Genomic DNA, 288,358 nt, shown 5'->3' on the forward strand with positions numbered 1-288,358 from the left:
GGGCTTCCACTTGGGGTCTAAGCACCTCAGTTTTTTAAGGTCAGATTTTATCGATATTTTTTATCTGTTTTGCTGAATCTTTTTTCTGGGAGGGAGAAGAAAACTGGGTCATGAAAACAAAAATGATCAATGACATTAAAGTAAAAATAAAAAACAGCCTCCTGAGTTTGGGCTCCCACCGCGGACTACCTGGACCCTAAGCATCTCGCCCCAGCTCTTGGCTCCCTCTAGGGGTCCCCGGCAGCAGCTCGGAAGTCTTTGGGGGGCCGGGGCGGGGCTGGGTCCCCGCCCACCCTCCGGCCCGCCCCGCCTCTCCGGCGTCCAGTGCCTCTCCCACCAGCTGGGGAAAATTGGGGCGTGAGAATCCGCCCCTCCCCTCCAGCCTCGCCCTCGCCGTGGGAAGGGGATGGGTCCCGACTTCCTGGAGGAGGGCCGGACCGCCCTCCTCGGAGGCCGCCCGCCCCCCTCCTCAGCTCCCCGGCGTGCGGGAGTCCCACCCCGTGAGCAAATATTTAACATTCCGGGGTTATCCGGGAGAGGATGATGGGGGCTCGGGGCGCGGGAGTGTGAAGGACAAGCGCTCCTGCCCTGCGAGGGGGAGGCGGCGGCCCGCGATACCCTCGGCCCGTCTCCCACTGCCCCGTCCCGGGCAGACAGTGCACCCTGACCCACAATCGAGAGCTAAAATGATGACTCAGTATTTTATAATCCGGAACCACAGACTTGGTGCTAGAGAACAAGCCTGGGGCGTACAAAGGGGAGTGGGGGGAAAGGTAAAGCAAATAGAAATCTTCTCGCCCACAGCGGAGAGAGAATGGAGTCCGAGGTGGCCCGAAGCGGGAGAAACAGAGGCCGAGGGATGGAAGTGGAGAACGCGTAGTGTGAAACCCCCTGGGACGGAGGCTGAGCCCCTGACAGAGAGGGAGGAGCCTGGGGTCTCCCCTTGGTTACTGAGGATCCCAGTCACTCCTAGTTTAATAGAAAGTTCGGTTCGTTCGCAGTTACACCCTCTACTGGTCCTGTGATTCTTCACTTCCCAACTTCTCACTGCGAGAAGAGCCGTCTTTAGCGCGGAAGGTTCGGTGATTTCCAACTCCTCGTGGCCCCGTTTGGGGTCTTCTTGGCAGAGAGAGTTGGACGGGGCGCCATCTCCTTCTCTGGTGAGCAACCGGAGACAAGGAGCGTTGAAGTGACTCGCCCAGGGTCACACGGGCAGTCTAAGTGTCCGAAGCCAAGTTTGGACTCGGGTGTTCCTGATTTCAGGACCACCTACCTTCAAATCCTATCCCTGTCATTTCCCCCGAGGGTTTCATTTTCCCATCTGTAAAAGGAGAGGGTTGGACTCCAAATCCCCTCTGTCCTCCACTCCGCTCCTCCCAGGCCAAATATTTTCACACCTGGAGGAACCTACTCTTTTTTCCCCTCAGTGGTATTTTAGTTTTCCAGTTACATATAAAGATAATTTTCAATATTAACTTTTTTTTTTGGCTGAGGCAACTGGAGTTAAGTGACTTGCCCAGGCTCACACGGGTAGCAAGTGTTAAGTATCTGAGGTCGGATTTGAGCTCAAGTCCTCCTGACTCCCTCCAGGGCCTGTGTTCGATCTGCTTTGTCATCTAGCTGTCCCAAACATTCATTTTTGTGAAATTTTGAGCTCCATATTTTTTCTCCCTCTCTCTTCCCCAGCGAGCAATCTGATATAAATTATACAGGTATAATCATTTTAAACATATTCCCATGTTAGTCATTTTATGAAAGACAAATCAGAAATAAAAAACACAAGAGAGAAAAAGCAACATATAAACAAAAAGGCGAAAACTGCTCTGATCCAAATTCACTCTCAGTGCTTCTCTCTGCAGATGGCCTTTTCCATTTCAAGTCTACCGGAATTGTCTTTCCCCTCTTTTATGATCTCTTTGGGACACAGACACAGTGATACTGCTAGATCAAAGGGCTCCTACATTTTAACTTGATCTTCTGCCTGTCTGATCTCATCCCTAATCTGGGCTTTCCAGTGTCTCCCACCTATTCAAGGGGCCTAAATCTATGTTTCAGGGGAAACAATCAATCAATTAACATGGATGGGAAATTTTACATTTATATTTCAGTAGCATATAATTTGTATTCTTTGTAACCCCTGTACTTCTATGCATTTAAACAATTATTAAGAGAAGGGGCCCATACACTTAACCAAGGACCCATGGATTCTAATGAATTCCTTACACATGAATTCGTTGAGGTTTGTAAAGTGTTTTCTATCCATTATCTCATTTATAGTTAACCCTGAGAACCTGGCATTCCAAATTTTATTTCAATTATTTCGCTGATGAGGAAACAGAAGTCCAGAGAAATTGTTATCCAGATTATAAATTCCAGAAGAGGGATTTTAAATCTTTCTGAATTTCAGGGCCAGCCCTTTATCTCATTGGTCATGCTGCATTTAAGGTCCCTCCTATGTCAAAAAAAAAAAAAACACACCCAAAACTCAGATGAAATCCATGCTCTTTAGGTTGGCATTCAAGACTGTCCACAATTCTACCCTCAATTTACCATTTTCCAGATTGATCTCCTGCAATTCATCTACCCTGCAAACCAAATTATGAACCCAATCCAACAAGTAGGTATTAATTGTCCACTATGTGGAAATCTAATATATATGTATATGTCACCTCATTATGTTACATTTACTCACTCTCCTTTGGACCATTCAACAAATCTACAATCCTCTTAGAAGAGAAACAGGACTGATTGATCCATTAAGTGATGTGTCCATATCCATAGTTAGTGTCTCAAGTGTGTCTGACATAGATCCAGACCTCAAAAAGGCTAAATCTTTTTTTTTTTTTTTTCCCCCGAGGGAATTGGGGTTGACTTGCCCAGTGTCAGACAGTTTAGTATCTAAGGCCAGTTTTGAATTCAGGTCTTCCTCACTCCAGGACTGGTGCTCTATCCACTGAGCCATCTCACTGATCTTACAGTCTAAATCTTTTTCTTTAATTTTTTTAGTTTTTTTTTTTTATAAAGCTTTTTATTTTCAAAACACATGCATAGTGCAGTGGATGGAGTGCCAGCTCTGAAGTCAGGAGGACCTAAATTCAAATCTAATCTCAGACATAATCTCTAGCTATGTGACCCTGGGCAAGTCACTTAACCCCAATTGCCTCAGCAAAAAACAAACAGAAAACAAACTAACTTAAAAAAACACATTCATCCTTCCAAAATCTTGTATTTCAATTTTTTCCCTCCTTCACTTCCCCCCACCCCTCCCCAAGATAGCAAATAATCCAATATATGTTAAATACCCACAGTCTAAATCTTAACCCCCCATCACAGTACAGGTCAGTGTCATCCCTTTCTTGGAATGGCTTTATTGTCTGTTCTTCCAAGTTAGAATTTATCCCACAGTCTCAGTCTCTTTTCCCCAAGATTTTCCCCGCCACTGTTTCTCTAGGTTATCTTTTAATGGATTTTTATCTTCTCTCTCCAATTGGGCTATAAAATCCTTGTAGGCAGAGACTGGTTTCTTATCCAAATTTGTATCTTCCCACAGCCCCACCTCCAACCAATTCAGTGTTTTACAAGTATTCAATAAATACTGGCCAAAGACAGAAACTAGTGAGATTAAGTTCTAGAGAATTGGAGGTAGGGAGGTAAGAGTCAAGGGAAGAAGGGGGAGTTCCAACATAGACTCTCCATCTTTCCTATGGCAATTCACTAAATGACCTTGAAATGGGAAATACATAGAAAAGAGGATTTGGAGTCCTAAAACGTGAATTCCAGTTCCAACTGTCACTCGCTGGCTCTGTGCTCTTGGGCAGGTGATTTTATCTCTCAGTTTCCTAATTTGTAGCATGAGAAGGTTTGGGTCTAGACATCATTTATGGTGCTTTTCAGCTCTAAATCCTAAGTGGGTGGTTATGGAAACAATGCATTCTGATAATGAAGGGCAAGGAAAGTCTGGGGGAAGAGGGATTTCCTGGAGAAATCCCAAGTAAAAGAGAATCTCTCTAGAATCCATGGGATAGAACCTCTGGATCCATCGAATTCTCTTCTTATTCTATTTTATGCCCTTTCACAAAGATCCACATTTTCCCCATCCCTACTTCCCAGCCCCACAAAAGAAAAACAAAGTTCCTGTTATAAACTTGTTGACTCAAGCAAAACATATTCCCACATTGGCCGTGACCAAAAAAACGTCGTTTCAGTATGCTGAGTCCATCGCCACCATGTTTCATTGTGAATCTTCTGGAATTGTTGTTGGCCATTGTATTGATCAGAGCTTCTAAGTCTGTCCAAGTTATTGCCTTTACAATATTATTGCTATTGTAATAAATTATTCTGGTGCAACTCCACTCTGTATTTGTTAAGATGAATTCAAATTCACATGTAATATCCAATCCTAATGATACCCCTTCCAAGGAAGTATTCTTTAACCTCTGGAGACTAATTATCTTTCTCTACTCAGATCAATTGTGCAAGTCTATGTGCACCTCCTAGATCAGCCCCTCAATCAGCAAACTAAGATTTCATCCAGCACAGTACTAGTCCTGGGGGAAACCAAGACACTGTCCTCAAGGGTCTCAAATTCTATTGTACAACTGGTACAAAATACACCTTAATCTACAAAATACATAGAAGGGTGGGAATAGATTGTGTAAACCAATCAAGTTACCATCTCCACCCACACACAAAGACATACTTAAAATTAAATGATAAGATCTGGTTCACTAGTTATCAACATGACCTGGATCCTTCCCTGATTTCATCAATATTTCAAACTAGATTCAAGGGGAAACCTATTCAGATTGAATGAAAGACTTTTTGTTTAGTTGTAAAAGACTCTTAGTGACACCATTTTGGGTTTTCTTGGCAAAAACACCAGAATAGTTTGCCATTTCCTTCTCCAGCTCCTTTTACAGATGAGGAAACTGAGGCAAACAGTAAAGTGATTTATCACACAGCTAGTAAATGTCTGAGGCAGATATGAACTCGGGAAGAGGAGTTTGACTCCAAAATTCCCTGCACCACCTAGCAGAAGTAAAGCTTTTCAAGTCTCAGTCACCATCTCTTCTCCCTCTCCCCTCAAAGTCCAGAGAAGTACCCCAAACTTCAAAGGAGCAAGATAATTTAGATTTTTTTTCTATAGATTCCTATCAGTACCTCAGAAAACATATGAAAGCATCTATATCCGGAGACAAAGAAAGATTAGCTGAGATAAATAGATTCAAGGATCTATAAAGAGCTCAGAAGAAATGCTATCTTATATCTGAGGAAAACATCTTGTGGACAAATACACACACACTCAGAGAATTCTTTGTATAAATTTGTGGGAGAGTGTGTTTTAACTTATTGGGGGATGTTTTGTATCAACTATACCACTTTAGAAAGGGGATATTTCCAATACTAGGCATTAATGCCAAACGAGATTTTAAACACACAAAAAAAAAGGATCTACATGTATAAAAATATTTATGGCCGCTCTTTTCTCAGAATAAAAAATTGGAAACTGAGGGGATGCCCAGCAATTGAGGAATGGCTGAATAAATTGTGGTATGGAATTTTGAAGGAATGTTATTGTTCTAGAAGAAATGATGAACAGAATGCTCTCAGAAAAACCTGGAAAGTCTTTCATGAGCTCAAGCAATATACTATGTATAATAGTATAAATAATATATATGTAGTAGAATAATATATATTATATATTACTATATATAATACATATGACATATGTATTATACATATACAGTATAATTATATATATAATATACTATGTATAATAGCAAAATTGTGGGATTTTCAGCTGGGAATGACTGTTATTTTCAGCAATACAATAATTAAGACTACTCTGAAGAACTTGTGATGAAAAAAATACTATCCATACTTAGAGATAGAATTGATTATATCTGATTATAGACTAAAGCATATTTTTTTATTTTCTTTTTCTTTCTTGAAGGTTTTTTTTTTTTTTTTGATGGAAGGGAGATTTATGTTTTCTTTTACAATCTGACTTTTATGGAAATGTTTTTCATGGCTTCACTTGGGCCTTCTCAATGGGGGAGATGTGGGGAGGAAAGGGAACTATCTGAAACTCAAAATTTTAAAAAACAAACAAAAAAATTGTTTTACAAGTAACTAGGGAAAACAAAACCGTTTAAAAAGAAAGGGAGTATTTACTGTATGACTGATAGTTAAGATGCCAGTTAACACTGATAGGGGACTCATGAATTCTAATACTAGGAAATAGAAAAACTAGAAAAAACAACCCAAGTTTCCCCACTCCCTGAAGGGATGTAGCAGCACACTTTGGGGACTTGCCAGCGAAAGAGGGATCTGGGATAATGCCTTAGATAACATGCTACACAAAGCAAATACAAGGTAACTTGGAGGAATGTAGGCCCTAGCAGCTGAGTGGGATCCAAAAAAGACTCCATGGAGGAGGTAATGATTGAGCTGAGCTTTGAAATTAGCTGGGGATTCCAATCGAGGGAGAGCCATGAGGGCAGCCTGGACAGACTTTGAAAAAAGAGATGGGATATTGTTTCGGAAGACCATCAAATGGGTCAGTTTGGCTCCTCGGTGGAGTTCTTGTGGGGAAACAATGTGTAACAAGTCTGAGAGGCCTTTGCCTTAACTATGAGATAGAGGAACTAGTATCTTATCCTAGGGACAATAGGAATCAGGAGAGGACGTGGTCACAAGTGCTTTATAAATATCACTACCATTCTTGGAAGCTAGTATCCTTTTTTTTTTTAGTTAGAAGCCTCTTCGAATGGGGGGTTTGTGGAGGGAAGAAGGGAGAAGATAAATTGAGGGAATGAACCTTACTGTCATCAGAATTGGCTCAAATTGGAAATAACATCCACAATATGGCTCTAGAAATCTGTCTTACCTGAAGGAAAATAGTAGGGAAATGGAATTCCTGAAGGGGGAAGGGTGATAAGAGAGAGGGCATATTGGGAGAGAATTTTGAGAGGGGACTGGGTAAAAGGAGATAGAGAATAAATGGAGGGATTGCAGTTAGCAATGCAATTGTAAAAAAACTTTGAAGCAAGTTTCTCTAATAAAGTCTTATTTCTCACACAGAGGGAACGGCATCAAATTTATAAAAAATAAGAGCCATGCCCCAATTGATAAATGATTACAAGATATAATCTTATGCCTCAGCTATAAATTCATGCCTATCCTTTGACCTAACAATACCACTAATAGGCATAAATACCAAAAGAGATTTTATAAAGAGATGTATAAAAAATAGCAGTTCTCTTCTCAGGGCAAAAAATTGGAAACTGAGGGGATACCATCAATTGGGGAATGGCTAAATGGGAAACGATGAGCAGGATGCTCTCAAAAAAAACCCTGCAAGTCCTTCAAGAACTCAAGCAAAGTGAAATGTACTGTATACAAAGTAGTAGCAATGTTCTGGGATGATCAGCTGTAAATGACTATTTTCAACAGTACAATGATCTATTATGGTGAAAAATCTTATCCATACCCAGAGAAGGAACTGATTTTATCTCTCTCTTTAACTTTTTTTTTTTTTCACATAATTTTTTTGGAAATGTTTTCCATAACTTCACATGTGGTTTCTTAGTGGGGGCTAGAGGTAGGGATAAAGAAGAAAATCTGAAACTCAAAAGCTTTAAAAACAAATGTAAAAAAAGTTTTAAATATAACTAGAGGAAAATATTAAATTTCAAAATTAAAAAAAAAAAAAAGAATGGGGGCTTCAACTGACCATTTACTAAGTGATACCAGTCTGTATCTGTTTACAGATAACATTTAAACTCTGATCTTAATTTCTTCATCTGTTAAACAGGTTGGTTGGCTAAGACCTCTGACAAGTTTTTCAATCCTAAATCTATGAAACTTTCAGTATGGTTGTCTAGGCTTTCTTGGGGCAAGATTTGATCTTGGCACTTTGCTAATAGAAGTTTAATAAATTACTTTAGATTTTGTGGAATTGAATCGACCCAGATTTAGGGGTCAGATTTAAGAAGGATCAAAAAATGTAGAGCTGGAAGTGACCTTAGACATTTTTAGTTCAACCCTCTCATTATACAGGGAAGGAAACAGGCCCAGGGAGGAGCCTCATTACTCAAGTAGTAATTAGTAGCAGACAAATTCGAAGCTGGGTCATCTTATTCAGGTGTGTCTCACTAAAGCAGGCCAGACCAGGAATGGCTCCAGAGAACATTGGGCCCAGGCCAGGGGCAAAGAAGCCTGGGACCACAGCTGGTGATGAAGAGAAAGCCCTGGGCTAATCAGGGCTTGGTGCCTTCAGCTTTTTTACAACATAATTGGTATTCTCTCCAATCTTGCTCTCCACACTTACTCTCTTTCTAGTGACTCAGTTCTCAAGGCTGTTCCAGGAACATTCATCCTATTACTGATCTCTCTGGCTTCCTTTAAGTCTCAACTAAAATCCCACTTTTGTACAGGAAACCTTTTCTGACTCTTCTTAATTCTAAGTGCTTTCCCTCAGTTAATTATTTCCTATTTATCCAGAATATAGTTTGCTTTACATAAATGTTTTTATTTTCCATTGTCTACTAGAGTAAACTCCTTGAGAGCGTGGATTATTTTTTCCACTTTTTTGCTTCTTTTGTGCTTAACACTGTGCCTTGAGCACAATAACGTGTCTACGGTGTGGAGTTCGGCACCAAATGGTGGCAGACACCAAAAGTTGGGTTCCATCACGTGAAGAATTCACAATGGCCATTCTCTTTGGCAATAGGTAGGTTACAGACAAAATGAAAGGGTACAGTAGACACCGGGAATGCTAAATATAAAATAGGTTTAAGAGAGAGCATATGAAAGGCAAATTCCTCAGTGAAATTCAGTTACCCAGGAGAAGGGGAGCACCCATAAGTTTGGGCAAGCTGAATCCTGAAAGGGAGTGAGCACCCTAAAAGTTAGCTATGAGGAGGAGAAGTGGGCTTGGGAAGTAGTGGAGTTAGGGGAGATACCACAGGGCATGAGGGAAGGAGAAGGGGAAAGACACCAGGAGGCAGAGTGGCCCAGAGGACTGACCCAAAGGAAGATAGCAGCCATGGGATGGCCCACAAGTGGGTTTTATAGGGAAAATTTAACCTCAGGGACATGACCAGGGTTTCTACAGGGGATGGCAAAGTGAGACTGCTGGACCCCTACAGCGGGTGGGTCTCAGGAGTTTGACATTATTTGGGTTTCAGACTGGACCACTCCCTTCAGGGATCAATTCTTTAGTTTCTCTTGGTCTGAAACAATATTCAGGACTTTATCATGGGAGCTTAACAAACATTAATCGATTGTTATTTGTCCTTCATTCTTGAAGAGGACCTCAGGGAGGTGATGTTATGACTTGTAAGAGAACTGAACTTAAGGGAGGGAGGGCAGTGCGAGGTCCCCTGCCTCACTTTCCCCCCAGACCCATCTGGATCCATTGGCCAGATATAGATCAAGAGACTGGAGATGGACACAGTGGGAGACCCTGGACTTTTTAAGCAAAAGTCTTCAATAGAGCTGTTTGATGGATTAATTTCTGTAATAACAACAAACATTTATTGAACACGGTGTGCGGAGAGTCCTCAAGCTTCAGAGTTAAGCTCTTTCCCCTTCCCTCACAGAGCTTACATTCTAGGAAAGTTTGCAAAACTGCTGAAGGGCTTCGTCACCCCAAAAGTGACCTCCCCCATGCTAACTCCCTAGTTGGGTCCCCCTCCTATCTCCTTCATCTGCTAACCGGGACTCTCTGGGCCCCCACTCCCCCCTTCATCTGCTAATCGGGATCCCCTGGGCCCCCTCGCTCCCCTTCATCTGCTAACTGGGACCCCTTGGGCGCCGATTCTCCCTAGTTGGGCTCCCACTCCCCCCTTCATCTGCTAACTGGGACCCCTTGGGCGTCGATTCTCCCTAGTTGGGCTCCCACTTCCCCCTTCATCTGCTAACTGGGACCCCCTGGGCCCCGACTCTCCCTAGTTGGGCTCCCACTTCCCCCTTCATCTGCTAACTGGGACCCCCTGGGCCCCGACTCTCCCTAGTTGGGCTCCCACTCCCCCCTTCATCTGCTAACCGGGATCCCCTGGGCCCCCTTGCTCCCCTTCATCTGCTAACTGGGCCCCCTGGGCCCCGACTCTCCTTAGTTGGGCTCCCACTCCCCCCTTCATCTGCTAACTGGGACCCCCTGGGCCCCGACTCTCCCTAGTTGGGCTCCCACTTCCCCCTTCATCTGCTAACTGGGCCCCCTGGGCCCCGACTCTCCCTAGTTGGGCTCCCACTCCCCCCTTTATCTGCTAACCGGGACCCCCTGGGTCTCCACGATTTGAATCCCTCCCCAGGAGTCACACGTTTACTTTGGAGGCTCCCCGGTTACTCTTCCCAGTCTGGCCAAATCAAAGCCGGGAGCGTGAGAACCGGCAGTAAAAGGAGCAGCCACAAACAGGGCCCGGGACCGGGACGGGGTGGGGCCGAGAATTAAGGAGCTGGGCTTGGAGACCGCCAGATGAAAGAAGTCGGGCTTCTGGCGACTGTTATTAACCCAGGGGGAAAGAACAGCTGGGCGGGGGGAGGGGCGTGTGGCTCGTGGGAAGTCCCAGGAAAGGCCTGAGGTCCCGCTCGTTAGCCCCCGGAGCCGCCCCCCACCCCCAAAGCTCCTTGGGCAGGCAATGGCCGGAGGCCCACGCCCTCTCCCTTCCCGGGCTACGTCACTGAAGCAAAGCCGGGGTGGGCGCGGCGCCCGTCTCGGAGATCTGCGGACTCTCGGACCCGATCTCCCGGCATTAGACTCTCCCTGTTTGAAGACTTGGGCCTTCCCCAAAGGCCCTGCCCTCCCTTGTTAGCCCGGGTCGGGCCGCATTCAGACCTGGCCCTTCCTCCCTTTCAGGTTTAGTCCCAGTTAATTGGGGGCTCAAACTGTCACCCCATCGGCCCCCGTTCTCTTTGAACCTGGCCCTAATCCCTTCCCTCCCGACGGGGCCAAGCGCCTAACCCTCGGCTGCTTCCCTTCCGCCCGCCTTCCCCTCCCCGGCACGTAGCAGCCACTTAAGTGTATGACGGTCTTCCCTGGGCCACAATCGCTCTCCTTCAAAGGGGACCCGGATGAAGATGCTGGTCCAGAAGCCGGGGCCCAAACGGGGGGGGGGGGCGGCCGCGGGTGGGGAGGGGGGCGGCCGCGGGTGGGGAGGGGGGGGCGGCCGCGGGTGGGGAGGGGGGGCGGCCGCGGGTGGGGAGGGGGGCGGCCGGGCCCAATAATCGCGGGAGTGCCCAGAAGGTCCAGGTGTCGGTACTTAAAATTCCACGGGAGGAATCCATTTCTTTGGATTGCATCACTGCACTTGTTAAAATGTAAATCCCTCCGAGGGGGGTAGCTACTGATTTACTTTATCAGATCTCCTCCAAGAGCAGCTCTCCGAGGGGCAAGGAGGAGTAATAGTGATAATGGGCCACATGAAGGCACTTAACAGTCGTGTTCGGCGGCCGGAGGGCCCATCCTGACATCACAAGTCCCGGGGAGGAGCCGTCTGCCACGAGCCGCCCCTGGGCAGCCCACAAGTGGGTCCCACTACTGCTGAGAGTCCCCTTTCTCCGCCTGTGACCCCCTGGGGGGCTCCTTGGCAGATACTGGAGCAGTTGGAAACTGAGGCAACCGGGCTAAGGGACTCCCGGGGTCACACTGCCCTGAGGCCAGACCCGAAGGAAGGAAGGGCCGTTGTCCTGCGCCCCGGCCCAAAGTTCTATCCGCTGGGCCACTCGGCTGCTCTCCAATAATCCTGTATTTACTCATTAGGGCCTATATCCCGCCCCCCGCCCCCCTTCCCTATATAAACTTGACGAGGACTTTGTTTTCGGGTGCGTTGACTGGACTTGGGTCTATTTCACATTTGAACCCCTTCCCCCCATCCGTAAAATGGAAATTAAAAACAACAATGCTTGTACCCGTTCTCCTCAGGGCGGTTTTGAGGAGACGTTTATTTGCAAATCTCCACTCACAGTAGGGATTAAGGGACTGCATGTGTATATAGCACCTTGCTGTATATGAGGTATTTTCCCCCTAGAATTTTGACCTGCCATCTCTTAATTCTGTGACTCGCCATCCCAGGGCTCCCTTAATCACCTGCACCCCTTTCTCAATTCTTCGCAGATAAGCTCAGGTATCATAGTTGGGAGTTGGAAAGAGAATGGGGACTAAACTTCCTTCACTAATTTGCCCAAAAAACTGCCTTTGATGGACTTTTCCTTGATCCCCATTATCAATTACCTGTAATTGATACAATAAAATACAATAAAAGCATTAAACTTTTCTGGGTCTAGGTCAAATCCTTCCCCGCTCCCTCAGTTTAACATTTACCAGGCTCCTTTTGTATGTATATACTTTAAAGAAGATTAACCCCCTGTGGGAAAAACTCCGTCTAGGCTATAAGCAGGTCACTGACAAGCATCCAGAAGGTGAAGCAAGGAGGGGCTTTGGGGGTGGGGAGGGTGGATCAGTCAGGTAGCACCTGAGCTGGGCTTTGAATGATCCTTAGAGAAGAGGAGGAGGAAGACGTGGCTGGCTGCAGGTACAGGAGACTGGTGTATAAAATGTAGAGATGGGAGATGGCCTGTGCTTGGGAGGACAGAATCTTGTCTGAAAGAAGCTGAAAAAGAGATGGGGAGAGGGAGGGAGGGAGGAGCAGTGAATTTGGAGTCAGTCAGAAATGGGCTTGAGGGAAGTCTTATAAAATGGAGCTAAGGACAGGACCTAGACCTGAGGACTGTTGTCAGGATCATATACAGTCAAAACAACAGGCATTTATTTAGTGCCTACATTTATTTATTTTGCCTTAACTCCAGATTAATCATTTTTTAATTATTATAGCTTTTTATTTACAAGTTATATGCATGGGTAATTTTACAGCATTGACAATTGCCCTTTTGTTCCAGTTTTTCCCCTCCTTTCCCCCACCCCTTCCCCCAGATGGCAGGTTGACCAATACATGTTAAATATGTCAAAGTGTAAGTTAAATACAATATAAGTATACATGTCCAAACTATTCTTTTGCTGCACAAGAAGAATCCGACTTTGAAATAGTGTGCAATTAGCCTGTGACGGAAATCAAAAATGCAGGAGGACAAAAATAGGGGGATTGGGAATTCTATGTAGTGGTTCACACTCATTTCCCATAATTCTTTTGCTGGGTGTAGCTGGTTCTATTCATTACTGAACAAATGGAACTGATTTGAAGAGTCACATCCATCAGAATTGATCATCATATAGTATTGTTGTTGAAGTACATAATGATCTCCTGGTCCTGCTCATTTCATTCAGCATCAGTTCATGTGATTCTCTCCAGGCCTTTCTGAAATCATCCTGTATAATGTTCTCTTCTCTAAATTATAATTGTTCTCTGCGAGCAGATTTCTTGGGGGGCTTCTGGAGGTAGCCTAAGTTTCTTTTTAAAGTAATAATCACCTCAAATGCAGCCAGCTGTTAAAAGTTCAAATCCTTTATTATCTCCGGCTTCTGAATCTCCTTCCTTGAGCCTGGCTAGCTTTCTTAGAGGCCCATGTCTCTCTGGTTCCAAGAGCTCTTGGAGTTAGATCTTCTCTTTGTCGAAGAAATCCACTTCCATCAGAATACATCCTCATACAATATCGTTGTCGAAGTGTATAATGATCTCCTGGTTCTGCTCATTTCACTTAGCATCAGTCCATGTAGGTCTCTCCAAGCCTCTCTGTATTCATCCTGCTGGTCATTTCTTACAGAACAATAATATTCCATAACATTCATATACCACAATTTACCCAACCATTCTCCAATTGATGGGCATCCATTCATTTTCCAGTTTCTAGCCACTACAAACGGGGCTGCCACAAACATTTTGGCACATACAGGTCTCTTTCCCTTCTTTAGTGTTTCTTTGGGATATAAGCCCAATAGAAACACTGCTGGGTCAAAGGGTATGCACAGTTTGATAACTTTTTGGGCATAATTCCAGATCACTCTCCAGAATGGTTGGATTCGTTCACAGTTCCACCAACAATGAATCAGTGTCCCAGTTTTCCTGCATCCCCTCCAACATTCATCATTATTTTTTCCTGAAATCTTAGCCAATCTGACAGGTGTGTAATAGTATCTCAGAGTTGTCTTAATTTGCATTTCTCTGATCAATAGTGATTTAGAACACTCTTTCATATGAGTGGTAATAGTTTCAATTTCATCATCTGAAAATTTTCTGTTCATATCCTTTGACCATTTATCAATTGGAGAATGGTTTGGTAATCCAATATATGTTAAATATGGTAAAAAAAAAAGTTAAATTCAACATATGCATACATATTTATACAATTATCTTTCTGCACGAGAAAAAACAAATCAAAAAGGAAAAAAAAGAGAAATAAAATGCAAGTAAACAACAACAAAAAAGTGAAAATGCTATGTTGTGATCCACACTCAGTTCCCACAATCCTCTCTCTGGTACAGATGGCTCTCTTCACATCATGATCATGGGAACTGGTCTGAAATCATCTCATTGTTGAGAAGTGTCATGTCCATCGTATAATCTTGCACAGCCTTAAGTTTGATACAAATATTCAGTTTGGGGAAGATAAGTCTATGATCAGTCCAGCAGTCTGTACCACACATTGCCTTTGTCACTCTCACATTCTATGCTGTCTGTCTCCTCTCCCTACAATCACATAGACTATTAAATGCCAATGTTTGCTGCAAGGGTGTATCCGTGAAGTTTTATTGTGTTTAGATAAACAGATAACAGCGATGGCAATGAGGCCATGAGATGCACAAGTTTCCAATAGTAAATAACCACTGCTTATTGCTATTTCCAACTCCTTTCCTCCCAAGGACTTCCTGCCAACCCACAATCACACAGGCACAAATAGGCTACAGAAAAAAGTGATGACAATCTCTGAGGGAAAAGCACCAAGATTAAAACCAAGAAAGACTTCTTGTAAAAGGTGGGATTATAGCTGAAACTTAAGGGGAGCCAGGAGGTACAGATGAAGAGAGGAGAATTCCAGGCATGGGGAGAGCCAGGGAAATTGCTTGGAATTAATTGATAAATAATCAAAGGATATGAACAGACAATTTTGAGATGAAGAAATTCAAACTATTTTTAGTCATATGAAAAAATGCTTTAAAAACTATTGATTAGAGAAATGCAAATTAAGAAACTTACATGAACTGATACTAAGTGAGTTGAACCTAGAGAACAACAACAGCAAGATTATACAATGATCACTTCTTTGGCTCTTTACAACAATGAGGTGACCGGCTAATTCCAATAGAATTGTGATGGAGAGAGTCATCTGCATCCAGAAAGGGAGCTATGGGGCCTGAATGTGAATTGCAACATAGTACTTTCACTTTTTTTTATAATGATAATAACTGATATTACATAGTACCCTAAGAGTATGAAATTGGGGGCTTCCAATCGATGAAAGCCATAGTAAAAATGCCCCCCTCCCCCCCCAAAAAAACAACTAACCAGCACTCGGCCTTCAGTGTCTAAACATCTAACCACTTGCGCTGGCCTTGTACCTGGGTTCTGGAATCCAGCCTGGTACTGAGCAATCAATCAAAACTCTAGCCCAAACTACATTAATGTATACGTGACACTCTATAGCTCCTCCTCCCTTTGCTTGGTTCCTGTAATTACCATGGAACTTTTCCCAGGTGTTTCTGGAGGATCCAATGAATACCCCAGCTGCTGCCCCGGTCTACAAATCTGCCCTTTGGTTGCAGGCGCTCCTTGATTGAGGGAGGCTCGGGGTTCCATTAGGGAACTCCAGACCTGACAATTGTAGGGATCCATCTCAGACTGCATGGTGAGGATACTGACCCATTGACTCACCTGGCAGCTGCCCCAGCAAGGCTCTGTGTAAGGAACCCAGATGCGTATTAAAGGACTTTTATAATCATGGAGCTCCCAGCCTCTTCAGAATGGAGTTTGCCCCTCGATTGGGGAACTCTAGAACTTACAATTATAATTGGCTAGCCCCTCGATAGGGGAACCCCAGATCCAGAAGTGCTTTATATAAGTTAACTCGTTTGATTCCCAACCCAATGTTGTTCAGTCATTTTTCAACCCCATTTGGACTGCTCTTGTCAAAAATACTGCCGTGGTTTGCCATTTCCTTCTACCCCAGCTCATTTTTCAGAAAAGGAAACAGAAAAAAAGGTTGTATGACCTGCCCAGACACGGCTAATAAGGGTCTGAGGTCAGAGCTAAATTCAAGAAGAAAAGTCTTCCTGACTCTAGCCCATAGCTCTGTGTGCTTGACGCTTAGGGAGGGAGTGGGATTATTGTCCCCGTTTTAATAAATTACTGAAGCACCAGGGATCCTAAGGAGTCACAGAGCATCTGATTTAAATTTAAACTCAAGACTTCTGGGCTTCCAGTTCCCACTCTCTCATTACATCAGGTAACAGCCCAATTTAGAGGCCCTCTTTATATACACTGGGAACAGCAAGCAGACTGGCCAGAAGGCAAAATTTGTGAATATGTAATAAAGCTGGAAAAAACGGTAGGAGCCAGATTTAAGTGTCCAGCAGTGGAGACTATTGTATCCAGCCATCTCCCCGGATAAAACGGAATCGATGAAGTTCCCTATGCTTTGGGAATATCATGTTCGCAGCAGGTGCAGGGAACATGAGAGAGGAGAGAGTTGGGGGGCAACAAACTGGGTGTGAAGAATGGGCAGGAATGGAAAGGAAGGAAGACTCCAGAGGTGGGAGGCTGCGAGGAGGGGCTGTCTTCCTGGAGAAGTCAGTGGTATGGGCAGCTGCACCTGGTTTGGAACAAATGCTGAGGGCAGTGGGCTGGAGAAATCAATCAGGCCGGTACCAGGGAGAGAGCCGAGAATGGGCTCGAGTTCAAACCGCACTTCTGATAGGACAGTGGGCGCCATTTGGGTTCTAAGTGGGGGTCAGAGCAGCTGACCTGAGGGTTCCTTCATCTAAGATCGATGGGTACCGACAGTTGTGACTACATCAAATATTCTGGCAGTAGTGTCTGTCAACCCACTTAGGGGACTCTTCCCATCCAAACATACATCCAGGAGCAAGAGAAATTAGATGGTGGGACTGAAGTTTGGAAAGGGATGAGTGTCCATTCAACAGAGGCAAAAGGACGTAATAAAGTGCTCAGTCGAGCTGGGTAATTATCAGGACAAGATTTTGAAGGGAGGGAAGTCAATGAAGATTTATCAAGTCACTACTAGGGGGCTAAGCACTAGGCACAGGGAATAAAACAAACCAAACCCCAAAACACCCTGCTTCCTGTGTTCTGGGAACGTGCAAAGAACTCTGCATAAGCGAGATATTGGATATATTGGGGATACTCTGTGGGGATGGGAACAGAGAAAGGCTTTTTTGCAAAAATAGGAATTTTAGCTGGGACTTGAAGGAAATAAGAAAGAAGAGACATTTAGGCATGAGGAGACAGCCAGGGGAAATGTTTAAAGTTAGAAGATGGAGGGTCTTATAAAGGAAGAGAGAGATTGCTGAGTAATGAGGGGAGGAGCAGAGAGCAAAGAGATCAATGACATTGACTCCCTGGGAAGTGGGGCAAGGAAGAGGGGAGGAGAAGGAAGGGACTAGGGTATGGAGGGTTTTAAAAACCAAATGGTGGATTTTGTATTTGATCCTGGAGTTTACTGGTTAGAAGGGCGATAAGATCAGATATGTGGATCCCTGTGGTCCAGGAAGATCAGTGTGGCAGGAAAATGGCAGCTGGATGGGGTGAGGAGAGCTCTGAGGAGGGCAGACACCTCAGGGCATTGTGGCCGTCCAAGCATGGGATGAGGGTCTCTCCTGGTGTCAGAGGGCGCACGGGAAGACATTAGTCACTTAGTAATCATCTATTAAGTGCCTACTATGTGCCCTGGGACCCAAAGAAAGGTTCTAGGTCAGGCCTTGCTTTCAGGGACTCGCAGTGTGATGAAGGCAGAATTGACAGGGGGGAGCTGAGCTATCCAGCCTGGGTAAATGGGATTTCAGGAGGAGGGAGAAAACTCCAAGGGAATTGGGAGGGGAGTTCTAGAATAGAGGCGATGACCTAGAAAGCAAGGTTTAGGCGAAGCCCTGGGAGAGATGGGAGGAGGGATGATAAGGTTGAATGATGGATAATGGAGGTGGAACACTTGTAGGTGAAGAGAAGTTCCAGGATCAGCTGTAAGAACCCATCAGAGTTGAGGGGGTTAAATGAGAAGCAAAGGGTATCTTTGTAAACTGAAGTCTCTACTTAGAAAGTTACCAGAAAGGAAAACTGGGTTAGAGACAGAATTCCCTGAGAAAGCTAGAATAATTTAGCGGGGTTACGTGACGGAACAGCCACAGGGATCTGGATAGACCAATATATTTGAATGGAGCAGAACTCAAAAGGAGAGAGATTGCCAAGTAGAGAAAATGGAAAGTGTGATGAGCAAGAAATGGGCCTCCGCATCTTGGCTCCAGGAGGGGAAGGGAAGAAAGAATAATGAGGTTCCATTCTGTGCTGGAGAGGATGGCGAGGGGGGCAGTGGTCCAGGAGAGGCAGACTTCTGTCTTGGGACACAAGGGGGATGGGGGAAAGATCGACATGAGGATGTGAAAGGTGGGAGTGGGGATCAGGGCACGGAGGATCTCTTCAGGCAGCCTTTGATTTAATCACTGTGATTCCGAAGGGCCATGGAATAGTAAATTGTCCTACCCTCCCCGGTATCCAAGGGATTGTGGTCTTGTGTATCGGTCTTGAGCAGGTATATCTATAAGTGGGTGGGGAGGGGGCCAGAAGCCTGGGAGTAACAGCAGAGACCCCCGGTTAAGATGCAGGGTCAAGGCAGCAGTATGGGAAGAGCTGGCAACTAGCGGGTAATAGGTGATTATTAAATTATGTAAATTTAAAAATAAATAAAATTTTATTTGAGATATTTGCCCCTCCCTCTCAATACTTAGCCAGGTTGGCTCTGCCTCAGGCTGATACCTTGTACAAGAGACTTTCCCCATCTATGTACCAGATACTTCAATTTATGTACATAATTATTTGCATGTGGTCTCCCTCATTAGCCAGAGAGATCCTTCAGGCTAAGAAATGTTTGGGCATTTTTAATATTCCCAGAGCTTAGCAAAAAGCCGGTAGCACTTAATAAATATTTTTTGGCAGCTAGGTAGATCAGTGGATAAAAAGCAATGGGCTTGGAGTCAAGACTGAAATTCAAAGCCGGCCTCAGGCACTCACGAGGTAGGTGACCCTGGCCAGCCACTCTCTGCCTTAGTTTACTCATCCTAAAATGAAGATAATAATAACACCTCCCTCTCAGGGTTCCTATGAGGATGAAAAAAGGAGGCAGTTGTAGGGCTTAGCTGTGTCTGGACACACAGCAGGCACCATGACTGCCAGTTATTTTCAGCATTATTGTCTTTTCACTTACTTAGGTGTTAGGTTGTTTCCTTTTAAGTGTGTGGAAGACAAGGGCAGTTTTTGACCTTTGCATCCCCAAGTGCCCCAAGGCACCTGAGTGATCCCCACCCCATCCCCTCTCCTAGGTTGGCTGATTCCCTACTGCCCACCAATGTATCCATGTCTCAGAAGTGATCTGAGTTTAAGGGTCTCCCCCTTACTGACCTTTATTGAATAAGTCAGTTTTTTGGCTCTGTATCCATTTCCTCAATGGTACTAATAATTACATGACAGACTTTTGAAGGATTGTTGTTTTAAAATAGTATTTTATTTTTCCAAATACATGCAAAAAGCGTTTTCAATATCCACTAACAAGCAATTCAATATAGGTTCAACATGTGCAACTGTTTTAGATATTCCATATTCATCATGCTGCGAAAGAAAAGTGATCAAAAAGGAAAAAAAAACACAAGAAAGAAAAATAAACAAGCAAATAAACAAAGGTAAAAATACTATGCTTTGATTCACATTCAGTCCATCTCTTTGGACGTGGACGGTACTTTCCATCACAAGTCTATTGGGGGCAGCCAGGGGGCACAGTGAACAGAGCACCAGCCCTGAAGTCAGGAGGACCTGAGTCCAAATCTGGTCTTAGACACTTAATACTTCCTAGCTCTGTGACCCTGGACAAGTCACCTAACCCCCATTGCCTCAGGAAAAAAACAAAAAAAACACAATCTATTGGAATGTCGAGGGCTGTTTTGAGCATCAGTCAAAGTTGACCAGTGTTTACTATTAAGCACCTGCCATGTGCTAGGCATTGTGCCAAGTGCTAGAGATATAGTACAGGAAGGATTTTATATTTTATCCTAAAAAAAGACTAATATGAAAATGTGTTTAACATGATTATACATGCATAACCTACATCAGATTGGTTGCTGTCTCAGGGAGGGGGGAGATAGGGAGAAGAGAAAAATTGGGTACTCAAAATCTTATAATGAATATTGAAAACTATCTTTACATGTAATTAAAAAATTAAATAATATTTACAAAATTTATAGTTACAGAAATCCTCAAACCTCCCACGGCCCTCACTCACTCTCAGTTGAGTTTCCTCTTTGGTCCTCTTCCTTGTTTTATGTCACTCCTGTCTAGCTCCTTCACCCATTTCACATGATGAACCTTACAAAGACTATTCCTTCTACCTGTTCAAACCATCCTATTCCATGTCTTCTTCTCTATCACTTAATTTCAATTTCTCCCTGTCTCTTTCCCTACTGTCTCCAAACATGTTCCTGTCTCTCCCATTCTCAAAAAAATCTTCCCTCGACTTTTCCATCTTGAGTCACCACCTGCCTATTATCTCTTCCACCTTTTATGGCTAAACTCCCTAAAAAGCCAGCCTGCAGCAGGTGCTTTCACTTTGTCTCGTTTTCTCCTTAGCCCCTTTCCTCATCTTCCACTGACTGCTCCCACACAATGGCCAAACACAATGTCCTCTTCTCCTTTTTCATTCCCCTTGGGATTACCCTCTCCTCCACATTCTCTTTAGGTTTTTGAGAGACCACTGTCATCTCCTTTCCTAGATCCTCCTCCGATTCACTGCCTCTAAACAAAAGTGTCTCACGAGGGTCTGTCCTGAATTCTCTTTTCCCGCTATACCTTCTTCTCTTGGTGATTTCATCAGTAGCCAAGGATTCAATGATCATCATCTTTACACTGATGATTCTCAAAATCTACCCATGCTATCTTAATTTCATTTTTTTCTATTACGTCTTTTTATTTTTCAAAGCATACGCATGGATAATTCTTCAACATTAACCTTTGCAAACATTGTGTTCCAATCCCCCCCCCCCTTTCTTACCCCCTCTCCTAGATGGCAAGTAGTCCATGTTAAACATGGTAGAAATGTTAAATCCAATATATGCAAACATATTTATACAACTATCTTGTTGCATAAGAAAAATCAAATCTACCCATTCTATCCCAATTTCTCTGCTGACTTCCAATCTCATATGTCCAACTTTTGACATCTTGAATTGGACGTCCAGGAGACTCCTTAAACTCAACACACCCCAAACTGCCCTCATTATAAATCTTTCCCCCAAACCCTTTTCCTTCCTAACTTCCTGGTACTGTTGAGGGCAGCATCCTCCTCCTAGTCCCTCAGCCTGGAAACTCAGTAGTTATCTTCCAGTCTTCACTCTCCCTCCTGGAATAGTCAATGTGTTTGTTGCTAATCTCCGCATTCTCCTCCACCTGTCATCACTAGTGCAGACCTTCATTAGTCTATATGTGAATTATCATCACAGCTGCTGGTGGGCCTGCCTGCCTGACACCCCTCCCCATCCTCCACTCATCCACAAAAGGGATTTTCTTAGAGTCTGGTCCCACAGCATCCCCTCTACTGCAGGGCCCCTCTCATCCCCCGGGTCAAACAACATCTCAGCCCTTCATAACCTCGCCCCCCTGCTACTTTTCCAGTTTACTTACACCTCACTCTCATCCAGGACCTCTGCTCTCCCGACTCTTCCACAGACACTTCTCTGGGCTCCGGCCATTTTTATCTGGTGCCGGCCTTTCCTGGAAATGCTCTCTCCCTGCTCATTCCCACCCCAACAACTAAGATGCCGACTTCTCCAAGAAGCCTTTCCCAAGTCCTCTCAATGTGACGCGTTCCCTCTATTAATTATTCCCTATCTATCCCGCCTATAGCTTATTTGCACATATTGTTTGCTTGTGGTCTCCACCAGCAGATGGTGAACTCCTGACAAAAGGGACTAGCCTTTGTCTATGTATCCCCAAGGTGGACGGCCATTTCTGGCACATAGTAGGCCATTCATGACTATTTAAGGGGGGGAGGGTGAAACAGAGACCTCCAGGAGTCAGAAAATCTACCTCCCCGAGTTCAAATCTGGCCTCAGATCCTGACTAGCTTGACTCTGCTTGCCTCAGTTTCCTCATCTGTAAATGGACTGGAGAAGGAAATGGCTAACTATTCCAGTATTCTTTGCAAAGAAATGGCTAACTATTCCAGTATCTTTGCAAAGAAAACTCCAGATGACACAAGAAGAGCCAGGTACAACCATATGGGGGTGACAGAGTGAAAACAAAGAACCCTGGAGAGCTGTTCTGCAGGTAAAAATGCAGGTTTGCCAAATGACTGCGGATTGGGGGGAGTGGAGAGCTGAGGAAGACAGCGATGATCCCAATCTGGGTGCCCAGAAGGTTGAAGGTATGATTTACACAGTAAAGGGAAGGGGAACCGGACTGAATTTTAGGCGTTTACTAGACATGGATCCAGTTTCATATGTCCAATAGGCAGTTGGAAATTCTAGACTGGAGATCTCCAATTCCAGACTTGGGTCTATTCTAGACTGGAAGACTCCAATTCTTGACTTTCTTCAAGTCACAGCTAAAGTCTCTCTACAAGATGCCTTTTCTGGTTCTCCTTAATTGTACTGTCTTCTCTCTGATGATTGTTTCTCAAACTTAACCCTGAATCTAGTTATTTCCGTGTTGTCTTCCCAATTAGGCCGGGAGCTCCCCTACATAGTAGACACTTTAAAAGTTTCTTATCGATAAAAACTTGTTCAATTCAGTATTTTTCTTGCTAATAGATCTGACACATTTTGTCTTCATAAATTGCCTTTTAAATGTAAAGTTTCCTTATGTATCCCTCCCTCTTTCCTTTCTCCCAGCCATTCTTTATAACTTTTTTTAAAGCAAAAGTGAAAAAGAAAATGCAGCGAAAAAACTTACATTAGCTGCAATATTCTACACCCGCAAAGGAGAAGGACCCGCTCACTGAATCAAGAACGGAAAGGGGGAGAAGGCCGAGTTCTGAAGGATGGAATAGAGAGGGGGAGGGGGAGAATTACGGGGGGAGCCTTTGACTTTCTCAGCAAAGCTCTGGCGACGCCGGGAACCTTTAAAAATAAAAGAAGAAATCCACACTCCCAGCCTCCTCCCCAAAGACCTCGGCCCTCCACACACTCCTTCCCTTTCTGGACCACTCCACACTCCGGGCACGCAATTGCACGAGACGCCGAAACAAAGAAAAGGCCGATTTGATTGGTACAAATCTGCCAGACGATGGATCGCTAGAGCCCGCCCCCCCGCACACGCTGGGCACTCCCTTTCTCGCCCACACCCCACAGTCCCTCGCTAGCACTCGCCCGCCGAGCGACTCACTCGCACACTTGCGGCCGCGTCTTCCGAGCGACGGGGCGGAGCCGCGGCTCCTCCTCAGTTCCCAGGCAACCGGAGCTCTGGGATCTCCTCGCCCAAGCCAAACAAACAGTCTCCGGAGGGTTCCCCTCGACCTCCCCCGCCCCGTCCCAATCCCCTGCCGGGACCAGACAATCAACACTAGCAGCCTCAAAGCCGCCTCCGTCTAGGCGTCCGTGGGGTGGAGGAGGACGCTGGAAGGGGCCGGCCGGGAGGGGGCCGAGTGAGAGACTGTCCGGGGGGGCCCGGTGGCCTTTAGTTAGCCGGCCGGGGGCTGGGGGCGGGAGAGATCGGAGCCAGCAAATCCCGGCCTTCCCCTCGAGCAGTCTGGTGCTTTAGGGAAGGGGGGGAGGGGGCCACCGGGGCGGGGACTGTAATCTCTACGCCCTGGCCTCGGGACTAAGGTGTTGCACTCCTGCGGTGGGAGTTCAATCTGCGGTCCCTTCCCCAGCCTCAGTTCTCTAGTAGGTGAGATTCTCTCCCATCTTCGCTCTCCCAGCCCCCCCTCCCCCCCAGCACAACATATTTTAAGCTATGTCGGATGGCTTGCGGTCTTGGGGAGGGGGGAAGGAAAAAAATTTAGAACAAAAAGTATTACAAAAATGAATGTTAAACTGTCTTGCATATATTTGGAAAAATAAAACTTAGGGGGGGGGAAGAATTTAGCCCAGTTCCAGCACAAGAGTAAGAGCTACATAAATACCTACAGCGTGATCTCCCTCTCCCCACTTTGCAAGGGCCCCTCACAGGAGATAACTAGTGAAGTGCTTAGAACAGTTTCTGCGCAAGAGTAGCCACTTCATGGTCTCATTTTCTACAGTGAGAATTGGTCCTTTCCACTTTTCTAGGGCCACGCCAACGAGTAAAGCGCTTAGAACGGTTGCAGCACGGGAGCAGGCACTACCTAAGTGCTCATTTCCTGTAACCGATCTCCCCCTCCCCACTTTTCCAGGGCCCCTCAAACGAGAGAACCTGGGTAACGCATTGAGCATAGTACCTGCACAGCAGCAAGCTCTCCCCCTCCCCACTTTTTCCTGGGCCACGCAAGATAACCTTAGGCACAGTGCCTGCAGAGAAGTGGGCGCTCCCTACGTGCACATTTCCTACAGTGAGGCTATCTCCCCATCCCCCTCTCCTAGGGTCCCAGCAGCCCCGCCGGAGGTGTGCAGAGCAGGGACGGCGGGAAGAGGCCGGGAATGTCGGGAAGAAGAAGGCATGGGTGCGCAGCTCCGAGGAGGGTAGGAAAAGGAAGGTCGGGACGGGGCAGGGCCCGGGGTGGAGCGGAGGAGGACGGGGCGTCCACCCGGGAGCCGTCGGCCCGCTCACCAGCGGGCGCGGAGCACGTGGGCCGTGGGCTCCCAAACTTCCGGACGCTGGCCAGAGAGCGCCAAAGTCTCGGGAGAAGGGGAAACCTGGTGGCGGAAGGAGCGCACCGGTTCCCCGCCCCGGGCAGGTTACAAGTTAGCCCGAGGTCTGGCGCTGGGGGTGGGGAACGGGTGCTGGGCATCGGCGGCGGCCGGGGAGGCGGGCCCGGGGGTGCTTTGGACCTGCGGCCCGTCCCCACTCGGTTCGGACGTTGTCCGGGGAGTAGAGAGCCCTTCCATCGGCCCGGCTTCCCTCCCTCCTTCGGAGCCCAGCGTCTTCCGAAAGGGGGAGGGGACCACGGGGCAGGCTCCGTTCCAGCTTGGCCGGGCTCAGCTGGCAGCTCCCTCGCTGATTGGAGGGCCCGGCTCCAACCCTCGGGGAGAGCCCTTTCTAGAACGGCAGCCAGCCCCACGCTTTCTTCTTCCTGACGCCCAGCACTTAAAGGTAGCCGGGCACAATCCCACGCTGCCTTCGCTTCTACTTTGTTCTCCGTTCCGGAGCCTTCATCCTGAGGCTTCCCTTAGTGCAGCCGCTCTGAGCCCCCTCCCCTATCCCGGACCTGCTCCAGAAGCGGTCTGTAGGCTCGAAAAATGCTTCCGCAGCCTGGGATTACTGGCGCTGAGGGGGGAGGGGGTCGCTGGGTTGGCCCTGGCTGGCTTTGGGCGGCCCGCGGGGGTCACCTGGTCTGGTCGCTGGCGGCGGAGCTATTATCTGTTCACTTTGTTATTCATTGAGGGGAATCTGTTTAAAAAAAAAAAAAAAAGGGGGGGGGTAGTTTGGACCGCCTGAGGGTCCCTACCAGCTCTACCATTCTGGATTCCAAGAGCCCTTTCAGTTCTTACATTCTGGGCTCTCCTGTCTCTTCCTCTCCCCTCCCCCCAGTCGTGTAAGGTGGTTTCGTCTAACCCAGATGACCTTTTGTGACTCCGAACCTCCCTTTTCTGGCCTCTAAAATGGCGGTAACCTTTACATTCTGGATCTTCCCGGGTTGTTGAGATCATTAAGTTCACCTGCATGTTATGCACTTTTTACACTCCGGATCTTCACGGTTGTTAGGCTCACTAAGTCCATAAGCATCTGTTATACACCTACTAAGTGACAGAACTTTTGGAGCACTGGGGAATCAGGAAAAAATCAGTCCCTGCTCTCAAGGAGCTTACAGTCTAACGGAGGAGGCCATAATCAAACAGTTCTGCACAGTGTCCACAAGATACATACAGGATATTTCGCGAGTAGTTTGAGGGAAGCCATTGAAAGTCTTAGAGATTTTATTTGGGGCTGGAGGAAGCTGGGAGGGGGGGGGAGGTGCAGAAAGGGGGAGAGAATTCCAGGCATGAGGGACAGCCGTAAAAATGCTAACCCAGAGATGGAATGTCTTGAATGAGGGAGAGCAGGAGGCCTGTAGATGCTGGATCTCAGTATCTGAGAGTAAGGTGTGACTAAAAGTAGAGAGACCAGGTGGTGATGGGCTTTAAAAGCCAGAGGATTTGGAGATTGGATCCTGCAGGTAATGGGAGTTGCTGGAGTATATTGTAGAGGAACTTGGTTAGACCTGACTTCCAGCGAGATAGCATATGCAAAATACTTTGTTGACTTAAAGGCCTTAATAAGTTATCTTTAATTCGTGTGGCCTGGGAAAGCCAGCCCCTTCTGAACATTAACTTGAGCAACCTCCGATCCACAAAGTAAACTCGGCTGGAGAAGCAGTCTCACCAAGACATCCATTCTTCGAACGGACAGGCACTAACTCCGAGTTATTTGAAAGGTGCAGGGAGGCTTCAGAGATGAGGAACACCTGCTTCTTGCCCGCCAGGAGTGGGCAATCTAGCAGGGGACGAGGACCCGTGCCCCCTTAACTGTAACAGGAGGTAGACTGATGTTAATGGCGCGGCAGGGAGTCAGCGGAGCCTGGGTTATCTGCAGTCTGGGGCTAAGGACCCCGAAGGTTGACTCAGCAGCTACAGAACAAGGGAGGATCTTTGCACTGATCTTTAGCGCGGAAAGCAAGCCCAGGGGAAGCGGTCCAAGGCAGGACTGACCTGGAGGTGACCCGGGGCAGGGCCCTGCTGACCCCAGGTGACCTTAGACAGGCCCAGGTTGCCATTTTGTCCCCCTTTGAGTGCTTCCGTGGGGCTTCCTGGAATGGGCAGCAGGTGAGGGAGAACGTGACCTTGCAGTCCGTCCCCTCTCTCATCCGGTTGGGGCACGCAGAACCTTGGCGCACCTGGCGGCGGAGACCAGTGCGAGGCTACCGGCCTAGCGTGGGCTTCTCCACCCGACGGGGGGGAATCCGGAGGGGCGAGGCCGGGCTGGGGGCTGGGAGCTGGGTGCGGGAGTTTTCTCGGCTTCCTCCTCCTCCTCCTCTTCCTCCTCCTCGGATCTCTCCCCAAACCAATCAGGCCAGCTGAGCCGGGCCGATCCTCCCCTCCCCAGGTCCCTCCTCCACCTCCCCCCAGGAGCCAATGCCCGCTCCCTAGGGGAGCCGCCTCCAGTCACGTGGTCCCGGCCGGGGCAGGTAACTCCTGGGAGGGCGGGGGCGGTGGGGGGAGCCGGAGCTGCCTGGGCCCTTGCCATGAAGCCAGAGGGGAAAAGCCCGAGCACGGTCACCTCGCCTCCACTCGGGCCCGAGCGGAGAGGAGGCGGACGGAGGGGTGGAGGTGGCCGCAGAGAGCAGCAGCCCTGGCTTCAGGTAGGGCCGCCCCGTCCGGGCTGCCGTCTCCCCCCCCTCCGCTCCCCGGGGCCCCTCTGTCCTCCCGGAGCGCTCTGTGGGTGTCTCCCCCCCCGGCCCTGACCCGTGTCTTTGATTGTAGCCCTCCCCTCCCCGGGCCATGACGCCGCCGCCTCCTCCTCCGCACCCCGACTCCCTGGTGGTCTTGTTTGGGGCAACCGCTGGTGCTCTGGGGGCTAAACTGGGCTCAGATGAGCGGGAGCTAATTCTCTTGGTGTGGCAAGTTGTGGATCTTCACAGCCGGAAGGTAGGGACGGCGGGGCCCGGGGTGGTGGTGGTGGCGGCGGTGGCGGCGGTGGTTGGTGGTGGTTGGTCTTGGTGGCGGTAGCGGCCGGACCGGGGGGCTGCGGGCGGGGTCCGGGGGCCCCAGAGAGCAGTGGGCCCTTCCCTCGGGGCGCTGGCTGCGAGCTGTGCGCGCCTCTGAGTGCTGGGGGGAAGGTCAGCCGGCTGCGGCCATTGCGGCCCCCCCCCGCCGGTTCCCGGACCCCCGCGTCCCCCCGCCCGTGGGGGAGGACTCGGGCAGGCTCCCGAGGTGAGGTTGGAGGGGCTCGCCGAGTCCCCCTTCCCCCCGCTGACTGCCCCCCTTTTCCCGGCGGCCGCAGGTGGGGACCCTGCACAAGTCCCTGGTTCGCGCAGACGACAGCGAGCTGAGCGAGCAGTGCCGGGAGGCCAGCGGTCTGAGCGCGGAGGGGCTGGGCCGGGCCGAGCCGCTGGACAAAGTGCTGCAGCAGGTGAAGGGTTAACTGGAGAGGGGCTGGGGTCCCGCCCCCTCCGGCTTGGCTGCTTAGATCCTCCGTCTCCTGCCCCTCCTCACCCCCGACAGCACGTGTGCCTTCCCTCTGCCCCCACCTGGCTCTGCCGAGCTTTCTCCTTTGGGAAAGTCTCCCCGGGAAGGGCTCCTGGATGGGGGGCGGCGGGCTGTTCTTCCCCAGGATCAGACACCCCGGGGAGGCCGTTTGAGGGGAGCCCCTACCTTCGGGGAGGGGCGGCAGGAGGATTTGGGAGTCCCAAAGAGGCCGTGGTTTTGGTGCAGAAGAGAGCTGCTGTTGTTTATTGGGGGGGGGGGCAGCCGGCGTCTATTTGGGCAGTAGGGAAAATTCAGGTGGGGGGGTTAGGGGGGTTGGGGGGGTTGGCTGCCCCTCGTAGCGAAACCTGCCGGGGCAGTAGAACTAGTTCCTGTTGTTATAAACTCTCAGTGACTGGGATGGTTTTCGGCGGAGGAGGGGGGGAGTTTCTGCGGGGGGGGGCGGGGGACGCAGCGCCGCAAGGCCTTCGGGGGTGGGGGTGTGCCCCTCCTCCTGTCCAGCCTGGTCCCCTGCCCTGGGTGCGGGGAGGGGGCGGGCAGGCGCCCCCTCCGACTTGCGCAGGTCTGAGCCTGCCCAGGTTTCACCGGCGGTTGGGGGTATATTTATCCTCGCCTTTGCTGTGAACCCCTTTACGACTGGGTCGGGGCAGGTGGGATGCCAGGGAGGCCCGAGGGCGGTGGGTGGGCCCCGGCTGGGTGGAGTCTGTAATTCACGGGCCTGGGAAGAAACTGATTTTCCCGTCTCTGTTGGGGCCGGCCTCAGGCCCAGGCTCGGGCTCCCTCCATCCGGGTCCCCGGCCCGAAGGCTGGGCTGCCTCCCATCTGGGAGGGGACTGATCTTCCTCCTAAGGCTTGTCCATCACTTGGCTGGACGTTCAGCTTACGGGGATGCTCAGCTTCTTGCCCCGAGAGTTTGGGATGGGGCAGGGCCTCCAGCCTCAGCTGCCTCTGGGATCCTGGTGATCCAAGCCCGTGGTGGGGTGAGGCTTTCCCGGGCTTTAGGGGACGCAGTTTGGCCAGATTTATGATCGGAACACCTGGTTGTGCCATTTGTTTAGCCGTGAAGCCTCAGATAGATAAATCTCGTTCCCTGGACCCCAGTCTCGGGTTAAAGAGGGAGTTAGGGATTTTTACTTTTTTCCTCCAGGATTTCATAGGTTGCATGGTTTTTCCCACTTCCACCCCTCTCTCTGGTGGCAGCTTGCCCTGACCTCTGAACAGGGAGGATAACGTAGGGACAGGTTGTTTGGGTTCTTGGCTCCTGCTGACTTAATTGCCCGTGGGCTCGTGGCTTGAGCTCTCCAAGGGCCAGATCCACCATATTCATATCCCAGGTCACAGAATAGGAACTTGAGCCTAGGGAGTTGGGGGGAGAAAACTTAGATTTTTGCCCTTTATTCTGGGGTGGGAGGGAACAGCAGGAGGAGGGGTGAGATAACCTTAGGGAGACCTAACTATTGCTCATGAATCAAAAAGGAGATGCTGTTCAGAATGAGGATTTATTTAATCATAGAGGGAGATTACTCAACACCATGATCTCTCCTGTCCAGAGGTTCCTCCCTAAAAAAGGAGATAATCTCTTTGGGAGATAGTGAGAGGTAATGGGTAAAAAGCTGGAAGGGCTATTTGCCTCAGGGAGAATGTCCCTTTTACTTTCAGGAGGCAGATGGGAACGGGAATGGTTTGGGGGAGTGGGTTTTAATCATCACGGATGACCTGGAACCCCTGTTTTTCCCTCCCCCCCTTGAGGGAAGGTTGCTGCAATGCCAGTGAGATCTGTGTTTGTGACATTCCCACTTGGGAGTTGAGCTCTTGCTCCTTGTGGCTGGCTCCTTGTGTGTCACCCCCCTCTCCCCCTTCCCCAAAAAAGGGGTTTTAGTTTTGCTTTATAGGTAAGAGAAAGTGACTCATTACTCACGATCCCGCCCTCCCCTTCCCAATGGAAATAGCTTGATCAGCACAGAAGTTGGGAGTGGGGAGAGCGTCTAGAGTGAGAAAGATTAGGTGGGATGGGTTTCCTGATCCCCTAAGGTCATGGGGGTTCCCACATCATCTTCCTTTGGGATTGTTCCCTCTGAGGCTTCTGTGACTGTGTAAGGTTTGAATGTATTTGTGACCCCCATCTTTGTAATGCTGTGTTCCTCTGCCACCCTTACAGCTTCTCTCCTCCATCCTAGGGGATAGGGGAGTAGTGTGTGCCAGGGCAAAAAGGGGAGGGGGCCCTTTAGCGGAAGGAGTCTTAGCCTTGGGAGTCAAGGTCTTTGGTCCTTTAAGGGCACAGGAGCAGGGACTCTAACATGCCCCCCAGTTCTCAGGCCCTATCTCTGGCAGGGCTCGCTGGGAACGGGCCTTCCCCATCCTCAGCAGGCACTTGTATGTTGTAGGAGTTCTGACGTCTCATTCCCCTTAGCCCCCTTCCTTTGTCCCTCCCACGTCAGGGGGTCCTCCTGGGGTAGCTCTTCCTCTCCTGCCCAGGAGGCAGTTTGGGATAGGATGGATTTCCTGACATTGGGAAGTCCAAGTCCCGTCTCAGATCCTTGGTTTGGGATGCTGAGCAGGTGACTTCATCTCTTCCTTGGTTTCCCCAGCTGTAAAACAAGTGGAATGGGACCACGACATCAGAGTTGTGAGTGTAACATGATGTTTGTAGGAGACTCACTGGCTCGGTACCCACGGGTAGTAGGTGCCCAGTAAGTGTGCCCCCTCCCCCTCCGCGTCTCCCTGCTCTGGGTCCCGGGTCTGGGAGCCCTCCTGTAGCCCTGCCAGGGAAGGTGTGTGGGCAGGGGCCTCCGCCCTGAGAACGCTCCCTTTGCGGAGGCCGGCCCAGCCCAGACGCCCAACTGGGGGAGCCGCCTTTGCGAGCCCGGGCCTGTCTGAGCCTGGCTGCCGCCTCTGCCCCCGGCCCTTGGGCTCTCTTGCTTAAGTCGGCGGCTCTCCCCCCTCCCCACACAGCGGCCTCTGGGCCGGATTCAGCATTACTGAGCCCCTGTCAGAGCGTGGCCAGTTAGGTGGTGGGGGCCGGGGCCTGCCCTCCGAGGGGACGTGGGAACCGGTGCCCAGCCGGGGGCAGTTACAGGCACAGGGGGAGCGGAGGGGGCGCTGACGCCCTGGCAGGGCAGCAGGGTTAGAGCCCAGGTCAGAGGCTGTCGGGGCCGGGAATCGCCAGTGACAGGAGGCCGGGCCCTGTGCCCCAGAGCCGGTTGGGCAGCTTCCTCCTGCAGTGGGGGAAGGAGAGATGGCAGACCCAGTCCCACCTTGGCCCTGAGAGCTGCCTCCTTCTCGGGGCCCACCGTCCAATGAGAGGTTCTTGTGTGAGGACTACTGAACGCCGGGGAAGGGTCAGGCCAGGGGAGGGGAAGGAGCCGAGCCCTGGGCAGGGTTGGGTCCGCTCCCCATCCTCGGTCAAGGCAACTGAGGCCCAGGCGAGGAGGAGGCCTTTTTAAGCTCTCTCCCATCCCCCCCAAGTCTCATGAGCAAACACTACCTGGTACTCGGTGGATGTCAATATGGCCAGGGCCAAAGCTCACCGGGCCCGGAGTTTGTCCTTGGGGAAGGGGCACTGGGAGAGCCAGGCTGCTCCCTGGGACTGGGGGGAGAGGGAACCCCTGAAGTTGTCCCAGTCTGCCCTGCTGCGCCCTATGGGAGCCCCTAGACAGGCAGACCTAGGGCTCGGTTGTAGTTGCGGCTAGATCTGGTCAGTGGAGGCAGGAGAGAGCCTCGCCGGGCCCCACACAGGTCCTGGACCGGGGCTTGTGCTGTAAGCCCCCTTTGGGGTTCCCGACCTGGCTCCCCGAATGCTCTGTGGGCCCCGGGATGGGGAGGGAGGTGCGGCTGTTGGCCCGGGGCCCAAAGGGGCGGGCCTCATTGGGGGCTCGTTCTGGGGAGCGATCGAAGCCCTTTAAGGTAAATGTCTTCTTTGGTCCTTGCCACAACCCTGCGAGGTGGGGGCTCACCATCTGTCCCCCTGGCTGCCCCAGCGCAGACCCTCACAGCAGCTCTGCTGGGGTCCTTTGTACCCGGATTTCCCTCCTGCCCCACACCTCTCCCCTTCCCATCTGAACTGGCTGCAGGTAGTAGCCGTCTGGTCTCTGCAAAGGGAGGCGGGCAAGTCTGCTTCCAGCTTCTCCCCCAGACACACACACACACACACACACACACACACACGCACGCACACGCCCGCACGCGCGCACTGTCTCTCCTCTCCCCTTCTGTTTCTTTCCATCTCTGTCCCTTTACATCTTCCTCCTTTTTTTTTCCTTTTTATCTTTCTCTCTGACTCCTCTTCCTTCCCTCCTGTCTCTCTTTCTCTGTCTCCTTTCCCTCTTTCTCAGGCTCTCTCCCTTCCTCCTTTCTCCTCCTGTCTCTGTGTGTGTCTTTCTCCCCCTCCCCTTCTATCTGTCTCCTTTCCTTCTTTCTGTCTCTCCCCTTTGTGTCTCACTCTCTCCCTTCCCTCTTCCTCTCTCTCCCCCTTTCTGTGTCTCACTCTCTCCTTTCCCTCTTTCTCTCTCTCCCCCTTTCTGTGTCTCACTCTCTCCTTTCCCTCTTCCTCTCTCTCCCCTTTTATGTGTCTCACTCTCTCCTTTCCCCCTTCCCTTTTCTCTCTCCCCTTTTCTTTGTCTCACTCTCTCCTTTCCCTCTTTTCTCTCTCTCCCCCTTTCTGTGTCTCACTCTCTCCTTTCCCCCTTCTCTTTTCTCTCCCCCTTTCTGTGTCTCACTCTCTCCTTTCCCCCTTCTCTTTTCTCTCCCCTTTTCTTTGTCTCATTCTCTCCTTTCCTTCTTTTTCTCTCTCCCCCTTTCTGTGTCTCACACTCTCCTTTCCCTCTTCCTCTCTCTCTCCCCTTTTATGTGTCTCACTCTCTCCTTTCCCCCTTCCCTTTTCTCTCTCCCCTTTTCTTTGTCTCACTCTCTCTCTCCTTCCCTCTTTTTCTCTCTCCCCCTTTCTGTGTCTCATTCTCTCCTTTCCCCCTTCTCTTTTCTCTCTCCCCCTTTCTGTGTCTCACTCTCTCCTTTCCCCCTTCTCTTTTCTCTCTCCCCCCTTTCTGTGTCTCATTCTCTCCTTTCCCCCTTCTCTTTTCTCTCTCCCCCTTTCTGTGTCTCACTCTCTCCTTTCCCCCTTCTCTTTTCTCTCTCCCCCTTTCTGTGTCTCACTCTCTCCTTTCCCCCTTCTCTTTTCTCTCTCCCCCTTTCTGTGTCTCATTCTCTCCTTTCCCCCTTCTCTTTTCTCTCTCCCCCTTTCTGTGTCTCACTCTCTCCTTTCCCCCTCTCTTTTCTCTCTCCCCCTTTCTGTGTCTCATTCTCTCCTTTCCCCCTTCTCTTTTCTCTCTCCCCCTTTCTGTGTCTCACTCTCTCCTTTCCCTCTTTTCTCTCTCTCCCCCTTTCTGTGTCTCACTCTCCTTTCCCTCTTTTTCTCTCTCTCCCCCTTTCTGTGTCTCACTCTCTCCTTTCCCCCTTCTCTTTTCTCTCTCCCCCTTTCTGTGTCTCATTCTCTCCTTTCCTCCTCTTTTCTCTCTCCCCCTTTCTGTGTCTCACTCTCCTTTCCCTCTTTTCTCTCTCCCCCTTTCTGTGTCTCACTCTCTCTCTCTCCTTTCCCCCTTCTCTTTTCTCTCTCCCCCTTTCTGTGTCTCATTCTCTCCTTTCCTCCTCTTTTCTCTCTCCCCCTTTCTGTGTCTCACTCTCTCTCCTTTCCTCCTTCCTCCCTCTTTTCTTTCTCTTTCTCTCCCTCCAGGTGTGGCCTACTGACAGAATCTTGCTGGACCAGTTTTTCAACCTGAATGTTCCCTTATCCTCTCCATTCCCTTGCTTAATGTGGACAGATGTGGCCACGTGTCTTGTGCACTCAAGCTTGTGTGTGCGCGGGCAAACACGCACACAGACACACGCCCCAGTGGCTGGGGGGGGGGGGGGGAAGCAGCGTGGCTAAGGTTAAAGCTGCTTTGCTGCCCCCAACCTGATTTCTGAGTCCTGGCCTTCCTGGGGAGCAGGGGGTTCTGGGGGATTTATTGGGGGTGGCGGCTCTCCAACCCATTCAGAGGCAGTGGGGTCTCTCTTGAGTCTTTGAGAAAACTTGACTCTCCTGGACTCTGGGCTGGGTTTGGGAAGCGAGGAGCGTCTCCCCACGAGTGGCTGGGGTGTTTGCCGAGCCGACAGGAGCGGAGCCATCCTGAGCCTCCTGCCCTTCCCAGGTCCCAGGACAGAGAAGGCTCCTGGTACCCTACAACCCAGCCAGTCCCTCTGGCCCCTTCCCCCGAGGCCTCTTCCCTGGGGCTGCTGCTGGTCCCCGAGGGCCGCAGGGAGGGGAGTCACACGAGACTAGCTTGGAAATCCAGGACCTTTCCCCAGGACTCGGAAACGGGCCGGCTGCTTTGGTTCCGGCCGGGGGAGCTGGCAGCCGCGCTGACCCCCCTGGTCTTCCTTCCCCAGTTCTCGCAGCTGGTCTTGGGGGACGTGGAGCTCCTGGGCGGAGGCTCCTACACGCTCTGCACAGATGGGCCGCTCCTGGTTCGGCAGGTCCTCCACCCAGAGGCTTCGAGAAAGGTGTGAGGGGGGCCGGGGCGGGGCACTCTGGGTGCTGGCGCGTCTCGGGGGGCTCCGGTTCCTGACTCCCAGCTCACCCCCGTGCCCTCACCTCCAGAACCTGGTACTCCCCGGCTCTTTCTTCTCTTTCTACGACCTGCGCAGGGAGTTCCACGCGCAGCGGCCCGAGGCCGGCCCTGCCCGAGACCTCACCGTGTCCGCCATGGCGCAGAGTATCCTTGTCCTCCCCGGGCCGCTGGTGGGGGAAGCAAAGGGGGACGTCCCACGTGCCCTGGGTGTGTCCGTGGCGCCCCCGGGGTCTGGGGGCTGGGGTGTGGGTCTGCTTCTGGGTTCCTCACTTCCACCTCCACAAGGGCTTTTCCTTCACACATCTCCAACTTCCCAGACTTGGGGCTAGAAACAGATGCTGCAGAGGATGACTTTGGTGTCTGGGAAGTGAAAACCATGGTGACCATCATTTGCCATCTCCTCTCGGAACAGAGTGAGTGCCCCGCTCCCCCTTACGTCCCCCTCCCCCTCATCCCCCTCCCCGTGTCGGCCCCCCACGTCCCCCTCCCCCCATCCTCCTCCCCCCATCCCCCTCCTCTTCTCGGTCCCCCTCCCCCCATCCTCCTCCCATCCCCCTCCTCTTCTCGGTCCCCCCTTCCCCCTTGCTGCTCACCCACTTCTCTCTCTCAGATCACAGTTTCACGGAACCGGAAATTGTCAAGTGCAAGTACGATTCTGGACCCTGGTAAGATACCGGGCGGGACCAGGGGCTAGGACCAGGGCCGGGGCAGTCCCGAGGAGGGCCCCTGACGCCCCCCGCCGTGTCCCCCTGCAGCAGCAAGGCCGAGGTGGTGGACAACGAGACCGTGGTTCGGGCGAGAGGCCTCCCCTGGCAGTCTTCTGACCAGGACATAGCCCGATTCTTCAAGGGGCTCAACATTGCCAAGTGAGGGGGGGCGGGGCGGGGCCTGGGGCGGGGCCTGGCGCCCGGGGGCGGGGCCTAACCCTCTCCTCGGCTCCCAGGGGGGGCGTGGCGCTGTGCCTGAACGCCCAGGGCCGGCGGAACGGGGAAGCGCTCGTCCGCTTTGTGGACTCGGAGCAGAGGGACCTGGCCTTGGAGCGGCACAAGCACCACATGGGTGCCCGATACATCGAGGTGTGTGGGGGGGCGGGGACGGGCGGGGGGCGGGGACGGGCGGGGGCTCTTGCGGGGCTGACGGGACATGTGTGCGTTGGCTCGGCAGGTGTACAAAGCCTCAGGGGAAGAGTTCCTCAAGATCGCTGGGGGTGAGTGCCTGCTGGGGGCATAGAAAGGGGAGGGGCGGAGCTGGCCCCCTGAGCTGTCTGAACCTTTGGGCCGGGGAGATGCCCTCGCAGCTGAGGAAGCCCAGGCGGGGAGCAGCCCGTCAGTGCGGGAGCGCGCTCCCGCGGGGCTGGACGCCAGCCTGCAGCCCCCGCCCCTTCCTGGGTGCCGCGCTTTGGCCTCCCTGCTGCTGTCCCCTCCCGCGCCCCAACCCGCCTCGGTTTCCCCTCCCTCTGCTCCTCGCCCCCAGGCACGTCCCACGAGGTGGCTCAGTTCCTGTCTCGGGAGGACCAGGTGATCATCCGCATGCGGGGGCTGCCCTTCACGGCCACCCCGGCCGACGTGCTGGCCTTCCTGGGGCCCGAGTGCCCGGTGACCGGCGGGCACGAGGGCCTGCTCTTCGTCCGCTACCCGGACGGCCGGCCCACGGGGGACGCCTTCGCGCTCTTCGCCTGCGAGGAGCTGGCCCAGAGCGCCCTGCGCAAGCACAAGGGCATCCTGGGCAAGCGCTACATCGAGCTGTTCCGGAGCACGGCGGCCGAGGTTCAGCAGGTACGGGCCGGGCCGGGCCTGGCGGGGCAGCCGGGTGGGGCCGCCGCTGACCCGCTCTCTGCCCGGGGCTTCCCCAGGTTCTGAACCGCTACACGTCGAGCCCGCTGATCCCCACGCTGCCGGCCCCCCTGATCCCGGTGCTGCCGGCCCCCTTCCCCTTGGCGGGCGCCGGCGTGCGTGACTGCGTCCGGCTGCGGGGCCTGCCCTACACCGCCAGCATCGATGACATCCTCGGCTTCCTGGGGGAGGCAGCCGGCGACATCCGGCCCCACGGGGTGCACATGGTGCTGAACCAGCAGGTGAGGGGGGAGGGGCCAGGGGAGGGAGCGCTGAGGTGGGGGAGGGGCCAGGGGAGGGAGCGCTGAGGTGGGGGAGGGGCCAGGGGAGGGAGCGCTGAGGTGGGGGCGGGGCGGGGGGGGGCGGCCCCGAAGGGCTCTCAGGAAGCACTGGCCCCACAGGGCCGGCCGTCGGGGGACGCCTTCATCCAGATGAAATCTGCAGACCGAGCCCTCATGGCCGCCCAGAGGTGCCACAAAAAGATGATGAAAGAACGCTACGTGGAGGTCTTTCCCTGCTCAGGGGAGGAGATGAGCCTGGTGTTGATGGGGGGTACCCTGAGCCGCAGCGGCATGTCCCCCCCACCCTGCAAGCTGCCCTGTGAGTGAAGGCTTTGGGCCTGTCTTGGGGGGGAGGGCGTTCTCTCCCTCCTGTCTCCAGGGTGGCTCCCGGGCGAGTGGGGGGCAGACCCAAGGCTCTTGGTCACTTCTCTAAGCCCCCCATATGGGGAGCTGACTGGTGCCCTTTGTTTCCAGGCCTCTCCCCTCCCACTTACGCTGCCTTCCAGACGGCCACAGCCGTGATCCCCACCGAGGCCACGGCCGCCCTCTACCCCCCTTCGGCCCTTCTCCCTGCAGCACGGGCTCCCTCGGCCCCCACCCCCGTCACCTACTACCCCCCACCAGCCACTCAGCTCTACATGAACTACACGACCTATTACCCCAGGTAGGAACAGAGCCTGCCCGGGGCCCTTCCCTGCCTTTCCCGCCCTGGGCCTTCCTTTGCCGGACCCTCAGAACCTGCTGACGCTCCTTACTCATCTCCCCCTCCCTCCCCCAGCGCCTCCTTGCCTGTCTGGTCCCTGCGGGCAGCTCTAAGTCCTCAAGCCCGGGTTCGGGGAGGACGGAAGCTTGCCCGCCGGCGCCCACCCGTGCCCTTCTCGTTCTCCCCCTCAGCCCCCCGGTCTCCCCTACTACCGTGGGTTACCTCACGGCTCCCTCGGCTGCCGTGGCCCCGGCCCCCGCCTCGGTGCTGCAACAGCCCGGGGCGCTGGTGAGGATGCAGGGACTCCCGTACACGGCCGGCGTGAAGGACATTCTCAGCTTCTTCCAGGGCTATCAGGTGAGAGTCGGGGGCAGCTGGCCGGAGCCCCCGGAGGGGGGCGAGCCCCCAGGGGGTCCCGTTTGGCGTTGGGGATCAGCCTGGGAAGAGACTTGCTCCGGGGCCTTAAGGCCACAGAGCCCTCTGAGGGGGAAGGGCAGATGTCAGCCGTGGGTGCAAGCCTGGCCCATCCCTAAGGGATGCTTCTGAGCCGGGGCCCTCGGGGCCAGGGAACCAGGACGGAGGTTCTCCGCCTTCCCAGCCCCCTCCCCTGCGTCTCGGCCTGCGCCCTGACCCTGTGTCACCCTCCGTAGCTTGCCCCCGATGACTACGCCAATCTGGTCCCAGTTGGTGACCCCCCCCGCCCTGTCCTACAAGCCCCCAAAGAGTGGGTGTGCTTGTAGCTGTGAGGGACCCGAGAAGGTAAGAGGCTGCGGGGCTCCTCGCCTCCCGCCTGGCTCCACTAATGTCCTGGTTCTTCTCGCCAATCAGCTAACCCGAGGGCCTGGGGGCGCTCTGTGATTGGGGACTGCGGGGCGGCGGGTGGGCGCGGCCCCCTCTACCCTGCTCTGGTCCCCTCCCGCCAGTCTCGCTGTGCTCGGGATGTGCCGGTGGTGGATTGTGATGGAGGTTCCAGGGGCCGGCTCCCCGAGGACTCAGGCCCTGCTCCCCTGTCCCCCACAGCTCCCAGCAGACTCTGTCCTGGTCCTCCACAGCTTCAGCGGCCGGCCTCGGGGAGACGCCCTCGTCACCTTCCCCAGCCTGGATGCTGCGCGGCGGGCTGTGGCTGAGGAGCATGGCCGGACTCTGGGTGGTCAGCACGTCCAGCTCTCCCTGGTATGACCCGCTACGCCAGGGCAGAGGGCGCAGACCCTTGTCTCTGACACCCAAGTGCCTTGAAGGGGAGAAGGGCGGAGGGTCCTTGCTTCCTTCCCCCTCCCCTCCCACAGCCCCCCACGCGATCCTTGCTCTGCTCCCCCGGATGCCCCACCGATCCCTCGCTCCCTCCGAAGTTGTGGGTGGCTCTGGGCTCCTGGCCCGCACCCGGAAGCCTGGCCTCACGTTCAGGAGTTTGGGGGTCCCCACCCCCGCACTGCCAGGCCGTAGCCCTGTTAAGTTATGAATTTTTTTTAATTTAAGCCAATGCAGAAGGGAGTCCCTGTTTACACAAGTGTGTACCTTGTACGTTGTGCCTGCATGTGGGACTGCTTTGGTGGAGACTGCGGGTCCGGAGGGGGAGGGGGAGTGCGCCCCGTGTCCGGCTGTTAGGGCTTGTTTCAGAGGAGACGGCCTCGGCCTCCCCTCCCCCGCGGGTGTGAGTATGGGGCAGGTGGGGCTGGGCAGAGCCCTTCTGATCCCGCCTCCGCCCACGGCAGCCTGAGTTAGGCCTAAGGGAGGGGGCCTCTGAATAAAAGATGCAAACACCCAGCCTGCCTCTCTGCTCATTTGTGGGGAGGGGATTTGGAGCCCCCCAGGAAGCCCAGCGACCGGCCTCCGCTCCCTTCTGTGCTCCCTGCTGCTGCTGCTCTTGGAGGGCTGGGGGAGGCCTGGGAGCCCCCAGCAGGGGGCACTGGTGGCTCACGGAAGCTGGGAGCGCTGACCTGTCATCCCGGGCTCCCTCCCAAAGGGGGCCACCCTGGCTGAAGTCTTCTCCATGTGGGCAGAGGAGGGATGCTTAGAACGGGAAAGGTTGCCCCCTTGTGGAGTCCCAGGGAAGGGGCGGTGGTTGGGCCGTATCCGGTCCCGGCTCTTGGGCCTAGCTGTCCGGCTGCGGCAGGCCTCGATTTAGTTGGGAAAGGAGGGGTTAGACAGGAAGACTGAATGCTCAATTAAAGTTGTCTTTCTATGAGCCACCATGGCATAGTGGACCTCAGCGCAAGGTACATCTTGGGCCAAGTGTAGGGAGGTGCTCTGGGCTCTTAAGAGAATTCTGCCTGAAGGAACGTTATCAGTGAAATCACAAACCTGAGCCAACACTTCCATTGCACACTTAAGTGTGACCTCTGAACCTTGTCCTGTGGGTAGGTAGGTGATGTTTCAGAAAGTGGCCCGGTGTGATGATTTGTCTCAATCGTTTCATTTATGCAACTGCTATAGATTTTTATGACCCAAAAGTTTATTTTTTAAGAACACGTTAGTGATGTCTTTTTCCCCACATGAGTGTTATTCCCAGTGACCCTTATTTCCCATGGTACTTTGACCCCTTTAGCAGAGTAGAATTAAGCATAGGAAGCCCACACTCTAGTCACATACCCAGGGTCACTTAACCTCTCTCTCCTAAGTTTGGGATCGGTCACTATAGAGATTGAAATTCTGCTGCCTTTCGGCAGTTTCCATGATTGTGTAGGTTTAGTTTTGCATCTCTGAATTCTTCATCTTCGTCATTTCTTTACATTAGAAGAAACAGGAAGAATTCTGAGAAGCTGGAATAGTTTCCATAGTTTCAGGGAGATGAGACTTTGAAGAGGGGAGGGATTGGAGACAGACAGAGAAGGGATGCCGAGGGGAATTTTATTTTTATATATACACTGTTGATATATTCTAACAGCTTCAGAATAAAAAGTATTAGGATTCTGGTTGTGGTGGAGAGTGTTCATCATGAGGAGGGAAAATTAAGGACAAAGTATGCGAATTCTCAAGCCAAGGAAAAAGCCAAAGGTGACTTCCACTTCAAAGTTGTGATACTGGTCAACAAGCAATCGGAAAGTTTAGGATTGGGTGTTCAATCAGAGTGAGGATGTTCAGTTGACCATATTTGTGATTAATTTCGTGAGGACTTGACAAAGTTATTTTTGATAGAAGACTGGGCCCTCTAGATGTTTTTAATGAAATGAAGCCCGGGTGAAGTCATGTGAGATTTTCATAAATCAAATATAATGTTAGTAAAAATTAACCAAAATTGACTTAGATAAAAGACCCTGTCTATTCTAAGGGCAACTGGTGATACAGTGGAACACCAGGCCTGGGATCTTGACGTCCCAAGGTCAAATCTGGCCCACAACATGTCTGCTACGTAATTGGGCAAGGCTTGTAACCATTTGCCTCAGTTTCCTCATCTTAAGCTGAAAAAGAAATGTTAAATCACTCCACAAAAACATGTATGTTTCAGATTTGATTAAAACATTTTATTTAGTGGTTTTAAAAAAGATGGGAGGCTGGAAGAGGGTACTACAAGGCAGAGCCAGAAAGGAGTAGGTAGCCTAGGAATGGAGTTTGGCATTACAATCTGGACTCTGACCAAAATCACAAAAGTTGTGTCTAGAATCTGGAACAACAGCATCGGGACCCGAGGCAACTTGGTCAAGTGTAAATGTCTGGCATTCAGGTTCTGGTGGTGTGATCCATGGGGTGCAGCACAAAGGTGCTGGAAATCCTCAAGAGATGATGGCCTTTTTGCTTCCTTTGTTTTGTTTTTGGACTACTGGTTGGGAGAGGCTGTGGGGGAAAGCCCCTTGCTTGTGGCTTTGCACTCTTGATTAAATGAGGACACATTTGATCTTTCATCATTTATTTCAGCACTATGATTGAAAAGCCTCAAATACTAGTTCTTCCCTTTATTTTATGCAAGTAGCACTGCAATCATAAAACTTACAAAATGTTTGAAATACAAAATGTACATGAAATTACAATATGTAGCTCTGTAAACATAATCTAGCACAGTTTTATGAATCTTCTTTAAATATAAAAGTTTGCGGACCCATCTCTAAGCCTCAAGGAATGACGTCCATTCTGAATTATCAAAAATAGTTTCAAAGCACGGGTCGGGCTCGGCCCTTAGTCCCTTTTTCTCTTTGGTTTGCCAAGGAGTCCCACCGACCTGGTCAGAAGGTTACCAGGAGAAACCTAATAGACACTTCGGGGATTTGTTTTTCGGAAAATTGCTCGCAGCCCACTTGTTGAATGCACAGAAATTCCATGGGCTTCCTAATTTAGTCTTGTCCCCTCTCCCTCCCACCCGGGTGGCTAGTGTATCCCATCTTCCAGACTCGCCCAAGCCTTGCCACTTCCCCTCCTGTGGGTTCTGTGAAGACTTCCATTTGCACCATTTGCATAGCCCAACAATGGAGGGTCGTGTGCTTTTTAGACCATTACATTGCACATAGTTTTGTTTGTTTTTAACAGTCTTTAGGATACAAGCCAGAAAAATATTAAGACCCTTTATACTGAAGCTTTTAAAAGGCAGATACAAAACTGTTTACATATCCAAAGCTGTATTTTTATATAGGAAAGCATTTCTAGGTCTACAGGCATCAAGGTATTTAAAGGCATCAGGAAATTTAGTTTAGTGCATAGCAACTTGGGATTGTACAGGCTTTCACACTGACCTACTGCAGAGCCCCACCAAGGACTACTCCAGTGATTCTAATTGAGAAGGTCCCCAGCAACTTTCTGGGTTTGGGAGCTCTAGATACTCTACACTGAGAGCATCAAACTCCTTACTCGTGCAGATTCCCCACTATAGGTCCTTCAAGACAGATTATTCACAGTTACGAAACTTGCCGACAGTAGGTGAGGATAGCTTCAGGAAACAAAAAACATGACCATGCTACATAGGGACAGCTCAGATAGAGCTAGCGGGATGTCCCTCTAAGTGACTTTCATGTGAAAAGGTGAATAGTACTCATTAAAAAAGCAAACCCACTCTTGAAATTACAAAAAAGATTTTTAAAAGTTTCCATAACGATGATCCTGGATCAACTGTGATGACACTTCACAAATGGCAGTATTTTTCCCCCCTTGAAGAACAAGCCCATTCTAAAGAATACCACTGGCAAATGCTATTTAAAAACAAACTTCTTTATCCTGAAGAGAATTGAGGGGAATACCTGAGGACACTTAAGATTCAATCCCAGGAATATTGTGTCTATATCAAGTGCACTCGGCACCAGGTTAGATATAATTACCCATCATAGATTACTTTCTCCATATTGAGAAGTTCTTGATTTATTAGTGGTAATTACTCCAAAAAGAAGTCAGTCATAGGAGAAATAATCTTCCTGGGTAAAGCTGTATTTAACAGTGGAAAATAACTCGCCCTACATTCCACGGCAATTAAATTCCTCGGGAACAACCGAGTCCCAATGTTCTAGACTTGGCTAAAACTAGCTTTACAAAATCATGGTTTCTTCTATCAAGGATGAAGTTTACAAAGAACTATACTCACCACCCCAAAGAAAAGCCCCTTAGGTTAAAAAAAAAAAAGTAAGCCATTAACATAGAAGGAAGTAATGTTGGAATTAATACAGACTATAGAAAGGAACCCAGGGCCCTGGCCTATGTAATACCAGCTCAACAAAGATTTATCTTAAATTCTTCTAGGAGGCAATTAACCTATTTTATTAAAAACAGTTCTTAATTCGATATCCTCATGTTTTCTATGCTCTTACCACTATAACTTTTCAAAGGTACACACATCCCAAAAGGCCGATAGATTCTTAAAAGGGAGAAGCCTGAAACCAAACATCAAAGTTTCTGTGCAGCCTAGCTTAGAGAAAGCTAGAGTCTCTGGAAAGGATTGCAAAGGAGAATTTTAGCAAGAATAAAGCTTCTGCAAATGTTTTCCTATTTTTTTCCAAGAAAAAGCTGTGAAAAGGAGAAATTTCAGTTAGAATCCCAACTTTTATACAGGACTGCTAACATAAGTTTTCTCAGAGAGACTCTTGAGTGAGGAAAACAATTTCAGTATGAAACCTATATGAGAAGATTACCTGTAAAGTTACCAAAGATTTGCATTTTGGAATGTCATTTCTATCCCAACACTTGCAATGATGGAATGGTCTCTTCTCAATTCTTCAAACAACATTTATAAAGAAGTGCAGAGCTACATTTTGCTTTACTTCCTATCGATCAACAACATCCCCAAGACGTCATTTTTGTGCAGAGGCTTCGGCTGGTGGGTCTCTCTGCCCCTGGAAGGTTTTATTATCAAAGTTCTCTTTTTAAAACATCAAAGCTGGAAGGCCTTTCTAATGACAAGAAGCAGTAGGAACCATTCCTAACTATTCTATGAAGCTTGCCTAAAAAAAGCTGCATAAAGAAAGTGGATTAGATCTTTCCTCAAATTCAGGGCAGCCTGGGATTATCAGAGCACACACCTTCACACTTTTAAAGCACCCCTGATATAAAAGTATTCTCTTTAAATGCAGAAAAAGCAAAGCTCACTTTTAAATAGCACAAATATCCTATGTTGCTTGTTTTTTACAAAGTTCATTTGTACACTGTCCAAGATTTAGAAATGCTGTCCCTATGTCAAAAAATGGCACCCACAAAAGGGGCAATGCAAAGAACACAGTTCCAGTTCATGAAGGCCACAGAATTGGAAGCACAATAGGTCAAAAAAGAAGTGGTAGACGAAGAGTTATTCAGGGAAGTGCACTGGTATTAATGAACATCTAGTTGCAAGGGTCACCATTTCTAGACTCCATCTGATATTCTTGAATCCAGTGAATCTGGGATCTCATGACGGAGGCTGAATTGTCACTGATGCTCCTCGTGAAACTGATATCTGGGACATATCTCTTCCTATGATCTCATTTACTGAAAAAAAGAAGAAAAAAAGGTTATGTTATTTTCATAGTCCTTAATTGAATATATGCCAATTATGACATGCAACTTTGGAATAATTTTTGCTGTTAGTCTGAGTGTAGATTTATCAAAAAAAATCAACTCACATACCCATAAAGCCATGCAATAAAAAGCCCACGTTCAAATTTCTAAATTGGGTGGCATAAGAAAAAAGGGAAAACGAGTTTCAAATAGAGTATACAAGGTTCTTCCTCCTAAAGGTATCTCAATTTTCCCTTTACTTCTTATATGGAAAAGATACTGATCAGAAAGATTGCATAATACAAAGGAATCTAGTCCACCCCTCACATTTTACAGAAAGGCAAACGAGGGCCCAAAGAGGAGCCTTGCTCAAGATCCTAAGTGCACCCCACAGAAAACCTCACATGATTCCCAGTGAAAAATGCTCAGCTTTGACTACTCTCAGAGTAAAGTTTCATCTTCTGCAACCCACTAAGAGAATTCAACAACACATCAGCTCTTTGAGATTGTCTGATCATGACCATTACCAGCATCTCCCACAAACACAAACCGACAGTTTGGGACCTAAGATTTTCAGGCTATTTAAGGAAACTTGTATGTGTTTTCAGGTAAAGACACATTGAAAAGGACAATAAGTAATGGAAAAAGAAAAAAAAAAGGAAAAAGCACTCTGGAGATAATACAGTGGGTTAAGGGAATTAAAACTATTTCACTATCACTAAATAGGAACAGTATGGGAACTGGGAAAGAAATCATAGTGCTCCCGTTTTCCACTTTATTTGTACCTTGTGACTTTCAGGGCAAGGTTTTTTTTTCCCCATCAACTCTCTAGATGCCAGAGAAAAGCAACACGTGTTGCTGAATGAATGGTCCAGTGTATTTTCTATAAAGACAATTGCCTAAGGTGGTTGTTCAATCTTCAACGTTGACAGGACAGACATCAGAGGCCATCTGAGCTTGCAGTAGAGCACTGCCTTGGTTTAATCCCTAGAAACCCAGCCTGCCTTGCTCCCTTTTCCCAGCCTATCCTCTACTAGGCTGAACCAGTGCCTGCTTTCCTCATTCTGTCCAGACTTGTGATTTCTCCATGGGGAAACTCCCTTCCACCAACACAACTCTTACACAACTTCAAGCCAAGGGCCTGCTTTATCCAGGATCACTCAGGGCCAATGCCTAAGGGTATCAAGCCTGGCTTCCCGCAGCTCCCAGCACAACCTAAGAGCAATCCCCTATCCCAGTGTGTAGCAGAGCTGGAATTTTAATCCTCACTAGGTAGAAGCAGCAACACTTGGGGAACAGATTTCAGAGTGTTTAGGGGCAGCTGCTTTTTCAGAACTGATCACCCTACCTACACACTTTGTAATTAAGTAATCCTTCAGTGTAATAGGAACCTTGTAAGGATATCCTGGTCAATGTTTAACAAAAGGCAACCCAAAGATGCAGAACATGCTTTTAAAGTTAATCTGCTTTATTAACATTTTCTCTACCCTCTTCTTGAGTCACTCAAGAAAACGTTAAGCCAAACTCCAATTAGTTTGCAGATTTCTAAGGCGTTTTGAGTACTGACATGGAGTGCTAGAATGTCAGAACTGAACGTGACAAACTCTAATGCGAGCCTCAGAGATCATTAGGCCATATAAATGCAGGATGGCTGGTGATCAATTGTCACTCTACTGTTCTTTCTGCCATTTTTTGACATAGGGACAGCATTTCTAAATCATTTGTGTGGAAGTCATCCTTTATATAGAAACATTATTTTGGAGGGCTTACTACATTCTTCAGTATGACTTAAGTAAGATTAAATTTTCTGATTTGGAGGAGCTAGACATATACCAATGGTAAGTGCAAACTCAGATTTGCTCCAATATTATTAAGAGGATTCACAGGTATCCTTTGTTATATAAGACTCCAGCCAAACTGAGTGTGAACCACTAATCCTCAGAATACACAAAGGTTTTCAAAGTCTCCACAGGAGGCCCTAAAGAATAGCATCCCCTAGCCAAGTATGGAGTTTGTACCTCATCCGCTAGGTGTCAGAGCACAGGGCCTAGAGGCAGAAAGACTCCCCTTCAAGTTCAAATCCAGCTTCAGACACTTCCCAGCTATGTGACCACAGGCAAATCTTGTCACCCTGTGTGCCTTAGTTTCCTCATCTGTAAAATGAGTTGGAGAAGGAAATGGAAATCCTTCTTTGCCCAAAAAACTTCAAATAGGGTTACAAAGCGTCTGACACAACTGAAAAGCCAGAACAAAAATACCCATTTTTCCAAAATGGCTCCTTAAAATTTCACAGCTAATCATTTTAGATAACCTATCTTAATTCCTTGCTTTACCAAAGTCTGTCATTTATAAATCCTACACACATCATGGATCTCATTCCAGGAATGGCTTCCTCTCCCGTCATCCCCCTCTCACTAGTCTTTACCTAACTCTTCCCGGGCTCTGCCCACCTCTTTCCCCTCTTCATTCCCTCCTCTTCCCACTGTCATCCCAAATCTCTTCTGCTCCTGCTGGCCCTCACTTCTTAGGAAAATCACCTACCCTGCACAACAGCCTGGCTGCCAGCCTCCCATTCAACAAACAGGCTTCTCTCTGGAATCACCAGCAGTCTCTTCATTGCCACTTCTAAGAGCCTTTTTTTTCAAACTTTATCCTCCTCGGTATCTCCTTAGTCCTTGATACTGTTGACTGTCCTCTTCCTGCAGGTATCACAGGGCACTTTCTGGGGTCCTTTCTCTTCCTCCCCCCCCCCCCCCCCACCACTTCACTTGGAGATCTCATCAGTTCCTATGGATTCAAGTATCACCTCACTGTGGATGACTTCCAGATTTACTTATTCAGAACTAACTGCTCTGCTCTCTTTATCTCCTATTGCCCAGGAGAAATCTCGAATTGTCTAGACACAGAAACCTCAAACTCACCATTCCAGAAGTGAATCCATTTTTTTCCCTAAAAGGAATGGGGCTCTACACTTTGAGGGCACCAGATCTGCAACCTCGGTGAAACCCTCAACTCCTCAATTACCCTTCCCATAGCTAATCACTTTTTTCAAATTTACCTTTGGACATAAATGGCTGGATCAGTTTGCTTCTCCACCAACAATGCATTAATTAAGAACTCCAATATTTCCTTTTTTGTCATATCAACTAATTTGAGTTGTAAACTAATTTAGATTTCTCTGTTCAAGTGATCTTGTAACACTCTCTCCTTTTTTTGGTCCTAAATTATTCTTTTATTTATAGATCTATCCATAGATCATAGTAAATTAGGTTCTTGATTTACTTATATTATCACCTTTTATGTCTAAACTTTTATCTTGGTAAGATTTTGTCTATACCTAATTTTTGCCATTTTCTGGTGGTCCTGGCAATTTTTGTCAGAGAGTTCTTGTTCCAAAAGCCTGGATCTCTAGACCTATCACATATTAGATTGCTGTGGTCATTACGATGCATTGTGTTACATAATTTATTCCATTGATCAATCACTTTATTTCTTACTTAGTCTCAGATCGTTTTGATGATTACCACTTTATAACACACTTTGAGATCTAGTATGGCTAGGACCCATTCCTTCACATTTGTCTTCATTAATTTCCTTGATATACCCTGTAGTTTTTTATGATTTTTTCCTGGCTCTATAAAATAATTTGGGTGTTGATTGGTATGGTACTGAATATGTAAATTAGTTTAGGGTACAGTTATTATTTTATTAGCTTGGCCTATCTAAGAGCAATTAATATTTTTCCAATTGGTTAGACCTTTGGGTGAAGTGTTTTATAACTATTCATATAGTTCCTAGGTTTGTCTTGGCAGGTAAACTCCCAAATACTTTGTAGTATCTACAGTTATTTTATTGGTAATATATATATAAATGTTGATAATTTATGTGGGTTTATTTATTGCTAATTATTCCAACTAAGAGTAAATAAATAAATGCAAGATCTAAACAAGGAACAAGTCCTTCGGGGAGAGCAAGAAAGAATTTATATAGAACTGAGTCTGGTCTTGGAATAAACTCAGGATTTTAGGAATGTGATAAAAGGGAGCAGGAATGTATTCCAGGTATAGAAGAGGGAGAGAGAATGATGAGTTTATCAATAAAAGCTAGTGAAGTTTGAGAAGGGAAGTGACTGAAATTATTAAATAAATTCATGACTTTAGCACTCATGTTATAAAAGCATTAACTTGGAACAAATCTCAGTGAACCCGAGATAAGTATTTATACTTATTTAAAAAAAAAATCCTCTCCGCCCCCCTCCCCCAATAACAATTATTTATTTTCCTTCCCATGTTCGTCCTGCCCTTCCTTCCTTGGAGAAAAAAGAACAAGAAAAAAGAAAAAAAAAATTCACACATTGGTTAGGTCCAAAAATACATGTCCTATCCTGCAATCTGAGGAAGCAAGTAGCATGATCCTGGACACTAGATCATTGATTATTGCATTTTACCAGAGTTCTTAAGAGTCTTTCAAAAATATTTACAAGACTTCATATTCAGCTTTCTCTTTTTATCAGTATTTATGAACCTGTTCCCTCTGGAGACGAATATGAACAAGTGACATAAGTATCATATACAGAGCATCAAAATGTCAAGAGTTGATACTTTGATGCTTTCAATAGGCCTATCTGAGTTCACAGATGTGGACACTGCTTCCAGTGATGAGAGTAACCATTCCACATACTTTTTCCTTTGACTCAGCCACGTTCTATAAATCTTTCACAGAGGATCCACTCGATATCCTCTGTTCATATTTTCCATGATTCTGAAGTCTATGGCCATGTCAAATCTTATAATATTCTTTATGACATCTGGCATATTGAGAAATTCATCTGATTTTCTCTGAATATGCATAATGGTGGGGATAGTAACTGTGGGGAAGTAGGGGTGGAGGGAAGCTAGGTGGCGCAGTGGATAGAGCACCAGCCCCGAAGTCAGGAGGACCGAAGTTCAAATCTGACCTCAGACACTTGACACTTCCTAGCTGTGTGACCCTGGGCAAGTCATTCAACCCCAATTGCCTCAGGGAAAAAAAAAAAGCAACGACATCACAAAGAAAATAGAATTAAAAGCTGTTTTTCCAATAGCAAGATATATCTATAAGGAAAGCTGAGTGCCACAGAATCAATCTTTTTGAATTGCTGTGTTGGAGAAGACAGAAGTTTCTGAGTCTTTTGGACAGCAAAGGGACCAATTCAATCAACACTTGAAAAAAATTAATTCAAACTATGCATTGAAAGGACAAATTTAAAAAGCTGAAATATTTTGGATACATAGTGAGAAGATAGGACTCCCTGGAAAGTATCCTGAAAGTGAGAAAGATTGAAGGCAAAAAGAGACAGGGATGGCAGAAAACAGAAGCTTGGAAAGACTTTTAAGAGATAGCAGAAGACAGAAGAGTCCTATGCTATGGTCCAGAGAGAGTCGAACACAACTGAACTAAAGAACAATAACATCTTTATTTTTACTTCCCCAGAGCTTTTGCTACTTGTGAAAATGTTTTATGTTTCAAAAACCTTTCAGTGTCATTTTAGGGAAATGAGTCAAAGTTTTACGCAATTAATGAGCTTCACTTGCCTCCATCCCCATCCCCATTTCTTCTGGCCACAAACTGACCAAGAGCAAATGGACATTGCAGCATTAGACAAAGTCTCCACATGATCAATCAGTATTGCATCTAATAAGGATTAGGTAAGAACAGGTAAGAGGCCTGATTATATTCTTGTCAGGAATAAAACAACAGGAAGCTATAAAAATCCACTAAGTCCAGAAGGGTTAGTCTCATAATATCCAATCCCATCACTTTCTACATCTGACCATGCACAAATCCTCCTGTGTAAAGCAAGGATAATCACTGCATTAATTGACAGTTTTTTCTCATGACCAAATGAGACACAGTATAGAAAACACTATGTAAATGTGAATTATTATTATAAACAAGAAAAGGAAAAAAAAAAGAGTTGTGGCTAAATCAATTTAATATTAATTTAAATCAAACAATATAGTCTGACAAATGTTTACTAAATGAGTTGAAACGAGGAAAACACCACCTGTCACCTCAGCAGGACCCGCAAGAAGCACTGCTGTTTCTGCCTCTCCATCATCGCCTCTATGGGACCCCTTCTCTTGACCGCACAGCTACCACCCTAGTTCAGCTTCTCATCCGGCCAAGGTTACTGCAGCATCCTTGTCATTGCTGTCCCTGCTTGTCTTTTCCTGCTTCTCTGTACCTTACACAGTCCTTACCAAAATAATTTTCCTTAAGTGCACACCTGACTACGTGAGTCCCCCTACTTAAATCAACTTGAGTGGTGCCCTATTTCCTCCAGGACCAAATACAAACACTTCTGTTTAGTTTTTCAAGTCTGACACAACCTGGCCCCAAACTTAGCTTTTCAGCCTCATTAGACATTACTGTCCCTCTTTGAGTTGGAATCCAGCCAAATTGGTGCTCTGTTATCTTATGTGATCCTCATCACCACCCTGGGAAGTAGGTGCTATTATAACTCCCATTTTACTGATGAGAAAACAGACAGCAGATGAGTAACTTATTCAGGATCACAGAGCCAGTAAATGTCTGAAGCCAGATTTGAATTTGGGTCTCAATGATTTGAAGTCCAGGGCTGTAACCACTGGAGTACATAGCTCACTGGTTAGGGAAGATTTCCTACAGGCGAGGACCTCGTAGGAGGGTAATAGCTGTGGCAGGGAAGGTGGTCGTTCACTTGGCCTATAAACCATTTTGTTCACACAGTGACAGAACTGGAGAGCTGAAATGGCATAGTCATTAAGGATGATCCAAATCAAAAAGCCATGGGTCTCCACTATAAGATATCTGACAGATGCCTAGAACTCTGCTTGCCAGGAAGGAGAACTTTCTACCATTCTGTCTGATGAGAGCCCTCTGTAAATCCTACCTCAGTTCTTCTTCAGGGACCAAGGCTAAGCTTTCCCATGACAGCCCTCAGGTCAGTGAAGGCTCCCCCCATCCGTGGGCCTTTAGGCTTCTCTAGTGAAACATAGTAATAATGAGTCCATTCCTGTATACAACAAGGAACTGTGCCTTTCCCCCCCTCAAGGCTGCTCTCTAGTTTTTCTCCCTTTTGGAATTGTTTTCCTTTGGTTTTTCAGAATTTTGCTTTGTAGAGTTTCCAAGAATGTTAGCCCAGAGATCCTATCTTTCCTTTCAATCCTCCAAAATTGCCTTTCCCCCAAATCTGGGCTTCATGTATCAAACTATGTCCTGTTCTCCTCTATCATGGACTCACAGGAGGGCATGGTCGTTCCCCTTCTGTCAACACTGCAGAACAATGGGGAAAGGGTGGGGGAAATTACTTGACCTTCCCTAAGGTTTCAGTTTCCTCAACTATAAAAATCAGAAAGTTGAACTATCATGTCCTCTGAGGTCCCCTACAGCTCTAGATTTATGTCTTTGATTACCACCCCAATACCCAGGGGTCCTCCCTATCAATGAGAATCATATCCAGAATAGAATCGATTCCTTCACTTTTTGAAGAATGACATTATCAGTAAGGCAAATCAGAAAATTATAAACTATTGTACTTTTGGAAGAGAGCAAGCACTTCAGGAGATATCTGGATAATTAAACATCCCCATCACGATATACCTCTGTATCAGATTTGTGATCTATTTTCTGAACTCTTCTATTTCTCCTTTCTTTCCAGCAGGGTGGTAGTATATTCTGAAGACAAAAAATGCTTCTGTTTTTCTGTAGGCTTCCTTCTTGCTCCAATTGCTGGATTTCTGTGCTACTCACTGGCCTGTCTCTGCAGATATGGTGGACAATGGATGGGAAGCACTGCTTACACATAAGACTTGATTTATGTATTGGTCAATTTTGCTGAATTGCCTTTCTTCCTACTCCCCCCAACTCTTTGTTTTAAGGGGTGGCTCTCCAGGAGGGGGAAGAGAAGAGGAATATATTGAGAAATGAAGGTGATGTGAAAACAAAAAATATCAATAAGCATTTTCATTTAAAATACACAAAGAACTACCCCTTTCCTTTAAAACAATCATGTTTTTCCTCGCCCTGGATTTCATTCCACTAAGTCTCAATGACACTTGTGAAGCATCAAATTTACCTCCTCCTGTTATTGTTTGGTTAACTAAATTTTGATACCCAAAGGATAACAGGGCCTTTGAAAACTTGGGATTTCTTTTTCCTATATTCCTATATTATAGTTATTCTCCACTGTATCTAGATCAAATCCTCTCATTTTACAGGTGTCCAAAGTCACAGAGTTGGTCAGTGGCAGACTGAGTACTAGGAGTTTCAATGACCTTATTGTTGTTGTTGCAGTATGTCCAACTCTTCATGTCCTGATTTGAGGTTTTCTTGGCAAAGACACTGAAGAGACTTACGATTTCCTTCTCTAGCCCATTTTACAGATGAGAAAGCTGAAGCAAACAGGATTAAGTCATTTGCCCAGGGTCACACAGCAACTGAAGGTCTGAGGGCAGATTTGAATTCAGGTCCACCTGACTCCAAGTCTAGCACCCTAAGCACTGTGCTACTACTTAGCTGCCTCAATCAAGATGCCTTCAGAAACTTTATGGAAACATTTTGTGTTGATCCACCTATCACTTAATATAAGAGTTATTTTGTACTAACAATACATTTATCTTCCATTTTTGATTACTACTTGTTAACAGAAAGGAAGGATATTCGCTTTAAGTAAGTGTCTTCCAACAATGTTTCTTATTGCCTTTGATCAAGCTAAATTAATTTGTTAATTTTAAAAATTGACTAAGATGAACCTGTGAACCATTCTTTTGTTCATCTACAATTTATGTCTTTTCACTTCTTTTATACTGAGCAGTTCAGTAATAGTATGATTCAGCTCCTTCAGAGGTGTAGCAATATGGTCATCTGGCAAGCATCTCTTAATTAGAATACCAACAATTAAATGTTCCTCAAGTAACAATTCTTAAATAAACCTTTGAAAGAACTATATCAGCCAAGCAAAGTGGTCCGCTGCTTCCATTTTCAAGACAGTAAATGGATATGATTACTTCAAAGAACAAAAAAGATTTTTGCTAGCTCATTTTTTGGTGTTCTTGTCTGATTGCTGTACTATGTATTAAGTATTTAGAGTAGTTGAGAAGATTGATTTGTATGATAGAGACTACTCAATATTGCACAACTCCCTCAGTAACTGTCAGAAGAACTATAATGGCCAAATAAAGAATTGATTTTTCTGAGATAGCCTGGTACAGTGGGATAAATATTCTATGGCTGGCTGATACTGCCTCCCTGTAAGACAAAAGGGGCATTCATTTGATCTGTTTAGATCATAATCTTCACTCTCTACAAAATGAAAGAAATGGATTAGATGTTGTTATCTAGGGTCCCTTCCAGCTCTATTTGATATTATATATACCTGACAAAACTGGACGGTACTAATTAATTTTACTTCCTCAGCTGACATTTAGGCTGAAATAACTTGTATAACCACAGACTTCCAGGATTTTGAATGATCCATTAGTTTCTACATCTGAAGGCAGCAAGCTCCTCCAAGAAAGTCTAAGAGTGGTCAGGAAACCTTGGGATGGGAAACTTGGAAGTGCCAGGGAATGTGAGAGACCTGCATGCAACTTAAGACCCTTGGGCTCTGAGGTTTCTAGCATCCTCTCCTGAGGTACCAGAGAGAACCCCTGAAAACCCAACACTCTGAACATCAGAGATCCAGGGGAAAGTGATAGTACACACCTATAATTCCTGCTATTGGAAAAATGAGGTTGGCAAATGAATTCTGAGCTGCAGCAAGTGGACTAAGCCACTTTAATATCTATACAAATTTCAGAACTAATATGGAGAGCCCTACAGGAACAGAGTGCTACTAGGATGCCTGAGAAGGGGTGAACAAGCACAGGTTGGAAATGGAACGAGTCAACTCCTATGTCCATCAAATTAGGGATTAAAAAAGGTTAGAGGCAGAAGGTTAGACAAGAGGAAGATCATAAGATTGGGAATAGCTAAAACCAAACAAACCTCCTCATCTTGAAGAGGAAATTTTAAAAAGACAAGAAAATAAGTAGAATTTAATCTAAGGAGTACTTTAGTTTACCTAGGGAATGATAAAAATAATTGATGGTATATAAATATAATGGGATATTGGCGAGCCCTAAAAAATGACAAATGAAATGGTTTCAGAGATTCTTGAGTGAGCAAAACCCAGAGAACAATTTATTCAGGGGCAGTGACATTGTAAAGAAAGCCAATTCTGAAACATTTTAACTGAAAAACCTACCTTCATCCAAAGGATGAAGTAGCAGATTACCCACTTTTTGGAAAGAGAGGTAACAGACACAAGGTACAGATTTAATGAACTGCCAGATTATCAGGATTTTGTGACAAACAAACCTGAACTTAATCGAAAATCTGACAAATAAGAGTCAACATCAAATATCAATTTCAAGAGACCCAATAAGGACAAACTGTTTCTGTTTTACATGGGGAAATGAAAAACCTATGTTTAACATTGTCATTAGAAATTGGATAGCTTCAAAAGAAAAACTGGGGCAGAACTCAGTATGATATGATTCTAAAAAGTAAAACCATGCAGAAAAAGTAAAAACTGTAATTATGTTATGAGAATGGTATGCAAGAGCAAGAATTGACACAGAGGAATTAGATGGGGGAGAAGGGCTGATATGTATAAGAATCCTACTCATATTAGAAAGGGTTAAAAAGGGAATTTTATATATAATATATATATGTCCAGATAAATTTTAGAGGGTTTTATACAAGAAGATAAGGGAATAGGATAAGATAAGCTACAGAAGGGTAAATAAATTAATGGGAGTGGGATAACACTATAGATTAATGGGAATAGGATAAAAAGAGAGGGAAAGAATGGGGGAAATAGTAAAAGAGGGAGGGAGAAAGGGGATAGGTTAAATAATAACAAGGCAAGTTACTGGGGAGTTAAAAGGGATAAGAAATAAGAGATATACACAAAACACAATAACAATGATTAGGAATAGAATTTATTGAAATAAAAAATAGGAGTAGTAATCACTGATCTCAATGTCAAAGTTTAAAAAGATTCAATCAATATGATGATCCACTATGATGGACTTGGCTCTTTTCAACAATGAAGTGATTCAGGTTAATTTGAATAGATTTGTGATAGAGACAGCCAAATACATCCAGAAAGAGGACTATGGGGACTGAATGTGGGATCATAATATAGTATTTTCACCTTTTTGTTGTTGTTGTTGATTGCTTGCTTGTTTTTTTCTCATTCTTTCCCTTTTTTGATCTTTTTTTTGTGCAGTATGATAAATGTGGAAATCAAGGGTGAATGCTGAAAACTAGCTTTGCATGTACTTTGAAAAGATTCACTCAAAAGAGAGAAATCTATATTATATGTTAGCCATATTAATATTGTTTTAGATATATTAGTTTAGGAGTGTGTGTACCTATATGCATAATATATGCATTAAAAACATCATCATAAATACATTTATGCTTAACTGTAGCCTACTTGGGAGTAGTGAGGAATGGGGAAAAGGGAGAAAAAAGAATAAAGTAAAAAGTGGACAGCAGAGAACAAAAGAAAACGCACGAGAAAGCCAAAAAAAAAAAAAAAAAACAAAAACAAAAATAAAGAATGTTTCTGAACAAAATGTCTTCTATTATTCCATGTGCTTTCTTGAAATGGAAATTTATTATTATATTTTGAGTCTTATGTTCTGCTATGTATATGACAATGCTTTTCGTTTTTTCCTTTTTCTTCTTTTTCTATTTAGTATTTAAGTTTTTAAAAAATGACTAGTAAGAATATTCATTTTGCTTGACAATGCTTATTATTTACAAAGATCAGTCTTCCTTCCCTCCCTTTTCAGGGGAGGAAGCTAAAGCTACTAGGACATTTCTTTAAAATGCATAGATAAGAAAAGAAGGAAGTTCAGAGAGAAGTACAGAGAAGCAGGACAATTCTGAATTAATTTATAGAATTTACTTTTTTTTTTTTTTAAAGCAAACATGGTGAAATAGAGATACATGGTTCCATGTAGATTTTTTTTTTGTTGTTGTTGTTGCTATTTTTAATGGAGATTTTTTTGCTTAGTTCGAGTTAAGGAAAAAAATTAGAATATTAAAAACATCATGAATTCTGAAATCTTTAAGTCTATAGCCACTTAAAAGTTACTTATGAGAATTGCCATGGAACAAATAATAACAATGACTTTTTAAAAAGATAAAAATTTTCATTTCAGAACCCCTCCTATAAGGTTATTGAGAAAGTAGATTTTATTACTAAAAGCTGACATTTCTATAGTGCTTAAAATTCTGCAAAATATTTTACATGCATTATTTCAAATGATCCTCACAGCTAACTTCTTTGATAAGTACTTTCATCACCTCTACTTTATAGGTTAGAATGCGTTTTAGAGAGCTTCAGTGACTTGTCCAGGGTTACAAAACTAGTAAATGTAATAAATAGGATCAGAAGACTTTTTTTTTTTTTTTTTTTTAAAAACAACAGTCCGGAACTCTTTTCACTAAATCACATGGTCTCTATAATTCATAACTGATTGTTAAGCCCAAATTAACTTAAATCCATAGTCTTTTTCCAATGCCTCTCCCCTTCTTTTTTTTTTTTTTAACAGTCAATTATTTAATAATAAAAATAAAATTCTATACAGCTGCCTCTCCCCTTCTGAAGATCACTATAGTTCTAGTCCCTGGGGTTCAGTGGGATGGGTGGGTAGGAGCTCAGACTTCAGAACTTCCCTGGGAATTAACTTTAAAGAAAATTTCAAGGCAACTCATTTCTTCATTTCATGAGTGTTTTCTCTGTCAATGCTCAGATATGTTCTGTTATATCAAATATGCCAGGGATGAAAGAGAGTCCTGGAAGTGGGATGAAAAATTTTATCTGGAGGAAAAGGGAAAATTGGAATCAGGATTTAAATAAGCACAAACCAAAAAGACAATACCCACTGGTACTGAAGTTTTTTCAGAGAGGCAAAATGTAAGGAGTTGAGACTTAAATGAGAAACCAATTTCCAGAGTGAAAATTCAGGTTAGTGGTCAGTACTGGATCAGCAAATAAGATATAGGATGAGAAGAAAATTGATGAATTCAATCAGGATTGCCAAAGATTTAGGATTACAGAAGCTGCATGCATTGCTCTAACTGATCTGTTTGCTAGCATGGTCACGGACCATCATCATGTCTCCTACCCTGCAACAGTAAAGCCACAAGACTTGACAACATTCTCTTTAGTCTTCTGGATCAAGATTAAAAAAAAAAACCAAAACAAACCAAAAAACAAAACCAAAAAAAACAAACAAACAAACAAACAAAAAAAAAAAAAAAAACCAGCTTCCTATTTACCTATCTCTTGGTTTGAAAAGAAGGTAATGCTTATTGGCTTATTTTATTAATCAATCAAATGTTTGTTGAATATTTATGTGCCAAGTATTATGCCAGCCTAGGTAATAGGGGACTACAAAGATAAAAGTAAAATACACCTTCCCTATGAAGGTATCAGGGAAGAAAAAATGTATGTGTATACACACAGATATACACATAAAATAGGTACAAGGTAAATTAGGGGTATGGCATCAGCAACTGGGGGATCAGGAAAGGTTTAATGTAGAAGGTAGTACTCAAGTTGAGCCTTAAAGGAAACGAGATTCTAAGAGAAAAAGTGAGAAAACTTAAGAATATATATTCCAAGCTCAAGGGAGAGTTAGTCATAGGAATGGCTGATGGGTACTATGCATGAGAAATATTTAAAAGGCCATTTTGGCTGAACCACAGTCTATGGGAAAATATAATGATGTACTTTAAAAAGTAGGTTGGTTAGAAGAGTTTTAAATGCAATAACAAGAACAACAACAAAGGGGTAAGATTTACATTTTATACTGGAGATGATAAAAGAGTCACTGATGTTTACTGGCAAAGGAATATATATCCCTACCACTGAGGGGACTGGTATAGATTTTTTGTAGGAAGTAGCATTTAAGTGGAATTTGAAAGGAAGCTTAGATTCTCTTTGAGGTAGATAGTAGTGGGGAAGATGTACATTCCAGGCATAGAGTAAAAACATGAAGCAGAAAATGCAAAGTCTTGTAAAGAAACAAGTAGGATAATCTGACAAAAATGGTAAGGATAGAGATGAGAAGAAGGGGAAACATAAGATTGTTAGGTGTAATAAGCCTGGGAAGAGAGGCTGGAGTCAAATAGAAAAGGGCTTTAAAAACTGATTGAGAGAGAGCTTGTAATTAATCCAAAAGGAAAATGGGAACCACTGAAAGTTTTTGAGAAGGAAAGTGACATGATCAGAACTGTGCTTTAGGAATATCAATTTTGATATCTGTGTGATTTGAAAGAAAAAAGAATGAAAGCAGGGAGACAAAGTGGGAGGATATTGAAAAGATTTGGGTAAGAATGATGAACTGAAATAGGACTGTGGTTGTGTGGAGAAAAGGGGATGGATGCAAGACACGTGAAGGTAAGATTGATAAGATTGGTTAACTAAATGAAGAGTAAGGAGTCAAGAATGATACTGAGGTTGTGAATGTGGGACAACGGTACTACTGACCAAATAGTTAAATTTGGAAAGGGGATTGGTTTTTTGGGAAAAAGAAGTTCAGTTTTGGACGTGTTGAATCTGAAATGCCTGCTGGCACCTAATCGGAAGGATCAAATAGGCAGTTAGTGATATGGTACTGGAGGCTCAAGTGAAAGACTGAGCCTGATATATAGATCTGAGAATAATCAGCATTCAAATGAAGGAAGTCATGTTAAGAGTATAGAGAACCCAGAGAAGAGTCTCAGAGTACACAGACAGGAAAAGAATTAAAGAGCAGTTATCAGGAAAAACAAGAGGGGAGAGAACATCTAGAAAGTGATCAAATGCTGCAGGACTGCCTTTGTTGCTCCTTAATATTTCCATGTCTCCTGCAAAGCTTGCTATTTTAGCTGACCTAGGTTCTTAAACTTATTTCTCCAAAATTACATACTTCAGTATTTCAGAAGCACCATGATCTTAAAATCAGTATAGGTATTTGTTCCTTTCATCAGTGTAAATTACAACTCCTAAAAACTTAGTAAATAATGATCGTTGTGAATATGGCAATAAAGAATCCAACCTTTAACAGCCACCCTTTTGGTAATGAGTTTTTTTAAGTCTAGATAGACCTGGACCTCTGCCTATCACTGAAATAATATGCAGAATTTTTCATATTTGGTAGGACCTGCAAAAGTTTGAGTTCTGTTGACATAGCCTTTGTAAACTCAGACATGAGAATCAAATTAAATTAAACTCATTCTTAGTTTGATTTACAAAGTTCCTTGGATTCTGGTCCTTTTAGTACAGATATCATTTCCAGGATCTTCCCAGTCTTCCTCCTGATGTCTTATGTTTATATAGCACTTTATGACTTAGCTTTTTTTTACCAAAGTCCTATGAAGTAGATAAGGTATTATTCTCATTTTACAGAAAAAGAAAATGAGACTAAAAGAGCCTGAGCTATATCTAGTAATTTTGGGACCTAGGGTAAACTTCAGAAAATATACCTGAGGTAGCAAAGCTATATGAAATATGTCCCCAATTAATTTTAAGAAAGATTCAATTTGTGGGGAAAGTGACCTCAAGCCTCTGAGGAATGGGGTAGTAATCTCAGGATGCAACTGCTAAGGAAAAGAAAGATTGAGATAGGGTGGGAGGCAGGGAGGAGATCCACCAAGTGATATCCTGCTATTTTAATTTACCCAATCTCCCCTCCCCACCCTCCCCCATACAAAGATACCTATTAGACTGTTTAAAATACTTCCAAATTTTTGGATTTTCTCTTGCTACTATATAAAGAGACACAAATGGCCTCTTACCCTTTTCACTGGAGGACCCAAAACCTATTTAGTTAGGATCACCTAGTGAGTGGAGGTTGCTGGTTTCTGACCAACGGGTTTACCTCTCCCTTCCTCCTAACTTGGAAGTCCAATAATAGAAACACTTTAAAATGGAGAAATGGTACACCAACACAGTGGCCCTTCCAAGCAAGCTCAAAATGGATTTTTAGGTTGATGAACAAAGTACCAAGATGAATGACCCAGTGTTGTGTAGTGCTGATGTGAGTCAGAAGACCTGGATTAGGATCTTCTCTTTGACACTTACTGGCTGTGTGACCATCATTTAAGATTTTTTTTGAGATGAGTTTTCTCATCTATATGATGGAGAAAATACTGTTACCTTTGCCACCAATGTCACAAAGTTGTTGTGAGATTCAAATGAGGCAATATAAGTAGAGCATTTTACAAACTTTCAATTTCTATATAAAAGTTACTTATTTATTAACAGTTTCAACTGCTGAAACTACTATATCCTTTATGTATATTGATCAAATTCTGATTGTTATTTTTTCATAGTTTTCTGATGCCAGAGCCTTGTGCAAGGTGCTAGAGGATGAACAGACAGGAGAGAGTTCTCATGAAACTCCCAGTCTTTTGGCAGGTGTGACCCAAACAATTGAGTTCTAGGAAGTCAGAAATTTGCGGTGTCGGGGAAAAAGCATTCTAGAAATAGCAAATACTATAGTATAATCACATTAACTAACTAAATTAATTAATTTAATTTATCAAAAACCATGACAACCAGGTTGACCTCTATTATTTAAGATTTTATCCTTTACATGTATACATATATTGTATTTAACTTGTGCTTTAACATGTTTAACATGTATTGGTCAATCTGCCATCTGGGGGAGAGAGTAAGGGGAAGGAAGGGAAAAATTAGAACAAAGGGTTTTTGCAACTGTCAATGCTGAAAAATTACCCATGCATATATCTTATAAATAAAAAGCTATAATAAAAAAAATATCCTTTACTTGAAATTTTACCTTCTAATAGTCCACAGTAAGCAATTAGATTTAAAATTGAACTCAGGTTCTTTTCAATCTAAATCTTGTGTTCTTTTTTTACTACACTCCAAAGCTAACCTTTTGGGCATTCATTAGACAGTTTTAGGCAGATATAAAATTTTTCTTCTATAGCTTACAACTTTTTTTTTTGGTCACTGCTTGGATCCAGACCCATGCTTTCATTTGCATCAAGAATGGTTTCTTGTACAATGGAGTCATGAGAGTTTAAGTGGCAATACAGGCCAGCAGGTATCAAAGACTGGACTAAATTTAAATCTTCCTGTGTCTGAAACCCTAGCTATTTCACCATACCATACTCTTTTGTGGGTTACAAAGAAATCTTTAATATAATATATAACAGTAACTGACATTCATATAACACTTTTCTGTTTACAAAGTGTTTTATGTATATTTGAGCCTCACAACAACCCTGTGAGGTAGGTGACCCAAGTATTATTCTAATCTTGCAGATGAGAAAATACAGAGATTTAAGGAAATTAATTAAGGTCATTATTGAGAAGCTATAGAGCTAAAATTTTAACCAAGGCTCTCTGATTACAAATCAGTGGTTTTTCTGCGACATTAGACACATTCAAACCATGCAAACATGATTAATAGATATATATACTTGAAATTTATGTCTAAGTACTTCTTTGTGGTCAAAATTACATGTCCTGAAGGTCTGAAGTATGAGGAAAGAATCCAAGGGATCTTAGGAACTCACAGAAGGAAGAGAATTAGCTCAAGTAGGAATGGGAAAACAAGGTCCTTTATATCCTTTCCACATACTGGGAAAGATAATGACAAAGCCCCAAGAGAAGAGTCATGATGATCATAAGATGAGAGCATAAAGAACCACCAAGGGGATAAGGATAAAATGAGGTGTTCAAGTGGTACAAGGAAAAGTGGGTCTCTTGTAGCATAGGAATTTGACAAATAATGGAAAGTTACTGAAAATGATGACCTGACGAATTAAAGATCATGACAAAAAAATCAAGAGAGTGTTGAGTAGAGAATCTAGACCCATAAAAGACCTCTACCATTTGCAGCTGTTCCCAAATCTTTAGAAAGCTATTATAAAAACACAGTTCTTGAAGTCATAAGGTAAAAGCCTGAAGGTTCCAATTTCCTAAAGTGAAAAGATAAGAGAAAAAGGATTTTGTTTCTCTAACTTAAACTACTAAGATATTCCCATTGTAAACCTTAGGAAATAGATGGAGTTTGGACTCTGATCTGCCCCATCTCCAACCTTCCAAACACACATGCAGCTATCCTGATTTTAGAGTTTAGGATTTAAGATCCATCCTAGAAGATTGTTCTAAGATAGCTCAGGATGTTTCTACAGGACTAGCATCTTTTATTCATCTACAATTAAGTAGATATAAAAGAAAAACTTGTATGGAAATTAAGATAAAACCCAACCACAAAAAAAAAAAAAAAAAAAAAAAAAAAGATTACTACCTTGGTTTATTACCAAAGGAATGACAAAATAAGTGATTTGAAGCTATCACTCTCCTTTGAATTTCCATTACTAGTTTACTTCCTAAGAGAACTAGCAGGTAACTTTCTAGCTAATTAACTACTGTAACAGAAGATCAAAGGATCATTCTGCTGATGAAAAGCAAACTTGAACACTGATTTTAAAAAGTACAGAGATGACTTTCTGGTTACATTCAAAGCCTGTGACATCACAAAATATAACTCTACTGGTTGAATTTGGGCAAGAATTTCTGATGACAATGCACTTACTAAAAATAAACATGAAGTGTGAAGTATGTCAGAAAACCTTAAAAAAAATATTTAAAGAGTTCATAAAGGAAAACATAAAGAAAGTATGGTACAACTTTAGTTTGATTTGTATTTGGTAAGATTTTTTTTTTTGTACAACACCATCTTAAAACAAACTACCTAATAGGAAATAAATGAAATTCAAAGATTAAGAGGGCTAGATGGGAAATCAAAAGATTTGGATTATAGATCCAACTCCATCACTAATGCTGTTGGACTTGTTTTCTCATTTGTTAGAAGTTGATTCTAACTATCCATTCTACTAAAACGACTTAAAAAAACAAAACAAAACAATGTTAATTGGTTAATAAATTAATTAAGTCTCAAATGGCACTGTAAAAAACAAAATCAAAGAAATCTATTCTGATAACTACATTTTTATAGTATCTGCTAGGGTCTTGGTTTGGGAGAGTATAAAAGGACATATAATCACTACCAGAAAAGAAAAGCTCCTTGGCTAGAACCACCCAACATATAGGCTATAGCTTCAAAGGGTTTAGGTTTGCCAATAGATCAAAAACAAAGCAAAGTTTTCTTCTAAAAAGGTGAAAATTGTTGGGAATCATAATTTTTTAAAATGTCATTCTTACTTCACACTGCCACACTTTTCCAAAATTGTATTCATTTTTCAGCTTAGACTAGGTTAAGCTCACACACCTTATTAGCCCTCAGAGGCAGTTAAAATTTCACAAGATGTGTCACAGATGGAGCTCTAATCTCACCTTTTAATTTTAGAGGAAAACACTGATGATCAGATCTTCAATTACAGTGCAAACAACTTCATGTAACAGTCACAGGTGCTGCGGCTGGGTTTCTGAACTGATGCTTTGTCCAGTGCCCTGGCTCTGAGAACTTTTAACCTAAGCTCTGGAGAAAAAGCTATTTGGATTGCCTTCAGCTTAGTTTAATAAATCATAGCAAGTGTTTGCCTGTAGTTCAAACTTTCACTATAATTTAAGGAAAGCTTAAGAAGTTCAATGTGGTTAGTTTAAAAGCTGAGTCTCTCAGTTAAATTTTAGCTATCAGGACAAAGGATAAAACTACAAAAAGGTATACTTACTATTGCACATGCACACCCTCACTTCTGCGCATGCAAATCAGGTAATTGCATGCTTAACTACCTGATTTGTGCATGCAATTACCAGATTTGTGCACACAAAAACTGAAGCAGTTTAATAAACACTCACCCTTCTATGTTCTCCAGAAAGGAGTTGGATATGAGAGCTGACTGTGTTGAATCCATTTCTTGGCTGAACCTGATGGCTGGTATTCCAAGTCAGAAATAAAATGGTCTGTGTCAGAGAAGAAGACATAGCTACTGAATGGAGCAAACCACAAAGTATGGTCATTTACTACAGTGCCTTGCCTGATGAAGAACTCACAGAGAATTTCATGTTTAGTTCATTTTAAATTGGAATCATCCTTTATAAAGAATCTTGGTTGTTCTACCATATTTAATGATAGGGATTTAGTAGTTTTACATTTGCTAATTAGCACTCTCCACAGAATGACATCAGTTTAAGTAACTGTTCCTACATCATAATAAAAAATGAGAACTGACATTTACATGCACTATTTTAACATTTACAAAATGTTTTATATGTGTTAAGTCAATTAAGTCATTAAGATCCACAACAATCATAAGAAGGAATTACTAGAAGCACTGCCATCATTTTGCTATCATGAAGAGTTGACTTGTCCACCCTCACACAAGGGAAATTCCAATTCCGATTTCTTCTGACTGTACATTCGGTATTTTTTCCGCTACATATGAGATCTAAGGATTGTGGATCCTTGTAGGGGAAGGAGTGAGAAGGGAATAACAGTTGACTTTTCTTATTTATCAAAGGTATTTCTCCAGTTTAAAATAATATTGTACAATGGTTTAAATTATTCTAATGGAGTTTGAAATTCAAATTTAGATGGAGACTGAATTCCCTGAATAATAGATAAGAATTTTTTTAAAGTTAAAATGCCCTAAGTAACCCTATATGCAAATTGGGAGGGGGATGGGGTTTGCAGGGATTGGTGGTAGTAATTTTACTTGTGTCAGGGAATGGCATTCACAAATGCAGATACACAATTTAAAAAGTACAGTGTCAAGAAGCAATCTGGACACTGAGAAGTTAATCATAATTGCTAAAATTCATATAGATCTGTAGTTTGTAAAGAGTTTTACATATATGACTTTATATGATCCTCGGGTCTGTGAAGAAGGTATTATCATTAGTCCCATTTTACAGATGAGAAGAGTCATGTAAGAGAGTTTAACCAGTCAAAAGTCACACTATTTATAGAAGCATGCATGGCAAGATTTGAATGTTCATCCACAGTCACACATAAATGCCAGAGGCAGGATTCACAACTCAGGTCTCCCTGACTCCTGGGCCAATTTCTATTCATGATCTAAGTAATTCTATATATAAAATGGAGCCAAGAATGGTTTTCTTAAATGTGTGGATAATTATTTCAGAGGCAACAGCTTTTCATCATTTTGATGAGATTCTATAGTTCCTACTACAAGAGTGGTCAGCAGTCAGGATCAAAGGAGATAATATCTGTAAAAAGCACTTAGGAGAGTCTTTGAAACACAGAAGGCATCATATATAAATGCTTATTCCCCTTTCCTTTTTCCAGTCTCCAAAAGAGCCAAGACTGTGAATAAGGGAACAAGGGACATTTTTAAATATTTGTTTTGATTACTACACATATTTTTAAAGCCAGAATATTATTGTTTACATGGCCTCTAGGCATTTTGTGATGCTAAGTCAAATGTTTTACAATGAAAACTCAAAACTTCAGGGGACAGTAAATACAAGGGATGCCTAGGACATACAAATACCTTGCACTATATGGTATTCCAAATGCACTTTAATGAGCATCTTAAATTTTAAGGGAAAAAGAGAAACCAGCCTCTGAAAAATACAGTGCAGAGAAGAGACGCATTTAAAATTCTGAGCTTGGACAAGTCACTCTGCTTTCCTCCTTCAAATTCTATAAAACTAAATTTGTAAGCAGCTTTCAAGAGTATCATGACAAATCTTTTATAAAAAGTTCTCAAGTTTTTCCAATACGTTGTCAAATAACCTAACTCATTCTATTTACTAGCGCATGGCAAAATATTGATTTCTGGATCTGACTGTATGTGTTCATATGTGAACATACATGTATTAAGAAGTCTCAAATCAAAATTTAAAAAAAAATTTATAGCATTGATCCGAAGTAATTATTTTGAGTTTCTTATAAACAGCTTCTATGTTTTTTGCCTTATAGATGTTGACCCCCTTTTCTATCATGCCTCAAGTAACAAAGAAAACAGAAGTATTGTAAGAATTTTACTATGTCCCTGATTATGCAGTTCAGTACCATGGCTTTAACCTCCCCCCAAAAGAATTTCCCTTTATGTGCCATGAAATCTCTCTAGGTACATAATTTTCTATTCTTCTGGATGGCAGTTGCTCCCAGGAACTCTGATTCCCCACCTCTTAAGGCAGAACAAGGGGTTTCTCTATGCACAAGCTTCATGCAGATTATATCCACTGCAAGGTCTCCAGTTCCCACTATAGAACACTTCTCTTTCCTTATGGAAGTATTTTTCAGTGGAAGCCCTTGTCACGAGATTTCACTCTCTTTGTTTCAATTTCTCTCACTGCTTCCTTACCCATTCTCCTATAGGCTCACATTTTTCTAATAGAAGTTTTTTTCTTTCATAATTACAGAATGACAGAATCTCTTCTCCTTTATCTTTTTATACACCCTCCCATTTTCTAATTCAGTCCATCTAAAAACACTGGTTCACCTATTGATACTGTGAGATTTTATGAGATTTCAGAATTGTTTTTCTACCTTCACTTCTATTTGACTTTTGCTTACAATCCTGGTCTTCATTGTGTACTTTTAGGGGGGAAAAATCTTTTAATAGTTTCTATTGTTACTTTTTAATCCCATAGGTCTTTAAATCATCCCTCTAACTCTTTCTTTTGGGGATAATTTTGTTACCTGTGCTTTCTTTGGTAGCTTTATTTGTTCACCTTTCTTGTATTCTCAGTTGTCTCAGGTATTTGCAAAGCACATAATTTGTTCAGATATGATTTATTTTGCAGGAATATTTCAAATATTTTTAAATTGAATACCCATTGCTTTCATTAATAGCTAGGCTCAGCTTTGCAGAATATATTATCTTGAGCTCCTTTGCTTTTTGGAACAAATTATTTCTGATGGATATAGAATAGTTGCATGTTAGTTAAACTTCTTTTCATTCATATTTGAAAGTCTTTCTCCTAGTTTCTGCAAAATTACAACTATGTAGTTTGCAGTACAAGGTATTTTCCTGAAGGTAATCTGTGGAAGCTTTGCATTGGCACCTTGTATGTTCAGAAGTTCTGAGGAATTTTCTTATTTTATTTCTATAACATTTTGGTGTTTGGGGGTTTTTGATTTGTCACAATTTTTCTTGGAAACCCACAGCCCTTAAATTGTTTCTAACACACCTGTCTTTGAGACCAATATATTTTACTTATATGAAGATCATGCTTTCTTTTTACATTATTGTTTTTTGTTTCTCTTCTTCCAGATGGCCCTTTATTTCTGTGTACTTGCATTTCCAGTCAGTTGTTCTCTCCTTTTTTTGGGGAGGTTTGCCATCACATATTCAAGTTTTTGTATCGTTAATTATTTCTGCTCTGCAGGCCATGAATTTGGCTTTCACCGTTAATATTTTTAAATCATTAAATCTTTTAAATCATTTGGGATCATCCCACTGTAACTCCATGTTCCCTTAAGAATCTGTAAGATCCTCTGCCTCTTCAGTTGATGAGTCTCCACTCTCCTGTAACATTTATTCATGGTTGTTTGGACTCTATTACTGATATTTTTTCCCCATTGGTTTATCTGTTTGTTAATTCCAATTTTTCTGAGGGCTGGATTTCAAAGCTATCTTAGGCTTCCTCCCTTGCTGGACAAGACATTTCTCCACCTCAAATGACTTCTGATAGAATTCAGTTTCCTTTACTGTGCAGGCCTGGCAGTGGCATGCTGCCTCTCTTCTCAGTGATATGGCAACTGCCACACAGCAGTGCCAGCTACAATAAGCTTTTGCCTTTTGGTTTTCCACAGTTGAGTTTTGTGAGGGAGGAGAGAAATAAATCCTATTGTGTCCCTGTGGAATGCCAGGATAAGTCAGTACAGTAGAGATCAGTCTTCTCTGCTGTTCATTGTTGTTAGAGTTATTAAGTGTCTTAAGACCAAGCAGAAATTGTTTTATTTCATGGGAATAATTCATATTTTGGAGAGGCCTGAGAGATCATAATGATCTGAGAAAGTATCTAGTCTTTTATTCTGTTGTTCTATGACATTCAATTATCTGTATCATTACAATATAAATCTTTGGTCCTCTTCACAATGACTTAATTCAGTGACATTTAAGAAAAATATGGCACAATTTGGGGACAGAAGAGTTGTTCCTTATTCCCATGGTAGAGGCCCTTCACTTCCAACTTTCAGTTATCATTTGAATGAGCAGGAAAGGTAATGTAGAGGACACTACTGGTATGATTCTCTGCTTGGTCATTATATGCTCCAGATTGCTGATGAAACCCAAGGACCCTGCTGCACTAGCCCTATATCTGAATACTTTGACACGTGCTGGGTCTTTCCCAATTAGAGCTAGAGCTTCTCAAAAACAGCAGTTGCCTTGTCTTTCTATTTGTAATGTCAGCATTTAACACAGTGCTTATCCTATAATTAGGGCTTAATAAATGCTTCTTGTTCCAAGAAAGAACACAGAAAAAAAAGATCATATAGCATAGGATTTCCTGAATAATGGAAATGTCCAGTATGTTGAAACCACTTATTCTCAACTTCTATTCCCTCCCATAGGAAATATGGGATGTAGGAGGTAATTAGAAAAAAGTAAAATTATCTAAAGGAGGGCCCTTCCATTACTGTTATCCAATATGCAAAATCTACTTTCCATGTCATTTTTTCTCCTCTCCAACCAAGTTTGCAGATCCCCTGAAATCCATTCATAAATTCCAAATTAAAAATCCTTGGTTTAGAGGGAAACCTTCCTAGGGCTTCTGGAATTTATTTTCCTATTAGATCTTTACAATTTGTTCCTTTAGTTCAGGGCCTGGCAATCCACAGACCTGTGGGGCTACAAATAGGCCATGAATTAACAATCTTTTTTTTTTTTTTTCATTTAAAAAGTGATAAAACTTCAATTAAAAGTAAAAACCATTCTTGGCTTATAGGCTGATATAAAAATGTAGACTGGATTTTGCTGACTCTTGCTTGCCCCACAAAGATCTCTTCCTTAAACATTTAATTGTTCTGTGTGTTTCATGTGGTTAATTTTGTCACTGTGATTAGTGTACTGCAAGCTTTCATTTTATAAATCTTGTAACTGTAATAAGGGACTAGTCTGGCCCAGCATGCACAGTGCTTGACTGATAAATCTTCTTATAGAAGAAGCCAGGGAAGCCGGGAGGCACCATTATATACAGCAGAAGGTAGGACCTTCTTTTATATTTCCAAGGATGAACAGGTATTGTTTCTGATCTGCTTACCATGGGAAAACAACGAGCATTTTGATTTGCTGCTGAGCTGGAAATGAAAATATATTCAAAAGGTACTACCTACTCAGAGAAGGCTTTTTTTTGGGAAGAGGGGGAGACAATTGGTGTTTAAGGGACTCTCCCACAGTCACACAGCTAGAAGTGTTAAGTGTCTGAGACCATATATGAACTCAGGTCCTCCAGGTCTGGTGCTCTATCCACTGTGCCCTCTAGCTGCCTCTCAAGGAAGGCTTTTTATTTCTTTTCTTCCCTGCTGTTTTCGGCCTCTGCTGCACGTCTCCTGGGGTAGAGTAGCCCCAAAAATGTAAGGCCATGGCCCGGTGACTATTTTTCTGTTGCCTTTTCTTTCAATGATTTCAGGTAAAAGAATATAGGAATGGGCTGAGACTGCATGAGCCACTTCAAAGATTTTTGTTTGTGCAGAAGTTAAAAAACTCAACAACCATACTCTGAATGGACAGGTAATATCAAGTTAGATAATTTTTAAAAGAACAACAATAAGCTTGTTTTCATAGAATCATGCAATACTAGTAAATGCAGAAACAGGAAAACCCACAGAGAGCATTTAATATAATCTCCCAATTTAGTGATGAGGCAACTAAAGCTCCAAAAGCTTAAATGACTTGCCCACAGTCATACAAGTATTGAGTAGCAGAGCCAAAATAAAACAAAACAGCTCTTTTGACTCCAAATTTAATCCTTTTTCTGCTATGGCTATATTGTTTCACCTGGTTTGCAAGAGAAATTTATTTATTTATTTATTTATTTTATTTCTTATTCCTGTGCCATAATAAAAAGTATTTTATACTATCACTAGGTACTCAACATAAAGATTTAGCTAAAGCTAAAGTTTGTAATTTGTCATTAAAAGTTACACTTGTGCCATTTAAATAGGAAGACAAATACTATTTATTAATGGTTCATTTCTCATCTATGGGCCTTAGATTCTCTACCTGTAAATAACGGGACAGGAATAAGTTTATCTATATGCCCCTTCTTAGCTCCAACACTCTATAAATCCACTCACTATATTATTCCCATGATGTACATTTCCATTAATGAAATAATTGTCTAGTGTTTAGGTTACTGAATTTTTAAGGGTAGAATATAACACGTATTTCATATTTTGCTTATTAGGTACCTGCAATGCAAAAACAGCTATGTTTATGTCAAAAATCACCATACTACACAAGACAAATTTAGTGTAATATATTAAGCTTTGATTCTGACTACACACAACCTTCAGTAGTGAAGTGTCAACTTTCACTTCAACAGCATGGTAGGCTATATTTAACACAACTCTACTTCTACAGTAGGAATGCAGCTGTGATTTTGGTTAGCTTGTGATCAAAGGGAGGGAATATGGCAAGCAAGGAACTGTCCCTAACAAGCTGCATCAAGACTTAGTTTATCTTTATTATATGTAAGTCTATCTTAGACCAAAATGGTCTAAGAAAGACTAAATTCAAAGCTCTAGAATCATAATTAAAATGTTTAAAACTAAAGCTATTATAGGTAATATTTTTATTGTTGGTATTATTAGTGTATGGTATTATGATTCCAAAAAAAGGGTGGCATAACTCACCACATTGTATAATTCTTACAAAATTTCTTGTATTTTTGTACAAATATACAAAGTTTTTACAAACCTCTTACAAAAATTCACAATTCCCCAATATGCACTGAATGAAAATTCAGTGCTAACTTAATAAATATAAAATAGATTATTCAAGGTTAGGCAATGATATTAGAAAAAAAAGGAATACATAGTAGAAAACATGGAAAATAAGTTCAAAATGAGCGCTCTAAAAAGGATGAGTAAAAGCAACACTGACATAATAATGACAGCCTCTCAGGTTGTTTTGAAGGCAACAATTTTTTAATGATTATCTAAATGAAATGAATTTGCTTTATAAACCCTGGATAGGATGATTTCCCCCAAATGTTCTAAGTTCCTTTGGAGCCAAGGAGGCACTGATTTGACTCAAATGAACTACCACCAGGAGTCACTTGGAATAAGTTTCTGTTTTAAATTTCTCTCTCTTTAATCATTCATTCAACAAGAATTTGTTAAGCAACCATGAGGTGTCTTAGTAATAGACATTGGGATAGAAGCTGGGCCTAGAGATATAAAAAGTGGTAGTTTCTGCCTTGAAGAAGCTTACTTGGGGTATAAAAATATTCACAGAATATATACAAAATAAATATATGGTGACGGGGACAAGGGGAAACTAAAAACTAGCGGAATCAGAAAAGATTTTTCAAGATTTAGCTTGTGTCACCTTCTTCAAGGATGCCAGGAGTTCTCAGGAGAGCATTCTAAGCATGGGAGATGGCCTCTACACAGGCAAAGAGGCAAGAGATCCAACTCTAAATATAGGCCACTTTAAAAGGAGCACATAGTGGACAAGTGGAATTAATGTTTTATCAGCCCAGAAAGGCAGGCTGGGACAAATTGGCTTAATAATGCCAAACAAAGGAGTTTGTGATTTATTTTCTAATGGCAACAGGGAACTACTGAAGTTTATTGATGATATGATCTAACCTGCAAAAAATATGAAACTGAATACCTATACACTTTGGGGAATGAAATGCAACAAATATCTTTTATATTCAGGAATAAATAAAAGTTTGCCAAATTGAATCCCACATAACAAAAAAAAAAAAAAAGGTGAGAAATGAAGTATGCTCTCCAAAGACTGGGAATAACTGAAGAAACCCCTGATATATTGATATAATAGAATGATTAAATGGAAGAATTCAGAAAAGAGGGAGGATTTGTATAGACATTAGTCTATATATTAGTAGAGAAGAAAAAAACCTATGAGAACAACATGCACAATGACTGCAATACATAGACAAAAACAACATTAAAAAAAATCTGTACTCCAATGAAATGAAGTGACCTATATTAGTTTCATAGGGCAGATCAAACACACTGTCCTGAAAGGGGAGTAACGACTAGAATGAGACTAGAATGAGATGATGCATGTAATGTCAGACGTGGTCTCTGTCAGGTAGATCTGTCTCTTTTTCTGTTAAAAGGGAGACATGAGATAAGGAATGAGTACACTAGAAAGTGACTATGGCATAAAACCCAAATGCATTCCACTCGTTTCTTATGGTAGTGCCAATATCCTCTCTCTAATAATAAAGGAAACTATACTAACTAGTCAAAAAATTAGGTTTAGACAATATACACAATATATGCAAGGTAAACTCCAAATATGTGATTTAGACACAAAAGCAAATGTAAGTATAGGTGTATATTGATAACCAAATAAGAAAAACAAGGAAGAAATAAATGATTTATGATCTACAGACAAGAAAAAACTTGATGTTAAGCAACAGAAAGGATCATAAAAGATGAAAGAGGTAATTTTTATTGTATAAAAATTTAAAGTTTTACACAACCAAAATCAATGCAACTAAAATTAGAAACAACTTGAAATTAAGTGACTTGCCCTGGGTTACACAGTGAGGAAATAATCTGAGGCTGGATTTGAACTTGGTTCTTCCTGACTCCAGAGCCAGTGGTCTATCCATTGTGCAACCTACCTACCTTTAACTGTCTTTGTTCCTGCTAAATACATACTGCTAAATGAAGGTGTCAAAAAATAAATCACAAAACTTTTACTAAGTCTGTCACAAAATTTTATCATACAACCCGAACTGGGAATCAATACTATTCAATTCTTTTATCTCTCTCTTATCAACTCACTATACCACTCTCTACTGTGGCTTTCTCAAATCTTTTCATTCTTCCTCACACATATCAAGGCTTCCCTTAACTTCATATTTTACAGAAAAAGCCACCAAGCCACCAAGTATCTATTTTTGAGAGTTCCCTCTTCTCCCCTATCACTCAGATGCCCTCTGGCACTTTCTCCTTCTCCCCTGTCTCAGATATAAGCAGGTGACCTTACTCTTTGCCAAAGCAAACCTCCTACCTGCACAACTGATCTCATTCATCCCCAATCTCTTCCAACAGATATCATTTTCTTAGTCTCTCCCTGAACAGTTCTAACCTACTCCCTACAAATGTGCCCATGTTGCCTCCATCTTCCAAAAAATCCCTCACTTGATCAATTCATTCCCCACTATTGTCCTGTAGCTCTTCTACCCTTTGTGGCTAAACTCTTTGAGAAGGCTCTCTCTTTATAACAGATGCCCTCCACTCCCTCTTCTCACTTCTCAATCTCCTTCCTTCAATCCAGCTTCCAATTTCCACTTATCAAAGAAATTGCTCTTTTTAAAACTACTAAAGATCTCCCACTTGCCAAATCCAGTGACCTTTTCTCAATCCTCATTCTTCTCAACTTCTCTGCAGCCACTGTCACTCACCATCTTTTCCTTGAAAAATTCCCTAGATTTTCAGGACATCTCATTCTCCTCCTATCAGACCACTATTCCAGCCCTTCTGCTGGATCTTTGTCCAGGTTAAATCCATTAACTGGGAGTGCCCCACATGACTCTGTCCCAGTCATTCTCTTTTTCCTATGTATTACTTCACTTGCTGATCTCAGCAGCAACCATGGGATTTAATTGCCATCTCTAGGCCGATGCTTCTCAAATCTTACTTATTCAGCCTTTCCCTTCCCTGCAGATCTTCAGCTTCCCATCTCCAATTGTCCTTCAGATATCTCAAAATTGGATGTCCAGTAGACAACTTAAATTTAATCATGTCTAAAACCGAACTTTTCCCTTAAACTTCCCCCACTCCCAACTTTCCCATTACCATCAAGGACTTCACCTTTGTAACATCACTGGAATACAATCCCTTCTCTCCCCTGACATTGTATATTCCTGGTACAGGTCTTCAAAACCTGGATGATTTTCTCAGGCTTCTGGTTTGGTCTGCCTCTCCATTCCATTCCATCCTCCAATTCAGCTGCCAAAGTGATTGTTCTGAAATTGGTATCTAATCATGTCACCTCCAGTGGCTTCCTATCACCTCCAGGATCAAATACAAAATCTGTGGGGCATTCAGAGACCTTTATAACCTAATGTAACTTTCCTATACCCTTTCCAGTATTCCTATACTTTGCATACCTCACACAGTCTTGGGATGCCTTGATTCTTTTTGAATCCTTTATACTTAGCAGTGCTTGGCACATAGTAGGCAATAGCAATTAATAAATATTTGATGACTGATCAAGCTTCTTGTGTTTACTTATTAAGTTTTAAAAATTTTTATGACTTCACTAAAAAATAGCCTGAGAATTATATATCTATACTGAAAACAGCAATCTCATTCTAGGAATTAAAGCTTATGATGAATGATAATGTAACCTTTTTACCAATAAATTCATCATCCTGTCCAGTATACTTAGTACCCGCTAAATCCCTCTTTGGAGGGTGGATGGCAGGGCAAAGAACTCTATTAGGGTTCAAAGGCCAGCTATTTCCCACCAGTTCTACTCTTTGGCCTAAACTCTACCATACCTGTGTTTCACAGCCAGAAGGCTGTTTTTCCCCATTAGGTTATCAGTTCCTTGAAGGTGGGGAATGTCTTTCTTTTTTTATTTGTATCTACAGTACTTATCACTGTTAAGCAGATAATAAATATTTACAGACTATTACTTAAAAGTTTATCACAAAACTTTTAATATCTTAAGACTTAATTTGGAATAAACCTTGTAAACTTTCCCATTAAAGGGTTAAATATTAGACCAAAGGCCAGAAAACTATTGAGGAATGGCCACCTGTTTCTATACTGTCAATAATGGCATTTACTTTTTTTTCTTTTTAATTTTAGTGGATTTGGTCTGCAAATCATACTTAGCTGATCTCTTCCCTAGACCACTAATATTTAGATAACATTTTTTTCTTTTTCTTTTTCTTTTTTTAATAGCTTTTTATTTAAAAGTTATATGCATGGGTAATTTTACAGCATTGACAATTGCCAAATCTTTTGTTCCAATTTTTCCCCTCCTTCCCCCCATCCTCTCTCCACCGACGGCAGGTTTGACTAATACATGTTAAATATGTTAAAGTATAAATTAAATACAATATAAGTATACATGTCCTAACAGTTATTTTGCTGTACAAAAAGAATCGGGACTTTGAAATAGTGTACTATTAGTCTGTGAAGGAAATAAAAAATGCAGGCAGACAAAAATATAGGGAGTAGGAATTCTATGTAATGGTTCATAGTCATCTTCCATAGTTCTTTCGCTGGGTGTAGCTGGTTCATTTCATTACTGCTCTATTGGAACTGATTTGGTTCATCTTATTGCTGGGGATGGCCATGTCCATCAGAACTGATCATCATATAGTATTGTTGTTGAAGTATATAATGATCTCTTGGTCCTGCTCATTTCACTCAGCATCAGTTCATGTTAAGTCTCTCCAGGCCTTTCTGAAATCATCCTGCTGGTCATTTCTTATAGAACAATAATATTCCCTTATATTCGTATACCACAATTTATTCAGCCATTCTCCAATTGATGGACATCCTTTCATTTTCCAGCTTCTAGCCACTACAAACAAGGCTGCCACAAAAATTTTGGCACATACAGGTCCCTTTCCCTTCTTTAAGATTTCTTTGGGATATAAGCCCAGTAGTAGCACTACTGGATCAAAGGGTCTGCACAGTTTGATAACTTTTTGAGCATAGTTTCAAACTGTTTTCCAGAATGGCTGGGTGTGTTCACAGTTTCACCAATAATGTATCAGTGTCCCTGTTTTCCCACATCCCCTCCAACATTCCCCATTATCTTTCCCTGTCATTCTAGCCAATCTGACAGGTGTGTAGTGGTATCTCAGAGTAGTCTTAATTTGCATTTCTCTGATTAATAATGACTTGGAGCATCTTTTCATATGGCTAGAAATAGTTTCAAATTCTTTAAGAATTGTCTGTTCATATCCTTTGACCATTTATCAATTGGAGAATGGCTTGATTTCTTATAAATTAGAGTCAATTCTCTCTATATTTTGGAAATGAGGCCTTTATTAGAACCTTTAACTGTAACAATATTTTCCCAGTTTATTGCTTTCCTTCTAATCTAGTCTGCATTAGTTTTGTTTGTACAAAAACTTTTCAATTTGATATAATCAAAATTTTCTATTTTGTGATCAGTAATGATCTCTAGTTCTTCTTTGGTCATAAATTCCTTCCTTTTCCACAGGTCTGAGAGGTAAACTATCCTATGCTCTTCCAATTTATTTATAATCTCATTTTTTATGCCTAGGTCATGTACCCATTTTGATCTTATCTTGGTGGGGGTCAATGCCTAATTTCTGCCATACTAATTTCTAATTTTCCCAGCAATTTTTTTCAAATAGTGAGTTCTTATACCTAAAACCGGGGTTCTTTGGGTTTGTAAAACACTAGATTATTAAAGTTGTTGGCTGTTTTGTCCTTTGAACCTAACCTATTCCATTGATCAACTAGTCTATTTCTTAGCCAATACCAAATGGCTTTGGTAACCATGGCTTTATAATATAATTTTAGATCTGGTACAGCTAGGCCACCTTCATTTGATTTTTTTTTTTTCATTAATTCCCTTGAAATTCTTGACCTTTTGCTTTTCCATATGAACTTGTTATTTTTTCTAGGTCATTAAAATAGTTTTTTGGGAGTCTGATTGGTATAGTGCTAAATAAATAGATTAGTTTAGGTAGTATTGTCATCTTTATTATATTTGTTTGCCCAATCCAAGAGCATTTAATATTTTTCCAATTGGTTAGATCAGACTTAATTTGTGTGGAAAGTGTTTTGTAGTTTTGCTCATAAAGTTTCTGATTTTCCCTTGGCAGATAGATTCCTAAATATTTTATACTATCAGTAGTTACTTTAAATGGAATTTCTCTTTGTAACTCTAACTGTTGGATTTTGTTAGAGATATATAAGAACGCTGATGACTTATGTGGGTTTATTTTGTATCTTGCAACTTTTAGATAGCATTTTTTCCAAGGCATTCCATTCACAATGAGAATTCAGAATGTTAAGAAATGTACAGTAATACTGCTGCCCAGTTTAATAATTTCCTACCTAAGCATTTTACCAATACTAATACTGATTTCATGAAACACATGAATAATTCAGACCTTCCTGAATGTGTTCAGCAAGATTTTCTAAATTAAAAATATTTTCCATGCTAAAATATTAAGTATGACATTACGTATGTATTTTACTCCAAAAGGTCCCCATTTCCTCCCTTTAAATCCTATACTTTCTCTTTCTCTACCTGAAAAAAGAACATCTGAATATTCCTACAATAGCTTTCAAGTTTAAACTGTTCTTCTGCTAAATGAGTTTAGAAAATACTGAGATAATAAATATTATTTCCTTAAAGATGGGATATGACCTCAAATCTGGCCTCAGATACTTAAGGGATGTATGACCCTAGGTTACTTGTCTCAGTTCTTCATCTATAAAGTGAACCTGAGAAGTAAATGGCAAACCAAAACCCCAGTTTTGGGGATAAGAACTCACTATTTGACAAAAATTGCTGGGAAAATTGGAAATTAATATGGCAGAAATTAGGCAGTGACCCACATTTAATACTGTACACCAATTGGCATACCAAGAAAACCCCAAATGAGGTCACAAAGGACTGGACATAAAATGAAAAGACTAAATAACAACATAGTTATATAATAATTTTTTAGGATAAAAGGTTTCTTCATTTCAACATACAGTTTTAATATTTTAAGAGCCTATAATGGTAATTACCACCCCCATACTCCTACCCCTAATTTTGCATATGGACTCTGAAAATTTCTGTGGCTAAAAAAAAATTCTTCACTCTGCAGCCAGCCCTGACATGTGAGACCAGACTTTTACTATAAGCCTTTGCAGTTTGGTGGAACCTGACAGTGCTTATATTTTGCAGGTTTAGCCTTTATGTCATGATTAGACATTGGACTAAAATGTATAATCTAGAATATGAAGATAGTTAATGGCTCAAAGTATTTCAACTCTTACACTTTTTGAAAAAATTGCAACCAAAAAGGGGAATTTTTTTTTTTGAGAAAATAGTTCCAGATCATTCTTTTGAAACAATTACTGACATGTCCAGTCAAAAAATGTCTGAAGCTGTCATGTGGTTAATTTGAAGCTTTTGATCTTTAGGCTAAAATCAGCCAGATAGAGAACTATGTAAAAGAAGAGAAGTCAAGTACAGTAGGAGAGAGAGTATCATCACTAACATCATCTTAAGGCCAAGCCAAAGGAAATTTATAAACAAAAGCTTAAAACAATGGTGTACCTTAATTTTTTTTTTAAATTATAGAGACTCAACACCATTGAGAAGGACTATAATCTGTCAATTATTACAATTTGCAAGGTTACAAAAAATAAAAATTAACTAGTGACCTTAATTTTTAACCTATCAGTAGATAATTATCAGGCAGCTGAGTGGCACAGTGAATAGAGCACTAGGTCTGGAGTCAGGAAGACCAGAGTTCAAATCTGACCTCAGACACATACTAGCTGTGTCACTCTGGGCAAGTCATTTAAGTTTATTTCATTTAATTCACTGGAAAAGGAAATGGTAAGCCACTCTAATATCCTTGGCAAGAAAACCCGGTGGATGTGTACACATATATTGTATTTAACTTTAACATGTTTAACATGTATGAGACTGCCTGCCATCTGGGGGAGGGGGTGGAGGGAAGGAAGGGAAAAGCTGGAACAGAAATGAGTGCAAGGGACAATGTTGAAAAATTACCCCTGTATATGTTCTGTCAATAAAAAGCTATAATACAAAACCAAACCAAAACAAAACAAAACAAAAAACCTGGTGGAGAGTATTGGTGTGCTATGGTCCACAGGCTGAAGAATTCAAATGACTGAACACACAGACTAATCCTATTAGATGATTAACACAAAGATTTCTTCTGTTTATTACTGAAAACTTCAATGGAAATTATATTCCCCAAAGTATTAAAAAATATAAAAAAATTTTAAACCTAGTTATAAGAAATCCTACTTAAGTATTTTAAAGCCTTCAATCCAAGTAAATGACTCAAAGAGGATTTACAGGTACTGAATTTAGATTTTAAAAGTGTTCTCTTTAATTTGTACAATTTATTCAGTGGTTTGGTATTAATTTTTTAATATTAACTTTTTAAAAACAGGGATTATCAAAATGAAATAACACAAGTAGAATGTTCAAAGGGCAGTGTTTTGCTTTAGGTTATACTCTAAGATACTTCAGGTTCTTTAGGTCAAGTTACTAAAAAATTACATTCAGTTAGATCAAAGAGTTATAATGGTGTACTCTTCTCGATGTCATGGATTTCATCAAATTGAAACCCTTTATATTTTAGGATCTTATTTTCTTGGATTTTGAAATTTGGGTTTTATATATAAGTGCTCATGATTGTAATGGGCTGAGGCTTGAGTTGATGCACCGAGGTCCCAAGCACAAGGCTAAACAGTAATTGGACCATACTCTATTAATATATAAGCTTGGAGAAAGAATGGCCCCCATCCACTCTTTGTGCAAGTCCTGATGTGTTGTATAGGAAATGACGATTCTGGTGGGTGGAGGCAGGGGAGGGAAAAAGGAAGGGGAGGAGAGCTCAGGGCTCTCACTCTCTCGCTCTGCTAGCTGGCTTCTGTCGCAGCTGCCCATATTGCTATCGCAATCTTTTTTCACCTCTTCACTTCAATAAAGACTGAAGATTTTTCCCTTAACCTGAGTTCCTGACTCTGGCTGATTTTAAATTCGCGGTCATTACACATGATCACCTTCACCACATGTTTATTCAAAAATATATGTATTTTAAAAATTATACTCAATACTTGAGGAGACAAGCACTATAATAAACATGTGTCACCCCACATGATACTCACAAGAAAGGCATGGCAAGTATTATCTTTATTTTACAAAAGGAGACTGAAACTCAAAAAAGTGTGATGTCACTTATTCAAGACAACACATTCTGAGGACATGAGCTTATTTAAGGCAAGGCTTCTTTCTGTCTTCCGAAAGCTCATAAATATTTTATAAATAATTCCTAATAAAGACATAGATCATTTTTTACACCTACAATACAAAATGTAAATACATAGGCAAATAATGACTTAAATCCATGAATGACTCAAAAGTCCAGATTGTTTTCCTTCCTGTTAACTATTCTGAAAATATGACTCTAGTGAATATTCAATCATTCACACAGATATTCACAGTTGATTCCCTGATTTATATATTCTATAAAATCACATTTCAACAAGTCAATTTATGTTAAAATTGCAAGAGAAGAGCCAGTTTTTGACTTGTCACTATGACAGCAAATATCTGAAAACAAGTCTCTCTTCTCTATTACTTCCACTAGGGACACAAGTTTAATAAATGGCATGAACCAAATTACATGCATATACTTCTTCCTGATGAGTATGATGAATGAGTAACAATGATTTTTCTCCCTCATCCTTATTCATTTCCTAGATCCCATTAACTCTGAAAGAAATTAGAACAATACAACTCTTTTCTAATAGTAAAAAATTAGTGGTACAACAGTGTTGATTCTGCAGATTTTTAAGAATGTGTCCCAGTATCATCAAAGAAATTTATATTATACATAAATACACACACATATATAAATATATAAACACAACACACACACACACACACACACACACACAACCTATTTCTGGGTATTCTCTCTCTTTCTTGGAACCTTTAGAAGTCACTTTCAACTAAGACAGAGAATTCTGAATTCTGAAAAACGACACCACTTTCCCCAGGTTCACACAGTGTCAGGGCTGGACACCGGGCCCTAATTTTCCTGATGCTGAAGTCAGTTCTTTACCTGCTAAAAAATGCTGCTTGTCAACATTATATTTTCAAGAAAAATGAAGGTATTTCAAAATCTAGACTATAGAAATGTATGAAAGACAACTAACAACTTTTCAAGAATGATGGTCTCAGATTTGTCTTAATGACAAGAACATATGTATTAACTCACCATCATCTAATGTGATATCCTGGAGACCAATGGTTTCAAAATTCAATTCCTGATCTTCAGGTTCAGGTTTAATGTTCATAGCTGCTCCATCAGGTGAAAATGAAGATGAATCACATCTCTGCTGACATACTATTGACGATACAGAAATACCTCCCACTCCAGGACTATGTGCTTGAGGTGAGGGTTGTCCAGAGTGAGCTATGGTTGTTGGAGACGGGGATGAAGCAGGTCCTGAGCTTGGAGACTGATAAGGCATAGGCTGTAACTGAGGAGATGGGGGTCCAGATAGTGGTGAATGGACCAAGGGATGAGAGGCTGTTGGTGACGAAGTTGTAGTAGACCCAGGGTTTGAAGTATGGTACGCTCCTGGCTGTAACTGAGGAGAAGGCTGTCCCAAGGACTGGCTTGCTGGAGAAGTAACAGGACTCTGTCCCACATTTGAACAATGATATACCACTGGCTGCAGGTGAGGCAATGACTGCCCCGAATGAGTTGTGTGTACTAAGCGATGTCCTGCTCCTGTAGCAGATGACGACAGTGACCCTGAATTTGAAGAATGAAATTGTATTTGTGGCAGAGGTTGACAGCTAAGATTTATTAAATTGGGTACAGCTGTATCCTGTTGAAATGAATTTGCATCAAATCCTTGACTGGTGGCAGCATTAATAGGAAGACAAGTCTGTCCATTGTACATAACGTTAGTTTGCATAGGCTGGTAGGAAGACCTCACAGGAGGTGCTGATGTGGCTTGAAAAGACTGATGTAGCACAGAAGGCATCACATGACATTCTTCACCGGGACTGATGTTCCTACTTTGCATATGGGACAGATGGGATGCTGAGGGGGTCACCATTGATGTATATGGTTGTTGGACAGGACAAACAAGACTTCTAGGCAATAAACTGTCATGTGGTTGCCCTGGATCTGAGGAAGGAGATGGTGTCCTGACAGTATGCAGGCCTTGAACACTGCCACTCGGAGGCACAGACAAAGATGGAACTGAAGACAAATCCATTTCTTCTCTATGCTCCTGTTTCATCAAAACTGTAAAAACAAAATGAAAACAAAACTGAAAACAACAAAATTGCTACATAAGATATTGGTTACTAGTAGCATAAGAACTATAACATTATAGTCCAACCTCTCCAATCATTTTGCTTTGAAAATGGTGAAGAAAACATGCACAACTATTGCTATCTCCAATTTATTTAAGTTCAGTCAATGGTGAAATTATTATGAAAGCTTAACATTTATTTAAGGCAAGGCTTCTGCCTTCTGAAAGCTCATAAATATTTAATAAGTAATTCCTAATAAAGACATAGATCATTTTTTAAACCTACAATACAAAATGTAAATACATAGGCAAATAATGTGCCATATGAAAATCAAGAAATAAAAATACCCCATTATTTCAGGAATTTAGGGAAAGCAGTCTAGAAAAGGTAGTGTTTGAATTGGGATTTAAAGGACTGTTAGAGATTCATCAGGTGAAAGGGGAGGAAGAGGAACAAAAGCAAAGACACAGGAAAGCATAGGCTATTTCAGAGTTGTGTTATAAATGGTGAATGTGAGATTCAGCTGGTACAGAGTGTAAGTAAAGCTAAAAGATATGAGATGTATGGTTAGGGTATGGCTGTACTTAGGAGGGTACTGAATGTCTAGCAAAGGAATTTGTGAAGGATGAGTTGAAAGGCAGAGAAAGCAGAGACAATGAAGACCATTTAGAGGGATATTTCAATATTCCAATTAGATGGCAAGGGTATGCAGTGCTAGTTAGTGGGAGGAAAGAAAAAAGGATGGGAGACTTACAGAGGGAGATCTGACATGGTTTAATAATTGGCTGAGAGAAAGTAAAAACAGTCAATGGCAACAGCAAGGTTATTAACTTCAGAGAACAATTTAATAGCAATATCTTTAACAGAAATTGAAGGCAGAGAGAAGCAATTCAGTTTTTGACAAGGTAAGTCTGAGATGCTAGTAGAAAATGCAATTAAGCAGCTATGAATGGAAGTCTGGGGTTTGACAGACACAGAAGTGGGAGTTCTTGTATAGTTGAAATTCTGGAAGTGAATATCTAAATGAGAGTATAGAGAAGAGAGAAGGATCAAGACAAGACCTCTGGGGATCATCCAACTTACAGCAAATGAAAGAGGATGAAAAGTGAGGGAAAGAGGCAAAGAATAAATAGAGGGAGACAGGAAGAGAATTAGCAAAGTGAAGGCTGAAATCAAAGCAAGAAGCAGTATACAGAAGGAAGAGGTGGAAAGTACTGTCAAGTATTTCAAAGGAGCTCAGAGGATAAAGGCTAAAAAATAACCACTGGAGTCAGCAACTAGAAAGCTGTTCGAATAGACCAGATGAAAGTAAATAGAGCTGGAACTAGGGTATGGTGGCTATGTGAAAAAAGAGAAGGAGACGGGTAAGAGATGTTGCAAAGGTAGAATAAAGAAGACTTTATAACTAAATGTATATTCAAGATGAGGTAAGATAAAGAATCAAAGATGACAGAGGTCATGAACCTTAGAAGGAACATGGTACCCCTGATAGAGAAATTCACAAAAGAAGTGGGTTTGGGAACAAAAAATGCATTCTAATGGGGAAGGAAGGGGAGAAAAGGGACGGAATGATATGTGAATCTAGCAGATACAGAAAGCAGAAGGATTTCTGTCTGTGAGAGTTTGACTTTGAGCTCAGTTTTAAACATGAAACCTGGATCGTACAAGGCAGAGTTGAAGAGAAAGTACATCCTCAGTCTAAGGAAACAGCCTGTCTAAAGCCAAAGAGTTTGGAGTTGGAATATCATATGGGAGTAACAGCAAGAAATCAAGTTCTAGACCACTGTGAGATCTTCAGATTAAGCACCAATAGTCCTATTTAACCCATTCTTGGTCCAATCATTTTATTAATATGAATAATTCCCTCCAAGAGTTAAATCTTACTTTCTTCATGTCTCTCTAGCTTCTTGAATTGCTCTGGCAAAACTGAACCACTTTCTGGTGACAAATCTTTCCAAACTTAGTCAGGACTTGTTCTAGGTGTATGGTAAAAATGCATTACTAGGCTTATATCTGAAGCCTTTCCAGTTTAACTTGGCATACTTCCTGAGAAACAAATAATAAACTAGGGTGACCAAGAAGATCAAAACACATTCAGAAGAAGATATCAAAAGTCAAAGCTCCTACATCCAAAAAAAAAAAAAAAAAGACAATTAGTTTTAGGCCATGGAAGAGTTCAAAAGGGATTTTGAAAATCAAGAGATATAGAGGAAAAATTGGAAAAAGAAATGAGTGATGAAAAAGTTAAAATAAAAAATTAATAAGAATGCTTTAAAAACCAAAACTGACCAAATGGGAAAAGAGGCACAAAAGAAGATTGAAAGCAATTCTTTAAAAACTAGAGTTGATCACAACATAGCATTTATACTCTTTCTGTTATTGTTTGCTTGCATTTTTGTTTTTTCCCCCTTTTTTGTTATTTTTACCTTCTTTCTAAATCCGGCTTTTCTTGTGTAGCAAGACAACTGTATAAATATGTATACACATATTGTATTTAACATATACTTTAACATATTTAACATGTATGGGACTACCTGACATCTAGGGGAGGGGGCAAAAGGAAGGAGGGGAAAAGTTGGAACAGAAGTTTTTTCAAGGGTCAATGTTGAAAAATTACCCATGCATATGTTTTGTCAATAAAAAGCTATAATAAAGAAAATTTTTTTAAATGGCAAAAAAAAAAAAAAAAAAAAGAAAATTAGAATTGAGCAATGAAGTTAATTATTTTATGAAAAATCAAGAAACAACAAAACAAAACCAAAAGAATTAAAAGATAAAAAACAATGAGAAATAAAATTAGAACTGGAAAAACAACTGATCTGGAATATAGATCCAGGAGGGATAATTTAAAAATTATTGGTCTATCTGAAAGTCAGGATCAAAAAAAGAGCCTGGGTGTCTTCTTTCAAGAAATAATCAAAGAAAACTGTCAAGATATTCTAGAATCAGAGGGTTGTTATGGTCCAGAACTCTATACTTGAAACAAGAATTTTTACAAAGTGCTAATTAAGTGGAATTGATAAGACAATGGTTATCTAGTTTAGTTAGCATGGTGATTAATAGTTCTCTAGTTCAGTATGACTGATTTAATCTTACCACAAATAATGGTAACCTAGTGATATAATGACTGGTTTATACTCAGTACACTATAAATGATCTAATTATAATAGAGCATATATGCTGGGACAAACTCAGCCAGGATTAAACTCTGAGAAGACAGAGGACTGGAGACTGGAGGCAGGAGCTCAAGCTCTCGGAGCCCAGGAGAGAGATTCACTCCATCTCACACCACTGTGGTGGCTGACTTGTCCTGCATTTCCTCCACTGAGACCAAGCTAATCCGGGCCCCAGGCAGTTAACCTATCTAGTCCCTTCCATTCACCACTTTCTGGATCTCTCCAGATCAACTGGCAATTACATTGGAGCTGCTCGCACTGGACAATGCCCTTCTGTTGGGTTAAAAAGCCTGTATTTTCCCCAATTGTAATCCCTTTCTGCCATCTGATTGATCATATATCAGAGTATTGAATTTCTAAAGACTCTCTGGGTGTAACCTCAACTGCCATCATGCCCCACCTGTTTTTTGTTTGAGGTCTTGGAGCTGGGCTCCACCTCTTAGTTCCCTGTAAAATCTGGGTCAATCTACATTCTGAGGCCCAGTGGAAATTTCGGTTGCATTTTGGACATAGGGTTTTGGGTCTTCTCTCACCATGTCTTCTCACTCTGTCTCTATGCCTACACTAAGCTTTCAGATGCCCTACTTTACCACACTGAAAGCACTGAAAAGTCTCTCTGGAAGTCCCTTCCTAAGAGGGACCCCGTCTTCCCATGTTCTGCATCATAGCCTGGGTATAAAAGGTATTTGTGCTCACTGAGGCACAGTGTCTTCTGATCTCCTCTAAAGGAGCATCCTTTTTTTTTTTTTTTTTTTTAAATATTTTATTTTATTTTATAATAACTTTATATTGACAGAATCCATGCCAGGGTAATTTTTTTTACAACATTATCCCTTGCACTTGCTTCTGTTCCAATTTTTCCCCTCCCTCCTTTCACTCCCTCCCCTAGATGGCAAGCAGTCCTATATATGTTAGATATGTTGCAGTATATCCTAGATACAATATATGTTTGTAGAACCGAGCAGTTCTCTTGTTGCACAGGGAAAATTGGATTCAGAAGGTAAAAACAACTCGGAAAGAAAAACAAAAATGCAAATAGTTCACATTCGTTTCCCAGTGTTCTTTCTTTGGGTGTAGCTGCTTCTGTCCATCATTTATCAATTGAAACTGAGTCTTTGTCAAAGAAATCCACTTCCATCAGAATACATCCTCATACAATATTGTTGTCGAAGTGTAAAGTGATCTCCTGGTTCTGCTCATTTCACTTAGCATCAGTTCATGTTAAGTCTCTCCAAGCCTCTCTGTATTCATCCTGCTGGTCATTTCTTACAGAACATTCCTATACCACAATTTACCCAGCCATTCTCCAATTGATGGGCATCCATTCAATTTCCAGTTTCTAGCCACTACAAACAGGGCTGCCACAAACATTTTGGCACATACAGGTTCCTTTCCCTTTAGTATTTTTTTGGGATATAAGCCCAATAGAAACACTGCTGGATCAAAGGGTATGCACAATTTGATAACTTTTTGGGCATAATTCCAGATTGCTCTCCAGAATGGTTGGATTCGTTCACAGTTCCACCAACAATGCATCAATGTCCCAGCTAAAGGAGTATCCTTGTGTAGTCTTAGAATAATTCTTCTACAAACATTATTAGTATTTTCTTTAGCGAGCTGTCTTATATCATAATTCCTGTAGCTGCATTTTCACTAATGGTTCTTGTGACAGCTGTCTGCAAATGTCCCACAAAATCAGCAAAGGATTCATTTGGACCGTGCTCTATTTTCATGAAGGTTTCCCCTCTATCTTGTTTTCCTGGGAGGGTACCCCATGTTTTTATACTAGCAGCAGCAATTTGCTCATATGTTATCAAAGGGTAATTAATCTATGCTAAGCATCTGCATACTGATCTTTGTCTGCTAGTTGGTCAAAGATGATTTGTGTATTAACTCCAGTTTGTCTATTTCATTGGGCTTGTTTTCTACATAGTTCACTATACTCTGAAAACCACAACAAATTTTAACCCGGTTCTAAAAAGTCCTTGATATAGATTTCCAATCACTTGGGATTAAAATTTCATAAGCCAAATCCTCTAATATCATCTTAACATAAGATGATGTAGCCCCATAAAGAGTGCAACTCTTTTCCAAATCCTTAATTATTTCCAGATCAAAAAGAGTGTATCTTTTCCTTTCTTGACCTGAAGAGTCAAACTCTTGAATGACAGAGTACGCATTTATTTTTAAATCAGATATATCCTGAATCATACTGAACTAGAGAACTATTAATCACCATACTAAACTAGATAACCATTGTCTTACCAATTCCACTGAGTTAGCACCTTGTAAGAATCTTTGTTTCAAGTACAGAGTTCTGGCCCATAACAGAGGGTAAAATAGAAACTGAAAGTATCCACCCTCACTCCCTGAAAGAGACCTGAAAATGAAAGCTTTCAGGAAATGTTATAGCCAAATTCCAGAACTTCCAGGTCAAGGAGAAAATACTCTAAGCATCCTGAAAGAATTCAAGTAAAGTGGAGCCACAGTCAGGATAGCACAAGGTTTAGCAGCTTCTACACTAATGGATTGGAGAGTTTGGAATATGATATATTCTGGAAAGGAGCTACGATTACAACCAAGAATCCCCTAACCAGCAAAACTGAGGATAATCCTTCAGGGGAAAAGTAGCCATTCAATTAAATAAAGGACTTTTTATGTATTAGTGATGAAAAGACCAGAGCTCAACAGAAAATATGATTTTTGAATACAGGATTCAGGAGAAGCATAGGGAGGTAATCAGCAAAGGGATATCATGAGAGACTTAAGAAGATTTACCTATAAGGGTGGATAATACCTGTAATTTACAAAAACTTTCTTATTATTATGACAGTTAGAAGGAGTATATATAGACAGAGGACATGGATGTGAGTTAAAAATAAAGAGAATATCTAAAAAAATAAAACTAAGGGGTGAGAGAAGAATGTATTGGGAGACTGGGAAAGGAAAGAGAAAAAAGTATAAATTATTTTTCAAAAAAAGAGGCAAGAAAAAGCTTTCACAGTGAAGGGGAAAAGAGGAAACGAGGGAACCTTATTTTCATCAGAAGTGACTCAAAAAGGAAATAACATACACATTCAATATGGGTATAGAAATCTATATTACCCTGAAGGAAAAGAAGGAGGGGAAAGGGATATGAGGAGGGAGATGGATGATAGAAGAGAGGGCATATTAGGGGGTAGGGAGGTAGTCAGTAGGAAAACACTTTTGAGGAAGATCAAAGTGAAAGGAGAGAGAGAATAAAATAAACAGGGGTTGGGGCAGAATACAGTTAACAACAGTAAGAAAGAATTTTGAAGCATGTTTCTCTGAAGGCCTCATTTCTCAAATGAATAGGGAAGAGTCAATTTTTTTTTTGAGTCATTCCTCAAGTGATAAATGATCAAGAAATATTGAATTATGCTCAAAGAACTATAAAATCATGCATATTCTTTGACCTAACAAAGCACTACTAGGCATGAAGGCTCAAAGAGAATTTTTTAAAAAAGGAAATGGATCTATATGTATAAAAGTATTTACAGTTGCTCTTTTTCAGGGCAAAGAATTGGAAATTTAGGGGATGCCCATTAATTGGGGAATGGCTGAATAAATTATGTATGTAAATATAATGGAATATTATTGTTCTATAGGAAATGAGCAAAATACTCTCAGAAAACCTGGAAAATCTTCCATGAATTGAAACAAAGTGAAATGTATTGTGTTCAAAATAAAAGCAATGTTGTGGGATGGATAATCACCTATGAATGACTTTGTTATTCTCAGCAATACAATGATCCATGATTATTCTGGACATATAATGAAAAATGCAATCCATACCCAGAGAAAGAACTTAATGTGTCTGAATACAGATTGAAGCATATTCTTTGTTTTTTAACTTTATTTTTCTTGGGGATGGGGAGAGAGAGAATGTATGTTTTCTTTTGAAACATGACTTTTATGAAAATGTTTTCATAACTTCACATATGCCTTCTTAATATGGGTACAGAATAAGAGGGGAGAGAGAGAACCTGGAATTCAGACTTTTAAAAACAAATATAAAAAATTATTTTACATGTAACTGGGAAAATAAAAATATTATATACTAAAAAAAACCCAAAAAACCAAAAACAAAAACAAAACCCTGTACTTCTACAAACTGATACAAAGTGAACTGGGCAGTACCAGAACATTGTACACAGTGAAAGCAATATTGTAACAATGACCTACTATGAAAGATTTAGCTACTCCAATCAAAACAATAATCCAAGATAAATTCCAAAGGACCCATAAAGACAATGCTATTCATCTCTAATAGAGAGAACTGTTGCCTCTGAATGCAAATTAAATTATGCCATCTCATTTTCTTTCTTTCTTTCTTTCTTTCTTTCTTTCTTTCTTTTTTTTTCCTTCTTTTTTATTGTAGTAAGTTTATTAATGTATTTCAAATATATATTGCTTTATAAAACACATTGGGAGAGAAAAATCAGAGCAAAAAGGAAAAACCTTGGGAGAAAGAAAAAACAGAAAAAAGAAGTAAACATAGCATGTGTTGATTTACATTCAGTCTCCTTAAAGCTTTTTCTCAATGCAGAGCCTTCCTCATTTTTTTTATTTTCCTTGCTTTTTTTTTTTTTTTTGGCAACATGACTGATATATATTTTGCATGATTTCACATCTTTGGTTGACATCTTAATAATTTCCTTGTGGGTGGGAGAGGGGCTAAAGGGAGGGAGAGAATTTGCAACTCAAAATTAAAATAAAAAGTTAAAAATAAAAAAAAATAAAGGGATTGCATAGGACTTCTTGCTGAAAATGAGAATAAGTTGAGCAAAGTTAGGCAGAGACAAGGAGGGCAAGTACTCCAGGCATAAAGGAAAGCCAATAAAAATGCCCAAAGTGTCTAGTTTGAGAAACAATAAGGAATCCAGCATCACTAAACTGTATAAACACATAGAGGTGAAGAGTAAATAAGAAAAGGCCAGATTATGAAGGGCTTTAAAAACCAAATAGAGGAAGATAAAAATTCTATAAGGTAGCGGTGAAGGAATGCATTCAAGCCACAGAAAAACACAGAGACTAGATAAAGAGTATTGAGTACAGGGAACAACTAGTAGATCATTTTGGCTAAAAGATTGTATGTCTGAACAGGACTAATATGAAATGTTTGTAAAGACAGATTGGGATTGAAGATAAAAGAATCTTAAATGGCAGGCTGAGGAATAGGTATTTATACCTAAAGGTAATAGGTAACATGAATTTTTATTTTTCATAAGACATGTATAATCTAGCAAAACAAATTTGCACATTGGCTATGTCTACAAAATCATGTCTCATTCTTTTAAGTCTAAGCATAGCTTTTTGGTAGGGAGAAAAGACAGTGAAGATTTTTGGCCTGGGGATTGATAAAGTTAGATATGGTTAGACTTGGGCATCACAAAAATTACCTTGACTACTATGTGAAGGATGGACTGGAGAGAGGAGAATAGAAGATCAATTAAGAGATTCCAATATGTTACATGAAAGATAAGCCAGCTCAGGATTAAACAGAGAGAAGGAAATAATTCTACAATATTTGGCAACTGCCTGGATAGCAAGAAAAGGGAATAGAAGAGTGAAAGATGATGCTAAGTGAATGGAAGAAGTTTTATCCTCAATTGAAATAAGGAAGTTTGAAGAAGAAATGAGTTCAGTTGATAGAAAATAATAGAAACAATTTTAAATATATAAAATTTAAGGAAAGAATATTTGGATTAGAATGTCTAGCTGGCAGTTTAACGGAAACATGATTAGAGTTTAGGAGAAAAATGAAGGCTAGACAGACAGATCAAGGACATGTCTACACATGATTGAAATTCCATTCACGAGAGCTAATGATATCATCAAGGGAGAATGTATAGAAATAACAGAGGACCTGGGATAGTGTTTTGTGAGACACCAATGCTTAAGGGTCAAAATATAATTTACTTATGCCTTTGGTCAGTATTTAGCAACAGATCAATAAATTTGGAAATGAGATAAGATTTTCATTACTTCTAAATCTATTCTTTGTTCCAATGCAACCTTTTAAGAAAGCATTACAATAACTCCTTGTACCTGGCGTGTAAGTAAAACGTTGAGATTGGCTTTTTTTCCTCTTGCCATTACAAAGATAAAACTGCACCTGCACCGCAGCTTTAACTGTTCTGTTATGGTATGGAGGAACTTCAAGGACAATGTTTGCCTAAGTGAAAATTCAAAAAAGATAGTATTACATTTACAGCTAAAAATGAAAAGCACCTGTCAAATTTAGCAGAACAAGGTGAAAACACTTTAAATAATTTGGGCAATGACTAGAAATAACTTACTTAAATAAAACTTAAAAGTAAACTTAAATAAATTACTGCATATGAAAAAATTTAAACTTTATATTTCAGTTTGAATGTAGTTTTTCCCATAATTTTTTGGGAGGCAAAACACAAAAACAATTTTCCCTCAATGGTCAAGTTTAAATTGTACTGGGGCCTTAGAATACCCTATATAAAGAAATATTTGAAGTTCCTGAGCTGGTTCCAATGCACTCGGTCCATGCTTTCTGCATACCCATGGTATAAAATCAAGGAATAAATACCACTCCTACTTTCCACACCCCCATTCCCATATTAAGCCCCAAGCTGATTGCTATATGGCTATTCCATTCAAAATAGAATTTCTTAAGGTAGATTGAGGTAGCTGAAATGCTATGAATAATAAACAGTTGAGTATAATAGTCTGAGCAGTTCATTCATATTTTGTCTCTTACCTTCCCTTACCTCACTCTAAACTAGGTATTATAAAATTAAATTTTATTAATTATTTGAAAGTTAATTTCTCTATCTTCCTCTAATTAACCCCTTTTCACTTTTGTATTAGAAGAGCCAGACCTGTTTCATTTTTAACTTTGTTTCCAATTCCTAGAATATTGCCTTATATATAGCTGGCATCAAATAAATGTTTATTGTTATTAGACTGAAGTTTTAAATTACTTCAGTGACCTGAGAAAAAAAGGGTTCCTTCTGACTTAAAAGAACAGTACATAATTAATGCAGCTTTTCATAAATACATTAACCAAAAATACTTTCTAAAAGAAGAAAATTAAATTTCTCACCCCTTGACACTTTTCCCTAATTATTTTTCCTTCTACTTCCCACTGAGGACGGCCATCTGTTGAAAGAAATGATTTGATTTACAAATAATTCAGGTTATAAAGCACACAAAAGCATTCAATAAGACTATTATTAGAAGTTGAATTTTTAAAAAAGTTTAAAAATTAAATTTAAAGCAAAATGTAAATATATAGTTACAAATAAATATTATGAGGAATGCATTTCCCCTAAAAAATATCAAAGTTCCTAAATAATTTAATTCATTTGTATCTTAAGGAAAAACATATCTAACTATATGCATTAGATTATTTCAAATGTGTAGGATTTTAAAAGACTGTTACAAGATTCCTATTTCAGTGCCATATTAGGCTTCTAGTGCATCAAAAAGTATGATGGATTTATGTGTAGCTTTTAAAAATAAGCAAGATAGCCTCAAAAAACTAATTTTATGATTTAATATTGAACAAATAATAATTTAGAGATGAATAAAACCATGAATATTTTACTTTGAAAAACTAAGACTGTAATTATTTTCAGCCTTAAATTTTACAAAAAGAATTTTTCTTATTTTCATAAATCTACACCATTCAAACAATCTATTTAACCCAAGGTAAAGTTAACAGAACACAAAATAATAGGAATTAGAAGCAGAAGGGACCAAACCTCCATTTTACACATGAAAAAACTGATATCCCAGTAGAATAAAGTGAACCAAACTGTTCTAAGTTTATATCTGTGGCAAATAGCTGAGCCAAGGATTCAAACCCAGGTTCCAATTACAAATAAACCATTCTTTCCACCATACTGTGTGACTTCCTTACAATACCATTTTCAGGGCTGTCTTGGTATTACTTATCCCTATGATGCTTTCTCTACTTTCTCATTCCATCTTCCATCTCTTTGCACTTATAACTCACACATGACTCCTCACCTTCCTTTAAGGTTCAAACCAGGTGCCACTTGCTTCCAAAATCTTTCTTCACCCTTTCCTAAGTGCCATTTCCCTTCTCAAAAGACTTGATATTCATTTGAACTCTGTATACATTATATCCCTCAACAGAATCTAAGCTCCTTGAGGGCAAAGATTATCTTGTTGTATTTCTGTATCTAGAAATGCACTTAGTAGGCATATTAACTTGAACAGAATCATGAAAATTTAAATTAAGACCCAAAGAAGGAACACTGGGAAACGAATGTGAACTATTTGCATTTTTGATTTTCTTCCCGAGTTATTTTTACCTTCTGAATCCAATTCTCCCTGTGCAACAGGAGAACTGTTTGGTTCTGCAAATATGTATTATATCTAGGATATACTGCAATATATTTAACATATATAGGACTGCTTGCCATCTTGGGCGGGGGGAGTGGAGGGAGAGAGGGGAAAAAAACGAAACATAAGCGAGTGCAAGGGATAATGTTGTAAAAAATTACCCTGGCATGGCTTCTGTCAATACAAAGTTATTATTAAATAAAATAAAATTTAAAAAAAAAAAAGAAAATTTAAATTAAGTTTAAAAAATCATTATAGTATACAAATTAAAAATCAAATTCTCCATTACCTCTAAAATGAAAAAAAAAAAAAAAAAAAGATGCTTTCTAAAATTCAGTTCCACTATGAATTTATTTAAGACTATGAACAAAACTCAAAATGAGGAGGGAAAAAAAATCACAGAACACAAAAGAAATGTGTTTAATTTATATGTATTTTTTAAATTGTCTGATTTGTGGTATAATAAAAGGGGAGAGTTGGAAGTGAATTAAATTATACTATTTTTCAATCTACACTTTAAAAAAATTCTGTAGTGATTTTTAAAAACATAATTAAGTTGTGATACTTTAACTCTGAAGCCAGTTAACAAACAGATTTCAATCATTTAACTCACACACAAAAATTTTTTACCACATTGTTGAATATGTTTTCTTTATCCTATGTAAGAAACATATTTCCAAAGCTATTTTCAATGTGAATTTCTATAAAGTCAGTAGTGTCAAATTTAGGTAGAAATGGATCCCTGCAGGTGTCAAATTGGCTTAGGAAATCACAAATTAACCATATCTCTAGTTTATTATATTTTCATATATTTTGCTAAACATTTTTCAATCATATTCTCTTAAATCTTTATTTATTTTCTCATCCATCAATACATTTATTTATTTATTTTTACTGAGGCAAATGGGGCTAAATGACTTGCCCAGGGTCACACAGCTAGGACATGTTAAGTGTCTAAGGCTACATTTGAACTCAGGTCCTCCTGACTTCAGGGCTGGTGGTCTATCTACTGAGCCACCAAGCTGCCCCTTCAATTATATTTTAATCAGGTTTGAGATTCACTCAAGAGTTGCAAGTTGATAAAGCACAAGTTTGACACCTCTGCTAACTTAACTGTATTTTCTCAATGACTTCCATTGACAAACTGAAACATATTTCCATGGATAAATTTAAAATTCGATACATTGAACTGAAAAACTCTGGTATGGAAATAACAATGACAGGGGACTCAGAATTTGAGGTTATCAAGACCAAAAACATATATAAACCATAAGATATAACTAGAAGGAACCTAAAAATTATCTAATACACTAATCTCTGGCAAGGAAACTGAGGCCCAGAGAGGCAAAGTGACTTTTACAGAGAGGTACTAAACAAGCCACAACTTGAATTTATATCCTTTAATTCTAAACCTAGTACTTTTTCTACACAATAGCTTCTTCAGAGATAGCAGATACTGTAGCATGCCCTCCAAAATCCTTATCAATTCTAATAATCTGTGACGTATTAGTTCTGGATATGCCAACTGAGGGGCAGTAAGGAATTAAAAATAATAGTATTAGTTACAAATCTGGGTGTCTAAAAGAATCTTAGTACCTTTAACAGAAAATGGGAAAAATCTGAAGCAAGAGTGTACTTGGGGGCAGAGGAATAAAATAATTAGTTCATTACATAATTAAGTAAAAAGCATAAGGCTACACAGATTTTGTCTTGTAGTTAATTTATTGTTTTTCTTTGCAGCCTGACTCTCAGAGCCTAATATGATTGCAAATTCTGAATCCATCTTCAGTAAAGGTCATTCCTACTCAGAAGAAGCTATTCCTTAATCCACACTTAAAACTTTCAGAACAACTTGAGTATTATGTTCAGTTCTGAACTCCATATATTAGGAAGGTAGTTTAGGATAGCCAGAAGGCAATCAAGGGTCAAACCTACTAGCTGTATGACCCGAGGCAGTCACTTGACAAGCTCTGTCTCAGTTTCTTCATCTGTAAAATAGGAAAAATTACACCTATTTTCCAGGGTTGTTACTTAGATAAAATGAATTAATATTTTAAAAATACTTTACAAACCCTAAAGTGCTATATATAAATGCTTATTATTATTACTATGTCATACAAAAATCAGCTGAAGGAACTAGGGATATTTAGCCTGAAAAAGAGTTATTTTTAGATATTATGGGACAGCTATCTTTTCCCCCACTGTGACAGTTTTATTGGTTTTTTTTAATGTTAAACAAGGTAAAAATATATGTAAATCTAATAGAGGCATACATATTTATACAATTATTTTGCTGCACAAGAAAAATCAGATCAAAAAGGGAAAAAATGAGGAAAAAAATAAAATGCAAGCAAACAACAACAAAAGAAGTGAAAATGCTATGCTATGATTCACACTCAGTCGCCACAGTCCTTTCTCTGGGTATAGATGGCTCTCTTCATCACAAGATCATTGGAACAGGCCTGAATCATCTCATTGTTGAGAAGAACCACATGGGACAGCTGTCTTCAAGTATTTGGACGGCTGTCCTGTGGAATATGAACTAGAGTTTCTAGGTGATAAAGAGAGGAACAAGGCAAGGAAAATATACATAAGAAGACTTAAACTTAACATAAGGAAAAACTTCTTAATACTTCTTGTTTGGAATTTGTTTGGCAAAAATATTGGAGAGGTCTGCCATTTTCTTTTCCAACTCCCAGTACTTAAAGCTACACAAAAGTTAGAATTTGCTATAATAGGAGGCAGCATACTATTCCTTTTCATTAGAGATCTTCAAAGCAAAGTTAGATTACTATTTGTCAGCTATGCTGTTGAGTATGGGTTACACTAAATCTTCTTTGTGTCATGGACCCATCTGACAATTTGGTAAAGTCTATAGAACTCTCAGATTGTTTTTAAGTTTTAAAAATAAAACAAATAAGATTATAAAGGAAACTAATTCTATTGGATTAAATTATCCATCTGTAGATCTTTCATGGATCCACAGACTCTAGGTTATTAACTCTTGCTTTAAAGGGAGTTCTTGTTGAGGTATGGTTTTGACTAGATGGTCTCTAAGATCAACAAGTCAGTCAATCAATAAGCATTTATCAAATACCTATATATGTCAATAAGGTGCTAGGTACATGATCAGAATTGAGAGTAAGGAAAATCACTTCAACCATGCAAAAAATATAACGGATGAGCCAGGAAGGCCAGACCACTACAGTACTCAGGGTGAAAACTAAAATGGTAGCTTTGAGAGAAACAGTGTCAGATGAAAGAGATGTAGAAATTGAAGATCAATATTAGACAACTGACTCTTGGTCATGCAGTTTGAGGAAACTGAGGAATTAAGAATAGTGTTAGTTACAAATCTGGGAGTCTGAAGGAATCTTGGCACTCTCAACAGAAAATGGGAAAACTTTGGAGGAAGGAGATACTTGGGGGCAAAGGACTAGGATAATTAGTTCAATTTTGAATATGCTGAACTTAAATCTCTGGGATATCTAGTTTGAATTGTCTAATTGGCAATTAGTGATGTAAGAGAGACATTCGAGGGAGATCCTGTGACTGATATATAGATCTGTGAATCATGTATATAAATATATGTATAAATATGTGTATAAGTTAAAACCCATGGAGTTGATAAGATCACCATGGATGTGAAGAAAGAAGAGAAGAGGGTCCAAGATAGTGCTTTGGAGGACATGATATGGATATTGACCCAGCAAAGGAGACTGAGAAAATCAGACAGGTAGGAGAAAAACCAGCAAAGAGTACTATCATGAAAATCCAGAGAGTAAAGAACAAGACATATGAGGACTGAGAAAAAAAATCATTGGATTTAGCAAAGAAAACATATCTGGTGATAAGCAGGATTTCAGAAAATCCTGGAAATGACATATATGAATTGCAGCAGAATGAATTGAGCAGAACAATACTGTATGAAGATTAACATGACTTATCTATTCTCAGCAATCAAGACAATTCCAAAGAACTAATGATGAAAAATGCTATCCACCTCCTGAGAAAGAACTGATAGAGAGTCTGAATGCAGATCAAAGTGTATTATTTTTCATTTTATTTTTTTCTTGTTCTGCATTTCTTTCACAAGATGACTAATACAGAAATATTTTGCATGTTTGCACATGCATAACCTTGCTTGCTTGCTGTTTCAGAGAATGAAAAACAGGTGGAAAAGAATTTGGAACTCAACATTTTAAAAACAAATGTTAAAAACTGTTCTTACATGTAGACGACATTAGTAACACTGATGAGGCCATAAAAAAAGAATACAACAGGTTGAGAAGAGAAAATAAAGGAGGCAATTACTATAGAGAACTTAGTTGAGAAAGAGAGTTAAAATTTGGTTATTTATCCATTTATTTAATATTTTATTTTTCCCAGTTGCATATAAAACATTTTTTATTAAATATTTGTTTTTTGGGTTTTTTTTTAAACTTTGAGTTCCAGATTATCTTTCTTTTCCCCTCCTATTGAGAAAGCGGATGTAAAGTTATGTAAAACATTTCATGAGGTAAAACTTGGAAAAAGTCAAGGGAGTGTTATATCTAATGACGTGCATTTTTTTTTTTTCCTCTTAAAAGATTAGGGAAGCTTGGGCACATAAGAGAGAAAGGAAAGAATGACAACAGGAAAAGTTTGAAGACGAGTGGAATGGGATATGACTGAGGGAGAAAATCTGCTATAGAAAGAAGACAGGAGTAGATGGGATTAAAGGCTATTCAACTATGGAAGAGACAAAGACTTGCTTAGGTACAATGAGAGTCCAGTTAAGGATATATATCGGAATTCATGTAATTCAGAGGTGGATGGTAGGAAGCTGAACTTCAGGGCTGAAGTTTAGCCAAGCGAGAAGGACAGAAGGCACTACAAAGTTGAATTGGTTACAATGCTAAAGTAGTTAACACTGGAGAGGGAGAAAAGCCAAGAGGTAATGACCTAAAAAGTAGTTACAAATAGAAGGATTAAAGGTCATGATGAGGGTAAAATTTAGGTTTAGAAGGAGTGAGCCAATAGATGGAATAAGTTGTTTAGAGTAATGTCACTGTTTCTGATTAAGAAAGTAGAATACTTGTCGGAAATGGTGAGAACAAGGGTGTGACTATCCATATGCATGGTTAAAGTAAAGTGGGATTAAAGAGACTGGAGGAAGTAAAATGTTAAGAGTTGAAGAAATAACAAGATAAATGTTGAAATTCCTTGGTTAGAGGTAAGGAAACCAGTGAGCCAAGTGGCCATGATCCACATAGGGTGAACATTTTAAACAAGTCCTTGCTATCCCTATGACTTGGCTTGAGACTATGTGATCCTTAAATGTAACAACATAAATGAAGAATGCTTCTAATTTTGAGGCTGTAGATTATATTAAAATTTAAATTTATATAAGAGAAAGCTGAAAACCACTGCTTTTAGGCCCAAGCACAATGACAAAATTCTAGAGAGAACCTGGGCTTTTCTTCTGTTCAGGAAACCTTGTATTGTAGAAGTTGATACAGAAGGAACTTTCCAGAATATACAAAATTTCAAAGTGATAAACTCACTGGCCCTTGATGGAGAGGCTGAAAATGTCCCTTATTCAGAAAGCCAAATATGAAGAAGTGAAGATAAATTAGGTCACACTAAAATAAATCCTAATTTAGGAACAATGTTCTCTTAATATTCTATCCAACCCTTGAGAACACAATTCATTTTCAACACTTTGTACTCCCTGAAGAATACCTAGAAGAGTGTCATATAAAGTCAATGTAAAGTATTTAATTCTTCAACATGATTGTATTGTGTGAAATAGAGAGATAAGGTGAAGAATGTGTGAATTCTTTTTCTGTATTTTATTTTCATTATTTCTGTGTTTCCCCTATGACCTACATATAATATATGCAGGCTCATATTTACTTGAGCCTTGGCCAGGTATAAACATATTTATTTAATCTGAGCTGATGACATTTATCAGTATTTGACATTTATCAATATTTAGTTTATTAATTTGACCATTGTCTGTTTAATTATCTAAGAGCCCGAAGGCCTGATTTTCTGTTTCTTAGAAATCAGGTGATTTTGGAGAAACAGAAACCTTCCATTCCAATCTCTCCGGATAGCAATAACCAATTAGATGCCTCCCCCTCCCCTTCTCAATGCTCTCTTACTTGTGATGTAATCTTTTGTATAAAAGCTGTGTATCTTTACTACTTCTTTAGCCCTCCTACCATGAGCTTTCTCTTTCCCTTATCTCGTGATGGGACGGCTCATCCTCTGGAGGTTTAATAAACAACCTTTCTGCTTTCTACTTTGAGTGATCTCTGAGTAGTCATTTTGGGTAAGAGTATATCCCACACAGTATTAATGCATGTTCTTTCTGCAGAGAATCATAAATCATCAACCCTTTCTCATTCTGTGCAGCTATTAGCCATATTTTTCCATAAACAATCCAAAGAATATTTATTCAATTTTCTAAAGACAATTTGTGGTAGTCAACATAGCACCTGGGTAGTCCACTACAGATGAGTTTATTGATGTTTAAAAAATCATGTGCTCAATGACTTGGCAACAGGAACCAAACATACAGAGCCAGATAGCAGCATATCCTGGCCAATAATAAATATTCACTTTACTCTCACACTTTTCTAACTAAAACCCTTACCACAGAACTTTTGATTATACCTTATGACTATTTAATGGCTTATATCTGAATCAACAGTCAGACAAGCTCAACTAAAAAGACAAAATTCATTTATTAAAAGCGAATTACATATACTAGGTGCTAGGGATAGCATATATTCACATGTGCTAGGTGCTAAAATTTAGCAAGGATAAATAAGTTAGTTTCTGTTTCTATGAGAATCTATAACTTAGTTAAGCAGTTAAGATGTACCCACAAATAGTTATTACATAAAATAGAATATTATAACTACACACAAGATATAAAAATAAATCTTTTATCAAAATTCCAAATAATGTGAATCAATATTTTTTCCTTTAGGTTTACTTTACATTTTTTCCAGTATTTAAAAAAAAAATTACTTATATCAGGTAGCCAAATTTCATATACCATAGCATCCCTCTGGAAAAATATTCTGAAATTACATAAAACAATGTGAAAATGAGAATTAATATTAACACACAATGTCTTGAAAACATTCAATACACAAACTAAAATATAACTAATTTGTTCTTTATAAATTGTTTCTCATTCAACTTTAGTAAAGCAATTAGGAATAGGTATAGTTTTTCAACTTCTTTGAAAAAAGTGCTATTGCTATTAGTGACTGAGCAGGGTGGCATTTGCCTGTAATCCCTTTTAGCTGGCAGACAGTTTCAGCTTACAATTTCTAAGCTACAGTAGATATAAAACCAACTGGGTGTTTACACTAAGACTAGCAACAACATGGGAACCCATAGAATTGGAGGAATCACTAAACTGCCTAAGAAAGAGAATATTGCCCCAGGTCCGAAATCGAAAAGTCTTTCAGGCCGATCAGCACTAAGAATGTAACTGAACTTCTAGCCTTATATGAATTTCATATAGGGAGATCTAGTCTCAAAAATTAAAAATCAAGCTGCTCAAAATTTCAACTGCTAAGTCTGCTTAGGGATGGAATTCTATTTGCAAAATATAAGGACAGTTTATCAGAAATCACTTGCGAATTAATTAACTTATAAAATCTTAGGGATAAATGTTTTAATTTCTTGAAATTACCCTCCCTCCCGATTTCCCAAATTCCTTGAAGTAAATATTCCATTACCTTGGCCTTTTTCAATAAAGATAATTTTGGATTCTGGAAGAAAATTTGATCCAGTCACCACCATTTCATGACCTCCATTTACTGGACAACTGTTGATACTGTATTTTTCAATCTGAGGAAGTTCTTGAGCAGATCGCTGTGCTATTTTCCCCACCAAAGAGTTGAATAAAATTTATATTAATATATAGGTTTCAAACACAAAGAATACATTTTTTAAAAATGAAACTAAGAAAAATTACGCTTAATAAATTAACATGTTAGCAGTAATTTTATTGCTAAACTTTTAAGATTTAGAAAATAATTTTACATTATTTAATTAAAATAGACAATGTAATTTAGGGATATGGTTATACCACCATTATTCATTTACATGTTCAGGCATGGGGCTAGAACCAAGATTTTTGAATTCAGAGTCCAATGTACGTTCTATTATCCCATCTTATTTTTATAAACCAAACATAAAAATTAGCTTGCTTACTTTATTATCACAGAAGGTTATTCAATTTCTGTGTCTAAATTTGCTCTTCTGACTTAACCTTTGGATAGCAAATGAAGAGAAGGCAATCTACTGCTTATTGTTAAGGAAATTTTAAATAGATACCATCATACTCACTTACAGCATTCAACAGGTATGGAAGCAGTCTGCAGAGACAAGACTTTTCCACTAGGTTGGGGGATGTGTACACGAAAGACAAGGCGCACTCTAGTATTCTTTCTGCCAATATCAGTTTCTCCTTTTCGAAGTTCTATATCTGAATTGCGAAGTTTTAAAATACCTGCACAATCAATACTAGAGAAAAAACATAATACTTTACTTTCTGATTCATAAGCAACAGTCCTAGAAAACCCAGCAATTTTAGTTTTGTATTTTTAATCTGGTTTTTATAGGTTGCTATAGACAAATAAAGTCATCAGCTATTGGCTAATTTTCTGATAATAAGTCTATATTTAGCGAGACTAGTCTTAAGGCAATAGATAAAATATGTTGCTGCTGTAGTCATATTTAAACCTTGGTAAAAATTGCCAAAATATTCTCTTTCCACTAGTATGGTCTTTGAGAACCCACAGTAATATTTCCTAATTAGAATGGGAATATTTTAGAATAGCCCCTAAAAAATTTTATACTCCAGTGTTAGAAAAGAAGTATGGTGGTGGTGACCTGATTGTCCAACTATCCTATAACTTTAAACCAGGATAAGAAAGGAAGAAAAATTGTACTGTTTGGAAGATCAAAGGGATTTTTAAAATAATAGAATGCTTTTGAAAGTACAATTGTGAAGCTAAAATGGCACTATCAATTAAAGGTTAGTTATGGACTAGTGTATGTAGCAATAAATACCATTCCATGTTAAAACTCAATTTTCTAAGCAGTGGCTACTATTATTAACAACACATCCTAAATTAACATATAAGGCCAGCCAAAAGCATAAACAATAAAAACAACTATAGCAAATTGCTGTTATTCACATAAAGAAAGAATAAGAACAATAGAGTACTGGTCAAAAATTAAAATTAGCTAAGTCAGTTTTCATTGCTCTCTGTTGTTTTCGATTACAGTTTTCTTTGTTTTCTATTTTAAGGCACAATCTGTAGTCAGAAACCAATTTGTAACCTTGAATCCTGAAGTGCTTAAAGGATGATAATTAACAATGAAAATTAAGGGAAGAGGAATTGAGAAAGCTAGGCAAGTGTTTCATATTCTAATGTGAATTTCTAAATCTAAAATCATTTTCAAATATACAGATAAAATGCCACAAGATAAATGAGGTTTTCAAAGAAACCATTTGTAGCAATGTAGTGAAGTTTTATAAAAAGAACAGCTGTTCTTCCAGTTCTAGAGATGTTTATAAAGATATAAGAGCAGTGATTAACCACGTAAACGTGACAAAATTCAGGTCTCAGTTCTGCTACAGAATTTTATTTTATGTAGGGTATTGGAAAGTCTTAGGCAATGATTCTGGTTTATGGCATTTAGATTCATTTTCCTGACTTTATAAAGATGAAAAACTATAAAGATTTAGATTGGAGTTACACCATTTGCTATTTGTACTACTTGTATGTATTATAGGGGAAGGAGGGAAATGTACTAAATGCTATTTAAAACTATATATTTGAGAAGATAACAAATTTCATTTAACTGCATTTATTAACAATTTAAGAGAGGGAGGAGGGAAAGAGTAAGTCTTAAGTCCCAACTGTACATATGCCATTTAATAAAGAAGAGTCTTATTTAAAATGTGCTTCAGCATGTTTAACTTATCAGATTGCTTGCTGTCATGGAGAAGGAAGAGGTAAAGGAGGGAGGAAAAAAAATTTGAAACAAGTCTTACAAAATGAATGTTGAAAGCTATATGTGAATTTGAAAATTGAGGGGGGAGAGCTAAAAAATAAAAATAAAATAAAATGTGCCTCAGACTTTAAAGTAAGATAAGACAAAATTTTAAGTGATGAAGCTTGTCCTGAACCCCTTTGTTGCTCCCTTGCCTCTAAGACTCTCTATCTTTTTTTTTTTTTTTTTTTTTGGTACATACAATAATCTGCAGCACAGTCTTTTTTTTTTTTTTTTTTTTTTTGCCTCAGCAGTTGACACTCTGCATCACAGGGAAAGAAGGTAGAAAGCTGAGGGGAGTGGAGTGGAGAGGGAAATCAGTTAATGGAAGCTTTCATCACTAGATAGATAGATAGACAGACAAGTAGCACTGGAACAAGATCACCTTCCCTTAGCTTGTTATTCCAAAGAGAAGTGAGTTGGAGGAGAATACAGGTGGCAATAATTTTTGTCCTCACATCTTAAATCTAAAAATGCCATATAGAGAAAAGAAGAAATATACAGTGGGAAAAATCCTGAATGTGGAGTCTGGGTTCAGATTTTCAGCTCTACCAATGAAATAAAGGGAATAGGTATTTATCAAGATCCTACAGTGAGCCAAATATAACTGTGGTAAGAGTTTTATAAATATCTCATGTGATCCTCAAAACAATCCTGAAAGACAGGTAATATAATTGTGTTGTTACAGCTGAAAAAGCTGTCTGAGGCTAGATTTGAACTCAGATTCTCCTGATTTCAGGCCCATGTTTTAGCTACTGTACCACCTAGGTGGCCTTCTACAGGTTTTTTATACTGTCTGGGCTTCAATTTCCTTATTTGTAGGAAGGAGTTAGACCAAATGACTTCTAATTCTAAGCTTATTGTCTTTTTTGCTTTCTGGCCAATTTTCTTGGATCTCTTCCCGGGAACTTCAATGACATTTGGTCTAAAGCAGGGTTAAAAATTACAAACAAGCACATTAATGGTGATTCAAATTTATTCCTATTTGGTTAACTAGAGTTGTTTACAATCCAGAATATTTAAGAATACTTAAAAAATATATATTTTCTAATGTAATATAGTATGATTAAGCAAAAATGAAGGTACATATGATGGCTATTTGTATAACACACACACACACACACACACACACACACACTCACTCTCTCTCTCTCTCTCTCTCTCTCTCTCTCTCTCTCTTTTTTTTTTCATTATCATAGAATTTCCAGACCATATGGAATTAGACAAACAACTTACCTGGCCGACATATTGTTTTCAGGAAGAAGTGGAATTTCTAAAACTTTTGTGCTCGCAATTATTATTTCTTGGCTAGCAGTAGCAACAGTCTTCCCAGTGATTCGGTGCACCTGATAGAATGCATGTGGTCTTAGGTAGCGATCATCTGCTGTTCCAATGAACATTTGTAGATTTATTGGTTTTTCATTATAGCCCAGGAGCTAAATAGGAAAAAAAAAAAATTTGTGTTTCCAAAGTGTAACAGAATAGTGATGGTATGGTTACTTTATTTTTTTTTTTTTTTTACTATTTCATTGTTCCTGGCACAGAGTCTGACAAATAGTAGGCATTTAATAAATACTCAATTGATTGATCAAAGTCTTATTTTTTTTTGCTTTTATAACATATGAATAAAATGTGACTTAGGTAAATTTATAGTCATAGATTCCAAATTTGGGGTATTTTTTTTTTTTTAACAGTGATAAAGGACTCAGAGCAGCAGAAGAAATATATCACAACTCCTAAGCACTTTATTTCTGAGAAGCTAGAACCTGTTTGGCATAAACAGTAAGTGGGATCTCAATACATTGCATATAAGCAGAATATGCTAGAAACAGGGATGCAGAGAAGTCAGTATTATAATTTTATTGTAAGCTCTTCAGGGCAAGGACCATACTCTATGTTCAGGACCCAGATTTCACACACAGAAGGTATTTAAAGACTTTTCTGATTTGACTATCAGGAAGTTTATTCATAGGTCAATAAAAAGTAAACTTACTTCTTTAATTTGAGATAAGTCATTTGTTATTCAATAATATAGTGAATAACTGTAATGACCATTCTTTGAGATTCTTGATAAACATTATTGCTGAGCTAACATTCTGATTAGTTATTGGCACCACATAACAAAGAAAACCACTTAGCAAAAAAATAAAGTATTTTTCCATTTAAAGATCAGGTTATTTAAATGAATAATTTTAAAAGAGGTAAACTGTTCTCTGGCTCCATCCCAAGCATTATGTATTTTTGATTTGTGAAAGCAGATGCAATTTTCTGTGCTGGAGTGATTTTAAACTATTATTTTCTTCTTCTTCTTCTTTTTTTAATAACTTTTTATTGATGCCAGGGTAATTTTTTACAGCATTATCCCTTGCATTCACTTCTGTTCCAATTTTTCCCCTTCCTCCCTCCACCCCCTCCCCCAGATGGCGAGCAGTCACTATTATTTTCTTCATAAAATATATATACCAACTATTTCTCCCCCTATGCATTATTATTTTAAAGATTTTTTTTTAGTAACAGCTAGATTTTCTGCTTTTCTACTTTATTACTCAATTCTAGGTTTCTTAGCTTTTGTCATGCTACATCAGAAGAAGACATACAGCAATAGCTAGGGAATAAGGCTAAAATGCTTCAATAATGGTAGAATAATTTTATCTTAGTTGCATATTTTTCACTTTTTATCAATCAACATTTATTTATCAAGCTCCTCCAAGTGCCTACTATTATGCACTACACTGAAACTCTATACATTCCAGCTTCCTATTTTTAACTATTTCAGGTGCATTTTCCTCTTTCAATCAACACTATAGAAACTGACATAATCATTACAAGCTAACAGGTATGAAGTGGTGCCTTACAGGTAGCTAAAGGGGAAGAGTAAAGGCTGAGGAATAACACACAGTCAACTTTAATGATTCAGTCAACTATGTAAAAAGTACAAGGTCTCTCTCTCAGGACTTAAATCTGGAGAGCTTATGGACAATCAGTAGTGGTCTACTGCTCTAAGACTTTACTAAGAGGCAGATTGGTGGGAATTTGCCTGTCCTATTTTGTAAAGATCATCTACCCCTATCTTCCTATCACCATATAGATCCTAAGTTCTTCAGCTCAAGGCACTGATATCTATACTTAGAGATGCACTTAAATTAAGGAGTAAGATTAAAGAAAAAATGACTTTAAAAAAACCGCTGCTGCCATATGACTAATTTTATGCACTTACCTAATTACCAAAGAGAGTTATAGTATATGCTAGTGTCTATAAAGAAAATACTTATTTTAATAATGTTTAAAAAGCTTCAAAATTTTTCCATATAACTTTCAAAGTCCTGCATTTGTTCCCAATTCACAAGCTCTTCTCAAGTATACTCAAGTCAGTCCAATAATAACACTATTCTCATCCTTGCCAATAAACTTTTCTTTCTGTTTCCTACTCTGAAATGTTCTTTCTTTTTTCTATCCAACTTCTCTTTAGTACCTAGCTTTTAAGGCATTACAGTAGAAAGAGATATGGACTTGAAGCCAGAAACTTTAATTCAAATTCTAAATCTTCTATTTATTAGTTTGTGAGCATAGGTCAATCAATCAAAAAAGCATTTATGAAGCACCTACTATGTAGGCTAAAAGATAGGGATACAAAAAAATTAATAAAAAGGCAGTTCTTGCCTTCAAGGAGCTTACAATCTAATAAGGGGAGACAACATACAAACAAATATATACACAAGCTATAGACAGGATAAATAGGTAATAATTAACAAAGGGGAAGCACTAGAATTAAGAGGAGTTAGGTAAATCTTTTTATATAAGATGAAGTTTTCATTGGGACTTGAAGGTAAGTAGGAAGGATAGTAGTCAGAACAGAATTAGTCAGACATGAGGGATGGCCAGAGAAAAATGTCCAGACCTTAGAGAAATTACCAGGAAACTAATGTCATTGCAACAAAGAATATGAATCAGGGGGCTAATGTATAAAAAGATTAGAAAGGTAGAAGGCTAGCTTATGAAAGACTCTGAATGCCAAATAGCATTTTGTATTTGTTTCTGGAGTCAACAGGGAGCTGAAGTTGAGTGAGGGAAGGGTGACATGATCAAACACAAGTTTTAAAAAAATTATTTTAAAGGTTGAGTGGAGGATGGATTAGAGTGGGGAGATCCACTAGCAGGCTACTGCAATAGTCTAGGATGAAGTGATGAAGGCCTGTACTAAAGTGACTGTAGTGTGAGAGGAGAGAAAGGGGAATATTCATGAGCTATTAACGAGAGGCCTTTAGCAGCAGACTGGGTACTGAAGGTGGAAGGGTATGAGAGAGAAGTAAGGAATACAAGATGGCTCCTTGATTGTGATCTTGAGGGACTAAGAAGATGATGTTGCCCACTACAGCAACAGGATCAAGATAGGAGGGGAAAGGATTTGGGAGGAAAGTAATTGATTTTATTTTAAAAATAAAAAGTTTAAGATGCCTTTTAAGATTTTTTTTTCAGGATAGAAAAAATGTAAGCATATTTGTAGGTAGTAGAAAATGAGCCAATGGACAGGGAAAGATTAAAAATAATGAAAAAACTTGGAATGAAGGAGCAATCTATTGCAGGAGATAGGATAAAACTGGATCACTTGTACAGGAGGAGAGTTTAGTTGCTTCACCATGTGTGATGGGCATGAAGAAAGTAGAATATACCTGAGTGAAAAAAGATGAAGAAGAGGGGAGGAAAAGGGAGCTCTCGGGAACTAGCCTCAATTTTTTTCTTCACAAGAAATTTTTCTCTGTAAAATACAAGTTTCTCAGCTAAGAGAATGGGGAAGAGGAGCCACTGGAGATTTGAGAAACAATGAAAAACTTTAGAAGAGTCACAATAGAGAGAAGGATAATGAGTTAAGGGAGGTATAGCAGAATTGCCTAGCAGCACTGAAGGCTTAGTTGGGGATGTGTAACATAAATTTGCTTTTTACTTTAAAAAAATTTCAACAATATTTTCCTTTTTCCAAATACATGTAAAGATAAGTTTTCAACATTTATTTTTATAAGACTTTGTGTTCCAAATTTTTCTCCCTCCTTCCCCAAAATAGCAAACAATCTAACATAGGTTAAATGTGTACAATTTGTAATAGACACTTTCAGAACAACTCCATGAGACTGAAAAAGACTGAGAAGATAGGTAGGAGAAATTTGTTTCCTTTTTTTAAAGGAGTTATTAGTATGGAAGATCAAGGGAATGCTATGTAGTTTAGTTAGGATTTCAAAAAATATATGAAAAAGTCTCTCATGCTACTATTAAGAGATAGTGTGGGGAGGAAAGAAAAATTGTGGGTTAGAATTTAGAAGAATTAGATATACTCCAAACTGGCTGAATATCTGAATACAAAAAAAAATTTGATATTAACTTGAAAGGAGACCTGCAATGGAATGCCACAAGAATATGTGCTTGGACCAGTTCTATTAAAAAAAAAAATTAAATCAACAACTTGAGATACAGACAGAGAGTTTGCTTATCAAACTTGAAAAATGTAAAGCTGGATGGAATAACTAAGATATTATGTGAAAAATAGTTGTGTTACTTTGTTGTTGTTGTTTTTTGCTGAGGCAGTTGGGGTTAAGTGACTTAAGTGTCCAAGCTAAGCAGAATTAAGTATCTGAGGCCAGATCTGAACTCAGGACCTCCTGACTTCAGGGCTCTATCCACTGTGCCACCTAGCTGCCCCAGTTACTTCGTTTTTTAAAACTCTGAACAGGCTAGGTCATTGAGCCAAATTAGATAACATGAAATTTAATAGAAACATACCTAGCTTACACTTGGATTAAAAAAAAAAATCTATTTCCTAAGTACATAAATGGGACAGATATGACTACATATCAGTTTGATTGAAAAAGACTTGAGAAGATGAAGGGACCATAAGGTGAATAACATGAAATAGTCAGATATGGCAGAGAAAAACAGAGCAAAGTTTATATTGCACTGAGAGGCATAGCTTCCAGTAAAAAGCAGGTAATACCTTCACTTAACTTTGTACTACTAATCATACTACACACACAGTACCATATTATGTTCTGGAAACCACACTTTAAAAAGAAAATCGATAAATTGTTCAACTTTCAAGGCTTTCAGATCATGCCACAAGAAGATCACTGGAAGGGACTAAGGATATTTAACCCAGAGTACATTAAGATAACTTGGAAGAACGTCATGGCTGTCTTCAAATATTTGAAGATGTCACTTGGAAGGACTGGACTTGTTTTTCTTGGCTCCAGAGGGCACAACTAGAACAGTGAGGTGGAAGTTGCAAAGAAGAAAATTTAGTTTTGATGGAAAGATCAACTTTCAAATAACTCTCCAAGACTGGAATGGATAGCTCAGGAGATAACACATAGAAGACCATCCTCTTCACTAGATATCTTAAGGGCCAGCTAACCTTTGTCAGGGTTCTTTGTAAGAGGAATTCCTTTTCTACTATGGATTAGACAATGACATTCCTTCCAAATGTGAGATTCGGTGTTATAATGCTTAAGTTCAATCCTCTATCTGGCTTCCAAGCCCTTTAAATAATCAAAAGAACTTTTGTTATCAAAACTTGGGGGTACCCTTCCTCACAAAATGGTCTTTAAAATAGTGCAATGAGAAGTGCTAGGCCTGAAGTCAAGAAGACCTGAGATCAAATCTAGCCATGTGCATTTACTACCTGTGTGAACCTATGAGCAAGTCACTTAACTCGATTTGCCTGTTTTCTCATCTATAAAATGGAGTTAAGAATTCCCCAGCTGATGAAAGAGATAATATTTGTAAAGAGTTAAGCACAGTGCCCAACACACAAAAGATGTCTTTGATGCTTTTTCTTTCCTTTGGTTTGCCACACTTATCTGTATGTAGTTTGTCATGTTTTGAGTAGATTTCCTCTTCTTATTCGAGGAACTTTTCCATTTTTCAAATGATGCTTTTCTTCCCACAATTCTCTCATACTTTGCCAGTTGGTTAGGATTACAGAATGTGTTCCTACTTCATTTGGAACACAAATCCATTTGATATTTTTAAATAGTCTTTTAGATTCTCTGATTTAAATTCTAAGGGCAGCCAATTTCCAAACAAAACAAAACAAAAAACCCCCCAAAAACCCTTCATTTAGCTGATAAGATAGTTCATTTAGAAAACTGTGGATCATTTATTTTGCTGATTCTACTTAGTTTTCCTCCCAAAACTTTCATTTTGTCATTTTTTTTTGAAACCAGAAAAACTATTTTATAGCTTTTTTGTTTTGTTTTCTTTTGTTTTTTGTATTTTTAATCTTGTCTGAAAGACTGAAGATAATTCCTGTGAAAAGCAGCTTGTTCCAAGGATGGGAAGTTACCTTTTTTCTTATCCAAAATTTTAAATTAACTTCATAAGTCAGTCAGAAAAGAAATTACAGGAAGAGGATTCTGGGAAGATGGTGGAGTAAGTCAGAAAATTCTAAATTCTCCAGATTTTCCCCATAAAGAAGTAACAATTTTGCCTCAGGGGAATTGTAGAATGATTAAAAACAGATAAAAAAATTGGCACAAAACAGAAGTTCTTTCAGGGACAATTAGAGAAGATCCAAAGAAAAATACCAGGGACAGAGCTATGAAGGCTCTCTTTCAGGCTACACACCTCCATGTTAGTTCCAATGGAGCAGAAATGAGCCACCCTGGAGTGAGATGGATTGAGTAGTAGCCTCTACCCCAGTCACAGGAATTTTTATGTCCCAGACACGATGGCAAGTCAGTCCAGGAAGATTGAGGGAAGCTCTTCTGAAAAGCAATACGAGGCCCAGCTATGTTTCTGAGACACAGCCTTGTGTGAGGAGGAATCAACACATTCCCAGGGATTGGACAAGAAGACTGCTGTCTGTGGACATTAGCAGAAGGGAAAAGGTCCTGGGTTTTGGGTTCTATGTCAGGGTAAAAATGAAGAAGGACCACCTGAGCACAGAGGCACTCGTCCCCTTTGCCTCAGAACTAGAGGTGATTACAATCAATAACTGCTACAAAAGGAGCAGGAAAAAAAGAAAGAACCTAACCATAGAAAGTTATTATAGGAATAAAGAATAATAAAGAAGATTTTTAGAGGAAGATACTAAAATTTTAAAAAAGACTCTCCTACCCCAAAGAGTAACATTAAATGGTTACCTGCCTAAAAAGAATTCATAGAAGAACTTAAAGACTTAAAAATATATGAAACATAATGTCCTATACCAAGATAAGGTCAAAATGGGTTCATGATTTAGACATAAAGGTTGATAAATAAAAGCAAATTAGGAGAATGAGGGATAGTTTACCTATCAGATCTTTGGAGAAGGGAGGAATTTATGACCAAAGAAAAATTAGAGAACATTATGAAAGGACAACCATTCTAGAGAGCAATATGGAATTATGCCCAAAGGACTATCAAACTGCGCAAATCCTTTGATCCAGCAGTGTCTCTATTGAATCTGTATCCCAAAAAAAAATCATAAAAAAGGGAAGGTGACCAACATGTGCAAAAGTGTTTGCAGCAGCCCTTTTTATGATGGCAAGGAACTAGAAACTGAGTTAATGCCCATCAGGGAATGGCTAAAAAAGTTATGATATATGAATGTAATGGAATGTTATTATTCTATCAGAAATGATCAGCAGGATGATTTCAGAAAGGCTTGGAGAGACATACATGAACTGATGCTAAGTGACGTAAGCAAGAGAACATATTATCTAGCAAAAACAAGATTATGTGATGTCCAACTCTGATGGTCATGGCTCTTTTTAACAATGAGTAATTCAGGCCAATTCCAGTAAACTTGTAATGGAGAGAGCCATCTGTATCCAGAGGGGACTATAGGAACTGAGTGTGGATCACAACATAGTATTTTCACCACTTATGTTGCTATTTGCTTGCGTTTTTTTCCTTTCTCACTGTTTTCTCCTTTTTGATCTTATTTTTCTTGTGCAGCATGATAAATGTAGAAATATGAATAGAAGAATTAAACATGTGTAATTCTTCTATTCATATTTCTACATTTATCATGCTAAACATGTTAAACATGTGTAACATATAGATTACTTGCTGAATAGGGGAGGAGGCAGGGGAAGGGAAAGAGAAAAATTTGAACACAAGGTTTTGCAAGGGTAAATGTTGAAAACTATGTTTGCATATATATTGAAAATAAAAAGCTATTATTTATAAAAAATATAATGAGAGAGAAATTAAAGGAATCAGAATAGTCAATGAGGAGATAAAACCATCACTCTTTCCATATACTATCAAACATTGAGAGTCTGAGAAAATCATTCAAAAACCTACTCGAAACAATTACAGCTTTAGCAAAGTTGCAGGATATAAAGTAAACACACAAACCACCCACTTGTATATATTCCTGACAAAGCCCAGCAGCAAGGGATAGAAAAAGAAATTCCATTTAAAATAACTGTAGCTCCAGTTATACCCAGAGAAAGAACACTGGGAAATGAATATGGATCACAACATAGCATTTACACTCTTTCTGTTATTATTTGCTTGCATTTTTGTTTTTTCTTCTCAGGTTATTTTTACGTTCTTTCTAAATCTGATTTTTCTTGTGCAGCAAGATAACTGTATAAATATGCATACATATATTTTACCATACTTAACCATATATAGGAATATTTGACATCTAAGGGAGGGGGTGGAGAAAAGGAGGGGAAAAGTTGAAACAGAAGTTTTTGCAAGGGTCAATGTTGAAAAATTACCCATGCATATGTTTTGTATATAAAAAGCTATAATAAAATAATCAAAATATAAAACAAACAAAAAAATAAAATAAAATAACTATAGACAAAATAAATTATTTGGATGCTAACCTGCCAAGACAAACCCAATAACTATATGAAAACAATTATACAACACTTCTCATAGAAATAAAGTAACATCTAAGCAACTGGGAAAATGTCAATTGCTCATGGATAGGCTGAGCTAATAAGGCAATGCTACCTAATTGGTCCACTTGTTTAGTGCCATACCAATTAAACTTCCAAAAAATTATTTTACTGATTAGAAAAAAATAATAACAAAAGGGCAGGAATATCAAGGGAATTAATGGGAAAAAATATAAAGGATAGTGGTCTAGCAGTACCAGACCTAAAACCATATTATAAAGCAGCAATCATCAAACCATTTAGTACTGGCTAACAAAAAGTGACAAATCAATGAAATAGGTTAGATATACATGACACTATAATAATGTGAAATTTTGATATCTGATAACCCCCAAACTCAGATTCTAGAATAAGAACTCACTATTTGACAAAAACTGCTAGGAAAACTGGAAAATAATATGTCAAACTTAGCATAGATCTACATCTCATCCCATACCAAAATAAGATCAAAATGGGTACATGATGTAAGCATAAAGAATGACACAAATTAGGAGAACAAGGGATCTATCTACCTATCTGATCTTTGGAGAAGGGAGGAATTTATGACCAAAGAAGAATTAGAGAACATGATGAAAGGCAAAATGGACAATTTTGATTACATTAAATTAAAAAGGTTTTACACAAACAAGAATAAAAGGGAAGTACAAAACTGGGGGGAAATTTTTACAGATGGTATTTGATAAAGACCTCATTTCTAAAATATTAAAGCCATCTACAATCATGTAAAAAATGCCCTAAATCACTATTGATTAAAGAAATACAAATTAAAACAAAGATAATAATAAATTGTTATGGGTCAGAACTTGAAACAAAGTACTAAGTGGAATTGAGGAGACAGTGGTTAAATCTAGTTTAGCATTCATTTAATCATACAACAAATAATGGTTTCCTAGTGATATAATGATTGGTTTATACTCAGTGTTGAGCATATAAGCTAGGTGCCTCAGCCAGGATTGATTCAGGGAGATTCAGAAGCCAGAGAAGGAGGCAGGAGCTCAAGCTCTCGAAACCAAGGAGAGAGATAGGCCTCTAAGAAAACTAGTCGAGCCCCAAGTGAAGGAGATAGGACTTTGAAGGAAACAATAGCAGGGGTTCTCAAACTTTTTAAATAGGGGGCCAGTTCACTGTCCCTCAGAGTGTTAGAGGGCCGGACTATAGTAAAAACAAAACTTTGTTTTATGGGCCTTTAAATAAAGAAACTTCATAGCTCTGAGTGAGAGGGATAAGCATCTTCAGCTGCTGCACCTGGCCCTTGGGCCATAGTTTGAGGACCTCTGCCTTAGAGTAAAGTGGCAGGAGGTCTATGTGAACAAAGAGTTTTTTAAATTGTTCAAAATTTAAAATTACTTAAAACAGGCAAGAAAAAGGAGAAACCCTAGATGACTATAAGAATTCAAGGTGAACTGAAGGAAAGGAATAGTAACATTAATAGTGATTGAATATAAGAAAGGAAAAACATCTTTTTAGGAGAATAATGAGCTGTAACGTGAGAAAAAGTCAATGTTTCCTTCAAATAGCTGCGAAATTATAGTACTACAATAAATCTGATCCCATCACTACCTTACTATTATATTTTGAAAAGCTTTTCTCTTACATATGAAATACTTACAAAGGATTCTCTAATTGTCATTTAAAGTGTATACAGTATAGTTCATCCCTACCAATGTACCTTTTCATATCACTCTCCTTAACTCAATCTTCATTCTAGCAAAAAGAGGTGACCATTTGTTATTTCCCTTAAATGATATTTTATTTTCCACCTTTATGCCTTTCAAAGAAAACCTCCTTCTCCTATCTGTGGAATGCACTTTCCTTCATTTACTGATATTTCATAGATTCCTTGAGTTCCTTCTAAGCACAGCTCAAGCACCAGTATAAGAAATCTTTCCCGGTCTCCTTCACATATTAATGTCCTTTCTCTCTTGAAACTACTTTTTATATATACTTTGCATTTCATTATTTATATTTTTGTCCATTTTATTATAGCTTCTAACAGACTATAAGCTCCTTGAAGACAGGAACCATTTCATTCTTTTCTTTATAATCCCAGTGCTTAAAATAATGCCTTGCCCTGTTATAATGTTTACTGAATACACATGTTGAGTTTGAAATATTTTTGAGACAAACAAGTGAAATGATCCAAAAGGAAATTAAAAATGCAGAGATTGAGTTCAGAGATAATTAAATATGCTAGTTTGGGAGGGAAGGGACTAGTGCAATTTCTTTTTAACACATGTATATCATTTTCTTGCTTTTGTTTTCATCACAGTAATTTCAATGTCTCTTCACCGCTAAAACAAACTCTTTTTTTTTGGTGACAAAGATTATTAATAAAAAACAGTGACTATAATGTACGAAGAATACAACATTCTGTTCTACTCCTTATTTTTGTCCCATAAGGAGAAAAGGATATTTCATTATTTGTTTATCAAAGTAGTTTCTACTTCTTGAGTTGAAGAGATAGAAAAGTAAACTACAGTGGGCTAAAGATAAATAAGAGAGTCCATTAAATGGAGGTTGTATGAATGGAGACTATCTATATGCTACAAAGAAAATGAAGATCATGGTTAGGAAGGGGCAATGGGTCTTATGAAGATTGAGGGGGCTTTGTTTCGAAAAAAAGTTAAAGTCCTTCACATATATGTTTCCAGAAAGGAATGATATATATAGTAAGGAGCCTTTGCTCCTTAGTAATATGCTCCTTCTGTTACCACTTCAGTTATTTGGGCCTCGGTTTCCTAATCTGCAATATGAAGAGGAGAGCCAAGTTGATATATATGGTCTTTTTCAAAAACTTTATGACCTTATGAATTTTGTTCAATTCTACTTATCACAAAAGCTTTGTAAACAATTACTTTTCTATGGGAGGAAAAACTCACCTATCTAAAGTAAAAAGAAAAAAAAATCAAAATTTGATCCAGTGGAAGAAGAGATACTTCATTTATTTCAAAAATAGGCCCTTTTCTAGGACAACGATATTTTCTCAAAATTAAATGACATCTTAAAAAGCAACATGAATAAAAATATCCCTGGCCATGTAAACTACCCAATACAACATACTAGTAAGTCCTATAGAGCCAATGAATCTTCAATCACACTAGACTAGTGACATTAATACCAGCTTGGCAAAGACATAAACCACATGTTCTTTATACTTAAGATAGTAAGCTGAACGGGTAATTGGGGGAAGGGAATTCTGAGTATAGTATTACAAAAAGAGCATACTTTAGCACAGGTATTTTGTTTAAAGTCTGTTTCATTCATGTATTGGACAAATAAAGCTTGCTTCTCATGTACTATAAAAACATCAAATAAACTAGATTTTACCTCCAGAAGGAATAAGTTTGTTGCATATAGTGAGCAGGTTATTACAACTGTCAGTATTAAACTCTTAGGGGGCGAGGGGGAACAAACCCCCCATCTAGTAACAGTATACTTGAGATACACCACCCACTGCTTTGTAGAAGAAAGCACAGCCAAATTGTTTTTGTGTTTCTGTAACGTTTCCATAGCAAAGGTCAGTGCCTGCGTAAGTTAAAATAAAGCTGGCAGGCTGAAGACTGAAGGTCACTACAGGATAAGCTAGAACAGCTTCAATACAAAGTAGTTCTATTACCAGTTTAACTGAATTACATGTAGGATCTTGTAAATGCACTAGGAATCAGAAAATATACTTCAAAGAAACTTTTGAAAAATACTATGTTATTTAAAATTGCAGATTTATGCATAACTATAATATACCTCAAACAACTCAATATGGGGGAACATTCTACTTTGTTTCAAATCTTTATTTTCCTAGAAGATTGATTTTAGAAAGAAAAATACAAAAATTTGGGTGGGCCTACAGTGAGATTCGAACCCTCCCTCAATTATACTGTAATAACCTATCCAGTTAGTGCTCAGAGTTCTTTCTTTTCTTTTCTTCTTCTTCTTCTTTTTTTTTTTGGCTGAAGCAATTGGGGTTAAGTGACTTGCCCAGGGTCACATAGCTAAGACGTGTTAAGTGTCTGAGACCAGATTTGAATTCAGGTCCTCCTGACTTCAGGGCTGATGCTCTATCTACTCTGCCACCTAGCTGCCCCAATATTTTTGATTATGAGGGATCCTTTTTAAACTTTCTTTGATCTCGTTGGCATTTGGATTTGGTATAGCTAGGTCAAAAGGCTATTTGCTATTTTTTGTCTTCCAGAATGGTTATAACAATTCATAGCTCCACAAAAAGACCATTGATGTACTTGTCATTCTGCAGCCCCTCCAATATTTGTCACTTTCATTTTTTGTCAACTTTCTTAATATTCACACTGCTTTTGGTTAAAACACCCATCTGATTTGTGGGGGGAGGGGATTTATCATCACATAATTTTAAAGACTATTCTAATTCTGTGCTGTGGTCTATATCTCTTGGGACATATTTGTCAAAATAAGAGGCTTAATGCAGCAGCTGTTACATATTTTGAATTACAAATTTCATTTTCTCTGATTTTTTAGTTTTTTGAACATAGAAATACTTCTAAAAAAGTTCTGATAGTGCGTTAATGTTGATGTTGACATCAAACTTTACTGCTAAACCATTATTTTAAAAGCTCAATTCTGAAATCAAATATATTTTAAATATAATCTATGATTAAAAGCTTACTAATAATCATCATTTAAATAAATCAGTCTGTGGCAGTAAGAAATTTAAAAAATTCAAAACTGTTAAACAGAAACATCTAAATTAATTAAAAATAAAACTGCTATTAAAACAACTCTCAAGTACCATCCCACACCTACCAGAGATTGGCTAAGATGATAGGAAAAGAAAATGATAAATGCTGGAGGGGATGTGAGAAAACTGGGACACTAATGCATTGTTGGTGGAATTATGAACTAATCCTGCCATTTGAAGAGCATCAGAGTTCAATTTGGAACTATAGCTCAAAGGGCAATAAAACTATGTATACCCTTTGATTGTGCAGTGCCTTTGGTTACATATTCCAAAGGGATCATAAAAGAGGGAAAAGGATCCACAAGTACAAAACTGTTTGTAACAGCTCTTTTTATGGTGGCAAGACAATGGAAACTGAAGGAATGCCCATCAACTGGGGAATGACTGAATAAGTTACAGCATATAAATATAACGGAATACTATTGTTTCATAAGAACTGATCAACAGGCTAATTCAAAAAAGCCTGGAAAGACATACATGAAGATGCTAAATAAAGTGAGCAGAACCAGGAGAAAAATGTACATGGTAGCAGCAAAACTCTGTGGTGATCAATAATGATAAACTCAACACTCAACTCTTCTCAGCAAAGCAGCAATCCAAAATAATACCAACAGAATTGAGATGGAAAATGCCATCTGCACCTAGAGAAGACCTATGGAGACTAAGCATCCTATTTTTACCTTTTTGTTTTGTTTTCCCTTTTGTTCTAATTTTTCTTTCCTAACATGGAAATATGTTTAAGATGAGTATACATGTATAATTTATATCGGATTGCTTGCTGTTCCTGGGGAGGAGGGAGAAAAAGATTTGGAATTCAAAATTTTACAAAAATGAATGTATACTACATGTAACTGGAAAAATAAGATACTATTAAAATGGGGAAAAACTACTATTTTTATCTGTACCATTATTTTACAGATAAGAGACTTTCTCAGTAATTATTTTGGGCCTTTTCAAATCTGCTAATTTGGATTAAAGGAAAAATTACACTGAATCCTAGATTATCAGGGGTCACAGAATCACAGAATTTGAGAGAAGAGGCCCAAACAGCTATGTAGTACAACTTATAGTAAGATTGGATATATCTTCATTTAAAATCAAAATTGTTATGAGTAATCATTAAGTCTCCATTTAAAGATTTAAATGTCACTAGTAATTAGAAATCCATCTTACTCTTTCCTTCCTAGATTTAGAATCAAGAGTCATACACTAAATATATAACCAAGAAAAGTAAAACCAATTTATCTTCAATTTCCCCCGCATAAAGTGGAATAATATCTATATTACATATCTCAGATTCTGTAAGGAAAGCACTTTGTAAATGTAAAATCATTATGGAACGGTGAGTTATTATTCAACTCTTAAGTACACTTTGGATAATTCACAATTCTGTTTACCTGTAATCTTTCCATTAATACATGGTTGATTTTTACTGAAGCCAAATAATAATAATAATGATAATTTATCTACCTTCAGCAAACAGGATAATAAACCTCTCTGAATTTACCTAGGCGAACTGCCTAGATGACAAGTGAACCTATATGCAACCAATAAAACATTTATTAAGAATTTAAGGTTAAGTCACTCTGATAGGCACTGGTAGTGATACAAATAGACCCTACCCTCTAGGCACACACATGAAAGCTGGAAACGAACAAATATAAATTGATTTGGAAGAGGAAGGATTGTAGAAAGATTAAGAAAGAAGAAAATCATTTTATAATGAACATGCTGACTCTGGAGAAAGTAGTTTTAATGCAGCAATGAGGATGAAAAGATAACAAAAAAGTTAGAAAGTTAGAGCTGAGAAAGTATAAACACTAAGTGTAGACAAGTTTTATCTAGACATTTCAATGTAAAAGAGAGAAGATAAAAGATGATTGACTTAAAAGAAAATCGTTGATCCAAATAAAGGATTTTTTTTTTTTTAAAGGAAGAAGGATAAGGGAAAATCTGGGCATATTTTGAAAGAGTAAAGGAGGAGCCAAAGAACGTGGAGAAACTGAAAATTCAAAAGAAAGGATGACTGAAGTTCCTGGAAGACAGATGAGTGGATGGGATCAAGACTAGAAGTTTGGGGATAATGCAGAAATGATTTGAAGTGTGGAACTGAGAAGAATGAATTTAAGAGAGGTGGTCTCAAATCTTTTTTTCCAGTGAAGTTTGCATGATTGAACATCTGCTAAGATATTGGAGGAGTCTGAAGAGAAGAGAAAGTTTAGACTAGTTGCTATATGGAATGTAACAGACAATCAATCAGGAAAGAATAAAAAGATGCGACATAAAGCAATGAGAGACCAGCTGAAATTAGGTAACAAATGTGTAGTGTATCACAGCATGGAACAAGAAAAGAGTAGGAGGGAAAAAGGCAGATGGGGTTAATAATGCCAGGTTGGGATTCAGAAAGAAATTAGTAATGACAGGACAATGGGAGAGAATATAATAAATGCTCTGAGCTTGGTGGGATTCTCCTTTCACAACTTTTAATCAAAATGCAGGGTTTATCTCCATGTTGAGTTAAATGGAAAAGAACAGGAGAAATCAAGATATAAGTTGGAAATACGAACCTGTGAATGATCTAACAACAGCAGCTGCAGGATTAAAAACAAACAACTGAGTAGGGCATGAATGCATATAGGATATATGCAAAGATAAACTGAGTCCCTCACATTATAACCACAATATCCTAGAACATAATATACTTCTGGGAAAGGCAAAGAAAGTCCCATAAGACTACAATAATGTCAAAGGAAGTAATTATAATTTATTTTAATTATGATTATATTCTAGTTTTTGATATAAGCAGCTAATAAGTCTTTTGGTATAAAACTGATAACATCTCAATTAAAAAACAAGTCCTAATACAAAATAGACTGAATGGAAATTTTGAAGAGATAAGTAAAGAAAAGAAGAAAAACTTTTTAAAGGAAGCATTGTATGGGTCAGTCAGCAAATTTAAATAAAGTGTCCCAAAATTCTTTAAAAAAATGGACTGAAGACATGCAAAAGTCTCAGTACTAAGACTTTTGGAAGTCCTGTATCTTGTATTTCCAAGCCCAACACAAGTTTCACTCTCATCCTAAATTTTATTATCAGTTTTTTCTTCTTCTTGTTTAAGATTACAAGTGATTTTTTAAAAAATTTCTCATTTTTATTAATAATTCTATCCTAAAGTCTTAATTTTAAACTAAATCTGTCCCTTTTTTCTTACCAAGTAATTGGGAGAGATTTAACTTTATTCCACCTTAGAAATTTATCTTATTAAAATTAAAGATAGAATGGGGAAATTGGTGTCTTAGAAGATTCAAGGAGAAAAGAGAAATATAAAATGCCAACAAGGGAAACTTGAAATGGAATTAGAAAAAATTTCATTTACTTTTAACTATTCCATAAAACCAGTATAATCCAGTTTAATCAGTAAGACATCTTTTAAACCTTAAGTCAAACAAGATAAAAAAAGTTAAAAAAAAAAAAAAAGTAAAAAACAGGACACTCCTAGACATATATACCAAGAAGATTAAAGACAGGAATAAAGGAGATGAAAGAAAGAAAAAGACCCATATATACAAAAGTATTTATAGTAGTTCTTTTATAGCAAAGAACTGGAAATGAAAGGGCTGTCCAACAAGAAGTGAACTTGATAAACAGATTACAGTATAGGAGTATAATGAAATATCACTGTACCTTAAGTAATGAATAAAGGGCTAATTTCCTAGACAAATTTAAGAATGGACCAAAACAGTGAAGTGAGGAGAACAAGAATAATTTATATATATAATAATAACATTGTAAAGAAAAATGACATCGAAAGACTTTAGAACTCTGATCGATGCAATGTTCAACCTGGATCCCAGGGGACAGAGGATGGAGCTTACAGAGAGGTCACAGACTCAAACTGAAAAATGAGGTATATATTTTTGTACATGGCCAACGTAAGAAATTTGTTTTGCTTTATCAGGTAATATATGTGTATATAAAAGAGTTTTGTGTTTTTCCCTCTGCCCCCCCCCAAATTGGGGGTGATAGTTCTCTCCTTCCCCAGAAAAAGGGAGGTTTAAATATTCTTAAAGAATGCAGTCAGTTAAACATTAAGGGCCTACTATGTGCAAGGCACTATGTTAAGACCTGGGGGATACAAAAAGAACCAAAAAAAAAAAAAAAAAAAAAGAAAGAAAGAAAAATCCTCTACCCTCAAAGAGTTTACATTCTAATGACTGACAGTATGGAAATGCTTATTGTATCTGGTGTTTATTAGAGACAGAATAAAAAAATTAAAAGACAAACAGAAGGACCAGGAAAAAAATTAAACTAAAAGATAAATAATTGTAACAATCTAGTCTGCCTCCAAATAAGAGAAGAGAAAAAGCACTTCCTTTTTTCCCTTGCAAAAGTGAGAGTCTACAGATGTGGATATTGAATTTAATATCAGATTCAATTGATGTAAAGTACAGCAAGTGTAATACTGGGAGCGTTCATGACCTAGAGATGGAAAAGGCACTGAACATCTATCTAGTCAAAATTACAGGATCTTTGTGTTAGCTATGTCTATAGGACAAAGTGCCACTTGGCAGCTCCACTGCCCATTACCCAGTTCTGGGCAACAGTACTGAAAGGAGTATTTGCAGTCACAAGGAAGAAGGGGCTAATTAATACATAGTTAAGGACCGCAGTTCAGAGTAGGAAGAGAGTGACCACACGCCTTTCTGGATCACATCATACCCTGCCAGCACTGGCAATTTAAAGACATCCAGAACTATTTATGAAAATAACAGAGAAAAAAGCCTAATGCTCAGAATAGTGCCACCCCTCACTCCTACTACAAGGAAAAGCAAAATTCAACTCTAATGTAAAGTCCAAAGTCAAGAAATAGGGTGGAAAAATGAGCAAGCAAGAAAGCAACAACAAAAACAACCTGACAATAAAAAGATTCTGTTGCTGCTGAAATATCAATATTGAAATGTGAGTGCAGGGGCAGCTATATGGCACAGTGGATAGAGTGCTGAAGTCAGAAGGACCTCAGACACTAGCTATGTAACCCTGGGCAAGTCACTTAACCCCAATTGCCTCCAAAAATAGAAACAAAAAACAACCCAGAACAGAGAAATCAAAACAGCTTTTTCTAAAATAATAAATAGTGAAACTAAGAACAAAGATTATCTGTAATGGGGATGAACTAGAAGTCTTTCTAATAAGATGAGAGGTGAAATAAGTATGTCCATAAACATCATTATTCAATATTTTATTAGAAACGCTAACTATAGCAACAAGAAAAGAAATTGAAGGAGTAAGAATAAGCAACAAAGAAATAAAACTATCACTCTTTGAAGATGATATGATGGTATATTTAGAATACCCAAGATAATCAGCTAAAAAATTAGTTGAAAAATTAACATTAGTAAAGATACAGGATATAAAATAAATTCAAAAAATTATTAACATTTATATATTTAAAACAATAAAAGCCAGCAGAAAGAGGCAAAAATTACATTTAATTAACTGCAAAAAATAAAAAATACTTGGGAATCTTCCTGCCAAGACACACTGAGGAACTATATAAACATAATTATAAAACACTTTTCACACAAAGATTTAAACAATTTGGAAAAAAATTAGTTGCTCATTGATAGGTCAAGTCAATGTAATAAAAATGACAAGACTACATAAATTACTACTTATTCAGTGGCATACCAATCAAACTACCAAAGAATTATTTTATAGTGCTAGAAAAACAACAACAAAATTCATCAGGAAGAACAAAAGGTCAAGAATATCAAGGGTAATTAATGAGAGAAAGAAAATGGAGGAAGGAAAGTACAATACTTTAAAAAACTAACAAAACAGTAAGCATCAAAACAATCTGATATCACAAAGAAATGAGTGGCTAGAATAGATTATGGAAGAGATTAGATCAATAGAATAGTTTATATTCAAATATATAGAAACAAATGAACACAGTAACCAATGTTCAATAATTCCAAAGATTTGAGCTATTAGGCACAGAACTCACTAATGGATAACAACTGCTAGAAAAACAAAAAACTACTGGGAAAGCAATCTGGAAGAAACTAGGCAAAGATCAAAATCTCACAGCATATACCAAGATAAAGTCAAAATAAATAAATGACTTAAACATAAAGTTTAATATCATAAGCAAATCAGGACAATATGCATTTTTAACATATAAAGAACTGAGTCAAATTTGTAAGAATACAAGCCACTCCACAATTGATAAATTGTTAAAAGATATGAATGGATAGTTTTCAGAAGAAATCCAAGCTGTCAATAGTCATACCAAAAACATGCTTTAAATCACTAAGAACTAAAGAAACAGAAATCAAAATAAATCTCTTATTTTTAGTGAACAAAAATGATATTATTTTACTATTGACAATAACAATTAGAAATATATAGTTTAAACAGACAATTTTCTCTTATTTCACTGGTACTGAAAAAACAAGCCAATTAAACACTCATTATATACAATTTTAATTCTGCTAAGATTAGTTTCCTAATGGCAAGAATAATGCAGTACTATTAATTAACTTGAAAAGAAAATTAGGGGCAGCTAGGTGGCACAGTGGATAGAGCATCAGCCCTGAAGTCAGGAGGACCTGAGTTCAAATCTGGTCTCAGACACTTAATACTTCCTAGCTGTTTGACCTTGGGTAAGTCACTTAACCCCAATTGCCTCAGCAAAAAAAAAAAAAAAACTTCTTCTATCTAACCAAAAAAAGGCTTAACTTACAATTTCTCCTCCATAGTTCATAGTATAAGCATACAAAATCCAAAGACCCTTAAATTAAAAACTGGTATTTTTAACACTTACCCTATCCTACCATACAAATCTTATAGAGGTAAGTTATGGCAATATTATAAGTTTATATTCAGTCTCTTGAGAATGTAATTAGAAGAACCAAAAAGCATAATCTTACTTTTCCAATTTGTAAATTTGAATATTTCAATTCAGTCCAATGTAATAAAGAAATTGGCTTAATTATTAATTAAGATGAATTTTATAAATTATCTAAGGGTGCCTCTCCCTTAAGCCTAGAAAGAACTTTGAAATGATCTCAAGTTTACTTTCCAATTTGCCATCCGTCAGGTCAGCACTCATTCAAATATCATTCAAACCTCCACCATCGTTGGTTTAGTTATCAGAAGCTCCATAAAGAAGCAGTTCTTACAATGTATCTTTGAAATAGCAAGGAGGGAACAGTAGAGCTCAGGCTTAGTACACTATAGATACTCTTCGACACCTCTAAGAAAATGCTATATTGCTTCTAGTTCTTGTGCTATACTTTGTGACCAGAACTAATAATAATCTTTATAACAGAGGAGAAATCTAGCTCCAGCAAAATCATAAGGCAAAAGATAATATCCAAGCATTGGTACTAATTGATCTATCTTTTCTTAAAATACAAAATGGAGGAGAAAAGGCAGGAAACACTTCTGAAACAAATTATGAGAATCCTAAAGGCACCCAACATAAAAACGGCCAATTTTTCCAAAAGTGCCTTCTCTATAACCACAGACCTGAGCCTAAAGGCCCTGATTTACAGAAACTCTCCACAGTGGAAAATTTTCTGAAGGATTTGAAGCCGACTACTTACCTAAAGGAAAATCTCTCCATATTTCATAACAATACCATATTAGTAATGTTTCTTGGAATAGGCTTTCTATTTGGGCCCACAAGCAACAATCGAGATAGATTAGATAAATAGACAGACAGACAGATTGATTCATATTTTTTTACTGCAGAACAGACAAGCTTCTCAATAGGTCTGTCTGCTGGGCAAATCACACCTTAAAAGACTGATACCTTCACAACAGGATGTCCTCCAGTAGATGCTTTTACTGCACCCCGACTACCTTCAGTTTCATAGTGGGCTCGATGATGTGTTTTGGGTTGTACTTCTATTTTCAGTTCACATTGTCCAAAATGAGTTGGTAATGGCCAATCTAGAGGAGGCAATGAGGATGTGCTACAAAGAAAACACAAAAGTGAATATTGCTTTACCATTATCAAAAGAAAAAAAAAAAAACCTATTTTATCAGTGCCAGCATTTTAAACTAACTGATCTCGGAAATAAAGTATTTAAAAATAAAAACTGAGTTAAGCAAAATCACTTATTAAAAATAATAAAAACTATAGTTGCTCTCCCATTTTCCAGTTTTTTTTTTAACAGATATAAGAAAATAATTATTTCTGAGCTTTAAATGGTTTCTGACTTTTAATTTTTTGGAAAATAACACCCAAATCCTATTTTGTTTAGATCTATGATTTTACTGGTAAAAATGCTAAGGAAACTTTCTCTACCAATGCAATATATAATTGTGGTTTATAGGCTTAAAGAGGTGCCTGGATTAAATGACTTGTCTGGTCATAGAACCAAAATGTGTCAGAGGTTGGGAAGTCCCTGGATTTTCTCTGTCATCTTAACTAGCCTCTAGTATGTTATCTAGTTTCAATGCCATTTGCCTGATCAACTCTATCATATTCCCCTTGGCAGCTGTTTTCTCCTTGGGTTACCTCTACCATCACTTCCCCATTTCTTCTTATAGACACCTTAGCTAATACATCTCATCTGGTCTTTCTTGGTTTTATCTGCAGAGGATAAGGCACTTTTTTTTTTTTTTTTTACCAACACCAAACTTTTATTTTTATGTTTTTGATCACATCTACTCCATGGTCTTTTTGGAGCTTTTCTTCATAATAGCCATTTACCTTCCTACTTTTTAACCTCTTTTTAACACTTGAGGTAGTTCTTTCTAACTCTGAGACCACCTTTCACCCACATGTATATACACATAATAGAGTTCATAAGTTAATGTCTAGATTAGTGGAGAAAGGGGGAAAGAATCTAAAATGTTGTGAACTTACAAATTACATGCATCTTGGGTCACAATTTCAACATAACTTCTCGAGTAAATTGTTCCCTCTTATCTACTTCCCCACACCTTCTTTCCTTGCCTCTCTCCACCTCCACCTCCCTATCCTCTCTTTTCTCTCTCATCCTTTAACCTACTAGATTCTAGAAAAAGCTATGTGTGACATATCCCCTGTTTTTTATAAAATTATTTTCTCATTTAATTATCAATGTATATTTAACTACTAATCTCTAATTTATAGTAGTACTTATTTTTAAAAGGTATAATACATTCTAGACATTACTTTCAAAATTGTTGTTTCAGCACTTCCTTTTGCTTATACATTAAAAAATGTTTCAATGGTCATTTGCAGGGATCCAAGCCCCCTAATTAAAAACTACTCCAGTAAAAAATTAGGAGGGGGAAATTTGAAAAATTAAACTTTTAATTGAAAACAATTCAGTTTGATACAGAATCTTCTTTTTGTGTTTGGTTGTATTTAAAAAGGCTTTTTTTTTTTAAAGGTGTTTAGAGAATGAAAAGATAAAAATTATATTAAAAAAAAAACAAAGTGAGAAAGTGAGCAGAGAAATCTTGTTCAATAGAAATATGGATACAAAAGAAAACAGAGTTAAGGACTATATCTTGATGGGGCAGTAAACTTAAGGAAGATCTGGACATTTTTAAAGGCAGCAAGGAAAGAATCAGGAAATATTACTAAAAAGTAGGAGAGGGAACAGCTATTAAAAGGAAAAGCTCCAGAAAGACCATGGAGTAAATGTGATCAAAAGCATAAAAATAAAGACTGGTGTTAGTAGGAAGGGCCATCTTATCCTCTGTAGCTAAAACCAAGAAAGACCAGATGAGATGTATAAGCTAAGGTGTCCATAAGAAGAAATGGGGCAATTATGGTAGAGGCAACCCAAGAAGAAAACAGCTGCCAAGGGGAATGTGATAGAGTTGATCAGGCAAATGGCACTGAAACTAGGTAACAACTATACTAGAGGTAGCCAAATTGACAGAGAAAATCCATGAACTTGCCTGAGTTCTCCCTCAAAATTTCCCACTTATCAACTTTAAATAATGCCTCAAAAAAAATTCTGAAGTGGCAAAACCCTCCAAAGAACGGAGTCCTTTTTTTTCCAGTCCATGACCACTCAGAAGGTCAGCAAGAAAGATTGTCATATAGGGATGAGAGTGGAACATGCTCTAGCACAGACTGGCCCAGCAAACCAACAACTGACCTTTTGTGGTGAATTGGCAGAGCCAGTAATGGCTTCCAAAGCTTTCAGTTCATAGATAATAAGAGGACTAGACAACTGATCAGAAAAAAAATTACAAGAGTTCTTTTACTGGTACTGTAAAGACTCTTAATGCATTGCTCATACAAGGATCTGTACTCCAGGGCAAGGAGGAGCACTAATACACCAGAATTTGTAGCCCCAAGGGAGCAAGGACCCTTTTCCAAGGCAAAAAAGAATGTTCTGGTCACAAACCAGAACTCAGGCCAGCGGAAGAATATATATACCTTTTCCTAGATCATACCACCTTAGAAGAATTGAAAACTTACAAGCTCCCAGAATTACCGCTGAAAACAGTCACACACAAACCTAAAGCTTCCACTCCATTAACAGAGACCAACATTAATATGTCAAGAAATGGGTTGGGAAATTAGAGGAAAAAAAGATCCTGGCCACAGAAAACGCCATGGTGAAAGAGAAGATAGAAAACAAACCCAGAAGAAGACAACAAAATCAAAATGGCGACACTCCAAAAATCTCAAAGAAAAATGTGAATTGTTCTCAGGCCCCAAAAGGATTCTGAGTAAAGTTCAAACTGGATGTTTAAAATATAAACGTAAACAAAACATCGGAAAACTAAATGAATGATGCAAAAAAATCATGCAATCAATAAAGGAGGCACAAAAAATACTGAACAAAATAATACCTTAAAAAAAAAAAAAAGAAGGCAAGTAATAAGGGGGAAAATCCAATGGAGAGAGGAATGCTTTAAAAGCAGAATAAGCCAAATGATAAAAGATATACAAAAATTTACTGAAGAACTGCTTTAAAAAAGTAGAATTGGCCAAAATAAAAAGAGGTGCAAGCTCACTGAAGAAAATAATTCCTTAAAAATCAGAATTAAGCAACTAGAAACCAACAAGTCCATAAGACATCAAGAAAAAAATAAAACAAAATCAAGAAAATGATAAGAAGAAAATGTGAAATCCTTCATTAGAAAAACAATTTTTCTGAAAAAAAAAAGATCAAGGACAGATAATTTTATAATTATTGACTATCTGAAAGCTATAACTAAAAAAAAAAAAAAAAAAAAAAAAAAAAAAAAAAAAGGGAGACTAGACATTGTATTCAAGAAATTTCAGGAAAACTGCCCTGATATTTTTACAACAAAATGGAAAAACAGAAACTGAAAGAATCCATCAATCACCTCCTAAAATAGGTCCAAAATGAAAACTCCCAGGAATATATGATAGCCAAATTCCAGAGTACCCTCAGGAAAAAAATAATGTAAGCAGCCAGAAAGAATCAATTTAAATATCATGGAACCACAATCAGGATAACACAAAATTTTAACAGTATCTACATTAAAGGACTAGAGGACTTGGAATATGATATTATAGAAGGCAAAAGAGAGTTAAGGATTATAACCAAAACTCACCTACCCAGCAAAACTGAGCATAATCTTTCAGGGAGGAAAATGGGGATTCAATGAAATAGAGGACTTTCAAGCTTCCTAATGAAAAGACCAGAGTTGAGGAGAAAATTTTACTTTCAAATACAAGAGTCAAAAGAAGCATTAAAAAGGTAAGCATGGTGTTCCAAATCATTATTGATCAGAGAAATGCAAATTAAGACAACTCTGAGATACCACTATACACCTGTCAGATTGGCTAAGATGACAGGAAAAAATAATGATGAATGTTGGAGGGGATGCAGGAAAACTGGGACACTAATGCATTGTTGGTGGAGTTGTGAACGAATCCAACCATTCTGGAGAGCAATCTGGAATTATGCCCCAAAAATTATCAAATTGTGCATACCCTTTAATCCAGCAGTGTTTCTACTGGGCTTATATCCCAAAGAAATACTAAAGAAGGGAAAGGGACCTGTATGTGCCAAAATGTTTGTAGCAGCCCTGTTTGTAGTGGCTAGAAACTGGAAAATGAATGGATGCCCATCAATTGGAGAATGGCTGGGTAAATTGTGGTATATGAATGTTATGGAATATTATTGTTCTGTAAGGAACGACCAGCAGGATGAATACAGAAAGGACTGGCGAGACTTACATGAACTGATGCTAAGTGAAATGAACAGAACCAGGAGATCATTATATATCTCAACAATGATACTGTTTGAGGATGTATTCCGATGGAAGTGGATTTCTTTGACAAAGAGACCTGAGTTTCAATTGATAAATGATGGACAAAAGCAGCTACACCCAAAGAAAGAACACTGGGAAACGAATGTGAACTATCTGCATTTTAGTTTTTCTTCCCGGGTTATTTATACCTTCTGAATCCAATTCTCCCTATATGCAACAAGAGAACTGTTCGGTTCTGCAAACATATATTGTATCTAGGATATACTGCAACAAATCCAACATATAAAGGACTGCTTGCCATCTAGGGGAGGGGGTGGAGGGAGGGAGGGAAAAAAAAATCGGAACAGAAACGAGTGTCAATATAAAGTAATTATTAAATAAAAATTAAAAAAAAAAAAGGTAAGCATGAAAGAGAATCATAAGGGATTCAATAAGGTTAAACTGTTTACATTTGTACAAGACAGACAGTATTTATAACTCCTAAGAAATTTCTCATTATTAGTTAGAAGGCATTTACATAGACAGAAGGGCAAAGATATGAGTTGAATATGATGGGATGATTGTCTAAAAAAATAAAATTAAGGAATGAGAAAGAGAAATGCACTGAAAGAAATGGAGAAGTAGAACGGAGCAAATTATCTCATAAAAAAGATGCAAAAGAGCTTTTACATTGGAGGGGAAGATGGGAGACAGGGGATGAAGTGTGTAGACCTTACTCTTGTTAGAAATGGCTCAGAAGAGGCAGCTGGGTGGCTCAGTGGATAGAGCACAAGCCCTGAAGTTAGGAGGACCCGAGTTCAAATCTGATCTCAGACATTTAACATTTCCTAGCTGTGTGACCCTGGGCAAGTCACTTAACCCCAAATGCCTCAGCAAAAAGAAAAAAAAAAAAAGAAATACACTCGTGAATATAGAAATCTCTTACCCCACAAGAAAACAGAAGAGGGGCAACAGATAAAAAGAGGGCAGATTGGGGAAGATAGTTAGAAGCAAAGCACTTTTGAGTATGGACAGGGTGAAGGAAAAGAGATTCTTAAGATAAACAAGGAGGAATAGGATGGAGGGAATGCCGTTAGTAATAATAATTTTGAAAAATTGAAACTATTTATAGACATATGAAAATATGCTCCAACTCATTATTAATCAGAGAAATGCAAATTAAGACAACTCTGAGATACCACTACACACCTGGTCAGATTGGCTAGTATGACAGGGAAAGATAATGTGGAATGTTGGAGGGGATGTGGGAAAACTGGGACACTGATACATTGTTGGTGGAATTGTGAACACATCCAGCCATTCTGGAGAGCAATTTGGAACTATGCTCAAAAAGTTATCAAACTGTGCATACCCTTTGATCCAGCAGTGTTTCTACTGGGCTTATACCCCAAAGAGATACTAAAGAAGGGAAAGGAACCTGTATGTGTCAAAATGTTTGTGGCAGCCCTGTTTGTAGTGGCTAGGAGCTGGAAAATGAATGGACTGCCCATCAACTGGAGAATGGTTGAATAAATTGTGGTATATAAACGTTATGGAATATTATTGTTCTGTAAGGAATGACCAGCAGGATGAATACAAAGAGGCTTGGAGAGACTTACATGAACTGATGCTAAGTGAAACAAGCAGAACTAGGAGATCATTACATACCTCAACAACGATACTGTTTGAGGATGTATTCTGATGGAAGTAGATCTCTTCGATAAAAAGAGCTTTAATTTATCAAAGATGGACAGAAGCAGCTACACCCAAAGAAAGAACACTGGGAAATGAATATAAACTGCTTGCATTTTGTTTTTATTCCCAGGTTATTTATACCTTCTGAATCCAATTCTCCCTGTGCAACAAGAGAACTGTTCGGTTCTGCAAACATATATTGTATCTAGGATATACTGTAACCTAGTTAACATGTAAAGGACTGCTTGCCATCTGGGGAAGGGGGTGGAGGGAGGGAGGGGAAAAATCGGAACAGAAGTGAATGCAAGGGATAATGCTGTAAAAAAGTACCCTGGCATGGGTTCTATCAATAAAAAGTTATTTAAAAAAAAATTCATTATACTTCTTTGATAAAGACCTCATTTCTCAAATATATAGAGAAATGAATCAAATTTAAAAGAATACAAGTCATTCCCCAACTAATATATGGTCAAAGAATATGAACAAAGAGTTTTCGGATGAAGCAATCAAATAATGATTATCAGGTGACCACAGTCATATGAAAAATGCTTAATTCACTAAGCATGCAAATTACATTTGCATTACAGACATGCAAATTATAACATGTATTGGACTACCTGCTATCAAGAGGAAGAGGAGGGAGAGAAAAATCTGGAACAGAAAGTTTTGCAAAGGTCAATGTTGAAAAATTATCTATGCATGTTTTGTAAATAAAAAGCTTTAATAAAAAAAAAAGGCAAATTAAAACTCTGAGGCCACCCCACACCTATCAGATTGGCTGAGAGCAAAGGAAAATAAAAAATTCTGAAAGATGTGGGAAAATTAAGACAATGACTGCACGGCTGGCGGAGTTGTGAACTAATTTAACCATTCTGGAGAAGAATTTGGAATTATGTCCAATGGTCCTAAAATCATGCACACCAACTGCTAGGTCTGTATCTAAAAGAGATCAAATGAAAAGAAAAAGATTCTATTTATACAAAAATATTTATAACAGCTCGTTTTCTGGTGGGAAAAAATTGGCTACGTTCATCAAATGGGGAATAGATGAGCAAATTGTGGCATAATATTATAATGGAATACTACTGTGCCATAAGAAATAACAAGTAGCATGCTCTCAGAAAAACCTGGGAAGACTTACATGAATTCTAAGTGAAAAGAACAGAACCAGGAGGCCAATACACACAATAACAATAATATTGTATAATTATCAACTATGGATGACTTGGCTATTCTCTACAATACAATGACGCAAGATAATTCCAAAGGACTTAATGATAAAAAAATGTTGTCTGTCTCCAGAGAAAGAACTAGTAGAGTCTTCCTGAGTTCAAATCTAGCCTCAGATACTTACTAATGGTATGATCTGAGCAAGTCACATAAGCCTGTTTGTCTCAATTCCTCATTGTAAAAATGAGCTAGAGAAGGAAATGGCAAATCACTTCAGTATTTTTCCCTAAGAAAACCCCAAATGAGATGACAAAGAGTTGGACACAACTGAAATAAATGACACAATATATAAACATCATATAAATGATATTAAAACTGGTTGGTAACAATTATACAATAGAGGGTTCTTTTTTTAAAAATTACTTTTTATTGACAGAGAGGGTTCTTTTTAAAATCTCATTTATATTACAGCCTTTAAATAGAATATTATTCAAATTCAAATGTTCAATTAAAATCTCTTTAATGCTTAAAGCTTCAGAAAAGGCAATCCATGAATTAAAAACTAGTTATAGTCACATATACTTTCCTACGACAAAGGTATAGAAAAATAAAAAGAGATGTGACTTTAGATTATTACACACAAGATCATAAATGGTTTTTGAATTTATTTGACCTTCAAAAATAAAAAATGAATGACACTAACAAATGATAAAGACTCTTTTTATTGTAAGACCCTATAATGAATGCAGACAAATACTGGAATCTCTAATTTCACAATTCAATACAATAAGAACGCTATAATGAGAAAAAGGGAAATTAACAAAATAAAAGGAAATAAACTTTGCTATCCTATGCTGAAACCATCATAAAATAAACAGACATAAAGGTAAATTTTTACATTTAAGTGAACTAATATATAATGGGAAAGGCATGACTTGAAAAAGAATGGGTACTCTAAGTAGCAAGTTTAATGAATCTAAAATAAAATCAATCCACTCAATAAGGTAAAAAAAATTATAAAAAATAAAATAAAAGGGCGATCTACTGTTTGATAAACCCAAAGACACCAGCTTCTGGGAAAAGAACGCACTATTTGACAAAAACTGCTGGGAAAACTGGAAAATAATAAAATAATATAGCAAAAATTAGGCATAGACCAACATCTCACACCATATATCAATGTAAAGTCAAGATGTACACAGAATTTAAATATAAAGAATGATATCATAAGCAAATTAGGCAAGCAAGGTATAATTTACCTGTCAAGTTTATGGCAAGAGAAGAATTTAGGACCAAATGAGATAAAGAACATTATGAAATGCAAAATGGTAAATTTTGATTATGTTAAGTTAAAAAAGTTTACACAAACAAAACCAATGCAACCATAATTAGAAGGAAAGCAGAAAGCTAAGAAACAATTTTTTAATAATAGGTTCTTATTTTCAAAATATCTGCAAAAATAATTTTAGCATTCACCTTTGCAAAATCTTATGTTCCAAATCTTTTCCCCCTCCCTTAGACAGCAAGTAATCCAATATATGTTAAACATGTGCAATTCTTCTATACATATTTCTACAGTTATCATGCTGCACAAGAAAAATCAAATCAAAAAGGAAAAAAATGAGAAACAAAACAAAAAGCAAGCAAACAACAATAAAAAAGGTGAAAATCCTATGTTGAGACACATTTATTCCCCACAGTTCCTTTTCTAGATGCAGATGGCTCTCTCTATCACAAGTCTATTGGAACTGACCTGAATCACTTCGTTAGAAACAATGTTTTTAACCAGTATTTCTGATAAAAGCCTCATTTCTCAAATATATAGAGAAATGAGTCAAATTATAAGAATACAAGTCATTCGCAAATTGATAAATGATCAAAAGATATCATCAGTTTTCAGATGAAGAAATCAAATCTAAATATAGTCATATGAAAAAATACTGTAGAGAAATAAGTTAAAACAACTTTGAGATACCACCTCATACCTATCAGATTCACTAATATGACAGAAAAGGAAAATGATAAATGTTAGAGAAGATGTGGCAAAATTGGAACACTGATGCATTGTTAGTAGAGTTGTGAACTGATCTAACCATTCTGGAGAATGAGTTGAGATTATGTACAAAAAGCTACAAACGTCCAATGCAAATACTTTGATTCAGCAATACCACTATTGTGATCAGTATGTATCCCAAAAAAGATCATTAAAAAGCGTTATGTACAAAAATATTTATAGTAGGTCTTTTTGTGGTGGCAAAAAAAAAATTTTTTTTTTTTGTGGTGGAAATTGATGGATGTCCCTCAATTGAGGAATGGCTAACCAAGTTAAGGTATATGAATATTATAGAATATTATTAAGCTGTAAGAAATGATGAGCAGGTAGATTTCAGAAAACCTTAAAATTTAACATGAACTGATGTTAAGTGAAAAATGAGCAAAAGCAAGAGAACATAAAGACACACCAAAAGCAACCATGTGTAATGTTCAAGTATGACTGACTTAGCTCTTCTCAGCAATACAAAGATCCAAAACAATTCCAAAAGACACATGAAGGAAAATTATCTGCACCCAGAGTAAAAACTGTAGAATATGAATACAGATTGAAGCCAACTATTTTCACTTTTTTTTCTTTCTTATGGTTTTTCTCTTTTGTTCTGATTTGTCTTTTACAACATGACTAATATGGAACAAATGTTTTATGATTATACATGTTTAATCTATAACAAATTGTTTATTGTCTTAGGTCTTAGGACAGAGAAAAATTTAGATTTTTATAAATGATGATGAAAATATACTTACATGTAATTAGAAAAAAATAAAATACTATCAAGTAGGGGATGGGAGAAAGAAAGCTACTAGCAGGATCTTTGTGAAGCATAATGTTCACATCACAGGAGGCAGACATACCACTAAAGGCTGATTAGGACATTTTTTTAAATTGTATGCTACCTTCTAAGATAATGAAGACTATAATATTTATTGCCTAGATATCAAACTGTACATCTTTTGGATATTCTGTACATCTTTTGGAACATTTAACAAAGATGGATAAGAAACTGGGCCCCAGGTTGGAAAGAAGGATAGACTGCTTTCAAGAAACTTCCAAACTTCATGTAAATCTGAAAGCAAAATTACAGCAATGTTACAGTATAGCAGTGGGTGTGCAATACCACTGGCTTCTCAAGAACTCAATATGAGTATTGAAGGAATTGTGGGAATTGAATGATCCACAATGATTCCATCCTGTGACTCAATTCTGGAGCTAGCTCAGTTCCTTTTCTAGTCAATTATGGGTCTAAACCAATTTCTGGCTAATTAATCTGTTAAATGGATATTTAAGGGAAATGTCATTTAATTGTGGGAATTGAAAAAAAACTTTATTACATTATTTGAACCCTAGACCACCTCTGTCTACTCCTTAGAGAATTTTAACTAAGAATTCTAGGTTATGCTGACCAGAAACTAACTAAAGACTGATGCAAGAAATTTTCTCACAATTTTCTACCTCAAGCAACGCATATGACCCATATGATTTATAGAAAACTGGCTTCATATTGGTTAATCAGTTATTGTTTCCATGTCCCTTTGAATAGTCACTTGGGGGAGGTGAGATAGCTCCTCTTCTGATTTCAGAAAAATGAACCGAGTTGCTCTTCCCTTTCCAATTAAAAAAAATTCCCTAATCTTTCCTTCAATTACAAATTAAATTACCTAACATATCCTGGTTAATCATTTCCTTTTAATTAATTGTCTTATTTGATAGTTTTAATACATAAAAATTATTAATACATAAAAATCTCCCCCAGCATCGAATAAGGACGGGTCCCAATTTGTTATGCAATTATCAAGTATTGCTTAATAAATCTATATTCTTGAAAGCTTGAATCTTTGATTCCTCAGATATTTCATTTTTCCTGCCACAATATCACAGAAAGCAATAGAGACACAATGACGTGTCTACTATACTAGTAGTATAATAAGGCACTAACACCTAAAAAACATGAGATTCTAAAGTATACAAAGAAATCATAGGATAAAAAAAGAAAGAGTGATCACATGGCAAGAGAGATGACAAGTGAATGACCAGAGCATTAAATGGATAACCTTGTGATGTGGGGGGAAAAAAACCATCAAGGAAGGCCTCCATAGCAAATTGGGTACTCCCTTCTGAAAGAACAAACAAGAGTCATGAAAAGTGACTAGACAAGAATGGGTTACAATATGCATTACTGAACAGAAACTCTTAATTCATAAGATTCACATACCAAAAGAATGTGAGTATTGATGGACAATAAAAAAAAAAATGTGTCCAGAACAAGGAAGTTAAGGTTCTAGAAAACAAAATCCCCAGTTGAAGTAACTGGCCTATATAATTCAGTGTTGCATCAAAGACAGATAATCATTTACCAGTGAAGCTGTAGAAGGGAATAGGTATAATGCTGGACTAGATAACTTCTAAATTCATTTCTAACTCTAAATATTATAATAGATTACTATTATAATATAATTATATATGTACATATATAATTATAAGTAATAATAATAATAATAAAAGGATGGAAATTTTTATAAGAAATCTGTGGGCACAATAGGAAGATCCAAAAAATGGCTAAAACTGACAACTAGAGATAGTCAGAAAAGTCGTAATTAGTAATTATACCAAATAATATAAACAGTATAGTCATCCATAGTTAACACCATACAAATAAAGGGATATTGCTGATATAAATTATTACAGAAATTATATGATAAGTAGATAAAGAGCTGGATCTGGAGTCAATGAGAGTGGAGTTCAAATCCAGCCTTAGACACTTAGTAGCTGTGTCCCTGGGCAAGTCACTTAACATTTGCTAGTCTGCTAGTTCTCAACTGTAAAAATGTAGTAAAAGCATCTACCCCTCAGGGTTGTGTTGAGGATCAAATGAGACATGTCAAAAGCACTTAGCACTGTGTGTGACTTACAGTAGGAGCGAGCTGTTGTAGATTGATTTAGAAGCACAGAATGTGAAAGTCATCTTTTTTATACATTATATATATTAGGAGATAAGTAGACTTAAAATAAGTTTTACATCTGCCCACATATAAGCCATGTTTCATGAACGGTAAACTTCTTGAGGTATCCTTAATTCAGAATACATTAATATGTAAAAGCTCAGTGGCAATTGCTTTGCCACATTCAATATTGATCAGTGCCTAGTAAAACTACCAGATTCCATTTTTTTTTTTTTGGTTTAGTTTTTTGGGTTGTTTTTTTTTTTTTTTAAGCGCGCATGTGCGCGTACACACACACACACTTTTAAGTCTATTAGGAACTATGCAAGGTTCTGGAAACACAGAGACAGCAAATACAACAGTTTTAGGCAGCAAGGAAGATAAAATACACATGTGGACAAATCAGAGGAGGAAGAAGGATAAGCACAGGAAAAATAGGATTGGGGAGAGATAGGAGCTTTATAGTTTGAAGGAAAATCAAACTTCTGAGTGGGATGAAGGCATATAAGATTTCCAAGGATAGCTAAAGAAAGGCTCCAAAGCAAGAAGTACATTGCTGAGTTTAAAGAACAATTCAAAGCACTGTAATCTAGAATGTAAAGGGATGAAGGGGACTAATAGGAATTAAAGTGAGAAAGCAAAATCAAAGCAGGGTGAAGAAATGTTTATTTTTATTTTAGAGGCAAGAGGAAACCAATGAAAGTTATTGAAGGGAGGATGAGTAGAATAAGTTGTGTGTGAAATAGGAGACAGAAGGTTCTTTTAGCAGCTCTTGAGAGAACGGCTGAGTAGGAGGCCATTATGATAACTTGGTTGAAAAATGACAGAGATGGGGCAGCTAGGGGGTGCAGTGCATAGAGCACCAGCCCTGAAGCCAGGAGGACCTGAGTTCAAATCTGACATCAGACACTTAACACTTCTTAGATGTATGACCCTGGCCAAGTCACTTAACCCCAATTGCTTCTGCCAAAAAAAAAAAAAAAAAAAAAGACAGAGACTGGATTAAGATAATGATTATGGAAGTGGATAAGGGACTACTTTAAGGAATATTGCTGGAGTACAGGCATGAAAAAAAATTTAGAAAAACCAAAAATATTGTTAATAGTAAAACAAATGTCATTCATAAAGTTATTAAGCCTGGAGAAAAGGCTAAGGAATTTATCACTTGCTCTGAAGCATATGAAAATTTACACAACAGACAAATCATTTTATTTTTAAAAAGGACAAAATAATTGATAAAGAAGATAAACTATATAATGCAGAATAAATTTCTTCATTATCAGTGATTACCGTATCTGAAATATTTTTAAAAAAGAAGATGCACGAATTGAGAAGTCTGAGGTAATAGAAATGACAAGAAAGATTCATGTCCTTCCTCCAAAGGCAGACCAGCTATATAACCACAGACAAGGATTTAACTGCTTAGAACCCCAGGAAATTTTCAACGTACAGTGTTTTTTCCACACAAAGTTTCTGACATGTATTAAAAATCAAAAGCTTGGAGGGAAAAGGATTCACATGTACAAAAATGTTTGTAGCAGCTTTTTTTTTTTTTTTTTTTTTTTTGGTGGAGCAAAGAATTGGAAAATGAATAGGTACCCATCAATTGGGGAATGGCTGAACAAGTTGTGGTATATGAAGATAATAGAATGTTACTGTTATGTAAAAAAAATGATGAACAAGCTGATGTTAGAAAGGCTTGTAAAAATTTACATGAATTGATGCTGAGCGAAACAAGCAGAACCAGGAATACATTCATTGTACACAATAACAGCAAGAATGTGTGATGAACTATGAAAGACTTGGTTCTTCTCAGTGGTTTATGATTCAAAGTAATCCCAACAGATGCCATCTGCATCCAAAAAAAGAACTAAGGAGACTAAATATACATCAACACATGCTATGTTCACTTCTTTTTTTCCTTTTTTTAATCTCTCCTATGTTTTTTTCCCTTTTGCTCTGATCTTTCTCTCACAACATAATTCATAAAGGTATATTAAAAATAAATACATTTACTAAGGGAAAAAAAAAAATCTAAGGCCCACATCAATTCCATCCCATTACTCTACCCACCCAAACCCAAAGGAGGTTGTTGAATACAGTGGTTTTTGGGGGCTTTTTAAAGCTAAGTTCACTAAATCATAACAAAAAAAAACAAAAAACAAAAAACAAAAAACAGTTAAAGCACACATAAGCATAAAGCATAAAAAAAATTTCCAAGGAACATAATTCTAAATTATATATTTCAATTCTCTATTATAATTAGTGAGAAAAAGAGAAAAGAATAGCCAGGGGAAACATACAGATAAAATGAAAATAAAAAAAAAAAAATAGGAGAAAACTGGTAGAGAAAGACAAAATAGTATAGATAGAGTTACAGATTATGCACCAAATGGTGATAAGATAAACTGCTTGACAAAAATATTCATTTGTCAAAGCTCAGAGAGCTGTGTTGTGGCAGAGTGAAAATCAGAACTCTGCCAAACTAATATCCTCTCACCAAAATCATTGTCTCACACTACAGTATAACCTGTCTGCCATTTAAATATTTTATAATTATGGCTAGCTACTAAAAAAGCATCAAAAATCACCCTAAAACACCTTAATAAAAAAATTTTAACTTGGATTTTAAGCTACTAATTCTAAAGAAAATGTAATACATTACTTTGCACAGTAGTTACATTAAGTAAATTCCATGATATATAACTAATGTATTCCTAAGAAGAAATCATATTTACTTATTTGTATTCCCTTACCGAAATATAGGGGTATGGCCAGGCTTTGGTTTATTCCAGGTAAAGTGCGAAGGAACTGAAAGAAATTGGTCACTAGACAAATCTTTCTTTAAAGGATGCTGAGACCCAGGACTATCATCTATAGTATTTTCTAGGGATGGTGATAAATTTCCTTGGTCGTCTGAACAGACATCTATTTTTCCTGATAAGGTGGCAGTTTGATCCTCAGAAGTCTTTCTTGTTTTCAGAGGGATATCAGTCTCTGCACAGCACTGAAATGAAAAGTGTGCAGGACTCAAAGTTTGCACACCATGGAGAGAAGTATTTAGCCATGTGTCTTCTGTTATACTTCCCCTAGGAGAGTGACCAGGAGAGTGGGTTGGTGAATGATGAGGTGAGAGTGAACCAGCATAACAAATCTCAGCACTGGAGTGTCTTCGTTTCCCACATGGAGAGGTAGGTCTTGATGAAGGCCTGGATGTTGGTCTAGGGCTAAGCCAATTTTCATCAGTGATACTAGTTCTAGGAGAATGACAAGGAGATTGCCTAGGTGATAATGAGTTTCCAAATCCATACTGTTGTTGCCAAGATTCGTCACCAGGACAACATCTTGGAGAACCACCAGGAGAAGCTAAAGGAGACCCAAGTGTAAATCGGGCAGCAGCTTCATTGAGCTCAGACTCTACATCATCATAAACATGAGAGATAGATTCACAAGAAGAAGCATCTGAGAACCAGCTCCTGGAAGAAATGCTGCTGGCTGGGCTTGGACTAAGGGAGGAGTCTCTGTATGATGGTTCAAGAGGAAGATATAGATGATCCCTAGAAGGTCTTTCCAAATAATCGCCTTCAGAACCATTTGTGTGCAGTTCATCTTCATGAGCATCTATTCCTTGATGACAGTTGGGAGAAATGGATGTAATTTGAATACTAGGGCATTCAAAAGGTTTGGGACCACCTAGTGGACTATACTTAGATTCAGGAATCTCACAAATTCCTTCATAGTTTTTGTGACCCTGTAGCTGAAGAGGTGGTGACAAAACTGAGGTATGAGACTGTAATCCATGGTGAGGAATGCAAATTGGCTGGTTTACAGTTGATGGAGGTTGATCTACATTAAAGATGTAAATGGATGCACAATCAGCTGGTTCAGTATCTGGCAGGGAAAGAAAAAAAAATACAATGACTACAAATAATGTAAAGAAAAACATAAAAATGAAGCCAAACACTTATTGTTATAACAATTTTGGTCTTCAAAGAATAGAATACCTCTTCCCTTTCTGTAAAGAAAGAAGACTATAGGTATGAAATGTTGTACACAATTAAAGATGTTGTCACTACACCCAGTGGGTAGTTATCGTTTGTTACAAGGAGGAACTAATGGGGGCTGGAGGGAAAGAAGAGGAGACAATCATTTGATGTAAAAACAAAACTCATCAATAAAACTTTAAAAAAGAAACTAAAGGATAAAGAGACTCATAGAAGATAAAATGGACAAGTTTGTAGAAATTTACAAGTTTTGCACAAACAAAACCAATTAAGTAAAATTAGAAGGAAAATGGGCAATGAAAAAATATTAGCAGAAAGTTTGTCTAAGTGTCTCATATCCAAGAAATATAAGAAATTGACTTAAATTTATAAAACTAAGAACAATTCCAGTAGATAAATGGTAAAAGATATGATAGAAGTTTTTTAAGGAAGAAATTCAAGCTATTGACAGACATACAAAAAATATTCCAAATGGTTAATAATTAGAGAATGCAAATTAAAGCAACTCAAAGTTCTACTTCACACTTGCATCAGTTAGACAAAAATGACAAAAGGGAAAATGACAAATGTCAGGGGAGCTATGGGAGAACAAGAACACAAATGTACTTCTAGTAGAGTTGCAAAATGATACAGCCATTCTGAAAAGCAATTTGGAATTATTCCCCCAAAAGTTATCAAGATGTACATGCCTTTTGACTCAGCAATACCATTAGTAGGTTTATACTCTAAAAAGAACAAAGTAAAAAGGAAATGGATCCATATGTACAAAAATATGCATGGTAGTTCTTTTCATGGCAAAATAAAATGGCACTCACTTATGGAGCTAAATTATGGTATAAGAATGTAATGGAACTTTATTGTGCCACAAATGTAATGGATTATTGCACAGCAAAAAAAAAAAAAAAAAAAAAAAAAAAAAAATCAAGAAAAGAAAAAAAAAAAGGGCAATTTCAAACAAAACTGGAAAGAATTTGATAAACTAATGTAGAATGAAATGAACAGAAACAAAAAATTTATAAAATGTCACAGCATTAAAGAGAAACAATTTTGAAAGACTTTATAACTCTTGAGCAATGCAATGACAGATCGTGATTCCATAAGAATGAAGATAAAGCAAGCAAGCCACCTTCTTCCCGAGAAGTGATGGACTTAAAAAGGTAAAATGAGGCATCTACTTTAGACAGGGCCAATGAAGCAATTTATTTCATCCGAGAAAGCATATTTGTTATGAAGGTTTTCCTTTTCTTTACTGTTTGGGGTTGGGGGGAGTAAAAGGAAGAAAAAAACCAAATTTAACTTAATTTGGAAAAAATGGAGACTGAGGAAAAAAAAAAAGCCTATCATCTAACCCCCAATCAACATTTTAAGTCAGATAGAGATTTTTTACATTTTTACACTTGTATTTCTAACCTTTATAGAACTGTAAAAAATAAGGTTAATAACACAGTGTACGTAAGCCAATTAGTTCAACCTAGGGTGTGCTAAAAATTTTAGGTTAACCTAAACCTCTTCATGAACACATGCTTCATCAACACTGCTGACAATGGGTGAGAGAATGATTCTTCAGCATCCTTCATTACACCCAGCATTTTACTGTTATAATTTAGAGAGAGAGAGAGAAAATAGATGGTTTAGTGAAATCTATCACAACTGCTACAAAGTAATTCAAAACACACCATCTTCATATAAAAAGTTCAAATCCTTCCTAGAATAATTCAATCCAAGACAATCATACCATATTCTCTGAGTATTCTTTGTTATCTTCCCTATATAAACATCCTAATGACTAAAATAGAATGTTACAATCAGCTTTATTAATGATATAATTATCTGTTGTCATGTCTGACTTCTTAAATTTGTGGTTTTCTTGGTAAAGCTACTGGATTGGTTTGCCATCTCCTCTATAACATAAATACTTAAAACCTTTAAAAATGTCTAGCATGCTACATAGGGTATTACTGTCATACCAGTTATGTTGTTGAACATGATTATTTTTATTTCTGGCATTAAAAAGTAACAGTATTTATAAAGTGCTTTAAGGGTTGCAAAGTCCTTTATATGTTCTCATTTGATTTTCAATAATTCCATAGATGGTGTAATTATCCCCATTTTAAAGGGGTGAAAACTGAGTCTTAGAAGCACAAAGCTAATATGTCTGAAATCCTCTGTTTTCTAACTTATTCTAATTCTGTGCTTTTGCTGTTTTTTATATTTCCATCTATTTGCACAGTGCCTGGAAGATATTAAGTATTTAAGACTGTTGAATGAAGCAGGATTCAAACTTAGGTTTTTTTGGACTTAGATCTAAGTCTAGTACTCCATGTAATAAGACAACTAGCTGACTCTAACTAATTAAGAGCTAGATTATATACTGAATGTATAGACTTTCAGAGGAAGTGATCACTAAAGTTTTACTTAAGGAACACTTCATAGGGGAAACTGAAGATAAGTTGAGGGAACTATTACAATCCACAGGTTTGCAAATTCGTTTTATCCCTGATGCCTCACTTTCATTCACCCCACATACTGAATTAGTTGCCAAAACTTATTGTTTCTGTCTCCATAGTATCTCTTAAATTTCTCTCTACATCCACAGAATCATCACCCTCATCAACTTTTTAGGACCTCCAAATTTGTACCTTCAGGTTTCTCTCCATTTGAATAATCCTCTACACAGTTTATTATGATTTCACTAAAATCCAGATGAAATATCCAGTAGCACCTCAAGAGTCAAATATAAATTCCTCTAGCACTTAAAAATCCTACCTTTTCAGACCTGTTTCATATAATTTCCCTCATGGTCTTAATGGGCCAACCAGGTTTCTCATTGTTTTTCTCATTTTCTCTGTGCTTTTGCAGTGGCTGACTACCTTCCAAGTATGAAACGTACTTCTTCCTCAACAATGCCTCTTAAGACTCGCTATACTCTTTCAGGCTTACATCAAGTGCCATCTTTCACATGAGTCCTTTCCCAATCTCCATCTACTAATGTCCTTCTTGCCTCTGCAATGACCATTTGTCATTTGTATACATGCTTTGGCACTCTAGTGAAGCCTACACACCCTTCTTCAGAATATTTCTAGGTGGATAAAAATAAAATACACAATATTATTTTTAAAATCCTATTATATTGAAATACAATTATCAAAATACTGATAAAATAAAGAATCTGTACGCGATAAGCACATGTTGGTCTGCAAAAGAATATAAACTCCTTAAAAAAAAAACAGTATTTTATTTTTCCAAATAATATGCAAAGATAGTTTTAAATCTTAATTTCTGCAAGATTTTATTTGAGTTTATCAAACAGTAATTATTATTGTCACTGAATATTGTGAATTATGTACCTAACCTATTCCACTGATCCATCACACTTCTCTCTCAGCCAGAACCAGGTGGTTTTGGTAACTGTTGCTTTATAATAAGAGTTTTAGGTATAGTATTGTGAAGCATACTTTTTATACATTCTTTTATGAGGGGGGGGGAATATTTTAGTCTATGTTCTCTTTTACAACATGACTAATGCAGACAAGATTAGAAGGGAAGCAATAAACTAGGAAAACATTTTTACATTCAAAGATTCTGATAAAGACCTCATTTCTAAAATAGAGAATTGACTGAAATTTATAAGAATTCAAGCCATTCTCCAAGTGATAAATGGTCAAAGGATATGAAGAAATTGAAACTATTTCCTGTTATATGAAAAGATGCTCTAAATCCTTATTGATCAGAGAAATGCAAATTAAGACAACCTTGAAATACCACTACACACCTCTCAGATTGGCTAAAATGACAAGAAAAGATATTAATGAATGTTGGAAAGGATGTGAGAAAACTGGGACACTGATACATTGTTGGTGGATGTGTAAATGGATCCAACCATTCTGGAAAGCAATTTGGAATTATGCCCAAAAAGTTACCTTTTGCTCCAGCAGCGTTACTAATGGGCTTATATCCCAGAGAGATCTTAAAGAAGGGAAAGGGACCCATATATGCAAAAATCTTTGCAGCAGCCCTTTTTGTAGTGGCTAGAAACTAAAAACTGAATGGATGCCCATCAACTGGAGAATGGATGAATAAACTATGGTATATGAATGTTATGTAATATTATTGTTCTGTAAGAAATGACCAGCAGGATGAATACAGAAAGGCTTGGAGAGACTTGCATGAACTGATGCTAAGTGAAATAAGAAGAACCAGGAGATCATTATACCTGGCAACAAGAAGAATATTTGACGATCAATTCTGATGGACATGGCTCTCTTCAACAATGAGATGATTCAAACCAATTCCAATTGTTCAGTGATGAAGAGAGCCATGTACACCCAGAGAGGACTGTGGGAACTGAATGTGATTCACAACATAGCATTTTTACTCTTTTCGTTGCTGCTTGCTTGAATTTTATTCTGCCTTTTTTTTTTAAACTGGTTTGATTCGATTTTTCTTGTGCAGCACAATAATTATATAAATATGTATGCATATGTTAGATTTAACATATATTTCTATATATGTTTAATATATATTGGACTACCTGCCATCTAGGGGAGGGCATGGGGGAAGAGAGGGAAAAATGGAACACAAGGTTTTGCAAGGGCTAATGTTGAAAAATTGTCCACACATGTTTTGAAAAATAAAAAGCTTTAATAAAAAATAAAACCGTGACTAATACAGAAATGTTTTGCATGATTACACCATAGATGACCTATATCAAATAGTTTGTTGTCTCAATTGGGAAGAGGGAAGGAAGGAGAGAATTTGGAACTCAATTTTAAATACAAATGTTGAAAATTGTTTTTACATGCAATCAGGAAAAAATAAAATACTAAATTAAATTTAAAAAAAGAATGGTACTTAAAAGTCTGAGTCTTGTTGCCTTAAAACAGAACAAAGTTAAATTAACATTTTCAAATGTAACTTGTGTTGTGATCAACTGATATATTTAATACCCAGGATACTTTGAAAAAATGGAGAAGATATGAGTATTTTTTAAGGAAATTTAAGATCTAAAAGAAAAAGATGATCAAATATTTAAAAGTTATTTTTATATTTAATTTACATATATTTTAAAAGGAAAAAACCAGTAGATTGATCCTACTAATTCTAACTATATCACATTTCTATTTCAAAATATACATATTACAAAAAAGGTACTTTTCTTAGAAGAAAATTCTGTTGGAACTAAAATAGACAATTTATCTTTATTAAAAAAATACCAGAGGAAGCATGTTTTTAATGCCATTGATAAGACATAATTTCTGTTGTATCTAAACCTCATTAGACATAAAAGCAAAAAAGGACTATGATAAATTGTTTCTAAAATCTTTTTCTATAAAACTCTATACATTATTTATAAGCAATAAATCAGGGTAAAAAGAAAAAATGATATATAAAATTTCAATCTCAAAACTGTATCTATCAATAAGGGTAAATAAACATCTTCAAAATGTTGTATGGACTTTTTTCAAATATAATGAGTCTTTATTGTTCCAGAAATGACTCTGGCATAAGGAAATGTATAGGCAGGGTTAAAGAACTACTTAAAAAAAAATGTACAGCTAAAAACAGACCCTAAAGTTCTGTGGCAAACCTATATAGGCAAACCTATATAACCCTTCTCTCTAATTAGACCCAACATAGACTGTTTTGCACTTAGCAATATCACATTTTACAGTTATATGTGTTAATGGTTAATTGCCCCCAATAAAATAAAGTCCCTGAGAATTAAAAATCTTTTCTTTTTCTTCAACATTATTTTATTTTTCCAATTACATGTAAGTATAGTTTTCAACATTCATTTTTGTAAGACTGAGCTTTGAGTTTCAAATTTTTTCTCTTCTTCCCCCCTCCCCAAGACAGCAATCAATCTGTTATAGTTTATACATTTACAGTACTTTTAAACATTTCTATGTTTGCCATGTTATAAAGGAAAAATCAGAACAAAAAGAAAACTATAAGAAAGAAAAAGCAAACCAAAAAAGAGATGAAAATAGTATGTTTTGATCCACAGTCTCCATAGTTCTCCATCTGGATGCAGATGGCATTTTTCATCCAAAGTCTATTGGAATTGTCTTGGATCACCACATTGTTAAGAAGAGTTAAGTCCATCACAGCTGACCATTAATATAATCTTCTTATTGTGTACAATGTTTTTCTAGTTTTGCTCACTTCATTCAGCATCAGTTCATTTTAAGTCTTTCAAGCTTCTAAAAATCTTTCTTATCTCAACTTCAAAATCCTCCAGTATGGGACATAGAAGTCGGCTAAGACCATACAATTATATCCCCATTTTAAGAAATAAGGAAACTGAAGGACAGAAAAGGTGACTTGGCCAAGTTCCTGCAAATCTTGAGCTTTAGAACTATATTTCAAATCCAGATTTTATGACTCAAATTCTAGCATTCTTTCTCTGTACCACTATTTCCCTTGTAGGGTAACAAAGAAGGAATCCAAGATGGCTTTTATGAATTACTAAATCAAAGCTAAACTGGTAATACAGTAATAATGTACCATGAATTGTATTTGTTTTGCAGTCTGTATACAGTCAGGACACTATCTATATGAGCCAGCAAGGTGATGCAATGAGTAAATACTGAATCTTGAAGCAGAAAAACTCAGATTCACATTCAGCCTTATATAGTTACTTCAGAACTGTTCAATCATTTTTCAGTCACTTCCAACTTTTTAGGACCCCCATCTGGGGTTTTCTTGGCAAATATACTAGAATGGCAGACCATTTCCTTCTCCAGATCATTTGAAAGATGAGGAAACTGAAGCAACACGTTAAAATGACTTACCCAGGGTCACAGAGTTAATAAATATCTGAGGCTAAATCTAAACTCAGGAAGAGAAGTCTGATTCCAGGCCTGTGCTCTGTGCACTATGGCACCATCTTGCTGCCCCTTAAACTATTACTAGTTGTGGGCAAGTCACCTTACCTCTCTCTGCCTTAGGCTCCTCATGTAAAATTAAAATTAACAACAGCACCTACCTCCCAGGATTGTTATAAGAGAATCAAATGAGATAACTATAAAGTGTTTAAATTAGGTACCTTGTAAATAAATAGCAGGTGCTACATAAATATTGGCTATCATATTATTTATTACTTATTATCATCATTGTTATTATGCTTGAAGATTTTAAAACAATAAGTAGCTAATTAATTACTCCATAAAACTAGTATTTGAAATTTATTTCTTATGTGCTAAAGGGATACTATAATAAAAGAAATATTCAGGGGCATCTGGAAGGAAAAAAGAAAGCTTCAGAGAAACAAGTAGATTCTGAAGGAAGAAAGAAACAGTCTAAAAGACAGGAGGCCAGAAAAGAAATAACTTTTCGGGGAGAGGGAAGCTATGAGCAGTTTTGAAAGCAGAAATGTTTGTGTGTTGAAGACAGAAAACATATCTGCATGACCAATAAAGCAAGCCCAAGCTGGAAAGTAATGCGAAATTAGAGTAGTGAAACCTTGGAAGGACCTTGAAGAACATGGTAAGCAGTTTAAATCTGACAGAGAAACAACAGGAAGCCACACAGATTTATGAGTAGGGATATTTCCGTGACCAAAATGGCATTTAAGAAAGCTTGACACAACCTGTCAGCTAAATCGAGAGACAGAAGAGAAAGTAGGATGCCACAAAATAGAAATTTTAAGAGAGATTAAGAGAACTTGTGCCAGACTGATACCTATGAATGAGAAACTATGAAGATCTGAGAGAAAAGACAAAAGATATAAACAGAAATTAGTGAAAGACTGGCTCTCTTTAGAAGTACAGAAGAAAGAAAAGAATAATAAATCTTGTGAAATCTGTAATACCTTCTACCAAAAGCAAAGGAACAATAAAAATTCAAATGATATAGAAGTCATTTTTGAATTTAGCATTTATAAAAACACATAAAACAACTAGAAGCAACTAGGTCATGCAGTGCATAGAGCAGTGGGCCTAGAATCTGGAAGACCTGAATTCAAAACTGACACTAAAGCTGTGTGACTCTGGGCAAGTCACTTCACCTTATTTGCTTCATTGTCAAACACAACTGAACAACAAAAACTTCTAAGAGGTCCTACCTATTACTTAAAATAAATAGAGTTAAAATCAGATAAATGTATATTCAGAGGCATGCAAGAATGGGCAATGTTACCTCTATAAATACATACACTTTCAAATCAGTAAGATTATTTTCCTGAGATCATAACTATTTCAAGTTTCTTCCCTCCTCCTCATTCTTTATATGTTCCCAATAAAGCTATGCCTTGAAGAAAGGATTAAATCTTGAATGGAGACTTTAAATTATTTAATTCTAAAGACATTATGTGTACCATGACAATATTATCTAAATTCATTTACACACTGCCAAAAGGTTTAAACTTCATAAAATTAGAAGAAAAAAATGGACTTCATCTGAAGGAACAAAAAGGCCAAGAATCTCAAAGGAAATCATGGGAGGAAAAGTCAGAATACAGAGCTAAAAAGCAGTGATCATTAAAACTACAACTGTTTTTAAATTTTTTAATAAGTTTATCATTGGAACGAATAGAGAAGATGCATAACTAAAAGTAACTGAAAACAGTAGGATGATATTCAATGAACTCAAAGACTACAAATTCTAGAAGGTCTTAGTATTTGTACTGGGAAAATGGAATTCAGCCACAAAGAGTTCCGACCAATATCTCACACAATCCACAACAATAAAATGGATAGAGAATGTAGGTGTAAACGGTAATACAATAAACTAGAAGAGAAATTAATATTTTTCTCACTTATAGATGAGTTCTTGCCCAATCAGTAAAACAAAGAGGATCAGAGAAGATAAAATGGACAATTTTTAAACAAATTTTTATTTTTACTTTTTTATTTTTATATATTTCAATTCTAACTCTTCCTACCCTTCCCCCAACCATTGAAAAGGCAAGAAAAATTCTCATATGAATGAAGTCATGCAAAACATATTCCCACATTAGTCATATCGCCAAAAAAAAGTAAGCAAAAAAAATTAAGTATACTTCAATATGCACTCAGAGCTCATCAGTTCAGAAACGAGGATAACATTATTCTTGATAAAGGTGACAAAAAGTATTTATGACAGAAATATTGTTAATATCAAATAATATTACCTTCAAGTCAAGATTGCCTTCAGCAACCTGCAAACCCAAGAAATGTCTATGCGAGACTAATCTTTTTAATATTCACATTCTACCTATTGCTATTGCTATATGGCATAGTTATGGAATACAACTGTCTTCAAAGAATTAAAAATAAATATCACACAGAAGACAATGTAAAGATGCGAGGTAAGAGTAGGATACAACATATAACAAATGAGGAACTTCAAATAAGAGTAAAAGATGTCATAAAGGAATTCTATGATAAGAGGAGAAAGAAGAAAGGAAACAATTATTAATTGCCTATTATGATCTAGTACTGACTGTGCTAAGACTTCACACATGTTGTCTAATTTGATGCTCACTACTACTTCAGAAATTAAGTGCTATAATTAAGAAAATCAAAGCAACTACAGAAAACTTTCATTTTACAGAACAGATGCATTCCAGAAATTTGAGGCCTAAAGAAAATTTTAGGTCAGAGTAGTCAAATATCTGAAAAGATGAACAATTCTTGCTGATGAGGTCTAGTTGTGACCATGGTGGTAACATGAGTGACACAGAACAAGAGATAAAAGTCTGCAAAGTCAAGGCATTACATGGTCAAAAGGTTTTGCTGTTCACTAAAATATTAAAATAAAATGCTGGAGTTCCTAAGATAAAAAAGAAAGAATAAAAGGGAAGAATATTAAACAAGGTGCTAAAATGGTTTCTGAAAATAGAAATAAAGGATAATATACAATAGCAATGGTCATCTAGGAGGATAATAGAGACAAATTTGCGTGGATTTCAATAAGTGGAAAAAAGGTGAGAGTGCAATGATCAAAAAGAAGCACTGAAGAACCAACCAGGAGCATATTAACTTTTTAACCTCATCTATTAAGTGACTTAAGAATGAGGCTGTCCATAAAAAAGAACAGGGCACGTAACATCTTCAAGAAACTCAAGTTTCAATGAGTACAAGAAAATGGCAGGAAAAAAAATATGAAATTGATTTAGGATCATGAGGAATTTCTCACAAGTCAAGATTCTACAAGACACAAGATAGAAAACAAAACTGTAACTTTTTGTAGTAGCAAAGAAACTGGAGTTAAGGTAGATGGTTATCAAATGGAAAACTGCTGAACAAACTCCAAGTCTGAATGTAATGGAATAACTTTGTAGTCATGCTAAGCTTTATAGTGATAATGTGACGTAAGAAATGATAAACATAAGGAATTCATAGAAACAGAGGCAGGCAGATATATGTAAACTAATACAGAGTGAAGCAAGGATTTGCATATATACAATTATAATGTAAATGAAAGTGAAAACATTGAAGGTCAGCTTAAGTCAAATTAACTGCAATGTTCCATGTTGGTCCAGGAGAAAAGATGGTGAAACACCCTTCCTTCCTTTTCAGTAGAGGTAGGGGACTGGTTGTGAAATGTTGCAACAGCTGTCAAATAGGGCTGCTAAGTCAAATTGGTTCTGCTTAATTTTTTTTCTCTTTGTTACAAAGTAGGATTCAACGTTAAGGGAGAATAATAATGCAGAATTAGAGAGGGCCAAAATTAAAACTGAGTTCAGTTGAAAGCAGCAGAATTAATCTATACTCAATCAGCAGATGGAGAGAACAGGAAGCAAAAGCACTGGACCACTTACCAGAGGTAGGGACAAAAAACACACTGAGATGACAAGATATTGCTAATTCGTGGCAGTGTCAAAGTTCAAGCAGTTCCAACTAAATTTATACAAATCGACAGGGCTCCAAAGCCACCTAATGCAACACAGTCAATATTCTAAAATGTCATGCCTATGTGACAGCACTTTCACAATCTTGTTGTTTTGATCAGAATTTCTGTCAACTTTGCTATTTTTAACACGGCAATGTTTACAACTGACTTAATTACAGCAATCCAAAATGTATCTTCAGCCAAAATTATATGAATTATTGAAATTATCTGAAATTAATAATCATTATGTAGTATTTAATAGAAAGAAAACCAAAACCTTATGGGATTTACTGGCTTCTGTAGCAACAAAAAGCCACCAGGACAAACTCCTTTGCCAGCACAATTTTGGCATATATCACTAAAATAAGACATTTTCCAAGTTTTAACTACCAAAATTATCCATTTTCACTTTCTATTGAAAATACAAAATCTAGCTTCTTTTTCAACTAATACCAAAAGAATTAAGGACTATTTTATTATACAGAACAATTCAAAAGAAGAAAAAATTTTCCTAGTTCAACTTCTGCCACCAAGGTTTATTTCTCCATGATACATGACCAAAAATTCTAAGACACCTGAGGTTATTTGCGTCATCACATTGACTAAGCTATCTCAGGTTTCTACTCATTTTCTACATACTTCTATATCACATACTCACCTTTCCTTTCTATTTTTGATTACAGAAGATAGAAAAGGAGGTGACAAAGCAGTGGGATTAAGAAGTTAAACAAGCTGAAAAAAGACAAAAAGAAAATGGGCAGGGGGCAACTAGGTGGCATAGTGGATAGAGTAGCAGCCCTGAAGTCAGGAGGATCTGAGTTCAAATCTGGCCTCAGACACTTAAGATTTCCTAGCTGTGTGATCCTGGGCAAGTCACTTAACCCCAATTGCCTCACCAAAAAAAAAATTAAATTAAAAAAAAATAAAATAAGGGGCAAAGACATAAAAATGGCTGTGTGAATTTAGGAGTAACCAATAAAGACAATAAAAACCATGAAAATCAATGCCATGTGTCGTGCAAAGGCTTGCAGAAAAACACATTAACTAAAGAACATAACGTACCCTAAAATCACTTTACCTTTAGTAAAAGAAGGAAAGAAATTTTGGTGGAACAAAAGAATATTAATAAAACAACCTCTTATGGGAGGCCATCTATTCTAATTTTCTCATTTAACCAATGAGGAATGAAGGATTCTAATCTCATTTAACAAATGAGGAATGGAGAGCAAGAAAGGTTAAATAATTTACCTATGGTTATACAAGTTTAAAGTGATTGAGGCAGGACCTGAATCCAGATCTTCCAGACCCCAAGTCCAATATTCTATCCTGTACACTAGCAGTATCAAACTCACATTGAAACAGGGGGTGCCTGCAGGCCACAAACCAACTTAGAATACCTCAAATTAACATTACCAATGTTGTATTTTTATTTTATTAAACATTTCCCAATTACAATTTAATCTGGTTTCTGCCGCACCAGATAATGTGGAAATAGTGTGAGAGTGACTGGTTGACTACTTTTGACAACTCTGTCCAACATTATGCTGCCTTTGTAATTTATACTACCAAAGCACTGTTCCTTTACACCAAATAGATGAATTCCAATTTCTATAAAGCAAATTTCAGTCAAATAAACCCTCATTTGACACTGATAAAAAGCAAATTCACAAAGATAGGGAAGAGGAGAAACAGTTCTTTTTTTAAAAAATATTTTATTTTATTTTATTTAATAATAACTTTATATTGACAGAATCCATGCCAGGGTAATTTTTTTTTTACAATATTATCCCTTGCACCCGTTTCTGTTCTGATTTTCCCCTTCCCTCCCTCCACCCCCTCCCCTAGATGGCAAGCAGTCCTATAAATGTTAGATATGTTGCAATATAGAAAGAGTTCTTTACAAAAATAATCAATATGGAAAATTTTTTTGACATATTCCTTAGTCCACACCTAAAAGACCACATTGGGGAGAATTATATGAATAAGAGTACTAGTAAAATGTTGCATGGAACATAACTCTTATTAATTATAAGAATTTTTACAGTGGGGAGAGGCCCTAAAAATGTGACCAAAACATTCAATTGCTCCATTATGTAACTGTTAATGCATTTTCAAATAATATAATTTGCCAAGAAATAAGGTGAAAACTTTTGGCAAAGAAAACAAAAACTTTTACTTGCCTTCCTAAAATGACTTCTAGCAAATCATAATGTTTTTCTCACTTTTCTCATATGCAAAAAAAAATTGTCTTCCTTTTTACCTATCTGCTACATGTATGTGTATGTACACACACACATATACATATTTACATATATACACATACATATACAGGCATGTAACATCATCATTTAAGTCTTTTCATTATTAGCTCAAGTTCTTTGTGTTTATTTTCTTTCAATTCAACAAACACATTATGAATCTATTATATGCAAGGTAATACACTACACATGTTATGTATTAACAATCCCTGTTAATATGGGCAATGATTAGGGAATACAATGTGTACATAGATGATTCCAAAGATAGTAATTTGAGAAAAGAGAATATTGACTTACTGGGAAAATCAGGAAAGACTTCATATAAGAAAAACATGAAATCTTTTTCAAAGGAAAAGTGGAACAGATGGTATAATAGTATGAAAACAAGATCAGATGATATTATAAGTTTCATGTTGCTTTTAAGCCATACATGACTTGCTTAAATTTTCTACCTTGAGATTCTTCTCCGGAAAGAACTTTGTTAAGAGTAAGAATGTAAGGCATAAATAGGGAAAAGAAAGGGCAGTTAAATCATTTTACTTAAATTATTCTCAGTTTTGCCTGGATAATGAATATTTTCCTTTCATAAAATATTGCTATTTATCTGTGAATCATTCAACTTTAAGCCCTACAGGGATCTTAATTATGTAAAAAAGAAAAAAGGGAGAAGGGTCAAAGCACGTTTGTTGTGCTTCATCATCTTAAATTTCATAACACAGGAAGCCAATGGTTTCAAGAAAACCCTTGGGCAAATCAGATTAAACTTTACTATTCCTGCTAGTTTTAAAGCTATTCTTGTAAAATAGTTATTTACAAAAGTAGTTTAGTTTATTATTAACTGCTCTAAAAGAATTCATTATACTATAATTTAGGAATACTAGATTCTGTAAACAATGACTCACTATGTAAACTTGGGCAAATCATTTCACCTGGGGAAAAAAAGCATTTCTTTTCTCTCCAGCTTCAAAATTATAATATCCTAGCAGTTATTCTATACTTAAGTGATTGAGTATAGTTTTACAATCATTTCAACAAACTTTCATTTATAATTTTAATTTCTTTACTAAACACCTATTACTGTGAACATGATATAATGGCATTCAGGAATATAAAAGATTAAGGCCATATTTTGGCCCATTCAAATTATATTGAAAAAATGAAAATCATTAAGGGACCATGCAATCCTTAAAGCATGCATAATAGTTTATGGTGAAAAAAAACACCAAGTATATGTATCAAAGCATTGAAGATACTGGTAACTACTTACAAGCACTGAACTTTGCACATTAGCTCTCCCTATTATCTCAATGATAAACTGAATCCTTAATCTCTCAGTTTTCTTATTTGTGAAGAGTTACAAGGTAAAAGAACATTAAGATTCCTTACATCTGTAAAAATGCTTTACTTCTTTCTACCTCAGTGAGGAACCTCTCAATTTCTTCATCCATAAAAATAAGACAGTAATAAATAAGCCCAAAGAAACTAAGGTTCAATATATGCCAAAACAATTATAACAGCAATCTATGGTAGCAAATGACGAGAAATGAAGTGGATATTTTTTGAATAGGAAAATGGATGGAAAAAAAGATGGCAAAGAAATGCAAGGGATTATAAAATAATATAAAATGAAAAATAAGGAATTCAAAGAAACAGGGAATTCTCTCCTGGCACTTCCTCTATCTACCCTGGTCCTGACCTTCATCTCCTCAAGCCTGGATTACTGCAAAAATCCAAAATTTTGTGGCCACAAGCCTCTCCCCATTCCAATCCTGTCTCACCTAGTCTGATCATTTTATGCCCTATTTGATAAACTCCAATGGCTCTCTATCACCTTCAGAATCAGGAGGTTTTTAAAGCCTTAGGTTTTCAAAGCCCGTAAGAATCTAACCACTCTACTTTTCCAATCTTTTTACACCTTATTCACCCTCTGCAATCCAGTAAAACTGGATTCCTTACTGTTCTCTTATCTTCAGACTTGGCATTTTCACTGGTTGTCCCTCCTACTTCATCTCCCATTCCTGACTTCCATTAAGTCTCACTTAAATTCCACTTTCTGCAAGAAGTTTTCCCTGATCTTTAATTTCAGTGCCTTCTCTCTGAAATTAACTTCTGCTTATCCTATATATAGCTTGTTTGTATCTAGTTGGTTGCATATTGCCCCCTCCATTATACTTGGAGCTCCTTAAGAGTAGGAACTATCTTTTGCTTTCATTTGTATTTCTAGCTCTTAGCACAGTGCCCATAATAGGTATTTAATATAAAATGCTTGCTGACTTGACATCAGGCTTAAATGGGGGGGTGAGAGGGAAAGGCTTCAAGAAATATTACATCTGACTTAAAGTATTTATATGAGCTATGGCAACATTAACTCTTCAAATGAAGAGAATAACGGTACCCTCTGCTAACAGATGCACTGCAGCTAAAACATGGGGGAACAAGCTACTAGACATACCGGTGAGCAAAGAAACTGTCTACAAGGAAGAGCCTTCATACATTAAACACCAAAATAAACAGAGGTAATTTGGGAGCAAAGAGCATCTCATAAAAAATTTAGCTCAGCTTCTCTGAAATTCAAATCCTAAAACCATCGTTAAAACTGCCACAGGCTCAAGATAAAAATTACAAATACTCAATGCCTTTTTCACTGTGTGCCAAGTATGGCCATATAATTTCATTAGCATTCAAAACAACCGTCACTTATTTCAAAGTGCTAGGTTTCTAACTCTAATGACATGTGGAAGCAAAATTGCATACTCAACAATTTAAAGAGTCAAGAGTCAGTTCCACACTCAAAACGTACAGTAACAAAAGCATATTTAGAATGGGCATCCCTGAAAGCAGTGAATCCTGAGGTGTTGGCCAGGCAGCTCCCTCTGCAATATGACAGATACAGAATAAGTAGGGACTGACAGATGAACAGCAAATATCTTGGAAGAGCAAGGGCAGGACAGGGACTGTAGCAAAAAGCTAGTGACTGAGGCTAAAGTGACAGTGAAGGGGACTGGATGTATGACCTGGACTAATTACAGTGGCTGTTGGTTCATCTCTCCCTACTCACCTTCCACCAAACACTGGGGAACTGTTATCCTGAGGACAGGTATAGTTAGAGTAATTAGTACAACCAGGCCCCAGACCAATGTATATGGTCAAAATGTGGCAGCAGCCACTTTCCAGGAGGCCACATGCCACAAGGACCCACAGAATAGATACAGGAAGCAGTTAGGCCCTGGTATCAGGCTCTATCATTCTGGATAGATGGGGCTTCAAACTTTCAAGAGCTCCTACAAATAAAACTGAGTAAAGTGGAAGGTGGCAAGGAACTGGTTAGGAACATTGCTAAGAGACAGCCATCCTGTGGGGCCAGTGCTCTGGTGCTGTCATCAGTCTAGTGTACAAAAGTAAAGATAGACTCAAAATCATGTTATTCAAATTTGTCATAAAGTCATTCCCCTTATGGCCAGCTATAGACCCCTTAGATAAATAATTAAATCTACTACTAAATTTAGATGATCCTAATAAAAGAAGATAACATTTTAACAGCTCAGGCATTTCAGGATACCAAATCCAAGAAATACGGGAAGACAGATGAACAGGAAATGTTCCTTTCAAACTCTGTGACAGAGTTTTGAACTAGAATCCAAGTAGTCACCAAGTATATGTAAAATGATATAGAAAGAGAACTTGAAAATTGGTTAGATAGTATGATTTTCTTAAAAAAAAAAAAAAAGTACTCGAATTATGGTTGCTTTTTTATTTACAAGTGGCTTAAAAAGAAAGAACAGAACAAGGCAATACTCCAGGATGATCTATTAATAACCAGAATTTAAATAAGTGTTCCAAAATGATCATCACAATATGCCTCCTTCTATATTTCAAACAACAGGTGACATAGTAAATTAAAGAGGCTAATCAATCATCCTTCTAGTGTAATATCCTAATAACTTAATTTCCTTAAGCAAATGGAATGCTATTCCTGTATTCACCATCTGTCAGTTGTAACATTTAGGTTCTAGCTAACCCCCAATATTTATTTACAGCAAATTAGTTGTTTTTAATTAATAAGATGTGACAAGAGCAATGTATAATTGATGCCTATATGAATTTTGGGAAAATAAATTAACAAATATCAATTTAAAAATTAAAAAGAAAGGAAATGTTATTAATATTTAATATTTAACACTGGTCCTTACAGTCCATATGTCAAAAAGTGATCTCTCACTTATACCATGTAGGTACTCTGAGGCAAGAATGGAACATCATGAAGAGGCTGTCGCTGGTGCCCTCGCTTGTGCATTCACTTGCTAACATATTGCTGCAACAGTGTTAAAATGTAGGCAAACCAGGGCTATAAGCCAAGCCTTCTGATTTTAACACAGTGCTTATCATTATATCAAAGTGTCTCCACAAGTACAAAATGTAAATGATTGCCTTATATTGGACTTTCTATAATAATTATATTCCATAGTAATTTTAAGAATTCCAAATATTCCATCCAATCAGTATCTATCAATAAGCATTTATTAAGCACCTACTATGTGCTAGACACTGTGCTATGTACAACGAAGTCTATATAGTCTGAACTTAAGGGTATATTTATTTTGAAAACTGACATCTTCCGTATACTTTTAAGCAAATAAAATAATAATAATAATAATAATAATGAGACCATGGTAAAAACAAATCTAATGCACTCGCACTGAGCTAGCATCTTCAAACATCAAAGACAGGCTCATAAACTTAAAAGGAAGCAAAAATGATCTATGAGCAGCCAAGGGAAGCTGCAAGGTTCGAGTCCCCCACCTCACATACTTTGCTCAAATCCCCTGTTATTTTGTTTTTCCAAGCCATAACAAAAAAGAAATAAAAAAATAAAATAAAAATCTTGGCTCCCAGAAGAACTGAACAGAGTATTTCCCGCCCCTCTTTGCAGAAGAGAGGAATTAAAGGTAGAGAATATTACATATATTGTCAGACATGCTTAATATAGTGGTTTTGCTGAATTGCCTTTTTAAAAAATCTGTTTAAAAAGATGGGTAACTGACTACAGGAGGGAAATGAATATAATCAGAAAAGAGTGATATCAAAAATAAAGTATGTCAATTAAAGGATATCTTTTTTAATTGGGAAATGGCTAAACAAGTTGTGGTCTAAAATTGTGATAGAATACTGTCATGCTCTATAAAATAATTCAGAGAAATAGCTTCAGAGAAACCTGTGAAGATTTATATGAACTGATACAAAGTGAAGTGCATAGAACCAAAAAAAACCTGTAAATAGTAATATCAACATCGTAAAGGTGATTAAATGTGAAATACTTAAGCAAGACAATTCCAAAGGACCCATGATGAAAAATGCTGTCCATTTCCAGAGAAAGAACTGGTAAACTCCAACTGCAGATTGAAGCATTTTTTTTCCAATTTCTCAATAATATTTTATTTTTGCAGATAATTTTCAACATTCATTTTTGTAAGACTGGTGGTGTTCCAAAATTTTCTCTTTCACTCTTTTTCTTCCCTCCCCTTCCCCCCCAATTTAGCAAGAAATCTGATATAGGTTAAACATGTGCAACCCTTTTAAACATAGTTCCATACTTATCATGTTGTACAAGAAAATTCAGACCAAAAGGGGGAAAAAAACGATGAGAAAAAAAAAAAGCAAACAAACAACAAAGGTAAAAACAACTCTGTTTCAATCCATATTCAGTCTCTATAGTTCTCTCTCTGGATCTGATTATTGGCATATTCCATCCCAAGTCTATTTGAACTGTCTCAGATCACCACACCACTGAGAAGAGAAAAATCCATCACAGTTGATTATCACATAATCTTTCTGTTCTCCTGGTTCTTCTGCTCATTTCACTTAGTAGCAGATTATGTAAGTCTTTCCATGCTTTTCTGAAATCAACCTGCTCATCATTTCTTATTGAACAATAATATTCCATTACCTTCATATGCCATAACTTATGCTGTCATTCCCCAACTGATGGGCATCCATCCAATTTTTAATTTTTTGCCACTACAAAAAGAGCTACTTTTCTTTTTTCTTTTTACTTCTTCAAGTGTGCATGTGTATGTGTGTATTCTTTTCCAACAGGTATAAAGATTTTGCATAATTTCACATGTATAATCAGTATCACATTGCTTGCCTTCTCAGAATCTTCTGAAAAATCAGAACAAAAGGGAAAAACCACAAGAAAGAAAAAAGCAAACAAAAAAGTGAAAATAGTATGATTCAATCCCATTCAGTCTCTATGGTTCTCTCTCTAGATGTGACTGGCATTTTCCATTCCAAGTCTATTGTAACTGTCTTGGATCACACTCAATTGCTGAGAAGAGCTAAATGTCATAGTTGATCATTACAATTTTGTTGTTACTAGATACAACATTCTCCTAGTTCTGCTCACTTCACTCAGCACCAATTCATATAAGTCTTTCCAGGCTTTTCTGAAATCAGCCTGTTCATTTCTTAGAGAACAATAATATTCCACTATCTTCATATACCATATGCTATGTAGCCTTTCCCCAATTGATAGGCATCTATTCAATGTCCATTTTCTTGCAACCACAAAAAGAGCTGTAACAAACACTTTTGGACATTTTTTTCTCTTTTAAGATCTCTCTGGGATACAGACCCAGTAGTGACATTGCTGGATCAAAGGGTATGCACAGTGTTATAGGCCTTGGGGCAATAGCTCCATATTGCTCTCCAAAATGGCTAGTTCAGTACAGAATTTCACAAACAATGCATCAGTGTTCAAGTTTTCCCACACTCCCTCCAACATTTATTTTTATCTTTTCCTGTCATCTTAGCCAATCTGATAGGTGTACAGCAGGGGTCTTCAAACTTTTTAAATAGGGGGCCACTTCACTGTCCTTCAGATGTTGGAGAGCCGGACTATAGTAAAAACAAAAACTTTATTTTGTGGGCCTTTAAACAAAGAAAGTTCATAGCCCTGGGTGAGGGGGATAATCGTCCTCAGCTGCTGCATCTGGTCTGCAGTTTGAGGACCCTTGGTGTACAGTGTTACCTCACAGTTGTTTTAATTTGCATTTCTCTGAACAATAGCATCACATTCATTTCTGAATAGATTTCTTTCTCCAGCAAGGCACTCCCTGTGTAAAGATTAAAAATGAAAGAGAAAAAAATAAATAAATTCAGGAAAACCAATCAATATATTGGTTATATCTAGCAACAGACACAATACTCCACACCCACTAGTGGAGATCAAATGGCTAGTCGGTTCAAAAATCTTGTAGAAGATGATTATTCAAAAATGAGCTACACTTCAAATTCTCTACAATTAACAAAAACATGGTAAATTTTACCTCATACTATAATCTTAAACCCATGTTTGTTTTCTTTGTATTTTATGTGTTTTCTCTATGTAGAACAGGATTAAGGTATGTTTTTCAGAATACCCAATAATGCTTTCTATAGGTAAGTTCAATCCATTTAAAATTTGCTGTAAAAATTTGACTTCTCTCTTTAAAAAAAGATGAGCTATATAAGGTTATTTCTGAAGTCTTCCACTTCAATCTCTTTAAGGATGATAATAGATGATTATTTAGCTAGCATTTAAGAACTATCACAACATTTTACAGATACCATTCTTTCTTTTGATTGTCATAAGATCCCTGTGATGCCGTTAAGACAAGTATCATTTTGTGCATAAGGAAACATATTAAGTGACACATCTAAAGTTACATTAATAATAATGTAGTATCTGAGCTGGAAAGATATACAAGACTCCATGAACAACTTAAAATTAAGTTTACAGAAAGAGTCAATTCAGATCATTCTGAGAGCATTTTAGTATAAAACTAGAAGCAGGAAAATAAACAGGATAATATTGAAAACAAGCTTTACCAAGAGTTGAAACAATTTCTCACTAAGTGATTGAGCTTCTTAATTTGGAATCTAACGCCACAGCTTCATTGTACTATATGAGAAAGTAGAAATCCCAAAGAAATTAAATAGGAAGAGCAGACAACGTAGTCAAAATGTATATTCTAGGCGTACTTTAGTCTTGAGGGCATTGTGAGATTGATTTTCAAGATATCTAAAAGATGAGAGGATACTAACTATTTGGGGGAAATGACAAATATCATTGCTACTTAAAGTCCAATTTAGAAAACGTACCAATAATTATATGTCTATTTTCCCATTCCTATTAAATTTGCATGAGTACAATTGACTATTTATTACATCTTGAAGAAGGTATGAAAAATTAAAGGTAGGTTTTCACAAAGGATATTTCAGAATATACTACAACTTTACCTTCACACAATTTATTGAAAGAAGCATAGGAAAATTAGCTATTACTCTACTTGTTTGTTGACTATTAAAATTTTTTAAAATCACACAGGTAAATTAAGATCTGTAAAGCAATCAGCACAATGCTGGCTACATAGTACGTACTTAATAAATGCTTATTTCCTTTTCTGTTCTTTTCAGTGTGTAATAATAGTGGGAATTTCTTTTATAGGTTGGACCAAATGGTTCCTGACACCTCATTCTGATTAGGTTTGTAAAAACACCACAGCACCTTCTGAGTCTAAAATCTTTGTATCAGCCACTCTATGACAAAGAGACTTAACTGAGTTTCAATGGATAAAATTTTTTTCCTATCTATATGAAAATCATATAAAATTCCTTGAAAAAACAATAACAAAGATATTTGACAACTATCTGATTATTATTATAAAACTATAGTCATAGAATATATCTAGCCCAAAGTTCAGTGGAAGGAGAATTCTTATAGCTAATGAGGTGTATTTTTTTAGGATTTAGAAGTAGGAGGTGAGAAGACTGAGATCACAGTCTACAATCAGATCTAGGTGAGACCGGAACCCCTGAAATAATTCAAATACCCTTAATTGTATGTAACTTATTTGTACAAATTTGTTTGCTTGCTTTCTCCCCTATTAAATTATAAACTCCTAGGGGAGGGGGGAAGGAAAATAACTTGAAATTTTTTTAAAGACACATGCAGACAAAATTCACAGGGAAGTAACAAATTTATAAAACTGAGTCATTCACCAATAGATTTAAGTCATCAATAGATATGAACAGTTCTTAAAAGAATTTCAAATTTTTAACAACTTTGCAAGCTTTAAAGCTTACCTAAAAGCACTAAAACCAAGAAAAATAGAAATGTGAGATTCACAAAACAAACCAGCAAAGATGACAAAAGGTAGAAATTATCAATGCTAGTGGAACCACAGAAAGACTAACAACATTAATACACTGTTGGTAAAACTGACTTGTCCCTACAACCATTCCAAAAAGGAATTTGGAAATGACATAAAATACTAACTAAAATGTTTATATATTTTGACCCAGGGATAATGCATGGAATGAGCACTGACTGGAGTCAGAGGCCTTGGAGAGCAAGTCCTAGCTCTGATATTTGTGTGACCTTGAGCTAAATCACTTTAAAATTTAGTTTACTCATCTGTAAAATGAAGGAAGGACACAACATCCCTTCCAGTTCTACATCTATGTGTGATCCTATAATTCAAGTTTAAATTCTGCCTCAATATTGACTAGTTGTATTAAGATTTACCCTGCGTAAGAAATTAGGCAAGGACCCACACTTAACACCATATACCAAGATAAGATCAAAATGGGTCCATGACCTAGGCATAAAGAACGAGATTATAAATAAATTAGAGGAACATAGGATAGTTTATCTCTCAGACTTGTGGAGGAGAAAGAAATTTGTGACCAAAGATGAACTAGAGACCATTACTGATCACAAAATAGAAATTTTTTTTTTAAATTTAATTTTATTTAATAATAACTTTGTATTGACAGAATCCATGCCAGGATAATTTTTACACAGCATTATCCCTTGCAATCACTTATGTTTCATTTTTTCCCCTCCCTCCCTCCCCCCCCCCAAGATGGCAAGCAGTCCAATATATGTTAAATATGTTGCAGTATATCCTAGATACAATACATATTTGCAGAACCGAACAGTTCTCCCACTGCACAGGGAGAATTGGATTCAGAAGGTAAAAGTAACTCGGGAAGAAAATCAAAAATCAAATAGTTCACATTCATTTCCCAGTATTCCTTCTTTGGGTGTAGCTGTTTCTGTCCATCATTTATCCAATGAAACTCAGTTAAGTCTCTTTGTCAGAGAAATCCACTTCCATCAGAATACATCCTCATACAATATCGTTGTCGAAGTGTATAATGATCTCCTGGTTCTGCTCATCTCAGAAAATTTTGATTATATCAAATTAAAAAGCCTTTGTACAAACAGAACGAATGCAAACAAGATTAGTAGGGAAGCAACAAACTGGGAAAACATCTTTACAGTTAAAGGTTCTGATAAAGGCCTCATTTCCAAAATATATAGAGAACTGACTCAAATTTATAAGAAATCAAGCCATTCTCCAATTGATAAATGGTCAAAGGATATGAACAGACAATTTTCAGATAATGAAATTGAAACTATTACCATTCACATGAAAGAGTGTTACCAATCACTATTGATCAGAGAAATGCAAATTAAGACAACTCTGAGATATCACTACATACCTGTCAGATTGGCTAAGATGACAGGAAAAAATAATGATGAATGTTGGAGGGGCTACGGGAAAACTGGGACTATGATGCATTGTTGGTGGAGTTGTGAACGAATCCAACCATTCTGGAGAGCAATCTGGAATTATGCCCAAAAAGTTATCAAAATGTGCGTACCCTTTGATCCAGCAGTGTTTCTATTGGGCTTATACCCCAAAGAGATACTAAAAAAGGGAAAGGGACTTGTATATGCCAAAATGTTTGTAGCAGCCCTGTCTGTAGTGGCTAGAAACTGGAAAATGAATGGATGCCCATCAATTGGAGAATGGCTGGGTAAATTGTGGTATATGAATGTTATGGAATATTATTGCTCTGTAAGGAATGACCAGCAGGATGAATACAGAGAGGCTTGGAGAGACCTACATGGACTGATGCTAAGTGAGATGAGCAGAACCAGGAGATCATTATACACTTCGACAACAATATTGTATGAGGATGTATTCTGATGGAAGTTGATTTCTATGATAAAGAGACCTAACTGAGTTTCAATGGATAAATGATGGACAGAAACAGCTACACCCAAAGAAGGAACATTGGGAAACGAATGTGAACTATTTGCATTTTTGATTTTCTTCCTGAGTTATTTTTACCTTCTGAATCCAATTCTCCCTGTGCAACAGGAGAACTGTTCAGTTCTGCAAATATGTATTGTATCTAGGATATACTGCAACATATTTAACATATATAGGACTGCTTGCCATCTTGGGGGGGGGGGGGAGTGGAGGGAGGAAGAGGAAAAATCGAAACATAAGCGAGTACAAGGGATAATGTTGTAAAAAATTACCCTGGCATGGATTCTGTCAATACAAAGTTATTATTAAATAAAATAAAATTAAAATTAAAAAAAAAAAGATTTACCCTGCGTAAAATCAATCTTTGTGACTTAATCTCCTTATTTATAAAATATTTGCATTATCTTATTTACTTATATAATCTATTCCCCCAAACTTGTTGTAAGGAAAGCACTTTGTAAATCCTAAAATTTCAAAAGAAATGAGGATTAGTTTTCTAGTTTTACTCTACTTAAGAAGTATATAATATATTTTAGGAACATTTTTACCCAAACTGGTTTAAATAAAGCATTTTGAGTTGGCTATCTAGAAGATTCATTTTGCAAAGAGTTCAGATAGCCAAAGGTTTATTACATATGTGCCTTTCTTTTCTAAAAAGTAACAGTTTTAAAAGTCTAAATTCTAAATCTAGTCAATTTTCATAAAGCCTCAACCAACTAGAAATCTGGTTAATTTAGTTTTCTGAGACTTGGACATAAAAACCTACTGCATTACAAATAGTAATGTAAGAAAACAGCCTATAAGATGGATTATATTACTCATCTATCATAAATCCAAATCATGTAAAGTAGATCAGCTGTTGTCCTAATACTGCTATTATAATGCCATGCCAGAGAATTCCACATTCTGTCAGTATAACACAATTATAACAAAATGAAAGCCCACTGCTTTTCACAAAGGTTGTGGGGATGTAAAGGATTTCTTGACAACAGAGGAGAATTTAATGAGTATTTAAAACTAAAACCAAGGGAAGATTCTAAGGTCAGGTGTACAAGGAGTTGTCAAAAAAAGATATTGAATACAAGGTTACTTCAATCGTGGTAAAAGGACAGAAGAACTGACTGTTTAGAGAGGTGGTGAGTTGCTACTTCCTTAAAAGTCTTCAAACAGGTAATTGTGACAATCAAATTAAGATCTGTAAAGCAATCAGCACAATGCTGGCTACATAGTACGTACTTAATAAATGCTTATTTCCTTTTCTGTTCTTTTCAGTGTGTAATAATAGTGGGAATTTCTTTTATAGGTTGGACCAAATGGTTCCTGACATCTCATTCTGATTAGGTTTGTAAAAACACCACAGCACCTTCTGAATCTAAAATCTTTGTATCAGCCACTAGGGGGCCCCAGTTTAACATGTTGTGATGAACACTGCATCTCTTTAATAACAATCAGCTGAGGTCAAACCTCCTTACTCAATGTACTAATTTAATTAGTAATCATAAATGACCAAGTGACTAAAAAAACCGACTGCACTGGCAGTAGTCACAATGAAACTAGAAGCACCCAGGATTCCATTTTTGTGGCATTAATAACTACTGCTCATTTACATGCATGTTAAGATTTGCAAAGAGTCTTCCTCACAACCACTAAGTTAAGGGAAATACTATAATTATCCCCATTGCACAACAAATTAAATTGAGGCTGAAAGGGTAAGTGACTCGCCCAATGTGGAGATTTAGCACATTCTCAGAGGATAATTCAAATCCAGGTTTCTCCTGACTGCAACCACAGGGCTGATTTCACTGTACTATTGTACCATGTATTAGGATCTAACAAGATAATTGTTCTCTTGTTCTTAATTTTTCTGCAAGTTTGTAAAAACATATTAAATGTGGTAAAAGTAATAAGATATCAAGCTGGCTAAACTGAGAGCTCTACCTCAAATGGAAGGACTAATTTAAAAAAGACTTGACTTTGAATCACAAAGTTATGTAGATGAACTTAGTATAGCTAAAATCATAAAGATAATTTAATCAATGAAATGTTTTTTCCTTTCAAACTAATATATTAGACAAAGAGGATAAAAAGTCATAGGGTTATCCTAATCCACCTATCTTCCATACTATCTCTATCATCTATCTGTTCTATCATCTATAAAAGCTATTAAAAAAGGACAACCAAAAAAATCACAAGCTTTTAAAAAAGCATCTTTTATGATGGATGCTGATAAACAATTTTTAGTTCTTACAGGAATTAGTTCTCAGTTCAATTCCCACCTCTTCTGCCTATTACCTGGATCTCAGTCAGTTTGCTCAATTCTAAAATGAAGGGGTTGAACTCAACAAGATGGCTTCTGAGTTCCCTTCAAGCTCTAGGTCTATGACTATCTACTATCCTAAATGACTCATTTCCTTAAGGTTTATGTATGCCCATTTTTCTTGCATGCATACTTAAAAGTATTAAATCTGCACTTTTAAAAACAGAAAGCAATTTTTATAAAACTTGGATAAATATTCTGGGACTCAGGCACAAAATCCAAGAAAATCTATTTACTAAAAAGGAAAAAGCCAGTGCAACTGGACATGACAAACATTTATGAAGTACCCACTGTATATACATGGCATCATTTTAGATACCAGAAATACAAAGTCAAAAACAGTCTTTCCCCTCAAAGAGCTTATATCGCCCTAGGGGATACAATATACAAAGAGATAATACCAAATGTATACACAAGTAATTAGAACAGTTTCAATTCCAGTAGAACAACAAAGATCTTGCACAGTGGATGGCACCTGAGCTCAGAAGGAAATTAATGATGCTAAGCACTAGAGGCAATGAGGTAGCACAGCAAACAAGAGCACTGGGCCAGAAGTAAGGAACACCAGATTTCAAAACCAGTATCAGACACTGACTGATCCTTGGCAAATCACTTAAAACTGTGCCTCAATCTTTTCCAATGGAAAATAGGGTAAACAATAAAATCCCTTCCACCAAAGTTGTGACAATTAAATGAGATCATTGTAAAGTACATAAAACACACTGCCTGGTACACAGAAGACACTATATAAATCCTAGCTATTGCTATTTTCATTTTATTACTATTATTTCTATTGCTAAGAGTTTGTAGAAATAAGGAATAAATATAATCTGGACATGGGAGATTACTTCAAAAAAGCCCAAAGGGTGGAAGATAGAACTGTGTAGATAGGTAACAACAGGGTCTGACCATAATGGAAAGTGATTAAAAGCAAATAATATGAAATAAAAGGTAGACTGGAGCCATATTGTATATGTAGGGTTTTAAATGTGAAACTGAAGAGTTTATCATTTATCCCAGAAACAAATTAGCCACTAAAAACTGAATAGAGGAGTCAGATTTGTAGCTTAAAAATATCAAAATGGCATATATATATATAAATAAATCATGGAAAACAAGAGTTAGCAAAGGGCTAAAGGAGGACACCTATTTTCAAAAGAAAGGAAGAAATCAGAATCTGAAAACTAAAAGCCAATGAGATGAATGCCAATTTACTAGGAAAATTCTCTAAAATTGTTAATGAGATAGGGAGCAGGTAAGAAAAGGGAAAAATAACAGTATGACTTTATTTTAGGACAATTCAAGCCAGTTAACCTTATTTCCTGTTTTGACACAGATTATAGTGATGATGTACATATAGATGATGATGTAGATATATGCTTTGTGCAAAGCATATGCTAAAGGATCTCATATTATTTTTGTGGACAAAAATGAAGAAATGTGGACTGGATAATAATACAATTAGATGAATCCAGAACTGATCAAATGATCTGACTCAAGGAATATTTACTGATATTTCAATGTCAGCCTACCAGTAGTAGTACCCTACCAGTAGTACCCTAGAGAAGTATCCTCAGGACTTATGTTTTGCTTTGCATTGTTTAACATTTTAAAATCAATTAATTGGATGAAGAGCATAAATAAAATATTCACCAAGTATACAGGAAACAGTAAACTTGGGAGAAATAACAAAAGTAATGTAGTATAGAATAAGGATTCAAAAAGATCCTAACAAACTAGAGCACTAAGCTATATGACAAAATCCATTAGGGATAATCTTACATTAAAAAAACAAAAAAAACAAAACATTTCACCTTACTATCTTCTCAGCACCTCAAATTTTTAATGTGTTTACTTTTGAATTCATCTTCCCCATCCAAACCTTAGAAGGCAATATGCTGAAAAAGATTTAGGAATTTTAGTAAACTATAAGGTAACTGAATCAGCATTGTGCTGTGACAATCAAAATTCTAATAATGTCTCAGGGTGCATTAAGGCATAAATTTTAGGAATTAAGAGAGATATAAGTCCTTCTATACCTTCTAGACCTTGCCTGACTAGGAAAATCACTTAAACTTCTGGGTCTCAGTTTCTTTAACTCTATGAATGAAAAAATTGGACTACATGGCCTCCTAGGCCTTTGTTAAGCTCTAGAATGGAGAGCAAAGTGAAATTGGGAAACAATGAGTTAATAGTCCAGTTTGCTCAAAGAATAAGGAGAAGGAAGTGCTATGAAATAAGGATAGAAAAGTAATCTGAAGGAGCCAGAATGAGTCTTGAAAGCTGAAACTAAACATATCATACATTTAAAAAGCAATAGTAAGCATTGGAAGGATCTTCAGAGGTCACCAAGTTCAATCTGTGCCGGAACAGGAAATTCCTCTACATAATAAATTTTGGACAGCAGCTCTCCAGATTCTACTTTTGGATTTCTAGAGAGGGAAAACCTACTACCTCCTGAGGATACCTTTTTGTATTTCTCTTTTTTAAAAGTTTTTTCTCTGGTATCAACTCTAAATTTACCTCTTTGCAGCCTTTATCCATTGCTCCAGTGCCAACAAATTTTAATCTCTATCAATACCCACCCTTCAAATAGTGGCAGACAGCTAGTGTGTTTCGCCAGTCTGCTATCTTCTCTTCTCCCCTTTTCTCTCTTCTTTACATTAAACATTCCTAATCTCTTCAACCTAACCTTATGGGACATGAGCTCAAGAGCCTTTGCCATCCTGTTTGCTTCTTCTAGATATTTTCCAGCTCATCAATGTTCTTCCTTTAAGATATGGCACTCAGAAGTAAAGAAGATAGTTGAGATAGGATCTAACTAAGATAACATAGAGAGGATTCTTGCTTCCTAATTCTTGAAGATATTTCTGTCGTAATTAAGTCTAAGATCTAATGTTAGTTTTCTTGGTTGCCAATCACAATGTTATCTCTTATATTGAGCTTGCAGTCACCTAAACCTTTCCAGCTCTTTTTATGATGACTTTCACATGACTAAATTAGAATGCAGTGGAAGGAGAGAAACAGAAGGGAACTAATGAAAGTTTCAGGGGCAGACTTGATAAAGTCTGATATTTAATTTTAATTAATTGAATACTGGGAAGAAAAAAGAAAAAAATTATATTTTCAAATCAGAGTGAACAGGGAAATGATACCTTTAGAAGAAATGGGGGAAGTAGAATCAGAAAGGTTTGGATGGGGAAGATGAATTCAAAAGTAAACATGTTAAAAATTTGAGGTGCTGGGAAGATAGACAAGTCTGTACCTAGTAAAGAGGCAACCAGTAAGGAGAGAGAGATTCAAGAGAAATGAGAGTGGAGATGGAGAGGATTTAATTTGTTGGAGGAAATGGGGCTGACTGGGATCATTTGTGCAGGTGGTAAGGTTGGCCTTGACAAAGAGAAGGGTCACCTGACCAAGTGAGATAGTGACAGAAGGCATCAATGATGAGATGAGGTGGAGAAGGGAAGGGGGAACTCTCAGTAAATGGCCTCAATTTTTTTCAATAAAATATGAAGTTAATGTCAGCTGAGAGTATTAGAGAGAGTGACCAATGGAAGGTCTGAAAGGGGATGAATAGATTTAGAAGAACTACTTTGGTGACAATGAGTTGATAAGACAGATATAGAAGCAGAGTATAGCTAGTACAGAGGAGATGAAATGAGGGATTGAAGGAGTGGAGATCACATTGTGGACAAAGAGCAAGGCTTGGTATCAAAAGGTAGAGGAAGAAGTGGAAAGACAATAGATTATAATGAGATAAGAAAATTTCAAGTTTATGACTCATAAGTGGTGCATCTGTGGATGATGGCAAGATCAAGAGTATAATCACCTTCGTGTGTAGCTCAGATGAAGAAGAGGTTATGAGAAATGCATTTGATCTCTCAGAGTTTGTACACTGCACCAGAATTAGGAGCCAAAAAGCTTTGTTCCTAGAGTTAGGAAGACCTAAATTCAAATTCTGCCTCAGACACTTACTACGTGACCAGAGCCAAGATATTAATTTCGTTTTGTCTCAGTTTCATAGGTAAAATGGAGATAATAATCACACCTACTCTTTGGGTTGTTATGAGAATAAATGGGAGTCTTTAAATACTACATATATGCTAGCTATTATTATTGTATTATAAATGGAGAAAGAAACTCACAAAATACTTCATTTCCAGTTAATTTAAAATGCTCTGTAAGAAGTAATTTTTAAAAGATCTTTTAATAATGACTAATAGAAAAGGTTATTAATTGAACAAGAAAAAGAATTATATGAATGCAGGCAACATGATTTCATGGAAAGAATGTTGATCAAGTTGAGACACTTGAATTAAAATCTCAGCTCTGCCTACCTATATGTCATTTATGGTCTCTTGAGACTTAACTTAATCTTCTCTTAAAGTGAGATGCCAGACTAGACCAGCTATAAAAATCCATGCTCATAGCATCATACTTACATTAAACTGTGAAAGAGACTTTTAAAAAATATTAAAATTCAATGCTGATCAGTCTGTAGAGAAACACACAATAATTTACAATGTTGGTGCAGCAATGAAGCAGCTTAAGTCCTGTTGGAAAGCAGTATTAGCACTATAAAATCAAAGCTTCAAAACTGTTCCTACTCTTTGAACCAGAGATCTGTCTTCTTTTGTTAAACATTGTTAGGGCCTTTTAGTGAGAACAGTGCTAAAATAAATTAAAAAAAAAAAAAAAAAAAAAAAAAAGCTAAAATAAATAAATAATAGCCAAAAAAAAAAAAAAAAAAAAAAAAAAAAAAAAAAAAAAAAGTAGAAACAACCCAAGCATAAAATTTAGGGAATTGCTGAGCCATAATGTGCTACGAGAATTTACAAATGTGAAGAATTCAAATATGGAAAAATATATAAAGTGATGCAAAATGAAGATATATATAAAAACTATAATGTAAATAAAGACAATAAAGCAACAAAATTTGAAAATACATAAAAGAAAAATATTTCAAAAGAGAAGAAAGAAAACATTTTACTTTGCACCTACTATGTGTCAGGTACTATACTAAGCATTTTACCAATAGTATCTCTCATTTGATCCTCACAACAACTCTGCACAGTAGATGCTATTATTATCCCATGTTATATTTGAGGATATCAAGGCAGACAGAGGTTAAGTACCTAAGGTCACACAGCTAGTATGTGTCTGAGACACATCTGAACTAGGGTTTTCCTGCTTCCAAGATGGATACTCCATCCACTGTCCCACCAATCTGCCCTAGGAACATAAAAGGAAAGAGTACTTTTTAAAATTAACATTTACCTTTAAAAACTGTGACCTGTAACTTGTGAGAGGCAGTCTGATATACAAAAGAGAAAAGGCTGGCCTTGAACTACAAAGATCTCACTCAAGTCCTGCCTCTGATACACAGGATAACTTTTATGCAATTCACAAACTTAATGAGTCCCAGGCAAATCTCTAAATACTATCAGTATTAGGGTCAGTCAGTATTTATTAAGTGTTTACTATGGGCCAGGTATTGAATTAACTGCTATAGATAAAAATAAAAATAAAAGGCAAAAAATAGTGTCTGCCCTCAATTTGGCTCACAACCTAATGGAGAAGGAAGTTTTCAACACTGACAGAATCACAGCTCATCTTTTAAAAAGCAAATTACAAATAGTGGAGTTTATAATTTTTTATGAGTAAAAGTTTTTATTTTTGTGTAGTCAATGTTAATATGTTTAGAATACGTGTTAAAGAAAGTCTGTAAGAGGACTGGCGAGACTTGCATGAACTGATGCTGAGTGAAATGAGCAGAACCAGGAGATCATTATATACCTCAACAACGATACTGTTTGAGGATGTATTCTGATGGAAGTGGATCTCTTCGATAAAGAGAGCCTTAATTGATCAAAAATGGACAGAAGCAGCTACACCCAGAGAAAGAACACTGGGAAACGAATATAAACTGCTTGCATTTTTGTTTTTCTTCCCGGATTATTTATACCTTCTGAATTCAATTCTCCCTGTGCAACAAGAAAACTGTTCGGTTCTGCACACATATATTGTATCTAGGATATACTGCAACCCATTCAATATGTGAAGGACTGCTTGCCATCTGGGGGAAGGGGTGGAGAGAGGGAGGGGAAAAATCGGAACAGAAGTGAATGCAAGGGATAATGCTGTAAAAAATTACCCTGGCATGCGTTCTATCGATAAAAAGTTATTTAAAAAAATAAAATAAAATAAAGAAAGTCTGTATAGCACAGTCAATAGAGTTTTAGGGTTGGAGACTAATTTGCTTCCATTTCAATTCCACTCTTGACATTCAGGAGCCATATAAGTTAAGCAGCTTAATTTCTATTGTGCCACACAGGAAACTCCCCAGGACATATCTACAAAGCCATGGATGAGCTGCAATCTGTATTCTGACCTTGGTGGTACGAGTTCCAATACTAGTAAAATCAGATGGTTCATATACTTGTATTTATTAAGAAAAATAGACTCTAAGTGATCTAAAAATATAAAAATTTTACTGACAAATGGGTAGAAGGTAAATAAAAAGCAGGAAAATAGGTAGAAAAATAAAGATGATTTACATAAGATATGATAAAGGCATTTAAAAAAATGTTTTTATGTATGATATTCCACAAGTGGAATGGAATTGAGAAAAGATGGGAAAGACTCCTATTAACAGCTGGTGGGAGTTTAGTCCTGATGAACCAACCAGAATGTAATCTAGCCTTCTGACAATATGACAGTATTCTGAATGAGACCAAAGATTCAGACTAAGAATTTAGCCTCAAGAATAAAGGTGAAAAGTAGATATTCAGGAAACAGTAACAGAATTATATATGATAGACTAAGCAGATTAAAAAAAACAAAGATATTTATAACATATTTAAGATTTGCAAAGTTTCTCTTAACTTTCCGTAAAATAGTTAGTACAAATATTACCTTCATTTTGCAGTTAAAGAAAGGTTCCAAGCCCCCAAATAACAAAACCAGTAAGCTACCTGAGGAGGATTCCTTCCCAGGCCTTATGAACACCAAGTGCAGTCATAACATCACTGAGCCTCTACAAAATGGCAGAAAATAAGGAATGGGTGAAAGAGGGAAGACATCTAACCTAAATAGCAAGAAAATGTTATAACCCCAGTTTCCCAGTTTAAGCGGTTATGTCAAATGGAACATTCACTAAATGTTCTTAATATTTTGATGCTGCAATAATAAAAGTATTATATCACATTATCTCTTTCCCTCTAATATGCATAAACTACTAACAATAAAAATGTTGCTTTTCTTAGTACTGCATATGGTTCCTCATCAATGGAAAAATCCAAAAAAACTGATGCTGTTTGTTTAAAAAATTCACCAACTGAAAATATCTCTTCATTATTCCTGATCTTATCCTTTTATCCCTCCTAAGACACCAAAACCTCTATTTCAATCATCTTACAACTCTAACAAACAAAAATTAGTTTTGTAACTCAAAGCAACACTGTAGTTTTCAGAGGATCATAAAAGATAATTCAAATAGTGGCATTAATTCATAATTCTATCCTTATATAAAAGATAGCTACAGTTAAAAAAATTTACAATCAATTTAGAAAAAAAATTAAAATATAAATGCTTCCTCCATTACAGTGCCAATAATACATAGACAGTTAGAATTAAAGCACCAAATTGTAAATCAGTATCTTCTCCCTTATTCCCCGCCCCCCAAAAAAACTAAACCCACAATCACATAAACTGCTCAAAGAGTACACCATCTAAGCATTTTGCATTCCCACATACTTCCACCTCCACATATCTCAATCCCAATACTTACCCGGTAAAATTTCAAGATGAATGAGAATCAGATTTTTCAAACAACATATGCCTTGTTCATTTCTTTATGACATAGATACTTAATAAAGCAATACTCAACTTGACATTTTGCTATTTTAATTACATAATCCTTTAGGAGTAGGGATGAATATTTTTCCTATTCTTGTCTTGGAACTTGATTTTAAAAGAATCTGCGCAGTTAGCAAAAATCTATTTAAAAGGCCTTTACAGTAAATATTTTTCCAAATACAGTTTAGTGAAAAACATATTTAAATACAAGTCACATGCTATTAACCAAAATACTTTGACCACTGGTTGCTCTACTGAAAAACTTTTTTAAAAAGGTGCTCAATTTCAGTATTTTCTCTTACAAAACAATCAACATGGAAGAGGTTCTACTGTAAAAGATTTTGAATCAATCCAATTTTATACCTTATTTGACTAATATAAAATTAATAAAACTAATAAAAATTCAACATAATGTTAAAAAAAATACATGTCATAATTTTTAAACACACACACACACACACACACACACACACACACACACACACACAAACTGCCTCACCTCCTGTTATGGCACAAAGCATACTGGTGCCATCCAATTATATTTGAAAAAAAAAAAACAAAACAAAAAACCTGGAAATTATCTTCCAGTTTACTTAGGATTTTTCTGACTTTACTAAATTTGCCATTCCCTTTTAGGCAGTGATACCAGGATACTCAACTACTATGACAGTGATTAAATTTCAGCTTCTGGTAGGTTGTCAATTCATAATTCAGCCAGTCTACAAAAGTTTCACTACTAAGGAAGGTGACATTTGGGCCATAAAACTGTACAAACACAACACAAATTCAAAAAAACATGCAAACCCATGTAAAGTTTAGTAGAATGATGGCTTGTTAAAAAGCTTGCTCCTGCTTGTGATTCTCCTAAGCCACACTGATCATTTCACTCATCTTAAATTCCACTGTCATTTGAACCTCACACGGCGTGCCTGGGCAAATTTGATGACTTGGATGTTGTTTTAGAGGCCAGGCTTCCTGCCAAGTCTGCGATGTCTATTCCCCTGACCCACCAGGGCAGCTTTAGACAACACCTCCCTTATTTATGTTACTGCTGTGAACAGTCAAACTGCTGCTTACTATCAAATGAGGCCCAACCTACTCAAGTTTCTCACATCTTTAAGAGCAATACTATTGATTCTTACACCACTCCCTTATTTAAAGCTAAATACTGTAATGAAGAATCATTTGTCACTGCACTAGCAAAAATGAAAAGTAATTTCCACCATATTCTATTTTCTAGGTCACATAATGTGAACAATAAACAAACATTTTTGTAAAACGCTCCAATTTTATATTGTGGCTTTTTAGTTACCATTTCCAGCAACATAAAATAATTTCAAAATATGTTACAAAAGCAATAACTTTATATTGCTTCCTCCCCTCAAAAACAACAAAACTAGAACAAATCAGAGCCCTTACTGTACATTTAAACAGAAACAGACGATGTCAGAACTAATAAAATTTGATTAGAATCAATTCTAACTGAAGAATGCTAAATGATTTCTTGAGCCTGAGACTTTTTCTCTTATGATACTAAAACAATTTTTTTCAGTTTAAGGTACAATTCTTACTAAAGACCCAGAAAGTTTTAGTCGTTGCTACATAGATGACAAAGATTTTAATGTTATGACATCTAATGTAACTGTAACTTCAGTCCATGGTAAGCTACCTTCTCTAACAGTGGGACTGGGAAAAATGCCAAGATATTCCTTCTATAATTTGGCAAAGGGAAGTCAAAGAAAGAACTTTCTTAACAGTACTAATTACAGTAAGTTTTTTTTTTTTAAACTAGTAACATGAGATCCTTTAAAGGCAGTCTTCTTGTGTGCACACATATACCCCTCCAATATTTATTTATACATAGCAGGTCCACTACTAATACGAATTTAGGCTACTCCTCTAGTACTAATTTATGCAAATGAGCCCAGGTAAACCTAGAACTCTGGAAATAATAAAATTTTAATAAAAATAATTTTTTTCCTAATGAAACTTGCCACATCTAATTTATACATATATATTTACCTTTATTCAACTTCAGGAGAATCTAAACATGAAAATATGGTATAGTAATATCAATTAATAGGTATATAATGAGCTGTAAAAAAAGATCATTAAGTTTCCACTGAAAAAAAGTTAAGGAAGTTCTCTTTCTCCCTTTCAGAGGAATTTATCCTCATCATTTGAGGCAGCTGGGTGGCAAAGTAGAGAGAGTACAGGGCCTATAGTCAGGAAGATCTAAGTTCAAATGCAGCCTCATACACTCACTTATGTGTGACCCTGGGTAAGTCACTGAACCACTATTTACTTGCTTCCTCAACTGTAAAATGGGAAGCACTTTGTCCCCCGATTGTAATATTAAATAAAATAATCTTAGTAAAATATTTAGCATTGTATCTAGCATATAGAGATACTTTGTAGAGCATGATGATGATGATAATTCCATGCTTCATAAGATTTCTACATGTAATTAATATTAAATTTCATCTAGAGTACAGGTTAGCTGGGCAAATTCTCTTTATTTTTAATATTTTGATATTTTGTTTTTATACCATCTATATTTTTCATTCCTTATGACAAAAAATTTAAAAAGAGAAAACAAAATATAGTAAAAGTAACCCCTATTTCTACAAAGGAGATAAAAGTTCTTTTAAAAACAACAAGCAAAAACATGAATATTAGTACTCACAGCTAGAGGTTAGTGATAAAAGAGAAAATGAAACCTATCAAAAACTCAAAACAGAATTAGAGGGACCAACAAGAATTCAACTATTCCAAATTATGTGACTTTAAATTGGATATATTTATATAACCTTTCCCTATCTGTTTATTTGCTTAAAGCAAAAGATTCTAGGGTAGGGTATTAGTATCATTTAAAGAAAAGCCCTACAAGGAACTGGAAATTGAGTGGATGCCCACCAATTGGGAAATGGCTGAATAAATTATGGTATATGAATGTACATCATATATATCATAACAATATTTGTTCTATAAGAAAGATAAGCAGCTGATTTCAAAAAAGCCTAGAAAGACTTACATGAACTGATGCTGAGTGAAGTAAGCAGAACCAAAAAAAACATTGTACACAACAAAATTAAATGATGATGAACTCTGATGGACTTTGCTCTTTTTAACAATCAGGTGATTCAAGGCTATTTCAATGGACTTGTGATGAAGAGAACACCTGCATCCAGAGAGAGTACTATGAAGACTGAATGTGGATAAAGGCATAGCATTTTCACTTTTTCTTATTGTTTGCTTTTTCTTTCCTTTATTTTTTTTTTCCTTTTTTGATCTGATTTTTTTTTTTTTTTGGGGGGGGGGGGAGGGGAGGCAGCATGACAAATATGGAAATGTTTAGAAGAACTGCACATGTTTAACCCATATCAGAATATTTACTGTTTTGGGAAGGAGAAGGAAGAGAGGGAGAAAAATTTGGAAAGCAAGGTCTTGCAAAGGTAAATGTTAAAAACTCTTTGTATTTTTTAAAAACAAAAAGAAAAAATAAAGAAAAGCCCTATATGTAAATAATCTAAAAAGTGACATACAACAAAGATACTGTGGTAAAGAATAAGGAAGAAAAACTCTTTTTAGGGCTAATATTATTTTCTTTCTCTGAAGAATGGGAATTATAAAGGTAAAGAAATTATGAAAATACAAATTTTCCCCAGCATTCCAGTAGAATGAATGTGGTTTTGAGTGTTGGAAAAGAGTAGCTCATAGGTATATGCCTAAAGTTAATTTTTTTTTAACATCTTACCAAAAATATGCAACAAATTATTTTTCTTTTAAAAAGAAACAAAGAAAATACTAAATGGAGAAACTACAGAATCAAATGGGGGAAGGCAAAAATATCACTCCAGAGCTTCCTAATATTGGCAACTTCCTTACTATTTAGATCTAGAAATTCAATACTTAGGTTAGGGAAAACAAATAGATTTAGCCAGAAGAAAAAAATTAGTGAATCTATATAGAGAATAAAACATAAAAATAAAGATAATGAAATGTCAAACTAAATTAAAGCCCTAAGATTAAGTTCACAAAAGTTCATCAAGGAATCTATTCTTTGAAATGAATAAAACATATTAGCCAAAGTATTTACTAAGAACTAATAAATCACATTACTTTAAGTTTCCTACTTAGTATTTGAAATATTATAGTTGAAAGTTAGGTCTAAGATTTTTAAAGTTTGAAAAGATAACACAAAATTTAAAATCAAAGCAGTTAATTCAGTATGAAGCTTATAGCATAAATCTAGGGAACTAGTAAGTTTCTGCAAAATTACTAGTTCTTTTCATTTCAAGCATCTTTAGTTGTAAAAACACCACCTTGAAAGAGCTAATGTAAAAAAATAAAGTCAAAAATATACAGTTTAAAGAAACATTTCGGCATGCTGAACATTTATATTGTAACAATGATTTTACTATAGAAAGTTAGTCCTTTGATTTGTTTTCTCTTCCTCCCAACTTTTAAATGTCCATTTGTAAAAGGTATCAAAATAAGCTTACACAAGAAGCCTAAAGGTTTCTTAGAGAAACAGAAATCTCCTTTTGTGTTTATGTTATGTTACAAATAGATTTTCAGTTGTGGTAAAGGCCCCTTAAACCTTTAGCAAGATCTAAAACCACACTAGTCCATCCGACAGACTAGGATATGCTCAAACAGTACACATCTGTAATTTGACAAATTGGGACAAATGGAGCTTACTAAAAAACAAAGAAATTTTCATCAGATTCCTCTGCTGTAAGTCTACATGCTTAAAGACAAGATGAAGGACTACTTAACAAAAACTAACTGTACTGCAGAAAATCCTAGAAACTGTTATGGCCTAATTTAGCAGGCAAGTTCATCCTAAAGGCAAATCTCTTAAACTCACTTTTGGTTACTTCAAATTATAATTTATTCAAAAATCAAAATAACAAACATCAAAACATATATTGATTTCACATGCAAATAAACTTTAATCCCTGAATTTTTTAACTGCTTCTTTAGATATTAAATCTAAAGTGCCAAAAGAATGGAAGAGTTTCACTTAATAACTTTACAATGATCTTTTTACAGGTCACTATGCTCCTGTAAAACAGCTAAGTAAGGTCTCTTTCACCTCTAACATACTAGGATTGTGTGTGATTCTTGGAATAAATCTTAACGTACTCTAAAATCACAATTCTTCTGAAAGATGTTATATATTGTGGAATGACAGAAGAAACACACAAAAAGGACATCTTATGCCACAACCCAAATGAATATGCATTTTAAAAAATGTATAGAAAAATTAGAGAATGGAAAGATCTTTTATTTATAGACAAAGATCTGCCATCAAAAAAAACAGAAGAAATCATATTATAATCACAATTATGTTAATTTTTTCTAATTTAATATCTTACTTTTTTCCCTAGTTACATATAAAAATCTTTTCTAACATTCATTTAAAATTTTTTTTTTAATTTCTAAATCTCTCTCCCTCCCCTCCACTCCAAAGAGAAGAATTTTATGCAAGTTACACATGTGTAGTCATTTAAAACATAATAATTATATTAAAGCTCTACGACACCTCCAAAAAAAGTGATGATGCTAACATCAGTAGTTGAGGCTTGGGAGAAAAAAATCTTTGCCTGATAAATGCCTAGCCTCTCATATCTAACAAACTAGCAAAATTGTTAAAATATAAGAAGCTCTCTCCATTGAATCAGGTAAGGCTGAATGGTAAATGACTTAACTGTCCTGGAAAACAACTTGCAGTTACACAAAAAAAGTTCCTAATTGTTCATACCCTTTGCCTTAGCCATCTCAATAATCAGACTTATCAACGATACTCTAACTATATCCCCAAGGAAGTTACAAACACAAGATCATATGTACAGAATTATGATTTTTAATGACAAAAAGGTAAAATCCAAAAAACAGTACCCAATGATTGTGGAATGACAGAACAAATTATGGAAGATGGATAGAATAGCATATACAATGCACCAGAAGGTATGATGGTCATGAAAAATTTAGAGGAACTATGGAAAGACTTGTAAGTAATACAGAAATAAAAGAATATACATACAACTACAAAATTCTAATCAAGTATAACCCTCAATGTTCGTAGCATAATTGCAAAATGAATCCTCCCTTGCAGTTATTAAAAAAAAAAAAAAAAAAACCAATAAAACGGCTTTTGTGGAATGTACTTTGTAAAGAGGATTGTTAGGAAATATTTGCTGTCAAAACAAAATGTATGAATTTTTTTTTAAATAAAAAGGGTGAAATATATCAGAGGGATTCTCCCCTCACAATGGAAAGCTCTATTTTCAGAAACAATGAATGAATACACAATATTTTTTTACCTTAATTACTATCTTTTTTTTGGCATAGTAATAAGAAAGTTCTAACATACTAGATAGAGAGACAAATAATATTCATTATTAACTGCTGCCAGAAATCATAGAATTCAGAGCTGGAAGAATTCAAAAATCGAATGATTTCTTCTGTAATAAATGTTTATCCAATTATCTATGAAAACCTAAATATATTATGTTTATTAACCTAAGTATATTATGGGTTGAAACTATCTTTGTGATGCTGAAAAGGAAGCTATCTTGATAAAGTGATCAAAAAAAGATTGTTTCCAAGCATAATCTATCATTATGTGGTCTAAACAGCTCCAACAATTCTAACAGATTTATGTAAATCTAATTCAGATTCGGCCAATGTGACAATAATAAAGCAATTTACTGCTGAACTTCCTCTAAGACTAACTTAGCTGGCTCTCAGCTCATTTTATACCATTCAAATGCACAATTTGAAGCCTAATTAAAGGTTGACCACACTCAGGATTCCAACCTGAGTCCCAAGAGCAGTTTCCATAGAAGGCTGGTCAATCCTTACAAGTATTACAAGGGGATTCTGAATAATACACTGGTCTCTCCTCCCTCCAAAATTCCTTGTAAACTAGTTAACTGGTTATAGTAGAATGTTTTGTACCTTTCATAATGAACTTTTTCTTACAAAAAAAAAAAAAAATCCACCTATTCTCAGAACAGTGGGGTAAAATCATAAAGAATGTCAACTTCCAATACACCCTCAGAAAACTTTTAATAATTTAAAATAAACTTGATTTAGATTTCCATAAATATACAAAACTGAAACAGACCAATGGCAATTCTTACCTCTTTGGCAAAACTAAGTACAGATTTTACCAACATGTTTACAAATTATTAAATACTCCAAGATCTAAAAAGCACAATACACATTGTACTCCCCCACCCCCAAAAAAAGCATTGAATTTTCAAAGAATTTTCTCACTAGTTTCTTAGCAATATGCTACACCCCAAAAAGGTATGGAAAATTAAATTGTTCTCAAAAGGGTCAACAAAACAAAGCATTTAAAAATCTGTTCTTAATCTTGCATTTGTTCTACCAAATGGCATTCCAAAATGAAGTGTTAATCGTTAGATTTCAAGTTTCAACATTTGTTACTTTCACATCAGTAAAATTCATTTGTTTTCTCTTATTCCACTTTGGTCTTTGAAATTTAAAAACTACTGAAAATTACTATTATGCTATAGAAAATACTGAAAACTTTTACACTTTAGAGCTTGAAGTAGTTTTTCATCACAACTTCTATGATTTATCAAGAAAAAAATGTCATTAGTCCATTCCCAATGGCACATAAAGCAATCAAAACTCAAGCAGGAGAAGCCATATTTTTGTGGCATAAATTCGAAAAACTCCAATACATAAATTAGTCCAAATTAAACAGTGAGAATACAAAAAAGAAACCAAAGTAACTGAATACAATTGTGTCAGTTTTTATTTTTCACTTTCTCTAACAGGCAAAACAGGGGTTTATGGAGTTAAGGTTGAAAGTGGCCTTCAAAGGATGATGCGATTGATCCCAAAGCTTCGTTTTACAGATGAGGAAACTGAGGCCATCTGATCTAACACACTGACCCTGCTGAATCGGTCAGATATGAACCCCACTGGCCTGATTCCAAAACCAAAGTTCTTTCTATAACACCCGTTGGTCTTCCTCTACATTAAGTGGTTTTGCTAAACAGAAATCATTAGGGTCGTAAGAACACAGGCATTGCAACATTTTGCACACATGTGATACCTTTCACCTTGAAGAAGCAGACAGACATTTAACTTCACAAGACAAATCGGCTCGCAGCGAACGCTTTCCGAATTTACAAATAGTGTGATAAGCAAGGCGGAAAGGTTTCTTTGAGTCGGGAAGGATGGCAGGGGATGAGGCTAACCCTTCTCTAACCCCTCCTTCCTAGTCACATACATAAACGTACACTCAGAACCCAGTAGTAAAGCCACGCCACACAAACACACAAACACTTTAATACTAGCAAACGTTCAAGCCATGTTTCCCCAGTCTCACACCTACACGCCCTACTCAGCAGACCAGCCAGGCCCCCCTTCCGATGTTCTGCCTCCCCCACCCCTCTCGCTCTCTCCATCTCCGGGTTTCTCTCCCCCGCGCTCTCTGTCCCATCTCTCTTCTTCTACCCCAGCCCCCGCTCCCTCTTTTATTCCCCTTTCTCTATCTTTCTTTTCCCCCCACCCCCCATCTCTCTCTTCCCCGACTCGGTCTGGGGAAGGCGCAGACTCCTGGGCAGGCTGGCGGGCGGGCGGGCCCCGCGGGCAGGCCCGGGGACAGTAGGCGGGTGGGGCGAGGGGTCGACCTCGCGGGACCGGGGCTCTTGGGGGTCGGAGGCGTCCTCACCTGCGGGCCCCGGGGGCGGGGGCGGCGGCGGCTGCCCGTCCTCCCCGAAGATGAGCTTGAAGTCCAAGTCGTCGTGGGCGCCGCAGTTTGCAGTAGTCATCGGCGTGGCCGGGGACTAGCAGCGGCTGCAGCGGCGGCGCCTCCTTCTCCTCGGGCGCGGAGGCTCAGCTCAGCTCGGCTTCGCCTCAGTGCCGCTTCATGCCTGGCTCCGCCGCAAACTTCCCGGCCTTGTCCCGGGCTCTGGCCTGCTGCCTGTCAGCACAAGGGAGTGAAGGAGCAAGTGAGCACAGTCGCCCCACAGCTGGGCCGCCTCCGCCTCCAACGGCTGCCCGCCCCCCAACCGCCGCCGCTGCTGCCGCCGCCGCCGCCGCCTACACCACCACAGCCGCTGCCACCGCCGCCGCTGCCGCCGTCGCTGCCCCCGCCGCCGGGCGCGCTCCCGCCCCGCTCCACATTCCCCCCTCCCCTCCATCCCCGCGCCAGGGCGCGCACGGCCGGGGGCGAGGGAGGGCGCCCCTATTCGGCCCATCCTATTGGTCACCAAGGCGGCATTCTGCCCTTCAGCCCCGCCCTCTTTCCTTGCACCCGCGTGACTCGAGGAGCCTGAGGGGCAAGGGACAGAGTGGGGGAAGGAGGAAAGGAAATCACATGATCCCAAAGACAGACTGCGCTACCTGCCGGGAGCTGTAGTTCTGAGCCTGCAAAGGTCCCGGGAAGAACCTTCGTATTCAGTGTCTCCGCCTACCTAATCCCCAAGACTGAAAGGCTGTGAAGCAGAAAAGGAAAACAAGTCCGCTTCTAACTCCAGAGGCAGCTGAGAGGAGGAAAGTAAACGGCCCCTTATTGGAGGCAGAGTCCTCCAACAACTAATAGAAGAAGAGAACACACCTTTTTGGGTGGGTATCCTGCTCCTGATTGGACGAAGCGGAATGTGGGCAGACCGGAGGGGACCGCGGGGCTCCCGAGTGGGAACAGAGCTCTGCAGAGCCTCCTGAGTCCTGGGAGTCGGCTCTGGACGTTGGGGCTTCTCCGCTCCGTCTGAATCTGCACCGCACCCTTTGCATAACCCTGGTGTAGCCAGTCAGGGGACCAAGGACCCACCCCCCCGGGCGACACACGAGGAAAGAAATGCCTATCATTCTTGTTTTTTATTTCCCTTGTAAATTGCAGGCTTGCGGTCTGCGCCCGTAGCCCGGGAGCTGAAACTCCCCGCGGGCAGGCACTCTTGTATTCGTAGCCCGCAGCAGAGTGCCCAGCTCGGACTTCTGCTGACTGACCGTATGCATGGTGCTCTCTGGGCCTCAAGTCAATAAATGTACCCAGCTCCTGACCCCGCCGAGCACCCCTTCTTCCTAAAGCTGCATCTCTGAGGAAGCAATTGAGACCCCACGGAGTCGCCGAAGTCACGAGGCAGAGGTGGAAGGGGGGGCGTTCCTGCTCGGGAGTGAAAATGCCCAGAGCCAGGATGGCCTAGTGGTTCTCGCATCAGTGCCAGGTTCTGCTACTCAACTCAAGTGTAAACCAATGGTTCCCAAACTTTTGTTTTCAGTATCTTTATCTTACTAACAAGTGTTGAGGATCTCTCCAAAGAGTTTTTGTTTATGTACGTTATATTTAAAGATATTTACCATATTAGAAAAATATAATTTTGAATGTGTAGACCCTCTGAAAGGAATCTACAGAGATTCTCTGGCTATCACTTTGAAAACCACTGGTGTAAACCATAGGTAAATCACTTAGACTCTCCGGGCCTCAGTTCCCCAGTCTGTAATTTGAAGGAGTTAGACCCAGTGAGTTCTAAATCTTTGATTCTCTGACTGATAAACAACACTCCACTGGCCCTAACAACTTGGCTGGAATCTGACATTGTACTCCAACCATGGCCATGGCCTTCAGAATAATTATTATACTTATAATTACTCTTCATGTGCACCACAGAACGATGTTCAGGAGACATATCTGCACTTCTTAGCTCCAGGGATCCCTTCTCACTAGGAAGAGAAATTTTCTCTTAGTGCTTATTGCTTTCAAGACTTTTCTAGCTGATTTACTTGCCCCTGGACGAATAAAATACTCCCTTTTGGCCGATTCTGCAGCCCTTCAGCTAACACCAAATCCTAATGTGCTGTAACTCCTCCCTTTTCACCATCTTGATCCCTTTTAACCTCCCCCCAACTCAAGTTGTGCAATTAGTACCCCCTCCCAGCCCACACATTAGTCCATCCTCTTCTCAGCACAAACATTAGCATATATAAAACCACACATTTATATTTTATAACTTTATCTGAGGGAAACGGGTCACAACAGCATCTTCCATGAATTCCAAGGAGAGCCAGCATAGTAGAAAGGAAAAATTCAGTCTACAAGCATAATAAATGCTCAATAAGAGCTCCTAACATGTGCTTAGGAGGTACAGTGGATAGGTGCAGAACTGGAGTCAGATTCATCTTCTTGAGTTCAAATCTGGGCCCAGACACTTACTAGTTTCAAGACCCTAAGCAAGTCACCAGGCCTTAATTAACTCGGCTCTCTCATCTGTAAAATGAGAAGGTTGGACTAGGGTTATAGATATAAATGGGACCATAGAGACCACTGGTCAATAATCCATGTAGAGCTGGAATAGATCTTGAAAGTCATCAAGTCCGATATTCTCGAGACAAATGAGGAAGCTGAGATCCAGGGAGGCAAGGGGCTTTGTCTAAGATGCCACAGATAAAGGAGCAATAACAGCATTTGAACCCAAAACCTAACTCTAAACCCAGCACTCTTTAAGTGGAAGGTTCAGTGAATATATGAATTGTGAGGAATAAGAACACTTTCTCTTCACAATTCCTAGCACCTTCTCACAATTCAGGCCCTTCTCAGAACCTACCCTGTTGGCCCTCAAGAATCCAAGCTAACTGTCTGCTTGAGGCTTCCTGGAACGCTGGGGTTTGGGAAGGACTCCTTTCAGTGCCCCTCAGGACTATTCTTTCCAACAGGAAGGGACCCAAGGTGATCTGTCTGAAATCTCCCTAGGAGCTGACCACTGCAGGACCCACCTGGGGTCAGTCCGGGCCATGTGATGAACTAGAAATCAGGCTGAAGCAGAGGTAAATGGGAGCTAAGGTGAGAACCAGCCTCCAGTTTATCACCCTAAAGGCCAGTGGTCAGCAGTCTCTCCTCTTGATCTCAACTTCCAGTATCTTCCCTTGACCTCTTGCCTCTCTCTAGTTCAGAGACCATAATTAACTCCAGCACAGTTTTATTTTCAGACACCCTGTTTGGACAGAGAAGATTCCATGGCCCATATGGTGGAATGTCAGCATTCTCTGGACTCTGGTTCAAATCCCAGGACAAACACCAGCAGGGCCATCATGCGGCTCAGAGCCTTTGTAAAGCTTAAATGTCAGCTTGTTCTACTAGAGTGAGTGTGCCCCATTGTGCCCATAATGAGTATATCACAGTGTTTTATTGGGTATTTTTGGATATTGAACCAAAATCTTTTTTTTTTCCTCCTGGAGTTATCATAGTAATCCCTTCGTCCTGGTCTGGTCCAAGGAGAGTTTCTCTCTACCTACTCTATGTCTCATGGTTACTAAAAAACAACAATTTCAAAAGCCTTAAAGAGAGCCACAGGCCTACAAGGGAGAAAGTTATTGAGTTGTTGTCACCAGCTTCCCCAAGGCCTCAGCTGGATCTCCAAGGAGCCCTCAGCAACTCCTGGACAAAAGAACTCACGGATTACCTCAGGATGGAGCTCACTACCCAGTGGGGCCTGGTAGCTCTTGTCCTGGGGCTCTGGGAGCCCATCCTGACATTTAATTGCAGGAGAACTAATAACATCGCTGGGCAGCCTGAAGTTCCCTCCCGCCCCATCCCCAAAGGGTGGGTTCCCAGGAGTCCTGGAAGAGGTCGCACAGGAGCATTCAGGAGGGGTGAGGTAAGGTCTGGCTTGTTTACTCACTCAAGAAAAAAATCCTCACCTTGCTCACATGAAGGACTCATGGGGTTTTTAGTCAGTCGGTCAACAACTTTTTGTTAAGCACCTGTGTGTCAGGCACTGTGCTAAGTCCTTTACAATTATTATCTCATTTGGTTCTCATCATAAACCTTTGAAGAAAGTTACAGATAAGGAAACTGAGGCAGGTGAGGGTTACACAGCTAATTAGATTTGATCTTCCTGACTCCAAGCTTAGTATTCTATTATCCCCCAGTTTCTTAAATTGTGGTCTTGGGTCTCAGATGGGGTCCTGTAACTAACTGTGTGGGTTGCAAAATTATGATTTATTATCAGTAAATGTCTGATTTGTATACCTATTTTATAACCCTGGAGTCACATAAAAATTTCCAAGGTGAAAAGGGATTTCGAGTGGAAAAAGTTTAAGAAGCCCTGCTCTATCCTATCCAAAGAGAGAGGACCCTTTTTAGACAAAGGGGCAAACAGGGCCCAGACAGAAGGAATCTCTAGGGCAGCTCAGCGTGACCCAGCTTTCCAGGTGTTTGGGAGGCCCTGAGAGGAGGCAAACACATGACTCTCAGATTCCTTGTGATCCTCTCTTAACCTCTTTCTGATTATCACCACCTCCAGGGGTAAATAGGGCCAGGGAAGCCACACAGGGTACCTCCAGGTGTGAAGTGGTTGCTAAGTGAACCCAACCGCCACAAGTGGCAGGTGTCCCAGAAACATCCCCTGGAGAGCAGGTGTGAAGGGCCCCCGAGGGTGACAGCCAGGGAAAGGGATGCATGGGGAGGGGAGGATAGAAGAAGAAAGCTCTCAGACAGACTCTCAGGGGAAGCAACACACAAAAACAAAAGCATAAATACGCCCACTGCCCTCCATTCTTCCAAGGCCTTGCCTTGGAATCCCAGCTGCTCCCCTACCTCTTTCCTTAACAAAAGCCTCATCACCAAAGCAAGGAAAAGGAAGCAGCTCCAAAAGCAGAAGATGGGGGAAGGAGGCCCACTCTGTTTATCCTCCTGGCCCCAAGACTGGCAGGATTCACTGTGTCCCCTCAATCTGGACTCCGTTCCCTTTCCTTTCCCTTCGTCCAAACCTTCCTCAGAGCAGGTTCAGGCTCTCTGATCATCCATCACATGAGTGATTTGGCAAGAGTCCAAAATATGGCCCTGTATATTCTGAATTCTAGTCCTGGTTCCTCCACTTAGTGTAATCTTTTCAATTTAAGACAACTCACATTCCTCTGGAGGCCTTTGTTTCCCCATCTCCAAAAGGAGGAGTTTGGCCCAGACTATCTCCAAGACCCTGGGTAGCTATGCAGTGATGAGCATGGGTAAGCCAGGACCTGAAGTTAGACCCTCTAGATCCCAGCCCTCGTTAGTGGGTGCCCCAGATTTGGAGGAGATGGCTACTCGCTGAGCAGGAAAGCCTGGGACTTGAGAATGCAGCCAGTCAGGGACAGCAAACCCAAGCTTGGAGCATCCATGGGACATGTTTATGCATGCACTCATGCCCCCAAACTCACAGACACACTTAGTGTCTCAAAGGTTGTGTGCACATTAGCATGGATGTGGAAAGAATGAGAAGGCAACAGGATTGGATAGAGAGAGCACTTAATTGGTAGAGGGCCTGAGTTCAAATTCTGATTTTGCTTCTCTCGTCATGACTTTGGATACGCTGTTCGCCTAGGTCTAGATGACTTTTGAGGATCCTTTTTAACTCTTCATTCGAGATATTCATGGAGCCTATGGCCAAGGTGGAATGGGACGGAGGAGGTTTTAATTCTAAAACACTCCTGCTGCTCTTTGACCTCACCCTTATCCCCTTCTCCCCCAACAATACAGATCCCAGCACAAACATGCCTCCTCATGCTGGATGATTCCCATTCCTGGTCTCCAATCAATCCACTGCTCTGCAGAATATTACATACTGCAGGCCTTCCTCCAGGTCTTTTAACCATTCCTTGGGTTTCGACAGCCTGCTGGCAGATTCCTGTCTCATAATACCCTTTCTGGTTCAGCTTGCTCAACTTCAATTTTAAAATCTTTCAGAAACATAGTTCACTTCCAGTGTATTCAGGTGATTCTTCAATTAGCAAACCAAGGTTTCCAATGACATTTCCATAAAAATATTCATTCATACTAAAACAGGATAGTAAAAAAATAAGAGTTTATTTGTTTTAATATGTTTTTTTGGATCCATGGTGAGATAGGACACCGTCCACAATTGGGCTTCTGATCTCCTTTGCTTTGTAAATTTATAAAAAGAGGAGAAGGGGTAGTTCAAATGGTTACAAAACTTGAAACTCTCTCAGAACTTTTGTCATTGTGGAATAGAAAAAGAATTTAAATAAAAGCAGTTGTATTATTAAAAAAATTTTAAAGTACAATAGTAAGTAGTCATATTCTACATTCTTCATGTGTATAATTTCATTCCCCTTATTCTCCACATCTGAATCCTTTACAGATACTCCCGACTCCAATAGGGTTTATCTGGTAACAATCTTACCGAGGCCAGAGCCTTTAGCAAAGGCAGCAAAAAGCAGTCTCTTGTTGGAGATGACTCTAACTATGACTCACTATCGTCCTACTTCCCTCTCCCCGAATTACCTTGCTTTTTTTTTAGGAACGTATGAATGTAGTGTGTGTGTATACACACATACAAACACAGAGGCATATTACATATGTAACATATACCATACAACTCAGTATACATAGATGTGTGTATAGAGATATATGTGTTATATAGTATATATTTGTTCATACATATCCATTCATGTACATGTACACATGTGATATATACAGCACATACACACATGTGCATGTGTGTATAGATACATGTGTGTGCGTATATACATGTACATATCAGTGGTTCTCAAAGTGAGATCAGGATTCGGTGAATCCTAATGCTCTCTGAAACCCTTTCAGAGGTTCTACAAATTCACAATTACTTTTTATTTTTAATATGGTAAATATCTATAAATGTATTATAAAATACACATAAACAAAAACTTTTTTGACAGATCCTCAATATTTTTAATAGCATAAAGATATGAGAACCATTGATGTATGTAGATAAGTATCCACACATTCATTCATTCATGTATTTACAGTATAGATACATACATATATAAAAATATATATAATTATTCATATATTTCTATTATTCATTCATTCATGTTTTTTTATATGTTGTGACCCACTATCTCTCTTCTCATTGTTCATTTCTACGATATCTCTTTCTTGATTCCAAGTTTTCTTTAGGTAAAATTCTCTAGATGATTTTTAAGCCGGCCAAGGGAATCTCTCCATTACCTTTGATCTCACTCAAATTTTGATTCTCTAGCAATTATGGAGTTATATGATTTGCAACCCCCAACTAATGCTGGCATTTAAGAGAGAGAGAGAGAGAGAGAGAGAGAGAGAGAGGTTTTTACAGCAGGAAGTCACTTTAGACTGTTAAAAGTGCTATGCAGGTTTCCAAATGCAATCTAGGCTGTTCTTCCTTTTCCTTTCTCTGGGCCCATCTGCAGGGTGAATGCGAGGGATATACATTGGTGAATTGAGCCCACCTCAATTCACAGCCTGATCAGATTGGTTAATAATTTCCTTAACTTCTGAGAGACACACGTGAAAAGAATAAAAATCACAAAATTTTCATAGCTGGAAAGAACCAATGAAATAATTGAGTACAACCCTTTAATTTTACAGATTCAAATACACTCAATTCAGCAAGTATCTCAGAATTAAGGTTAGTGAAAAGAACGATAACTGGTATTAAGGATATAAAAACAAGAACAAAATAATTGTGCTTTCAAGAAGCTTAATCTAAGTGGGGAGGCGGGGGGAGAACAGCTAGAAAAATATTTGCAAATATGAAACATAAGGAAAATATTTGTGAAGCAACTCAAGGGACAGGAGTGCTAACCACTCATGAAAGGTCTCTTGAACTGAGCTTTGAAAGATGAAGAAGCTCATTTCCCAAAGGAAAAGGACTTGACTCCAAATCATTAATTATTTTCTCTTCTTAAAAATACTTTTATCTTCCATAAAATAAGGGGGTAGATTTGATGATGCATAAGGTTCCTCCAGTTTTATATATAATGATACTATGATGCTTTACTGAATGTATTCAATATTTTCTGATGTTGGAGTCCACTAAATTTTCCCTTCAGATTTGCTTCAGACTCCCTCCCCAGTTCCTCACTTCTTTTAACGTTGGGGTAAGTGATCCCTTCCCTCTATTTTGAGATCCCCAGCCCATCTGATCTCTAACCCTCCCCGGGCTGGCAATGCCCTGGCCCCCATTGATGCCTCCCTTGTAACGTGACCCCCAAGATCCTGCACATGGTCCCTAGGGCTTCAGGGAGTCTAATAGACTCATTCCCCATAAACCCTTAATAACACTTTGGGGATTGCTCCCCCCATCCCCACCTCCAGCACAGCTGTTTCATTGTATTTCCTGCCTCTCGCTCCTGTTAGACACAAAGTCAGCTTTTGCCTGCCCTCTCCCCAGACATGACTTCACCCTCTCATGCTTGGCTACCTCCTCTCCTCCACCCCAATTAGCCACAGTAAGAATTTGGGTAAGTTATCTGTTCTAGGTTATTGTCTCCAAGGTCCCTTGCTCTGCATTGATTCTCCTTTATTTTTCCAAGGCTGGGGATCAGGCCAGAGTTTGCAGAGGAGTGTGGATGGGGGTGGGAGGCAGGAGAGACAGACACAGGTCAATTATTACAGTGGAAATTGTCTGGGTAGTTTGAAAAACATCATCCCCAAACATATCCCTCACCAAATACCCAGTCATCCTGGGCAAATCGCTTTGTCTCTTTGGGACTCAATTTCCTCTTCTGTAAAACAAAGGTCGGAGGAGATGGTCTGGAAGATTTCCTCTACTCTGGCATTCTGTGTTCCAAGATCCTTTCCGGCTCTAATGTTTCATCCCTTAAAGTCATCCTTTTAATCAGTTTCCTGCACACACTATGCTAATAAATGTTCTTTCAATCAATCAACAAATACTGAGTGCCTGCTATGTGCCGAACACTGTGCCAGATCCAGGATTACAAGGGATTACAAGGAAGTAGGGGCCATGGTCACAGTCCCAATTGTGGCTGCAGGGAACCTTTCTAAGAATAGACCAGAGAACAGACCAAGAGAACAATGTTACTTCTCCCATGATAACACCACCTTAGAAGCACAGAAAACTTGCAGACCCCCAGAACTAGCTCTGAAAACAGCAGCACAAAAAAGCCTGAAGCTTGGGACATTGTCTCCTTATTCTCAGGTGAGCACAGGCCAACTTTAACATCAAGTTCAAATTCAAGAAATGGGCTGAAAAAATGAGCAAACAATAAAAAATAATTTACATAAACTCAGAAGAAAATAACAATGTTACAAAGAGCTATAGACAAAGCCACAAAGAAAAATGCTAACTGTACCCAAGCCCAGCAAGAATTCCTGCAAGACTCAAAGAGATAGAGTACCAGAGAAAGAATGGAAAAAGAAATGAGAAGCATGCAAACAAATTATAAAAAGAGAATTAACAGCTTGATATCCAAGGTCCTGAAGCAAATAACACTTAAGAAACAATATTGGCCTAATGGTAAAAGAGGCACAAAAATTCATTGAAGAAAAGAATTCCATAAAAAACAAGAGTTGGCCAAATTGGAAAACAAAATGTACAAAATCTCATTGAAGAAAATAATATTTTAAAAATTAGAAGTGAGGAAGTAGAAATAAATGACTCTGAGACATCAAGAAACAATAAAACAAAGTCAAAAATGAAAAAAAAGAAAATATGAAATATTCCATCAGAAAAAGAACTTGGAAAAATGAGGAGAGATAATTTAAGAATTATTGATCTACCTGAAAGACATTATCAAAGAACGAGCTTAGACATATTTTTTAAATTATAAAAGAAAATTGTTCTAATATAATAGATTCAGATGGTAAAATAAAAATGGAAAGAATGAACTGATCACATCCTGAAAGAAATTCTAAAATGAAGACTCCCAGCAATATTATAGCCAAATTCCAGAATTCCCAGGTCAAAAAGAAAATACTTCAAGTAGCCAGGGGAAAAAAATTAAATATCATGGAGTTAGAGGAACAATTACTTAAGATTTAGTAGCTGCCAACTTGAATGATTGGAGGACCTGGAATATGATATGCTAGAAGACAGGAGTTTAGATTACAGCCAAAAATTACCTAGTCAGCAAAACTGAATGTAATCTTTCATGGGGGGAAATGAATATTTAATAAAATAGAGGGTCTTTGAGTATTTCTGATGAAAAGATCAGAACTGAATAGAAATTTTGATTTCCAAATACAACACTCAAAAGAAGCTTAAAAAGATAAATATCAAAGAGTGGTCATAAGGGTCCGAATATTGTTCAATATTGTCAAGATAGTTAATAGTTATCCATATAAAGGAAAATGATACATATAACTCTGAAGAGCTTTATCATCATTAGAGTAGTTAAAAGGAATTTATAAGGTAATTTGAAAAAATAAAATATCAAATAAGATTTTTTAAAAAATGAGGAAAGGGATGGTTTCAGAAAAACATGGCAAGACCTATATGAACAGATATAAAGTAAAGTGAGAAAAAATGGGAAATCATTGTACATAGTTACAGCAATGTTATAATGATGATCAATTGTGAAAGATGGCTAATCTAATCAATACAATGATCCAAGACTATTCCAAAGAACCCATGATGAAAATTGTTCTGAAGTTCAGAAGACCTGGTTTAAATCCCATTTCTGATATAGGTTACTTATATGTCCTTAGGAAAATCATAACATCTCTAGGCCTCCGTTTTCTCATCTATAAAATGAGTGGGGTTATTAATAATAAATACTAATATTTATAAAGGGCTTGATGTTTGTAAAGCACTTTATAGTTTTCATTTGGTTTCCCAATGATCCACTAAAATATATTATCCCATTTTATAGGTGGCAGAAACTGAGGCATAAGGAAATTAAATTATTTGCTTAGGGTCCTATAGCTAGTGAGTTACTGAGGCAGAATTTGAATATAAGCCTTTCCAGACGTGTAAAGCAGCAGAAGCAACCAGCTTACTTAGAATTCGAGCTTGGTCCAACATGAAATACCAAGGTTATATACTACATCCCGAGTCATTGACCCTGGCCTCCATCACTCGGGAAGAGAGAGTGAGAATGATGACTGCACAGTTCTGACTCACTTAAATCCAATTTCCCAGAAAGTAAAGGCATCCCCTATTACATTGGGATGCCATTAGCATTCTTCAAAAATGGAGGACAAATGAATGCTTTAGGAAGGAAGGAAGGTAGGAAGGGAAAGAGGGAGGGAGGGAGGGAGGGAAGAAGGGAGGAAGGAAGTCCTTACCCTCAAGAAATTTATAATATAATAGGGGGAAAATGTAACATAAAAGGAAATCAAAAAGTAGAAGGTGGGGAGGAGAGATGCCCAACTAGAGGACTTAGTGACTGAGTCAGAGAAATCTCCAAGGAGTTCAGAAAAAATACCTCCTTCTAAAGCCCTTCCTTCTCCCTAATCAACTGTGATTTTTCCTTCAAATCCCTAGGGTACTTTGTACCTTTCTTAGGACACTTATCACATTCCCCTTTGTACTGTAGTTATTGATATACTGTTTTATCTCTCCTAGATTTAAATTTCTAAAAGGGCAAGGGACTCTGCCTTCTTGATCTACAGTATTTCCCCTAATAACCAGAACGGGGTAGGAATCAGAGGATCATGGGAAATAAAATTAGAGAGGACCCTTAGATCATGGAATATCGGAGCTGGAAAGAGCTTTTGAATATGGACTATCAGAGTCAGAAAGGACTTTGGGTAAAATTCTGAGCTTGGAGTCAAGAGGATCTAAGTTCAAATGCAGCATCAGATACTTAATGGCAGTTTTAATCCTGGGCAAATCACCTAACCTCTTTCTGCCTCACTTTTTCCAACTGTGCAATGGAGGAATGGGGAAGGCAGAACAGAGAATAAGCACCGATGTGTGCTAATCGTTTTGTATAAATATTTTTTCATTTGAAATTTAAAATGGGGATAAGAACAGCACCTACGTCACAAGAATTGCTATGTGGTTCAAATGAGATAATATTTGTAAAGCATACAGCAATCACTTAATTAATGCTTGTTTCCTTCTTTCCTAATGCCTTACTTTTTGCAAGAAGCCTTTCCTAGTCTTCATTCTCAGGGCCTTCCCTCTGCTAATTATCTTCCATTATTCTGCATAATTCTTGTTTGTACATAACTGCTTGATTGCTGTGTCCCTCATCAGATTGTGAGTGCCTTCTTTATATTCTCTTAGGGTAGCACAATGTCTGGCACATAGTAGGTGCTTATTAGATAAATGCTAGGTGATTCAGAGATAGAAATGGGGAGCTGAGACAGCTGAATTACCGAGCCTCCCAGATCTCGGGACAGATGGGACAGACAACCCTATTCAGGTCATGTTGGGGATGAATTCACCCTGCGTCACTCGCAGGACCGGCACCATCTGCTGCAGACATAGGAACTCCTCTCCTTGACCTCAAGGACTGATTCGTGACATCTCTCTCCCCCAGCCCCCCACCACAGCCCTTGGAACCTCATCTGCCAGCCCGAGGATGCTAAATCTCACTCCCTCTCTGTCTCAGACTGAGGGCAGAGATGTTGGGGTGAAGGATGGGTCCCATTTAGAAAGATCTTCAGCTGAGGGGGAGGGAGAATAGCAGCAAGAATTTCCGTAAGTATTTCAAAACTCAGGTTCCTCCTGTTCTAAAGGACATGAAAGAGAAGTGGGGGAATGGAGTGAGACAGTGTGGAGAGAGTGAATCAGACCTGGGGATGGAACCCATGTGTTGTGTGTTGGGGATAGAGGAAGTAAGAGGGTATCTGGGCTCTTACCCCTCTTTGTGACCAACCACAGGGCCCTAATACAAAGGTTAGAGGGCAAAGTGAGAGAGGTTAGGACCAGAAAAAAAAAGCCATTTTTAAAATTAGCATTTTTGTGCATTAGCAATTCCGTCCCCTCTCCCCCCTCCCCCTGTGTTTAATCAGCCCTTCCCGGGTTCTTTTATGTTGTGCTGGGACTGATTAAACATCAAGGGCCTGGAGGTTTGTTTGGAAGGAGGGCTAGAGGGCCTCATCAGTAGGACCATAGATTTAGAGATAGACCTCAAGGATCATTTTGCACTTATTGGGAGGAACAAGCTGAGGTCCGAAGAGATTATTCAGTCGGCACAAATTTACACAGGTAATAAGTAGCCGATTTGGGATCTGTGGCCAGGTTTTCTGACTCCAAAGCTGGCGTGCTCTTTTTCGCATCTCATAACAAACTGATCTACAATTTGTCAGTCAGTGAGCTATTTTTAAAGCACCTGCTCTGTGCCAGCCACCCCTTTGGGTTCTTCGTGTTCATCCTTTGTTTCTGAAGGGGACCAATGTCATCACTTGGGATGTCTTTCCTTCCTGAGAGTTGGCTCCAAGTGGGGCAGACCAGCCTTACTCTGTCTTCCAGTCATTAAAGGCCAGAATCAAGGAAACAGTCAAGATGTCTGGAAACGTCCAGGAATGCCTTTGATGTCTGTCCGAGCGGTAATCATTACCCAGCCGCCTTCACGACCATTGGAACGAGTTGTTCTCATCTGCCCATTCCACCAGCGGAAGTCTTCACACGCTCGGGTGGACACCCGCCTAACTCACTGGTGGCTGAGAGATCTGCTGGTTACCCTCACCCTGGTTAATCTGTCTGCTGAAATGGTTCGCTGGGGTGAGACCCCGGTGAAAGCTGGGGGGAGGTGGACCCCACAGGTGGATGAGTAGCCCTGATGGAACCCGCCTTGGACATGCCATACTCCCCTCTTAGGGAGAGGGTACAAAGACAAAGAATGAAACCCTCTCTGTTTTCTAGGAGCTTGTGGGAACTCTTTTTGCCAGTGGAAAAGAATTTACACACTCTTTTCTATCTTCTCTATGAATTTTCATAAATCTTCCATTCAGGATCTGCTCAAAAGCCTGTTAAAGAATAACAATAAAAATAACTGACATATATGAGTTTACAGAATCTCAGAACTGGAAGCGTCCTTCTGTGTCACCTAGTGATGATCTAGTCCCATCGCTGAGCAGAAATGTCCTTTGCAGTTCCCTAGGAAGTAGTTATTGAAATTTTGGTCGAAGACTTCCATTCATTTCTCAATACCATTCAAGATAGAGCATTCTATTTCTGCATGGTTCTGTTAGAAAGTTAATCACTGGGTCAACTAGTGATATAGGAAGATACTGACTGTACTGGGGAATGAATGATTTAGGGGAAAATTCACCAGAAATGGGGGCTTGGACCAATAGCCTGTGATCCTTTGGAGTTATAACTAGTGCCCTATGGGGGAACAATAGTCTGGGAACCTGACTTGCCATAGTGAGTATGAAATGGGATAAGGACCCTTTCACCCAGAACAGTATATAAATGGAAGATTCTTGAAAGCAGAAACTTTTTTGTGTGGATGTTCTCAGAATTTTGCATAGTGCTTCTTCATACATAGTAAATGCCTAATAAATGCTATATTTATTATATAGGATTTATTAGTTAAATGTAAAGGATATTTAGCAAAACAGCATAGTAAAATAAATGATGAGAAAAATCTCTTCTATTCCCTCCTCCCTAAATTTATACTTTCTGAATTCAATGACCTTCAAAAACCTTTCCAGCTCAAAATTCATGTTACTATAAAATTCCCATACCTCTATTGGAATAGAAAACACAGAGGATGAACAGATATAACCAGGGAATGTATGTGGGATAGAGGAACTTAAACTCTAGTGGCTATTTTCTGGGGATGTACTGGAGTTAACTCAAACTAGCCTTAGAGAGCTGATCGTTAAATTTTCAATGTGAGCATTTACACCTTAGAAATCAAGAAATACTACAAATCCTGGACTAATTTATTCTTTTGTTTTCTAGAATTTCTAGACTTAAGAAAATGTTGGTGAAAATGTTAATGATGCAAATTAAACTTAAAAGCATCTTGTGTATTCAGTTTTTTTCCTTTCAGAGAGCTGGTTGTTAAACCATAAACATATATTCCTGGCTAAATCCCAGCTGATATCCCTCTCTGCCTCTCAGATTCATGCTTACTGCTGTCCTAAAGAGATGCTAATGTCATCGCTGATCTGGATATGTTATTAACCTACAAGCTTCTGTACTGTAAGCTCCCTAGGCTGCACTACTCATTCCCAGGATTTTCTCTGCTATGCTACAGAAATTTCTTTGCCTGGAAGTTTACTTTGTTTTTGAACTTCTCATTTATAAAGTGCTCGGTTCAAAAGACCACTCCCTTTGATTTGCTGGTTCTTTTCATAAACTCTATTTTAAGGACACCCAGGCCAGCCCCTTCTTCATTCCTCCCCAGGCTTCTCTCCTGACACTCTGGATATCTCTTCTCATATCATTTGACCATTTATCAGTTAGGGAAGGGATCATACTCTTGTATATTTGACTCATTTCTCCATATATTTGAGAAATGAGGCCTTTATCAGAGAAAATTGTTGTAAAATTTTTTCTGAGTTTCCTGATTTCAGAAGAAAATCAAGCTATCTTTAGTGATATTAAACAATGCTATAATTACTAATGATTAGAGAAATGCAAATTAAGACAATTCTGAGGTATCATCTTTTACCTATTAGATTGGCTAATATGACAAAAAAGGAAAATGATATGTTGGACAAAATGTGGAAAAATAGAGATACTTTTGCATTGTTGATGGAATTGTGAATTGATCCAACCAATTTGGAATTGAAAATCATTTTTGGAATTATCTTCAAAGGGTTATAGAAATTATGCATACCCTTTGACTCAGCATTATTACTGCAATGTCTGTATTCCAAAGGGATTTTTTTTTTTTTTAAGGAAAAGGAACTACTTATACAAAACTATCTATAGCACCTCTTTTTGTGGTGAAAAAGAAATTGAAGGGATGCCCATCAAATGGAGAATGGCTGAACAAGTTGTGGTATATAATTGTGATGTAATACTATTATACTATAAGAAATGATGAACAAGATGGTGTCAGAAAGACCTACGAAGACTTATGATACAAAGTGAAATGAGTAGAACCAGAAAAACATTAACACAGTACACAGTAACATTAATACATTATAATAATCGGCTGAGAATGACTTAGTATTCTCAGCAATTCTCAGCAAAGAGTCAAGACCATTCTGAAGGATTTATGATGAAAAATTCTATTCATTTCCAGAGAAAGAACTGATATAGTGAATGTAGATTAAAGCATACTTAAAAAAAAAACTGTCTTTATTATTCTTGTGTGGTTGTTTTTTTGAATGAATTTTCTTTTGCAACATGGCTAATATAGAAATGTTTTGCAAGATGGTACATATGTAATTTATATCAAATTGCTTGCCTTCTTGAAGAGGCAGGATGGGAGGAACTTTGAACTTAAATTTTTTTAAATGTTAAAATTTTTGTTTACATATAACTGAGAAAAAATTAAATTAAAAAAATGACATCTGTACCTAAACATAACTGTCATGAACATTACAAGCCAAAAATGAGTTTAAACCAGAGTAATCTTATTTTCTGTTTTGATAAGGTTCCTAGGTTCATGCTTTAAGGGGATTAAGAGAATGCAATATGCCTAATTTTAAAAGATATTTGTTGAACAAGTTATTTCTCATGAAGTGAAGAGATCTGGGCTAGATGAAAAAATTTTATATCTAACAGAATTTATGGCTAATAGATATCTAACATTATTTGATATTTAACAGAATTTATATCTAATAGAATTAACCCTAATTCTATTTCTAACCCTGCTTCTAATTCTGTTTCTCTCAATACACATTTATTAAGTGCATATTTTGTGCTAGGCACTAGGGATACAAGACAAAAATGAGACAGGATAATAACGTTTGCTACTGCTTTAGGCATTTTCCTTTCTCATCTCTGTTTATGGCTTCTCTTATTTTCTTTAAGTCCCAACTAAAATCCTATCTTCTACAGGAAATTTTTCCCCCAACACTTCTTAATTTTAGTACCGTCTCTCTTTTAATTATTTCCTATTTATAGTCAGTATGATTAATTTGTACATCTTTGTTTGCTTGTGGTCTTCCCCATTAGAATGTAAGCCCTGTTGAAGGCAAAGATTGTCTGTGGTCTTTTTAAAAATACTATATAGTTGTTGCCTAATATATGTTTAATTGATTATTAACTGCTACTCCCTTACTCTCTTAGGAGGAAGGTGGTTGGAAATCCTATAGATATGTAAATCATAATTATTATGTACAGTCTCTTCTCAAAGCTTCTTTATAGGATCATAGATTCAGAGTTTGAAGAAGCTCCAGAGTGGATTTCTTTGACAAAGAGACCTGAGTTTCAATTGATAAATGACGGACAAAAGCAGCTACACCCAAAGAAAGAACACTGGGAAACGAATGTGAACTATCTGCATTTTTGTTTTTCTTCCCGGGTTATTTATATCTTCTGAATCCAATTCTCCCTATGCAACAAGAGAACTGTTCGGTTCTGCAAACATATATTGTATCTAGGATATACTGCAACATATCCAACATATAAAGGACTGCTTGCCATCTAGGGGAGGGGGTGGAGGGAGGGAGGGGAAAAAAAAATCGGAACAGAAACAAGTGTCAATATAAAGTAATTATTAAATAAAAATAAAAAAAAAATGAAGAAGCTCCAGACTTCATCTCATCCCAGGTTCTTAACCCTTTTTGTGTCACAAAGTCCGTTAGCAGCCTATGGATGCCTTCTCAGATTGTTTTTAAATGTACTAGATAGTCCCAATCCCCAAAGTCCATTGGTAGGGGAGGTGAGTGCCTTGCCCTCCATGAGAAGCCAGATGGAGTTGGTGATGAAAAAGCTTCAGTTCTTGATGTTCTTCAAGTGTCAAGTTGCTTTGGTTGCTTCTGGCCTCCACCTTCAGAGGGAAATGGAAGAGGCTAACTCCACTTCAGGTTGCTGAAGAAAAGGACTCTGGGAGAACCTGAGAGGAGCTGACAATCTCCATTCTGTCCCTATCCCCCCAGCTTGCTACTCTCAAGACTTCCTGGAGTTTCCCCCTAGTTGAGCTGAATTATCTTGCATGGCAGAGCTCCTTCATTCTGCACTGGCTAGTGTATGTTCTCCTTCGTATCGCTTCTCTGATTTGTGCTTTGCTGCTGATCTGGATAAATGGTTACCTGCTCTAGAGATGTAGTAAAGGAGTCAATTCTTAACGAGAAAACTTGAGGTCTTCCTTCCCCCCAATAATGACTCAGAGAGCAGAAGCTGGATGGAATCTGGCCATATCCTCGAGACTAAAAATATTTATGGGAACAGAGAGATATAGTTCCAGTCAGATACTCCCTCTTTCTGAGGAGAGCAGAGTGACCTCTGGTCCCAATCTCCTGCTTCCTCTCCTGGCAGGAATTAAAGTCCCTCAGGGAAGGGGGAGGGAAAAGGTGGCTCTTTTGCCTCCTTTCAAGCTATATGATACCCCCATACTACACAGGGGGGACAGCCTTTGCCACATGTGCGTCCTTACTAGACGTGAGGCATCTCTATACATAAAACGTTGTTCAGTGATTTCAATTGTGCTTACTCTTTGTAATCCTATGGGGATTTTCCTGGCAAAACTCTTGGCTTCTCCCTCTCCAGCTCATTTTACTGATGAGGAAATTGAAGTAAACAGTTTTAAGGGACTTTCTCAGGGTCCTGCAGCTCATAAATGAAGCTGGATTTGAACTCAGGTATTCCTAAAATGAAATCAACTATATCATAATACATTCATTAAAAAAAATTTTTTTTAAGTTCACTGACTCCATGTTAAGAATCCTGAATTCTAGTCAGTGTTATCTAGGTGAAAACCGTGGACCTGGGTGAAGCTATTTAACATGTGTGGGACCTTGAGAAAAGCACAACTTGTCGAGGCCTTGTTTTCTCATCTGTAAAATTGAAATGTTAATTGATGGTTGTGGTGAGGTGAGCTGAGGGCCTTTTTTTATGGGTCAGGTGAGGACCAGCAAAGGTAAGGGACTTCTCTAAGTTTATAGTTGTATATAGCTACTAAATAGCAGATCTGGGATCATGCAATCCCAATGCCTCTGATTCCATGTCTGTTATAGTGTCCTTTCTCTCTTTCCAAGTGTGGGAGGAAACTAGAAATATATGCATGGCGGGGAGGGAGGGGAGGAAGGAACAGCCCAGTTTTCCCAAAGATAGTAAAAAAAGTGACAGCATCCTTGGGGGTGGGGTGGGTGAGGAGGAGACACATGAAGGTGAGGAGGCAAAATCTGTATTGAGAAAAGTTTGACTGTGCATACCTTGTGATCCAGCAGTCTCACTACTAGATCTGTATCCCAAAGAGAACATAAAAAAGGGAAAAGGTCCCACATGTGCAAAAAGGTTTGTGGCAGCTCTTTTTGTAATGGAAACTGAGTCCATCAGTTGGGGGAATCGCTGAATAAGTGATGATATATGAATGTAATAGGATATTATTGTTCTATAAGAAAGGATCAACAGGATGATTTCAGAGAGGCCTGGAGAGAAAGGCATGACCTGATGCTGAGTGTAAACGTAGGCATAGGCGCAAGCGAGTAATAATTTATAATAATTATTATATAAGTGGCTAGTACTGACTACTGAGCAACAAGATTATGTGGTGATTGAGTCTTATGGACTTGGCTCTTCTCAACAATGAGGGGATTCAGGCCAATTCCTACAGACTTGAGATGGAAAGAGCCATGAGAGAACTATGGAGACTGAATGTGGATAAAAGCATGGAATTTTCACCATTTGTTGTTGTTGTTATTACTTATTTGCTTTTTCTCCTCTTCTTTGTGTTTTTTTCCCTTTTGATCTGATTTTTCTTGAGCAAACATGATAGATGTAGCAATACATTTAGAAGAATTGCACATGTTTAGCCTAAATTGAATTACTTGCTGCTAGGGAAGGGGGAAAGGGAGGAAAGAAGGGAAAAAATGTGGAACACAAGATTTTGCAGAGGTGAATGTTGAAAACTATCCATGCATGTATTTTTTAAAATAACTTTTTATTGACAGAACCCATGCCAGGGTAATTTTTTACAGCATTATCCCTTGCACTCACTTCTGTTCCGATTTTTCCCCTCCCTCCCTCCACACCCTCCCCCAGATGGCAAGCAGACCTTTACATGTTAAATAGGTTACAGTATATCCTAGATACAATATATGTGTGCAGAACCAAACAGTTCTCTTGTTGCACAGGGAGAATTGGATTCAGAAGGTAGAAATAATCCGGGAAGAAAAACAAAAATTCCATGCATGTATTTTGAAAAATAAGAAGCCATTATTATTAAAACAAACAAACAAACAAACAAACAGGGGCAGCTAGGTGGCGCAGTGGATAGAACACCAGCCCTGAAGTCAGGAGGACCTGAGCTCAAATCTGATCTCAGACACTTAACATTTCCTAGCTGTGTGACCCTGGGCAAGTCATTCAACCCCAATTGCCTCAATAAAAAAAATAAAGCAAAACAAAAAATAAAGAGAAAGGTTTGAGTAAGAAAAAATAAAAAGAGGAAGGAAATTAAGAGCCCCAAGCAGGCCAAACCAAACCAAACCTTACTATTTGTTCCTCATCTTATCTTCTTCCTCCTATCCCCACCTCCTGTTTCCCCCAAATCTCTAGTCTCCAGCTAGCTATGTAGGAGGCTAGTCTGAGAGTAGAGTCTCTAAGGCTCTGGCTGCTCTGGGACGTAGTTAGGGGTCATGGAGCTAAGGAGAAGGAAGGAAATAAAGTGGGATCTAAATAACTGACCCAAAGAGTTCAGGCTCCTTCTTTCAAAACTTGATACTGTATTTCATGTAAGGAACTTCAACACTTTGCCATCAGCCTCCATTTTCTCCTCCATAAAATGAGGCATTCTGGGGAAGGCTGGATAATTTATCATTTTTTCTGTGCCTGCTGTATGTAAGGAAGGCATTATGTTGAGCTTTGGAGATAGAAAGATATGCCATTTTTTCTTTTTCACTCCCTGAGCTTTGGAGGAAGAGGCAGGCTTCCTCTTTGCCAAAAATCCCTTTTCATCCAAGAAATTTTTACTTGACTTCAGGTATATAGATACATAAAATAGGTATGCAAATAAAACATTTACTGACAATAAATCAGTTTCACAATGGATGCTCATATTCAGTTGCATTATCTCATGCAGGGGTCCTCAAACTTTTTAAATAGGGGGCCAGTTCACTGTCCCTCAGACTGTTGGAGGGCCGACTATAGTAAAAACAAAAACTTTGTTTTGTGGGCCTTTAAATAAAGAAACTTCATAGCCCTGAGTGAGGGGGATAAATGTCCTCAGCAGCCGGATCTGGCCCGGGGCCGTAGTTTGAGAACCCCTGCATGGGATCGTGACCCATAGATTAAGAAGCTTTGCAATAGCCTAATCATATGCCTGACTCCCTGCATCTCTTTCTTTCCCCGAGATAGCCATCACCCTACTTCAGGTTTTCAGCACCCTTCATCATGATGACTGAATTATCCTCTTAATTGTTATCGCCTCTCTAATCTCTCAGATTTCCAATCTAGCTTCTACATCACCGCCATATTGACAGTTCTTAAAGTTAGTGTTACTCTATCAATTCCCTGTTCTTGAAGCTCAATGGCCCCCTACTATCCCTAAGTTAAGATAAAAGATGAATCCTCTGTTTTAAGACCCAATTAACAAGCATTTATTTAAGCATTACATGCCCAACACTGTACCACAGCTGGGACCACAGACTGAAGAAAAAAGACATTTTAAAAAGACAAGAAAAAAGAAACAGTCCTTGATTTCAGGGAGCTTAGTTTCTAATGAGAGAAGACAGCTTCTAAAAGGGAACTGAAAACTGAAGAAGAAACCAAGATCGGGGAATGGAGGAAAAAAGCCTTCTATAATCTTGTCCAGCTTATTTTTCTAGACTTATTACATACTAATGATCCTCACCTATTCTGTGTTTCTGCCAGGCTCCTTTATCATAAACGAGCCGGCATCTCCTACCCCAGCACCTTTGCATGTTCCTAGATTGCTATCCCTGATCAAACGGACCTCTGCTTCTTGGAATTTCTAAGTCCCTTCAAAGCTAAGCTTGTGTGCTCGTTTCTGAGACTTCCCCCCCCCCCCCCCTTATTACCCTACAACCTATAACAGTGTTTTGTACTTTGGTATAAAGGTTGCATTGAGTTTTGTTCCTGCTTCCCCCCATTTCTAGATTTTTTTGGGGGTGGGGAGGCAATGTGGTGCCTGATGATAGTAGGCTTTTATAAATGCTTTTGGAACTGAATTAAATCGAAGCCAAATTAAAATTTCCTGATCTCAAAGAACTCACATTCTGGAATGTAATTCTGGACCTCCTCTCCAGCGCCAACTTTACTCTGAGAGAAGCCAGAGCAAGAAAAAAAAGCTCCTTAGCCAGTAAAAAGCTTCCTCGAACCCCCTAGAGAATTATCTGACGCACAGCCTGACACATATTCTTTCAGAAGGATGAGGCGGGGGCGGAGCGTTTCTCGTTTCCCCTTTCTGGACCACCTGCCCTTCCCCTCCCCCCGTTCCCCGGACTCCCCCCCGGGAGGATGCTGGGTGCCTGCTCTGTCTCCACTCCTGGCCCACCTGGAGGAGTGGTCCGCTGTCTGTAGAGAGGCGGGGGAGAACCCAAGAACCCCAGCGAGCCTCCTGGCCCACCTCCCCCGCCCAGGGCGTCCCCATTGTACACACGGGCCGCCCCAGGAGCCCGAAGCCGAGAATACACATGCTCTGCGAGCGCGGTCCCAGAGCCCTCCGCCTCTCTAACTGGGACTTCACTCGCTTCTCCGGGTGGGCGGGTGGGGCGGGGAGGGCCTGAGGAAGGGCTGGTCTGGGGGCGGAGCTGTGTTTCCGGGCCCGATCTGGGAGGGGGACGCAGGTGGCTTAGGACCACGTGACGCCAGTCCGAGCCTGCTATCCGCTGGTGCCCGCGTGGGGGCTGGGAAATGGGATTGCGGGCTAAGGATGGGCCAGTTAGCCCGAGCTCGTGGCCGCAGGGCCGGCAGAAGAGCCCAGTTGTCTCCTCTCCAGACACGTAGGAGGGCCCACAGCTGTACTAACAGACAAAACTTGTTCCCACGTTCCCCAAGTTTCCTAGGAAATGCTAGCCGGCCAGACGAGAGCTGGGCCCCACACTGAGAAGCCCAGCGGGTCGGCGGGGGGGAACCAAGCCTCTGGCCAGTAACCCCCCAGTTCCGCCTCCTCCTAGGCGACATCCCTTCCCCAGGTGTGGGACCGGCCGCGTAAGAAAACAAAAATCTCTGCAGAAGCGGTTACGAACATGAGATGGGGGGCCACGGCATCCTTCCCCATCCACCCCGCCCAGCATGGGAGGAGACCCTCCTCCCGGAGAGCTAGAGCTCCGGGTTTCGTGGTTGGGAGAATCGGGAAAAAAAAGTCCGGCCTTTAGGCTCTCTGACTCTGATGCCTTTTTTTTTTTAATTTAAATTTTATTTTATTTAATAATAACTTTATATTAACAGAATCCATGCCAGGGTAATTTTTTACATTATCCCTTGCACTCGCTTATGTTTCGTTTTTTCCCCTCCCTCCTTCCACCCCCCCCCCCCCAAGATGGCAAGCAGTCCTATATATGTTAAATATGTTGCAGTGTATCTGATGCCCTTTTAACGTCCTTCCCAGAGAGATTAAAGTTCCGGCCACTGGGATGAGCAGGCTAGCCGGAGCAGAAAGCCTTTCTCCCCACTAGCGGAGCAGGACAGAGGGCGGATGACCTAGTTCTACGTCCTCAGCAAAGCAGTATCAGGGCAATCTCAAAGCTCCCAAAGAACAGCGACTAGAGAGCTCTAGGGTGCTGGGCCGAACTTTGGGGTCCCGGGCCGAGCTCGGTTTAGTTTTTTTCTTTGAAGGAGGGTGGTGGTGACGGTGCTGTTTTCCCCATGAGCCTCTCTGTAGCTTGCCGTGCAGTTAACAAGTCAATATTTATTAAACATCCACAATGTGCCGAGCACAGCGTTAAGCCCTGGGGATACAAAGGAAGGCGAGAGAGTTCCTGCCTTTCAGGGGCTTAGAGGAGGAAGACAACACTTATAAGAGGTGGGGGAGGGGAAGAGATGGTACCCGGCGTGGGGGCACGATGAATTCCTGAAGCTGGTGAGATGTGACGACGCCCTGGGCGGCCTCCTTAAATGGAGGCTCTGGGACGTGATCACAAGCTAGATTTTTTCCCCCCCTCCATGCAACCCAAAAAGTTATTTAGTAACCCTTTATCCTCCACCCTGATCAAATTCGGGAAAAGGAGGCTCTGGAGAACGGTAATCCCTGCGTCCTCACCACGGAGGGAATTTAGGTCATCCCCAACTCCACCCCGGGGCCCATCTCCATCCAACTTCTTCCTGATTAGGGTGCTCAGGACTGAGACTACTATATGGTTGTTTTGGCTGATGCCTGAGCCCTGGGAAATGAACTTACTAGTATTTAATAGAGCTGGAACTTTATAATCTAATTCAACGTTTTCTCCCTCCCTGTAGCAAACCTCCTCCTCCCACCCCCCCCATTTTACAGATAAGGAACCTGGCTCAGAGCGGCCCAAGGTTTACCAGAAGGCTCCCAAATGAGTCAAACTGACCAATCTGAAGCTTGGACATTTTCCCGGCCTGCTGAGGGCCAGGAATGACTGATTGCCTTCTGTATCATCAGTTAATCTCCACTTATCCGTCATCATTAGGCACTGGAGTGGGACCCTAACCCCCACAACATCTAGACTGACATTTTTTTAGTACACAGGACATATACTGAGAGATTTGTGAAAGCCTTGACAAATGAGATGTTATTTGAATGTGAAATATAGTTCAGAAATAAGCAAATTTCTGTCAGTTATCGAAGTAAACCTGCAGGTAGTAGTAGAGGAGACCCATCAGAAGTGTGTGGGGAGGATGGGGGCAATAAGCATTATGGGAGTTAGCTTGTTTAAGCCGGGAGAATGGGGGTAGGTGGGTTTTGTTTAAGCAAAGATGAGTTGAGGAGTTGGGGCTCCCCTCCCCCCAGTGGGCTGTAGGGGTGGGGACCTTGTTTATACTTTAGGAAGCTGGGGTGGCTGATTTGGCAGGATGACCTTTAAAAAGAACCTTACCACCCCCTCCCTGGCCAGGAGTGTGGGAGGCAGCACAAGATGTGGTCAGAGATGTTTGTTTCTTACTGGGAGGAAATTAATGAGAACCTGCCACTTCCTTCCAGGTTGGGCAGCCAATCTTGCAGGAGGAACCCAGGGACTTGGGGAACTCAAGGGTGGGGGCACAGGACCCAAGGCCGGGGCACACAAGTTCTTCCTTCTGCTACTTGGTGGAGTGCCCCAGGGTGTATGCCCCCCTTTCTACAGGAACTGCACAATCTTTGGGCCTGGAGGTTACTCCTGCACTATTGTTTGCTTCCTTCTCTTGGAAACAAACCTCAATCAGTATTCCCTGGTCCTGTAATAGCTGCTGAATACAGACCATACCCCCCCACCCCCCAGCTCCCCACAGTTCCACATGTGCAGGATTTCCCCAGGTTTCTCATTTGTTTACTTAATTCTAATCCATTGACCATGACCACAGTCCATTATCCTTACCCACACAGTTCTCTGAAACCCTAGGAAGCATTGGATGGAATAAGCACATTAGCCCCTGTGACCCCAAGACACCCATCCTTCTCCACTCTACTTATGGGAGCCAGCCCTGGGTTTAGCCTGAGCCATGGGCCACATCACATCCCAGCACCCTCGGGGGAAATCTCCAGCAAGGGTTAAGTGCTGGGCCAAGCTGATTCTGTATTTTGTCAAAAGCTTTTTTCTGCATCTAGTGAATGACTTTTGTTTTTGTCCTGTGTCCAATGATGCTTAAGAAGTTTTCTATTATTGAATCAGTCCTGCATTCCTGGTATGACTCCAGTTTGGTCATAACATGATCTTCCTGATATATTGGTGTGATCTCTTGGTATTTTATTAAAAATTTCTGCATCAATATTCATAAAAGAAATCTGCCTAGAATTTTGTTTTGCCTCTCCTGGGTTTAGAGATCAAATTTGTGTCATAGACTTTTTGTCTATTATTTTTCAGAGTTTATGTAGTTTTGGAACTAATTCTTTAGATATTTGGTAAAATTAGCTTGCAAATCCATCCAATCCGGGGTTGTTTTTTTCCCTTAGGGTATTTTTTTTTTTTTTTTGCTGAGGCAATTGGGGTTAAGTGACTTGCCCAGGGTCACACAGCTAGACAGTGTCTGAGACCAGATTTGAACTCGGGTCCTCCTGACTTCAGGGCTGGTACTCTATCCACTGCTCCACCTAGCTGCCCTCCCTTAGGGTATTAATATGACTTTTTGAATTTTTTTTCTAAGATAGGATTATTTAAATATCCTATTTTCCCTTCCGTTAATCTGGACAATTTATATTTTTGCAAATATTCATCCATTTTACTGAGATTGTAAATTTTATTGCAGATAAGCCAAATAGTTCCTAATAATTGCTTTTTTTCCCTAATTGTGAATTCATCTTTTTCATTTTTGTTACTGGTAATTTGTTTTATTTTTAAAATCAAATTAGCCAATGTTTTATCTATTTTATTTTTAAAAAGAGTAACTCCTAGTTTTATTAGGCCAATGGATTTACTTTCAATTTTGTTGTTCTCTCTTCTGGGCAGCCTCTATTTCTACAAAGTACTTGCCTTGAGACCTGGTGAAATGGACAGTTGGAAGTCTCACTCTCCTCTCAGGTAGTGACTTTCACCAGCACACAGATGTGGAGTCCCAAGAGGGGCTCAAAGCTGGGCTTCTTTCTATCTCCAGCCACTACAAAGGTTCTCAAAGTTTGCAGTGGTTTTTTCCAAGTGATCATTTTTACCTTCAATTTGTCAGTGTTACTATTAGTAAAAAAGGCCAATGGGTTTTGTGCAGATAGGAAGGCATTAACTCTCTTTAATTCTCCTCCTGGACACCCAATCCACCCAAATGACCTTTGTCAAGGAAAGACCGCAAGGAGGTAAAGAAGGCATGAATACTCCTCACCCTTCCTTGGGTGTCTCCCAATTCCCTCAGCATCATCTGGAGCTGCAGGAGGGTGCCTGTCAGACTTCTATGTGCTCCAAGGGCTGCTCAGGTCCTGACCATCAGCTATCTGTCTGTTCCCAGGGCCTCCCAATTAGCAGCGGCAAAGATGGCTAATGGCTGATGGCTGATGGCAGCCAACTACCACTGCAATCACATTCCCTAAGTAGATACATTTCACTTACTCCAACTGCCTCCCTTGGGAGTGTGTGTGTGTGTGTGTGTGTGTATACAGGAAGGAGGAAAGGCTCTTTTTGCTCTTTCCTACCTGCACCTGAGGCAAGGAGAAAGACCCCTATCGTTTGGGCCCTCAAAGCTCTGGAAGACCCTGCTAAAGACAATGCAGGAAGGCCCTTTTTGTGCTTCCAGTAACCTCAGGGAGAGCTGAAGGCTCAACTCAGTGGATCAGTGGAGAGGGATGTCTTTACTGAGGAAAGCAGAAAAGGCAGCTCTCTAGGACGGCCTGTGCCGCAGGGGACAAAATACCAGGAGGTGCCCGGACTCTGGACTCCTGTCATTAGCCCGAGACAACAGTTATCCCGTGTCCTCTCCAACCTCGCCTCCCCCTTCAGACACTGTTACTCAATGTCTGGCCCCTCCACTCCCTCTGCCCATCCCCATGAACATGAAGGTCTTTGGTCATTGGCCTGTGCACAGCCTGAAAGCTGCTTCCCACTCCTTCCCGTGGTGTTCAGACCTGTCTTCTGGAAGGGTAAGCCAGACTTCTCATCTCCACATTCAGCCAAACAGTCCAAGTCGGCTTTCCGGCTCCTGGTAGGGTGGGGCGAGTTAAGCAGCTCCAAACCCCAGTCCCTGAGCCCCAGGCTCCACCCCAGCCCACTCTTCCAAGAAGGCCCAGGGCTTCCACAGGGTCGCTCTGCCTTCTGGGATCCTTGGGGTGGCAAGGGGCATGGAACAAAAATGGGAAGAGTCACGGCCTGTCCGGAATGCTGTTGTTGTTGGTCCCCAGAGTCAGGTGGGGCTTTTTGTGAGGGGCTCCTCCAGGAAGAGTCTCCTCATTCTCTCTGTCTTTCCAAAGTTCCCTTTCCTCCAGCTTGCGCTTGTGCATAAGGGGGCTCTGTGGGTCCCCAAGCTTGCCCTCAGGGAGCCCCAGGCTTCTCAGGCAGACGATGGCTGCAGCTTGTTCTGCCAGCTTCTTGGACTTGTCCCTAGGGGAGGAGCGGGCACAGAGTGACAGGAGGTTAAGGCAAAGGTCTTGGGGCCAACTAAAGCGTATACCTGGCTCTTCATAGCCCCTGACCTGAAGGATGACTGTTCAGGCCCCTTCCCTCCAGGGCCCAACCAGCACGGATGCCATTCCTTGGGCTGCCTCCAGGAGCTCACTGGGGGGGCATGTAAGAGGCATTTTTGCCTCTTACCCTGGATCTCGTTTGGGACAAGAGATGATTGACAAGGACCATGTGCACTTGGCTCACACAGGTTTCTGTTTCTAAGCTCTGGGACTCTGACACTTAGCTGTGCTTCGGGGGGTCTTGGTGATCTGCCTGAATAGGCTGGCTGCCCCCTTCACTGCTCCTACTGCTCCCAACCTGAAGCCTATTCTATTTATTTCTCTGGGTCTATGCTGCTGTCCCAGAGGAACATGATTATTTCCCATGATGCCTTTGTACTCCAAATGATGAGGTGGTATTATTCTTAGTCTACAGATGGGAAAACTGAGGCTATAGAGGTCAAGGATCACAGTCAGCGTCAAGTGGGGTGAGAATTCAAGTTTCTTGTCCCCCTGCTTCCCCACCCTTTCTTACCTCTCTGCCCAAACCTGGATGGACAGCAGGTGGGACAAGGTGAGGTCTTGCCACTTACCATAATGCTGAGCAGTACTTGTGCTCAGAAACAATGACGATGGAGCGGAACAAGCGGTCCACTGGTCTCTGGATCTAGACGGGAAAAGAGTACAGAGAGGGCATGGGGACTGCAGATGACTGCTTTAGAGAAGCAGAAAGTGGCCCTGCAGGGAGCCTAGAGCAATGCTGTCCACCCTCCCCAGTAATAGAAGGGTCCCCCAAGAAAAATGCCAGAAGCTCCCATCCCCCACACTGTGGGCAGGCTGAGGAGGCCATCAGGAAGCTGGGCTGACTTTACGTGCTCTGCTAAGAGGTTCACAAATCTGATCATCTGACCCTCACAATAAGCTAACTGCTACACTATCCCCATTTTAGTTTGAGAAAATTGAAGCAGAGAGAAGTTATTAAGTTACCACCACTTTTCTTGTCATTGTGTTCATTAGAATTCCTGGGTATGTCAGCACTTGTTTTATACTTTCTATAGTTGTTTTAAAGGGAATTTCTCTTTCTATCTCTTCCTGATTTTGTCTGGTAACACAGAGAAATACTAATTATTTATATGGGTTATTTTTATTTATTTTTTTTTCAGGTAGATCTCTAAGGTTCTCTGCAAAAAGTGATTGTTTTGTTTCCTCTTTGCTTATGTTTATTCCCTCCATTTCTTTTTCTTGTCCAATTGTCATAGCTAGAATTTCTAGTACTATGTTGAATAATAATGGTGATAATGGATACTCTTAATGTAAAGGCCATTAGTTCACCTCCATTACAGATAATGCATACAGATAATCTTAATTTTAGATGAGAGGTTACTAATCATATAAAGAAAAGATCTATTTATTCCTATGCTTTCCAATGTTTTTAACAGGAATGGCTGTTGGTTATATCTTATCAAAAGTTTTTTCTGCATCTGTTGATTTTTGTTGCTCTTGTTATGAATATGGTCAGTAATTTTCCTAATACTAGAACCAGCCTTGTGCTCCTGGTATTAATCCAGCTTGGTTATAATATATCATATGTAGTATGTATGTGTGTGTATATTAGTATTTTTGTAATGTGCTGCCATAAAAATAGTGTCCTTGTCAATATTTTTAGCATCAGTGTTAATTAGGGATTTTGATTTATAGTTTTATTTCTGTTTTGAGTCTCCCTAGTTTAGGTATTCAGACTATATTTGTATCATGGAAGGAATTTGGTCATTACTTTTTATTTATTTATTTAAAACATTTTAATAATAGCTTTTTATTTTTAAAATACATGCAAAGATAATTTTCAACATTCACCCTTGCAAAACTTTGTGTTCCAAATTTTTTGGCCTCTCTTCTCCTTCTCCCCCTCCTCTAGACAGCAAGTAACCCAATATAGGTTAAAGATGTGCAGTTCTAAACATTTTCCCACATTTATCATGTTGCACAAGAAAAATCGGATCAAAAAGGGGAAAAAAAACAAAGAGAAATAAAAAAACAAGCAAACAACAAAAAAGATGAAAATGCTAGGTTATTACTTTCTTAGCTGTCAAATTTAATAACCATGTTCATGTATGACTTCTGTAGCATTTGGTACTGCTGACAGTCTTTTCCTCCTGGATTCCTTTGCCCTAAATATGTGACTCTACTCTTAGTTCTCTTCCATCTAACTATCCCCTTGCTGGATCTTCACCCAGGCCTTCCTCCTGGGTCCTCTTCTCTTTTCACTCTCTAGCAGAGGTAACAAGGACTACATGTAGCCTGAAACATTTCTAGTGCAGCCGCAACCAAATTAAAAGATAACTGTCAAATATTTAACAAAATTAAACAAAATACAATAAAACCTAGATTTACATTTTACAATTTAAATTTTACACAGATAATATTTCAAAATTCAGTCAATATATGGCCCATAGGGATCCTCATATATGGATCAGTGGTCACCATTCCTATTTGAGTTTGACATCATTGATCTATATCCTCTCATTTAGTAGTCTCATTAGTTCACATAGGTTTGATGATCATATTCAAGATGATTCTTAAATTTGTCTATCTGGCTCGGTCTCTTTCCTTTATCATCAATTGCCTTTTAGACATCTTAACTAGATGCCCCACAAGCACCTCAAAATAGCTATGTCCATACTCATTATCTTTCCTTTGAAATCTTCTAAACTTCTTTTGTATCACGGTTACCATCCTTTGCCCACAAATTAATTCCAAAAGAAGTTCATTTAGTCTGATTAATATGTAAAACAGAAACTCTATGACAACCATATCTGACAAATGGTCACACCAATCTAAGATACAATTGGACTTTTATGTCCTATTCTTGAAACTACATTGGTTCTTTGTGATTACTGCTTCCTTTCTTTCACACTCTCACTATCTCTTTTAAAAAGCTTTAGAATTTTGCAAGGAATTTAAGTCTAGCTTATGGATGTATAGCTTGCAGATCCTATTTGCTTCTCCCTTTTCAAAATTGGGACATTTATCCTTTAGCCCTGGGTTATCCTCTCATTCACTATAATCTTTTATCTCTCACTGACAATGGTATAGCATTTAAATTCATTAGTCCCTGAATATGAAGTTCATCTGGGCCAGGTGAGCTGAATTCATCAGGAATATCTCAGCATCTCAGTGCCTTAAAGCAGACTAGATATCAACCCTTTACCGGCCATTTTTGTTCTGTCTTTTTTAGCCCAAAAGTCAGGGAGAGAGGTGGAAGGGAAGAGAACACTGGACTCCCCCTGGAGTGAATTCTTCTTCAGCTTTCTCACTGAAAAATGAGAATGTTGGACTGAGATGTTCTTTCTCCTTCTTGACACCATTCTTACTGCATCATGCCAGTCCTTTGTATCAGTCCTGTCTTGCCTGCTCTTGCTTCCATAATCAGTACCTATCTTTGGAAAATCTAAGTTGGCGGGTAAGCTCTCTGTGTATCCATATTGTTCTCTTCAGATAATTTCCAGTATTTCATTGTGCTGGAATTGTTTTTCTATGTGACTTCAAAATTTAATTCTTGAGAGTTTCATGTCCTTTCTGGGTGGTTTTCCTTGTTACAACTTTAATTATAGGATCCTATTTATATTTTCCTGAAATATATATGCCCTCTCAAAATTCAAAGTAGAATGTCAGATTATATATGGTTTTCCTTTCTTTCTTTATCACAAATTCTGAGGAGCTATACTTTTCTTTGCAGTGTTCCCATCACTTTCTCCTTAGCAATCAATTTTTCTGTATTACTCAGAATCAGATCCAAACTAGAATTTTTTTGGTGCTTCTTCCACCTTTAGAAGGATGAAATACTTAAAGCAATTCAAGAAGTTGTTAGCTGTTTTGTCTGGATAATTGAAGTTCTCCACCACTAGTAGATTATGCCTTTAGGCCAGGCTCATGTTTTGTTTCCTGAGCTTGTTTATTTCCCTTTTGGTCTATGTGGTATGTTAAAATCTATTAACAAAAAGATCACTTCTTGAGCAGAACCAAAAGAACATCAAACAAAGTAACAACAAGGTTATGTGATAATCAACTGTGATGGACTTGGCTCTTCTTAACAATGCAATGATTCAAAATAACTCTAATAGACTTGGGATGTAAAGTGCCATCCGCATCCAGAGAGAGAACCATGGAGACTGCATGTGGATTTAAAGCACAGTATTTTCATCTTTGTTTTTGTTTTTTTCTTTTTTGTGGGTTTTTTTTTTTTTTGGTCTGATTTTTCTTGCACAATATGAAACATATGGAAATATATTTAAAAGGACTGCACATGTTTAACTATCTAATTGCTTGCTGTTTTGGGGAGGGGGGAGGACAAAAAGGGAGGGAGAAAAATTTGGAACAAAAACTCTTACAAAAATGAATGTTAAATATTATCTTTACATGTAGTTGAAAAAATAAAATACTATTGAAAATGAAAAAAAGAAATCACACACACAAAAGAAAAAGACTATTTCTTTTTCTGCTTCCATCAATTTTTACTCAAGTGCTTCTCCCCACCACATTTCCACACTGGTTCCTGGATCTCCTAATATGAATACATGTTCTTAATGTACAATGCTGCCTCACAAACCTGAGTCAGGAAGCCTTGAATTTGAATCTGATCTCAGATATGTATTAGCTAGCTCACCACGGGCAAGTCACTTAACCTGTCTCAGTCTCCTCATTTATAAAATGGGGGTAATAATTGCATCTACATCTCATGGTTGTTGTGAGGATCCAATGAGAAAGTATATAAGACACCTGGCTGACCTTAAAGCCCTAGATCAATGCTATCACCACCATCACCATATTATCTTGTTTGAGTGGTCCCCCCTTCCGCCCCTCATCCCAGGCCTGGGTCTCATCTCCCTAAGCTCAGTGCTGTCTGCACAGCCACAGTCACCTCTGCACTGGTCACTTTGCTGGCTATTTCAACTTCTCGCCTCATGATGTGGACTCAAATCTTCGTACCTATGTGTCAGCCCCCAGCTTGCCGATGTTCTTCCCACAATGGAGCACCTGTACTGAGCACCCCATTGCACCCAATCTGGTCTGCCTAGGCAAGACTGTATTGACCTCATCTCCTAAGACAGCCCTAGAAGATGGTAATATTTTGTGCTATCCCACTGATGAATCATCTAGATCTTGCCACATACTATGATTCCCAGAACGATCTTACACAAATGGTTGCCTAGCTACGCCTCCTCCCCTCCTTATCTGGGCAGCTGATTTCTTAAAGCCAAGTACATGATATTTATTCTTATCCAATCTAGTCTTATTTTGATTTGGTCTATTACTTTATCTTATCTTACAAAGATCTTTTTAACCCAACTCTGTCACCCACTCGCTAGCCTTCCTCCTGGCTTTGTCATTTGTAGACTTGCAAGCTTCATTTGTGTCTTTAAACCTTGCAAGTCACTGATAAAAAATGCTGAATGGCATAGGAGATCCTGGGACATCCCACTAGAAACCTCCTTCTAAATTGGCCTATTAATTCTTTAAGTTTGATCAATCAGGTCAAAATTCACCTAGCTATATCATCACCCAAGAACCAATTATGATAGTGGCTTTTGCCAGATATTGGATAACTGCTTCTAATTTAATAATTAACTTTTTAATTAATCAGGATTCAGCAGTGGGCAAAATACATGTTACAAGAAGGCATCATCACTGTCCTGGCCCTGTGATGGGCTGAGATCTCTGAAAGGTCCCTCTCAGTTTTAGAATTTGTGGACTGGGTCTCTTAGTGAGCTCATGGAAGTTTTTGTTAGTGCCAGACCTCCTAGATCTATCTTTGGATCAATACAGGGAGACCAGCCTGACTTTTACCCACTCCCAGCTCCCAACCAACCAATATGGATTATTTTCAGCTAATTTTGGGCTAATATGCTATCTCAAATAGGCCTACCCTAACTCACTGAGGCAGATATGAAATGGATTTTCCTATCTGTCCAGCAGAACAGCAGAATGGACTCCCACCATCAACTCACTGTTTCATACACTGGTTGGGCTAACTTCTCCTTCCGGCACCATTCCAGCAGGCACATTTTGGGTGTGATCTGAGGTGGATACTGTCTCCTGAAGGAGAAAAAAAAGTCAAAATTGAATGGAGAAGGGAAGAAAGAGAGAAGGGTCAACCAGTTCATTTTTCCTTCCCTCCTGGGTGCAAGCAAGACAAAAGGATGCATGCACTTTAATGGGATGCAGTTTAACTGCAAGGTGGCTCACAGGTGCTCTACTCTCCCTTATAGTGATTGTGAATCTCAAATCTCAAATGTCTGCTTTTGAGGAACAAGAGGAGCAGTAAGAGGGCCTGGGTGAGCTGTGGGAATGGGAGCTCTCCTTGCAACACTGATCTCTCACTCCTCTATCGAGAGGCTGAGAACTCCTGGAACATTCCTCAAGCCCCACTGCTGTGGAGGCAGGAAAAAGCACTGCCTTTGAAGCCAGAGGATTTGGGTTTGACACAAGCTCTGTGGCTGAATACCATATGTTCTTACTTTCCTTATCTGTTAAATGAAGGTGCTAGACTAGATCACCTCAAAGGTCCCTCCCAGCTCTAACTCTCAATGTCCAGTTGTCCACTGAGCAGGGACATCAGTCCAAAAGGAGCCATCCCAGCTCACAAAGTTTCTATTCACTGTGACCAGTAGCACCATCTGGTTCAGAAAGAAAGAGGGAGGAAAAAAAGAATGTCAGGAGTTAGGCACTCTGGTCCACAGGACTGCCAGACTCAAAATCAAGCCTATGGGACTGGAAAAAAGTACCTTTACAGATGTGAGCAGCTTAAATGCTGTGAGAGGAAGGCAAGCATCATGACTCAACATGCCTTGTTACCTGGATGTTCTGCTAAGCCAGCCACTGTCTCCATCACCTGATAGCCTTCTTACAAGGTGACAGCCAACCCTGCCGCTCCTCTACATATATAAAAGGCATGTCCCTTGGCCCTGGACTCTGAAGTGGCCTCCAGAATGAAGGCTCTGCAACCACCAGACCTGCCCGGGGGGCATGGGGGAAGGGACAGATCCCAGCTCACAAAGAATCCCCCAAGCAGGGATGAAATTCATGATTCAAAGTAAAGAGACTCCCAGGGGAAAACCAGCAGGAGCATCCTAGGGAGCCTGTGCAGCTGTCACAACAGGATGATTAGTCTAACAAATGACAACAGCATCAGGAAAACAGAAGGGCTCCAAGAGGCTCTGGGAAAGCCCTGGGGGCACAGGCAGCCCGGGGGGGAGAAGGCAGGCAGTGCTGGCCCGAGTCTAAGCTTTCTGTCCTGGAGCCCTGAGAGGATCCAACCTCCTCCAGCAAGAGGGCCCAGCCCTGGCAGTGAGGGGGAGGGTGGGGAGGTGGCTTCCTGGATTTAGTCAGCACCGTGCTGCTCTGCTGCTGCTGCCCAGGAAGAGAACAGGGGAGGGAGGGCATCGTAAGCTCTCATCGAACGTGTTAGCAGAAAGGAGAGCTTCTCAGTTCAGAAAGCTGCCCTTTCTTGGGAGAGATATATCTACAACAAAAGAAACGTTTGGGTTTTCTTTGGGAGGCTTCCTAATGTAAGCCAAAGAAAACTTCCCTTCTGGGCCCAGAGGACTCTCAGAGAAGCCACACAATCCACACAAATACTTTGAGAAAGAAATTCCAGAAGGTCAAACTTGTTTCCACGGAGTCAAAAAAATGAATCAGGATTTGGCCCTAGGCCACTGAGGAAGGCTTGAGAGGCTTCCTAGCTGATTCAAGGAAGGGGTCTGCTACAATAACCCAACAACAGTCGCGGTTCCCATTCTTATGTGTTCCGGTGGCCCGAGCGCTCTCCCCAGCCCTGGCGAGATACCACTAGCCCCATTTCCCAGATGGATCATCTCCTAAGGCATCGGCAGGACATCAGACCCTCCTGCCTCCCGCGGCGCTCCCAGCTTATGCCTTACTTGTCAAACTTCACGGCCATCTGGATGACGTCGGGGCCTGCGGCCTGGTCCTGCTCCTCCCGAGCTTCCTGCCGGAGGCTGGCTGCTTTGGCCTCCAGCTCTGCCGTCACCCTCTCGTAGAAGCCGCCCAATTCGAAGGCCTCACTGCGGAAGACACCAGAGCCTCCATCGCAACCCTCGGCGCGACCCCTGCGGCCCCCCAGAATCCGGCCCGCTCGCCTTCCGCCCCTTCCCTCTCCCGCCCAGCCGCACTCCCATCCCCAGTCACAGCTCCTCGCTCCGCACTCAGGCAGGGGCTGCAAAGGGGCCACGTGTCCTAGACTGCCATCAGTTTATCGATCTGAGTTGGCTGCAATGGTTCATCCCCACCACAAGCCAGCGCTGTGGTCCCTTGGAAGCACCCACCTGGCCACCGCTGGCCAGGTAGGAAGCGCCCTCTTGCTGCTGGGTGGGGAATCTCTGACTTCCAGGGCCCAGGAGGCTGCGACAGAGTCTGCCCAGTCAGGACAGGTGACAACGGGCTGAAGCCTAGGTACAACCACCTCCCCCTGCTTGAGTCCTGTGGGCTGATAACTTTGTATGGCCGACAAAAAAGACAGAAAAAGGTTCCCTCCGCCCGCCTTAGACCATCCATTAATCCTGACGCTTGAGGGCTTTTAGGAGCATGAGGGGGCCCAAGCTGCTGCCCGCCATTTCTAAGGGCAGCGAGGGTGTCTCTGTGCCACCCAAACCCTGGAAGCTCGGAAGCTTCCTTTCCACAGGCCCCTCCCATCCAGGGAATGGGACCGAGCAGGAGGCTCTGAGGGTGGGGGGGGGGGGAAAGACCCCCAGAGAAAAGCGGGTGGGGCAGCTGCCTCAGAGGGACCTGAGAAAGGTGGCAGGGAAAGCCCAGCAGAAGGGGGGGTCGCAGAGGACTCGCCCAAGCCAGCAATGCCTCCGTGTGGGTGTGAAAAGCCCGTGCAGTTTGGGGCGGGATGTGCTAAATTTGAAGCTTGATGAATACGAGAATCCCAAGCACAGGGGATGATGACATGGGAGTGAATGAAATCCCTGAGGGACACTCTCTTCTTTCTCACAAGTGTCAAACTCAAATAGAAATATCTGGACCAGAGGAACCTGTGGGCTGACTTGGTTTTAAAATGTTATGTCTTATGTTTTACTGTATTTTATTTTGTTAAATGTTTTCCCAATTAACTTTACTAGAGGCCAGGCAGCACTTTGGAGGGCTGTGAGTCACATGTTTAATACTTCTGGTTTAACATGCTCACTGACTTTGATAAAGGCACAGTCTTCAAATGCGCAGATGGCAGCCTGCCTGTCAGAGGCGGTTCCAAAAAGATCTCAGCACACAGAGCACTGGGCTGAACGGAATAATGTAAAACTAAATAGGGGCCAATGTAAAAGTTTACAAGGGCTCAAAAAACCAATTTCACCAGTAGAGGATGGGTACTTGGCAGGGAGGCTAGCTTACAAGGCCTTATTTTAGCTTGTTTTCTGCAGGCAACATCTGGCAAGCTAAGAGGAGCTTTGCTCTAATAAGCCAGATGTTTCCTTCCTATGTGATAACAGGCCCACTAGAAGAGAGCAGAGGGAATCACTTAATGGGCTAACCAAAAAGTTTGAGAGAGGAGTCTCATTTTTACTCAGTTTTATGTTTTTCACATTCCCAAATTCAATTTACATTTGGGTTCACATTTCCCTTCTGAAATATATAGAATAATTTGTCTGAAAAAGATCTTGGGGATTTATAGGTAATTTAGCAAGGTGACAGGCAGCCCAAAAAGCTGCTGCAGTCTTGCACCACAGCTTCTGGAATGAGATTATAAGGCCTTTGTAGTCTGGACAACCACTGGTTTAAGGAGAGCACTGAGGATTCAGACTGCTCTGGAAAAGCACTGAATGAGGTCCCTTCTAACCATCAGCCCACTAGTGCCTGTACCAACTCTGGCCCCCCAACTTCTCCAGCACTTACAGCTGCAAACACCTCTCATTTCATATTAGCACATGTTCATGTCAGCCTTCTATTGCTATTTCACCTTAGTACGTGTGGAACAGAGACTAGATTCCACACTCCTTTGGATTTTTCCCAGAAACCACCAGAACTTTACCACCTTGTGCATGGGGAGTTCCAGACAACAAAAGTCATCACCTTTTTCAGAGAAGAAAACCTGCCTCTAGAATGTAAGTAAGGGGAAAGAGGTCCTGGTGACCCAGGGAAGCTCCTTAGGGTATCAGCGACTCCTCAGAAGTGCTCCACCAGGACCTCTGCAGGGGAAGGGAAGTCCTCAGGACTGGGATTGGTTCAGGCTTTTGTCTTTGTATTCTCATGTCCTGACATACAGCTGGTGCTTAATAAATACTGCTGACAAGGACCCTGAGGGAAAGGAATGAGTCTGTAGGCTGGACATCGCTAGGCCTGGCTCTGGTCTAGGGACCCCCTTCCCAGAAGGCAGACCTCTCTGGCTCTCCCCAATACGCACCAGATTTCCTGGGAAGACTGAGCAGCATGGAGCTTCTTTCCCTGGGGAGTTTCTAGCTGTTCTCTCAGCATCTGACATAGGCAGTACTTGGTGTTTGTGTAGTGGTTGTCATATCTCACCGCCTGGGAGAAAAGGGAAAAGAAGGAGACTTAGGCTGAGGAGGGGTCCAGAGGGAGAAAAGAGAACCAACCCTCTTTTAGGATCCTTCGTGAGGTGCAGCTCCTGTCTGGGTGATCTGAGCAAGCCATGATCCCTCCTCCACCTCCACCCCCACCTCTGTGAACGGTTTCCTTATCTGTAAGATCTTGGGCTGGCTGACCTTGGGGGGCCTTTGCTGTAGAGATCCACCCTGAGTGGGGGAAAGAGATCAGCTTTCTTGATATCACTGTGGTTAGAGTAATAATGATATGCACATTTTCATGGCTATGAAAGGATGCTCATTATTTATACCTAGGCAGTATCACAGTCAGGACTTGAACCCAGAGTTAGTTGGTTTCTTCTTTCCCTCCTTTTTACCTTCCTTCCTTCCTTCTTCCCTCCCTCTTTTCCTTTCTTTCTTTTTTAACATGACATGCATCACTTATTTTTTATTCCATTTCTAAGCTTTTAAGTGAATTGTGTTTTAGAAACAAAATTCATTCTGTAACAATTGTGAATTTATTGAACTCAAGGATGGCAGGCCCTGGCGACAAGAGGACTCTCTAGGACAGTTTTCAGAGGAATCTGCACACCTGGATCTTCTCATGAATGGGAGAGAATGTTTCTTTTTTACAGAAAAAGTTGTATCTTAAACCAAGTGTTTGGTCCTTTTAGGTAAGGGGTGAAGAACCCAGCGTGAGGGAAAGGTTGCTGTTCACTATCTCTACTGTTCCTTTCCCTAACTTACAGCTTTTGGGATGCTTCCTAGATGATGAGTAAACATTATGATTCATGTTTCCTAGGGTGTAGAGACCCAGGGGAGCACATAGTCCTTTATGTCAGAGTTCCCACCTCCCAGGAAAGCCCCTCACCCCCACTCCTAGTGGTTGGTTAGACCCCCGTGCAGTAGACCATGGGGCTCAGCTCTCACCAGATGCATTATGTTACAGAAGTCCAGGCTTTAGGCTAGGAAGGGGCCCCACCATTTGATTCTCCCATTTTACATGACTTGCCCAAGGGGGTGAGTGGCAGAGCTAGGTCCCCTTCTCTGACCTCCAGGGGCTGTCCCTTTACTGATGGAGGGCAACCAATCAAGAATTTTTGCTTTTTCCACAGCAAGTGTACTCAGACTAGAGAAGAAGGAGAGATGAGTCCTCTGCCTCTGCTCGCCCTGCCCAGCCTTGTCCCATTTCCTCTGGCTGACGCACTGGGTCGCCACAATTTCACCCCAGCCCCTGCTGCTTCCATTTGGCAGACAGAGCATGCTCTGTCCTGTTCCAAGCACATCCCTCTCTCTGTCTCAGCATCTCATCGGTGGGAAAGGAGCTGTCACCGGCTCCCAGGGAGCAACCCCTGTGACCGTGCCTTGTTTCTGCCTGGTGGGATGCTTCTATTGACAGCATGCCTCTGGAGAAGAACCTCACGGGCCAACCACAGGCTGAGAGAGCTCCTCTTTTTGACCAGTTTTATGTTTTTCAAATTCGCAAGCTCCACTTACTCTTTTTCCCTTTTAATCTCATTTCCCTTCTGAAATACCCAAAGCCACTGCAGCTGGTGGCCAGGGCTCATCCCAGAGTATGGGGACTAAGGATTTCAGCCCTCCCTGACTTTATGTGGGAGGAAGCTGAGCTCAGGAGTGGACATGCCACGCTGCCTCAGGCTTTAGGGACTGGCCTTGCTGAACACGAGTCTGCCCCAGACTTTCCAGACTCAGAACCATTTAGCACTCCAGTACTCGGCCAAGTGTCACTGTTCAAGTCAAAGATATGGTTATGGTCCCTTAGTCAGTGGAATGAAAGCAATACAGACACAACATTTTAGCAACTTCTTTTCTGGCTCAAATGTTATCCCCTTGCCCCTTACCTAGTTATGCTCATTAAGGATTTATTTATAACTGCATCTGGCAGCTCTTTCCAAACCCCCCCCCCCCCCCCCCCCAGGGAAACTGATTTAGGAATAGCTAACTCCCAATCTCACCTTCCTGGCTCATGAGTTTAAAATATTCTGGGAATGAAGCAGTAGGTTCTTAGAAACGGTTTTGATTAACAGCCCAAAGATACATTGCCATGGAGATAATTTTGTCCACAACAGCTGTTAGGTTAACCCTTTCTACCCTGCTTACCCTTCTACTCTGGTCATTCTACCACAATTTACTCTTACATTGTGGGTGGGATAATCTTCTGTTGCAGCTGTTTATTCTGTGTGTGCTATAAAAATTCATGTCTATATCATTCCTTCTCTCCCTACTACTAAATATTACTACCTTTCCTGGGGCAGAAGTTATGTTTTCTTTCTTTCAAAAAAAAAAAAGGTGAACAACTGAGTCTTTGACCAGTCCTGTAAACAGTTCTACTAACCTCTTTCATTTAACATCTTCCCTGTTTTAGTGGAGTCAACCAGAGGAAAGAAAAAAAGCAGTATTTAAAAAACTAAGAAAAGGAAAAAACTTGAGAGCAGGAGGTCAGGGTTGTAGATTAACATGATATTCCTGAATGAGAAGAATTAAAAAAAAAAGTTTTAACCAGAGGCAGCATGGTGAACAGGGAAAAGATGAGGTAATGTGTAAGTAAAATAATCTGGCAGCTTTAAGCACAAGATAAATATCAGCACACACACACACACACACACACACACGCACACACACACACACACACAGGACTGGGGTGGGTGGGTAAGAGACTACAATGGAAAAAGCTGGGGGTGAGTAAAGTAGAGGACCAATGCTCCACAACTACCTCTGTCATCTTAGACAAGTCACTTTGGTAGTGAAGGTCTGTTTCCACTTTTGGACAATACCCCTAAAGTCCCTTCCAATATCTCTATAACTACTTGGACAAGTAAGGAGACCTACATATTTTATATACTCTTGCATGATCCTTTCCAGAGGCTGTAGGCCCTCCTTCCTGAAGATGGATGGGTTCCACATGGCTGCGCGGGCCACCATCACGGAAGATGCTGAAGTCACTTGCCGGAAGGCTTCTAGGTCTGAATATACTTTGATGTGGTCGTGAGATCCTCCACTGAAAGCCAACACAAGGAGTTATCACTATTTTCAATGATGTGAACATCCCCCCCCCAAAAAAAGAGTGGTGCTGGGCAACCCCCCCCGCCTGAGAGCTGCGAGATTCCCCGTGGGGTCAAAACAAGAGGGAATCCAGGGAGCTAGCAGCCACAGGCCACCATCCCTCAGCGGGCTGTGAAATGGGGAGAATGTCACCTTCTACTTTGGTAGGCTGCAGCCGGACACCCCAAGCAACTGGCTAACAACACGCCCACACCCACTGTCCCACCTCTGACATTTCTGCTATAAGGATGAGAGTCATAAATACCAGACCTGGACGCCTGGATCAAGGGCCAAGAATGGGCACCAGGAGGGGGTTTCTGTTTTCCCAGAAGCGTCTCCAACTCCCTCTTGGAGAGGACCGTCACCCTAACTAGGTCTGAGACCAGCAGCTGCTGCTTTCAGCCAAGCTGACTTGACATTCGGTTCCCAAACATGGCTTCCATAGTCCCATCTGCAGGCTGGGGGTGGGGTGGGGAGGAGGGACACATCTTTGGCTTTTGTCCTGCTATTAGTATGTCTTTGTTGCAGATCTCCCTAATACACTGTACACGCTACCCCTAAATCCTATTACTCTCTAGTCCTTGCCCACCACCTGCTGACTTAGTGCTTTGATGTGACAGCTTCCCTGGCTCCAGCCTCCCCATCACCAACTTTGCCCCCCATCTGGTCTGTTCCTCCACCTGCCCCTCCTGTCTTACTTTGCTTCAAGAAGTAACTAAAAGGATGTCTTTGGTGGAATGAGAAGATATTGTAACAGAGATGGTAGCCTAGAGTTTCCTTTGAGATCTAAAACCTCCTTATATGGGATGGAGAGGAAAACCCTAGAGCATGAGTCTCAGAACAAAAAAGGAGCTTGGAGGGGACAAGACAAGGACTAAAAGATGATGTAGTGAAGTAGCTAAAGAAAGGGGGTGAAAGACGGTTAGGGCTACAGCAGCAATTTCTTTCAACTTTCCCAAGCTTGCAGTTTCTAACATGTTTCCCTCACAGTAGTAAAACAACTTAAATAGTTTGGCAGAAAAGTCAGAGAAAGTAGTAAAAACTCTTCAGAGACACAGGGAAAAACTGGATCCTGTTTAGTGGATGCTAGAAGAGGGAAAGCCTCACTTGGAAGAATGAGTGGTAGCAGCCAAAAAAAGGAGAACCTGGAACAATTCTTGGGTTTGCAAAAGGCAGGATAGAACTGAATTGGAAGCCACTTGAAAACCCAGAAGAGATCCCCGGAGGATGTTCACACTAGGCACGTGATTTCCCAAACTCTTGGCCCCTGTCTCTAAAATAAGTGGTAACCTGTGGTCTCATGTTGACAGAAAGAGCAGACCCGTTCCTACAAAATGCATTCTGTTCCCCAGATAAATTTCCTTGGGCTAGCATCCAGGTCCAATTTGGATCACAGTGAATTACTGATAAATGAGAAAAACTTACTTAGCTATTACTGGAATGGAGACGGCTTCAGCAATGGCTTTGATAATATCACAGTGGACAGGATGTTGAGGTCTCTCTTCCTTCTTCCTTTACAACAAAAGAAGGGAGAGAAAACACTGAAGTTAACATAACACACCCAAAACTTTCTCTGGGTTGTCAGGTAACACAACCATGTTTTTCCTGGAGAGCTTGACCCCTGATGAAAGCAGAAGGCACCTTGGGAAGTGGAGGGTGCTTCTGTGCAAACGCTCCTGCTGGCAGTCCCAGATTCCCCAACACAGCATCAACATGGGGCAAGAGTAAAGGCACCCTGGTGGTAGGGGAGAGAACAAGATGGGCGTGACTCATATCTCTGGACAGAAGCTATAAAAAATAAAGCTCTGGAATTACTCTCTGAGGAGCTGGGGAGAAAGGACCTTAGAACATTCTATCTCATTGTATTGGTTCTATATCAAGATCACTTTGGACCCATTAATCTTTTCAACCTTGGAGGTTGAATAAAGATGGCACAATGGCCAAATATTGGGTCTCCTGGTCTGTGGGACACAAACAGACCACTAGTCAGAACATTCACATACTTCCCAAGTTGCTTTCAATTTACATTTCTCATAAATATAACTCCCGTTGCATAAATCTAGCTTTGAAGGCCAAATGGGATCCTATTTAAGTTGATAAGGAGCAATGGTAAGTAATTTGAAAAACTACACTTTATGCTTGGATCCCAGATCTCAGCAGGAAGGGCTTTCTCTCATTTCAGATTTTCCAATAACAATTTTTCTGTCTCTCTTTTGCACTGGTTCTCCTCATAACCTTGAGCCCTACATTACGTTTATCTCCATGACATTTCACTATAGCAGAATGTAAGAATTAGGCTTATGTCATTTTCCACCACTACATTCCCACCAAATGTTTCCTGAATTGAGTTGAATGACTAGAAGCCCAGGATTAAAAATACCAGAAATATGAGGTGTGGAGAGAAGAAAAATCAATTTCTGTCTGACTAGCTAGAAAGCCAAACAGGTAGCACAGAAAATAAAGGTTATCTTTTCAAAAAAAGAAAGAAGGGAGAGAAAAAGAGAGAAAGGAAAGAAGGAGGAAGAAATAAAGGGAGGAAAGAAAGGAATGAGAGAAAGAAAAGGAAGGAGAGAGAAAACAAGGGAAGGAGCAGGGAGAGATGAAAGGAGGAAGGAAGGAAGAAATATTCTGGGAGAAATGAAAACGAGCCTAGAGATTAGGAGGAATAAAAATCATTCAAGAGGTATCTTGCAAAGGGACTTTAAAGATAATAATCTTCAAATACATTAAGAGAACAATGGCAGCTAGAGAAATTCCAGGGACCACTTAATCAAAGTATGTATTCAAGATGCATGTTAATAGAGAGGGACGAGAAGATTTCCCTCACCCCCAAACAATTTTTTGATATAAAGTCTGAGCTACTACAACAAAGGGTGAAGAAACAGGATGGTCTAGAGCTAACCAACAAATGAGATAGAGATAAATCAATGAGATAAAAATAGAGATGGTACAGAAGAGCACCCATGAGAGTTCTGAAAGAATTTGAGAATGTCTGTGAAAATGTTCTTCACGATGTGTAGCCTGCCTCAAATAGGTACTGTGCTGGACTGTCCACTTCAACTTCATCAACATAAAACTTTGAGGGAGGGGCAGCTAGATGGCACAGTGGATACAGCACCAGCCCTGAAGTCAGGAGGCCCTGAGTTCAAATCTGTCCTCAGGCACTTAACACTTCCTACCTGTGTGACCCTGGGCAAGTCACTTAACCCCAACTGCCTCAGCAAAAATCAAATAAATAAATAAATAAAAACTTTGAGGGGTAATCCAAGAATTCTGTGTCTGTGAATCTGAGAGTATATGGTTCCAAGAACTTCACTGATGCTACAGGTGTTATGTACAGAGCATCATATACCACAAGGTAATTCTAGATTTCAATAGAAAAGCAGGAAAACTGATATTTTGTAGCAAGCACAGTCTCTCAATAAACTGAAACTTAAGTCATTTTTCCGTTCTATTCCAATTATGGCAAAACAATGACATTGCAGCTTAAGTGAAATTACTGCACTCTACCTGCATAAAAAAATCATTATGTCATTTCCCAAATCTACCAAAGGGACATAAGGCTGTGTGTCAATGGGACAGGTTCACACAGTTACAAAAGAAAAGTGACCCTGTAGCTGGTTACCTGCTTAATACCAGTGGACCTGCTCAGAGAACATGAGTAGGAGACTGGGAAACATGGGAGAGGGCAAGGAAGTCTGGGTGTAAGTCCTAGTGCTAACATTTAAGTGCTGAATGACCTTGGACACCTTGCAGACTATTTAAAGCTTCAGTTTGATGTCATGTAAAATAGGGACAGTGATAACTGCATTATACACCCAGCATCCTTAGGAGGAAAGCATTTTATGAACTCCAAAGTGGCCCTACAGTGAGTGTTCTGCTCTGATTAGACCCCATGGAGGCCATTACTAAACTAAACAGAGATTAAGGGACTGGTAAACATACCATCAAAAAGGCTGACAGAAGAAAGGATGCATGTTTAGCCTGAAGAAAAGAAGACTCAAAGCAGACAAGACCATAATTTTAATGTATTTAATAGGTTACTACTTCATCCTATAAAGAAGGTATTCAATGTTTTTTTTGCTTAGCCCCAAATAACAAAACCAGGAATAATAGTGCTGCTTATAGGAGATTTAAAATATTTAGAAAAACCTACCTAACAGTTGGATTTATACCCAAATAAGTTGCTTCAAGAAATGGAGGTATCTCCATTATTAGCAATCATAAAGCAAAAGCACAATGACTCCTTGTCAAGTCCCTGACGGATGGGGGATGGGGAAAAGGATTCTAGTTCAGGTAGATGGACTGCACTAGATATTCTTAGAGATCCCTTTTAACAATGCAATTTTATGGAAGTGATGAATACTGAGAAGTATGGAAAGACCTCTATGAATTGATGCAGTGAAGGAAGAAGACCCAAGAAAACAAAAAACAACAGAAAGTATGTCATACCGAAGATCTCTAGTAAATTTAGCAAAATCATCAAGGTCAGGCAGGACTCCAATGGAGAGAGAAGAGAAGATACCCCCTCCTATCTGGGGATTACACAGGGATTTCAGAATTTTTTAATGAATTGATCAATTGTGCTGACTTTTCTGTCCTCTCTAAAAAAATGCTATCTGTTACATGGCATGGTTCTCTGAGAGGGACAGGGGGAGACTCTAGGGTGAAAAAAATATCAATAAAAATTTACACTCCTAGTCCTTGAGGGTGTTTCCAATTCACACAGTTTAGTGTATGATCTCAATTAGTCCAAGAATGCCCAGAGGATGAAGGTAAAGAACATGTGATTCAGAGTGAGAAATACAATTCAAGATCAACTACTGTAAGATATGAATTTGTTCTGAGAAGAGGAAAAAAAAAATCAGTATCAATTATTCTCTCATGAGTTTAGAATGCTTCATGTGTCAATACATGTACACACACACACACACACACACCCCTTTTATCTATGAATCTTGATCTTCCAGTTATTTTCTCCCTCCTCAATCACTGTTATCTATGTCAATGCCTGCAGTAACCCCCCCAGTATCTCTGAGGACAGGGACTATTTCTTATTGATATCCCTAGAGCAGAGTCTAACGTGATACCTTGACCAAAGCAGGCACTAAGAGATGGCTATCTGTGGGGCAGGTATTCCTTTGCCTGGGGGGCTGTGTGGGTGATCCTCAGGGCTTATCCTCAATGGCTCATACCCTCCCAGCTGGATACAAAGAGCACAGAAAATACTGATCACAGCCCTTACCAAAGTCCATGTAAACCATCAGAGATGCTAATGAAGAAAAGGCTGGAGGAGCCTGAGACAAGGGTTTCTTTAAAGGAGTAAGAGTTTTTGAGTGCAAGCTACACCCAAAGAAAGAACACTGGGAGATGAATATAAACTGCTTGCCTTTTTGTTTTTCTTCCCGGATTAGTTATACCTTCTGAATTCAATTCTCCCTGTGCAACAAGAAAACTGTTCAGTTCTGCACACGTATATTGTATCCAGGATATACTGTAACCTATTCAACATGTAAAGGATTGCTTGCCATCTGGGGGAGGGGGTGGAAGGAGGGAGAGGAAAAATCGGAACAGAAGTGAATGCAAGGGATAATGTTGTAAAAAATTACCCTGCATGAGTTCTATCAATAAAAAGTTATTAAAAAAAAAAAGAGTTTTTGAGTGCAAGCTTTAGTGCTTTAAGGATTCACAATTTTCTGATGTGAATGATGTAAAGCTTTGTGAAGCCCCTTTTGTCTTGAGTAGCCTGGATATTTCATCAGCTTAGAGCTAATCTTTCTCCCCTTGGCAATTTTGGTAGGAGGAGCGAGTTATGGTGGGGAAAGTGTCTGACTTATAGGCAGATGGCCTGGGTTCAAATTTTGCCTTTGACAAACCATACATGCTTTCCATCTGCATAACCATACATGACCATTCATGGGCTCAATTCCTCATTTGCCCCAATGAGGAAACCCAAGTGTCCCTCCTGCAGAACCCCTGGGAGGTTCAGAAGAGACGAGCTAAGTGCTTCAGAGGCTTCCTTGTGCTCTCACTGCAGCTTGCTATAGCCAGCCATAATGTGCTAGTCTAGCCCCTGAAAACCCAAGGCCACCCATCATGAAACCCCAGGGGGCCATGAGAGTCAGAGATCCCACCCAACAGGCCCTCTAGAGCCTCATCACTCAGCTCCTAAATCTGTGGGACCCATGGGTTACCTGATGCTTTAATTCTCATAGACAAGTACTCCCAGTGAATACAAAACACTTCTGGCTGTAAGACTCGGGCTCAATTAGAGATACAACATACTCAGACATTCGATAATATAATAGCTCAGTTAGCTAAAAGTTTTAAAAAATAGCTTTCTACTACTTAGCATCTCTTGTGGCCTATTATGATCCTGGTCATTCAATTATTTGTGGTTATTAGTGAAAATGACAATAAGAAAGTTGAAGTTTCTCAATGCTTTAAGACTAACTGTAAATGATTTCTCCTTTGACACAGAGGTGAAAGCAGATGGTAATATTTGTGCCGGTTACAGATCACATTCCAGGAGTCACCCAGCTCAGAGGGCAAGTCTTTTTCAGGACTTCCCCTCTGGCTTTGGAGCTCTTTGATTATGAAGCAAAGAGCAGGGCTGCCTCATTCACCAGGAGTCAGACAAGGTGCTATACTTATGGCTGCTCCAAGATGACCTTTTTCTATACTCCCCCAGTCTCACAGAGAGGCTCCGAGGATCCTCTGCCATCCAGAAGCCAGCACAGGGGGAGCAGCCCTCCCCAGGACAGCACCACCACCCAGGGAAGAGGCAGGAAACTACAAGAGTGAGTCCAGAGGCTCGAAGGCTGAACAAGATAGTTCCTTGTTTTTTCTTGGAAAACATCCATTTTGTCTTAGCTTGGGGAAGACGACCGACTGGCGATGACCCAGAGGGGCACTGGTTGTTAAGGGATGCCCAAAGCAGACACTGAGACATGTGGTAAGTGACCATGGAGGAAAAAGGCAAAAGAAAGGCAAATGGCGAATTTGGGCCAACAGCCTTATCCACCAGAGGAGGTCCTAACGGTGTCACTGTGCTGTATTCTGTATGCGAAGCTCTCGGCCCCACGGCACCCAGGAACAAGGACAATGTAGAGAACATTCTGTACAACAGGGGACCGGAGAAGCCCTTCTGCACTATAAACTCATCTTCAGAGGAAGGCAGCCCCTGGTTTCCTTCTGTTAGGGTGTTCTGTTAAATTTGAGCCATCTCAAGATTGTGGGATCCCCAAGGACCCCACTTGTAGTAGGAGCTTTTAGGTTCTCATGAGCTTGGCTGCTCACCTGAGTGCAGATGAGAAGGCTGAATAAAAATGGAGAAACAATGTCCATGATGGTAAACAAGAAAAACTCTTCCTATCATACAACTGTGAGGAGCTGCTAAGCTCATTCAATCCTTATTAACAAGAGTTGTGAGTGTGTAAGGCTGGAGCTTTGTGCTGAGGGACGGGGGAGCTCACCTGGCCTGATGATGCAGAAGGACCTATTCCTTTCCCCTAACAAGCAGTGCAGGACAAGGAAAGGCCTTGACAACTGGAGTCAGTTCTGGGTTCAAATCCTAGCTCTGCCCCATTGGAGAAGTCTCTTCTCCCCCATGAGCCACTGAAAAGAGAATCCTTAGAAATTCCCCTTTCCCATCAGATGTACTTACCTGCCATGGACTGCAATAGCTGCCACCCCTGTCCTCTCTATCCGCTTTACAAGATTCAGTGTTTCTTCAAGCTGAGGAAGGTGATCAAGAAGGGACCAAGAAGGGACAAATTACTCCATTTTAGTGGGAACCGGATGACTGTCACCTAACCCATAAGGGATCTCAGCTCGTTCTGTCTACCTTCCCCAACCCCAACCCAATAAACGTTTATTAAGCCTTACAACAAGCCAGGCACTGAGCTACAAAGAAGCAGTAAAAGAAGCCCCTGACCTCAAGGACCTTCCATCTAATCATCTCCTCCTGCCGCCTCCCTCCTCCCCCAACTTCAATAGAGTTTGACAAGCTCTTCTGAATGTAAGGAACTGTGTTTACCGATGGAAGGATCCTAATCTTGCAGGTCACTGGTTTGCAAATTCCTTTAACAAGGGTACTCAAAATCTACAGAGAGGGGGAGAAAGACAATCTGTTAATTCCTTAGTTAAAAACAGCAAGTTGTTAAAGAAATTGTTTAAGATGTGAGAACTAGACCTGCATAACTCTCTGAGAGGGGCAGAAGGGGCATTATGGTTGGCCCTGTGTCCCCTGGACGCCTCCTCCGCGCCCTCTGCAGCCTTGGGCCTGATGTCCCTGTCTGTTTGGGTCCAGGCCCCGGCCCCCTACAGCCAGTCACCCCATCTCCGACCCTCCTGCTCATGCATGCCCCTGACATCTCACCCTGTTCGCACGCCCGGGCAGCCTTGGCAACGGACTGTACGACTTATGCTCAATCCCCATCACTGCAGCCATCATCACCATCAACACCAGTGTTTATGTAACATTTTAAGGCTTTCAAACAGAATCTCATTTGATCTGGACAACTTCCCTGTGAGGGGGTGCTATTATTAGCCCCATTTTACAAATGAGGGAACAGATTGAAAAAAGTTACGAGACTTGCTCAAAGATATGCTGCTGGTGCCCGAGGTCAAGTCTGAACCCAGGTTTTCCTGTGCTCTACCCCCTGCCATCAGCTAGCTTTCTACTGTTCTTTGGATCAAAAAAGAGATTTTGATTTTTTTTTTCCTGCTTCTAAGAAGCTAGGGGAGGGAATAGGTAGAGCACTGGGGCTTAGGGTTACAAAGACCTGAGTTTAAATCAGGCCCCACATACTGGGGAAGCCACCTAACTCCTGCCTCAGTTCCCTCATCTGTAAAATGGGGAAAATAACAGCACCTACATCACAGAATTATTGTGAGGATGAAACAAGATATCCAAAAGACATTTTGCCCAACAAATGCAAATGCATTAATATCTCCCTTGTGGTTTACACTCTCCCAGTGCTGCCCAAGGCAATGAGAGGTTGGGTGATGTATCCTGGTCACAAAAGTAGGGCTTGAGGATGGGTCTATCCACTGAACTGAACTGCCTCTCCATGAACTGTCACGATTATCTCTCTGGTAGCATAATAGCTCTGGGGGGTCTATCTCAGACTTAGATGAAATCTGAACGCCTTAAGAATAGTAATAAATGTCCAGACCAACAGTGAACTTAAGCAGGTAAGCTTTGAGATTCACCCAACTTGGCCATGTGCACAGAGAAATATATGGTGAGGAAGGGTCAGGACCTTGGCTGACATGTTGTCCAAGCTGGGAACAGATGGTAGGCTATTTATTTGAGGTAATTTCTGGAATCTGAAGAAGGTTAGCAGGAATATGATGCGGTCTAGTTTAGGGAAGTATGAATTACTCACTCACCTTCTCAATTTTGTCAGGGTCAGACAGAAGTGCTGCTCCCATTCCTCCCTTAAGAAAAAGCACATGAGAAAAGATCTATTACAACCAATACACCTACTAGCTCTCAGTATTATCTTCATTCTTGCAAAGGACCTACTTCTGAGGGACTCAAGTTATCATCAAAGGACAGCATTACTCTTCATTAATAACTCCTCTGCATTTAGAAGAAAAGCCCATGTTAGAGCTAAAAATATAGGGGCTGGGAGACAATGTGGCCGAATCCCATAGTAAGTAAGAAAAGTATTAAAAACAAAACAAATGGAAGACCTGGAGGGGTTTCAACCTGCCCAGTGTATCCCGTTGTTTCTCCCTTGCCCTCCTAAAACATCCTAAGTCTGAGGTTTTATAGGCTCTCTTCTCCTCTTTCCCAACCTGTGACATCCACTTCCAGCTCTAACTAATGGAGGCCATTAGCTTCGTGAAGCATCTAAAACTGTGAAAACCAGTGACTCACCCAGCATGCTGCCACATAATGGCAGTATGGGGGATTGGAGGGACAGAATTCAAGCAGGAATTTTTTTAAGACATGTGCCAAGAATTAATGAGTGCCCATGGGACAATTCAAAAGATTTATTTGATATAATTACTCTTTAATTTTTATATTTGAGGAAGACAGATTAAATACCAGAGGGATAATTAAACTTATAAAGACTCATTCAAGCTGAGCCTTTGATGCTGGATGTGTCCTGAGTGACCATCTGCAGCTAAGACTTGAGACTCTAACCTGGTGACAGGCAACAGGTATGAAGAGCTGGAAGATGCTCCTAAGAGTTCTCAGAAGGAACATTATCCTCAACCTAACTGACCCAGAGAGCACTTTCAAGCTTTATGTACATTATCTCAATCAAGCCTTGCAACCACCTGAGAACACTGAAGTTCCGAGCAGAAAAGCTGCCGGCCCAGAGCCACATTGCCAGGCAGTGCGAGGCAGGCTGCCCAGACTCCGAGTCCCATGCCTTCCATGAAGCTACACCAGGGGTCAGCAAACCACAGCCTGAGGGCCACATGCAGCCAGACTCTACAGCTTGGGACCTGAGGGTTTTTTTTTTTTAATATTTAATTACATTTCAAAATGTAAAAAATATTCTTGGTTTCTAAGCTGTACAAAAACAAATGACAGGCTGGATTTGGCCATCAGATTGTACTTGGTTTGTTGACCTTTGTACCTCCCAGACAAAATAAAAGATACTTAAAGCATTACACAGCCCAAAAGGTAAAACATACTTGTTAAAATAATTGAAAACAAATCTTCCTACTCCATGGAATTGGGACTATGGAACAACATATTCTGTTGAACCCAGATAGTTCAGTCACTCAGGCTGTCACATTTGAACTATCATTTCAAAGACAAAAACAGATGATATAGATGAAATAGATGTAAATGAACTCATGACTTTCAATAAAAAATAAGTATAAGGATTTATTATATATATAGAAATCACACATGTTTTATTCTACATTTCTAAAGCAAAAAGGAAATATCAGTTTACCTTAGTGGAGTATTCTTTTGGACAACCCATGTTAATGTCAATGCCAGCTACATCATTCTCTCTATGGAAAAAGAGGAACAAAGGAAAGAAATCTTTAATTCAAAGAAAGAAGAAAGCATAAGTAAGAAAAAGCAAGGGGGGCAGTCAGGCTAATCATGCACTAATAATTAGAGGCAACAGAGGGCCATCTGAGAGCTATCCTGGTATTCCTAGGAAAATAAAAGGACCCTAAGGAGCCCTGCAACCTGCCAGGGCGATCTTCTGTGAAGGATTTCCCCAAGAATGCAGAAGAAAATGGCACTGGATGGAGGGAAAGATGGGGAGGGGCTGCGGCCTGTGCTGGTGGGAGGAATGCACTAGGCACTGTCATGAGCCTCTCCAAGCAGGAGGGTGCCCAGAGATCTTCGGGTATGTCAGGGACATATATGACAACTTTACTAGGCAGTAAGGAAGCTGAGGACCTCTGCTAGTGAGCATGTGCTTGATCACAGTGAGAGAAGGAAGTCCTGGCTATTCTGCCCCAGACCTGAGATGCAGCCCTTCCTGCTGAGGTCAGACCCTCCAAAGCCACATGTGCTCCAGGACCTCAGGTGCACAATCGTGATCTGGGACATAAGCCAGGAGAGCTTCCTTTCGGGGGTGGGGGGGATGAAGAGTGGGCGCTGAAAGCCCCTCGGGCCTGGAGCTGCTGCACCTTAAGGACAGGCATGTGGGCTTTCCACTGTTCTCAATGGAAGCCATGATTATGTACTTCCTTTTCTATCCACAATTCCTCTGGTGCAGGCTGCCCCCCACAAAGGCAGACCCCAGCCGCGTTAGGAATGGAGTGCACCATCAGGAGCTGCTGTAGCTGGAAAGCCTTGTGGCCCTTATGGGGGAGGCCCCCCAGAACCTAAGGCAGCTATCGGTCTGATGATCAGCCACGCAGACCCTGCTTTCTGGGTGCTCCACAGTAAAGCTTTTATGGCTGGAGGGGCTGTTCTGGAGCCCATGCAGTAACTCACAGAGCACTTTCCCTACCACAGCCCCAAAAATTGGTGGGACAACAGGTGATTAACTGCATTATGCAAAGAGGGGAAAGTGAGGCTCCAAGGTCAAGGACAGCTCATGGGCTTTCCAGCATACAAAGGGAGAAGAAAGTAGGTGTTCCTACCTGGTGTCATGTATATCAATAGTAGATGCTCTACATGTTCAGAAAAAGGAGTTAAGTCTGCCCTGACTTAGGAAGGGATCTGCAAGCCCCACACTTGTTTACAAACAGCCCATTGGACACTGCTGTATGCGGGGCTCTTAAGACTCCCTCAAATTGGTATCTTAGAAGAGATTCATTTGAAAAGTTGGCTTGTGTAGCTCAAAAGGCAGATCAGCTACTTCAGATCCTTGCGGATGCCCCTCAGTCCCAGGGGTAGCCATGCACATGACTTTGATTTTAAAGTTCACCAGAGGGACTGAGGCATCTCTGGCCAGAAAGGGAATGGCCCACACCGGGTCAGAGCTGCGGGAGGGAAGTCTGAAATATCAATGCAGAGGTAAGGTGCCTCAGGTGCCTTGTGCTGTCAGAAAAATAAATGACAAACTGGGGGCAGAACTTACACAAGTCTGGCCACAGCAAGGGCTCGCTCTGCATCTGCAGATCCCTAGGGACACAAAATAAGACATTAATAACAGCCTGCCAAGCGTATAGTCATAATATAATCTGACTGTTCCCTTTTTCAAGGATGCTATCATTAGAGTCATTAGTTGTTATATAAATATTAATGTTTAAGGGATGAGAATATTTGAAAACCGGAGGACAGAGCTAATGCTGACCCTTTTTAAGGTTGGAAGGGCATTGATGATCTACTTGTGAAATGTTCAAATCAGAAAATAAAGAGGGAGGATTATAAACCCCAACCTGGAAGGGAGGCTACTCATCCATTCACCTTTTTCTTTAAAGCATAAGGACACTGAGACCAAAGAGATTCATTAAGGTGCCATAGTCACCCAGGGAGGAAGTGGTTAAGGCTGTGAAATGATTCCCATCTCCAGAATCCAGGGGCATTTCCTTGCATTGCGCTGCCTCCCAGAGGCAGAGATATGAGAAGAAATTCTCTCCCCCAAAACTTGTCTTTCACAAGTTGAGGGGAAAATCTGGGTATCAGTCTCTGGAAAAACCCAATTTTGGCTGTAAGAAACAGTTAGAGAAGAGAATAGTATGAAGACCCAGAAGAGAGTCATGAGGAGTATCAGGGATTAAAGAAAAATAATGCATGTTAAACAGGTGGGTTATTCCTTTTAAGTATATAAAAATTAAATTCTCAAACAGAAAAATACACCAGCTCAAATAAAATGGACTATGTGTTTATAATTCTTAGAAAAACTACAACTTGTTCCTAACAGACCACAACAGCGTCATGATATAATTAACAATGATGATGATAACAATAGATAGTATTTATACAGCACTTTAGAGCCTGCAAGTTGCTTTACATATGTTATCATAGTTGATCTATGAGAGATGGGCAATGTTTTGACTAATGAAGCACATTTTAGAAATAATAGGCTTGCTGTCAAAAGTGCAGAAGTGATGTTCAGAATGTGGATCAGCAAGAGTGTCCTAAATCGTACTGGAGAGAGGGAAGGAAACCATTGGGCTGAATTGAGTGAGGTAGTGCCTTTAGTCTCACCATCTGAAAGACGACCTTATTCTGCTCTCTTTCACAGGTACGGAAAACGACTCTCTCATTGGGTGCTACAAAGTCAATGGTATCCAGCACCTCTGTGTGGAAAGAAGAAAAAACCAAAAAGTAATGCAATCAAAGAAAAACAACAATATCAGCACTATGCCTGGAACACAGAAGGCTCTTTATAGTATTTACTTATTGACAATATTTTCTCATTGGCTATTCTTTTTTTTAATTATAGCTTTTTATTGACAAAACATATACATGGGTAATTTTTCAACATTGACCCTTGCAAAAACTTCTGTTACAACTTTTTCCCTCCTTCCCTCCACCTCCTCCCCAGATGGCAGGTAGTCCCATATATGTTAAATATGTTAAATATAATATATGTATACATATTTGTATATGTTATTTTGTTACACAAGAAAAATCAGATTTAGAAAGAAGGTAAAAATAACCTGGGAAGAAAAACAAAAATGCAAGCGGATAAAAACAGAAAGAGTGCAAATGCTACGTTATGATCCATACTCATTTCCCAGTGTTCTTTCGCTGGGGGTAGCTGGTTCTGTTCATTGAACTGATTTGAATCTGCTCATTGTTGAAGAGAGCTACGTCCATCGGAATTGATCTTGTTGTTGAAGTATATTCATTGGCTCTACTGATCAAATGAAAGCAAAGGATCATTGTGACAAGAAGAGAGTGGCTGTTTAAGTCAATGATCTTGCAGCTGGTTTCCTTATCTGTCAAATGAGGTTCGGGGAATAAATGAACTTTAAAGACTCTTCCAGATCTAAAATTAATTCTATTAAGGAAAAACATATTATTTTACATGGATCTGTAACTGCCTTTCAGATTTTATAGACAGGTAGAAGGTACAACTTTCACATACAGAAACATCTTAATGACTCAGTACCATGTGGAACTGGATTGTCTATACAAGGGAATTTACCAGATAACGCTACTGAATGTCTACACTGTGACCTCCAATCCCTAGATCCCTCACTTCTCTCCCAGGTCATCTCCCTGACATGAGACTTTTTTCTCTTCTATCTTGATGCCTTAGTGAACTGATTCAAGCTCTACTCTTTACTTGAATCCCTAGATTCTTTAGCATATGGTGATTACATCTGGCCAACCCTCAGCATTGGATTGCTCCTGCTGCCATCTGTCACCTTTACTCCTACATATGTACAGCTAAATGAAGTTAGAAACACACAATCGTTCTGAGTCCACTACAAATTTATATTACTTAATCTCAATTGAACCCTCACTGCTGCCAGCTAATCCTATTTTACCTCCCATCAATTCACTATCCTACTCCACAACAGATCTTTCGAACTTCCTCAGCTCTCTACCCATTCTCTCTGCTCAGAACTTGCCTCATAATTTATAGAAAAAATTGGGGCCATTCACTATGAACTCCCTGTTCTTCCTTCTTCCTCACTTCCTATCACTCTGGTGTCTTCAGCCATTTTTTCCTCTTTATCAAGGATAACCCTTCTATTTGAGAGATTCTATTCCATCCCATCTCCTCCACAGTGCCCCTTTTGCCATTCCTGCTCTTTCATTTATTTTCAAATTCTCCCTGTCTAATGATTCTTTTAGTGCTTACAAACTTGGTCGTGTTCCTCCATCCTGTAGATAATTATCACAAAACCTCTGTACTTGATCCATCTGCAATAACTATAAAATGGGGTGCCCCCATTTTCTCTCCTCTTCCTCTCTTCTTAATCCCCTTCCAATCTCATCCTTCTTCTGACACTGCTCTCTCCAAAGTTATGAACGATTTCCTCGCTGCTGAATCCAATGGCCTTTTCTCAGTTCTCATTCTCCTGGGCTCTTTCACCCATTCTTCCTTGACACTGGTTTTCAGGACATTTCCTTCCTCTCTGTCTGGTCCTTCTTTGTCTCCTCTATAGTTTCTCCTCCAGATTTTGCCCCCTACATGGGTCCCCCTACAGGGCTCTGTCTCAGGAGTTTTTCTCTCCTCCTTCAGTATTGATTCACTGGTGATCTCATCTGCTCCTATGGATTTCATTATTATGAGGATGCTTCTCAAATCTTCCTTTGCTTGTTCCAACCTTTCTGCTGACCTCCATTTGTGAATCTCCACGTGTCTTTTGGACATCTCAAACTGGGTGTCCAAGAGACATCTTAAACTCAATGTGTTTAAAGCAGAACTCATCATGCTTCCCCCAAGCCCTCCTTTCCTCCTCCCTTCCCTGTGGTTTGTAGAGGGCAGATATCCCCCCCCCCCCCCCCCCCCCCGGGGCAGGCTAAAAAACCTGGAGTCCTCTTGGATGCCTCATTCTCTCACACCCTGGTACTCCTGGTTGCCTGCTGATTCCCTCCCCACAGAGTCTCCATCCCCGGGGGCACCCTTTTCACTTTACCCTCTGAGCATTACAATTAGCCTGCAGCAGAGTCTCTTCCCACTTCAACTGGCCACTACCGTGCTAAGCCTAAAATAGTGGTCCAATCATAAACTCCAGGGACTCCCTAGTGCCCTTCATTACCGATCCCTCCCCTATCTTTCTACTTTTCTCATAAGATACTCCCACTACATATTCTGACTGAGTGATGTTGGGCTCTGGGCCATCTCTCAGCTCCAGGCATTTTCTAGTCCGGAATACTCTTCCTCCTCTGTTCTGGCTCCTCAGCCAAAATTTTATCTTCTGCAATAAGTCTTTTCTCAAGTCCTCTTAATTCTAGTGACTTCTTTTTGTTAATTATTTCTTATTTATCGTAGATATAGTTTGTCTGTATATAGTGTTTGCTTCTTGTCTCCCCTGTCAGATGGTAAGGTCCTTGAGGGAAGGAATTGTCTTTTGCCTCTTTTTGTGTCCCTAGTGGCACAGTGCCTGACATATTGTAGGAGTTTAATTTTTACTGATTGATAACTGAAATTTATCCCAATAGCATTAATGACAATTAGTAATAAGAATGTTATCATAATAATAATAATAATTCTATTAGAGGTAATGTGACACAGTAAATACTAGCCACTCTCTGGGACAGGGGGGTCTGGAAAGCATCTTGGATTTAGAGTCGGGGAAGGGGGGGTGAGGGAGGCCTGGGCTGGAACTTTGGCTTTGCCACTTACTGCCTGAAGGCCTTAGATCCATCTGGTACTCAGAACAGTACCTGGCCCATAGGAAGATTTGACTTCAATTCTCTGAAATTCATCTGTAAAATGAAGGGGCTGGAAAAAGCACTGCCAGCTCTAAATGTGCCTCAGGTCCATCTCTCAGCTCTATGCACTAAGCCTAGACAATATTGAGCTGAGGCAATGGAAGGAATTACCATGCTGGGAGCCTCCTTCTCTTCTCTGTCATGCTATTATTCCTGTTAATCACCACTAGCTGGTGTTAACCTTTTCTGATGATCCAGGAGGAAGATCAATCATCATATATGCCCAAAGGATAGCTTAGGATGATTCCACAGAAGAGTAAAAAATTGGCCTCAATGGTTTTAAGGCCAAGTCATGTCCAAGACTCACATGTACTTTAAACCAATAGCTTTAAGGCTTTGATGCTTTTGGCATTCTTCCATGATTAGAAGCAAGGTATCTGGGCCAAAAAAAAAAAAAAAAAAGAGTTGTTTCTGGAAAACTTTTCTTCTTCTGTCTAGGAATAACTCTCCTTCTCTTGTTCCTATGTTTAAATTCTAAGAACTTCAGTTTCTTCATTTTCCCTGACAGTTTAGATGCAATTAATTGTACTTATCACTCCCCATTTGTCACTCATTCAGAATCTGGCTCTGTGGTAGAAATTGCTTATGTATTGAACCGAATTCACTTTGCACAGGCTTTTCCTTCTGCTAGAAATGCTCTTCCACCTCGGTCCATCTCAGATCCATCTCTAGCTCTCCCTTCATGGTTCTGCTCAGGTGTTCCTTTGAGAGGCCTTTCTGCCCTAAGTTGTTAGTGCTGCCCCACCTGTCTTATTTCTTTGTATTTCTTTTGCACATATCCCATATTGACTCATTTTATTTATTTATTTTTTTATTATAGCTTTTTATTGACAGAACATATGCCTGGGTAATTTTTTTACAACATTATCCCTTGCACTCACTTCTGTTGCAACTTTTCCCTTCCCTCCCTCCACCCCTTCCCCTAGATGGCAGGCAGTCTTATACTTGTTAAACATGTTAAAGTATATCTTAAATACAATACATGTGTATATATCTGTACAGTTCTCTTGTTGCACAAGAAAAATCGGATTCAGAAAGGTAAAAATAACCTGGGAAGAAAAACAAAAATGCAAGTAGTCCACATTCATTTCCCAGTGTTCCTTCTCTAGGTATAGCTGGTTTTGTCCACCATTGATCAATTGGAACTGAATTGGATCTTCTCATTGGCAAAGATATCCACCACTTCTATCAGAATACATCCTCATACAGTATTGTTGTTGAAGTGTATAATGATCTCCTGGTTCTGCTCATTTCACTCAGCATCAGTTTATATAAGTCTCTCCAGGTCTCTCTGAAATCCTCCTGCTGGTCGTTTCTTACAGAACAATAATATTCCATCACATTCATATACCACAATTTATTCAGCCATTCTCCAATTGATGGGCATCCATTCAATTTTCAGTTTCTAGCCACTACAAAAAGGGCTGCCACAAACATTTTTGCACATACAGGCCTCTTTCCCTTCTTTAATCTTTAAAGTTTATTGCTTCCCTTCTAATCTTGTTTGCATTGGTTTGGTTGTACAAAAGCTTTTTAACTTGATATAATCAAAATTGTCTATTTTGTGGTCAATAATGATCTCTAGATCTTTGGTCACAAATTCCTTCCTCCTCCACAGGTCTGAGAGGCAAACGATCCTATGTTCCTCTAATTTATTTATAATCTCGTTCTTTATGCCTAAATCATGAACCCATTTTGATCTTATCTTGGTGTACAGTGTTAAGTGTGGATCCATATCTAGTTTCTGCCACTGTATTCACTCATTTATGAATATACAGTCATGGGCTGTTTCTCCAAGGTAAAAACATTATTCTCTGATCGTGATTCAAAGTCCTTCTCTACCTGGCTCCCTGCTACCTCTTCAGCCTTCTCATGCCTCACTCCCAGAGACATATTCTTTAACCAATGGCATTGGGCTTCTTACTGTTTCACAAACAAGATCCACCTCTTCTTGACTCCAAGTATTTTCTCTGATTGTCCCCCATGCCTGAAATGCTCTTTCTCCCTTCTCCACTCTGCCCACTTAACTTCCTTGAAATCCCAACCAAAATCCCATCTTCTACAGGTACTTCTTAATCCTAGTGCCTTCTCTCTCTTAATTATTTCCTATTTATTTCCAGTTTATATACACAACTTGTTTGTACATATTTGTCTGCCTGTTGTCTACCTTATTAGACTGTGAGATACTCAAGGGCAAGAACTGTCTTTTGTCTTTCTTGTATCCCCAGTGCTTTGCACAGCACTTAATAAATGTTGACTAATTGAAGTAAATAATTCAGTAAGGATTTTCCCCACTGATTCAGTTCATTTATCCTCTTAAAAGTTTTTAAATTTGAGATGGAAACAAAGAATATTTTTTTTTGCCTTTGTGGTTTGTCTTAAAATTATAAGAGAGATGTGTCCTATAGGAGAGATGATAGAGAAAACAGAGCCTACAAAAGTAAATTATTGAAATGTTTGTCTACTAATAGAGTTTGGTCAGGACAGGAGTTAGCAGATATACATTTATGGTACGGTTTTTCAGTAAGGAAATTATGAGTAACTTTACTAAAATAGATAATGAGCTAATGTGTGAAGGCTGATCTAAAGAGTGGCAACATTTCTGGTCAATTCCCTTGCTGTATACCCCTGCACAGTGGGGGTGCTCAGTAAACGATTCACTGAAGTACAGTTGGAATGAGGTCCCACTTTATTTCTGCCTCTGAGAATCCTTAGCTTCCTTCAGGGTTGACCTCAGATAATAATATTTCCTATATTAGCCTTTCCTAATCCCTCCAGTTGTCCATGCTTCCCTCCAAGGGCCCTTTGACATGCTGTATGTCTTATATGTCTTATTTACACTGAGAATATCCTCCCTTGTCCATCCTTTATGGCCTAACTCTTATCAATAAGAAAATATCACAGATATAGCTAGTTCTGGATAAAATCACAAGCATAAACAAGAAAAACTTGAAACTGAGCTTTGAGCTCTTGAGAGCAAGACTATGTGTCTATCACTCACATGTAACGGATTTTTTGCATGCTAGATTTTCAAAAGATATGACGAATGTCCTATTGTTTTCTTTAGTCTTTTACTTGAGAAGCTTATTTATCTAAGTATAGGTTTTTTGCCTTGATTAGAGCTATTAATATAAATGTGCTTCTCTTTTAAAAAGTTCATGTAAATACAATTTTAATGAATAGAAAGTTAATAAAGAAAATCTGTGATGGGTTATTTTATGGCACAGTCATTCCTATTTATCTATTTGTAAATTCATGTTTTTGTATATTGGATTTTCTTAAAATGAGGCATAAACTTAAATGGGGAAAAGTTTAGACTTCCTACACATCATGAATTCCACAAGGCTGAATACACAATGCTAATCAAGATAGAAATTTCAAACTGAATAATGAATTTCATCAATTAGCTGTGAACAGACCATTCTTGATTCTATATAAAATTTAACTACATTTTAGATACAAAGTAGTATTTCCTAACATCTACAGATGAAAGATATTTCCAGTACTTTTCACACTTATCAACACCTTAAGAAATCAGACTGATCTTACAGAAATTTAAGATAAAAAAACAAAATGAGAAAGTGAGTTTGTCACATATCAGTAACACACAATGGCAGCCTGCTGGAAGTTCTCACAGAAAAGCAGGCTTTTATCAGGGAAGAGGAAAGGAAGAAACATTCCTCTAGCGCCTACTCTGTGCCAGGCACTGTGCTAAACACTTTACAGTTATTATCTTAACTGATCCTCACAACAAACCTGGAAGGCAGGTGTTATTATTAACCCCAATTGACAGAAGAGAACATTAAGGTTAAGACGTGAAGTACTTTGCCCAGTCCCAAGATTAGTAAGTACCTGAGACTGGGTTTGAGCTGAGCAAATCACTTAACCCCAATTGCCTCTAAAAGTAAAGCGAAATTTTGGAGGGAAAAGGACCCACGTGCAAAAACACCAGCTCTTTTTGTGATGGCAGAGAATCGGAAAAAGAGTAGATGCCACTCAGTTGGGGAATGGTTGAACAAGCTGTGGTATATGAAGGTAACGGAATATTATTGTGCTATAAAAAAAGATAAAAAAGCTGAATTTAGAAAGGTCTGGAAAGATTTATATGAACTGATGCTGAGTGAAAATAATCCAGATCCAGGAATTTTATACAATAATAGCAAGAATGTGTGATGATCAACTATGAAAGACTTGGTTCTTCTCAGTGGTTCAGTGATCCAAGGCAATCCCAATAAACTTTAGGTACAAAATGCCATCCACATCCAGAAAAAGAACTATGGAGACTGAATGTCAATCAACACATGCTATGTTCAGTTTTTTTTTCTTTTTCTATTTTTTTTCTCTTGTGGGTTTTCCCTTTTGTTCTGATTTTTCTCTCCCAATATGATTTGTAAAGAAATGTGTATTTAAAAATTAATGTACATGTATAATATTTTTTTTAAAAAGTAGGGAAGGGGGTGGGATGGGAAAAATGAAAATCTATTTAAAACCAGCCAGCACAAATTGAATATGAAATATAAAACACTCCAAAAAAGAGCCAGGGAAGAGCCCTGTGCTTACCATTAACAACTCTCTTGCACTGAAGCATCTTAATGTCAATCAGCTCCTGTCAAGAAATGAAAGCATACTAAATTAGTCTTTTGGCAGGCAGAGCTCTCCCACTTGGAGGAGTGGGGGGGTGGGGATGCTTCCTAGCATTCTCAGAGCAGCGCTTCTGCCTATGACAATATTTAAAAATAAGATAATCAGAGATGACAGCATCAAGACCATGAATCCCCTCCTAAATACTCAGCACCCATCAGAGTCCAGCTGATGACACATGCTGGGACCTAGATGCCAATTTTAGGAATGACATTCCCAGTTTGGGGTCTGGATGACCATACCCTCTGAGGGAACTGCAGATGTTTATTTTGGAGAAGAGAAGGGGGTGGGCTCCTAGACTGCCTTCAGCCATCTGCAAGGCAGTCATGGGGAGGAGGGATGACTCTGCCTTGTCCCAGAGGGAAGAATGAGAACTAACCACCAAGTGGAAACTATGAAAAAAGGATTTTTTTGTTCAATAAGAAAGGACTTAATAATCTGAGTTATCTGGAAATGGCATGGGGCTATTTGAGGGGAGGAATGGCAGTTTGAAGGTCATCCTTCTTTTAGGATGTTGTTGCAGACATTCATATTTCTTCTCAGGGATTGACTAAATCAGGCCTTCTTGAACTTTCTCCACTCATGAACCCTTTGTGCCCAAGAAATTTTTTTATGTGACCCTGGGGATATAGTTTTGTAAAATAGGTACACAAATCAAACATTAACTGATATCATAAGTTTGTGACCCTTACATTCAATTCCATGAGCCCACATGGTTACAACCCCCAGTTTAAGAAGCTTTGGACTTGATGATCCCTGGGGCTTCCTTCTCTTCCAAGGTTCCATGAGACATAAAAATGGGATGGCCTAATTTAGCAATGTTCAATTTAGGGAGAAATCTGGGTGGCCCAAATCCAGGGACCCTGAGTATTGAGTTGAGTGTTTCTGATTCAATCAGCAAAGAAGCACACAGTAGTTTTCCTTCTGATCAGCTGACAGGCCTCTTGAGCTACAGCTGATGCTTGTTCATCATCACGCTTTGTTTTGAAACATGCCATCTTAGCTGCTGCCTGCCTTATTGTGTACAGTTTAGTGAATATCTCAGTTTTTTCTTCACCCATTTTTGAGTATAAACAATGCACTACCAGAATGAAAAAGAATGCCATATGCTCACAAGAGAGTCCTGAGACAGTCTGCATAAACCATTCTTTCTTTTTCTCTGGTCACCTAAATCTTTATTTTTATTTATTTGTCCATTTGCTTATTTGTTTATTTATCTATTTATTTTGTGGAGGCAGTTGGGTTTAAGTGACTTGCCCAGAGTCACAGCTAGGAAATGTTAAGTGTCTCAGGTCACATTTGAATTCAGGTGGTCCCGACTTCAGGGCTGGTGCTCTAACCACTATGACACCTAGCTGCCCACACCTAACTCTTTTATCCTGGAAAACACCGTGCCCACCAGATTCAAGATAAGGGAACCCAATCAAGAACAGAATTCAGGCAGCAAAATTAATTGCATTCACTCTTGATCCTGTTGCTTCCCTGCTCCAAAACCTTCTAAGGTTCCCTATATTAGGTGAATAAAATACAAACTCCTCAGCCTAGTAAGCAAGGCCCTCCAAGTCTGGCCTCCTGCAGCCTTACTCCTTATCACCTCTGCTCCGTGCCCTCTCTGCTCCATTCTCGCGGGACTCCCAGCTCATCTCGCTCTTACCTCATTTAAGCAGGCCATTTCCTCATGTTTGATACAAAATCCCCTCCACCCGTCCCTGTTAAAGTCCCATTCCTAGAAGCTCAGATCTTATCTCCTCCCTGACGCTTTCCTTCCTCATCTCCTTCCTTTCTCAACTTTTGCTACAGCATTTTCTCTGGCTTCCTTTAGCCTGGTCACAAAGCCTTCTCTGTGAGACGCAGTGCCCGCCCTTGTCCCCAACACACTGCGAGCCCCTCAGAGCCAGACCCTCGGGCACTTCCCCTATATACCTCATCACTGGTCAGAGAATCCGCCATGCCGGAGATGCTCCATCCAGCTGGGCTGAACCCAATGACTGGATGACCACCACCACCATCCCAACGCTTCTGACAGCCTGAAAAAGCTTTCTTTTAAAGTGATTTTATTGATATTTTCTGTGCCCTACATGGCTGGAAGCCGGCAGTAGGCCATTAAGCTGGGCCAGACAGCCAGCCCTGGCCCATCACAAGGCGTGAATGCGCAGGCTGACTCCCAGCTTCCTCAGTGAAAGGAGTGGCGAGAACTGAACCCCAGGGCAAACTTCCCGTGGTAAGGCGGCCGCTCCGGGTCGGGGCTGGGAAGTCCCCCGGAGTCGGGCGTCCCGGGGAGACCGCTGGCTCCCACGCGCTCATCAGCCCCTGGCCCTCCTATGGGCCTTGTGGGGCCAAGGTCACCTTCTATGTCAGGGACCCACGTCAGGAAACAGACTTTTCACTGTCCCAGGTAACAGAGAGCTGTTCGGATCGAGGAGCGGCTGTGGAAAGAGCCCGCGCGCCAGAGTCAGAGGTCACGGGTTCAAATCCTGCTGCCTTCCCTAGGCTGGCTGCTGCCTTCCCTAGGCTGGCTGCTGCCTTCCCTAGGCTGGCTGCTGCCTTCCCTAGGCTGGCTGCTGCCTTCCCTAGGCTGGCTGCTGCCTTCCCTAGGCTGGCTGCTGCCTTCCCTAGGCTGGCTGCTGCCTTCCCTAGGCTGGCTGCTGCCTTCCCTAGGCTGGCTGCTGCCGTAGATGTGGGGAGTGCCCCTGAGCCACCAAGTTCCATCCTTGCCGGCTTACGCCACTTCTGAGGAAAGCCGGCCTTCCACCCGCCAGGGGGCAGCACGTCCCTTTCCTTGCCACAGGAAGTCCCGTCCCCGCTTTCTTCTCGGAAGGAATACTGCACTTTGTGCTTCGGGCAAAGCGAGTCCCGGGCCTGGCTATCCCTTCCGGACCGCTTGGGGGAGTCGGCACCAGAGAACAGGGGAGGTTACTTCAGTAACGGAAGGTCCAAACTCAAGCTAAGCCTGCGGAGGGCGGGCAACCTGGGATAACACCAGTAAATGGTCACGGGCCGATAAAATAAGTGACAGAAAACGAGAGCCAGCAGCTTCACAATGACACGGTGCTTTCACAAGCATTTCCTCATTTGATCCAAACACAAGCTTTCTATCTCCCTTCTCCCTGTTCCCACCAACTGCCGTGTGGGGTTAAGGGAGTTCTACCTCAAAATCAGTATGTGGCTATGGATCTGCAACCCTCCTTTGCGTGAAATGAAAGTTTTATGTCACCGCTACTTCTCCCGCCCTTTCACCATATCCCCACTTATGGGAGAGAGTAAGTGGCTTCCCTTCATCCCTCTTCCTCTCCAGGTATGGTTTTCCCCCTTCCCTTTTCTTTCACCAAACCCCACCGCTCTGGGGCTGTCTTAGCTCTGTGGGGGCACTTGCTACTTCCACAATTAGGTGTAATGCTTAGAGATGAAGGCTCTCCTGCCTTACTTCGTGGGCATGGCTGGGCCCCCAGGATTCCTTTGTCGGGAACGTTTTCTCCTGTTTACTTGTTTTCCCAGTCCTCCTACAAGAATGTATCTTTGAGTCAGGAGCAGGTTTGGTGCGTGGGAAGGAGCTGCAGGGCCTACTTTGGTCCTAATACATCACTCTGGGGGGGCCCAGTGTCTCTTCCTTGTAAGAGGTAAATGCTTCAGGGACCTCAGGGGAAGCTCAGGCAGGAACTTTCTGAATCCAAGCCCCGAGGGCTCGTAATCAGTTTGAGGTCAGAGTAACACAGCTGTAGGCTCCAAGATTCTCTCACCTACTTTTGGTCCTTACACTGAATGGGCATCCGGGCTCCATGCTCTTGGGCCAGCCTTTCCTGGCTGGACCCCTTCTCTAAGTGCTTGCAAGCTTCTGGCTATCTCCTTGTGGCAACTCGGACTGGAAAAAATGCCCTCAGATTACGTGGTCATCACTCAACCTGGTGCTCTTTTTATTCGTAATTGTCAGAGTAGTTGTATGAAAGTGATGGGCTATTCTGATCCTCTTCACTCTGCCATGTTGAGGTCTCTAGCCGATAATTTTAAAAACTGTTTTTCTATATTAAAACCATACATCTTCAACTCCCTAAAAAGTGACTGGTAAAGAGCATGAAAGAAACTGAATTGAATTTATATTGGATCACAATTTTTAAAATGGAAAAAAAATCCTGAAAAAAAAATCAATCCTCATCAGAACTAAGCTTTCAAAAATATATATATATATATTTTTTTTTTCAAAAATCTTCTTTGTTACTACCAGCACTAGCAAGGACTCCTCTACAGCATGGCCCTATTCAACGGGGAGTACAATAGTGTTTCCCCTTGTCATTTTGGTGGAGAAGCTTCTTTCCTATAAGCTTTCAACTTCTTTGATGCTCAAGGGGAAATGCTTCAAACACTAAGAAAATGTCAACAGACAAATAAGCTAAGACATTGTTTTTTTGTCCTGTGTATTAACACCCAAAAGGCTGGAAATTAAGAAAATTTTGAAGGACCAATCTGCAAGGAACCAAAACAGAACATTTTTTCTTAATTCACTAGGTAAAGGAAATCAAAATAGGATGAAATTTTTTTAGTTTCAAAATAAAATTTTTGTTAATTGATCCATTTAGACTTTCTAGTATTAATACTAGACTAGTTAAATTAATATTAGTTAATACAATCATAATAATAACCAAAATCTTCTCATGGGTTCTGAAAAGGTGTCAAGCATTTAACTAACACTCTTTCTTTTTAGTACGGGGATTTCAGTGGTATAAGGGACTGCCATTGGGGAAAACCCTACTACCAATGCAGACAGGCATGAGTAGTCTGGAGGATTGAGAAATAATTGACTTTTCCGGGACTATACAGTCAATGTGACAGTTAAGACCAGAATTTAGGCTTTCTTGACGCTTGAGGATATCTTTTGTCGCTTATGCCAGGCTGTCTTAACACATATACATTCTCTATACATACAGGTATATGTATGTACATATATACATACACACACACAAGAACTCTACAATCATCTATACATATAATATACATGTAGTCATGTATAGGTATATGTGCACGTATGTATAGGTGTTCAGATATACTTATTATACACACATAACCAAAAGTGCATGCACATGGGTATATGTATATACATACCAGTACACCCATACTCCACACACATATGTGTACTTATGTATGTATACAGGTCTAGATATGTTCTCTTTCTCTCTCTCATCTTGAAACATGAGAATTACACTATCAAAAAGAAAGTATTCAGTTTTGCCCTCCTGGTTAACTTGTACAGGAGCAGCTAGAGTTTGAGAGCATAAAATACACACTTTTCTGTAAACAAAAGCTGGTAGCAACCCATGTGTTGAATAATCTGGGAGTGGTGATACAAACTGTGTTCTATGAATGTAATGGAATATTATTGTGCCACAAGAAATGAGAAACAGGAAATGTAAAGAAATAAGGTCTTTCTCTTCTCCCCACCCCTGCCTTCACACTCAGGAGGGACTTCCATTTACATTTTGATGACCCTCACAAAACTTAGCTCCCAAGATCCACATCTTCATTCTACCTTCTTTATCCAAGGGACAGTTATTTCTTCCCTACCCACAAATGCTTCTGACAAGAACTCTTCTCTCTTCTAGTTACCCCTGCCCTTTACTGGGAGGCTGGTCTTGCCTCCAGTCATCCCCTTCTAAAATCCTGCCCAGGGTCATTCCAACCACACAGCCTCTTTCCTTCCTGTGTAAAACTTCCTATGGAACACAATGGAAGAAGCCCCAGCTTCCCCTGAGACTACTATAGATTGAGGCTCCCCAATTCTGGCTGGGCCCTCCCTGCTGCCTTAGTCTTCATTGACAGGCTCTCTCTCCCCCACACCTCAGCAACTGCTTCAAACTTTCCTCTCAGGGCCTTCTCCCTTCCACTGAACCAGCCCCTTCTGCTCCTGAGCTATAACCCTAAATGACTTCACCAGCATCCCCCACTCCATTGGCCTTTACTTTGTTTCTGAGGTTGTAGTGATCCTTTTCCTTTGAACAAAATGATAATTAATAACCAATGATTTGGGGATATCCCGAATTCCCCTCTTTTTCTAAAGTCTTGATTTTAAAAGTTTAGTTTCTGGAAGGACATTGCTGATAATTAACTGGACTAACTTTTTTGTTCAGAACCCACCCAAGTGTTCTACTCAGGTTTGGGAAGGGATAAATTCTTTGACTAGACTGCCCAAAGCTGGGGCTAACTTAGAAGTAAATGGCTTAATCCAAGCTCAGGCTCAGCGCCTCACAGTAATATTTACTCTTCTCATTAATTGTTAACTACTTGGAGTTAACTGCCACCCTAGACAACATCTACTCTTGAAGGACATAAAACTTATGAGTTCACTGCCTCGATTGTCTTTGGTCTAAGAGGGAAAAGCTAAATGATGCCCTTTTATCAGGAAGCTGCATTATTAATAAAATTATCAAATTACCCAGAAATTATGTTACGTAAATACCAAATACCATCCCCTCTACTAGTACCTTGATTCTACTCTCTCCCAGCTCTTCTGCATTGGTTGGCTGGTGTTTGTACTTGAAGAGGACCAAAATGTCATCACTATGTTAGAGTCCAGGGGCAGCATGTCCGACTGTGGCCAATCAGACCAAAACAAGCTTAGAATGCTCTGCCACAGGTCGGACACCAATAGTCCATATGAACATTTGGGGGCTCCTCTAATTTTCCTCTGAGCTAATTCAATTCTGCTTTGCCCACAGAGCACAGCACCTTCTCTGATGAGGGCACATCATACTGGGCGGTCCTGTCCCAGTGCCTCCTGTGTCATACAATCGATTCTAATGTTCTTAAGAGAGATTTTGAGAAGATCCTTGAATCATTTTTTCTAATCACTTGGTGAGCCCTTGCCCTGTGTGAGTTCTCCATAAAATAATCTTTTTTGGGCAAGCATACATTTGACATTCGAACAGTATGGCCAGCCCAATGGAGTTGTGCTCTCTGCGGTAGTTGGAACACTTGGCAGTTTACTTCCAGAAAGGAGCTCAGTGCCTGGTACCTGATCTTCAAAATCTTCCTGGGATAATTCAAAGGGAAGCGATTCTGATTCCTGGCATGCTACTGGTATACTCTCTTCTGAGAGTTTGTTCTGGATCATATTTAGGTATTTTTATTTAGCAAACTCTTCTCATCTACTATTTACAAACATTGCCACTCATCTTTTAAAAAATCATTTCTTGATTCTACCATCCCCACAAGCCTTCATCCAGTATCTTTCTTCCCTCTCAAAGGCAAATGCCTAGAAAAACTGATCTACATGAACTGCCTCTATCTTCTCTACTCACACTCACCTTACCATCCCTTGAAATCTGGTTTTTGATCTCATCTGTCATTTGAAACTATTCTCTCCACGATCAACTAATGGCCACATCAGATGGATGGTCTTTTCTGAGTCCTCCATTGTGCAGGATTTTATATTGCAGCTCTCGCCTCTCATCACCACTCTCTCCTGGTCCTCTTTCTTCCGGATTGCATGGCTGCTCCTGGTATTTTATAGTATTGCTCATTCTCTTCCCTTCTACCACCACTTGTTCTTGGTCTTCCTTCTCCCCCTCTATCCACATAAGGTACCATACCCTTACCTACAGGTGTTCTTAAAAGCACTTTTTTTCTCTTTTGCACCTTTGAACTCTCCTAAGATATCTTGGAGTTTATCGGCTAGATTTCTTTCTTAAGAATCATGCTTTAAATCAAAACCAATTTGATTCTAATTGGTCACCAGTCAGTCCTACAGGAAGCCCCATTTGGTCATAGTTTGGGTCCTGACTGATTCAGATTGAATGTAAACAGCAATCATTTCTGCTTTGGCCAGAAATCCAGAGGGTCTTCCCCTCTCAGATTCATTCATTCAGTTATTTATTTAGATTTTTTGGACTAAGCTGAAGAGGAGATTCTTTGCCTCAGTTGCTACCTAGCCTTAATCGCTGAATGGCTGCAGCCTCAGTCAAACAGAGATCTGTCAGAAACCTTAGCTTAAAAGGTCAAGGACTCCCACTGAAACCAGGACCATCTCCAGTCATATAGCGGGCCACTGGACTCAAAGGCTCTGGAGGGGAAAGTGAGGCAGAGGACCTTGCCCAGTCTCCCTGACTGAAATCCAGTTCCCTCATATGTCATGGCATCCCCTCTCTGATGTCAGGGTCCTCTTGCAAATAGTCACTCAGGCAGACTTTCCTCCCACTCCCATCTAACATCCAATCAGTTGGCACTTGGGGTTCCCACAATTTACCTGGAATCTGTCCCCTTTTCTTCCCCTGAGGGCGCCATCCTGGATTAGGCCTTTATCACCAGTTCTCTGAATTGTTCCAACAGTCTCCTACTTGGATTCCCTGCTTCAAGTTTCTCCCTTCTACATTCATCCACACAGGTACAAAGTTAATATTCCTAAAGCCTAAGTCAGACAATGTCATCCTCACTCAAAAATCCCAACAGTCTGCCTTTCCTCTAGGGTAAGACACACACTCCTCTGCTTGGCTCCTAAACTCCAGCCTGCCTTCCCAGGCACTGCTTAGCAATTCTCCAAGGCTGTGTCCAGGTCGTCCCCCAACATGAAGTGCACCTCATCTTGACCTTCACCTCCTTCTATCTCTAATTCTATCTGAAAAGCCTTTTCGTACAAGAAATGTATCCTGATCCCTACAGCAGCTAGCCTCCCTCCTCTTGGAAATTACTTGTATAGATTTTGTGTTGAATATTCTCTGTATATATCGTTTCTCTTGAACAAAATTCACGTTCTTCAAGAGTACGGACCGTTTCATTTTTGTCTCTCTCCTAAGTACCAAGGGCGTTAATAAAGGAGGAATCTAAACCGAATGAGGGAAAACATAGATGAAGTGCAACATGAACAAAGTAGAATGACTGTTGAAAAACGAACAAGGAGCACAACAAACTCTACAAGGGAGAAGGAACAAGAGTCATAGAAGCAAACGGGACGTTTTTGTTAAGAGTGTTCAAATTAATGCACACATAGACTTCTGTGATCTAAATCACAGAATTTGGACCTCATCTAGATGGACCTCCTCATTTTACAACAGAGGGAACTGAGGCAAAGTGAGACTAAGCAACTCATATCTGCCCAACTTCAGGCAAAATCCTTTCATCTCCTGCAGACCCCACGGCACTAGATTAGTGTGGGGGCCAACCTCAGCCTTCAGGCCCACTTCTGATTTCTAGTCTGAGACTCCAGGCCACCCAAAGCCGTTCCAGAACATATCTATGTATCCTCCTCACCAAGGCAGATCTGACCAGAGCCAACCTCCTTTTCTGGGGCTGAGAGTCTCCAAGAGGGAAAAAAGACTTCAACCAGGTGGTCACGCATTCCCCTTCAGCTTCACAGCATGCCTACAAAGGACAGAGCAGGCCAAAGCCCCGAGATTACCTGGCACCTGTAATGCCAGGCTCTTGCTGCTGAGTACCCAGTAATGCCAGGCTCTCAACACTGAGCACCCATTAATACCAGGCTCTTGCTGCTGGACACCTGGTAATGCCAGACTTTTGCTGCTGGGCACCCGGTAATGCCAGGCTCTTGCTGCTTGAGTACCCAGTAATGCCAGGCTCTCAACAATGAGCTTCCATTAGTGTCAGGTTCTCACTGCTGAGCACCCAGTAATGCCAGGCTCCCAAAGATGAGATCTCCTTAGCCAACACTATTCATTCAGGAAAATCATGTGGGTGCATGTGTGCTTCTATATTAAATATACATTTCTTCCTTCTGGGTGGCTCCAGGAGGTATGTGAAAAATAAGTCAAGGGCTTTGGTGGATCTTTCCATACCTTGGGGAGAACCACCATGGGAAGAGCTCTCTCAGAAACTCTGGAGTTTTCTTACCTCACAGTAGACTATGTCAGCTCCATAATCCAAGGCCAAAAGACGCATGGGAAGAGTCCCTACTCGAACCATAGGGGCCAGGATAACTTTGCCTTGGTAACACAGCGTGAGACTGTTCACAATCATTCCTCCTCTGCTGTGAGCTGAAACAGGAAACAAGAGTCAGAGAGAGAAAATCGTCTCTAACATTCAAAGTGACAATTCTTATTTTCATCTTATATCTGGTCCTGATTTCCTTGTTGTGCCCCAATTTACCTTGTTTATTTTGATCTAACTAGTTAGCTCCATAAAAAAATCAAGGCAGGAATGTTATATCAGTATATCTCAAGGAAGAGAATAATAAGAGTCAGCCAACAATACCTGACTCATTCTTCCCAAAGGCAGAGGCTCTCATAGGAATTAAAATGCACAAAACACACACACACACACACACACACACACACACACACACACTTGTGCCACTGGAGCCTTAATTCTTAAACTATTACCTGGTTTCACTGGAGATGAGAACAAATTGACTGGACGAAGCCCAATTTTTTACAATCTAACTGGTTTATAAGAAATGATAAAAGGGATGGCTTAGAAAAACGTGGAAGGCTTATACAAACTGATGAATGAGTGGAGGCAAGAAAACAACTTATATAATAACCACCTAATTAAAAAGATAAAACACCTTTGAGAAACTTAGGAATTCTCATCAACACAATGACCAGCTGTGATTACATAGAATTAATGATGAACTATAGTGTCCTCTTCTAGATAGAGGTGACTGACCCAGAGAACAAACTGAGACTGATTTGGGAGGCAGGGAGGCCATGGCCAATAAGGGAATTGATTTTTCTTGCCTGTGTTTGTAGCAGAGGTTTTATTTTTCTTTCTCAGTGGGAGATAAGGGTGGGGAGGAGATGGGAAGGAGAGAAGACAGAGTTTTGCTGAATGAGAAAGAAATAATTTTTAAAAGTCTGCAGATGAGGAAAAAAGAAAGCTAGTTAAGCTTCCATAGGAATTATTTGGGTTTCAAAGAAATACTAAAGAAGGGAAAGGGACCTGTATGTGCCAAAATGTTTGTAGCAGCCCTGTTTGTAGTGGCTAGAAACTGGAAAATGAATGGATGCCCATCAATTGGAGAATGGCTGGGTAAATTATGGTATATGAATGTTATGGAATATTATTGTTCTTAATGACCAGCAGGATGAATACAGAGAGGACTGGCGAGACTTACATGAACTGATGCTAAGTGAGATGAGCAGAACCAGGAGATCATTATACACTTCGACAACGATATTGTATGAGGACATATTTTGATGGAAGGGGATTTCTTTGACAAAGAGACCTGAGTTTCAATTGATAAATGACGGACAAAAGCAACTACACCCAAAGAAAGAACACTGGGAAACGAATGTGAACTATCTGCATTTTTGTTTTTCTTCCCGGGTTATTTATACCTTCTGAATCCAATTCTCCCTATGCAACAAGAGAACTGTTCGGTTCTGCAAACATATATTGTATCTAGGATATACTGCAACATATCCAACATATAAAGGACTGCTTGCCATCTAGGGGAGGGAGTGGAGGGAGGAAGGGAAAAAAAAAATTGGAACAGAAACGAGTGTCAATATAAAGTAATTATTAAATAAAAATTAAAAAAAAAAAGGAATTATTTGTGTTTAATGATCTGAATTTTACAAGAATCCAAATCCTATTAAGAGAGTACAATGTTACTATGAAATTTACTTCACAGTCATAGTCAATAAATATTTATTAAGCTCCTACTATGTGCATTGTGCTAAGTGCTGAGGATATAAATAAGAAAAAGACAGTCCCTGCTCTCAAAGAGATCTTGGGTGCTAGAGGGTCTCAGCCCCTAGGCCATGATGAAATCAAGCAGCACAGTTGACAAAATGAAGTTAGCAGAAAAATTTGACTCAAAGGAAAGAGTATGAAAGCTAAATTAAACTTATATTGAGGGAAGCATGATGTTCCTGGCATCTAAATGAAGCAAACACAGCTGGTGGGAAATGAAGCTAGCTGGAATTTATGGGAAGGAATACTGGGATTTATGATTTTGTCATTGAGAGCGTTGCCACCTCTTCCCGCCCCCAACTGCAAACAGCAACCTCTCTACAACTTTGGTCTTCCTGAAAAGTTGCTTTGGCAGAGAAATTGATCACCTTGTAGTTAATAGCGATAAGTCTTCCAAATGAAGCTAGATTAGTATTTGGCCAACACATATCCAGTCTGTCTAAGGCCCCATCATAAACTACTGGAAAAATGCCACAAAAATATTCTTAGACAACTCCTACTTGGTGCAGAATATTTACTGAAACATCCTCAACCAATGATTGCCCAGAACCATTTGCAAGAAGCAAGACATTCAGTATCTCACTAGGGAGCTCATTGCACAGCTGGGCAGCTCTAATGGTTAGATGGTCATTCCTTACACTTTCCTGTAATTTGTCTCCCTGTGGTCACCATTCTGCTCTGTGGAGTCATACAGAAAACAGCTAATCCTTCCTCCATGGAATATCCTTCAAATATTTGAAAACAGTGGGCAGGTCCCTCCTAAGGCTACTTATTCTAAAATAAATAACCCTGGTACCTTAAACTCGATATCTACCGTGTTTCCCCAATAATAAGACCTATCCCGAAAATAAGCCCTCCCCTTACTGTGTAAGATTCCTCTAAAATAAGCCCTCCCCCGAAAATAAGCCCTATTGAGATTGCTACTGTAGTGAAGGTGATCCCCTGTGCTACACACTACATTACGGTACCCTCTGTATGCACCGTCCTCCCCCGCGCCCTCGGCCCCCCTACCACTCCGGGTGAAACACACGCTCTACTCTGAGCTGCATCCAATCAGAGCTGCAGCAGTGAGCGTGTCATCCTGTTCTTCCCCAGTGATTTGCTTGCTGGCGCCATTGAGAGCAGTGCCGCGGAGGAGAGCTGAGGCAGGACAACATAAAAACCCGGTATGTAAGCGGGAGAGGAGGCATGATGGAGGATAAAAGGGGCATGATAGAGGATAAAAGAAGAACTCAGGGGGCATCATGGAGGATAAAAGAAGAACTCAGGGGGCATCATGGAGGATAGAAGGAGCACTCAGGGAGCATGATGAGGTTAAAACATTATTGAGGGGCATGATGGAGTGAAAAGAAGGACTGATGGTCATAATTTTATTATTCTGTCTGCACCTGTGTTTTGGCAATTCGTTTGGATAGAAAGAAAGCCACATCTCTAATCATCAGTAAGGGCAAGAAAGATAAGACTGAACGTGTATCAGGCATTTACATTCTTGAAACCGAAAAAGCCATTATAAGAAAGTTGGTTGATTTAATGCTGCCACTTGTTATGCGAAGTAACCAAAGAGGTCTGATAATCTGGGATTCAGCCAGCACTCACCGCGCTAAAGAAATGAAGAACTTCCTTGCAGAGAGAAGAATAGATCAAGTAATGATTCCTGCAGGAATGACTGCCTATCTCCAGACTCTTGATATTGCAATAAACAAGCCATTCAAGGACCATTTGCGCGTGGAAGTCAATGACTACATTGGACATAGAATGGAAAGAAATCAGCGTGGAAACTTTGTGAAGCCCTGTCTGCAAGAAGTTGTGACTTGGGTGAAGAAGTCATGGGATAAAATTACTGACAGCTGTGTCGCCAAGGCACTACGAGCAGGTTACCTGGACAAGACATGTTCATTTAAAGAGAGCTATATTGCTGGACATGACAGATTGGGTCCACTTCTTCTGAAGGAAATAGAGGCGCAAAACATCCAGGACGGAATTCAGGGTATGGACATTTATGACGATGTTGTTGAAGAAGATGACATGATCATTATTGAATAAAGGTACTTTTTTTGTTCACATTTACCTGTTTATTAAAATGGCTATCAATATTCATTAAAATAAGCCCTCCCCTGAAAATAAGCCCTCTGGTGTTTTTCTGTCTTAAAAAAAAAAAAAATAAGACAGTATCTTATTATCAGGGAAACACGGTACGTGACATAGTTTTGGGTCTCTTCATTATTATACTTATTTTTCTAACTCTGATTTAGCTTGTTAATTGATGATGAAAGCTAGGAAAGTTATAAGCAATTAAGTTGAATAAGAGATCTAGAGAGGAAGTCAAATCATACTACATTTGAGTTTTGAAGAAAAAAATCTGATTTATCAAGGGAGAAATAAAGATAAAGGCAAAGATTTGACTGTTTCTATTCCAAATATCTATTTGAACATTCATTTTCTTTTCAAGTTTTATTATAAATGTTATCATGAATGTTTATAATTTATTATGTTATAAAATTTATTTAAAATGTTAAAAAATTTTTAATAAAACTTTGAGCTTCAAAATACTCAATTTGATTTCTCTCTCATTATAAAGTATATGTACATTTGTGGACTACACCAACAGTATCTTATTTGCTCCTTTATTCTTTTCCCCTCTTTCTTCTTTTGTTAATATTAATTTTATAATGAAAGCTAATGAGGAATTCCCTCCTTTTGATTGACCAACAACTGCATCAAAAATTACTTCAAAGTCCATTTTGAAATCCCTACATTTTCAAATATATCCCATAAGGCATCTTTGAGCAACAGAAAATACATTTTGTCACTGACAAGGTCAGTCTAGCACATACATGGTGGCAGACAGAGGTGATAAAGATCTATTCACACAGACACTTCTGGGACAGGAAGCTTTTGTTTCAACCAAAAGTTGAATAGCCCTAAAACATTGTCTGTCTGGAAAAATGACTCACTCAGCAGAAGAAAGAAAACGTCTGGGTTTTCAGACTAATTGCAAATTCTAGGTTTTGAAACAGCCTCCCAGGGAAAGCCATAAATGAAATTACATAGAGAGTGCAGTGGGGAAAAGATCTGGATTCAGTGAACTTGAATTCAAACTCTGATCCAGCCACTTACTAGCCAAGTGACTCTGGACAAGACACTTTATCTCTGTGCCTCAGGTTCCCCATTTGTAAAAAGGATACAACAGTATTCTGTACACACAGAGTTATCATGAGGAATGTTATTTTTAAAGCCTTAAATCATTATGTAAGCTGAGAGTCATCATCACACCAGAGTCCTCACTCCCACTGCCCTCTGCATATGCTGAACTATGAGTTTTTACAGAATACAATATTCCATGATGTGTAATATCTATTTGGGGATCATACCACATCAGCAGAGATGCAGGTCCGGATCTCCCAAGTGTGAGTGCCTCGTGTAGCCACTCACACTTTCCATAAATGATTTTTGTTCCTCTCCTCCAAAGGCCTTCCTCTACCTCTCTTGTGAGCAGCCATTTTAATATGACCAGCTCACAGATCTCCCAACAGATACCCTTTATGGCCCTTCTACCAAGGAATTTTTCATTGATAAGTGCTGAAGGCTGTTCACATCTACCACGTATCTCTCCATTCCCCTTTAGATAACCTGAAACCTTAATTCTTCAGAAATAATGGCATTCATTATTCCAAGTCATATTCACAAATATATAGCATCACTGAAAGAATGCTGATATTAACAGCAATAATAGTGTTGGTAAATGGAAAGGACGGAGGTGAGAGACAGGCTGTCCCATTACCTCAATAATTCTGGGCCCCCTTCCCTGGTGACCTCCATTGACAACAGAACCCTGGAGGGCCTTCAGAAGGCACAATGCATATATACTGTAGGAAATGAAATCCATCTTACCACCTTTCATTATGGCTCACTGGCATTGTGGGGAAGGCTGGAGGTAAGGGGAGTGGAGTCCCACTAACAATTAATTCACTCCCTCATTACACAAACTGCCTCAGTCCTTGACAAATACTCCCAATAGAGGCACATTCTGCTGCACATGCCTTCCTGTCCTAATTTCTGCAGAGTGCACCAGCTTTGCTCCCAGGCTGCCGGCTCCCAACCTGTCCAATCATCCCTCTCAGAAGCCTCCATCACACAAGTCAAGTTAAGTATTCTTTCCACTCAAGCAACTTTTAAAAACTGCTTACTTACTTCTACCCTGAGATGCTTTCCTTCTGAGGGAGGAGTCTCACTGCAATTGTAAACACTGACACCCAATACACAACAGCTGATCGTTTGCAATCTTCTAAGTTATACCTGAATTGCACATAAGGAACCCCCATGTGCATCTCCACTGTCAGAGGCTGCAAGGGACAGACAAACTTCAAAATGTCACTCTCAATTAAGGAAGCTTTATCTAAAGTTGGATGAAGATTGGTATTAGAGAATACAAGAAACAATCAGACTTTCATCCAGTATGCTTGCAAGGATATACTAGGTATATAAACATTAACCTCTGGCACACAGTAGGTGCTCAATAAATGCCTGTTGATTAATTGATTTAGGTATAGATTAGATGAAAGAATGGACCTGACATCATCTGATATCAGATGACATCATTCCCCATGCGACAGAATCATAATTTCACAGGTTTAAGTAATATTCTCTCCCACAGTGCAGAGAACAACAAGCCATCCACGGCTTCTCATCTCTATAGCCTCTCTATATCCTTCCAAACATTCACAGTGCAGCATGGTAAAATTACATCTTATGAACAGCCCTGAATAGGGGAACATCCTTTAGACTCAAGTCATAACCCCTGGGATTGGATAGTGACTCTGATACTAATTGTGTAATTGTGGGCAAATTATTTAGCAACTTCTTGAGTCTGTTTGCTCCTCTCTAACACCTGTACTACATGCCTCATGGGACTGCTGAGGAGAAAGCACTGTGTAAACTTCAAAGCATCATATAAACATGAATTATTATTATATCAATATAAACTACTGGGAAAATGATGGAGAAAAATGGCAGACTATATGAGTTAATAATTATAATGCTCTTAAGTACATTTCTCTAAATATTTTAGGAAAGACTAAATTTAAAAGAGAAATTTTGAATTTTGCAATTAGAAATATAGGTCACAGACTTTTAGATCTATGAAGAACTCTAGAGACCACTTTAGGGACAATAAGACTCAGCGCAATCAAGTGACTTGCCTAGGATCACCAGGATGGTAAGTGCTGTGGCTGGGCCTTACCCCCAAGGTCCCAACCCTCCAGCCTAGCACTCTTCCATATCATGTTTCCTTACCAAAGCAATGTGAAGGGTAGCAAAGTGCCAAATGTGTTCTAAGCCCAGAGAACTGACCAGCCTGGCAGTGCTCCATAAAGCTAAGAGCAAAAAATAAAGCTGGAAAGGTCAGAAGGAGCCAGATTGGGGGGACTTTGAACATCAGATTAAAGAGCTTGTCCTATACACAAAAGAAAGGTTTCTGTGAATGACATGATCAATGTCATGGTCAAGGAAGATTGGTCTGGTGAAGAGATTATTATTATTTTTTTTATTTTTATTAAAACTTTATTTTCAAAATATATACATGGATAATTTTTAACATTCATCCCTGTATTCTAATTGTTCCCCCTCCCTTCTTCCCACTTCCTCCCCAAGATGGAAAATGACCCAATATATATGTTAAACATGTGTAATTCTCTGAATAGGTTATTATTAACAAGATTCCTGTGGTAGTATAATTCTGCAGACCTGTTTACTATTAAGTTCCTCATGACAATTTACTTTTAGTATGCTATAGCAGAATACTCTAGACCAATAGCTCTCAATAAGATTTTAAGAGCATAAAGGTGTTGTGAAAATAATAATTGATTTATACCCAGAGAGCTTTTGTTTGTGTGGGTTTGTATTTATAGATATTCAGAAATTAAAACTGATAAATCAAATATTTATTATAATTTAAAATTTATATGTGTACATATATATAATATTTTAGAGAAAAAAGATTAACTTCTAAGACAAAATTTAGTGAGAATGGTATTGTTTCTTTTTAATGCCTGGTTTAATAGAAAAAAGCTGGATTCTCATATCTGCTTCTGCATTCAATCTGTTGCAATATATTGTTTTGATTGGAGAAAATCTAACCTCACACAGAAATACAATTGGAAAAGGGAGGAGTATTTTAATAGGCAAATAAGATCTTATTATCATAAAAAGTTTTGGCCCAAAGACCCTCTCTAAGGTCTTGGGGACTCTCAGGGCCCCAGATTACATTTTGAGAACCAATCATCTAGTCATTAAATCAGAATAGGAATCGGATGTGCTATTTCACTGATAATACTCCCAAATGCACAGACTCCCTCTAGCAATTCAAGTTGGTATATTGACCGCAGTTTATAAAGAATGTTTAAGAAACCTTCGTGATGATTTCAGCTTTAATAATGTGTAACTTCCAGAACACCCTACAGGCTCAGAACTGCTAGCACACCTAGACGTCAGACCCTGGATGGAGGTGCTCCTGGCTCCAAGGCTGCCTTTCTGCTCGCTACAATCTGCGGCTCCCAATTTGGACAGAGCCATGTTGGGGAAAAGATGTAGCAGGACATTGTCCTCTGCCTCGTCACCCAGATTTCATGTTATCCAGATATCTGTTAATCATAAATGAATTTTTATGAAATGAGGAAATTTCATGGCTTCGCCTATTTTCCTTTTCAATTGCCTGTGTGCCTAAACACTGAGAGTTCATGAGTGTAGGGGGGGGTATCCATTCCACTATACAAGCCATGATAAGCTGCACTAGAATGACTCTGGGGCCCGTTACAGCTAAAAAAATTAACATCATGCAGCAAACCTGGCCAAACTGAACTGGTCTCTGGACATCAGACGCATCCCAAAGTTCTCAGGCACTGTGAGGCTCACAAGGCTTTTGGATCCATTGGCAGGGTTTGGGAAACCCAGGGTCACCTCGGTGTCATCATGAGGCACCAAAAGAACTGAAGGACAACAGGTGGTGAGAGGATACAGGGTCTGGCCTCAGGAAGATCTGGGTTCAAATCCAGCCTCAGACTCCATTTGTGTGACCCTGGGCAAGCCACTTAACCTCTGCCTCCCTCCTTCCCTTGTACTTTGTATTGTCAAACAACTAAGATGTAGCCATCTAACACTCCAACCAAACTTATAACACTACTAATAGACCCTCAACTCTGATGGCAAATTGTCTTCCTCACTTTTATAGCTCCTACGATTTCTAACAGTGCCTTGGATACACAGTAGCAAATGCTCAAAAAGTATTTGTAAATACAGTTAAAACAATAAAGCCACCTTCATTATATCTTTATTGCCTGTTGAGTAAAACACAAATATTCCTTAGTCTGGCATTTAAATTAGTCTCCATTTAATTTAATCTGAGTCCATTGTCATACTATTCCCCTCCCTCTGAACTATCTAGGTTGTAGCTCCAAGCCTCATGTTACCATCTTTTGCATTTTTCCAGACCACAAATTATAACTGAAGTATACTCTCTTCTCATCTTCACTCATTAATCTTCCCTCAAAACGTGACTCAATACAGTCTAACCTGATATTCCCTCAGTTCAAAGTATTCTTTCCCTTCTCAATCTTCCCAGAGCACCCACCTGAGTCTCTCATTTGCCCTGCTCCCTATCTTACATTATACTTAAATGCATAACACCAAACTCCCTACTTTGCATTATACTTAAATGCATAATGGGTTCTTCTTAACCTTAAAACTAAGCAAGATGCCTTATCCATAAGAGGTGACCAATAAATGTTCTGAATTCAATTGCTAAACTAAGTTTTTTCCAACTTTGGACACTCAGAAATGGAAAGCAAAAATGAACATAGACCCCCTAGTTCCTGGACAGGTGTTATTGAAAGTGGTTGTTTTCTACCTTTTCTCCTTTCTATGTCCCTTTTGTGCTCAGACCAACCCTTGCAGGCTTGGCAGGAAATCTAAGAAGAAAAGAAAAGTCAGTAAACAAATACCCAAGTCTATTTGGGTATTTCTACAGTAGGTTTGCATCCTACCTTTCCATGGAGTTGTGGACATGTTTCAGCTTTTCCTGGTCTGGTCTAACCTGTTTTGTAAGCAGTGCTCCTAAGTTATGAATGTTTGTATTCAATTGGCTTGCATGGGTGGGTGGATCACTAATAATAGCTATACATACAGTCTGCTCATTTACATGCACTCCCAAATTAAGAGAAGTAGTAATCAGCAATGAATAGTTGGGTCTTAAATTTGCTCAAAACTGCATCATTATCAATTCTGATGCCGTGGCCCTCTTCAGCAATGAGATGAAGCAAATCAGTTCCAATGGAGCAGTAATGAACTGAACCAGCTACACCCAGCGAAAGAACTCTGGGAGATGACTAAGAACCATACATTAATTCCTATTCCTATATTTTTGCCTGCCTACATTTTTTATTTCCTTCACAGGCTAATTGTACAATATTTCAGAGTCCAATTCTTTTTGGACAGCAAAATAAGTTTGGTCATGTATACTTATTTTGTATTTAATTTATACTTTAATATATTTAACATGTATTGGTCATCCTGCTATCTAGGGGAAGAGGTGGGGGGAAGGATGGGAAAAATTGGAACTAAAGGTTTGGCAATTGTCAATGCTGTAAAATTACTCATGCATATAACTTGTAAATAAAAAGCTATTAAAAATAAAAAACTGCCTCATTATTATAATAATTATATATCATATTATACTATCTCTGAAATCAGATTTTGTCAATATAACTTGAGATCTGACAACCAAAAATGACTACTGTTTAAAACATTATTGTTGTTTCAAAATCAATCAATTGGATAAGATGACAGGAAAAGATAATGATGAATGCTGGAGGGAATGTGGGAAAACTAGGACACTAATACCTTGTGGTGGAGTTGTGAAGTGATCCAACCACTCTGGAGGGCAATATGGAACTATGCCCAAAAGGCTATCAAACTATATATATATATGTATATATATATATATATATATCTATATATATATATATATATATATATATAGAAACATTGCTGAATCAAAGGGTATATATATATATATACATATATATATATATATACCCTTTGATTCAGCAATGTTTCTATTGGGCTTGTGCACCAAAGAGATCATAAAACAGGGAAAAGGACCTATATGTGCAAAAATGTTCATAGCAGTCTTTTTTGAAGTGGGAAGGAACTGGAAACTGAGTGCATGCTCATCAGATGGAGAATGGCTGAATAAGTTATGGCATATGAATGTTATGGAATTTTATTGTTCTGTAAGAAATGATAAGCAGGATGATTTCAGAGAGGTCTGGAGAGACATACATGAACTAATGCTGAGTGAAGTAAGTAGAACCAAGAGAACATGGTACACAGCAACCATAAGATCATGTGATGATCAATTCTGAGGGCCATGCCTCTTTTCAACAGAGGTGATTCAGTCCAGTTCCAATGATCTTGTGATGGAGAGAGTCATCTGCACCCAGAGAGAAGACTGTGGAGACTGAGTGTGGCTCACAATATAGTATTTTTACTTTTTGTTGTTGTTTGCTTGCATTTTGTTTTCTTTTTTCTTTTCTTTTCTTTTTTTTTAATAACTTTTTATTGATAGAACGCATGCCAGGGTAATTTTTTACAGCATTATCCCTTGCATTCACTTCTGTTCCGATTTTTCCCCTCCCTCCCTCCACCCCTTCCCCAAATGGCAAAAGTCCTTTACATGTCGAATGGGTTGCAGTATATCCTAGATACAATATATGTGTACAGAACCGAACAATTTCAAACAGGGAGAATTGAATTCAGAAGGTATAAATAACCCGGGAAGAAAAACAAAGCATTTTGTTTTCTTTCTCATTTTCTCCCCTCTTTTGATCTGATTTTTCTTGTGCAGCATAGCTGTGGAACTGTGTATAGAAGAACTGCACATGTTTAACACATATCAGATTACTTGCCATCCAAGGGAGGGAGAAAAAAATTTGGAACACAAATTTTTGCAAGCACAGCCTTCACCACTTGCCTATTGGACATTTCAAACTATTTGTCTTAGAAATGTCTCAAACCCAACAAGTACAAAATTCCCCAATCTCCCATTTTTAAACTTCCCCATTTTTCTGAAGGACGCCACAAGCCTTTCTGGCTCCTAGATTTATAACCTCCAGGTGATCCTGAACTCCTCTCCATCATCCCTACACAGCCTTTCAGTTGCCAAATCTTTCCTACCTTCACAACATTTCTCCCCCTACCTCATTCTCTCTCCTAACAGGGCTACCACCTGAGTAATCTGCTAAACTGCTCAAACAGCCTCCCTGCCACAAAGCTCTCCACTCCATTCCATCGTTCCTCCAGTAAGTAATAAAGTAACCTTCAGTACAAGACTGTTACTTCCCCACTCATTAACTCTAGTGCAGGGGTCCTCAAACTACAGCCTGCAGGCCAGATGCAGCAGCTGAGGATATGAATCCTCCTTACCCAGGGCTATGAAGTTTCTTTATTTAAAGAAAAAACGAAGTTTTTGTTTTTACTATAGTCTGGCCCTTCAACAGTCTGAGGGACAGTGAACTGGCTCCCTATTTAAAAAGTTTGAGGACTCCTGCGTCCAGTGGTTTCCCTGGACCCCTAGGGTCAGTTAGAAACTCCTCTGTTTAGTGTTAAAGCCCTTCACAACTCGGTCCTAGCCTAGCTTTCCAGCCTCTTTGGAAATTACTATATTTCCTGCATTTTGCAATCCAATAAAATTCGTCTTCTCTTTACTGCTCATACACAATATTCCATCTTCCAAACTTCATTACCGATTGGCTGTATTCTCTCTCTCTTTTTAAAATAGCAATTTATTTTTCCAAACTCACGCCAAGATAATTTTCAACATTCACCTTTGCAAACCCTGTGTTCCAAATCTTTCTCCTTCCCTCATCCTTATTCCCCCCCAAGACAGCAAGCAATTTGATATAGGTTAAACACGCACAACTCTTCTAAATATATTTCCATATTTGTCATGTCCAAAAGAAATCAAAGAGAAAAAACAATAAGCAAACAACAAATAGAAGAAAATAACTATGCTCTGACCCACATTCGATCCCTGTAATCCTCTCCCTGGATGCGAATGGTGCTTTCCCTCCACTCTACTGGAATTGTTTGGAATCACCTCATGGCTGAAAAGAGCCATGCCCATCACAGTTGATCATCACATAATCTTATTGCTGTGACCTGTATCCTCTCTCTCTCTTTTTAAAATTATAACTTTTTATTGAAAGTACATATGCCTGGGTAATTTTTTTTTTACATTATCCCTTGCACTCACTTCTGTTCCCATTTTTTCCTTCACGCCCTCCACCCCCTCCCCTAAATGGCAGGCAGTTCTATACATGTTAAATATATTAAAGTATATCCTAGATACAATATATGTGTGCAGAACCGAACAGTTCTCTTGTTGCACAGGGTGAATTGGATTCAGAAGGTAAAAATAACCTGGGAAGAAAAACAAAAATGCAAACAGTTTACATTCATTTCTCAATGTTCCTTCTCTGGGTGTGGCTAATTCTGTCCATCACTGATCAATTGGAACTGAATTAGATCTTTGTCGAAGATATCCATTTCCATCAGAATTGATCCTCATACAGTATTGTTGTTGGAAGTGTATAATGATCTCTGGTTCTGCTCATTTCATTCAGCATCAGTTCATATAAGTCTCTCCAAGTCTCCCTGTATTCATCCTGCTGATCATTTTTTACAGAACAATAATATTCCATGACATTCATATACCACAATTTACCCAACCATTTTCCAATTTATGGGCATCCATTTATTTTCCAGTTTCCACAAACATTTTGGCACAGACCTGTATCCTCTCTTGCTAACTATTTGTATGGATTCATTTTGAATTTATGTTGCACATATTTTTACATGACCTTGCCTCCTTCATTAGAAACATAAGCTCTTTACATAAGCATTTTCGTTCATTTTACTTGTACTCCCATCTCCTAGCACTTGATACCTAGCAAAAAGGTATAGATTATACATGTGCAATCATGTAAAAATATTTCCATATTAGCCATGTTGTGAAAGAAACAGAAACACACACACACACACACACACACACACACACACACACACACACAGTAACAATAGCATGTTTTGATGTGTATTCAGATTCCATCAGTTCTTTCTCTGGATATAGATAGCACTTTTCCATCATAAGGAAAAGGAAGAATTTCAGGTATGGAGGAGAGCCAGTGAAAATATAGGGAAATGCTTTATGACCAAGGAAGAACCAGAGAACATTATGAAAGGCAAAATGAACAACTTTGATTAAATTAAAAAGGTTTTGCACAAACAAAACCAAGACAAGATTAAAGCTGAGAAAAACTTCTTACAGCCAGTATTTTTGATAAGGGTCTAATTTCTAAAATATATAAAGAACTGTGTCAAATTTATAAGGACTACAAGTCATTCTCCAATTGATAAATGGTCAAAGAATATGAACAGACAATTTTCAGATGATGAAATTAAAGCCATCTATAATTATATGAAAAAAAATGTTATAAATCACTATTGATTAGGGATATGTAAATTAAACCAACTCTGAAGTACCACCTCACACCTCTCAGATTGGCTAAAATGACAGGAAAAGATAACAAATGTTGGAGGTGACATGAGAAAACTGAGACATTAATGCATTGTTGGTGGAGTTGTGAAATGCCCCAATAATTCTGGAAAGGAATTTGGAGCTATGCCCAAAGGATTATCAAACTGTGCATATATTTTGACCCAGTAGTGAAGCATAAAGGAGGGAAAAGGACCCAAATGTGCAAAAATGCAGCTTTTTTTGTGGTACCAAAGAAAATGAATACATGCTCCTCAGTTGAGAAATGGCTAAACAACTTGTGATATATTAAGGTAATGGAATATTATTGTTCTATAAAAATTAATAAGCAAGCTGATTTTTAGAAAGGGCTGGAAAGATTTACATCAACTGATGCTGAGCAAAACAAGCAGAACCAGGAGTACATTGTATACAGTAACAGCAAGACTGTGCAATGATCTACTATGAAAGACTTGATTCTTCTCAGTGGTTCAATGATCCAAAGAAATCCCAATAGACTTTGGACAGAAAATGCCATCTGCATCCAGAAAAAGAACTAAGGAGACTGAATGAAATTCATTTCTTTTTTTCTTTTTTCTTTTTTCTCCCATAGTTTTTCTCTTTTGCTCTGATTTTTCTCTCCCAATGATTTACAAAGCAATGTGTATTAAAAATAAATTTACTAGGAAAAAAATATAGGGAGATAGTGTCTTACTGGAAGCACGGCAAAGAAAGCCATCTCACTAAATAGGAGAATATGTGGCCAGGGTAAGGGGCAATTAAGTTGGAGTATAGGGAGTGAGGGTTTGAACAGTTATAAAAAGTCAAACAGAGGACTTTAAATTTGATCCTGAACATAATAGACAATATACACAATTTTTCACTGGGTCCATATTCAGAGATTTTTCAGTTTCATCAGATCTACCAGAATTTTTGCTCTAGTGATTCAAGCATCAGGAGTCCAGGGTCACCTTGACGACAATGACATCATCATCCTCCACATCATCATCCTCAATCATCATCACAATATAGTAACTCTAAGTACCAGCCACTATGCTGAATACTTTTACAAACATTACCATATTTTATCCTCACAACAACCCTGCAAGACAGGGTGAGGAAACATATAGCTGAGGAAGCTGAAACAGACATTAAGTGACTTATCCAACTGTGTCACACATCCAGCGGGATGTGAACTCAGGTGTTCCTGAAGCCAAATCTAGTCCTCTAACCACTGTGCCATCTAGCTGTCTAGAAGATGACTTAATGGAGATTCAAATGTATGAATCACCCCAAATGGTATTTTAGCAACATTAAAGAAAAATTACACAGCAAGGTGACTTCTTTCTGATGTTTAAAAGAACTTCCACGGGTGATTTTTTTTTCTTTTGCAAAGCATTACAACAAAACTTAAAATTCAGAGTTGCTATCAGCTATTTACTCAGAGACAACTCTGCGTGGGTAGCAAACAAAGCAGCTTCAAACAGCGACTGATAAAGTAACAGGAAGGGAAGTGGCATAAAAGATGGCACCAGTTCAAGAAAACAAGGGTAATTTTTGACCCCACATTTTCCCAGAACTTCCGGCTGCTTATCTCTCTACTCAAGCCTATCCCACCCTTTCCTGCCTAATTTGGCAGAAGATAAATGTAAACCTGTCCTACAGGTCCCAGTCCCAATGGCCCTCTCTAGGAAAAATTCCAGGCCCAGACGCCTAAAGCCACTTACCCCCTTCCCTCCCCAGTTCCCACTTCTCTTTCTTTCTCCTTCTCTCATATGTCTTCCTTGCCTCTGTCCCTCCCCTGTCCCCGGCACACTAGGGTCTACTGCCCAATATACCTGCATGTGCTCCCTTGAGCATCAAGAGAAAAGGAACCATGTTTTATTCCCATGCAATGGGAATCCATTATTGGTCATTTTTCTGTCCCCCTTTCAAGCAGAGTGTAATCACTATTATTAATAATTAATAAATATGCTTAACTGAACCGCACCTTAGTTACTTCCCAATCCTGTTATCCCAATGTCAGGGACTTAGCCTGATTTTGTGGGAGAACTTCCTCTAAACCTTCAGTTACAAGCCACTCATTTAGAATCGGAAGGTTTCTCTAGTTCAGCCTTCTCATTTTAGGCAGGAAGAGATTGCTGGCATGGAAAAATTCAGAGATTTGTTAAAAAAAAAAAAAATACAGCTAAGATTCAAATCCAAGTCTCCCAATTCAAAATCCAGTACTCTTGCCTTTTTAAAACACTTTAAAAGGGGCCAGTTCTCCTCAACTGCCAATCACCTGGCACCTCTGGGGCAGGTTAAATCAGGTGAGCTTCAGGATGACTAAAGGAGAGACAAGGACAGCAGGTGCCCACGAGTCAAATGGCAGTCACCATCTGGACCACTACCCAACTGCCCTTTATAAAAATTGTTGGAGCCAATAAGGATGTAATTCGCCTAACTGAGGCAACAAGGTGGTAAAGGGGATTGAGAACTGGGCTCTATTTGCATTCAGAAAGACTTGAATTAAAATCTGTTCTTAGGCACTTGCTGGCAGTGTAAACTTATCCTCTGCCTCAGTTTCCTCAGCTGGAAAAAGGGGATTACAGAAACATGTCCTTAAAAGAATTGTTGTACATATGGAAATATGTTTAAAAGGAGTGCACATATTTAACATATCAGAATGCTTGCTGTCTTGGGAGGACAGAAGGAAGAAATAGAGAAAAAGTTTGGAATAACAAAGTCTTACAAGAATGAATGGTGAAAATTATCTGTATATGTATTTGGTAAAAATAAAATACTATTGATTGGAGGGAAGGATTGTTGTGAGGATTAAGTAAAATAACTGTGAAGTTTCTAGCTAGTGCCTACCACATAGCAGATAGTTAATAAATGTTTGTTCCTTTCCTTTAATGAAAAATGCAAATATCTAAAAATAAATTTCATGAATTATCTGGAATGTTAGCTAGAAAGCACAACAGAAGATAGCTAAATGGCCAGGTGGATTGAGTACTTTGGAGTCAGGAGGATCTGAGTTCAAATCCGGCCTCAGACACATAATACTTCCTAGCTGTGGTATGCTGGGCAAGTCACTTAACCCCAACTTTCTTGCAAAAACCCAAACCAAACCAAAATCCATAACACAAAACCCAAACCAAAGAGATGGCACAATGTATAGAGTGCCGAGCCTAGTGTCAGGAAAATTCCTTTTCTGAGTTCAAATCTGGCCTCAGAGACTTAGTACCCCTGTGATCCTGTTCAAGTCACTTAATCCTGTTTGCCTCAGCTTCCTTCTCTGTAAAATGATACAATACTAGAACATTTAAAAGAAATCAAAACTTTAAAAGATTAAAGTGGCTTGTCCACGATCATAACACTGGTAAATTTCAGAGCCAGGATTCAAACTCAGTCCTCTCCTGAATACAAGTCACCAAACCTACCAGATGTATGCCTTCGAATGTGACCAAATGGAGTGATTGGATTTGATGTAGCGCCATATGGCTCCTTTGTCAGCGAACATCAACTCTAAAGACAGGTCTGAATATGACTAGTTAGAAACAGAAGAGTACACCTACTATAACCTATAAAGGCTTGAGCAAGAAAGTTTAGCTGGGCAGCCTGTAACGAGAAGACAAAGGCAATACTATTCTATGAATGATGGTTTTAGGGTGGCCCTAAAATGCATATCAGTAGGTTTACATGTAAGTGGACACTATTGAGAGTAACAAGGAACAAGCGCGTTTATTGAGTCCTTCCTGCGTGCCGGGCACTAGGCTGAACACTTTGCTAAGGGAACTCGTAGGACTATGGGAGGTAGGTGTGGTGAGGAACCCCACTTTAGTTAAGGAAACCGAGGCGGGCGGCGCTTAAATGCCACACCATTAGCGTCTGTGGTTGGATTTAAATGCGGTCGGGGTCTCACTGTCTCAGTCCCCCGCCCTCCGCTGGAGAATGACCCACAGTCCCTACCCAGAGCGCCCCGGGACGAGTCTGGGCGAAGCCTGCGGACTCCTCTCAAAAGAACGGATGTTCGGGGGGGGGGGGAGAGTGAGAAAAGGGGGGGGGCTCGTGAAAAGAAGAGGGTACTTTGCCTCCACCACTGTTCACGGACACTGAAGTCCATGGGGGGAGAGAGCTCGGGATCCGGCCGCCGTCGCCCCCCCCCCCCCGCCCCCCCCGGTGCCCGTGCAGCTCCTTCCACGAATTCTCAGGAAGGAGACTGCCTAACACCACGGACCCCCGGACTCAGGCTGGCACCAGGAGCATCCATGGATCCCGGCCCCTCATCTAGTCACGGCGCCCACCCTCTCCGCCCGCCCCGCCGGCGGACCTCCGCAGCCTCTGGTCCTTCGGCCCCACCTCCTGACGCTAAGGGAACCCTGCCCCGACAAACCCCGACCCTCCGCCAAGCCCGAACCCCGGGGCGGCGAGCTCTAGGGCTAAGGCGAAACCAAACCCCACGACCGGCCGCGCTTGCAGGGACTGACTACGAACCTAGCTCTCTTGGCGATCAGGCAATGCCGCAGACGGCCCTTCGCACGTGGGCTTCCGTAGCGCGTCAGTGTTGTGCGACGGTGACGTCACTGCGCGCGTCTCCTGCGCGCTCGGGTGGCCGCAGCGCAGTCATGGCGCTCCGACCCCCGACTCTCCGGTTGCTACTGCTCTTGCCCCGACCTGGAGTGCTCAGCCGGGGCCTGGCCTCGGAGGGGCCTCGGGAGCCGCTGCCCGTGATCCGCGTCCCGCAGCCTCTAAAGCTGCGGCGCGGGACGAGGATCCGAGACGGTCGCGCGCCGCGAGTTACGGTGCCCCGGCCTGGGCTGCTGCTGATCGCTGCGCGGAGGCCGGAGTTCAATCAGCCGGCGCGTCTCACAGTGGGCCGTTGGGAGCGCGCGCCGCTGGCCTCGCGCGGGTGGAAGCACCGGCGCTCGCGTGGCGACCATTTCTCCATCGAGCGCACTGCCCGCCAGGTGCCCGCATTGCCCACTGAGCCCGAGGCAGAGGAGGTGGCAGAAGGCGAAGCCTGCGCTGGCTTCACCGCCCTGGGCCTGCAGCCCCGCGTCCTGGAGGCCCTGCAGCAGGCAGCACCCACCATCGTGCGGCCTACGTGGGTGCAGCTCCGGGCCGTTCCTCCGTTGTTGCGCGGACGCCACCTGCTCTGTGCTGCTGAGACGGGCAGTGGCAAGACCCTGAGCTACCTGCTCCCCTTGTTGCAGCGCCTGCTGGGCCAGCCCGTGCTGACCTCCTCCTGCCCTGCCCCCCGCGGTCTGGTCCTCGTGCCCTCCCGGGAGCTGGCCGAGCAGGTGCGGGCAGTGGCCGCGCCCCTGGGCCAGGCCCTGCAGCTGTGCGTGCGGTGGATCGGTGGGGGCCGGGGCATGGACAGCGTCCGGCGGCACCTGTCCCTACAGCCTCCTGCCGACGTGCTGGTGGCCACACCGGGAGCCATATGGAAGGCGCTGAAGGGACAACTGCTGAGCCTGGAGCAGCTCCGTTTTCTGGTGCTGGATGAAGCGGACACCCTGCTGGACGAGAGCTTCCTGGAGCTAGTGCAGTACATCTTGGACAAGAGTCCCGTGGCCGAAGACCCCGCCGAACTGGAGGACCCTTTCAATCCCAAGGCCCAGCTGGTGCTGGTGGGCGCCACATTTCCCAAGGGCGTGGGAGAGCTACTGAGCAGAGTCACATCCTTGAGCCACCTCAGCAAAATCACCAGCCCCAGGCTGCACTGCCTCCTGCCCCACGTGGGACAGCGCTTCCTGCGGCTCAAAGGAACCGAGAAGGTGACAGAGCTGATTAGAGCCCTCAAGCTCCAAGCAGAGGCTGGGCCCGGGGCCGTTCTGGTCTTCTGCAACAGTTCCAGCACAGTGAACTGGCTGGGCTACATCCTGGACGACCACAAAGTCCCACACTTGAGGCTCCAGGGACAGATGCCAGCGGCCATGAGAGCGGGCATCTTCCGGTCCTTCCAGAGTGGCCTCAGGGACGTTCTCCTCTGCACAGACATAGCCTCTCGGGGCCTGGACAGCACTCGGGTGCAGCTGGTGATCAATTACGACTTTCCGCCAACCTTGCAGGACTACATTCACAGAGCCGGCAGAGTGGGCCGAGTTGGCAGTGAGCAGCCCGGCTCTGTGATTAGTTTTGTAACTCATCCTTGGGATGTCGAACTGGTCCAGAAAATTGAGCTGGCTGCTCGCAGGCGGAGAAACCTCCCAGGGATCAAGACAACTGTTCAAGAACCTTTACCCCCAATAGAATTGACTGGTTAGCCAGTGACACTAAAAATGCGCTGACTGTGAACAAAGGACACTTCTGGCTGTCCAAGAACGTGAAAGAGCCCTCTTCAGAGGGAGAGGAGGATTTAAGTGCCATGAGAAAAGTCTTTGCGTTTCAGAAGTGCCAGTTTTTATAGGAGGGTTGCCAAACTTCAGTGTTGGATTTTGTGTAGCTCTACTTATTAGAGTGAACTTCTGTGCAATAAAATCTAATTTAACTGTTTTGCATTTAATGTAAACTACCTCAATCATTAATCACCTGTTCTATTTGTATGGGATGGGGATGTCCAAAGTTTTTTAATACATGAATAAATATGCAAGCCATGTGAATTTTCTACATGGCAAAACGTAGCCTACTTTTTCCGGGTTTTATTAGTATCTTTTTCACATCACAATCATTTCTTCATATAGTCTTTATCCTTCCTCTTGTAACAGTTTAGCAATAGAGCACCTATGTCAACCTGGGTCTTCCACATTCAACCCTGTAGTCATGTAAATTGTTCTGGTTCTGCTTACTATGCTCTATATGCTCTATATTTTTTCTCCTCATATTTCTCAAGATTTTTTTTTTAATTTCTTGGTATCCAGACCAGTGATTTTGTGGGTATAGGCAATTCTCTATGATTGCAGATCTTTAATGCTTAGCAACTTTTGGCCTTCATGGCTAGTTGCTTTAGGTAATAAAAAATCCCGCTCTTGCTCATTCTGAAGCCTGTTCTTGTCCAGCACTTGCCACATTACTTTACAGAAGGATTTGTTTTATTTACATACCATCCATCATTGCCCCATCAACTGAAATGTCCATATGCTTGGACCCAAAGATATTACTGCTAGATGTATCCCAAGATGATCAGTCTTAAAAAGAAATATATACACCAAAATATTTTTGTGGTTACAAAAAACTGGAAACATTCATTAGGGAATGACTAAACAAATTGTGATGTGCATGTAAATGGACTATTGTGACACAAGCTGTATACATAATTGCTTGGAAAGTTATAGGAAGTGATGCAAAATGAAATTAGGAGTGAATAGAGAGGGCTGGATATCTTGCTGACTCGTCTTGAGAGTTTGCTCCTTCCATCATCCCCTTTTCTTAAATGTCTATTTTGTCCACTGCCACCTCCTTTCTTCAAACGTGACCATATATCTTCTTCCTAAAGCTCAGATCTGATCAAACTCCTGGGCAACCTGTTAAGTAATAGGGTCAAGTGAAAACTCCTGTTTAGCATTTAAAGCTTTAGATAAAATGAATAAAGAGCTGAGTTTAGAGTTAGAAGGAATGGCATTCACATCCCATCTTTTGTACCAAGTTCTGTGACCATGAAAGTCTTTTCACCCTGTTTCCTGTTTAAATGAGGGGTTTGGACAACATAGCCTTTAAGGTCTATTATAAATCTAAATCTGTGATGCTATTACTCCTTTCCAATCAGGCTCCACCCTCCCTTCCCAGCCTTACTATATTGACTATGACTGTCTTTCATCTACCTTGTGGTCCAGTCAGTTTGCCTTACTGCATAACAGCTAGATATGCAGCTGGGTAGCTCAGTGACTGCCTGGAATCAGGAGAATCTGAGTTCAAATCCATCCTCAGATTCTACCTAGTTCTGTGACTGGCAAGTCACTTTACCCGGTGTGCCTCAGTTTTCTTACATGAAAAATGAGTTGAAGAAAATGCCAAACCGCTGCAGTATCTTTGCCAAGAAAACCCCAAATATAGTCACAAAGATGCACAATTGAAATGACTGAACAACAATCCTGTGTCTTTGCATGTTTTCCCTCACAACAAATTCACTCGCTCTTCACCTCTGCTTTTTAGCATCCCTAGTTTCCTTCAAAGCTTAGCCAATACCACTTTTCTATTTTGGATCTTTGCTGATCCTTAAACCTCACCTTTTTTGTTCTTCTTTTTTTATTTTCCTCACCTTTTTTTCTTTTTTTCTCAAATTTTCCCTCAAAACCCACCTTTTCAAATGAACATACATACTACTGTCAAGGGCAGCACCATTTTCCAGGGAACTTGACCCTGAGTCTTAATACTTTCCTGTCATGGGTATCCTGCCATTTTAATTGCAACAATATCACATTTCATGTCTATTCACACAGCTCACATTTTAGCTCAGGACCTCATCCCCTCACCTAGATTATTACCAGCCTCCTAATTGATCTTTACTCCTCTCCAATCCATCCACACAGCTGCCAGAATGATTTCCCCAAAGCCCAGATATAATCAGGCTACTCTTCTGCTCAGATAATTTCAGTTATCTCCCTATTACCTCTAGGAACAAGTATACAGTTTTCTGTTTAGCTCTTCAACACCTACCCCACTAGCCCTTATCTTTCCAGCCTCATTGGACATGACTTCCCCTCCTACAGTCTCCATTCTCTCTCACACATCTCTCACATCCATGCTTTTGGATTGATTGTTCTTCATGTCTGGAATTCACTCCCTCTTCATTTCTGCTTCATAGAATCCCTCTCTTCAAGACATAGTTCAAACATCATCTATATGAAGTGTCAACTAGACTAGAACCCGCCTCTAACCTTTGGGTCTTTGGAACCAAAACATTGCAGGTTAGAGATAAGAAAGGACAGAGAAATTTAATTTCAAATGGAATTCCCCTCATTAGGAGGACTTCATGTTGGACCAAAGGCAACTCTTATATATCACAAGTAGGCTGGATTATGACATAATTTTTAGGTCTTGCATTATTGTGAGAATAGTATTGTCTCAAGTCTTTGGGGGTCACAGTCACTTTGCAGGGAACAGAATCAGTTCTATGACAGAAACAAGTGTAGTATCTGTCAGTGGCAAAGAACAGAGCTTGTTAATATGTGATGGACAGCCCTGGGTAATAAGGGGAGTTAAATATCTCAGCAAACACATGGTGCTAGTCCAAACAATATACTTTGTTAGAGGTGATACATTCCTGAGTGCAAAGAGTTTTTTGTTTGTTTGTTTGTTTTTATTAAAGCTTTTTATTTTCAAAACATATGCATGGATAATTTTTCAGCATTGACCCTTACAAAACCTTGTGTTCCGAATTCATCCCCCTTTCCTCCCTCCCTTAGATAATAAGTAATCCAATATATGTTAAATATGTTAAATCCAACATATGTATACATATTTATACAATTATTGTGCTGCACAGGAAAAATCAAATCAAAAAGGAAAAAAAATGAGATAAAACAAAATGTAAGCCAACAAAAACAAAAAGAGTGGAAATGCTATGTTGTGATCCATACACTTCACAAAGAATTATTATTATGTCAAACTCAGGAAACAGCCAGCTTATTGGGCTTTACTCTGGGAAACAGGAGATCTCTAAAATACTTTGATAGCCTTCTCTAATACTTCTAACTGCTAGTACCTCCTCCCCAACCACCTTGTATTTAATTGCATTTATTTTCTCTATATTTACACTGCTATATATACACATATATATTCATATACACATTATTCATATACATATATCTATATGTAGGTATAGATATGGATTATATCTATATACACATAATATATATGCATATATATTATATCTATATACTTAGAATGTTAGCTTCTTGAGAATAGAGATGATTTTATTCTTTATGTATGTATTCCAAGCACCTAGTGCAAACCTGACATAGTACTTAATAAATGTTTATTAACTTATTATCTCTCCTCAGCCACTAACAGTTGTCTTCTCCCTCAAAATTACTTTCCATTCACTTTTCATACATTGCACACACATCCATAGAATTTGGAATTTTCCCTATTTGTACTTTCCATGGTCAAACAAAATAAGTTGTGTTTCTCCTTCACATGATAGCCATTCAGATTCTTGAAGAAATCTAACGTGTACCTCCATGAGTATTTTCTTCTCTAAGCTAAATGCCTCTAGTCCTTTCAACCCATTGATTCTAAAAATGTAGTCTGGAGATCCTTGAGAGATACCCAAGAACCCTTCAGGGGGTCTGCTAGGTCAAAACTATTTTCTTAATAATACTAAGATGTCTTAATTTAAAATACAGTAAATACCAATAGACATAGCCTGCATACACAAAAGCTTTTGGGGGCAGGGTCTTACATAATTTTTAAGAGTATAAAGGAGTCCTCAGACCAAAAAGTTTAAGAACTGCTGCTTTACCAACCTTTATGTAACATGATTCTTTTCAGAATATTCTCCAGATTATGAACATCTTGCTTAAACTTGCAGTTTATACTGAACACCATAGATACCTAATGAGGGCAAAGTACAGAGTGCTCTTGTTTCCTTCAATAGAATGTGTACTGTATTAAGTACAGTACAAACACTGTTTGATTTTTGTCACTGTTGTTTACCCTTCCATTTTCAGAAAGGAACAATGACATCAGGAGGAGGATGTCTTGACTTGCAAGTGAATTGGATTTAAGTGAGGCAAGTCTTTAGCCTTACTCTCCTCCAGAATCAACAATCATGGGGTCCAATGGCAAAACAACAATTAAGAGAACTATGGATAACCCAGTTTTTGTCTCTGTATTTCCAACAACAGCAAGCACATACTTAGTGCTTAATAAATGCTTGCTAATTCATTGATCCTTAAAAAACTTTAACCTGATCTTATTATCTCCTTAATCCTATATTTTTTTCTCCCTTTAACAAACATTTAGAAAAAAATGTCTCCTTTGATTTGCCTCTGCTTTGAAATCCCTTGCAAACTGCTTCCCTTTTGATCATTCAGCTAAAATTGTTCTCTCCAAAATCACAAATAATTTCTTTATTGCTTATCTAATGGAATTTTCTCAGAACTGTTGGCCATCCTCTTTCTAGATACTTCTTTCTCTTGAGTTTTAGTAACATTGCTTTCTCCTGGCTCTCTTTTTACCTATCTGACAAATCCTTTTTCATCTCTTTTGCAGGATAAGAATCCTTATTCTATCCCCTATTCCTGGGTGTACCTGGACCCTTTCTTCTCTAACTTTCCTCACTGAAAGTCTGACCATGTGAACCCATATTCAATAAACTCTAGTCACTCCTTATTGCCTCCAGGATCAAATTCAAAATCCTTTATTTGGTGTTCAAAGTCCTTCATAAACTAGCCCCTTCTTACCTTTCCAGTCTTACATCAAATTCAGCCAATTTGTTCATAACACCTCTTCTTTCCCATCTCTATATTCCTATCCAGTGATACTGTATAGTCTCCCAAGTAGACACTCCCTCCTGACTCTAAGGTATTGTTACTGGCTCTTTCCCATTCCTGGAATGTTCTCCCCCCTAATCTGTATCTCTTGGCTTCCTGGATTTCTTTAAGTTTTAGCTAAATTCTCACCTTCGAAAGAAGCCTTTCCTAGTCCTCCTTAAGCTGAGTGCCATCCCTCTGAGATTATTTCCAACATATCTTTCTATCTGGTTTTTCCCATTAGACTATAAGCTCTAGTCTTTTGCCTTTCTTGATGTCTCCAGGAATTAGTGCCCTGTCTAAAGGCCCAATATAGCTTTGAAGTAAATTAGGGATGCCAAGAGGCAATCACAACTGTGATTGATTGAGTTTTGATAATTTCATCAATTTCCGTAGGTTCAATTATTCAAATGACTCTCAAATCTCATCTTCCTCCTGAGCTCTAATTCTACAACTACAACTTCTTGCTGGATGTTCATTGGGTATCCAATGGGCGTTTCAAATTCAACATGACTCCCCGCCAAAATCAATCTCATTTTCTTTTTCTTTAAGTTTATCCCTTTCTCTAACTTCCTAATTTCTATTGAGTTACTACTATTCTTCCATTTTTTCTCAGTGTTTTATTTTTCCAAATACATGTAAAGATAGTTTTTAACCTTCATTTTTGTAAGAATTTGAGTTTCAAATTTTTCTCCCTCTCTCCCTTACCTCCCCCTTTCCCAAGGCAGCAAGCAATCCAATATAGATTAAATATATGCAACCCTTTTAAACACATTTCCATGTTTGTCATGTTGTACAAGAAAAATCAAACCAAAAGGGAAAAAACCATGAGAAAGAAAAATCAAACAAAACAAAACAAAAAAAGGGGGAAAAACTATGTTTTGATCCACATTGAGTCTCCATAGTTCTCTCTCTGAATGCAGATAGCATTTTCCTTCATAGGTCTATTGGAATTGTCTTAAATCACCACATTGTTGAGAAGAGCCCACTACTATTCTTCTATTCGCTTATGTTTACAACCTAGAAGTTATCCTCTGCTTAAAAAAATTAAATTTATTTCACTTAGAAAAAAAATCTGTTTTCTTTCCCTTATACCTCTTTTTTCTATCCTTATCCTTCCATCACTGTTGCAGAATAAGGTGGGGAGACATCCTTGCAACAAATATGCAGAGTTAAGCAAAACAAATTTGTCCATGAAAGAAAAATTGCTTCATTTCTTTTGGAAGGTGGGTAGCATACTTCATCGTTGGTCATTTTGTTGATCAGAGTTTTTAAATCTTTCAAAATTGTCTTTTAATGTTGTTATATAAATTGTTCTCCTGGTTCTATTCACTTTATTCTGTATCACTTAATATAAGTCTTCCTAGGTTCTTCTGAAACCATCCCTTTCATCATTTCTTATAGCATAATAGTATTCCATTAGATTCACATACACCCATTTGTTCCACCATTCCCCAGATAATGAATACTTCCTAATTCTTTGCTTCCACAAAGAGTTGCTATAAATGTTTTTGTATGTATGAGTTCTTTTCTTTTTTCTTTGATATCTTTGGGGTGTAGTTATTGTAATGGTACCATGCTGGGGGGGTTGAAAGTTACATACAGCATAGTAGCTTTTTGGATGTAGTTCCAAATTTCCCTCTAGAATTATAGTAAAAACTCTCTGTTTTCATCAACAGTGAATTAATGTCATCTTCAGCTCTTCTCTATTACTACCTTCCTATATTCAATCAATTCCCCAATCTTTTCTTTTCTTTTTCTTTTTCTTTTTTTTTTTTTTTTTTACTCTGATGCTATTGGGGTTAAGTGACTTGTCCAGAGTCATAAAACTATTAAGTGTTAAGTATCTGAGGTCAAATTTGACTCAGGTCTTCTATGCTCTATTCACTGCTCCATCTAGCTGCCTCTCCCAAACCTTTTCAGTTCTGTCTCCATGATACTTCACATCTATTCCCTTTCTCTATTTGCATATCTACTACTCTAATTTAGGTCTTCATCACTTCTTGCCTGGGATATTTCAGTGGCTTCCTGATGGGTATTTCTCCTCCAATCTTACCTCCACTCAGTTACCAAGTTCAAATTCCTAAAACACAAAAACTCCCTAAAGGACTTCAGTACCTTCTTACTGCCTTCAGGATAAAATATAAACTGCTCACTTGGTAATTAGAGTCCTTTATAATGTTCCAGCCTGTCTCCTTCTTCTGGGCTTTTGTCTGGGATACCTCTTGTGCCTTTTATTATTTTTCTTTAGCTCTCACTCTTTAGAAGTGAGCCCTTAGAAGCCCTTACTTCAACTCCCATCCCCAACATTCACCTCTGCTTTGGAGATAGATTGTACTTAACTGTGAAAATGCTTCCTAGATTATAAATTGCTTGAAGACAGAAAATTTCCCAGTTTCTTAATTTGTATCTCTGGTTCCTAGTTCAGGTCCTAGAACATACTAGGCACTTATTGATCAATTGATATGCTTATCCCAAAACAGGCTGTTGTGAGAACCAAATAAAATATTGTAATCACTGGGCTTTGTAAATCTTAAAATGATTTATCAACATCAGATATTAGTAAAAGGCATTTCGTAGGGCTAAAAATCTTTTTTTTTTAACTTTACAATCCTTAACAATAAATTTTTTAAGGCTTTTTATTTTCAAAACATATGCATATCTGTAAGGAATGACCAGCAGGATGAATAAAGAGAGGCTTGGAGAGACCTACATGGACTGATGCTAAGTGAGATGAGCAGAACCAGGAGATCATTATACACTTCGACAACGATATTGTATGAGGATGTATTCTGATGGAAGTGGATTTCTATGACAAAGAGACCTAACTGAGTTTCAATGGATAAATGATGGATAGAGACAGCTATACCCAGAGAAGGAACACTGGGAAACGAATGTGAACTATTTGCATTTTTGATTTTCTTCCCGAGTTATTTTTACCTTCTGAATCCAATTCTCCCTGTGCAACAGGAGAACTGTTCGGTTCTGCAAATATGTATTATATCTAGGATATACTGCAACATACTTAACATATATAGGACTGCTTGCCATCTTGAGGGGGGAGGGTGGAGGGAGGGAGGGGAAAAAACGAAACATAA

The 288,358-nt window shown here is 39.7% G+C and overlaps 4 protein-coding genes and 1 long non-coding RNA gene across 12 annotated transcripts; 3 read left to right on the forward strand and 2 right to left on the reverse strand.

Annotated features, from left to right (window-relative positions):
• Positions 1-24,766: 24,766 nt before the first annotated feature.
• Positions 24,767-39,665, forward strand: ESRP2 (epithelial splicing regulatory protein 2). 6 transcript variants are annotated; one of them, XM_051974952.1, is made up of 17 exons: positions 24,767-24,823; positions 27,761-27,925; positions 28,281-28,409; positions 34,904-35,017; positions 35,115-35,229; positions 35,403-35,498; positions 35,696-35,750; positions 35,841-35,951; positions 36,029-36,161; positions 36,250-36,292; positions 36,559-36,860; positions 36,938-37,159; positions 37,319-37,517; positions 37,673-37,862; positions 38,093-38,258; positions 38,552-38,660; positions 38,922-39,665. In XM_051974952.1, the coding sequence occupies exons 1-16, from the start codon at positions 24,782-24,784 to the stop codon at positions 38,639-38,641; spliced, it is 2,172 nt and encodes a 723-aa protein (XP_051830912.1). In that variant the 5' UTR covers positions 24,767-24,781; the 3' UTR covers positions 38,642-38,660; positions 38,922-39,665. The 6 variants fall into 6 exon arrangements, with proteins under 6 accessions (XP_051830912.1, XP_051830914.1, XP_051830915.1 ...); XM_051974954.1 differs by lacking the exon at positions 24,767-24,823 and adding an exon at positions 27,230-27,465; XM_051974950.1 differs by lacking the exon at positions 24,767-24,823 and adding an exon at positions 27,508-27,639.
• Positions 39,666-41,340: 1,675 nt separating this feature from the next.
• On the reverse strand, positions 41,341-186,700 carry NFATC3 (nuclear factor of activated T cells 3). Of its 2 annotated transcripts, XM_051974948.1 has the most exons (11): positions 186,358-186,700; positions 142,033-143,167; positions 127,050-127,212; positions 105,872-106,071; positions 102,924-103,096; positions 102,307-102,447; positions 93,294-93,349; positions 92,264-92,390; positions 81,961-83,004; positions 64,651-64,755; positions 44,687-44,774 (listed from the first exon to the last, which is right to left on the reverse strand). In XM_051974948.1, the coding sequence occupies exons 1-10, from the start codon at positions 186,455-186,457 to the stop codon at positions 64,655-64,657; spliced, it is 3,240 nt and encodes a 1,079-aa protein (XP_051830908.1). In that variant the 5' UTR covers positions 186,458-186,700; the 3' UTR covers positions 44,687-44,774; positions 64,651-64,654. The 2 variants fall into 2 exon arrangements, with proteins under 2 accessions (XP_051830909.1, XP_051830908.1); XM_051974949.1 differs by lacking the exon at positions 64,651-64,755 and having other exon boundaries at positions 41,341-44,774.
• Positions 186,701-213,213: 26,513 nt separating this feature from the next.
• DUS2 (dihydrouridine synthase 2) lies at positions 213,214-278,401 on the reverse strand. Of its 2 annotated transcripts, XM_051974958.1 has the most exons (16): positions 278,341-278,401; positions 259,473-259,615; positions 249,564-249,609; positions 241,815-241,906; positions 240,742-240,785; positions 239,149-239,209; positions 237,620-237,667; positions 236,262-236,327; positions 235,890-235,960; positions 229,649-229,735; positions 228,011-228,179; positions 225,022-225,143; positions 222,542-222,685; positions 220,610-220,697; positions 215,198-215,271; positions 213,214-214,542 (listed from the first exon to the last, which is right to left on the reverse strand). In XM_051974958.1, exons 2-16 carry the CDS (start codon positions 259,596-259,598, stop codon positions 214,305-214,307), a joined length of 1,476 nt encoding a protein of 491 aa, XP_051830918.1. In that variant the 5' UTR covers positions 259,599-259,615; positions 278,341-278,401; the 3' UTR covers positions 213,214-214,304. The 2 variants fall into 2 exon arrangements, with proteins under 2 accessions (XP_051830918.1, XP_051830917.1); XM_051974957.1 differs by lacking the exon at positions 278,341-278,401 and having other exon boundaries at positions 259,473-259,878.
• On the forward strand, positions 222,693-228,977 carry LOC127547880 (uncharacterized). The gene is made up of 2 exons (XR_007950283.1): positions 222,693-224,722; positions 228,044-228,977. It is a non-coding gene; the product is annotated as an uncharacterized LOC127547880 (long non-coding RNA).
• On the forward strand, positions 278,355-280,469 carry DDX28 (DEAD-box helicase 28). Its single transcript, XM_051974956.1, has one exon. The coding sequence runs from the start codon at positions 278,364-278,366 to the stop codon at positions 280,110-280,112; it is 1,749 nt and encodes a 582-aa protein (XP_051830916.1). The 5' UTR covers positions 278,355-278,363; the 3' UTR covers positions 280,113-280,469.
• The last annotated feature ends 7,889 nt before the right edge of the window (positions 280,470-288,358 follow it).

This window comes from Antechinus flavipes, chromosome 2 (assembly GCF_016432865.1).
Source record: "Antechinus flavipes isolate AdamAnt ecotype Samford, QLD, Australia chromosome 2, AdamAnt_v2, whole genome shotgun sequence".
Lineage (NCBI taxonomy): Eukaryota > Metazoa > Chordata > Mammalia > Dasyuromorphia > Dasyuridae > Antechinus > Antechinus flavipes.

Coding starts and splice junctions, on each gene's coding strand:
- DUS2 (XM_051974958.1), bottom strand. CDS start 259,598: ATGATTGTGAACAGTCTCACGCTGTGTTACCAAGGCAAAGTTATCCTG. Junction 240,786..241,814: donor ATAAGGTCGTCTTTCAGATG/GTGAGACTAAAG, acceptor TTGTGTCCCTAG/GGATCTGCAGATGCAGAGCG. Junction 220,698..222,541: donor ATGGCCGTGAAGTTTGACAA/GTAAGGCATAAG, acceptor TTTCTCCTTCAG/GAGACAGTATCCACCTCAGA.
- NFATC3 (XM_051974948.1), bottom strand. CDS start 186,457: ATGACTACTGCAAACTGCGGCGCCCACGACGACTTGGACTTCAAGCTC. Junction 127,213..142,032: donor GGCCATACCCCTATATTTCG/GTAAGGGAATAC, acceptor TTTTCTTTGTAG/CACATCCTCATTGCCTCCTC. Junction 102,448..102,923: donor TTCCATACCTGTTGAATGCT/GTAAGTGAGTAT, acceptor TGGGGAAAATAG/CACAGCGATCTGCTCAAGAA.
- ESRP2 (XM_051974955.1), top strand. CDS start 27,523: ATGAAGCCAGAGGGGAAAAGCCCGAGCACGGTCACCTCGCCTCCACTC. Junction 35,499..35,695: donor CCATCTCCTCTCGGAACAGA/GTGAGTGCCCCG, acceptor TCTCTCTCTCAG/ATCACAGTTTCACGGAACCG. Junction 35,952..36,028: donor AAGGGGCTCAACATTGCCAA/GTGAGGGGGGGC, acceptor CTCGGCTCCCAG/GGGGGGCGTGGCGCTGTGCC.
- DDX28 (XM_051974956.1), top strand. CDS start 278,364: ATGCCGCAGACGGCCCTTCGCACGTGGGCTTCCGTAGCGCGTCAGTGT.